General features: G+C 39.3%; 2 protein-coding genes, 1 long non-coding RNA gene and 1 pseudogene across 3 annotated transcripts; 2 read left to right on the plus strand and 2 right to left on the minus strand.

Annotated features, from left to right (window-relative positions):
- Positions 1 to 285: 285 nt before the first annotated feature.
- On the minus strand, positions 286 to 182056 carry LOC144378381 (uncharacterized). The gene is made up of 4 exons (XR_013440040.1): positions 181793 to 182056; positions 157412 to 157632; positions 139672 to 139831; positions 286 to 384 (listed from the first exon to the last, which is right to left on the minus strand). It is a non-coding gene; the product is annotated as an uncharacterized LOC144378381 (long non-coding RNA).
- Positions 24315 to 36645, plus strand: Pthlh (parathyroid hormone like hormone). Its single transcript, XM_021719890.3, has 4 exons — positions 24315 to 25237; positions 25798 to 25920; positions 31375 to 31797; positions 36165 to 36645. Exons 2-4 carry the CDS (start codon positions 25820 to 25822, stop codon positions 36172 to 36174), a joined length of 534 nt encoding a protein of 177 aa, XP_021575565.1. The 5' UTR covers positions 24315 to 25237; positions 25798 to 25819; the 3' UTR covers positions 36175 to 36645.
- Positions 113079 to 113179, plus strand: LOC120888848 (U6 spliceosomal RNA; annotated as a pseudogene).
- LOC120888636 (UPF0729 protein C18orf32 homolog) lies at positions 147398 to 147810 on the minus strand. The gene is given in 2 exon segments (XM_040281949.1): positions 147398 to 147435; positions 147642 to 147810. Coding segments are annotated over 2 exon segments (207 nt in total).
- Positions 182057 to 204488: the final 22432 nt, after the last annotated feature.

Raw genomic sequence — 204488 nt, forward strand, 5'->3', positions numbered from 1 at the left:
ATGGCAGAAAAGAACCTTCTTTTCTTCACTACTTAAATCATATTTGTGACTATCACAGATTCTCTTACTATATTCAAACAATACAGAATTAATGTATATAAAACAAATCTCTTAATGTCAACCAAAATCCTAGTTCTTGACAGAACACATTTGGAAATCATTCCCTGCTTCTGTTATGGAATCTCCCATCCCTTTTGTAGGCATAGTGTTTGCATATCTTTAGAATTAAAAACACTTCAAGCTTTATAATCTCTATAGATCATTGTTTTGTTAGGACATACCATGCTGGTTTCATAACCCCGATCAAATCTTTGCCTTCAGGCGGACATCTGCAGTGGTTGGCCTCCAGGTGCTTTGGAGTTCCTGTACTTCAAGACACTCCCCCTAAGGAGGAAAAAAAAAAAAAAAAGAACCTCCAGGAAGTCTGCAGGTGCAAGAGTATTTTAGGGGAAATCAATGAAAGGATTGCCCTTTTATGTTGTGTATTCAAACAGGCAGTTATGTGTTTGCACTGATGTAGTTCTGACCTTAAGTACATGGAATACAAACTCAGGGCTGTTTCTGGGTTTTGTGGTGGAGTTCCCCTCTCTCCCAGCCAAAATGTTTATCTTTAAAGGTCCTGACTGAGGCACTGAGGAAATGAGATTTCTGGAAAAAATATCTAGAAAACATCAGTAAAAGACCACTGAGAACAAAGACAGTAAATATATGGATACCATTGCCTTCATCTCTGGGTGTTCAATGAATGAGTCAAGATATGGAGGCTGTTTTAGTATGGGAATATAAGATAATATGAAATAAATGGTTTATGCCAAAGACTCCCAGATACCCAAAGCCACTGATAATCACATGGTTGTTTGCAAGTTTCTCATATTTATGCTCTGGGTTATTACCTTTCTTTTTTACCGGTTCAAGTTCTACATTATTAGTAGACACTCCTATCCTTTAGTCTTGGTATATCTAGTATCATTCCAACAAAAACTAGAAACAGCATTCATCCTTCAGATGCTGGCCAAGTTGAACTACCTAGATCAAGTCAAAGGAAAAGCCAACTGGTCATCTGAATAAGATTTTAAGTAGCTAAAGGGATATGTGAGCCACATTTCTCATAAAATAATAATTTTGGTCTCAGTGTTTCTGTGTTGTAGTCACTAAGTGTGAATATCTGCAGAGTCACTTTCTCTCCAGGAGATCCCACAAATAATTATGTAACAACAAAAACAACAACAACAAATACACACACACACACACACACACACACACCCCTGTCACTTGAGATACAAATACTCAATTCATCATTGCAACTAATTAAACAGTGATACAGATCCGGGCTCATCATTTTCCTGAAAGATAATGGTCTATCTTTACATTTAGGCTGAAGAATGACCAAAAAAGGAAGACTGAGAGAGAAAACAAAACAAAATGGCCCTGTTGGCAAGGTACTCACATGCAGGATACTAAGAATCAAAACATAAACCACAACTTACAAACCTGCACAACTCACAAGACAGATAAGGTGTACCATTTATGTGACATGAAGCCAAACTGAGCTCAAACCCTCTTAACACCAGCCTGTTCAGACCCATCAATTCTGGATGAGATCACAGACAATTCCTCTAACTGTAACTCCACGTGGACACATGCGTTTAAAGAAAAGGCCACTGACTTCTAGAAAGTGAGCTACTCTACAAATCATGGATCTATCCCTGCAAAGCCCATCCTGTGATTGACTTCACCATCCCCACAAGCCCATTAAGTACACTTCCTTGATTTCCACTCCTGAGGTGTCTCACTATCCCCCTGATGTGCATTTTTCTTCCTACCTCAAAGGGTGAAACTTAACTCTTCTTGGCTAAGTTCAGTTCCTGCAGTCAGTGTCTTTACTTCCAATCATATGTGGAAGGGAGGACACTATGGTATCAGGGTTAAGAGCATATGGACTCTAGAAGCAAATCACCTTGGTCTATATCCCATTCTGCTCTTCAGAAGCTGAGTGACCTTGGCCAAGCTATTTAACTTCTCTGTACCTCAGTCTCCTCATGTGTTAACTGGGAATGATAATAGAATCTACTAGATTAATTTGTTGTAAAGATTAAAAGGGCCAGCAGGGCATGGCACGTTGGCGCAGGCCTGTAATCCTAGAAGCTCAGGAGGCTGAAGCAGGAGGACTGTGAGTTCAAAACCAGCCTCAGCAACTTCGTGAGGCCCTAAGCAACTCAGCAAGACCCTGTCTCTAAATGAAATACAAAAAAGGGCTGGGGATTTGGCTCAGTGGTGAAGCGCCCCTGGGTTCAATTCCCAGTACTCCCCACCAAAAAAAGAAGATTAAAGGTGTATTTATGTGGCTTACAAATAATGCCTAGCATCTAATAAATTGCTGTTACTACCCAAGGTAAATGAAGAGTTAGGAAGTAAGAATCAGTCATTTCATGAAAAATTGTACTCTATATGTGTACTATGAACTTAAATGTATTCTGCTGTCATATATAATACAGTAGAATAAATAAATAAATTTTTAAAAAATCAATCATTTGAGGAAAGTGCTTTAGGCAAATAGAAAAAATAATCCTAGAAAAGCAATGAATGAATGTCTCTGTCTCCAACAGCCTTATGGGCTGGACAGTGTTTCTGCAACAGGTATGTGTGATAGATGATTTCCAGACTACTTAAAAACTACCCCCAAATCCTTTCTCGATCTTCACCTCCCACTGTGGAGTCTGGAAGACCATCTACTCACGTCCCTGAATGTCCCTGCATCTGGGTAGAATGCCAAGTTCTGGCCGAGGAGAAACAAAAATCTTCTGGGAGAGCTCTTGGGAAGGATTTTTCATTCTAGATACAAAGATGAGCCTTCACTCTTCATCTTGCCTTGAATGTGACTACTATGCCTGAGGCTATATTGACTTTATGCAAGCATAACATTTAAGCCTAAGGAAGAAAAGAAGGATATGGGGAAGATAAGGCAGCAATACCTGGATTTTTGGTGGCCTTTCAGAGCTGCTGAACCGATGCCAGCAAACACCTAATTTCAGATTTCTTGTTATGAGGAGGGGAAAAAGCACCTATTGTGTAATTTACTGTTAATCAGATTTGTTGTTGTTGTTGCTTGCCCCAAAGCTCATCCATCAGCTCATCCACAAGCTGTTATGTACATGCATGCAGGGAACTCATATCAATGTTTGCTTCAGGTCCCATTGGTTTTAATAATGACTTTAGGGGTGCCCCAAATTGTATAGTTATCAGAATCACCTGGAGATCTTTTAAGAAATAGAGATTATTGGAAATAACATCCAGAAATATTGCTTCAGTGGATCAGAAGTGCAGTCTGATGATTTGGGAGCCACATCAATATCCACGGTAGCTCATAAGCCACGTGAAATAATACCATCTTTGTGAAATATATTTTTCTAAATGAAGTCCTCAATCCATAGCTATTATTCAAAAAATTTCAGTTGATCCCCCCCAAAAAAAAGAACAAACATTTTAGAAGTTTGTTTTTCAATGTGGGATGTTTAGACCCCGTCCCTACACTACTGAAACAGATTCTGAGCTTGGGACACAGGAACTGACATTTTAAGCAAACACCTCCACAGATTCTGAATCTTCTCCCCCAAATGAACTTACAGACTGCCATTCACTCCTTTGATGTATTTATTGGTTAACAGGAACTGTTTTAGAGGCTGGGCTTCATGTTGTGGACAAAATAGACGAGGCCTTTACCCCAGTGGGTCCTATGTGGAAATATATAAATTAAAAAGTAGCATAATGAATGGAGTTTCAAATAGTAAGTTCATTAAAAAAAAAACCAAAAACATGACAAACATGCCAATGTATTAAAAAAATGTATATTTGGGGAAAAAAGAAAACAGAGAAGACACCAAAGAGACAAACTTAGTTCTGAAAGATGGTGAGAACCCACCTGCCTCCCAGGAAACCGCAAGGCAAAGACCTTGAGCAGAAATAAGAGGCTGTGTATGAGAAATGGAAAGAATGCCAGTGTAACTGGGCACGCTTGTAATCCCAGCAGCTGGGGAGACTGAGGCAGGAGGATGGCAAGTTCAAAGTCAGCTTCAGCAAAGGTGAGACGCTAAGCTACTCAATGAGACCCTGTCTCTAAATAAAATACAAAATAGGGCTGGGGATGTGGCTCCATGGTTGAATGCCCCTGAGCTTAATCCCTGGTACCAAAAAAACAAACAAACAAACAAAAAAAAGCCAGTTTAGGAGGAGAGGTAAGATAGGCAAGAAATGAGGCAGAGTAGAGATGCAAGTCTCATTGGCCAGTGCAAGATGTTTGAAAGAAACTCTACTTTTATGAAAAGCTAGTGAAAAGTTTTAAGCTAAAAGGAAGAAGAAAGGGGAGAGGGTGTGTGAGTTTGTGTATGTGTGTATGTGTCTGTGTGTGTGTGTGTGTGTGTGTGTGAGTGAGAGAGAGAGAGAGAGAGAGAGAGAGAGAGAGAGAGAGAGAGAAGAATGATGTGCTTTTCAATACTCATTCACCACCCATCCATAACCTTAGATTTATAAAGCAGCCCGAATGGCCCTATTTCTTCCTAGGTCACTTAGACAAAGGTTCCATATCTTCACTACCTGATATCCCCCTTATTAATCAATTTGCTGCTTGTTGCTCCTCTAAAGTACGCCTTTCCACGTGCCTTGCTAATATGCTCCAATCTGTCTTCCTGCTTGACTTCCTGCTCCTATAGCCTCATTGACAGTTTTGGAAATCTTTTTCACTTGAATCTTTTAACTTTTAAAAATATTTCTCTATAATATTTTAAAAACATTTCTCTATAACAAATCAATGAAACTATGATCCTTTGGGAACAGAGCTTTTGCTCTGTCATTAATTAGTAAATATGGAATTAGTGTGGTCATCTATGAGACATGCAGATTAGGCCAATCCAGATGGGATAATGGAATAATTAAATGTCTTTTCTCTAAGCTCTTTCTACTCAAAACATGGTCCATTACCTGGCAGCATCTGCTTCATGCGGTAACTTATTAGAAACATAGAATTTAAGGCCTTACTCCAGACTTACTATATCAGAAATTACATTTTAATAGGATCACAGAGGTTCATATTCACATAAAAGCCTGAAGTGTACTGTTGTAAGCCAGTGATCTTCAACCATGGCTGCACATTGGAATAAACTCAGAGGTTTAAAAATACTATGCCTGAGCCCTAACCTCAGAGATCTGATTTGATTGGAGGAGGGAAACCTGGCATCACCCAGGTACCACGCCAGCATTAAGCATTTTAAGCTCATCAAGCATTAAGGCATAATTTTTGAATGCTGATACACAAAAGACTGCCTGGGAAACTCATATAATATGTGCTCCCCCAAAGTTTCTGATTGAGAAGAGCCAGAATAGGTTTCAGGAACCTACATTTTTTAGCCAATACATACAGTGAATTCTGGTGTAGGTGGCCAACAGAAAAAAAAAAAAAGACCATACTTTGAGAAACATTTCATTAAGGAACTATAGAAGAAAAAAAAACACTATGAAGTAAGGATGCCAATTATTTGGTTGCTGATTGATGTGTATCACTGGTTGAATCTACTTAATAACTGCACAGCCTCTGAAAGCATAATGAAACAATGTAGATTTCTTGATAATTATCTCCTAGATCAGAGAGATCCTTCTGTCAGAAATAATGCTGGCTGCAAAGATCCTATAAAACATCCTGTAGTCTAAAAAAGGGCCAAGGTCATGAACAAGCCTACACCAAGGAAACTTTACATGTTGGGAGAAATTTCTTTCCAGGTTAGGGAGGGAATTCTGCTTTTACTACACACTTTCCAGTAATTGACAGCTCAAACAAGAAGGGCCTTGTAATTATGGAGAAACTGAGAGGTGGCTTGGTATCATGGAGTGGCCATAGGAAGTGCCTCCCTGGCTGGGTGACTCCTCCTAACTCTACCCAGAAGGTCTTCAGGAGGATTTAATGGAATACTCGCACACCCAGGATCTTCTTCTTCTTCTCCAGATTGTAACTGGGCTATGAAACCACTTATCCCTCAGTTCATGGCTATCTCATTCCTGGCTACTTGTCTTATATCTTATTGCTTCATTTCCCTAATTGGATTGTTCAACTGCTTAAAGACAAGGATGATGTCCATCTAGTTCTTTTATTTTCCCACAGCACCTAGAACATAGCTGGACACACAATAAAAGCTTAGCAAATAGTTATTTGGTTAAATAATGGCAATAAACACATTATACTGTCTTCCTGAATAGTTTAGTCTATAATGATGAGTGATCCTTAGGATGGCAAAGGCTCCATAATTATTATGAGATTTTGAAATGTAATGTAAGTTATCCAACAGTATTAAACAATACAAAAATAGCAACAATAATAGCAACCAAGTAGGTTTATTGCACTTTATAGTTTTACAAAAGATTTCATGGGAATTACATCATTGGATTCCCAGGACAACCTTATGAAAAAGGTGAGAAAAGACTTTGGTTTTGAATTTTTTTTTATTACTGTGATAAGAACACTTCTCCTGAAATTTACCCTTGTGACAAATTTTTAAATGTTCAATACAGTGTTGTTACCTATAGCACTAAATGCAGATCTGATGAATGGAGAGCCCACTTCACCTCTATCAGGTGACCTTCTAAACTGTGGCAGCAGCCTTACTTGCAAACTCTCTAAGTTGCCTCCTGAAGCTTCAGAATAAAATCAAGGATTTAGTCCTCTTTTCACCACCCACTCTGGCTGGATCAGGATGCACTTGTTCAAGTGCTTCAGGAGGAGGAATAAGAGCACAATTTTCAGTCTATAACCAGAATCAGAAAATAGTCATACAGTGTGAACACTTCATAAGGAAGTGTTTCCCAGGAACTGAGGTATCTAATTAAGTGTATATATCTTTTAGTACTTCAGAAAATCTATTTGCAAAGAAAAATCCAGTTTGAGTATAGATCACTTCTAAATTCCCAGAAGTATCATTAAACTAATTCTGTCCTTCTGGGTATGCAAGGTGAATAGAGGGGAAAGAATTTTTCACAACATAGATTTGGCAACTAAAAAACAAAAGGACACAATGTACCACCAGTCCATCAGTCACTCTACCTTTAGAAAAAAATTATGATTGATTGAAAAATGACCATAATACTTTATAGTTCCTCCATAAAGAGGTAGTATCCGTGTCTCTACTCCTTGGGCTAGGGTTGTGACTTATTGAAACCTACAGAATGTGGAGGATGTTACCTGAGAAATCTGCATCTGAATCTAAACATGTCTGGCAGCTTTTAGATTGTTGGATGGTAGGAGATATGTAGACCAGTCATCTCAATCTTCTAGTCAACAGCAAGACAACCATCAGACATATGAAGGAGGCCATTCTCACTCATGTGCAGTCCCCAACCATGTCATCAGCTGGTCATAGACACATGAATGAGCCTAGCTTACTCATGCACTTACTTCACACCAGCAAAAATGTCCCCAAAATGACTTATAGCTCATGAGTAATAATAAGAGGTTGTAATTTTAAGTCACTATTCTCTGGGTGCTTTGTCTACAGTAAATGCTAACTTAGACAATGTGTGACCCTAGAAGCAACAGAATCAGACAGATCATGAAACTAATCTGCCATTTGCAAATAGCAATGGCCATTGCAAGTAGCAGCAAAACTAAAGAACAAAAAGACATGTGCAAAGCACAGACTGCCAGTCACATCAGCTTTTTATGTCATAGACTTAGAATGAGGAGCTGCCATTAGCAGTATATTTTTAAAAAGAAGAGAATGCAAAAAATAAACTCTATGTAAAGTGACTTATTTTTGAAAGTACTAACAGACACATCACCAATGGCTATAGTGACATTGACCACTTCATTTGGTGATGAAAGAAACCATATAATTTCACCACTTCACCCTTCATGAAGAGCAAAGCTGGCGATAAGTGTGAGGAGGGAGCTCTTCTGCCTTACTGAAGTATTTGGATTTAGCTCTTTCAAGTTTAGGTATAACTTTTTACCTATATCTGTTTTACATCACAGTCAATTTTTACTTAGAGTTTTTATAGCATGAAATAAGAATTAAGATTTTTTTTAAGGCTAAGAGGGAAAAAAGAACAAAGAGAAAAGAAAGAACTTGTTATGTCAACTTATTCAATTATTGGAGATTGACGTGTTTGAGCATGTGTCTTCCAGCCTTTTTTCCAAACCTCAAACCACCTCAAATTTACTTGCTAGAGGATGGGAGAAAGGATAGGGGAGTGCCTAAAAGATAGAACCTACATCCATACCAAATCCCACAATGACTGTTTTAGAAAATAATCATAGAGTGTGAACACTTCATAAAGAAAGTTTCCCAGGAGCTGAGTATCTAATTAAGTGTATATGTCCTTTAGTACCTCAGAAAACTCTATTTGCAAAGAAAAATTCAGTGTGAGTATAGATCACTTCTAAATTCCCAGAAGTACCATTAAATCAATTCTGTCTTTCTGGGTATGAAAGAGTCCATGGATTATCTAAAATTAAAGGAAACATAAAATCTACCACTCCCTTATGTCTAATGGTTCCAGGTTATGCCTGGAATACACAGGCCTGAAACTCTACTGGTTAAAAATGGTAACCCAACCTTTGAGGTCCATCTCAAAATTTTTTTTATTAAAGCATGGCTACTTGTCTATGATAAGAGATAGTCTCATGTTATAAGACTCATTTCCCCACCACAGAAAGTAGAAATCATATCCCCAAGTTCCTTTGGAGCTAGGAAACAGCCATGTGACTGAGTTTAATCAATCACAAGTACCCATGGGAGACAAGAGTTCATATAAGAGCAACATAAGGAACACCTTTCCTCAGAGAAAGGAGTGGTAGAAGCAGCCTCTGGTTTTCTAATGACACTGATATCTCAGCTTTTGGTTACCATCTTTCATTGAATCTATCATGCTATAAACTAAAGATGCACCATTATTTCATGTACCTCTATTTTTTAATGCTGCCAATAATGCTATGGATACAATGTGTTCATAAGTTGAATTTTTATTGTGTACTTATTTAAAACTCTATAGGCATATAAACATAAGATTTTATTATAACATATATTAAGCCATTTTCATTGAGTCTGACTCTTCTGAATGACTTAAAGGCTCAAAATGAACCATTCCCATGTTTTGCACACAATATCATTCTTTAGATTATTGGGACTGGTAGTGGTGCAACATTTCTTAAGAGCGAGGAATCTCTTCCAACTCCCTAATACTAATTCTAGGAATGTTGATGTCTATGTGTTCATATGACAGCTATATAGTAACTTCCATTTAGAGAACAATTATGAGATATAATCCAATTCTAGAGAAGGAGTTATGTTAGAAAAAGAAAAGATGTCTGAGAAAAAATGAAATATGGTTTAACTTCCTGGTGACTCCAGGGTTAGTTTTACTGCTATGCTATGGTAAAATCCATTTAATGAAGAATTGGTTCATGGGGCTGGGGTTGTATCTCAGCGGTAGAGTGCTCACCTAGCACATGTGAGGCCCTGGATTTGATCCTCAGCACCACATAAAAATAAATAAATAAATAAATATATTGTGTTCAACTACTTCTAAGAAATTAATGTTAAAAAAAAGAATTGGTTCATGGTACTTAAAAGACCATGAAATAGAAATAGAGAAAATACCTCCACTCCTGACCTACTGTCCAATAGTTTCTTCCAGTCTAAAATATGAAGACTATGACACATATTCAAAATACTTTACTGAGGGTTTATAATAGGCAGTCTCTCAAAGGAGGATAAAAGATGTAATTTTAGCTCATTTGGGTTTTCACTGTATTACAACAAGCACTGCAACATATATCATTCCTCTCAAGTTTCCCAGATCAACCAACTTCAACTCTTCCTTTAGGAAAATTTATACTCCATGGCATAAAGTCTGAGAGTTGGTTGCTTGCTTAGTTCTCCATTTCAAGATATATCCAGGACTTCAATTATATCAACAATGGCATTTGCCTCCGTACGGGCAAAGAGGTGGTGGGTTCTGCCAGACACAGAACACCAGTGAGAGGTATGGATTCTTTGATTCCCTTGCTCAGTAACTATGCCCATTAGGAATTTCTTAGCTATAAAGAACAGAAAACTCAATTCAAAGTAGCTTATAGCTTAATAATTATAACATTTATTGTCTCTCATAACAAAAAACTTCAAAGGTAGGTCAGTCTCCACATGTCACTTAATTGGGCTTGATTCTGCTTCTCTAAGACCCTCTTGGGTCCTCCTTCCATTGTGTTATCTTCCTAAGTGGCTGAAAGCAAGATGGCTGCCACATATCCAGGCACCATATGCAGATAAAATGGTGTCTCTAGGAGTAAAAGAGGAGATTCTGTGTTTCTCTTAGGAGCAAAGAAACTCTTCTTCCCAAAATCTTCCAGCACTCCTCCACTGGAGACTAAAGACGGAATTAGATCACATGCCTACCCCTAACCAATCAGTGGCAAAGGAATAGGATAACATGACTACTTTCTACCAGAAAAGACGCACCCCCAGAGCTAAGAGTTGAGGATGGGGACTGCTTAACCCAAAGAATGTGATCACAGAGTAGGGTGGATGCCTGAACAAAATCACAGTTCTGTTAAAAAGAAGCGAGAGCGAGTGGGGTGGGGGGATGTTGGGCAACCAACAGTATCTACTGAGTAAGTAATCTCTCTAAAACATTAATTTTTCTGAGATGGTATACTATAATCATTATTGATGAGAGAATACTCATACTCACAAAGTTCTGCCCTTCTTTTTAGAAACAAGCATTACTATGCTCTTTTCTGCTCCATGGGAAACCTGGTGCTGTTTAAAGAAGCTAGAGGGTTTTGTATGCCCTTTATAATTGGAGAAAGGATTCTTCATATGATTGAATTCTTTTTATTCAATTTAATCCTCTGATAAATATTTATTTTATTCTGAAAAGGAGTAAAAGTGGCGGGCTTAATTATCATAGAGAACTAATCTCCATGTGCACAAGTCTGTAATTCCCTCAAGGGAAAAGTCATATATATAACCCATGGAAATCAGTTCCAGAAATAAATGACACAATGAATTGTTAATCAATGGATCTTTCTAGACCTAACATAAACTTTTATAACAGCAAGAGTTAAGGCTCTAAGACAGGAGTAGTCCATATCAAACCAATGTATTAGCAAAGGCCCTCTGGCTTTAGGATACTTTCCTTCCACAATTCCAACTCAAATATTACATAGAAGTGGGAACTTTCAAGCTAGAACTCTAATGCTTTTTATGGTCTTGATGTGGGGATAGGTAAAAAAATAATAATAAAATACAGACCCTAGGTTAGACAAGCATTAACTGGAGAAATCCAGATCTTGGTTAGATCTTACCAATCTATGTCCTTCCGGCTTCTCCTAGCCAGATGGAGTCTCATTCCTAATACTAAGTGGGCCTAGAAATCCCCTAGAAAGGACTATCAAAACATCGACATGTTCAGACAGATGTACATACAAACAGAAAGTCTAAATTAAATTCTCTATATGAATTGATATTTTTCACTTTTTCTCTTTACTATATCCTGTTCCCTTAGTTAATCTCCCCAGTTACAAGCTTTGTTTTGTTTTTGTTTTTCCCCACTTGTAACACAGTGTATTTGCTGAATATCCTGATTCATGCCCTTTGGTTCTTATTTCCTCACTTCTAATTCTTATCTCTTCTGACACCAGCCTAGAAGTTTGTTATGTCTGAGAAGTCCTTAGATACCATGGTTACCCAAAGGGTCAAACTGACTCTCCCCAAAACTAAATGTTGCTGACTCCTTGGATGCCACAGGGATTGTAATAGCCACAGCTGAAAAAGCTGTCCAAACAAAGATGTTTAAATAATACCCGAGATTGAAGAAGACAAGACCCTGTTACGAATCAATTTGCTACCCCTTATTTAAAAGATATTCAGTACAGCATTCACGCTGGGAATCAGGTAGGGTGGTATTTCCTAAATTGATTTATACAATGCAAATATTTATCAGGTAAATATTGAGAGAGTAAAAAGTCAAACAAAAATTCTCTGGTCTTAAGGTCATTTTTATTTTTTAATTGTCCCAGTGTGTTATCAAATATTATTCTGAGTATGGTAAGGGGGGAGGAACTTAGATCAAGATCTATTTATTTCTACATATAACAATGATCAAATGTAATCTATGAATTGAATTAAATATTTCAATAGGGCTTTACAGTCTATAAAACAATATTACCTGAATTGGTTATTATGACAGCCTTGTGAAGTATGTACTAATGCTGTACACACTTTACATGTGAATAAACCAAGAATCTGAGATATTCTGTGCCTTTTCTAAATTGTTAAAACTAACTGGTAAAAGGAAGAGCCGGGACTAATCTCCAGTCCTAGACTCTCATTCCCTTGTCCATTACCAAAATATATTCATGACAAAGGATAAATATAGCTCTCATTGCCTAAATAAGTGTGGCAAAAATTAGAAGCCAACAGATTGCAATTCTGGTGCTCCTTTAACTAGAGCCTCTGGCTTTCTTTCAGTTTCTCCTGGGTTCAATATAAGGCAAGAATGAGGTGTCTTTGAAGAACATTTGGGAGAACCCAACAAATAAGCAAGATTCAAGACTTGGAAAGTACAATGTGCTGGGTTGGCTGAGTGACTACAGCGAATATTCTCTTGCTAAAGTTGTTCAAGCACTCACTCAACTTTCCTCTGATTTTCACTATTTATACACTCACTGAAGCCCTCATCATCTGAGCTTCATCCTCTAAGAGTGTGACACCTTGTTAAACAATGGGTAGTCTAATGTCCCTTTAAAAACCAACATACAGGTCATGCTGCTCAATTATCTCCAGTTCATAAGATGAAAGTACTTTCCATGACCCTAGGCTCTCTGCCAAAAACATAACCAACTTTTATTCTTCCAACAGCTTCTATTAGAGCTTGATACAGGCCCCACTGAAACACTCTTCCTGCCAAGAACTCTAGGCCAAGGTCTACACTGAATGAACAGGACAACGGCTATGATTTTCACGTCCTATCCAATGATGTGTTGCTAACAGACAATGTGATGTTGCTTGCTTTTGAGGTTTTAACACACTGGGCTATATATAGGTCTTTCTGGACAGGATGGAAAAAGAACTCAATAATAATAACTCACACATTCACAGATGTCTGAGACTCCAGTAAAATAGTAATAGAATTATAAGAGATAGAATTTATAGTATGTTTTTATGTTTTTAATATAGTTTTGCAGTCTTCTGAACCAAACTCTTAAGTCCATGGTGAAATAGAAGGGTATTGCTCAAAACTATGGGAAGGAAAATGTAGCACTTAGGCCACAGTTATAATGAGGTTATGTGAGGGGAAAATGTGGTTTTAAAAAATTACTGAAAAATGTATTCATAGGCATTATTATACAATTGTGGTGCCTGAGAAAGGAGTGGGGAACTGACTCAGGTATGACACTACTCTGCCCAACTCATCTGCCATGACAATAAAATTTAGTTACTTACCGTAGGGGAAAAAAGACAAGTTCAACATACGTAAGGCTTTGGTTGATTAATGATTCTGCTATGAAGTACCACCTAAAGGACAATAGTCAGTTTTTCCCATTAGCAGGTATCCTTACTGAGGTGTGGTAAAATAGCATTCTCCACCTGGGTTACATGATCTAATAATAGAGAATATTATTCTAATTGTGTTCCAGTTTGGGAGATCACACAGGGCTTGCCTTTGATGGTAAAAATAATTTATTTCTAGGCAAGTATAAGTAATTATTACACAGTATGTTTCAAAAGAACATCATATTTAGCCTGACATTATTTTCATTTACTAACAATCCTTTAGTTTGTTGATAAACAATAATAATAAATGTGTGACAATCATGAAAGAAATGGCCAACTCATGGTAGAAATCAAAGAAGTAGCATTTGCACATGTATCAAGATACATTTTTATAGGAAAAGTATTTGCACCTTTTAAACTTCATTCATTCTTTAATTTAAATTTTTTTTTTACTGAGCTCTTGCTATTGATAACCACTGCTAGAGATACCACAATAAAACAGACAAACTCTTAGCCTCCCTGGAGTTTGCATTTATTCCAGAGGGAAGAAATAGACCATAAACAATATGAGTAAAATATTTATTACTTCAATATTCAAAGATTTATAATAAAAAAGATCAAATATTTAGTAAACATGAATTAAAAGATTCATAGGTCTCAAGAGACTGAAAATTTCATCATCAGTGGAATTCCAGAACATGACATTGTGCCTGACCCTGGACATTCAAGAAATATTTCTTGAATAACTGAATGAACAAATGAACAGACTGTATGGTCTCTGCAAATATCTCTGATGCTGTCTTTCAACCCCATACTAGGTTTTCTTTTTGTACCTGGTTCCTTCCAGAAAATATTTGAAATAACTTACAATGAGAAAGTTAAAAATATGGTCCAAACAATGAAGGGGAAAAAATTTAGTCACAGTGAATGGATTTCCTTATTTTCTTTAATGTAGGACTTTGATCAATAGCTTAAATGGAAGTACTTTGGGTAGCAATTTCTCAAAAGTGTGCTTTTCACATGACTTTAAAAAAATACTATATTCCTTAACTACAGGTGAGATGGACAATTCCAAATGTGATTTTGAAAGAAAGAAGGAAAAATATCTTGATAAAGCACTTCTACGGGCACCCCAGTAATCATTCAGTGAATATGGCTTTCTTTATAAAGTTCCAAGAATAAAATTTAGCATAAAATAAACTCTTAATCAATGTTGACTTAGGACTTTCAGATAAAGTTGATTCTCACACTATTTCTAAAGCATGATAATAAGACCATATAGTCAGCAGATGAGATGGTCTTCTCATTTTGCTTAGTGGAGTTAGAGCATCTTCTAATGTGCTTTCTAGGAGAGGAGATCAGCTTGTCAAAAACCCTTGATCAAAGAATGATTCTTCTCAACCTTTTCAACGGAGTGCATAGCCTTTAGCAACCCACACGAATGGATGAGAGACCAGTTGCTTGGCCGGTCACTTTAGCTAAAGCAATGCTAACAGAGGTGAGATGAGGCCGTCAGAACCTGCATCTTCCTAAACAAATAATGTAGCATTAGACAAACTATTCAAATCCCAGTTCTAACAATTTTTTCTCCTGGATAGGAAAAGTAAGGTAGCAATCTATCATCAATGAAATAATATTAATTTGAAGTTATCATAGTACTAGATACACAAAGGCAACAACTGGGAAGTTTTAGATGATAAAAAAAAGATATTGGATAGGATAGCTTGCAAGTTAGTCACATTGGTCTACACAAGTCCAGGGAATAAGGTTATGTGTCATTCTGTGCCGAGAGCCATCTGTGTGTGGACTACATCATGCATAGCAGCCTAATGAATAGGAGAATCTGGTGTCTGGGAACTTCCAGTGGACATTTCCTCTGGCTGACTGCCCAGACACATTGTGAGCCCTATTGAAACTCTGCCAAAGGTCCCACACAGCACCGGAGATGGGGTGACCTGCTGTAGCTACACAGCCCCTCTGAGATGGGTGTGACCAGCCAATATGCCAATCAACCTGCTGATTACAAAACATCAGGAAGCAAGACTCCATCCCTGAAACCTTATCCCTGCCTTTGATGTACCCCTTTAAATAAACCACAAGAGCCATTTTCCAATTGCCTAGCTCCAGCTCCTATGTGGACTGGACCTATCAGGGCTCCATCTTTTGAAACTATCTTTCTGACTCAGTCACTAATTATTCTAGACTTTAAGTTTCTTAGGTGGCTTACACCCTCCTTGGCAGGAAGAAGAACCCCCTAATGAGGCACTGGCTGCCTCCCCATAATTCTGTCCCTCCCTCCCCAAGTATGTGAAGGAATTTAAGAGATTGTTCTCAACCAGCAACCCATAGAACTCGACCCTTTCTTTGAGAAAGATCTGAAAGTCTACATGTTAAAAAAGAAAAATGCTTTCCTCTGTTTGCTGGGCAAGGAAAAGTGTCATGGGATGGGCAGGGGGCTCTTATAAGCAGAGATGCCCTTCCTTCACTCCTTTCTTCTATTCTTACTCTCCCTTCCTTTTCTTCCATCTCCCCTTCTTCTTCCTTTCTTCTCTTTTCTCTTTTTTCCTGTCTCATGTTACAAGGGTCTAGGATGGAGTGATTTCTTCATTGTTATTTGCCACTGGATTGTGGATAAGCCAGGTGCTGAAAGATGCTGTTCAGGTTTCAGTTAGCTTGAATCAGGCCTGATTTATTTTTCACTCTCCCTTTCCACATCTCCTAGTGCAGAAAAGCACAGCATTCAGATGAAAAATATATGGGTCATCAAGACGAGTTCTCCCATTGGAGAACAGGAAACTGGTCCTGTGATGACTGTGAATGAACTCTCTGAGAACCAAATGAAACTCACAGAAATAGAAACCAGATGTAAGCAATCACGAATCCAGGGCACTATTCTGCCTCCAGTTTATTTTTAGCAGAAAAGTTATTAAAGTCTTTTCAGTACCATAATTAATTTTCAGGGACTGCCATTAACCTCATAGTATAAGATGGGACAAGTAAATTTTTACATCTAAGGTTTGAGTGGAAAATAATGATTTTAAGTAGTGGGGGGGAGTGTTTTATGGGTTTTAGCTTTCTGAGTTGGACCTGGGAGTAATGACTCTCACTCAAACATAATCCATCTTTAGATAATAGTGACTGTTTATATATTTAGGATATGTCAACCTCCTCAAAGCTGGGAAGTATCATAGCCTAATATAATACTTGGCTTTCATGTTTTGGGTGTGTAACAAGAGGACCAACAGTCTTGTTAGCTAAAATCAACCCAAGGTATTAGAGTTTGGACATGAACTTGGCCTGCCCATGCCAGAGGGAGTACAAGTACTTTCTTTCAGGCTCCGGATGAAATCATTAATTATGTCAGCAATCCCAACGATAGACCTGGAGACACTTTGCACCACTTAGCAAACAGGCAACCTACTCAACTGTTTTAGAAGTCTGGGGAAGATCTTAAAGATCTGTTCTCACTGTACCTATTCAGCCCTTTCCCTGCAAATTTCCTTGATCCTGCATCTCTTTGGTTTTACCACACCATGATTGGAATTAGATGAGGGAAATTTGTGGTTGGGATGCCCAGACTGTGTATTATAGATCTAAAAGTATATCCTGGAGCACCTCAACAATGAAACTCTTTTTAAGACATGGATTTGTTTGTTTGTTTTTTAATCAAATCAACTACACTTGAGTTCTTGCTCCAATTAAGACTATCATAGGTTTTCAAGACAAATTTTACCATTGTAGATATGTACATTTTTGCCTATTTAGAATAGCCTTACAAAGAATATAACCTGTTTATAGGACAAAACAATTATTCTTTCTACAAAAACAAAAATTTGTTTTAACAAAGAAAAGTGCCTTGGGAACTTTCTCTGTAATTAACATCAGGATAAGACATCAAAGAACAAAGTACAGGGACTGGGGTTGGGGCTCAGCGGTAGAGTGCTCACCTAGCACACGCAAGGCCCTGGGTTTGATCCTCAGCACCACATAAAAATAAATTAAATAAAGGTATTGTGTCCAACTACAACTAAAAAAAATATATTAAAAAAAGCAAAGTGCAACAGAATTCTGCTAAGGTCAATTTAAATTTCCTTAGCATAAATATATCCACATAAGAATTGATCTCAAATATTATGACACATCTAGAGTCCACATATTTGCCCCCATTCACCAGTGCCTAAAGAGAAAAGCACAAATAAAATGATGGTGGAATTGTCTTCTGGAAAGTAAGCAATGCCATACATCAAGTATAAGGAAATGCAAATGCATGAGGCTGAGTTAGACCAAGGATGCACACAAATCTACCATAATTTTTAAAAATATGTTCATGAAAGATTCCCAGCAACAGATCAGTGAGGTTTGTATATGAGTTTTATTTTCTTAAAAAAAAAGTCTAAAATAATTACAAATTGTGCTTTCATCTCTCAAAAATAAAGAGGCAGGTATAAAAATGAGTGATTCAGTTTGATCTTCTGAGAATCTTTTCTGGGCTCTAAGCATTGTTGAGCACTTTGGAAAGGTGAACAGAACACAGCAAGAGGTTGATGAGGTTATATTTATTTGTTTGCTTTTTAACTTATAGAGATTTTTATCAATTAAATCTTTTAAGACAGGAAAACAATGAGTCTAGCAGCTTCTGGTAGAATGGATTAATTTTGTCCCTAATAAATGGTTTGAATTTAATAGATAAAGGAATGGATCTTAAAATAAAACAAGTTGTTACGGAAAATTTAAAAACAATCAAGAATCTAGAGCTGGCAATATGGCACAATGATAGAGCCCATATTTAGCATAAGCAAGGCCCTGAGTTCAATCCCTAGCACCAAAAATAAAGAAATAAAAAAGCTAGATGAAACTTTAAAGGAAAAACTCTCAATTGGTATCACCAGGGGAGAGAAGAAATGCTAAACTACCAAGAGAGGGTCAAAACAAAGCTCCCCCTAAGTTGTATGAACACAAAAAGTATAAGAAAATGAAATCTATTTCTATCATCATATGTTTCTTCTTTCAAGGGAAAGAGGGTAGAAAAATGTTTAGAGAAAAGTTGACTATCAAAGAATTTACAGAACAAAACTAAACCTCTAAATTGCAAAATAATGATAATAAAATATCATTATGATTATTTATTTCATTCTTTTCAAAGAATTTAGTGTATGTTCAAGCCTTGTGTCAATTTTTGTAAAGAACCATAAAAGGGAAAGTCAAATATTTTATATCACTATTATTAAAGAAAATATTTACAAGAATGTATTAAAATATTCCATTTCCCCCACTCTTTCTATATTGTGAACTCAGAATATGAGAGAGAAAAAAAGCTATTAAACATTATTGAATCATAATACTTTTCTATTTAACAGCAGGCATCCTCAAAATTGTTTACAATGTACACACACACTTTTATTTACTTATATATTTTAGTTGTAGATGGACACTGTGGTGCTGAGGATGGAACCCAGCGCTAGGTAAGCACTCCACCACTGAGCTGCAACCCCAGCTTCCCCATGCACACTTTTTTAAAGAAAGGAAAAGCAGCAAACAATGGTGTGTTCCAATTTGATGTCCTATATAGAGATAAATAAAAGATTCTCTCATGTACTAAATGCTAATTGAATATGTTCCATAAATAAAGGTGCAGAGTGTGATGAGAGTAATAAATATTTATAGTATATTGTAGTTTTTTGCAGTATTTAATGCAATTTGCTATTCAGATGAAAATGGGATACTTATGGGGGAATTTGCCAGAAGAAATTAAGACTAAAAAGGTAAAATATGACAAAAAGGCAAAGCATCCTTTGCCTTAAATATGTTCAAGAGATAATTAAGGAGATAAACATTTCTTCATTAGAATGTTACAGGAACTGGGCAGTATTGTACCTCATAGAGAATAAATCTACAATAAACTCTAAAGGCAACCTGTTTCCTCCTTAGCTAAAAGTGAGGATCAGACACTTCCAGACTCTAGCAAATAAGAAAGACAAATACTCTCTGAACAATAATATTCTACAAAGTGTTCCACCACCCCTACGAAGAGACCTGAGGGGAATCCCTGAGATAACCTGACAATCTCCAGCAGCCACTGCCCCGTTAAAAGCCAGTGTTGCTGACATACCACTGGATACAAATGCAAACATCAGGCAGTGGATGCTTTTAGCAAACAGGAGAAGGGTCTCCCTCTTTAAAGAACAGAATGGTTTAAAATAAATAAATAAAAAAGGAAGGAAGGGAAATTGCTGAGATACACAGACGTTTCTAAGAGCACGTGAAATATTGCCTGAGGGAGAATGACATCTTCAGGAAGGAACTAAAAGGAAACCCACGATTTGGACTAAGGGTTTCTTTTTCCGTCTATCTCAGGAATTCTGCCTCTGAGCGAGAGCACGCCCGGAGTTGTGCAAACGAACTCGCCCATCCTGGTGCCCGAAGCACACGAGCTGGGTGGCTCGTAGGCTCTGGCCCCAGGGCGTTGCAGCCAGGGGTCGGGGGCTGTGCGCTCGCCAGGACAGCCGAGCAGGCACGTCAAAGAATCTTAACCACCATGGACAGCTCACTGGCTTCCCCAGCCCGCTCTGCGCCTTTTACAGACTCCACAGGAGCCACCAGCGAGGTCGATGTTTATGCCCTGGAGAGATGCCATGTGTTCCACCGTCTGTACCCCCCGCAATCGCCAAAAGCCACCACCGACCAGTTATATATAGGCAGAGCAGGCTTCAGGTATTAATAACCGTCTCCTTGCCCTCAACTCAGTCCTCCAAGATGTCACTGGATTTTAGGAATCACATGGAGAGAGTTGGCAAAGAGACCTTCGTTCCAGTCCCTTCATTTCCTCTCCTCTCCCGCGCCGCCGCCGCTCACCCCGCCTTGGTTTGCGGATCGTGTTAAAAGAAATAAAACAGACGGACCCCGGGGCTCTGGGGCTCCGGCTTTGCCGAGGTTTACAGGCGCTGGGAAGTTGAGCTAGGAGAGAGCGAGTGCCCGGACTCCGGAAAAGTGGAGTTGTCCCTCTAAGGCAACCGCATGCGGACCTGGACCCAGATATGGCCCTGGGTAATAGCGCGGGGAAGACGTGTCTGCCTCACTTTCCTCGCACACCAGCCCCACCAGGAATTGATGCTCACTTTATCCGAGGCTTACCTTACTTTGGAATCTTAAATTGGGGAGAGGAAAGGAGAGGAAAGCCCCACTCAGAGGAAATTCAAGCGCACCCAGGGACCCTGGGACCTTATCTTTGGGTCCCACTGTACCCGGAGCTTTTCCTCTCTGGCGGCCTGAAGCAGGGCTCTCCCCACACACACACACCCCAAATAAAGGGGCACGCTGGGCCGGCGACTCTGGAGTGTGAAACCACTCACTCACTCAACCCAGTGGGATAGAGTGGAGTGAGAAAGCCTCAGTTCTACTGCTCAGGCAAAACGGATTCATTGTGGCAAGGGAGAGTCCAGATTCTCAAGAGTGAAGCCCAGGGGAACCCAAAGCACTAGCTAGATACATGAAGAGATTGCCAGCCTTAAGATCCTGCAAGCTAATCAGGCCTCCTCCCTGGGTATCTACTCCACAGAGGCCACCAAGTCTGTAGCAGGAGCAGGGCCCTGTGAGGATAATCCTGATGCTCTCAGGACTCTCAGGACCACCACTGCCCAGTCAAGGACATCAATAGGCATCAGTCTAGGTGATCAGAAGTCGAACTTTCCCTCCAGGACCCCCACATCCTCCCTCTGTCCCTGTTGGGCAGAATCCTCAGATACGTTTTGATGGTCATGGGTTTGGGAGGTACACAAGTGTGTGATGTTGGAGAACCCATTTCCTAAAGACTCTCTCACCTCAGGAGGGCTTGGGCTCCTCCCAGGAAAACTGTCTCCCTGCTGGGCTTTCTGATCCTAGTAGGAAAAAGCTGAATGCTGCCCACTGTACCCGGAGCTTTCCCTCTCAGGTGGCCTGAAAGATTAAAGGTAGGCCTTCAAATCCTCCTATTTGCTAAGGTGCATTTACATGCCCAGAAAGCAGTGGGGCATAGGGAAGAGTGTGAGGCCCACCTTTCCAATAATGGGGAGCCTTCAATCAGTTTCATGCATATCTAAGTTCCCTTCCCTCAGGCAGTTCCTCCAGATGTTAGCTGCCAGTCTTGTTCCTGGAGTCTTATCCTCCTCTAACTACAAATACACCTACCTGATAATAAAACACACCCTTCTCTATCCTTACTTGTGATTTGGAAGCATTGCATCCCTTTTCCTTTTGTGCTATGTTGAGGTCAGCTGGCAACAGCCTTCTCTCAAGTCTCAGTCCCCGCAAGTGATTAGAGACTAATCAAATGAGAATATTACTTGAGCTGATTATGCAACTTCTGTAAGTAAACACAGAAAAAGTTTAGAGAAAAGAAGGGATGTGTTTAGTTATTTGGTTTCACAGGATTTTAGAGACATAGCTTGGAGCTACAGATTGGCAAATGTTAAATCTGAATGCTTATTGGTAATAAGAGGATTCCTGAGCCCAGGTGCACTGTTTAAAGAGCTACGGATACCTATTTGGTTTGTAATGCTTCTCTGTTTTCTTGTTGTTTGGGCTAGGAAGGAAAGAAGAAAGATGAAAAAGCTAAGCATAAATAGTAGTTTTTTCCCTAAATTACAAGAGGAAATATCCCTGGAGATATATATCAACTGGTGAGTCAACATGGATTTAAGAGTAATACACTTAAAATTTTTAGAAAACCTCTTTTAAAGTAGGATATAATAAACTACCACTGGGAATGGGAAGATGGAAGTCTGGAGCTTGCTCATGGGCTAGGCATTCGTGTAGGTGTAGATCTCACAATGCTAAACTGTCTTCACATGGAAATACTGCAGATTAAAGGCAGGCCTTCAAATCCTCCTATTTGCTAAGGTGCATTTACATGATAGCAAGGCCTAAGCAAACACTGAGCCTCTATTGGCACTTGTTCTATTCCTAAGACTCGAAAAAGGAGGGAGGGGCTCCTCTTGTGTCTCATTTGCAGTTGTGAGTTCTCAGCATTATCATGGCATTATATTGGTAGATAGATTATGATGTCAGAAAATATCCTTTTCAGAAGAAGTAAAAAAGTCAGGGTTCTGGGTATATATTGAGGAGAATTTGCAAGAGCTACCTGTTGCAAGCTTGCAAGAGATATCTGATTTCTAATAATTGCCTTTAGTGGGAACAAAAAAAAAGCCTCTTTACAAGAAGTTTTTAATTCATTTAAGATTTAATTTTACTTTTTTGAAGGAAAAAAAAACAGATTTCTGGAAGAGTCTGCTGAGACCTCCCTCCATTGGCCAGAAGAGCAGAGAGAAGACTGTAAATCAAGGAAAAGGTGAAGTAATAAATTATGAGGAAACTTGGGTATTCCAAGAATATAAAGACTATTTATTTTTCCTGTGTCTATATTTTCTCTTTTTGTGGAGGAGAGGAAATTCTAAAAATATTTGATAGATGTTTTGCCATTAACACCAGAAGCGGGGGGAATGCAGAAAGGGAGAATGGGGTAAATTTTGCTTAATTAGTAGAAAAGGTAACATAAATCAAAGCAGTCTATTGATGCCAACCTTCAGTTTGTAATGTTCTGAGAGCATAATGAATTTATTTACAACTTAAGTGATTTAATATTTGCAATCTGATTTTTGTTTTAACCTTTTATTGAGGGAGGTTGACTTTTCAAAGCCTGGGTAGTTTGAAACTTGGCAAAGTATATTCTGGATTTTTTTTTAATTGTGGAAGCAAATATTATCATTTTAATGTCAAACAACTTACAAGTATTAAATGGCTCATTTGTGATTTACTTTTTTTCTTACAGATTTCCCCTCTTCAGATCTAATGATTACATTAGGCTCCTGAGTCTTTTGGGGAAGAATTTATTATAAATCAGCAAGTGTTAGAGGTTCAAAGATTGACATTTCTGGGTGCTGATACTTTGTCCTTTCATGCCATGCAAACAGGTCTAATATTTAGAGATTCTTAAATGTTCAAGGGAAGTTGTGGAAATTCCCAGATTTTTTTAAAGTGGGAGGAAGCCAAGTTTTTTTTTTAAAGTATGAAATTTAAAGTAATCAACTGAGGAAGAGAGGAACTGAGAAAAGGTAACCCAATCCAAACTAATCAGCAAGTCAATTGCTAGTTAGTGCGATTAAGGAGGGAGAAAGATGTTCAAGTTCGGCAAACGAGGGTCGGTGAGAGGGCGCTATTTCACCACCCTAGGTGAAAATCTGAGGAGCATCAGCTGGACAGTTAGGCTTGATAAAAGTCAGATTCCTTGAAGCATTTCAAATCTCTGAATCCCACTATCCCTCTGGAGAGTGATGAAACCTACCAGCAGTATTGTCTAGAAGACAAACATCTCTTGTGTGGTTCCAAGCACTAGAGTTCATTTCAGAGAGATATAGAACCAGTGGGGGCTGGTATCCACACCCGCAGCAATCCTTCTTACCGGATACTACCCAGTAATTTAGAGCAGCCTTCCTTCCCCGCCCAACAGATTTTGGAAGAACCCCGCTTTCCCTTTGCGTATCTGAGGTACAGCAGCATATAGCCACAGTAGCTCCGCATCTGCCCGCTGAAGCAGCTCAGAGACAGTCATCCTAATATCTGTAACACGGGACATGGGGTGGGGGAAGGGGCGACAGAGAAGGGTATCAGAAATAAGGTGGGTAGGACTCCTCCCGGTAGGTGAAAAGGGTCATGGGCGCACTCCAGGTTTCCCTCTGTAATTCAAAAAGAGGTCTCCATTTTTTGCGCAGGCTTTCTTGGACAGGCTCCAGATGTCCCCAGCTGTTCTCAAAACAGCAAGAAGTGCAATCTCGACCTGAAGTTTGAAACTGTTTTTGCTCTTCTAAGAGAAAGATTCCCCCCTTCCTAGCCAAGGCTCCCCACTCAGCTTGACTCAGGAAAGAGTCTGGGAGGAGGGTTCCCATCTAACACCCGAGCTTCTAGGCGAGCTTAGGACTCCTTAGAATCGCAGGCCAACGCCCGCGGTCCTCGGCTCCCGCTCCTTGGCCTCCTCCGCACCCGTCAGCCCTGGGCGATCTCCACGCCCGGCATCTAGCCCCGCGCACTGGGGGCTGCCGGCTGCCCAGGGCCGTCCGCTCGCCTTCAGGAACGTCGGCTCCGGGATCCTCGGCGCGGGCTGTAGCCAGCTGGGCCCGGAGGAAACGAGCGGATCCGCCCACGCCCCCGGGTCGGGGGGATGGTGCTGCCCGGGCCGCGCTCCGGGGCTCCGGGGTGGGGCTCGACAGGGCTCCGGGCAGCGCTGGGGGCGGCAGGGCGGGCGGAGAGAGCTCCGCCGCTCTCCGAGCGTTCCGGGCTCCGGGCTCCCCTCCGCTCGCTCGGGCCGCGCGTCGCCGCCCCCGCCCCCCGCGAGCCCGCCCGCGCCTTAGCTCGCCCCGCGCGCGTTCCTAGGGCGCCACCTCTTTGCGACTCGCTCACTTCTCTGGCAGGTTTGCCTCGGAGCGTGTGAACATTCCTCTGCTGGGCTTTCAACTCGACTCCAACCTGCGCCGCCCGGCCAGCATGCCTCCCCGCCCGTGAAGCGGGGCCACTTCAGCCCTGCAGCTCAAGCAGCCGCCGCCACCGCCCCTCCGCGCCGCTATTAACCCGCCCTCGCTGCCACCTGGCCCTCCTGTCGACGACACACGCACTTGAAACTTGTTCTCAGGGTGTGTGGAATCAACTTTCCGGAAGCAACCAGCCCACCAGAGGAGGTAGACGGACAGCTATGTATATATATGTGGGTCTTGCTACAAGTGGCTCTGGAACCAGAGGGCCTGGTTCGCAAAGAAGCTGACTTCGGGGGGGGGGAAACTTTCTTCTTTTAGGAGGTGGTTTGCCCTGCTCCACGAACCCAGGAAAACGGCTGGCCAGATTAATTAGACATTGCTATGGGAGACGTGTAAACACACTACTCATCATAGATGCATATATAAAACCATTTCATTTTCGCTATTATTTCAGAGGAAGCGCCTCTGATTTTTTTCCCCCTCCTTTCCTTTTGGTCCCTTTTTGCCTGTGTGACTTGGAAGAAGCACAGTTGGAGTAGCTGATTCCTAAATAAGTAAGTGCTTGAGAAGCTCCCAAGAAAGTTCTTCCTTCTTCTTCTTGTTCACTTTTTTTTTTCTTTCTTCTTTTTCTTCTTTGTATCTTGGGAGATGCCCTTGCTATTGAAGAAGAGGATATTTGAGGACAGACTAAAAGAGGAGCGGAGTAGAGCGGGGAGATGAAGAGCCCGGACTGACATTTCGGGTCCTTTTCCACTCTATTGCAGGTCCGGAGCGCTAGAGGATACGATGCTGCGGAGACTGGTTCAGCAGTGGAGCGTCGCGGTGTTCCTTCTCAGCTGCTCGGTGCCCTCCTGCGGGCGTTCGGTGGAGGGGCTCGGCCGCCGGCTGTAAGTGTCCCCATCCTCCCCAAAGCGTCGGGTTAGGGAGGCCAGTAGCAGAAGCTGCCAGGCTGGGGCGCTGCCGAGGGCTCCCAGCGGTCACCATGCTTTGCGCCCGGGTTAGAGTGAGGGATCATCTGGCTACCTGTAAGGGGCTGAACCTGGTATTCAAACTCTGCAGGAGAGCTGGTTGAACCGAAAGGAGACCTAGGCAAGAGACAAACTTGCTGTGCATTTCCATAAGATGGAGCGTTTTAGAGAATCTCCTTTAGGGAAAGATCATCTGCTTGTAGTGAAAGACTGGGGACCACGAAAGATTTTGAAACTCAGAGAAAGTGAAGGGTTCCTTGGGATATGCGTCTGTGCGCTTGTATACGTTCTGAATGTGGGTGGCAGTTTGTGTGCGAAAAGCAAAAACCTTACATCTAATTTTATTATGAATGACATAATTTAAGCATATAAATGGGACCATATTACATAATGAAGACATATTATATAATAAAGTAGTAACAACTTTTCTGTGGCACACTTCCAACATTAGTATTGATACTGTTTGAGAAGGCTAGAGTGCTTGATTGCAAATGAATAGGCAACTTTCTTTAGGTATGGAATCTCCTTTTCTTTAATTGTTGTTAATAGTTCTTTAATCAAACATTTGCATTGTATTTTGAAAACTTGTATTTTGGCGGTCTCATTGGGTGCTTCTTTTAGGGATTAACTTTGACTTTGACTAACATTCATACATCCAAGCACATCAGAGAACTAGCACTAAGTTATAGGACTGAAAGTTGCAAGAGTAGTAGAATAACACAACCTATTGGACCTAGCAGTTCATTAATGTGTCTAATACCATGTTTGGGTGATCTTCAAACTGCAGACTCCATGTGCAGAGTGGGACATCCATACAAGTTTAAGGACTGAGAGAACTTTGGAGAAGGAATTAAGGAGAATGTTTACATTTAACAATAAAAATTACAATAACTAATATTGACAGTCAATACAAGGTGCTTCCTTGTAAATTCCTGAAGGTATACAGACAACTGTTTTATATGTGCCCTTGGTCTGTTATTATTAAGGCAGAAAATTCTTAAATGAAATTACTGTAGACATGTCTGAACCTTGGCACCAAAATGAAAATCTAGTATGAATCTCCTAAGGCAAATTGTGTAGAACATTGTACTCAGATAAAGCTGAATTGTGTTCTTCAAATCAATGTTTTGCTGATGAATTTCTGAAAATTGTCTTCAAACTTCTTGTTCATTTGGGGACATGTGTTAAATTCAATTATTTAACATCCAAATATAAATATAGAAGAAGACTGAATTTTTAAAAGTGTACTCACATGCACTTATTTGGCTTGGAACATAGCCAATTTTTCTTTAGAGTTGCTAAAGTAATACCTATTTTCTCTTTTGAGAAACAGTAAATAGATCATGATTAAGTTCACAATTACAGCAAATATCAAGGGCTAAGTTGTCCCAATGACTATTTTTAACTCTTTCTTTGTTGCACCTTGCAATATATACACATCAGAAACCATTTAGCAGCCAGAGACTCTGTTAGGGTTTTGTTTGTGGGTGAAATACAATATTGTAGTTAAACACACTCAGCAGATGGTTATAAAACTACCACAAAACATTCTCATAGTTAATGGCTAGTAGATCATCACATTACAACCATGGTTTTTCATGGAAGCTGAAATCATCAGTAGATGAAGATGTTTCATCAAAATATTACAGCCAAATGAAGTTTAAAAAAACAAGTCATTATTTTTACATTGCTGCCAAGTAAAGTAAATTTTGTGTGCTAGACAAAACATTAATCTACTATTACACAAAATCAAGCTAGCTTTTTGAAAGAAATTTTAACATGTAACCAAACCATATTACTCCCTAAATTTTATATCACACATTAGGGGAACTCCTTACGAAGTACAGGTCTTCTTAAACTAGGTTAACTTTTAAGAGACAGAAAACTACTCGGACAACACTTACTGAAGTATGCAAAGGAGGCACTTACAAATTGTGAATCTGTCAGACCTGTTAGTCCAAAAGAGTCTCATCAATGGGGCTAGAATATAATCAAGTTGAAGACTAGGAAGTGGGATCTATGAAGGATAGCTTGGCAAGTGACTACCTCTGTGTTTAAAGTTAGAGAGGGAACCCCAACAGATTGAGAAACCTAAAGCATCGTTGGCTGATTTGCTTGGGAGCCAGACTGGGTCTACTCCACTTAATGAAAAGCATAACTTTCAACTGAGTCATATGGGTTGGAAGGGACTTCTGGTGAGTCATTTTAACTCTAACACCCTAACCCTGTCTCCTCCATGTACCACAGAACTTTTCTTCTTAAACTCAGAGTCCTTGCTTAGGAGCTTCACATCAGCACAAGCATGCTGCTTCTTCCTGTGCTGGAAGAGGAATTTCCATTACTGTTTATTCCCTCTGTTCCTTGATAGTTCTTTAGAAATTTAATCTGTTTCCCTGAAAATTCCCCTGAGAGTGATTTTTCTTTAAAGCAGAACAGCTTTTTGACTGAATTTGGAGTTATCTGTCTTAAGCATTTTCCCCCCAATATTTTAGTTTTCTTTTACAATAGTCAAAGGAGATCATAGAGCATAAGACTTGTTTTTCCATGTTGGAGCTTGGGTATGTAATAAATGCCGTGTGAACCACCAGGCGAGGTAATGTGTACACACATATTGAATAACAGACTATTATTGATGCCATATTTACAACTTAAATATTTCAGAGTTATCTAAATTGAAAACCTCCTTAATTTGAATTTATTACATACCACCTGGATATATCTAGTTTGTACATGCCAGTCATTTATCCCTGTGTCAGTTCATGCCTTATTTTGAAAATAAAGGAAACATTTTATGGACCTTATTCCCTATTGATGATAAAGATATGACTGTATTCCTGATACTCCAGTGCAATTTCCCAGAGATGTGGGCTTCACAATATTTAAGGGAAGAAGTCTTTGAAATACCAAATTACTTGCCTAATAGCATTTCAGATTTAGCATTTCAGAAAATTTGTGTTTTCTAACATCCTAACAATTTCCCCTAACAGGCAGATAGAAAGCATTGTACCTCACAAAAGGTGCACTATTTTAAACTGGATGGAGTTGTGCCATATTGTATGCTTTTTATAAAATGGATAGGGTGATCACTGCATTTCCCATGGGAAAGTGCAGTTTTTAACTTGGGAAGGCACTGTGACTCACAGTTGACAGGCTTCCCAAGATGACAGGCATATATGCCAGTCAGAGGGGGCATGAGCAATGGTGGCTTGATTTGCACAGACCGACTATTAAAAGTTTGGGCTTAGAGTTAAACTAGACTAAGCTGTGTAATAGATTTGGGGAGCAATGCAGATGAGAAGAGGTATCAGCCAGGAATTGAGAAATTAAATGAAAAGTCCTCAATACTATCAATTATCACTGGTTAGGAATTTAGTTTTAATATAATATTTTAGGAATAGATAATTATTAAATTGCTGTGCTTATAAAATATATAATTATATTAGCCCTATTCTTTAAAAATGTTCTTAGAGGATATAAATATATTGTGCCCAGACCTCAAACTTGTAGATTATTAAAAGTTTCCAGAATACTAACTATTACCACAGAGTAAGTGAATTTTAATCTAGTCACATGTGGCACCTTCATAAAGGAGGAGAGACTCCTTCATGCCTCATTTAAACCAGGCTCCTGTTAAATTCCTTTCCGTTAAGTCATGTCTTTTTTGAACAAGCTACATGGCTTAAAGTCAGTGCACACACTAAAATACTAGAAGGAAGCTGGCATTCTAGCTACAAGGGCCAGAGAAATGATGACTGAATTTTCATCCCTCTTACTCTCTTCTTTGACTCATTCCCCCAAAGATAAACCAAACTCTAGGAATCCTAGTTCCTTATTTTGGAGATGCAAATGGACTGTGGGAGCATTTGGTCAAAGAAACTGATAAATTTCTGCCTGATCTGTCCATTGTGGAGGAGCCTTGATACACTGTGTCCTGCCATAGGCTTTGACTTCAGCTTTAGCAGGAGAAAGGGTTAAGGACATTGAAAATTTTACTTTTAGAATCAGAAGACCTAGTTTTTGGAGCCCTGGCTTTGCCAGGTCTCATTGTGTGAACTAGGGCAAATCATTTCATTCCTGCATCTCATTTCCTCATCTATAAAATGGGAGAAATAATACTTTTTATTATTCCCATATTTCATTGAAGAGTTGATGAAACCCTACCAGCTTACCAGGAACCCAGACACCATTGTGTCAGGGAAGCATGAATACATGGGATGTAACCTGTGAAATACTCTCAGGTATTCTCAAAGATGAGTGAATTTGCAGGGCTGTTCCAATGGTAGAAACTGGAGTTAGGTAAGACTGAGTTAAAGCAGGCATGATTCATGTATGTAATCCTTAAAATAATTCAGAATGTACACACAAAATTAAAAAAGGAATACATGAGTGGATATCTAGGCAAGAGTCAGGGTGTCATCTAAAAGTAGTGATGATGAATTGATTCTTTTCCACTACATTTTCATTAGAGTATTATTTAAATACAAAAATCACTTCACAGTTGTTCCCAGAGATATTTTAAGATAAATTACAAAGACAAGTGGACTTCTCAAGTACTAAAGGTAATACCCTTGGAAATTTTAAGTTAAAAAAAAAAACCTTGAAACACAGAAAAAAAATAGAAATGATCTCATACACAAGGAAACACAGTAGAAGACAGCCTTCTACTACTATTTTATGGACCCCCCCCCCCCCGCCCAGCCTTTAGTTATAGGTTCTTGGTTGCTGGTCATCTAAAATTTTAAAATTCAGCCTGTTAGATGGTTTCCTAGATTGATTCCTTAATGGGGCAATTCTCTCTCTCTCTCTCTCTCTCTCTCTCTCTCTCATGTGTGTGTGTGTGTGTGTGTGTGTGTGTGTGTGTGTGTGTGTGTGGTGTGAGAGAGACTGAGGGTTAGAGACAGACAGAACTAGGTTTAGGAGCTTACTCAGGTAAAAGCAGCTTTCTTTTTATTGCCCAGGCTAGGACATCTGGATTTATGTCCCCAACAGAACTCTGAAAAATGTGAAGAGAAACTCAGTGGTTTCTGTCTATTTCTGAGCTTAACTCACAGCATTTAAAATTGGGAAAGGAGCATAGAAAACCTCTGAATCTAACCCCTTCCTTTTAAAAAGATGAGGTCCAAGAGTGCCCTGTTCTCAACAAGGCCACAAACCTTGGGAGCAGCAACCCTGGGACTGAGGGCTGATGCCTCCCAAGGGCTGCCTTTCCCATCCTCTCCCCTTCCCTGCTCAGCCCCATGGCCACTCCTCAGTTTGTGTCCTTTAGGGGACCATGTAGAAGACTACAGGGATTTGCTCACAGCTTCCCTGACTCTTCCAACCACGACTGCTTAACCGTCTTCTTCCCCTCCTGTCCCTCTGTCCCTCTGACAGCAAAAGGGCCGTGTCTGAGCATCAGCTCCTCCATGACAAGGGGAAGTCCATCCAAGACTTGCGACGCCGCTTCTTCCTCCACCATCTGATCGCAGAAATCCACACAGCAGAAATCAGAGCTACCTCCGAGGTTTCCCCCAACTCCAAGCCCGCTCCCAACACCAAGAACCACCCCGTCCGATTTGGGTCTGATGATGAGGGTAGATACCTCACTCAGGAAACCAACAAGGTGGAGACCTACAAAGAGCAGCCGCTCAAGACACCGGGGAAGAAAAAGAAAGGCAAGCCTGGGAAACGCAAGGAGCAGGAAAAGAAAAAACGGCGGACCCGCTCTGCCTGGCTCATCTCCGGAGCTGCTGGGAGTGGGCTGGACGTGGACCACCTGTCGGACATCTCCGCAGCTTCCCTGGAGCTCAGTTCACGGTAACAGCCTCTTCTGGCTCCCGATTTCTCCCTGGGGCTCAGCTGGATTTTCCACCCTCCATTCTGCTCTGGCTTGGGCCAGCCTATAATTTTCCTCCCTTTCTGTACCTTTATCATTTGCTATACAACTTAAAAACATTCAAAACCAAGATAGGCCAGAATATTATCCATGCCTTGAAGCAAGGTCCCTTCACCCTGCCCCTAATTACCCGTTTTACAGCCCATTTCTCTTCCTTCTACCATCATACTCTCAACACCAAATCTTTAACTACTCTATTAAATTTCATCTTTTGCTCAGGCTTCAGAAACGACTGGCCATCTTCATCATTTGTTGGGGACAAAAATGCCTTTAATCACCCACTTTCACATCTTGACAAACTTTTTGATAGTTTTTCACGTTTTACTTTTTTTTTTTTCCACTTCAAGGAAGAACATAGAAGGCTTTGATACTATCTACAAACACTGCAGAACAAATATCTGACCATAAACAATTCTGAGCCATTCACACTTGATTTAATTAAATTTACTTAATTAAATTTTAAACTCATTTTAATTCAAAGAAATTAAGTTATTTTTAAACACATGCTTTAAATTTAATTAAATTCAACTCTGGTTTCTACCAGTTCATGAAAAAGAAATGGTTTCTGAAAATCTTCACATATTGGCTTAAAAAAAGACGTCTTCTCATATATCTATTTGTCCATTGGCAAATCCAAATTATTTTTCTAGGGAAGTGCAGTAGGAATGATAAAACTTCATATTTAAGTGGCTCATTTAGCCTTAGCTCACAAATCCAGGTAGTAAATACACTTATGGACTTTAGAGTTAAGTAACTTAGGCTCAGGTTTGGGGTCTGAACTTACTGAAGTTGAAAACCTCAAACAAGTTACTTAGTCTAAGGGTCACTTTTGTCTTCTGTGAAATGAAGAAAACAATTGTACCAACTTTATAGAGTTGGATGGAGATTAAATGAGATTATGTGGGTTAAATGCCTGTCATAAATACTCAATAAATTGCAACATTTTGTTTTTTGGTGCTTTTAGACCTAGTTCTGGTTAAAAGATAGATCGATCGATAGATAGATATATAGATAGATAGACAGACAGACTGATTGACTTATTGATTGATTCAGTGAGGGGGGAAATGGAGCAAATAGTCCTTTTATAAAATAGAAAACCAAAGCATTCCACAATCAAAGGACCCGAGTTGGTACTTGGAATGGAATAGGTAGTCTTCAGAACTGGATTTCCCAATTGCCTCACACTTAGATCAGTGCTATGTTAGCACAGTTTCTCTATTCATGCATTTCCATTGATAGGACCTTTTTTGTTTTTTACTTTTCAGTACAGCGCTTCTGTGGGGTTTGAAAGAAAGAGGAAAAGAACACAAGAATGCATCATATGCAACTAATGATCTCATTATTTAAAGAGTCCCCTGTTACTCCTCCATCCAGTCCTTTGACTCTGGTACAGATAGGATTACAGAGTGATGTTTCAAAGGGGAGTGTGAACCTGTTCACCATCATGTCTCTCTTTGAGTTAAGTTGATAAATTCATTACTAAATTGCATATAAAATAGCAATTCTATTAGATAAGTGTATAGCTTCAGTAATCAATGGGTAATGGCACTAGAGAAATTTTTAGCATTAAAGATTTAGGAATTTTTTGCTTTTCTTTCTTTAAGCTGTACACAAATTAAGCTGTGCTAAAATTCTGAATGAATGACCTATTCTTAAAATACTAATAGATGGACATCAGACCCTGTGAACCTGACTCACTGCACATGTGCAGTATACTTCAAGATATGATCCTAACTGTACATGCTTACAACTATGCAAAGACCCTACTTTATTTCTGAGACCTATTTTTATTTATTGTCTTAATGTATATGTATATATACATATATATGTGTGTGTGTGTATATATACACACATTAGAACTATAAAAACAAAAATATACGTGGTCTTTATGGACTTTGCTCATTTAAAATTTGCAATTCTCTTCAAGTATCTGGAAAATTAATGAAAATCAACACTCAATCAATTCTTAGGCCCAAAGCTACCTCTAGGTTAAAGTATGCCTAGAGAAAATCAGGCAGTGGCCTAATCAAATCCAGACCTAGGACTGAAAGAAGTAGGATGTTTTTGCTTTCCTTTTGCTTCCCTGCTTTTGAGGGACACTTTGGAAAGAACAGTTTGTTTGGCAATCAGATGTTGGCATTCCCCCAGTACAACCCAACAGAGGTGCAAGGAAGCATGGGGGAATTTAGGTGTGCATTGGTGAGGATGTATGGCTGTGAAAATTTTTGTAATCCAAATAAAATCTTTTCGGAAAAACTATTTAAAAGTTTTATAAGTGACCAATCTTTTATTAGCGTCCTCTCTTTTGTCTCTTTGCAATATTATATTATTATCTGAGAGGTCTGATGAGATGGCAAGCTTGAGCTTTTATTATGACATATGCATTATTTTTTTTAAAGAAACTACTGAGGTACAATTGTCTATTTCCTCTCATAGAACTGTTCAGGGGTGAGAATATAGCTTTAATTTTGGAGATTGCATTTAAAAGTTTTAATGTTGCAAAGGAGATAACCAGATATAGTAAGACTCACTTATTGGAAATACATATTTTGATTTAGTAAATACTGCTTTAGAAAAATATAAAAAGTTTTTTAGTAGTCCAAAGAGCTGGAATTCTAAAACATTCTAATATATATATATGTATATACATATATATATATATGAAAAAAGTACACATATGCTTTTTAAAAAATTTTTTTTGTAGATGTGTATGGACAGAATGCCTTTATTTTATTTATTTTTATGAGGTGCTGAGGATTGAACCTAGTGCCTCACACATGCTAGGTAACCCCTCTACCACTGAGCTACAGCCCCCCAGTCCTACATATATACTTTTAGGTCATGTTAGATTTTTTTACTTGGCTTTTCCAAATATGTGTCTTTGTCAAACAGGATGAAACATCATTCAAAGATCTTTTCCTGGGTCTTTTATTTCTTTTGTCTTTCTTTTTTGAGAAAATACTTGTTCAAAATACTATTCATTTCTTCCTTGCCTTTATTATCATTACCTCAATTTGCTAAATACTATTTAATACAAATGTGTTTGCAGATAACTACAGTACATAAATCATTGTGTTTTAAGGTCATTCTTTTGGCTTTATTTATAATACCCATCCACCTACCAGTTAAAATTTTAATCTTAAACTCTTTTTCTCTGTATTTAGGAGCTATTTTAACATTTCAACCAAAACCACTGATGAAGAGCTCAACCTGAACTTAGAAACCCCTAAATGCTAAAATTCACTTTTCTTTCTTTAAGCTGCACACAAAACTTTGTCAAGAGTTTTCTCTTTTGTAGGTCTCATACCCATACACTTTTGCCATGTAAAACTCTGCCCACAACTCCAGTCATTAATTAAATGACACAGATAATCAAATTCCATTTTATGGTTGTTTCCATTAAAATAAATGCATATTTATGCAATAGACTACACAGAGAAAAAAAGGGGGAAAGAAAAGACTGCTAACCCATCTTAAAAACTATTATTACAGCATCTAGATAGGTTAGAAAAGTTGTCAGTCGTACTTTGTGTTAACATACTCTGAATAATAAAATAGACACAGTAATGTGAATACTAATATTTTGTACTTTTAAATAAATTTATTCTTAAGTATTCTCATTTAAAATAAGCTTTCCTAATTTCTAATGCAAGATCCATTCAAAATACCAAGAGAATGAGAGGCAAATAATTCTCAGTGTTTGTCTTTAAAATCTAAAATCTAATAACAGTTTTACAAATCAGTGTTTAAAGACAGCTAAAGAAATGCTAGGTATCATCAACTAAACATGCTCTATTTAACTCTATATCCTTTCAGAGATTATTCAAAGTCTCACACTTTCACTAGCCTTACCACAGTTCCACATGTCAATGAGCCAAATGAATGCCTAAACAAAATTAACAAACTCTGTGTCACTCAAGTCAAGCAATGTGTATTGTTGATGGATGTCCCAACCTACCCTTATTTCCAAATTCTCCAATTTGTCTCTAATTTTACTGGCAGGCAGCTTTGGAAAATTCTCAAGAGGTCCCCTTTGTCTGACAGGACAAAATTAAAAAGGCAGATTCTTTTTACTTTCTGTACCACGTTGATCATTTAATTGTGTTGAGGCCCTGCCTGTAGCAGAGGCTCTGGAGAGACAGGTAGATCCCACCGGTACCTTCCATAGGAAGGTACCTTCCATTGTAATTCTGTGTTCCTTAATTTATTTCCTTTATTTTATGCCTTCCCATTTGTAAGAAAAACTAACCTGTTTTTTTCCTCTTCTCTCTCTTTCTTCTCTTTGCAGGAGGCATTGAAATTTTCAGCATAAACTTCTAAGGACATATTACAGGATTTGTAATAGTAAACATATGGGAAGTATTAGAAATATTTATTGTCTGTAAATATTGTAAATGCATTGGAATAAAACTGTCTCCCCCATTGCTCTATGAAACTGCACATTGGTCATTGTGAATATTTTTTTTCTTTTTTTGCCAAGGCTAATCCAATTATTATTATCACATTTACCATAATTTATTTTGTCAACTGATGTATTTATTTTGTAAATGTATCTTGGTGCTGCTGAATTTCTATATTTTTTGTAACATAATGCACTTTAGATATACATATCAAGTATGTTGATAAATGACACAATAAAGTGTCTTTATTTTGTGGTTGATTTTAATGAATGCCTAAATATAATTATCCAAACTGATTTTCCTCTGTGCATGTAAAAATAGCAGTATTTTTAATGTGTAAAGAATGTCTAATAAAATATAATCTAATTATACCATGACTCAGAAGGTGAATTACATCCTTTAATATTTCTAGTGGAAGGAATATGATACAGTTGGGTTTTCAAAAATCTATTTGAATACAGTCTTAGACTTAGTATATTTATATCGGTACTTATTCCAACATTTCCATGGTATTTTTTAGTTAAAAACTGCTTAAAATGTTCTTGTCCAATATTTCAGTTCAAGTCAATAAGAATGGATGAATGACCTAGACATGGTTTTATGAATTATGTTCAATTTAAAGTGAAGACAGGGAGGGCAGTAAATAAGCAGAAAGAAGTCAGGACAAAGGGTTAAAAAATTCATAGGGTTGATGAGAGCTAGATGAAAGGAAGAAAAAGAGACTTTAGGGCTGGATCATTTTGACCACTGTGAAGTTTAAGAAATCTTGCTTTACTGGCAACATCAATAACAAGCATAAAAGAGCTTGAGAATTCTGCCTCTTATGGATTCCTACCAGAAAAAAAGAGAGAGGCAGGTTTGGAAAATGTGACAACTCAAAGAACCCTCAGAGATAAGATTGGTTTCCTGCAACTGGGCAATTCCTAGAACTCTGGTTGCAAACAGCATGGTGGAATGCCAGATGAACGCCTCCTCCATTGTGAATATCATCCTACTTGTTCCTACCTCTGCACTCAAATGAAAACACAAACACGGTTCCTTCTATAGAACTTTTTGCTTTAACCGTCTATAGCTTAGGACACACACACACACACATACACACACACACACACACACACACACACACACACACAACAGAATTTTAAAAACCTATGGAGTATTCTATGGACGCCCAATATCTTATTCAATGTCTATTAGATGTTTGAGGGGGTGCCGCTTCAGTCAGCTTTTTTGTTGCTGTGATCAAAAGATCTGACAAGAACAATTTTCGGAGGAAAAGTTTATTTGGGGGCTCATGGTTTCAGAGGAATCCATCCATAGATGGACAACTCCATTCCTCAGGGCGCAAGGTGAGACAGAACATCATGGTAGAAGAGTGTGGTGGAGAAAATCACACCAGGAAGATGAGAGATACTAAAAGCTCAGCTCATCAAATATATACAACCAATGCACCACCACCTCCAGTCACACCCTACCAGCCTACAGTCACATTCAGTTAGAGATTAATTCACTCTCAAAACTCTATCATTTCATCTCTAAACCTTCTTGTATTGTCTCGCACATGAGCTTTTGGGGGCCACCTCATATCTAAACCATAACAGATGTGCAAGAAATAAAATGTGACTCCTTTGAAACTTTCTCTCACTCTAATGGTAAGCTACATGAAACCACTAAATATTATCTACAAAAAACTGTGATGTTATGCAAAATTCCATATATATTTTTAGAAAGCAAAGAGAAAAAAGCAACACATAGGGAGAGATTAGTTTAGGCGGGATGTAATTAGGATTGTGTTTCTGAAAGGAGGATTCTAAGATTAAACTTACTAATATTTTCACTTGAGCCCCATAGCCCCCAAAAGAAGACCCATCTGACCATTTTTGGTTAGCATTTTAAACCTGTATTAATAGGCCAATAAAATAATTTGTGCTGAGCTTCACCCATGATTTTGTTGGAGATGATTTTGCATCCAAGGAAACTCAGAAGTTTAAGTTTGATACACTGACCCTGTGTAAAAAGGTAGTTGAGGTGTCTTAAAAATAGATATAACAGGGGGTTGGGGGTGTAGCCTAGTGGTAGAGCACTTACCTAGCATGCATGAGTTCATGGGTTTGGTCCCCATGAATGCAAAAACAAAACAGTTATAACCACATTTCGCAAAACTCAATCTGAAACTCTGAATCTTAAGTAAGACTGCATCAAATCCTTCTAAGTTGTTCACATGAAAGATGTTTTCTAGACACTAGCTTGATAAATACTTAGAAATTAAGGGAAAGAAGTATCAGATTCTACTTTAAATGCAAGTCATCTTTATGTTTTTCTTCACAAGTAGCCCATACTAAAAAGGGGGAAGAGGGAATGTGGGTTTATAGTTGTTAATGCTTAACAAAGCATTATTAATATCAATAATGCCTGCAGTTAAACCCTGGTTCTCTAGCACTGATAAGAATAAAATCACAGGATAATGGAGTGAGAAGTTGAAATGGGGAAAGGAAAAAAAAAACCTTTGGGGAAAAATGTCATTTTCTATGGGGAAAAAAAATACCTAAAATAAATAAAGTTTTTAAAAAGTGTTGAAATGTAAACACATTCTTAGCAAATTACAATCTAAGTGACTATAGCTTATCCTTGACTTAAATAATATTTATAAAGCAGTGCAGTTTAAATAAAGGCAAGTTTGTCAAAGCATTCTGGAATTAAAAAAATAAAATAAAACTCTTTCTGCTAACCATTGCCTTCCTTAAATTTTATTCAAACAGAAATTTGACATTTAACTGGACACCTAATCTGTTTGTGGATGTTGTAGAGCCATCTCCATCTCCAAAAGACAGACACTTCTGTAGGAAAACCGTATTCCTTTCCTTTGTATTTTCTTTTTAAAGCACACGCTTGTGACATAGCTAACACATTCAGAACTACATTAAGTTGCTGTTTTGTTTGTTTATTTATTTGGATTTTGGTATTGGGGACTGAACCCAGAGGTGCTTAACCACTGAGCCACATCCCTAGCCCTTTTTAATTAATTATTTTTATTATTATTATTTTTTTTTTGTCAGGGTCTCACTAAGTTGCTCAGGGCCTTGCTAAATTGCTGAGGCTGGCTTTGAACTTGCCATCCTCTTGCCTTGCCCTCCAGAGCTGCTGGAATTACAGGTGTGTGCCACCATGCCCAGCCTCAGAGCTACACTGAGAATCAAATCAATGCTATTATTGGTACTGAAAATATTTCATGTCAATATTGGTATCTTCCTTCCTATTACAAAAATTAGTTTGCATTGCAGGCAGTGTCAATCTAAGAAATATGGAGAAATTGAAGGTTTTGGGGGGAGAAAGCATAACCATACACTTTGATGGATAAAAATTCTTTTCAAATTTTTTATTATTTATTCTGAGTGTCAGTTGGGCAAGGCAGCTATTTAACTTTCTGTATCAATAACAAAAGGAGTGCGTGTTTATAAAATTCAAAATGCTCCCTCTCATATGCTACATAATGGATCCAACAGGAAGAATAAAATCAAGTTTTACTTCAATTTTATCACATCTTCAATTCATTAAATAAACACTGAAATATGGTTTAAGTGCCCATCCATATTTATAGCATTCAAGGTATGGCCTCATGTAAAAATGCTTAACACACCATCACAGGATATTAACTGTGGTATAATCTAGAGTAACTCTAAAGTATCTTATAGTTTCCTGATACTTTTTCCCTTTGGCCATAAAGTCCATGAAAAAATAGAGCCAGCGGTGGACAGAAACAATGTCCACAGGGTGTTTATCTTCTGTAAACAGTGTGGACTGTTTTGTTTGTTTGTTTTGATTTTGTTTTATTTTGTTTTTGTGCCAGGGGTTAAAACCAGGGCCTTGTGCGTATGTAGCAAGCGCTCTACCAATTGAGCTATATCCCCAGCCCCAGTGTGGACTTTTACTGAGAGCACTAAGCAGGAGTGTTTCTAGCAGAGCTATCATTCCTTATTTTTTTTAAAAGGGAAAAAGACATTCCAAGCACAAATATTTGCCACTTCCCTTCATTAATAACCCAGAAGGTATAAAGTACAAGATTATTATGAAAGATACTATTGTATAGTTAGCTCAACGCTGCCATATGGTGACTCCTGAAGACTCTACTGAACCTCCAGAGGCAGTTTGAAAACACTGACTGTGATTCCCAAGACTAAGGGATTATTTCAGGGAATTACCAAGTTCTGGGGTTAACTTCTTAAAAGAAGTATATTGCTTCCAAGTCATGGGTGTTGCATCCCCAATCATCTTGAGGACTTCTTAAAGGCAGGAACCTTGTCTAAATCAGTATGTACCATCCAACAGCAGAGAACAGCACTAGTGTATAACAGGTGCTCAATCAATTCTTTATTAAACAGATTTTTCAAGTTTTTTCAGTTTCTGGATCAACTGACTGAAAAGCACAGCTAAAGGAAACCTCTGCTGGAGGTCGGAGATGAGTCAGAGTTTGGGGTATTTTCAGACTCCTATGTCATAGCCTTCTCTTATTCCAATAACAGGAAGCTTAGAGAGCAACCGCTCCAAGCTATCAGCTCTTCACCAGAGTGCCCTTTGTTTTTCATCCTCTAGTTTAACAGGAACTTTTCCAGCCCTATAAGTACAAGAAGCAAGGGTTTGTGTTGAGTATACATCAACCTCCGAGAGGAAGGGAGGAGAATTTAAAATATCAGGTTTTCTTCCTATGAATGCACAGCACAGAAGTTACCCACAGGGCCCAGTTGTGCAAAAGAGGCACACTGCTATTTTGACAGAAGATTAATGTACACAGTTCCCAACCAGAGCTACCCAAGATCAGGATGAGAACATTCACATCTCTGTGTAAGTTTCTGACATGCCCGTGTTTACAAGCGCAATGCATAAGGGATATGTTTTCAAATTGAATTTTAATCAAACTTCAAAACATCTCCCAAAGACTTTCCTTACATTTTCCTTCGAACTGGAAGACATTTACAAATTGGAATTAATACAAAATGTGTTGCCCCTGAAAAATGGATTGTTTTAAGGGTGACTTCTATTCCCTGCCAAATATACATTGCTTTGAGGTCCGAAAAGAAAAATAGTCTATCCATCTTCCATTTGAGTAAGGTAATTGATGGTCACAGTTCATTGGGTTGTCATTGAAAAACTGCTGGGAAGTGGCTCTGTTGAGTTCTATGTTCTACAAAATAAATGCAAATCAATAACAAACTATGCCGCACTGGATTTAATAATTCTATGTTTACATTACTCTTTTTTTTATTCATTATGAGTTTCAGTAGAACCCTTGAGTCAATGTAGAATACAAAATAATATGTTGAAAGGTTGTATCATTGCTATTTGTAAGTGAAAAAAAAAAAAGGAGAAGCAAGCAGGATTTCTTTCTTGTTTTGTTGTTGTTGTTGTTGTTGTTGTTGTTGGAGGTGGATTTTGTTTGTTTGTTTGTTAGTAGTACCAGGGATTGAACTCTGGGCCTGGCACATGCTAGACAAGAATGCTACCACTGAGTTACATCTTCAGCCCTTTGTCAAAAACTTTGAGATAAAATCTTGCCCTGCTGGTCTTGAACTTATAATCCTCCCACCTCAGCCTCCTGAGTAGCCACCATGCCTAACAGGCAGATTTCCTAGGAAGAATTTATTCTTCTAAAATGACATAGACCCAGTGTGATGGCACACACCTGTAATCCTATTCACTTGAGCACTGAGGTGGGAGCATTAAAAATTCAAGGTCAGCCTGAGCAACTAAGCAAGACCCTGTCTCAAAATAAAAAAGTAAAAGGGCTGGGGAGGTAGCTCAGTGACAGAGCACCCCTGGGTTCAATTCCCAGTGCCATGTAAGAGTTTCTTTTTTTTAATATTTATATTGTAGTTTTCGGTGGACACAACATTGTTATTTTATTTTTTTAATGTGTTGCTGAGGATCGAACCCAGCACCCCATGCATGCCAGGGGAGCACGTTACCGCTTGAGCCACATCCCCATCCCACGTAAGAGGTTCTTAATTGTCACCTTCCTCCAAACTGAAAAATATTTTATAATGTTTTATAACATCATTGTGCCAGAAAGAATACTTAGCAAGTCAGCAAATCATGAAGCCAATATTTACTGCTTTCTATGAACCCATTACGCACATGTTATACTCACTTAATTTATATTCTATCTCACTTAATCCCCCCAAGCATCCTCTGGCAGTTGGAATAGCTTTCACCTCTATTTTGCAGATGATCCAAGTTTGCCTTAGTCAGAGTAGACAACCTGCCCCATATCACACAGTCTGTAAGGAGCTGAAATGGGGTTCAGAGCAAGCTCCACCTGACTCCAGAATCTGTACTGTGGCCTTAGCTTACAAACATCACCATGAAGCTTGGTTCAGGACAAACATCTTTTTAGACAAGACTATTTCTGTCTTGCTTTCAGAAAATTTGAGGAAATCACAAGTCTGAGAATCCTCTTTTATTTCACTCTTCTGCTTCCCTGTGAGGTATCATTTACCACTCCCATCCTTCATAGCACCTTCTAAGTCTGGGTATAGCCTCAGACTCCACAAGCTCATAAAAATGTGCTCTCTCTCTCTCTCTCTCTCTCTCTCTCTCTCTCTCTCTCTCTCTCTCACACACACACACACACACACACACACACACACACACACACACACAGCCTCGAAGCCCAGGTGTTTGCAGAGTCCCATGAATGAGCAGCTGTTGCCTTGAAGGAGGTGGCAGAGGCGGGCAGGGGAGCGGGGCTGGCAGGCAGTGTGTAAACGTATACAGAGAGCCACTTTCTGTAAGAAGGCTAAAACATATTTAAAATGGGACCACCTCAGAGATGAAATCTTTCCCCTCCTGTTACCTCTCAACCTGCTCCAAAACTCCACTATTCAGTTTTTCCAAGTCCTACTCTCCCTGCCCCCTCCCCTGGGGTATGCTGATTTTCTATGCAAACACTTGGCACATTGCAGAGCAGTTTTACTCCCTCATTTAGCAGTCAGAAATGATTTTAGCAGCTCATTCCTCTTCCAGCTAAATAATATGCATGCGTCCTGCCCGTGCTCAGTGATGCACTGCCCACACAAGGGCAAAAGATGGCTGAGCCGACAGCGTTTCACTTCAATGGGTTTTCATCTGTGGATTGACTTTGCGTGACTTAGTTATTTTCTTTCTTTCTTTTTTTTTTTTTCATAATGTTTAATTGGTGCATGGCAGTTGTGCACCATGGTGGGATTTGTTGTTTCATGCTAGTTATTTTGAAATTACATGGAAAAAGAGAGAACAAAACGTATCCATTGAGATCAACTTCAGTTAAGGGGAAAGAACGCCTTTTGCCAGGGGAGGGCGCTGTGGAGAGAACTGCCAGGCCTGACTTGGGTTTCCACTTTGTCGGTTTGGCTTTGCAAATCAACCTTGGGGGAAGGTGAAGACAACACACCGGCATGGAGGTACTGACTGGACTTGGGTTTGTTGTTGTTTTGTGGTACTGGGGATTGAAACCCCGGGTCTGCATACATCCTTTACCACCGAGCTACAAACCCAGTCCCTTTGACTTGGTTTTGAAAGCACCCTGTGATAGGGCTGCTTAAAGTCTCCCTAGATCTCTCTCTTTGAGTCTGAAACTCTCTGCCTTTAAAATCAATTCTACATTCTTCCATTTTTATAGCTTTCAATCTAATTGTAAAGTGTCTTGCCCTATATTCAAAACTGTTTCCATTTCACACTATGTGAATCTCTAAAACGACTGACAGCTAATATATATTTTACTGCCTAAAGGAAAACACAAGTCTTAGGATAATGGCTCAATGAACTTACTCACTGAGTAAGGGGAGGTGGGTATTTTTACCTTGCAGTATGATAAAAGACTGGGTCCTAAAATTGATTAGTTCTCATTACAGAATCCTTGTCTCACATCTTCTAAGAATCACAATCACCCACCCAAGCAATGATGGCTGCCCTGAGCCTGTAGGCATATTAAATTCCCTCTGCTCCTGTGGGTAACTACTGTGTTGTCTGACATTCTCCCAGAGTCACACACAACAGGCAATTAGGATGAAAAGTGAATGTTAAAACAGATTATGTGAAACTTCAGGCAGTCTTGCTTTTCCCAGGAGGTTGGGCCTTCAATTCACATAATACTTGATCTTTCTAGATGGTGTACTGAATCTACAACTGCTTATTTTATCTTATTCCTTATACATTTTTAGCCATGATTTTCTCTCGAGTTGAGGTTTTCCTTTGAGAATTGGCCCAGTCTACTGTCTCATAAATACACATCTCATTATTTGGGAAGGATCACATCCCCTGAAAATACCTTACTCACAAGAATTCCAGCTGGGCGTGATGGCACACGCCTGTCATCCCAGCAGCTTGGGAGGCTGAGGCAGGAGGATTGCAAGTTCAAAGTTAACCTCAGCAAAATCGCACCTCAGTGAGACCCTGTCTCTAAATAAAATACAAATAGGTTGGGGATGTGGCTCAGTGGTCAAGTTGCCCCTGAGTTCAATTCCTGGTGTCCGCCCCCAAATTGGAAATTTCATTTATTTGCACTTAATAGACTATACCTAGTAACACACCCCATTTCTATCATTGTTTACGCTTTATTGCTTTTTTACTGTAGATACAGTGTAGTTCACTGCAATTTTAATGGCAACAATAATAATAACCTCTCCTGTGTGTCAGCATGACTGTGGACAACTGTCACAGAAATAGTATCTATATAAAAGCAAAATTAACTTTGGGCAATCCATAATATAAATCTAAGTATTCAAGCTCTAATGTTTATCTACAGGCAACAAATAGCTCAGCAATAAAATTATACAGTTTTCTGTAGCTGAGCACTATGAGCTCCAGAAAGGGCTTGAGTTTATATGAGCACCCTAAAGGTGGAAATGATTTTCTATTTTTCAAGAGGTAGTCCACACAGCAGGTGCCCTGTGCAATAGTCATCTCATACACTTAGTAAACATCTCTGCTGTGTTAGACCCAGAGGACACATGAAGGACAACTGAGGCATAGACCGCAATAGATTACCTATTGCCCCCCAATTTAGGTAAGTTTTCTGCTGGTAGCACCTGGAATTAGAAGAGAATCCCGTGTATGTATGGTATATCAAAGTGCATAAATACATTCTACTGTCATGTATAACTAATTAAAACAAATTAAAAAATGTTACTAGCTTGAGTTTGAAAAATGGAGAGAGAGAAAGAGAGAGAAAAAATAGTTCTCCTTCAAATACTACTTCCCTTGTTTAGTGAACACATGATATCTGTCTGCCTCCTGTAGGCAAAATATTTATGCTTCTAGTTGAAAACTATACAACTAGGCTCTAGAGGAAACCCCTGTGTAGTATCAGATTCTGACACTTTTGGTGCTATTTTACAACTCTGTGACTTGTAGGTAGCTGATAGCAATGCAAAATAATTCTTGCTTATATTATTTCCTATTTGGTAAAAGTTTAATTGACTTCTCTTCCTCCCACTGTGGAAAAAGTAATTTTGTCCTATTTGCATATTCATTTCAATATTACAATCAGATTTTGGTTTGGGGGGACAGGTTATAATATTTGGTTTCCTCATTGATTAAGATAAATATTTAACATGTTCAATTATATTTTTATATATATATATATATATATATATATATATATATGAGAATCATGATGTTACATTAATTAGTACTTTCCTATGACGGATCCGCCCTTTCTCTATTCCATATTTTTCAAGGGCAGGAGGGTTAACAATATCTTTCAGTCTACTAAGTGGGAAATGACCAAAACTTGATCAGAAAAATCTTTTACCCCTGACCACAGTGATTAGCTGAAGAATGAGCACATGACTGAAAAGGGCACTCCTTCCCCCAGGACTTCTCTGTTGATCTCAAGGGAAATGATGTTCTTGCTTACTTTCCCTGTTTCCTTCACAATCTTAGAATCTAAGAAAAATGACTACATTTTTCATATTAATCTTCTCCCCAGCTGCATGAAAGAGCTATGATTGGAGGGAAAACAGCCAAATTATAAAGAAAAGCAGAGACAGATGAAAATAGATAACCCTGACACCTTTTGTTTATGCCCTAAATCTACCCTATATCAGTCAGTCTGGCTAATGTACCAAACTGTCCCAGACTAAGCGGCTTCAATAATAAACATTTATTTCTCATGGTCTGGACAGTGGAGAATACAAGATCAGGCACTGCTGGGTTCTGGCGGGGACTCTCATCCAGGCTGCAGAGCGCACATCAGCTTGTATCTTCTCATGGTGGAAGGAGTACCTGCTCGCTCTGTGACCTCTTCTTAGAAGGGCATCAAGTTCACCCACAAAATCTTCACCCTCATGACCTGATTATTTCCCAAAGGCCTCACCTCCAAATACCATCACATTAGGATTAGGATTTCAACATATGAATTTTGGGAGACAAATATATTTAGTCCATTTCACACCCATTCTTAAGGGGAAAGAGAAATCTCCTTTTTCAGCAACTAGTTTGGTTAGGTTTTGTTACTTGGATCTAAAGGGCTGCAAATAACAAGAATGGCTTCTGACTTCCAACTTTCCATTCTTCCCAGTGGCACTCTATTCCAGAGAATGTCCCTCAGCAGCTGGGCTACAGTAACAGATCATCCTAAGGCCACAGAGATGAGCAGGACAAAGAAGGATACTCACCACTCCCTTATGTGAGGACAGGGCTAGCGCATTGGGAGTCTCCTCTGGGGTCACTCGTCATGGCATAGATTTTGAAGCTTCCTCTGGCACCTGACTCCTGGAATCACAGTACTTTCTTATTATTCTGGACTACTACAGTCTCAGGTACCGTGCACCCTTCTCTCCATTCCAACAACACAGGTGAGGTGCCCCACTTTCATGCCCACATCCCGCATTGCAGAATGGAATCAAGATCAAGAAATACACGCCAACAATGGATGCCTCTTCAAATCAGGAATTTTTAAATATTTATATAGAGGAGAAGCATATGCTATGTGGGAGAGGAGTAGAAAGGGAAAACTCTTGAGGCAGCCAGGATTAGCTTCCTTTCTGATCAGTTCACCCTCTGGAAGGAGATTTGCATTCTCAGTTCTGCTAAAGAAATGTCCTGAAGATACCCAGCCTCAGCCTCTTTATAAAGCAACTTAGTGATTCATTGTACCATTCAGGCATGACACTTGGAGGTCTTGCCTAGCCCACTCCAAGACGATTATCAAAATAACTCATGCTCACAGTTCCCTCAAGTACTTGCATCTTTAGTCCATCCCTTCAGTGCAGTTCTGATTCTTTGTATTTTCCCTCCAGATACTCTTTTTACGCTGTATGTTAATTGCCTGACCACTTCTGTATGTCCTAATAGACAGTAAGCGTTATGAGAACTGTATCTCTTATTCCACTAACAGCATGTGTCCTGGTCAGTATTCTGTGTTTAGTAAGAAACACAGAATACTGACCAGGTATTGGTGGAGCAGGTATGAAAGTGTTTTCTCTAGATTTTAACCTCCCTAAAGGCAAAAGCTTTATGTGCCCGGTGCCTTCACTGCGGTTTCATCAGAGCAGTGCCTGACATTGTTTCCATGTCATCGTGTATATGTGCATACTGTGTGTCCAAGTATATATGTAATAATTATTATTTTTCGTGACTTTCCCAAACCACCCTTCTGATTATGGGCACTTATTATTAATGGTGTAAGCTGAGTTGCCTCCCCCCAGCAATATAATTATTTGTTCAGTCACCAGATCATGTCTCGGCCATTCAACAAACACAATTTACTCGTTTTCAAAGAGATTGTATCATATTTACTGGTGCATAAATTATGCTGGAGGGCTACAGTTTCCAAAGTCACTTCTTTTTCTCTTTTTGTTTCCCTTGCTCATCATTTTGACCATATCCTCTAATGACCTACGTTGATTTCCTATTACACTTTGAGCCAAACACAAATTTCCCCGTATTTCTTTCAGAGGCTTCTCCCAGCCTGACCCGCCCTCACTCACTGTTTTCATCTCCTACTCTAACCTAGCCTTCACCCTCCAGGCCAACTGAATTTATTGTCCTGTGGTTGCTTCCACTGGTTCTTCCTCTCCTGGCTGTGAGCCGATGCTCCATTTTTTCCGTATCTATGGAACAATAACCAAACCACAACTTTCTCCTCTTTAAATCACAGCTCAAGGACCAACTGCTCCAAGAAGTTTTTTTTTTTCCCACCCATCTTCCAATCCATCAGATCATCACTGACCCAGACTTCCACCACAACATAACCTTGAAATGACTGAATTTATAAGTATGACATGGCCATAGTCCAATTTCTGGCTTGCGTCAATCCTAAAGGCCTAATCTCAGTATTAATCAATGTTAAATTTGGAAAGAACCAAAAGAAATGTTCAATAGTCACTAAGTCAGTGTTGTTGAATTTAGCATTTTTAGGGTAAAGACGGTTAGATGTAGTTTGTTTTAGTTTAATGAATTTATTCCTGCCTGTTCCTCCAGGAATTTGAGAAAGATTATAATAATACATAGACTACAATGACAACCAAAAATAAATAAATGTCAAGATCAGGAAAAAGCATGGATGGGATAATATGGCAAGATTACAAAGAAAATCAGAATGTAAATAATCAGGCCTTAGAGTCTCCATGATTATTAAAGTTGAAATGCCCATTTGGCGCAGATCATCTTGGCACTAAGATTATTAATCCCTATTTTTTTTAACTCATGTTTGAAGTTAATCCAACCTTTTGAACAATGTGAAAATTACCAGGTTACTGATATTCTTTGGATTTAATGCAGTAATATAACATAGATTAGTGCTTCCAAAAACGTTTTGCATGAAGTCCCCAAAAACATGGCATAAAAAAGGGGAAAGGGGGGGTTCTTGAGTTCAGCTTGGGAGACTGTGAATAATCCTGCAGAAAATAACTGTATTGTACTTTTTAAAACTCAGTATTTCCCAAACTAATTTGAACCTAGTCCTCTACACCATTCTCCACATAACACCTGTCAACACCCCACGGAAGTGGTTTCCAAGTGGCTCATGTGAAAAAAGTTGTCATGGACAATAATAAAAAAAAAAATCAGAAACAAAACACTTGAGGATGCTTCCACTGTGTTTGTAATATCTGGTTCTTAGGCTGGGAGATGGGTGTACAGGTATTCATCATATGCTTTTTTATACATTTTGATGTGCTTGACATGTTTCTTAATTACAAAACAAAAAGACAATAACACAGAAACCACCTCTCCTAGAAATTTAAGTCCCAGCATCTTGCCCAAAGCAGTCAGCAGACCAAAGTTATGTAATAGCTTCTACTGCAGACCTCAATTATTCTTTATAAATTTAAAAGAAATGATAACAGCAGCAGATACCTACTGAGTTCTTACTATGGGCCAAGTAGTCTTCCTAGGGATATTCATCTATCAATTCATTAGGTCCTTAAAACATTCCTGGGCATTAATACTATCATTATTCTCATTTTACACATGAGAAAACTGAAGCACAAGGAGATTCAGTAACTTGCAAGTCAAGGCAGTCTGGTTCCTGAACCTGTAGATTACTACAGCCCTGTACTGCCTAAACCCTATTTCACACAGGGTGGTCAAGAAAGACCTCCCTGATATGGAGACATTTAAGCAAAGGCCCAAAAGAAGGAAGAGAGGCATGTGGGTAACTGGAGGAATACCATTCCAGATGGAAAGAATGTCAACCTAATGTCCATGAGGCAGACATGCACTTGGCAGGGTGCAAGAACTCTTAACAGAGCCAGGCATAGTGGTGCACACCTGTAATCCCAGTGGCTTGGGAAGCTGAGGAAGAAGGATTGTGAGTTCAAAGCCAGCCTCAGCAAAAGCAACTCAGTGAGACCCTGTCTCTAAACAAAACACAAAGTAGGGCTGAGAGTGTGACTCAGTGGTCACATGCCCCTGGGTTTAATCCCCAGTACCCTCCACCCCCCCCAAAAAAAAAGCACTCTCTTAAGATATTACAGTCCTGCATAATCAAAGTTAGTCTCTCTATCTCTCTGCACCCCTCTAATTTATGTTCATTTATCCATTATTTTTAGTACCCTCAACATGCCTTTTGATCTCTTACCTCTAGAACTCCTCCTCTCTGAACTATTCCCACTCTCCCAGTCTCCCTGGCCCTTTCTTTACAAAGCTAACTTTTTTGGTTCTTTCCTAGATCACATCTTCCATTACATCTTCTTAGGCTTGCCCATAATTGGACTGTTTCCCACAGACTCCATAGCTCTGTTTTTCCTCCAATAACTAATATTTATTAAGGACCCTCCATATCATAAGTCAAGATTATGCTAAGAATACGGCTGGCATCATCAGACAAATCCTATTACAATCCAAAAAAAAAATAGGTTTTGTTAGTATCTGTATTTTTATAGATGAGAAACCCGAGTCTTACAAGGTCAAGCAACTCACTCAATTTTACACAGAAAGAACCTGGGTCCAGATAAATGAAAAAACTTTTTTTCTAAGAACTCTGCTCTATTGCCAAAGTGTCATTTATCACATTGTCCTGCAATAGCATGTTCATACAACTGTCACCCACTAAGCTCAGTGAGGTCAGGGCTATGTCATGTTCCCTGGTATCTGGAATGGTTTCTACTTCATAATAAACTGAAAAAAAAAGTGTGTTGATAAGGGAATGGAACACAGGAGCTGTACCTAAGCAGTGCATCCTTGATCTCAGGAACACCAGATTTGAGTCAGAACACTTGAATCTGAGGCTTGTGATGTCTAGCAGCTGTGTTTCCATAAATTGGACCCTCTTTCTTCAGCTAGACCACACCATATATATTTTGAGTCCTGCATTTCTGCCCAATCAATCTCCCCTGCTTGGATACCTTGACACCTCTGCCCTGTTTCTCAGGGTCCAGCCAAAGTTCCACCTTCTTCATCCATCAAGCCATTTCTGAACAGCCTGAGCCTAGGTGCTCTACTGAGCACAGTCTGTGAGAGTCTCTCTAACAGTCCAGCACTTCACCAATCTATACCTTCAGGAGCATTCCAGAGACAACTTCTTCACTCTCTACTCCTGACTCTGAGCTGTTTTCTGCATCCCTCTGATTTTGTGATTAATTTGTGCTATATGTATTCTTGCTTATTTGTCCTGTTTCCCCAGATAAATAGAAGGATGATGGACCATAGTATAAAAAAAAATCTTACATGGTATTTAGAAGGCTTGATTGTTAAAATAACTTTTAATTTTAACCAAAAAATGCTGATTCAAGAGTTATTAAAACTTTACTTAGCAGGCATTGATGTACAAACAGTAGTTTTAAAGATCATGCAGAAAGAATGAACTTTAAATATGTAATATTTGCATAAATCTTATGCAAATTATTTTAATTAAAATGTTACAGTATAACAGGTCATGTTCTAGGTCAAGCTCATTTTCTTGTATCTCTTCTGAATACTCTGTGCAGGATCAATATCCTAAAAAGAAAAGACTGTGACATTTGCATGTGATAACAATTTCTTCAAAATAACAACTGAATAAAAATTGCTAGGGGCTGGGGTTGTGGCTCAGTGGTAGAGTGTTCGCCTATCACGTGCGTGTGAGGCCCTGGGTTCGATCCTCAGCACCACATATAAATAAATAAAGGAATGTGTTTCCAACTACAACTAAAAATTAAATATAAAAAAAATTGCCAGAAATAGATACCAGTCATTCAAAACACACACACACACACACACACACACACACACACACACACACACACACACACATGCCTTTAAAGAAATCTCACCACTGATCTGGTTGGAGATGCTTTGATAAGTATGGACCTATTTCATCAGCAGACTCCCATCATTTGTTGTTGTTGTTGTTCCAAAACATCACATACCTTTATTATCTAATAGTTTCTGTGGACCAGGACTCTGAACACACCTTAACTGAGTTTTTTGCTTCAGGGTCAATGTGGATGTACTACCCATGGTTCTGTGGTAAGACTGTGATCAAGACAAAAAATTTCCCCTAAAATGCATAATCTCTCTCATTTTTTAATTTCTTTACATGACTGTATAGTATATTTTGAAATATTACACATATATAGAATAAGCATAACTTGATCCAATTAGGATCCCGTTATAGTGTTTGTATGTGATGTGGAGTTACATTGGTAATGTGTTTTTATATGAGGATAGGAAAGTTATGTCAAATTCATTCTATTGTCTTTCTTATTACCATTCCCCCCTCCCTTCCTTTTATTCCCCTTTGTATAGTCCAATGAACTTCTAATCTTTCCCTCTTTTGTTGTGGGTTAGCATCCACATATCAGAGAGAACATTTCACCTTTGATTTTTGGGGACTGGCTTATTTCACATAGTATGGTATTCTCCAGTTTCATCCATTTAATGGCAAATGCCATAATTTCATTCTTCTTTATGGTTGAGTAATATTCATTGTGTATATATACCACATTTTTTTTATCCATTCATCTGCTGTAGGGCACCTAGGTTGGTTCCATAGCTTGGCTATCATGAGTTGAGCTGCTGTAAAGATTGAAGTGGCTGTATCACTGTAGTATGTTGATTTTAAATCCTTTGGGTATAAACTGAGTGGGATAACGGGATCAAATGGTGGTTCCACTCCAAGTTTTCTAAGGAATCTCCATAGTGCTTTCCAGAGTGGTCGCACCAATTTGCAATCCTAGCAATAATGTTTGAGTGAACCTCTTTCTCCACATCCTCTCCAACATTTATTGTTGCCTCTATTCTTGATAGTTGCTATTCTGATTGGTGTGAGATGAATCTCAGTGTAGTTTTATTTTGAATTTCTCTAATTGCTAGAGATGTTGAACATTTTTTCACATGTTTTTGATCATTCATATTTGTTTTTCTGTGAAGTGTCTGTTTAGTTCCTTAGCCCACTTATTTATTAGGTTATTTGTGGGTTTTTTGGTGTTAAATTTTTTGAGTTCTTTCTATATCCTGGAGATTAATGCTCTATCTGACGTACATGTGGTAAAGATTTTCTCCCATTCTGTAGGCTCTCTGTTCATGTTCTTGATTGTTTCCTTTGCCGTGAAGAAGATTTTCACCCTAAACATACATTGGAGAAAAAGATAACCTCTTCAATAAATGGTACTGGGAAAGCTGAAAATTCTTATATTCTATCTCTCACCCAGCACAAAATTCAAAGTGGATCAAGGACTTAGACATTAGATCAGAGACTCTACTGACTAGAAGAAAAAGTAGGCCCAACTCTCTACCATGTCAGCTTAGGAACCAACTTCCTCAATAAGACTCCTAAAGCACAAGAAGTAAAATCAAGAATCAATAAATGGATGGTGTCAAACTAAAAAGATCCCCTTCATTTGTAGTAATATCACTAGCTTGATCATTTCTTAGTTACTGAGCACTAACTATGTCAGATGCCCTGTCTACATCATTTTTTCAATCTTCAAAACCACTCTGAGGCAGGGAGGGATTTTACCCCATCTTATAGATGAAGACCACTAAACTCACTGGTTCATGGAATATGTGCCTAGAAAGATCCTGTCAGAATCCAAAGCAGGAAGCCTGAGTCCAGAGCCTCTGTCTTTCCTAAAACAGGGATTAATTGACAAATTGTGGTATCATATGGGAAATTAAAAATATATATAATTATGGAATTTTTAAAGCATTTGCTACAAAGAATTTATAATGGATAAACAGGAAAAAGAAAGAATCAAAAAAGATGTATATGTTTAGATTTGAAATTTACATTGATTTGATATGTATGGTCTATTTTTATTGAAAAAAAATAACATTTTCCTTTAATCATAAAATCATTCTAAATTATGGAAAAAAACATTATTTCTCATGTTATTTATTAAAAATTTATTAATTAGTAAGCACCACAGATTTTCTTTCATGAAAATATTATTTTTTTGAAATCTCAACATACAGATGAGAATCTACTAATTTACTTTGAGACAGTTCTTGTTAAAATGATTAAAGTGTCAAAGAAAACATTGAATTTGCCAACTTAAAAACGTTGATCTCGATCTATGTCCAAAAATCATCATCACCCTTTTACAAAATCTCCAGTGTGTCTTCACCACAACTAAATGTTAAATTTTATTAAAAACATGAAACAAAAGAATGTTCATTGTGAATTATTCCATTTGCATAATATAAAATTTCTAGAATTTCAAAAAGTTTTTTTTTTTCTTTTTGTTTTCAATTTAAACCTCACAAAGGAGAAATGGAAGAAATGTAAAGAGGTCACAAGGTTCATTCTCTAACTGCTTTCAATCGAGTCTAGTAACTAAGAGATATATTTTAAGGTTATTGACCCGAATAATTTCAATAATATTCCTAAATTGTGTTATGGTAATTTGACATGAAACAAAATTTTGTCTTAAAACTTAAATTCAGCGGACAGCTTGGGAGTGACCACTAGGTGGCAGCACAGTAGACAGTCAACCTTGAACAGAACTTAGATAGGAGGAATGAGGCCGGTCTGAGAAAGGTATAGAGAGGGATTAAACAAGACTCTCTTTTCTGTCACAAATTTCTAATTGTGTGGGTTTGCTGGCCACTCCCTTTATGGGTCAGAGAAGGCAATAACAAGAATTTTTAAGGAGAAAATAGGTATCACCCATGTGTTTACCCCCCCCAATTTCTCCTTCACATGCGTGTCTTTGCATAGTCCACTTCACCCTGCAACCAGGCTGATCTTGTCAAAACACAAATTGAATCTTCTCTTTCTCCCAATTTTAAAATCTCAGTGGCTCCTCCTAAATGGACCTCTCTGATCCCTCTGGCCTTTATTCAACTGAAGTCACCTCCTCTCAGGTTGTGGCACCTGCTTTGAAAAGCACTCAACTCATACTTGTTGGATCTTTAAAAGATTTATTTTAATTACTAATTGTGGGTGTTTTTTTAAAAAAATATATAACAAATTTTATCATCTAATTAATTTTTATGTGTACAGTTCAGTCACATTAAATATATTTATATTGTTGTGTCATGGGTCTCCAGAACATTTAAATCTTGCACACCTGAAACTCTAAGCCCATTAAACAATTGCTCTGCAACCAAGTCCCTGGTAACCTCCATTCTACCTTCTGTTCCAAATATTTGGACCCCATATAAGTGGAATGTCTTTTTTGACTAGACTATTTCACCTAACACCCTCAGGTTCATATGTGTTCAGCATGTGACAGGATTTTCTTCCTTTTTAGGATTATGTAAGAGTCCATTGTATGTGCATGCCACATTTTGTTTATCCATTCATCCATCAGTGGACATTTGGGTTGCTTCTACTAGCTCACTATTGTGAATAGTGCTGCTCTGAACATGGGGGCCCAAGTATCTTTGAGACCCTCTTTCCCATTCTTTTAGATAAACATCCAGTAATGCAATTGCTATATCGTTTTTAATTGGTTAAGGAACATCCATTTTGTACTCCTTAGCAACTGCACCCTTTTACAAACCCATGAACCAAGTGTTCCAGTTTTTCCTCGTCCTCACCAATGTTATTATATTGTTTTAAAATAATAGCCATCCTAATAAGTGTGAGATGATACTGTAATTTAATTTGCTTTTCCTTGATGAATAATGACATTGAGCATCTTTTTATATGCTTGCTGCCTATCTGTTTAATGCCTTTGGAAAAATGTCTATTCAAGTTCTTTATCCATTTTCAAATATGGCTATCTTTTTGTTGTCAAGTTAGAAGTTCTTTATACTTTCTAGTTATTAACTCCTTATCAGATATTTTATTTGCAAATATCATCTCCCATTTGCCTTTTCACTCTGTTGATTGTGCCCTTTGATGCCAGGTATTAAATGTGATTTTATTTATTTATTTTAGAGGAAACTACATAATCCTCACAACAATCATTCTTTTTTTTTTTTTTTTGGCATATGGGATTGAACTCAGGGGCACTCGATCACTGAGCCACATCCCCAGCTCTATTTTGTATTTTATTTAGAGACAGGGTCTCACTGAGTTGCTTAGTGCCTCGCCATTGCTGAGGCTGGCTTTGAATTCACAATCCTCCTGTCTCAGCTTCCCATTCTGCTGGAATTACAGGCGTGCACCACCATGCCCGACCTTCACAATAATCATTCTTTGTGCAAGCCACATCATCCTTCTACCCATAAGTGATAGTGTCATAATTTACTTAACCACAACTCTTATTATGGAACATTATTTTCTAGTCTAGATAATGCCATAGTTTTGTGCAGACAGTTCTTTTCTTTCTTCTCAATGATTATTTCCTTAGAAAATCTTGCCAAAAGTAAAGTACTAGATCAAATAACATCAAACTTAATGATTTCTTTTTTTGCTAATTTTTTTATTAATTTCCATAACCAACTGTATTTCAATAGTTGCTGTTTATTCTACATTTGCTAAGTGCCAAGCACTCAGCTATGTTCTTTGCACACAGTATCCTCTGTATCAATTGTACGAAGTAGGAATCGCCACCATTTTATGGTTAATAATATCGATTCAGAGAGATTACATCAGTTACCAAGAACATTCAGTTTATAAGTGGCAGAATTATCATTCTGATGTTTAACTCTAAAACCAAGAGTGATCATTTCACGAGATTATATTGTTTGTCAGTATTTGAGAATGTAACACTTTTTCCTTTCCTTCACATCAGGTTTGAGAACTACAACTTTGCTGATTTAATAGAAGGTGAAGGGATAGCTATTATTTTAATGTACATGCCTTTGATTACAAGCATGCACATTTTGCTTAGCCTGCCCCTTACTGCCCCCTTCCTCTGTACTCAATGCATATTTTCCTTCTCTGCACAACAGTAGACTTTATTGTCATAACAAAAGTCATCACAAAACTTTTATCCTGTCTCAAATTGTGACTTTCTCATTTGAGAGTTGTTTGTATTCTCTGCCTTTTTTGCTTTTATATCATATCAACTAATTTAGCTTTTTTTCTAGAGTAAAGATATTAACCCTATGTCTATCATATTTGTTGAAATACATTCTTTGCCAAGCTATTATATTCTTTTACCTTTCCTATTTATATCCATTAGTTCTTAATTTTACATGCATATTTTTACATTAGTAAATTAATTTGTGGTTTCTTCTATTGCTTCTTAACATTACAAACTTATTATATCTTTATATATAAATGTCTGACAAATATTTCTACTTTCTTGTTTTGGTTTTTCTATGATTTGGTTTTAATATTTAAACTATTAATCCCTTTGAAAATTTATTTTAAAGCATAATCCAGATATAAATTTATCACTTTTTTCAGAATTGTAAGGTAGATATCTCTGATAGTATTTATTGAACAATCTTTCCTTTCCTCACTGTTTTGTAGTGCCTCAATTATAAATTAAATAATTTACAGAAAGGAATTACTTTTTAAAATAAGTTTGAGATATAATTTTAATTAAAGGGGACAATTTCAGTGGTTTTTGTATATTCAAGTTGTACAACAATCACCACAGCCTATTTCCAGAACATTTTCATCATCCCAAAAAGAAACCACACACCTGTTAGCGGTCACTTCCTACTCTTCCCTCTCCCCAGCCTCTGTCAACCACCAATCTACTTTCTGTCTATGAATTTGGCTAATCTGGATTTTTTATATAAATGGAATCATACAATATGTAGTCTCCTATGACTGATTTGTTTAATTTATTTTCAAGTTTCATCCATGTTGTAGCCGGTACCTATACACCATTGCATTTTATGGCCAAATAAAATAATATCCCAATATAGGGACATACTAAATTTTGGTTTTATGTTTATTAGTTGATGGACATTTAGATTGTTTTCACTTTGGGGCTAGTATAAATCATGCAGCTAAGAACATTCATATAAAAGTTTTTATTGTGGAGATAGATTATATATACATATATCTCATCACACACACACACACACACATATGTCTTATGTCTTATTTGGGTATAGAACTAGAAGCAGAGTGTCTGGGCTATATGGTAACTTTTTTAAGTTTTTTTTTTTTAAATCAACTGGTTTTATTTGTTTGTTTGTTGGTGGTGCTGGGGATTGAACTCAGGGCCTTGTGCATGCAAGGCAAACACTCTACCAAATGAGCTATAGCCCCAGCCTCCTGTTTAACTTTTTTAGGAACCTGCAAACTGTATTCCAAAGCAGCTCTATCATTTCACATTCCCATTTGCCCTGTACGAGGCTTCAGTTTCTCTACAACCTCGTTAGGACTTGTTATTGTCTTCTTTCTTATTGTAACTAAGAAAGTGGGTGTGCGGTGTTATCTCTGTGGTTTTGATTTCAATTTCTATAATTACAATGATGTTGAACATCTTTTCACGTGATTATTGGCCATTTGTTTATCTCCTTTGGAGAAATGTCTATGTAAGTCCTTTGCTCATTTTTAAATTTGGTTACTTGTAAAACATTTGAGTTGGAAGAGTTATTTATATATTCTAGGTAGAATTCCTTTATCAGATATATGACATATCAGTATTTTCTCCCAGGTGGGTCATCTTTTCACTTTCTGGATGATGTCCTTTGAAGCACAAATGTTTTTTGCTTTGGTTTGGTTTGTGCTGTGTTCTTTGCTCCCTGTCCTCTGCAAAACTATCTAATTAATGAATTTAGGAAAAGGAACTAGAGAAGCTCAGCTCAGCAACTTCGTTCTTTTATCTACTTGTTTGATGAGTAGAATGTATTCTGGTCTACCATGTGCCCTGTGATAAAGGCCTGCCCCAGGAGACAGAAAAGGGGAGAGACTCGAGGTTTTCCAACTGGGCCAGAGGTTGAGTATATTTTCAGGGCAAAGTATTGGCATTTAGCTCCAAATTTAAAGCTAGGTTCTCTGAACAGTTAGATCAGCAATAAAGTAAAATAAAAATAAATAAAAAAAACTGAAAAAAAGCTTCACTTAAAAAAATCTCAAAATATTGAAGGGATATAAATAGGAAAAGAAGTCAAATTATCTGTGTCCACTGATGACGTAATCCTAGGTTTAGAAGATGCAAAAAACTCCACAAGAAGACTTCCAGAGCTGACAGACACATTTAGCAAACAGCAGTGATACCACTGGTTACGGGTGAGAAGCCTTGCTTCCTGAAATATAACATTAGAGAAGCATGACAAGGCAAGCATATAAAGTTGGGTTTACTTAAAAGGGACTAAGGAAGTAACACAGACTTTTCCTTGGAGGAAGAGGGGGCCATAGCTGGTGTCCTGGTATCCCAAGAAGTGAGGATGTTCTGCCTTTTTTATGTCTTAGGCTTCCTTTGTCCCCCTGCCCTCTTTCCTTTATCTCTCTCTTCCTGCATGAGTGACTAGGCCCAGGAGATGCTCAGGTGGAATGGCCAAAAGGTGAGAAGCAGATGGACAGGGGTAAGGGCCAAATGGAGCAGTCCAAGACACATTAGTTAACAACTTTTGTAACTCCCTATAGGAAGGGACAATTCCTGGGACAGGTTACCTTAGCAACAGGCTGGAGCAGGGCAGGTTATCTTGAGAAGGGTGGAGGAAGGGCTCTGAAGGCAGGAGCATTTCAATTCCTCAGGGGTTGAAAGTTGGAAGTCTCTAACTTTCTGGACCCAAATTGGCTTCCTTGATCCGATCTGACTCAATTTACCTACCTATACTGACTGACTGCCTGTCTAATTCTGGCTTCAGCAGAATGTAAGATCAACATACTTAAATCAATCGCTCCAACAATAAATCTTCTGAAAAAATAAATTAGGAAAACTATCCCACTTATAATAACCTAAAAAAAAAAACCCTTAGGAATAAATAAGGAGGTGAATGACCTCTACAATGAAAACTATAGAACACTGAAGAAATAAATTGAAGACCTTAGAAGATGGAAGAACCTCCCATGTTCTTGGATAGGCAGAATTAATATTATCAATATGGCCCTACTACCAAAAATCTTATATATGCGATTCCCATCAAAATACCAATATGCTCTACAGACCAGAAAATGCAGTTTTAAAATTCATTTGGAAGAAAAAGAAACCCAGAATAGCCAAAGCAATCCTGAATGAGAAGACCCGTGTTGGATGAGTCACAATACTAGGCCTCAAACTATATGACAAAACTACAGCAACCAGAACATCATGGTTCTGGTACCAAACAGACAGGAAGACCAGTAAAATAGAACAAAAGATACAGAAACAAATCCACAGAGATATTTGACAGGTGCCAAAAACATGTTGGAGAAAAGATAGACTTTTTAACAAATGGTACTTGGAAAACTGGATATTCACAAATAGAAGAATAAAACTTGATCCCTCTCTCTCACCCTGCATAAAAATCAACTCAGAGTGGATCAAAGACCTAGGAATTATACCAGAAACCCTGCAAACGGCTAGAAGAAAATATAGGATAGACACTCCGACATATAGGCAGAGTCACCGGCTTCCTTAAAAAGATTCCTAAAACACAAGAAATAAAACCAAGATTCAATAAGTGGGAGACCATCAAATTACAAATCTTGTTACCACAAAGGTAACAAGAAAGTGAAGAGAGAGCCTATGGAATGGGAAAATATCCATAATATGTAAAACTTGACACACAAAAAAAATAATAACCCAGTTAATAAATGGGCAGAACTAGAGAGACACTTCTCAAAAAAAGAAATACACATGGCCAATAAATATATTTTAAAATGTTCAACATCTCTAGCAATCAGGGGAATACAAATCAAAACTACATTGATATTTCCTCTCCCTCTAGTCAGAAGAGCAATTATAAAGAATACAAAGAATAATAAATGTTGGTAAGCATGTGGAGAAAAAAGTACACTCCTACATTGCTGGTGGGACTTAAAATTAGTACAACTGCTCTGGAAAGTGGTATGGAGATTCCTCAAAAAAACTAGGAATGGAACCACCATATGACCCAGCTATCCCACTCCTTGGTATATATCCAAAAGATTTAAAATCAGCATACTATAGGGATTCAGCCACATCAGTGTTTATAATAGCACAATTCACAATAGCTAGGCTCTAGAATCAGCCTAGATGCCAGTCAACAGACATATGGGTAAAGAAAATGTTATATATATATATACATATACATACATATATATAATGGAATATTAGCCATAAAGAAGAATGAAATTATGGCATTTGCTGATAAATGAATGGAACTAGAGACCATGAAGCTAAGTGAAATAACCCAGACCCAAATAAATGTGTAAGCTAGACCAAAATAAGGAAAAAGGAAAGTGGGGAGGGATCTCTGGAAAATAGGAGAGAAATCAGTGGAGTAGAGGAAGGGCATTGAGAGGAAGAGAAGAAGGACAGGAAAGGGGAAGAATGGTGGAATGAATCTGATTGAGATTTCCTGTGGGCACATATGAATACTCCACAGTTATTTCACCTTTATGTATATCCACAATGCACTAATTTTTTAAAAAAACTATAAATAAATAGGAGAAAGATCAGTAGAGTAAAGGAAAGGGAATAGAAGGAGGAAGGAGGGAAGAGAAAGGGGAAAGTACTGGGGACTGAATTTGAGCAAATTATATTCCATGCTTATATAATTATGTCAAAATGAAACCTGATATTATGTATATCTATAATGAACTAAAAAAATTTTAAAATACATATAAAGGAAAAATATCTCAAAATATTATCTAGACACAAACTTTTTGTTTCAAATACAGTATGCCTTAAATATATAAACATTGTGTTAGAAAAATTGTTAACAGATCCATCTGGCCAGAATCTAAATTGTTCTGCACTATGTTTTATTTGTAAATGTTTCAAGAAACCATAAAATTCCAATCATGGAATCTATAGCAATATAAACTTATGACCCACTTTTTAAAAATGAAAATCATCTTCTATTTCATGTTTAGCTTCAGCTACAGAGGAAGATGGGGATCCTGTGTTCAAGTTCTCCTAAAGATCGGGGCAATAACAACAACAACAACAACAACAAAAAGGTGGTAGAGATTCATAGGTCATAGGTTCTGAGTGAAACATGCTTCCTTTGTGGTTTTTACCTAGGTTATTGAGAAACAAGGTATGCTTGAGCAATTGTGGGGTCCTGGTTGATGACTACTATTGCATGAATTTCCTCAGAAATAGAGGTAACGCATGAGCCACAACAGCATTTCCCAAGAATAATCTCAAGAGTACTAGTTCCATTGGACGTAACTAGGTGTTGAGCAAAGTCAAATTGGCTTATGTTAGATTTCTTCATCATGGACTCCTTAAAGCCGTTTAACGTAAGCATCATGATCTCGAGAGTATACAGTATTCCCAAACTTATTTGACCAAATAATTTATTTTTAATAGACTTTATTTATTGCAACAGTTTTAGATTCACAGCAATACTAAGAGTAAGTTAGAGATTTCCCATAGATCCCCTGCTCCACACTTGGAACCCTGAGTGGCACATTTATCAAAACTAGTAAACATGCATTAACAAATCATTATCTCCCAGAGTCCATAACTCACATTAGGGTTCACTCCTGGTATTTTATGTTCTATGAGTTTGGACAAGTGTATAATAAATGATGTGCTTCAACAGTTGTATTATTATACTAAAAATCCTCTGGGCATCACGTGTTCATCCTTCCCTTCTCACTAAGCCCTGACAAACGTGGATCTTTTTACTATCTCTGTAGTTTTTCCTTTTCCAGAACGTCATATAGTTGGAATCATGGAATATATAGCTTTTCCAAAATGGCTTCTCTCACATAGTAATATGCATTCAAGTTTCCTCCGTGTCTTTTCCAACTTTTTCTCTATTGCATTGAACAATATTGCATTGTCGGGATGAGTTGTAGCTTGTTCATCCATTTGCCTACTGAAAGACATCTTGGTTGCTTTCAAGTTTTGGCAATTGTGAATAAAGCTGCCATAGACATCCTGGTGCAGGATTTTGTGTGGACATGCATTTTCAACTCATGTGAGTAAATGCCAGGAGCATTTGCTGAATCATATAGTAAGAGTATGTTTAGAAGAATGAAACTATGTCATTTGTTGGTAAATGGATAAAATTGAAGAACATCATGCTAAATGAAATAATCCAGACTCAGAAAGTCAGGGTCAAATATTTTCTCTCATATGTGGAAGCTACAGAGGAATTTTTAAAGGGTGTCATGAAAATAGAAGGGAGAACAGTGGAGTAGAGAAAGGGAATCAAGAGGGTGGGAAGGAGTAGGAAAGTGGGGGAACTGCAGAAGAAAATTGACCATGCTATGTGCATGTATGAACATATCACTCTAAATTCCACTTTTATGTAGAACTATAATACATCAATTAAAATAAATAAATAAATAGATCAGTGGAGGAAGGGGGTCATAGAAGGGAAGAGGGGAGAGAAAGGGGAAGTTCTATGGATTGAAATGGAGCAAATTGTTATATGCATTTATGAATGTCAAAACGAATCCTATGGTTAGGTGTAGCTACAATGAGTGAATAAAAATATAAAAATACATCTTGTTTTCAAAAAACTGCTAAACTGTCTTCCAAAGTGACTGTACCATTTTGTATTCCCACCAGCATGAATGAGAGATCTCGTTGCTCCACATTCCATGGGTAGTCAGTGTTCTGGATTTTGACCATCCTCATCTATAGATAGTTGTTTTAATTTGCATTTCCCTGGTGACACATGCTTATTTGTATATCTTCTTTGTTGAGATGTCTGTTAAGGTTTTTGATCCTTTTCTCGAATAGAATAATTTACATTCTTATTTTTGAGTTCTGAGAGCTCTTTGAACATTTTAGATAACAGTCCTTCATCTGATGTCTCCAGCAATATTTTCTCCTTATCTGTGTTTCTTTTCAGTCTCCTGATCTACTATCAAAGGTAATGATATTGCTCCCTTCTCAATCTGTATACCTTCTATTTTTCATATGATTTGTTGTTGTTGTCATTGTTGTTTTCTTTACTGCATTATCTGGGACTGCCAGTACAATGTTGAAATGCATTGGTGAGATGTGATTGTTTCATTTTTATCAAGATCAATTTACCTATTTTTTTCTTTAGTTGTTTGTATTTTTATGTCATTTCAAGATACTATTGCCTAATCCAATTTAATAAAGACAATGCCCAGGTTTTCTTCTAAAACATTGATAGTTTGGGTTCTTACATTTAGGTTTAAGATCCATTTTGAGTTAATTTTTGTATATGAGGTCTAGGTTCAACTTCATTCTTTTGCATGGAGATAACCAGGGTCCCAACATCATGTATTTAAAAAAATAAAAACTATTATGTCCCTACTGGACTGCCATTAATTGATGTCTGGGCCATATATTTGTTCCAGTGACTCCCATGATTTTTATGATTCCTGATGTCTTAATTATGTTTGCTTTAAATTTTGTTTTAACACTTGGAAAGGCTAGTCTTCACTTATTAAGTGCCTTTGTGCTCTCTCCGTCACATGTACCTTAGCCCTCCGTATCTGTGGGTTAACCAACCTCTGATCTAACCTTCAGTTAGGCCTGTGATGATTTTGTCTACAGTAATCATGCTCAACCTGTTTTCCTTGTCATTCTCTAAACAATACATTATAGCAACTAATTACATAGCATTGACATTATTATTAAGTATTATAAGCAATCAAGTTGATTTGAGAATACAGGAGAGTGTGTATTATATACAAATACTATGTCATTTTATATAAGGGACTTGAGCATCTCAGATTTTAGTACCCAAGGGGGTCCTGAAACCAGTTCCCCATGAATGCAGAGGAACAACTACACTTGGAGTATTTCTTTCTATTCTCATCCATTTAATGTTCCAAATTTGTAGTTTCCACACTTTCTTTTCCAGAAAATAAATTCAAAGCTCAAGGTTCACTGCTTGCATTTCTACTTAACCATCAATTCCTTCCTCCTTGAATTATTACTACAAATTTAAAAACAGCCATATAACACAAATAAGTTAAATTCCATGACTGACCAAATTCATGTAACTGAATAGTGAATAAGACATTTGAAAATCCCAATTTCTATTAGGTTTATAGCTGAGACTCTTTTCATTTAAATCTGAATACTTTTGATTTCACTACCTAAATTTTTTAGGAAAATTAAAACGTGTGTTACTTAATCTATTTTTTCTTCATACTGGTTTATTACACATCATCCCAAAGATTAGAAATTCACTATTCTTTGCCTTGTCAAAGCCGCTAAAGCTTAGAACATGTATTAGCTGTTACCAACATCCAATTTTTTTTTTTTTTTTTTAGTTTCAACTGAGAAGAACTATTTCCAAGGAATGGATATTATAGGAATCCAAGGTGTGGAATGAGTATAGTATTCATTTAGGCAATATTTATTTAATCGATACTTTAATTGTTCTCCTAATACACACTATAGTTAGTAAAGCACAACAAAATCCTCAAGGGTGGGGAGACGCACCAAAAGAGAGAGAGAGAGAGAGAGAGAGAGAGAGAGAGAGAGAGAGAGAAAGGAAACATTGTAGCGAACACATATTTACTGTCTCCCCCAAAACAAAACTTAGATACACTTCTCTGGAGAATGTCACATCTTGCTGAGGTCTATATAGCCAGACATGTTACCTAAATTTATACTATTTGCCAGTGTCTGAGCAATATGATCTGTTGTTGTTCAACAAGCACCAAAAAACTACTTAGGCATATACACTCTATATCAACACTTTCTATAAAAAATAAAATATAGTCACAAAGAAATTTTTACTTTTTAAAAAGCAAGAAGAACCAAGCATAATTAATATTTTTATATATATTTTAGTTGTCAATGGACCTTTATTTTATTCATTTATATGCAGTGCTGAGAATTGAACCCTTACACATGCTAGTCAAGTGCTCTACCACTGAACTACAAACCCATCCCAGACATGATCAATTTTAATAATACATATTATTTAACATAATATCCAAAATTTTATCATTTCAACATTTAATCATTATAAAAATTAACAAGATATTTTAATTCTTATTTCACACTAAATCTTTGAGAGCTGGCATGTTTTTCACACTTAACAGCACATCTTAATTTGCACTAATGATGTTTCCAGCTCTCATTAGCCACATGTGGTTCATGGCTGCCATATTGGACAGTGTAGATGGATACTTCAGGAACCTTTTTAGGCCATGGAGGCACCAGTAGGTACTGACGTTTTTATAGAGAGACTAGCATTACATTCCATGTGGTTAGATAGGCTTCGGAGAAATTATTTCGTACTCTTCTTTATCTCCTTCCAAAACACCAAGACAACATCTTGAAACAACAGTGACTATCCTCCCCCTCTTGGATGAATTCTACACTTAATAAAATTTGAAATGGGATGGGATTGAAAGGGGAATGAAGGAGGAGAAAGAAAAAAGAACCCTAACTGTGACTTTAGGGAGTTAGGGGATTCCTGGGTATACTCTGAATTTGTAGGTAAGGGACAAATATAACTGGGCATTTATGGGCACACAGGACTTCAATATGGACTATTTGTTTTAAGCATGCATAATGGTGCAGCTTTGTGCCCTGAGTCGGGCAAGAGGCCAGGTTTCCGCCACAGGTTTGAGTTTAAGGAACTTTGTCTGATCTTGGGAGCAGGCAGGGTTGACCTTAAACTGAGAAACAAAGAAAATAGCTTTTTGTTTTTTCCCTGGGGCTGGGGATTGAACTCAGGGCCTTGTACATGCTGACACATGCTCCACTGAACTACACCTCAGGCTTGAAATTCTTCAAGGAAAGATGGTCCAGAAAGCAACATTAAATCCAAAGCATCAACACCAAGGTAGAGAACAAAGCAAGAATCCAAAAACGGGGGTTGGCAAAAGCCAAGAGGTAGGCAAGAAGAATCAGATCAGTGAGGTGGAGGCTGGAGGCGACAGTGTGCAGACACCTCTGGCCAAGTCTGTGAGGAGAAGGAGCTGTTAAAGGGTCTAACACCAGGGCTCAACTTCAGCTGAGTATATGATATGTGAATTGCTGGCAAAAGTATTAATATTTCATAAATAGATTTTATGTATTCTCCAAAAACTTAGTAAAGGTCCCAACACATCTGCCAGACATATACTTTAAATGCCCCCACACAGATGAGTTGCAGTGAACTGAGCAAGTCAGACTTTTCCACCCTAATTTAATTTGGGCTTGGCATCTGGGCAGGGACTATATGTGGGATTAGCGCATTGTAAATCCATGTTGTTTTTGCTTGTTTCCTCAACTGGATCCATGCTCTTTACACCCCCATCCAACTTTGGAACGTGGAGGTCCTTCCCTTTTTCAGACCACCCCAACCCAATGGAACAAGCTCAAGAACTCCAACTTGATGGAACTGCTGCTTTTAAAAATACTTAAGACATTATTTATTATAAATATGGAAGGATTTCTGTGGGGTACTTAATTCCTTCTTCCTTCCTTTCAAAGTTATATATATCTTTGAAAGTGTTTTCTTTTGTGTGTGTGTGTGTGTGTACACACACATATGTAAGTATATATATATATTTTGAAAGGATATGTGTATGCATATATATATTAAAATGTTCTTTTGATGTTTGCAAACTTTCCTGGAAAGTTTTCAAACTTCATTTTTGTTTTCTACTTCATTGACTCAGGTTAGAAAATTCTTGATCATATAAATTGTCAGATAGTTGCTGTCTTTCTTCTTGAGGGACAATGAGGAGCCATATCACTTTGGTTACTGTAGACTGCTGATGGCCTATAATCACCTCACAGTGCTGTTCTTGGCAAGGACCAAGCCATTAGAAGCCAGCTCTCTAATAAAATGCAAGCTCTCTGCCATGCCTGAAATCTTCTTTGAGAATGTCCAAGAAATAGCATCACCGTTTAAACCTGTAGTAGACTTTGTGCCGACTACCTAGGGGGAAAGTCTGGCTCTGCTCTCTAACCATCATAAAACTAACACGTATGTTTCCAAATGTAAGAGAGTGAGAAGAAATTAATGTCATATGTATCTTTAGTCTTTACTTTTTTAGATGGTAGGTTTTATTTCATGTTCCCATTTTGTTTCTGTAATTACCTGATGGGGATAAAGGAGGAGCATGGAGTGAACTGGAAGAAAGGAAAGAAAGAAGGGTGATATGGTGCCAAAACAAGAAAAAAAATAAAGGATAGAATGACTATGTGATTAGGAATATTAAAGTAGGTCAGGGTGTCAAATCTTGGCTTGGATACTCATCAGTTGGGTGACTTGGACAAGTCACTCAACTCTTTAAGTTTGCTTTGTATATTGTAAGTGGAAATCATACTCAAATCTAGCTCCTGTGGTTTGGGAGAGAACTAATTAAAATAATGCATGTTGAGTAATCCACTAGTTTTGGGTATTGGTTTTGAGTGATCAATAAGAGGTTCAGATGCTCATCACAATTAGTCAGACCAACATCAAAGGTATTTAACAGAATGAAATAAATTGTATTCAATCAATCCCTACAATTTTATATGTTTATTTTCTCTTTTTGGTGTCCCAGGAAAGATGAGGTAGTGAAGATGGATGACTAGGAAAGTCCTTCTGGGGAGTCCTATCGACTGCATGTTTATGTTCCCCTGAAATCAACATGCTGAAACCCTGATCCCCAGGATAATGTAGGAGGACTGTGGCCTTTGGGTGGTGATCAGGTCATAAGAATGGAGCCCCCATAAATGGGGTTAATGCCCAAATAAAAAAGACCCCCTGGAGCTCCCTCCCTCTTTCCACCATATGAGGGGACACAAATAAGAAGACAGCCATCAATGGACCAGGAAGCAAGCCCTCAACAGACACCAAATATGACAGATCTTGGGCTTTCCAGTTTCCAGAAGTGTGAAAAGCAAGCTTAAATTGTAGTTTGTTATAGCAGCCCAAATGACCAAGATGGGCAAGAGATTTACAAGGTCATGCAGCAAGTACCAAGGACCCCATCACAGCTTCCAGGAATTTTTTCACTATGATCATAGTGAAAAAATAATAATTATAACAACATAACATATATCTTGATCTTGTGGCCCTATTTTCTAAGATCTCTTATGATCTTTGATTAGAAGTTTCATTCTCCTTTTTATAAAACAGAAGAAAAAAAATAATTTGCAGACTTGTTTTCCATTTAACAAATCTCCATCCCTGAAGTCATCCTCTTTCTCTCTCTCATCCTCCCTCTCACCCTCTGAACACATGAGCCTGCTGGGGTCCTGGATGAGATACTACAGGCAGGATTTTCTAGCATGTCTGCAGTTCATCCTACCTTCAAAGATGGAATTGCAGCCCACACCCCAATCAGGAGGAATTTCCATTGCGCCTGCCTTGTCCATCCCCATCCTGTGTCAAGCTTTCTGAACAAAACTGGAATAGGAAAGGATGGGGAGAAGATAAAAGGCTAAAAGAGAATCTTAATCGTTTTCTAGAAGCCATGCAATTTTCAAGCCAGGGCATGTTCTGAGTACATTTCATTCAGATATTAACAACTGTAGCAATGATTTCCTATCTTTGGAAAAAGGGATCAATGTCCCAGTTACAGACAAGTCACCTATAGCATCCTCACTCAATGGGGCTGTGATCAATGCACCTTCTTGAGTGTGAATGTTCTGTTCCAATGGACTGAAGCTTTATTAACTTCTCTTTGGGCTACCTTCAAATGTTTCTGCTCTTGTTTTGAAAGTGTTTTCTGGCAGGACCAGTCAACTGCTGGAAAGTTCAAATGAACAGAGATAAGCTGGATTTGGCAAAGGGTTAGGGAGGTGTTATGCCAACAGTCCACAAACGCTAACTTAATTAAATTCACACATCTGCACCCAAATATATGTAGTATGTGACCCACGAGAAGTTGCACTTACTAAGTTCTACCACAAGCGAGAGTAGCATGATCTTTATAGAATAAAGTAAAGTCTGCTTCTTTATGTTACAACAGATACTGTGTAGTGTGTATGTGTATACATGTGCATATTTTATGTATCATATTTTAGAATATACCAGTCTTGTAAGCTTCATGAGGTCAGAATTTGTCATCTTTTTTATTTATATATTCACATCAGGTGCTTGATAGAATGAGTACAAAACAAATTATTTCATTTAATCCTCAAGACAATCCTATGAGTTAGGAATAACAAGTGACACAACTTTCAGCATGTGGTAGTTTAAGACTCTAAGTGCATGGGCCGAGGTCACCCAGCTAGAGAGAAACAGACTCAGGCTGAAGCCCAGGCGTACGACTTCTCATCCTGAGCATTACGTGAACAGAACTTCTCTTACAGGAGAAAACAAAGGAGCTTATTTTCTTCTCCAGCAAGTAATGTCACTGAGATCATTTCGTTTTACCACAGGTAGCTAATTTCCCTGCCTCCATTTTACCCAGACCATTCTATAGGCGGTGCTCACTCTCCTCCACTTCTGAGACAATCCAGGGCTCTTCAGGACCCCCTAACACTTTCCCCTTCCTACTCCCACTTTCTCCTCCACTGACTCCAACAATTACCAAATAAGAGAAAGTAAACCTCTTCTCCTTGGTGGGAAAGAACCATCTGGAATCCTTTCTCCTGTTACAGGCCCTTGACATTGTCTTCTTCATAAGCAACAGAGGAAGGAAATGAAAAGCAAAAGTCCCGTTCACAGTAAGGAAGGTAAAACTCAGCTACACGGGCTTCTACACACAGACAACCACTGGCCTTCGCAGGGCACACCTCTTCATCCTTAAAAACCCTGAACTTGGGAGAGACACTTAGATTCTGAGAGAATCACTAGCTTCCCATTTCTTTCTTCTTTCTACCAAATATGAGGGACACTGGACAATGTGTCCAGTAAGTTTTTTTTTCTTTTTTTTTTTTTTCATTAACCACTGGTAAAAAGAGAGAGAGAGACAGGGAAAGAAAAAAGACCGCCCATGTTGTGTACCCACAAATGTGCTCAGAAGAAAAAGAGAGGATGGGCAAATTGTGGATTTTCTTGAAAAGATTTCTTAGTTTAGGGAAATAGAATTGATGTCTCTGAAAATCTCCGTGTCCCCTGGCATGAATGCCCACTTAGTATTTAGCTCGTTCAGTTTCTCGCTTCCAGATCCTCCTGGCCAAATTTATGGCCCATGGCTGAAGAAAGGATTTTTTTTTTCCCCATGAAACTTGTTTTGGCTTGAAGTAAAGTTCAAATAATATTTACCAAGATTATTAAAAAACTCTAAAACTTTTTTCATCTTCAGCATTCAGGGATGGAATGTCAGAAAGTGTTGACATTAATTTTTTAAATTAATATTTTTGGAAGAACTTTCTTTAATAAAAGATCAAATGATTACCACAGTGCTGGAAACGGAGTGCTGATTGGTAACAATGCTTGTCCAGGGCACCCACTGAGGCGAGCTCTCTTTGCACTGGATGGAAACACAAAGTATCTTCTTTTAACATCTTCAATCATCAGCTCATCTTCTGCTCTAAGGATGAAATGCTGACTTCAAAAATATATTTGCTGCTAGCAGAAGAAAGTGTATACCTTTTTAAAATCAGTTCTTTTTAGTTACACATGACAGTTACACACTTTGGTAAAATTATACAAGCATGGAATATATCTTATTCTCATTAGAATAATTCTAATTATTAAGGGTAGGCATGATGGTGAAATTCACTTAGGTGTTTCATATGTGTACATAGAAAAGTTGTGTTATTCTACTATCTTTTCTATTCCTATCCCCCATCCCTTCCTTTTCATTCCCCTTTGACTAATCTACAATACATCTCTTCTTCACCTCTCCCACTGTATTGTGGTTTAGCTTCTACATATCAGAGAAAACATTCGATCTTTGGTTTTTAAGGGCTGGCTTATTTCATTTAGCCTCCAGATCCATATGGGCAAATGTCATAATCATTTTTCTTTAAGGCTGAGTAATATTTCATTGTATATATATATACCACATTTTCTTTATCCATTCATCTGTTGATGGGCACCTAGGTTGGTTCCACAGCTTAGCTATTGTGAATTGTGCTGCTATAAACATTGATGTGGCTGCATCACTGTAGTATGCCAATTTTAAATCCTTTGGATATATGCTGAGGAGTAGGATAACTGGGTCAAATGATGGTTCCATTCCTAGTTTTCTGAGGAATCCCCATACTGCTTTTCAAAGCATTCTCTTTTCCCCACATCCTTGCCAACATTTGTTGATACTTGTATTCTTGATTATTGCCCATTCTGACTGAAATGAAATAAAATCTCAGTGTAGTTTTAATTTGCATTTCTCTAATTGTTAGAGATGTTGAGCATTTTTTTTCATATATTTGTTGACCATTTGTGTTTCTTCTTCTGTGAAATGTCTGTTCAGTTCCTTTGCCCAGTTATTGACTGGGTTATTTGGTTCTTTGGTGTTAAGCCTTTTGAGTTCTGTGTATATCCTGGAAATTAATATCCTGTTCTAGTTTGGATGTGAGGTGTCCCCCAAAAGCTCATGTGTGAGACAATGGTAGGAAGGTTTAGAGGAGAAATGATTGGATTAGAAGAACCTTAACCTGATCGGTGAATTAATCCCCTGATTAACTGGGTGATGACTGAAGGCAGGTAGGACATGTCAGAGGAGGTGGGCACTGGGGGAGTGCCTTTGGGGTACATATTTTGTATCTGGTGAGTGGAGTTTTCTCTCTGCTTTCTGATCATCATGTCAGCTGCTTCCGTCTGCCACTCTCTTCTGCCATGATGTCTTGCCTCACCTCAAGCCCCGAGGAATGGAGTTAGCTGTCCATGGACTGAGACCTCTGAAACTGGGCATTTCCCTCAATCTCAGGATCCTTAGTCCCAAACTGGGGATAATTCCTACCTCATGGATGACAGGAAATGAGACAACATTACTATACTAGCTACAGCCTAGAGTCCCATAGATGCTCAACACACAGCAGTTATGATTATCTATCATTTAGTAAGCACCTATCTTATATCACAGATACAGGATTCGTCCTCTGGGCACTTGAAATACACAAAACAACCTTCACTGGGAGGGTATCATTGTTTTTATATCATAGATGAAGAAACTTACTTCCCAAAAGTTAAATAACATAATCAGCATTATACAGAAGGTCATGGCTGATGGTAGGACTCAGGGCTTCTTGGCTTCAGACTGTGTTCCTCCCTATGGGTATGCTATAGTGGTTCCAAGATTGTTAAGAGTATTAAGATCAATCCAATTATGACCATTGTCATCCATTCTCTCTCCATGCCTCATTCATTATATCAGGCTCACTCTTCTAACTCATCTGTCCCTAGTATCCAATTGAGTCACCCCTGGGCCTAGAACTCCAAGTCCTAGTGAGTTTGGAGCTTTCTATTTGTCTCTTGGGCTTTCATCTTGCTTGTGAATGTATTATCTATAAACCTTTGGAAAATGTAATAGTAGAATGTGCAGAAGCTAAACAGTCATCTTTTAAATGCCTATAGAATGGTCAGAAAAAAAATCTGCAGCAGCTCTGAGTAGCAAATAAAGTTCAGAACAAACTCCACTCATAGAGCAAAGTAGCAGCTAAAGGAGAAAAGGAAGTCAATAACAAAATAAAGACGACCAAGGATGACCAGGAGAGTTAGGTTAACCCTGCTAAGGAGCCGCAGAGGCCTGGCATATACTAAGTACTCAGGAAGTAAGAGCTGGACAAATGGAGGAAGGAAACCTCACTGATTATATCAATCCATGGGCATTAATTTTAAGAATCACAAATATGGAACTGAGGCTGTTGGTGTGATGGTCAGACGCTGGGTGTGTCCCATCCTGACTTCCCCATTCAGCTGTCCCATACCGCTCAAAACCGACAGCCAGTGGCTCCTCTGGCCACGGTCCCACGGTTGAAGGGACTCTGGAGAGCAGACATTCTCATTTTTGGCTTCCTAGTCTGTTGTTCCAGACTTTCTAGGTCAAAACGTCTTCATAAGCTCTAGAAAGAGGGGAAGGAAGAGATTGCCTTCTCAGAGAGAAAAGCGGAATGCCAGGCCTTTCCTTGGCTCCAGCTCCTCCAGGTTATGACTCCATGTCAGCCTCTTTACCCTGCTCACACCTGCAGGCCCTGGCACCCTGTTCCTGGTACTGTATTTCACTTTGGCAAGTGGCAAGTGTGAGGCTCCTTGGCTGAAGCAGTTGTCTTGGTTTCAAGACATCCCTGCTGCTTGTTCCTGCTGTCTTGCTCCTGACCCCTCTCCCACTCCATTTAGCCTTCACCTCATGAACCCAGAGTTTCCTGGCTTCTGCCTACCTCTTGGCTCCAACTCACATCCTGCCTGCCAGATTCCAGGCACTCCCACACCCAGCCGAGTGCCTCCTCTGGCCCTAAGTTCTCCTCCCAGGCTTCCCATGCCTCCTGCAGTCTAGATTCCCAGCAGAAATTGGGTTCATGGCCTCTTTGTCTTTTATAGTTCTGGTTTAATACCCACTCACCAAGCAGCCAAGACCTTGCATCTGCCCTGCAGGAATATTATTTAAGAAACTTCATGAAGATATATATATATATATAAAACATCATGACCTTTCTTGTTATCCCAAAGAAGATTTGTCTAAAGATGATGCTAATAGTTTTCTCTGTAATTTTTTTTTTAAAAAACTCTTTAAGAAATATTTGGGGCTGGGGATATGGCTCAAGCGGTAGTACGCTGGCCTGGCATGTGTGCAGCCTGGGTTCAATCCTCAGCACCACATACAAACAAAGATGTTGTGTCCGCCGAAACCTAAAAAATAAATATTAAAAAAATTCTCTATCTTAAAAAAAAAAAGAAAGAAATATTTGGGGAAGCTGATCCTCAGACTTTGAGGTCTTTGCAGGAAAAGCCTCCTACAATCCCCCTACTTCCTTCCTCTTAAAGAAACAGCCATTTTAGAGCCATCAGGCATAAAAATTTAGAGTGAAATCCATTACCATCATCTATCTCTAAGACCTCCAGGTTTTTCACTCCATCTCCACATCAGTCAATCATTGCCACATTTTTAATAGTCCCCCTCATGCTCTTGTTAAGGATTCATTAAGTCTTTTATTCCTTTAACATAGATTCTAGATATTTTCAAATATGTAATTTACTATATATAATCATTTGTTCAAAAAGGACATATTTTCAGTGATATAAATTGTTGGCAAGACACAACTCAGACACAGAAGTTCTTCCCAAACATTTTGATGTACTGACACATCTAGAAAATGGCAATTTTATAAAGTGCATTGGGATAAGTGGAAAAGGCATTAATAGAATGTAATTGTCCAGGTGGTAAGCTACCTGGTCAGCTGCCTCGAGGACTGAGGTGTCAATATCTCAGCACATCAGTTATGACACCAAAGGACTCTCATGCTCACAGGTATGCTCATTTTTGAGTTATTACAAATGTTTTTAGGGAACTGTGAAGAGCCAATCACTATTCTGGGAATTTGGGATACATCAGTGAACAAAAGAGAGAAAGATCATAGCCCCCAGGAGATTTTATTCTAATGTGATGAAACATCAGAGACTTGTATTAAATACAGTCAATAAGTAGGTGCCATGGCGGTGGGAAGGGGTAAGTGTTTCGAGATGAAGATGCAGAGCATAGCTAGAAGACAGATGGTTGTCTCATTAAGAAAGTGAGCCGAGGCCAAATGTGGAGGTTCACACCTGTAATTCCTGTGACGGGGGAGACTGAGGCAGGAGGCTCACGAGTTCCAAACCAACCTGGGCAACTTAGTGAGATACTATCTCAAAACAAAAAAGTAAATAAATAGAAAGGCTAGGAATGTAGCTCAGTGGTAGTGCTTGCCTGCTATCAGCCAAGGGGATACCTGGGGCAAGAGCACTCCAGCATTCCAGAGTTCCAAGCAGTGGGAAGAGCCACAGCAAGGGTGCTGAATTGGGAGCGCCTCGTTGTTCCAGAAATAGCAAGAAGGCCAGCCTGGCTGGAGAGTTACGGGGAGAAGTGAGATCAGGGTGAGGAAAGCAACGTGAGGCCTCTGCTTTCAGATAAAAGGTATTGTGGACCTTGCACACAGATCCCCAAAAGGCAAACTCCTGACTACCCTCCTGGTGCCATCAGTGAGGACACGTGAAGGAAACTGTGAAGGGGGTGTCTGTCTGGTTTTGTGAGACGGGCCAGAAGGAGAACACTAAAGCATGAATGATTTGAAAACTGGGACCATCTTGAATGACCAAATTCAAATATAAAAGATGCCTGATAATAGGAGGCTCCTGACTGCAGACATCAGTAAGGGGGTAGCTGATCCCCTCACCCAATTCTGTAATCAGATTTATTTATTAATCCTCCAAGGTACCCTCTGGTCACTGAAGGGCCAAGTCCATGGTTAAGGAGAGCAAGCAGACTTTTAGAGATGGGTGGGGGCACTCGAGGGGAGAATGAGGTATGCTGACCCCTGGGGAAATCCCCCTCCCAGAACCATTACTTCTGAGCCCCTCAAGCCTCTGTGTCACCTTGTTAAACTGAATGACCTCTGCCTTTGGGGTTGTGACTGAAAGCCAACAGCTTGGTTTCTTGCAAGGGGAAAATAAGCTTCCACCTCATGGTCCTCTACAGTTTGTTCCCGTGTCCTATCCTGAGACTAATGTTGAGTCCCCAGAGATCATGGTCGTCTCCTCCCTAAGGATGGTGAGGGTATTAAAAGGAGGAACAAAAGACTTTTCTCCCCAGAGTGAAACCAACTGTCAGGGTCATGAAATCTGGTTGGGTATGTCCCTCAATTCGGAAAAGCCAAATGGCCCCGAGTGGCACCCCGATACAAGAACGCCACGTTCATTTTTGCAGCAGGCCTGGTGACGGCTGGTCTGCAGCCTCGGGGAAGGAAGCTCCGTGCTTACAGCATTTATATTTTCCATGCTGCGGTGAATTTGGAACCTTCACTCAGCTCAAGACAGAATAAATTTACTCCAGCACAAATCTCTTGATCATTTCTCCTTCAAATGTGGGAAAGCAGCACTGAGAAGGTGGAAAGTGTGGAGCACATCATAAATCCAGGGACACGGGAACTCAGAAAGCTGCATGAGGCACATAAAGGAAGCACTGTGCTTTCATATTATTTTCTGTTTAAAATCGACATGTGTGGTTTCGGACAAAGGCCTTTTAGTGTGGAGGAGAGAAGGTTCAGTGTTTCTCCTTTTGAAAAGCAGAGGAGTGTCTGGAAGAGACAGGGAGGAGATGTGCTCAGGAGTGTCATCTGCAGGAAACTAAAAATAAAATGACAGCACTTTCGAATAACTGTCCTTAGGAAACAACCGTGGAGCTGGCTTCCCGGGATGGGAGCGCGAGCCTCCGCCAGCCAGCGAGTTCCATCTTCATGTGTTGCATTTCAAGGGAAACAGGTGTTTATTGACATCATCCCCAAGCTGGGTCCCTGCAGCAGGGATTAACAACGATCACTTAAATGTCCCTGCTCCTATTTGTTGCTTCCTCTCTGTGCCATAGAAGAGATGATCAGAACCCCACATTTTTTTTTTAAATGTTTGTCTTCAAGTATTTTGTCATACAGAGAGCCAGAAGCATATGACATGGGGGCTCAGAACACAGAATGACCCACACCGCCTGGGTTTGACAATCTACTCTGCTGCATGTGATACCAGCTGTGTGATCCTGGTGAATTTCTGTGTGCGCCTCAGTTTCCTCCTCTGTAAAGTGGGATTGACAATAATGGTTACCTCTCTGGGTCTTTAGAAATTAAATTAGTTAATATATGAGAAGCATTTTTTTTAAAAAAATTTAAGTGTTTATTCTAATTTGTTATATAGGACAGCAGAATGCATTCCAATTCATAGTACACATATAGAGCACAATTTTCTATATCTCTGGTTGTACATAAAGTAGAGTTACGCTATTCGTGTCTTCATGCATGTACTTGGAGTAATGGTGTCCATCTCATTCCACCGTCTTTCGTACCCTGTGACCACTCCTACCTGGAATGGCTTACTTCACTTAGTGTAATATTCTCCAACTCCATCCATTTACCTGCAAATGCCATGATTTTATTCTCTTTTAATGCTGAGTATATTCCACATGTATATATGCCACAGTTGCTTTATCCATTCATCTACTAAAGGGTATCTATGTTGGTTCCACAATTTAACTATTGTGAATTGATGTGGCTGCATTACTACAGTACGCTGCTTTTAAGTCCTTTGGGTATAAACCTAGGAGTGGGATAGCTGGGTCAAATGGTGTTTCCATTCCCGGCTTTCCAAGGAATCTCTATACTGCTTTCTATTTTGGCTGCACCAATTTCGGTCCCACCAACAATGTATGAGTGCACCTTTCCTCCCACATCCTTGCCAACACTTATTATTGTTTGTATTCTTTTTTTTAATTTTTTTTTTTAGTTTTAGGTGGACACAATATTTTTTTAAATAATTTTTTAGGTGTAGATGGACACAACACAATGCCTTTATTTTTATGTGGTACTGAGGATCGAACCCGGGTCCCGCTCGTGCTAGGCGAGCGCTCTAACACTGAGTCACAATTCCAGTCCCACGTTGTTTGTATTCTTAATAGCTGCCATTTTGACTGGAGTGAGATGAAATCTTATAGTTATATCACATGTGATATTCTTATGCAACCAGTTCTCTTAAATAGTCTGATCTTGAACATTAACGCCACCATCTTGGCTTCCTGCTTTTAAAAAAAGGTCAATACTCTCAGTAGACTTCATCAAAGTTATTAAAATAAATAGATTTCATGTAAATCTACTTGTCTTCACTTCAATCTACTTATTTCCCAACTCATGACCACTTGTGAACTTTGCCCCCTCAGCATCCATTGTCCCTTCCTCTGGTCACAGAATATGATTTTGTTGGGGGGGATTCCCTTCTCTCTTGGATATCTGCTACTTGGGCTCCTATTCAAGGGGCCTAGGAACTCCCACCTTCTCCCCCAGCTCTCACCAGTAGAAGGGGGGCCTGTGGACCAAGCTGTGCTCATATTTTCTGTCATTAGGATTTGTGTTTTGAGCTGCGTGAATCAAGCACTGGAGGAAATTGCTGATAGCATTTGTATCAGGCTGCAGTGCCCCAGGGAGCATGTGTGAGACCCCAAAGTTGCCCCTGTCCTTGGTATTTCAGGATTCCTTTGTTTAGCATTTCTTTTGAGTTCCCCCAGATCCTTCTGATAAACTCTCTGTGTTAGCCAAAATGTATCTTTTTTTTTTTAATGTGGTGCTGAGGATGGAACCCAGCACCTCACACATGCTAGGCGAGCACTCTACCGCTGAGCCACAGCCCCAGCCCCCAAAATATATCTTTCTCACACCCAGAGACCCCAAGTGTTGATGTAACTCCTGTCCCCTTGTTTAGACTGCTGTGGTCTTCAAGTAGCTGCATTCATACAATTCTGTTGCCAAACACATCTGCTGCTAATGATTAGGGGTTTAAAGACAAGTTAAGAAGAAATAAGTACTCCTGTTTCTTTTACTTTTGAACAAATTTTTAAAGCTGAAAGATATTAGGATGACATAATGGTCAAAGAAGAAAGTCGTGTTCAAGAGGTGATGGCTATTCTAGTGTCTAGGAGGAGTGGAGTTGCAAGCAAAGAAGAACCAGGAACATGCTGTGGGCAAAAATAAGACCGTAATAAGTGAGCCTGTCAGTACGCAAAGTTGGGGGTGGGGGTGTGACACAAAAGCCACCAGAGGACCAGAGTGACAGGCAGGAAGGTGGGCATGAAGAGGAGGGTCAGGTGGGGAAATGGAGCAATGCGGGCAATGGTTAAGACACAGGTACCCCCAGAGAGGAATGCAGCATTTTATATATAATTTAATTCCAAGAGTCCCTCAGTCCCTCACCCGCAAGGGAGCCTCCCCAGGAGGGGGTGGTGAGACGAGTTTTTTGACAGTGAGGAGGGAAAGAAAGGAAGCCAAGATATATTCTTTGACTTCCCACTTCAGCGTTGGCCAGCCCCATGGGGGAGTGATGCACAGTGGGGAAAAGGACATGTGACAAGAGAAAGCGGATAAAGAAAGGAAGTGGCAGACAGAAGGACAAAGAACTGAGTAGGAAAAGCAGCATCAGAGTGGCCAGAGCACCCCCGAGGAACACACACCCTGCACCCAGCACTTCCCAGCCCATTCCCGAGCCAGGGAGGAAGGAGCCTCTCAAGCTGGTGCTAGGAGGAAAACCCTGCCCCATTAGGCCTGGCTCAGAGGTTCCTGCCTGTAATCCCAGCTTCTCAGGAGGCTGAGGCAAGGCCAGCTTGGAACAGAGCAAGACCTTGTCTTAGGGAAAAACAGACCTCCCCATTCGTGATTGACCCAGACATTCATAATAATGGCAGAGAAATATTAGCCATGCTTCGTGGAGTGGAGATTTCTAGAGCATTAGCATTAATATTCTGCTTTCACTCTACTTAGCGATGTCTAAATCCTTCATGTTTCAGAAAACCCAGGAGACCTTTGGATTTTCCCCTGGCCCACCAGTAGGTTCTCTCAACTTATCTTGGCATAACATCTGAGACCAGGACCCAAAGTGAAGGTTAGGAGAAAAGTAAGCATGCAGAGAGCAAGAAATACAGCAAGATTAATTAGAGAACTCAGGGCCCACATCCCATTTGGGTAGAACCTCATCCAAACAGGGAGGGCCAAATTGGGCCCCAGGGAGGCCAATGCTGCCAGGGAACAGATGTTCTTTTATCCTTCTAGTATGAAGACAAGTCCCTACAGGGAATGACCTGAAACCCGGGTGATATGGTGTGTTTCCCAATTATTAATGATGCACATGGTATACACAGATCCATCTTATCACGCCGCTGAAGCTGTTACAGAAACTTAAAGTTTTTTTAAAAAGGCTTTTCAGCACGACACGCCCTCACAAACTACCCCTGCTGAATCATTCTAGCAGAATAGAGCCCAAGGTAGCACTGCCTGTCCCTGGAATGACCCACTTCTCCTGCTAACAAAGAGGAGATGCCTCCTCTGCAGGAAGAAGCCTGGAAGCAGCACAGTCAGGAAACACACGGCATGCACGAACAACTCTCATTTTAAGAGACAAGATTTGGAAATGAACACTCGGTGATTGTTAATTTGGCTTTATTGATCACGGATTCTGAAACTGGATGTCTGAATGTTTTGTTTCCAAGAACAAAAATTATCTTTTGCTCATGGCACACAGAAAAGCCATTTTTTTTCCCCTTCAAAGGGGAGAAAAATTACCGTGTTGAGAGGAAATCAAAACAAACAACTACATTCTGCAACACGAAACTGTCAACCCAGGGCTACAATCGCCCTGATGGCCTCTGTCAGATCCTACCTGAGGCTTCTCAGAAGGATGCATGTTTAGCCCACCCTGAAGATGACCACAATACTTTCCCCCGTAATCTAATATGATATTAAACAACCCTTTGCTTCCAAGGGCATCTGTTCTTCATTCTAATGCAAATTCAACTTTTTCTACATGACTTTTTGCCTACTGCTCTATGAAGCTAGAACCTCCATCTAACTGATATTTTATACAGAAAAGACAGATGACATTAATAGAGCATTCACCCCTATTCTTAGAAGTTTGACCTAATATCACATATTAACTGACACATCTATCTTATAAATTATTCTTTTTAAAATTATATTATCCTTTTTCTACTTTTTTATGGCTTCTTTTTAATCATGCATGACAGTAGAATTCATTGTGATATAATTGTACCAGCACAGAACATATCTTATTCTAGTTAAGACCCCTTCTTATAGATGCATATGATGGTGGGATTCACTGTGGTGTACTCATATGTGTACATAGGAAAATTATTTCAGATTCATCCCACTGTCTTTCTTTTTCTGATCCCCCCTTTCCTTCCCTTCAATCCCCTTTGTCTAATCTACTGAGTATATCTATTCATTCCCTCTCCCCACTTATATGTGGGTTAGCCTCCACATATCAGCAAAAACATTCAATCTTTGTTTTTTTATCTTATTTCACTTAGTATGATAGTCTCCAGGTCTATTTACTTGCAAATGTCATAAAGTCATTCTTTTTGGGTTAGCCTCCACATATCAGCAAAAACATTCAATCTTTGTTTTTTTATCTTATTTCACTTAGTATGATAGTCTCCAGGTCTATTTACTTGCAAATGTCATAAAGTCATTCTTTTTTATGGCTGAGTAATACTTCATTGTGTATATTTACCACATTTTCTTTATCCATTCATCTTTTGAAGGGTATCTAGGTGGGTTCCATAGCTTAGCTACTGTAAACTGGGCTGCTTATAAACATTTATGTGGCTCATCATTGTACTATGATGATTTTAAATCTTTTGGATATATTCCACAAAGAGTGGAATAGCTGGGCCAAATGGTGGTTCCATTCCTAGTTTTTTGAGGAATATCCATAGTGCTTTCCAGTCCCACCAGCAATTTTCTACTTTTTTAATTAGGGAAAAAGGTCAAGATATATGAAAGTAGAAAAAAAAACCCAGAAGCACACTTGGCATACTTGCAGTATTATTCTTACTAACATTGAAGTTGCCACATCTGTGTTCTTCAGTGTAGCCCCTGAGTCCATTTACTATGTCTGTAGCTGATCTTTGGTAGCTTCTTTTTTGTTTTCAAAACAGTCTCCAGTTCTCCGATACCAAGTGTCCTCCGATTCTGTTCAATTATAACACTAACTGTCCAAAGATAAATATAGACTCTACAGGTTAAAGGCTCAGTCCTGAAACACTGTCGCTGCTTCAAAGGCCAGCTACAAATGGGGTTGGACGGCTGTTCACACCTGTGCCAAGAGACCACAGATTCAGGGGTTCCCATGACCCCCTCCTCACCTAATCCCCGTAATTGGTTAGAATGACTCACAGAACTCAGAAATGCGTTTACAACCACAGCTTATTCTAAAGGACACAAGGGAACATCCAGATGAAGAGACGCACACAGTGAGGGCAGCAGGTGCTGGGAACGGGTACTGGGCTTCCACACTTTCCCTGGAGACACCACCCTCTCAGCACCCCCATGTATCCACCAAACCATAGGCTCCCTGAAAATCACACTTTGTGCACATGACTGATCAAATCACTGGCCACCAGCAAATGAACTCTACCTCCAGCCCCACTTCCAGCCATGTAGAAGGGTGTTGGGATTTAGATCTGAAATGTCCCCCAAAGTCCACGTGTTAAAGACTTGGCCCCCACCCCTGGCACTATTAGAAGGTAGTGGAACCTTGAGGAGGCAGAGCCTGGTCAAAAGAAGGTAGGTCACTGGGGAAAGCCCTTGAAGTAGATACCAGGACCTAGCCCCTTTCCTCTGACTCTCTCTTTACTTTCTGGCCACCATGAAGTAGAGAGACCTCCCCTATTACACAATCTCATCAAGACATACTATGCTGCCACAAGCCCAGAGAAGCAAGGCCAAGTGAGCATGGACTGAAATCTCTGAAACTAAGAACCAAGACAAACCTTTCTTTCCTTTAAGATGATTGTTTCAAGTATTTTGTCATAGTGACAGAAAGCTGACTAACAGAAAGGAGGGAACTGAAAATTCAAAACCTCTTGGTTCTGGCAACTCTCAACCTGATGCTATCTACAGGCCCAACAAAAATTACCTCATTAGCACAAACTCAGATGTGGGGGAACAGAGCTCATTACAGGTAGCAAAAGATGTTCCTATCACTCTGGAAATGTCAAACATTTTAGAAGATCTGTGTCAGGAAACAAAGACAAAGAACTTCCTTCTGATAGGACAAGATGTCCTAGGCTCACTTTGTGCACTGCCTAACCCCCAAACTCAGCACCAGACATTTCTATAAGGGACCAAAGTGTCTTTTAGTAGGGATGATATTTAGAGACCACAATGTGGACATTAATGATGCTTGTTGCTACTGGGTCAACTATGGTTTCTAGGCTTTTTAAGTGGACAGAACTATAAAAATTCTTTTAAGATACAATTCCTCATATATTCAACTGATACTTGAAATTCAAATCCAGGACTAGATAGTTTTATTCAATTTCTTGTGTCTCCCAAACTGAAGATTCTAGAACTTGATTTAGAATGATATATAAGTATTCATTTGCTTTGCCCCACAATACACATACAATAGTCTCTGGTGAACAATATCAACCAGCAATGTGAACTTTGAAAATAACTTATGAGAAGATTATACCCAAAAGAGTATATCCACTTGCTGTATGCTGTCCAATTACTTTATTTGATGTCGTTTGATATAGCTCCTTTCTGCCCACAAATGCACACTAAGGCTGATTTCATTTCTACTGTCTCGAGATTGCTTTTAAGATTTAATTTTTATAACTGTGTAAACTATTTTCACAGCTCAAAATCAAACAAGTTCAATGGGCAGATCTTCCTAAAATTTGTATTTGTTCTTTTTAGCTATACATGACAGTAGAGTGCATTTTAAGATAGTCTACATACATGTAGTATAACTTAGTCAAATTAGGATCCCATTTTTGTGGTTGTATGTGATGTGGAGTTTCACTGGTCATGTATTCATAGATGAAAGTTATGTCTATTTCATTCTGCTGTCTTTCCTATACCCATCTCCACCCCTTCCCTTCATTCCCCTTTGTCCAATCCACTGAACCTCTACAATAGCATATTACAAGAAGCCTTAATTTATATCTTCCTATTATATCCTCTCCCATTCTTTATAGATATAAAAATCAATTTATCCTGTTAGTGCTTGTTTTAAAATATAAGCACCTGTGTGTGTGTTTGTGTGATCTTTTCTATTTTAAAAAAAGTCATATGCATCTTAACTCTAAGGATTTCTAAGCTACAGCATTTTTTATTTTTATACTGCTACAGCACCCACCTTAGAAGGAAGGAGAAAGAGAAGAAAGACAGGACACTGGTGCTTACAGAACACTTGTTATATGCCAAGAACATTCCCAGTATACTTAATCCTCACTATAACTTTCAATGAGGCAATACAATCCACATTTTTAAAATATAGAAACTGAGGTTCAGAGAGTATCGTTCAAGGTTCCTTGCCCAGCAAATTGGAAACAGAACTGATGTTGGAACTCGAGCCCTTCTCACTCCAAAGGCCAGATCTGTGCCACACTCCATCTCAGTGTTGCACGGCCCCGGCTTCTCCCCTACTTCTCCCATGGGCTTCTCCCCTACAGCTCATGGTCGTACTTTCACACCCTCTGTCTCCGCTCCTCAGCTCCTCCAGCCCTAGGACCCAGGCATTTCACTTCTCCTTCCATGCCCATAAGTTTATAGTGTCACATAGTCCACATTTTTCTGCAAATAAATAAAAATCAGATAAATTCACACCAGAAATGGTTGACAAAGATCAGAAGTAATATTTACTCCAGCAGACACTTCCAGACTTACATCTGAAAGTCTGAAATGAGGTTATACTGTAAAAAAAAAAATTCTATTTGTAAATTTCAATATCTGAAATTCACATTCCACAAAACATCGTATTTGTTCAGGTTACTGATAACACCATGATGTATCATCAGCGTCATTTTATAGATAAGAAAATAAAGATCCCCTGGGGATGGGCTCAGCAGGAACAGGAAGGAGGATGTGCAGTGGAGATGGGAGGCTCTGCCAAAGAATTCCATGTGACCCAAGTTAGAGGGATTCTGCCACACGTTCTCCAAATAGATCGTTCCTATGGTTCTGCTTCTAGAAGTCACCAAAATTAAAATATTTTGCTCTGTAAAAGACTTGATTAGGAAGACAAAAAGACAAGCTACAGGCTGGGAGAAAATATCTGCCAATAACATACCCAGCAAAGTACAAATATACCAAATATATAAATAGCTTGTAAAATTCAATGGTCAAAATAATTAGAAAATGAGCAAAGACATAAAGAGACATTTCTCTGAGGAAGATATATTAGATGACAAATAAGCATGTGCAAACATTTTACATCATGAGCCTCTATAGGGAAATGTAAAAAAAAATGAAAGAAAGAGAATACTAGGCAATTATTATATGTTATATTCGGTTTATAGAAGTATTGGAGTATGCTCTGATTTTTTTTTGATAACACACCCTGAATGATCAAAATAAATTTTCATGATGTTGGCATTATGTTTTAAAAAAACTAAGATGAGTTATCACTGTGCATCTATCAGAAGGGCTGAGATACAGACACCAGCAAATGCTGACCAGGATGCCAAAAGACCAATCAGTCAAACATTACCAATGGGAATGTCAAGTGATACATGGTCCTACAACTTTACTTTTTAAGAAACTGCCAAACTGCTCCGCAGTTTCTTAAAAAGTAAAGTTGTAGGATCATGTCAATGTCAATATTTTAGAAGATGGCACATTAGAAGCACCCAGGCAGTTATTCATCTGACAGAAGATTAATATCCTGAACATATAAAGATCTCAATAAATTTAATACCAACAGAACAAGTATTCCAGCCAACAAATGGGCAAATGAGTTTTTTTTTTGTTTTTTTGTTTTTTTGTTTTTTTTTAAAGAGAGAATGAGAGAGAGAATTTTTAATATTTATTTTTTAGTTCTCAGCGGACACAACATCTTTGTTGGTATGTGGTGCTGAGGATCGAACCCGGGTCGCACGCATGCCAGGTGAGCTCGCTACCGCTTGAGCCATACCCCCAGCCCAAGGGGCAAATGAGTTGAACAGACACTTCTCAAAAGAAAAATGATGTCAGTCATTTCCAAGCAAATAGATGGAACTGGAGATCATCATGTGAAGAAAGGAAGACTCAGAAATATAAGAATTACATGTTTTCGCTCATAGTTAGTTGGAATCTAGAGAAAGAGAAAAAAAGGCAACATGAATGTAGTAAGGGGACTCTTCGGGAAGGAGAAGGAGGCGGATAAAAAAGGGTAACAGGGAGGGTGGATACTTTCAAAGCACATTATATGCGTGTATGGAAATTTCACAATGAAACTCATTATTTTGTACAATTAACATATGCTGATAATTATAATTAAAAATGTCAATTAAAAAAGGAAAAAAAAAACAAAAGAAAGAAGCAATCACAGAAAGTAAGGTCTGGCCATGGAGGAGGGTTCACCTGGGCAGGGATTAGGGGCCGCCCAGGATCACGAGTGAAGCGTGGCCCCTACCCGGCCTCCTACCTAGGCATCCTTAGCCACTTAGGAGAGGCACTATCTTCCCCCAGAACAATGGAGACGGGTGTCATGGGAGAGTTGAGTAAAGGATTAGAACCTTTCCTCCACCCTGTCTCAGGTTTGTGGTTGAGGCCTTCACAATGAAAGAAAAATTAACAAGAAAAAAGCATGAAAATTTATCTAATAAGTTCTAGCTCACTTGGGAGCCTTCATAAGAAAGTGAAGACCCAAAGACCCATTCTTTATGCTGGGTGTGATGGAACCGCAGATGATCTAATGGTGAAACACAGGGAGGATTTCACGAGGCTCATTTGCTTAGATTCCTCTCAGCCACCTGGGGATGTTGGATGGAGGGATTATGACCTGCTTCAGGGGAGGGTCAGAGAATCCCTCCCAGGTTTCATGACCTTCTTCAGGGCAGAAGGGAGAGGGAAGGTGTGTTGATGGTGAAGCCCATCAGCAGCCCAGCAAAATCTGAGGCTGTGGAAACATTAAGATCATAATAAAAGAAGGCTGTAAAAATGCTGTAGTACGTGTTTTTTTTTAATTGAGGATAAAGGCTATAATTACCTTTAAGATTATAATACCTATGATGAAGAACATTTGTTCCTTAAAAAAAAAAGAAAGAAAGAAACTGGTTTTCATTTTTCTATCTGGGAGATACAACTGAATGTCTCCAAAAGACTATTGTGGAAAGCCACATGGTGTGATCCCAGGAGCCAAGGTCTCAGCATGGCACGAGGTAGGTCTTAGGATGGTGGAGGGAGAGGCAGGGGAAGCGATTCCAGGCAGCACGTTACGGTACACCAGGTTCAGGAACCGTGTTTCCAACACTGAAGACGTTAACTGGGATTGAACAAAACATTTAAAGATGGAAGAGACTGCAAAGGTCTCAAGAAGATGGTTGCCTTAGCTCTTATTCTCGTCGTCCTTTAAAAGGAGAGCTGGATTTCTTTTGTTAATACGTACTTCCCTGCCATAATCAAATAAAAATTACCATGTACCCACATATATGTGCCACTGTACTGGATGTTTTCTAGATCCTGTGAAGAATACAGTACATACATCTTCCCTGACTAATAAAGTTGTTAATATGTGTGTGAACATATGTGTATCTAGGTATACATACATTTACATGATCTTCAATTCTCAGAAATGTCTCATCGAGTCATATTTGGAAATTATGCCCTTGATTTTTTTGAAATATTTATTTTTTAGTGGTAGTTGGACACAATATCTTTATGTTGTTTATTTATTTTTATGTGGTGCTGAGCATGGAACCCAGCACCTTGCACGTGCTAGGTGAGCGCTCTACCGCTGAGCCACAACCCCAGCCCCAATTTATAGATCTTTTCTAAAGTGTGGCTATCAGTTTGTAGATAAAGCCCTTGATAAGCCTAAGATTCCCCAACAGTGAAAACAAGGTCTTGTTACTGGTCATAGGGTAGTTGCTTTATTTTCTTTCATGCTTCATGACAAATTTATATTTTACTTTATATATATATTATACATATAATATATATACATACATATTTACACGCATATGTGTATGTACATATATAATATGTGTGTGTGTGTGTGTATATATATATATATATACACATATATTATTAATTATGCTTCTCCAAGTCATTGGAGTATCTTCTTCCAAGGGACTAATTACCAACTTTTATAAACTATTCTTTTACATTTTCTGTCTCATAATGTGACAATTTTTTCCAAGGTCAAATTCTATCACTGCCTACTAGAGTTGAGTAACCAAGTTAATAGTATGATTTAACTTTCACAGGCTAAATAAATGGCACACTCTCTTGAGCCCTATCTGTCATGAGAAGGTGATCAATACCTATACCTATACATACCTGTGCATATATAGGTGACATATACCTAGTCTAAATATGGATTCTTCTTCCTGCAAAAGACAAGCTTAAAGGTTTGAAATGAAGTATAAATCAATCTTCCAGCATGCCTAGCTAGTGAAGGAATCTTATATATACTCTGGTTGACAAGAAATGCTTTCTTTCATTCCTTTGTTCAGCCACTCAGTTGGTAAACAAATATTGATCACCTGCTGTGTGGTAGGCATCATGCTGTCCACTGGGGTAATATAACAGTATCAACAGATACAGTCCCTCTCTTTCTAGGGATTTCGGTCTAGAGAGGGAGAGAGGCAAAAATGTGGAGACTGTGACCAGTGTTATAAAATGAGGAAAAAACCAGTGTTATAAATGACTCCATCAAGAGGGTTGTAAAAGGTCTCTCTGAGAAAATGGTGCTAGAGCTGAGATCTGAAAGAAGGGAGGAAACTGCTTATGGTGAAGAGGGAAGCAGAAAGTGTTCTAGTTGAGGAAGCTAAAGGTGCAAAGGCCCTGTGGAAAGTTTTGAAAAAAGGAAAAGATCACTGTGGTTGGTACGAAGAAAGGTGGTGGATAAAGAAAGGCCTACACCTCCCTGCACCCAACCCCTTATTCTTTACAGATGGCTTTACCTCTTGATTCACTGAGTTAATGGAAGTCACCAGGCATGGGTTACTTCTTTCATACTCAACCTCATTCATCTCTTGTATAATTCACATCTATACTTTCTCAACTCTCTCTTCTTTCTTAGAGAATAATGGGTCCCTCCTCATGTTCAGGATAACTCTCCACCTGAGAGACTTAAACTTTGTTATAATTTGGATCTGGAATGTCCCCCAAGGGCACATGTGTTGAAGGCTTGGTCCCCAGCGAGGTGGAAACCTAAGGAGGTGGAGCCTAGTCCAAAGGAGTAGGTCACTGCGGGCCTATCCTTGAAGAGTATATCATTCTAGATCCCTCCTCCTTCTCTATCTCTGCTTCCTGCCCACCATGATATTCTGCCTCACCATAGGCTCCGAGCCAAGTGACAATGCACAGACACACCTGAAATCATGTGCCAAAATAAATATTTCCTCCATTAAGCTGGTTTTCTCAGGTATTTTGTCATAGCAACAGTAAAGCTGACTAATGCAGAGGCCAGTAAACTTTGCGGCTCCATTAGAATATGACCTCTTTGGGCCAGAATGCGTGAATGATTCTTTTTGTTTTTTATTGGTTATTCAAAACATTACAAAGATTGCAGAATCACATCGGTTACACATCCACATTTTTACATAATGCCATAATAGTAACTGTTGTATTCTGCTACCTTTCCTATCCCCTACTATCCCCCCTCCCCTCCCCTCCCATCTTCTCTCTCTACCCCATCTACTGTAATTCATTTCTCTCCTTATTTTTTTCCCACTCCCCTCACAATCTCATATATGTAATTTTGTATAACATGATCCTAATGAGGATCTCCTTCCATTTCCATGCAATTTCCCTTTTCTCTCCCTTTCCCTCCCACCTCATGACTCTATTTAATGTTAATCTTTTCCTCCTGCTCTTCCTCCCTGCTCTGTTCTTGGTTGCTCTCATTATATCAAAGAAGACATTTGGCATTTCTTTTTAGGGATTGGCTAGCTTCACTTAGCATAATCTGCTCTAATGCCATCCATTTCCCTGCAAATTCCATAATTTTGTCATTTTTAGTGCTCCATTGTGTATAAATGCCACATTTTTTTATTCATTCATCTATTGAGGGGCATCGGGGTTGGTTCCACAGTCTAGCTATTGTGAATTGTGCTGCTATGAACATCGATGTGGCAGTATCCCTGTAGTACGCTCTTTTAAGGTCTTCAGGGAATAGTCCAAGAAGGGCAATAGCTGGGTCAAATGGTGGTTTCATTCCCAGCTTTCCCAGGAATCTCCATACTGCTTTCCATATTGGCCGCACCAGTTTGCAGTCCCACCAGCAATGTGCAAGAGTACCCTTTTCCCCACATCCTCGCCAGCACTTGTTGTTTGACTTCATAATGGCTGCCAATCTTACTGGAGTGAGATGGTATCTTAGGGTGGTTTTGATTTGCATTTCTCTGACTGCTAGAGATGGTGAGCATTTTTTCATGTACTTGTTGATTGATTGTATGTCCTCCTCTGAGAAGTGTCTGTTCAGGTCTTTGGCCCATTTGTTGATTGGGTTATTTGTTATCTTATTGTCTAATTTTTTGAATTCTTTGTATATTTTGGATATTAGGGCTCTATATGAAGTATGAGGAGTAAACATTTGTTCCCAGGATGTAGGCTCCCTACTTACCTCTCATTGTTTCTCTTGCTGAGAAAAAACTTTTTAGTTTAAGTAAGTCCCATTTGTTGATTCTAGTTATTATCTCTTGTGCTATGGGTGTCCTATTAAGGAATTTGGAGCCCGACCCCACAATATGTAGATCAGAGCCAACTTTTTCTTCTATCAGACACATAGTCTCTGATTTGATATCAAGGTCCTTGATCCATTTTGAGTTAACTTTTGTGCATGGCGAGAGAAGGGGATTCAGTTTCATTTTGTTGCATATGGATTTCCAGTTTTCCCAGCACCATTTGTTGAAGATGCTATCCTTCCTCCATTACATGCTTTTAGCCCCTTTATCGAATATAAGAAAGTTGTAATTTTGTGGATTGGTCTCTGTGTCCTCTATTCTATACCATTGGTCCACTCGCCTATTTTGGTACCAGTACCATGCTGTTTTTGTTACTATTGCTTTGTAGTACAGTTTTAAATCTGGTATCGCTACACCTCCTGATTCACACTTCCTGCTTAGAATTGCTTTTGCTATTCTGGGTCTTTTATTTTTCCATATGAATTTCATGATTGCTTTACCTATTTCTACAAGAAATACCATTGGGATTTTAATTGGCATTGCATTGAACCTATAGAGAACTTTTGCTAATATCGCCATTTTGATGATGTTAGTTCTGCCTATCCATGAACAGGGTATATTTTTCCATCTTCTAAGATCTTCTTCTATTTCTCTCTTTAGGGTTCTGTAGTTTTCATTGTATAAATCTTTCACCTCTTTTGTTAGGTTGATTCCCAAGTATTTTATTTTTTTTGAGGATATTGTGAATGGGGTGGTTTTCCTCATTTCCAGTTCAGAAGATTTGTCGCTGATATACAGGATTGCCTTTGATTTATGCATGTTGATTTTATATCCTGCCACTTTGCTGAATTCATTTATTAGCTCTAGTAGTTTCTTTGTAAACCCTTTTTGGTCTTCTAGGTATAAAATCATATCATCCTCAAATAGTGATAATTTAAGTTCTTCTTTTCCTATCTTAATGCCTTTAATTTCTTTTGTCTGTCTAATTGCTCTGGCCAGTATTTCGAGAAATATATTGAATAGAAGACGTGAGAGAGGGCATCCCTGTCTTGCTCCAGATTTTAGAGGGAATGCCTTCAGTTTTTTTCCATTCAGAATGATGCTAGCCTGAGGCTTAGCATATGTAGCTTTTACAATGTCGAGGTATGTTCCTGTTATCCCTAGTTTTTCTAATGTTTTGAACATAAAGGGATGCTGTACTTTGTCCAATGCTTTTTCTGTGTCTATCAAGATGATCATATGGTTCTTATCTTTAAGTCTATTTGATGTGGTGAATAACATTTATTGATTTCCGTATATTGAACCAGACTTGCATCCCAGGGATGAATCCTACTTGATCATGGTGCACGATCTTTTTGATATGTTTTTGTATACGATTTGCCAGAATTTTATTGAGGATTTTTGCATCTAAATTCATTAGGGATATTGGTCTGTAGTTTTCTTTCTTTGAGGTGTCTTTATCTGGTTTGGGAATCGGGGTGATATTGGCCTCATAGAATGAATTTGGAAGTTCTCCCTCTTTTTCTATCTCCTGAAATAGATTGTGGAGTATTGGTATCAGTTCTTCATTAAAGTTCTTGTAAAACTCTGCTGTATATCCATCCAGTCCTGGGCTTTTCTTGGTTAGTAGTCTTTTGATGGCTTCTTTTATTTCCTCACTTGATATTGGTCTGTTTAGGTTGTTTATATCTTCCTGACTCAATCTGGGTAGTTCATATGTCTTAAGAAATTTATCGATGCCTTCACTATCTTATATTTTATTAGAGTATAGGGTTTCAAAATAATTTCTAATTATCTTCTGTATTTCTGAATTGTCTGTTGTGATGTTGCCTTTTTCATCCTGTAAGCTAGTAATTTGGGTTCTCTCTCTTCTTCTCTTTGTTAGCGTGGCTAGTGGTCTATCAATCTTATTTTTTTTTTCAAAGAACCAACTTTTAGTTTTGTCAATTTTTTTGATTGTTTCTTTTGTTTCGATTTCATTGATTTCAACTCTAATTTTAATTATTTCTTGCCTTCTACTTTATTTGCTGCTGATTTGTTCTTCTTTTTCTAAGGCTTCAAGGTGTAGTGTGAGGTCATTTATTTGTTGGCTTTTCTTTCTTTTAAGGAATGAACTCCATGAAATGAATTTTCCTCTCAGTACTGCTTTCATAGTGTCCCAGAGATTTCTATATGTTATGCCTGAGTTTTTGTTTACCTCTAAGAATTTTTTAATTTCCTCTTTGATGTCTTCTGTAACCTTTTGTTCATTCAGTAGCATATTGTTTAATCTCCATATGATGTAGGATTTTTCCATTCTCATTTTACTATTGATTTCCAATTTCATTCCATTATGATCAGATAAAATGCATGGTAGTATCTCAACTCCTTTGTAATTGCTAAGATTTGCCCTGTGACATAATATATGGTCTATTTTTGAGAAGGATCCATGTGCTGCTGAGAAGAAAGTGTATCCACTTGATGTTGGGTGGTATATTCTGTATATGTCAATTAAGTCTAAATTATTAATTGTATTATTGAGTTCTAGTTTCTTTATTCAACTTTTGTTTGGAAGATCTGTCCAGTGGTGAGAAAGGTGTGTTAAAATCTCCCATGATTATTGTGTTGTGGTCTATTAAACTCTTGAACTTGAGAAGAGTTTGTTTGATGAACGTAGCTGCACCATTGTTTGGGGCATATATATTAATGATCGTCAAGTCTTGTTGGTGTATGGTTCCCTTGAGCAGTATGTAGTGTCCTTGTTTATCCCTTTTGATTAACTTTGGCTTGAAGTCTATTGTATTTGATACAAGTATGGACACCCCTGCTTGCTTCCGGGGTCCGTATGAGTGATATGATTTTTCCCAACCTTTCACCTTCAGTCTGTGTATGTCTTTTCCTATCAGATGAGTCTCCTGGAGGCAGCATATTGTTGGATCTTTTTTTTAATCCATTCTACTAGCCTATGTCTTTTGATTGGTGAATTTAAACCATTAACATTTAGGGTTACTATTGAGATATGGTTTGTATTTACAGCCATATTTGGTTATGTATGATACTTAACATGATTTGTTTTTCCTCTATGCTTAGTTTTTCCTTTACTGTACTACCTCCCGCTGTTGGTTTTCATTGTTATTTTTCATTTCCTCTTCCTGTACTATTTTGCCAAGGATGTTTTGAAGAGCTGGTTTTCTAGCTGCAAATTCTTTTAACTTTTGTTTATCATGGAAGATTTTTATTTCATCTTCAATCCTGAAGCTTAATTTTGTTGGATACATGATTCTTGGTTGGAACCTTTTTTCTTTCAGTGTTTGAAATATGTTGTTCCAAGACCTTCTAGCTTTCAGAGTCTGTGTTGAAAGATCAGCAGTTATCCTGATTGGCTTACCCCTAAATGTAATCTGCTTCCTCTCTCTTGTGGCTTTTAATATTCTCTCCTTATTCTGTATGTTGGGCATCTTCATTATTATGTGTCTTGGTGTGGATCTCTTATGATTTTGTACATTCGGTGTCCTGTAGGCTTCTAGTATTTGGATTTCTTTTTCATTCTTTAAGTCTGGGAAGTTTCCTAGTATATTTCATTGAATAGATTGCTCATTCTTGGTTTGGGCCTCTATACCCTCTTGTATCCCAATAACTCTTAGGTTTGGTTTCTTGATGTTATCCCATAATTCTTGGATGTTCTGCTCATGATTTCTTAACATTCTCACTGAGCTGTCTATGTTCTTTTCAAGTTGAAAAACTTTGTCTTCGTTGTCTGAAGTTCTATCTTCTAAGTGTTCTATTCTGCTGGTAATACTCTCATTTGAGTTTTTAATTTGGTTTATTGTTTCCTGCATTTCCAGGATTTCTGTTTGTTTGTTTTTTATATCCTCTATCTCCCTATAGAGTTGATCTTTTGCTTCTTGGATTTGTTTATGTAATTCATTGTCAAAGTGATTTTTCATTGTCTGAATTTGCTGTATAATGTCTTCCTTGAGACTCCAGATCATCTGAAGCATGTATATCCTGAACTCTTTGTCTGACATTCCATCAGCTGCAGATATTACCTCATCTAATGTTGAATTGACCTGTATTGTTTGTGGTCCTTTCTTTCCTTGTCTTTTCATACTGCTCATGATTCTTTCTAGCTTTGTGAAACTGTTGTGCTAATGTTTTTCCCCTTATATATTTGTATTGTTCTTGTATAGCTCCAAAATCCCTCTAAGTATAACATCAATGTTAACAAATCCCAATATCAACAGTACATCATCTAAGCACAAGTTTTCATTATTAATACATTTATAGTTAGATTCTAAGACTATAGATATTGGTTTTAATTATTACTTAAGAATATATTCATTAGTTTCATAAAAGGCGTACCATATCTGGTGGCATATAGAAAAATTAATTTCAGACGGAGGATGTTATACTTAGAGGGAAAGGAGTGAGGGTATGAGGTTAAACTAACTTAGCACCTTTGGAGAACTAACCAATAGACTGGTAATTTATGGAAGAATGTATAGACTCAACCTCCTATCTATTTAGATAGTTATCCTATGTATAGAGAGCAAAAGTTAGGAGATTGAAAGTGGGATTGAGAGAATACGAATTAAAAAAAAATTATAACAAGGAAGAAAAGAGAAATAAGATAAGGAAAAGAGAAGTAAGATAGAAATAAAGAAAAAAATGGAGGGAAGGTGGGGTATATGCAATTCCTCTATATTATATTACTTTGGTAATTCGGTTGTTCATGTACAGTTCTTGGTTTCACATATGCTCAAGTTGTGGAAGAGAGAGAAGAAAAGAGAAAGAAAGAGAAAAAAAAAGTCTCTCAGAACACTGTTTTCCTTGCTTCCAGTAGGTGGCGTTGTCTATTCCTAGCTTGAGCCTCTGTATGCAGGGTGGTGGGTATAGCCAGTGTGAAAGGAAATGATCTTCCACCTGTATCTTCCCTACTCTAGTCTCTGAGGTAGAAACCAGGTGCCTGTACAGTTGTTTTGCGTTGATAGCTACAACCCCCAAAAGCTTGTGGGAAATATTTTGAGTTATCGCAGCTAAGGGTCGGGGAGTTGGAAACCAGGTACCTGGATCAGCCGCAGAACCGTGCTGGTAGCCACACCCCCTTTGATGGGTTTTAAGGGTTGATCAGCTTCCTCCTGGCTAGCACTCCGGGCAGGGCCGGGCTTCCTCCTCCGGTCTGGCTGGGCGCCTGGCGCGTCTTCCTCCCCAAAGTTTTGATGCTCTTGCTCAGCCTACCGAGTTGCTGGGATTATAGGCTTATGCCACCATGCCTGGTGATATAATCAATCTTGAGGCCAATACTTCTCCGGATTGGCTGATGTGTCTTCAGAGATATCAAATAACTAAGGGCAGGAGTGAGTGGCCTGGTGGATTAGGTGCGGCTTCCCGCTGGGCGCTCCCCGCATGAATGATTCTTGAGTCTGCCTCATCAACTATGGAACTTTAGAAAGATTTCTTAACATCTCTAAACATTCATTTTTTTATCCATAAAAAGTAATCTTACAGAGGTTCATCATGAAGATTTAGTAATTATTGTTTAACACATAGTAAATGCTCAATAAATGCTAAGTTATGATTAGTAGCCTCATCTCCACCAGGACTCTGTTCTGTTAGGTTCTCCTTTCCCTTTTCTGTACTTCCAATTTCCATTCTAAATAAGGCATACAATGGTGTTTTTAAAAGAATTCATTATTAGCTTTACTTGGAAATCAATTAGTTTAAATCCTGTGTTTAAATCCAACTCTGCCATCTCTTCACTGAATGACCTCAGGGTAACATTTTCATCCTACAGAAAAGGGAAATTCGTATGTCCAACTTGCATGGCTCTTGTGAACATCAAGAAAAAGCTCTTGGCACAATGTTGGTATGTGCAGCTGAGACAAGTGCTACAAAGACAAGGCATATTTACTTTCAGTGAAGAGGGCTATTGGCAGAGGTTGTGCTGATGGTGGTGATAACAGCAGTTTTACTTCTTTCCTAGTGAAAGTCTTCCCATTATCCTTGGCCTCATTTCCCCACCCCTCCTCCTAGTCTTACCCAGGAACAAGTGTGTATTAATGTCCTCTCCTCCACCCTTTAGATCCTGTTCACACCTCTTCCATAAAACTACAATAAGGCCAGGCGTGGTGGTGCACACCTGTAATCCCAGCAGCTCAGGAGGTTGAGGCAGGAGGATCACAAGTTCAAAGCCAGCCTCAGCCATGGCGAGGCACTAAGCAACTCAGTGAGACCCTGTCTCTAAATAAAATACAAAATAGGGCTGGGGACGTGGCTCACTGTTGAGTGGCCCTGAGGTCAATCCCTGATACAAAAATAAAATAAATAAATTACAACAAAGCTGCTCCTGCCAAGCTGCTTTTTCAGGTTTTCAACTTGCTGGACACTCTGCATCCTGCAGAGTGCACGTGGCACCACAGGTGCCCTCTTCTTGAAACAGATTTTCTCACTTGGACCCTGCCTCCTCTGACTCTTCCAGCTGTCTCCTTCCCAGTGTGCTGGGGCTCCCCAACATCCATCCCCACACTGCTTTTCTGACACAGTCTCGTCATCCCCCAGCTGTCCACACCCAGAAAAAAATGAACTCCATCTCCCCAGCTCTGCTCTCTTCCCAGACCCTTCCTACCTACTGGAAATTATTAACTGCATCAAACAAAGGCCTATGTAGGATTTCAAAACATCATCCTGTCCTCCCCCAATCCAGCACGCACAGACAAACACACAGACTTCCTTAATCCTTTTTTACAGTCTATCTTGGTGGTAGAACTAATTATAGTCATGTCATCCATAAATATCTACTGGACGCCACTGAGCACCTGCGCTCACCTAGCCAGTCATGGCAGTGAACCTTCAAGCATCCCACCTCGTCTCCCTCCCATGCCCCACATTCTATCCCAGGAACACACCTCCGACCACTGACCATTTCCCCCTCTCCCCTACTGCCACGAATGAGCTCTCATTCTCATTATACCATTGTGTCCAGGCAGCTGTGTCTTCCAGTCTAGTCCATGTCCCACCTGGTCGCCAGAACTGCTCAAGGATGTGACTTGATCACGTTACTTCTGCAGGTAAACAAATCCCTCTTTTCCTCCATTATCCCAGAGCTTTTCTCAAACTCATATCCAAGTACTTAATAGGACTCATGATACTTATTTTTCTATATTTCCATCTCTCACACTAGACTAGGATCTCCAGCCTTGTCTCCATCTCTGTATTTTCAGAGCCTCACAGGATATGGCCATATGGTAGACAATTGATACACACTGGCTGCAGAAATGATTCAAGGAGTTAAAAGGAATGACAGAGACATCAACATGCCCAAGGTGTGGCAAAGACTCTGCCTACTGTGCAGCTCTATAAGCACGGAGGTAAGAAAAGAGTTTGGAGAAGTAACTTGTATCCAAATTGTGAGCTTCTGCCAGGTTAAGTTTAGACTGTATCCCATTTGTGACTGAGAATCTGTGATGGATCAGCTTCCCAATTCTAGTTTGAAATTCTCACCATGGAATTTTTGTGAGTCTATAGTTGGAAATGGCTACTTTATCATTCTTATCAAATTTGGAAAGCCATCAACAGAAACCTCCTTACCCTCTAAGTTAAGTGCCACGACATCAGGTAAATCACAAAACACTAGAAGAGTTGGGAGAGCAGCCTAAGCAGAGGATTAACAATTCCAGGACCCAGAATCACAAAGCTGCCACCACCTACACAAGCTCTTCCCTTACCTACCATGGTCTGCAGCATCCAAAGTAGCCACGCTGCTCAACTCAGTTTTCAATTCATCTGATTGGTGGAACTTAGATTATATTTGAAACCTGTGCCATAGGAGGTTCTGGGAAATGTGATTTATGGTATTCCCAGCCTCTCTAATACCAGAATGAGGTTGGAATGGGTGGTGAGCATCGACCACAGTTTGTATGCTCCTAAGTCTGTATTTTACTTTGGTTTCAATAAGAGCCCATCACCTATGCTTCAGATGGTGCATTAGTGACCCACTGCTTCAGTAACTAACCATCCCAAAGGACGCAGTGGCCTATAACAAAATGCATGTACATTGCTACTCTAGGATCTGCAGGCCGGCTGGACGGCTCTGATTCGGGGAGCAGGTGGGCCATGGACTATCCTGTCTTCATCTTGAAGCCAAGCTGGAGGGGCAATAGAGTCAGGAACATGTTCTGCTCCTGATAGACTCCAGAAGTCCAGATGAGAAAGTTAAACCTCATGAGCCAAGTGAGAAGCTCTACTACTTATTCCTAAATACAACAGCACCTGTTGTGTCTACATAACATAGGAACCAAAAAGCAAGATCAATCTGCCTTCACAATCAGACCAGCTCTTTGGAACTAGAACTTGGGGAGATGGTCTGTAGACTGAGTCAGAGCCTCAGAATCCTGTGAGAAAGAAGCTAGGAGAGGCTCAGAAGCATTTCTTTTGGATAATTTCACGTTTCTTGGACCATCCTTGCTATTGCCCTGTTGTTGTCCCCATTCACTAGTACCACAAACAAGTACTGAGCACCTACCATGTGCCAGATGGTGGACTGAATACTGAGGAGTCAATGATAAAAAAGGTAGATGTGGCTGGGTGTGGTGGTGCAGGCCTGTAATCCCAGCAGCATCCGAGGATGAGACAGGAGGATCATGAGTTCAAAGCCAGCCTCAGCAAAAGAGAGGCACTAAGCCACTCAGTGAGACCCTGTCTAGAAATACAAAATAGGGCTAGGGATGTGGCTCAGTGGTTAAGTGCCCCTGAGTTCAATCCCAGTACAAAAAAAAAAAAAAAGATATATGTGGTTCCTGCAGTCAGGGAGCTCAGAATGCAGAGGTGGAGATGGGTAAGTTGCTGGGGGGGTTTCAACAGAGTGATGAGTGCAGAGGGAAGGAGTGAGAATCAACCAGAGGAAGGAGAGTTTTCTAGGTGCCAGGAAAAGCGTGTGTGGAGCCAGGAGCATGGGATTTGCGGAGCTGCTCTAAGTTTCACACAGACGGAGGAAAGGCTGGAGCTTGAAGCCTCAGCTGGGCCACCTCACAAAAGCCTGGTCAGGAGAGAAGAGCTAAAAACGGAAGAGTCTTCACTTGGGTCCTCAGTATTTAAGAAGGCGTTCAGAGAAGGGAAACTGCAGGTATCATTGAGAGCTATCCTGTGTCAGAGAGGCACAGGAGCTGGTGACGCTGACTTGGTAAACGGAGGTAGGGGTCTCCCTCCTGGTTATCCAAGGGAGCTGGATGGAGTATGTGGTCCCCCAGTCCCATCAGAAGGTTGGTCCTGTCGACTGAATGTTTGTGTCCCTCCAAAATTCCTGGGCTGAAACCTAACCCCCAAAGTGACCGTATTCAGAGGTGAGGGCTCTGGGAGGTGATGAATTTGTGAGGGTAGAGCACTCATGAGTGTGATTAGTGTCTGAATATCACAGACCTCAGAGAGCTTCCATGTCCCTTCTGCCATGTGAGGACAGAGCAAAAAGATGAAAAGACAATGACTGAAGAACCAAGAAGTGAGTCCTTACCAGATACCCAATCTGCCAGCACCTCCGTCTTTGACTTCCCAGCCTCCAGAACTAGAAATAAGTTTGTATGGTTTATAAGTCACTCATTTCCGTATATTTTGTCATAGTGGCCTGGACAGTCTGAGACAGCAGACCAGTTAGGATGCTGGTACAGTAACTAACCCAGGGGAGAGGTGAGAAACAATGAGTTCTGTATGAAGGTGGTGGCTATATGGATGGGAAAGTAGGCCAAATTACCCAGACATGTCAAGGTGCCATCGACATTAAGGGTGACCCCGAGGCATCTGGCTTGGGCTGGAGAAAGCCAGTTCACGTCTTCCTTGGAATCCTCTTACAATGCCGCTGCCTTACCTCTCAGAACCAGGGGGTCCTCCTGTAACACTCAGGCCAAAAGAAATCAGCAATTTCTGATTTTCACCATCATCCCAATCTTTAAAAGGGAATATATTTTTTTAATTATTTCAAAAATAATTTTAACCAGGGCTGGGGTTGTGACTCATTGGTAGTACACTTGCCTAGCATGTGTGAGGCACTGGGTTCAATCCTCAGTCCCACATAAAAAAATTAATTAATTAATTAATTAATTAAAGATATTGTGTCCATCTACTAAAGAAGAAGAAGAGAAAATGTTTTTTTAAAAAATAACTCTTACCAGACAATTTGCAGCTCCCTACATAAATCTACGCGGGCAAAATCCATTTGGACACCCTGCATAAATCATCTTATCAGTGACTTTGAGGCACTGTAGATTTCTTAAACCAAATATGCAGAGAGTTAAATAACCATCTTAAAATATTAAAGGAGAGAGCTACTGTATAACTCAGTGACTAGAGTAAGTCAGTCAAATTATTACTGGCTCTAATTATCACCCCCATAGCTGTTAAATTCTTTACCTGCAGCAGAGAAGAACTCCAGAGGTGAGAAATTCTTTCCTGCCTTTGAAAACGCCAAGGAAAAAACCCAAAGGAGTAACTTCCAATATGAATCTGAGAAATCAAACCTACATTGTGCACAAAGACAGGACAGGCAGAGGGAAAAGCACAGCAAACGTGGAAAATAACTTACTGGAAAGTCAAAGGTCTAATGTTGGTTTTATTTAGAAATTACCTCCTACAGTGACTTGAGGGCACAGATTTGAGGGCTGTAGCACTCCAAAGCAACACACAACGAAAAGAAGAAAAAAAGAATAGTAAAAAGGAGTCAGAGTAGGTAGTCCCCATAGTATTATTTACTGTAGCATTATTCATGCTAAGTTTAACTACAAATAGGAAAAGCTGTGCTATCATCAGAAACATAAAGAAGCCTACTGGTCAGGATGGAGCAGATGGTATCAGGAGAACATGAGAGCCATGGAAGGTTCTGGAAGCAGAGAGGGAAGCTGCTTGGATAATCACCACTGTCTTTTAAGGAAAGATTTAGGTAAACCCTGGAAGAGTTCTCCCTTTCTACAAATGATCTACCTTACTAAACGCTTTCCCTCCCACACCCCCATGAAACTCACGGCCTGAAAGTTCTATGACTATTACTCTTCTAAGTGACATCAGCCTTTTAATGAAGTTAAAATATATATATACAGGGCCAACAGCTAACCAAAGAGAGTTCTCTTTCTTTCTTTCTTATTTGTGGGGTAGGGGTGCTGAGGACCAAACATGGCACTTTACCCCTGAACTATATTCCCAGTTCTTTTTGTTTGTTTATTTTGAGACAGGGTCTTGCTAAATTGCTAGGGGTCTCACAAGTTTCTGAGGCTGTCCTCAAACTTGCAATCCTCCTGCCTCAGCCTCTTAAGTGGCTGGGCTTATAAACATGTGCCACAGCGCCCTGTGAGAGTATTCATTTTCAACCCACATCATTCACTTGTCCTATAGGTGAGATCAGTTTTTAGCATAAGGATTTTTATTATCCTTTTTCATCTTCTAAGCATCTGATTTTTTCCCATCTTTTTACTTTCCATTGTTCCTTATGCCTGCAGTAGGGACTGAAAAGGTGATCTGGTAAATCACAGTGAATATGAGGAGAAACACTAGAAAAATACTGAAAAATAAGAGCTGTGTTCACACACATTCCTGAAATGTGATGATTTTACAGGAGTCTCCAGCCGGAGAGGAGAGGAGAGGAGAGGAGAGGAGAGGGGAGGGGAGGGGAGGGGAGGGGAGGGGAGGGGAGGGGAGGGGAGAGGAGAGGAGAGGAGAGGAGGAAGGAAGGAAGAAAGAAAAGGAAGAGAATAAAAAGGAGGAAGAAGAAGGGAGAGAGAAGAATTGGAGGAAGAGAAAAGATAAGAAGGGAGGGGAAGGGAAAAGATGAGAAGAAAAGGAAAAGGATGCACATTCAAAGGGTAAAAATTAAAGAATGGTGTATGTGCTCACATGAGTCTAGGTCTATATCAAAGACTGAGTGAATTTTTTTAACTCTGTGAATGTTTTAATAAAAGCTGACAAATGAGCCTTATTTTCCCTCTTAATGTGTTTGTATTTCTATCAGGACTTCAGTTGTTTTGTTTTGCTTTGTTTTTATGTTTATTCTGTGAATATTGTCTGAAGCCAGGAGAGAATAATATTAAGATCCAAATACAAGAACAGTATCCTGGGAGCTCTCCACTTGGGAGGTTTTCACATCATACTTAGGCCATGGTAGCATTTTCCTTAGCTGCTGTGCCCACCAGCATAAAATAAAGTGGCATCCCCATGCTGATTACCAAAGTCAGCCGAGGTGCATGAAATGCAAGTCAGTATGTGGCAACTTAATATCTGCATTTATCCTTGAGGTCACAGTAGGTCGTTTCTTCTTCTAATTTCACAATGTTCTATTAATTATTATAACTCTGGACTTAAAATCCAGTAATCAGGGTAACTGACAAAACTAATTATATGTTATTATTCCCCTTTATCAAGACAGAGTAGAACGGGTAGCGTTCCTGATGCTGAGGTAGGAGATGTAACAAAGATGCTGGGCAGCTCTGCTCTGGCTGTGTGTTACTGACAAGAGGGCTGGAACCACAGAAAGGCCCAAGAGAGCAAGCACCATTGACAAGATAGCCTGGGAGCACACAAGCCCTGAGTCTGCCTTTACCCTCTGAATGGCATTGAGGAAATGACCAATCCCTCCAAAGCTTGACTTCTTTATTTATTAAAGTTAATGTAACAACATTTATCTTATTTGGGTTTAGGAAAAACATGCAAAACAACATCCAGATAATGTGATAACTCAGTCTAGGGAATTCTAGAATAAAAACATCACTCAAGAAGATAAATAAAGAGGGCTGGTTGTATACCATGTGGCACATCTAGGGAGTTGACGCTGCTAAAAACAAGGAAACCTACCCAAAGAAGCACACTTGCTTGGGGATTAGTTTGAACTCTACATGCATTAGTCCATGATTTTTTTAAAAATCTGATATTGCATGGAAGAACTTCAGGCAAAGGGAAGGGTAGGGAGGGGAGGGAGTATAGGAGCAGGAAAGATGGTGGAATGAGACGGACATCATTACCCCAGGTACATGTATGACTGCACATACAGTGCAATGCCACATCATGTACAAAAATGAAAAAGTTGAAATGGAAAGGTGTGCTGCAATTGTGTACAATGAATCAAAATGTATTCTGCTATCATAAATACCTAACTAAAACAAGTTAATCGGTAGAGCGCTCGCCTAGCATGAGAGGGACCCAGGTTCGATCCTCAGCACCACATAAAAATAAAGGCATTATGTTGTGTCCATCTACACCTAAAAAAAATAAATATTAAAAAAAAGGAACGGAACCACCATATGATCCAGTTATTCCACTCCTTGGTAGATGTTCAGCAGACCACTAGGGACATGCCAATATCTATAGCAGCATAACTCTCACTAGCCGTGACATACTAAATGGATTATAAAATGTGGTGTACGTACATGAAGAAGTTTTACCCTGTCTTAAAGAGTGAAATGATACCATTTGCTGATGAGTGGATGGAACTGGATGCTAAATTAAATAAGTCATATAAGAAAAAAAATTTTGATATTGCTGCACAGAATGCTTAAATCTATATAATACAGCATGGCATTTGCACATAACCTACAAGCATCTTCTCATATATTTAAACATCTCTAGATTACTTATAATACTACTCTAATATAAATATATGTGAATAGCTGTTATTCTTATTGTTCAGGGAATAAAGACAAAAGTCTGTATGTGTTCAGTACAGATGCAATATTTTTTCTGAATATTTTCAATCTGTGGTTGGTCAAATCCACAGTTGCAGAACCTACTAATACAGAGAGCCAACTGTACAAAGACTTATGTTTTTAAAACAAATTTTTAATTTAGAATAGTTTTAGATGGGCCCAGTTTCTCTATTAAGCTCTTATATAAGTACATTTGTCACAACTAATGAACACAGATTGATAATTACTAATAACTAAAGCTCATACTTTATCAAGACTATTTTAAAAGAAATTTTTTCTGCTAGAAATAGGGTATTATAATTCTGGAGAGAAAAGCACCAGTAAGTATGGGATTTTTACCTAAATTGTTCATTTTGCTTGTCCCCATCACTTACTAATTCAGAAAGTGCTCCTCAGGACTGTGGACCAGGGCTCAGAGCCCGAGTCTGGAGAAGTATATTCCATCCTCAATTCTGTCTGCCTTAGGAAAACCTCTCAATCTGTCACTGAGCCCAAGTTCTATTTCTTACCAAAAGAAGAAATTGAGTTAGATGATTTTTAAAACTCTTAACTTGAAATTCTGATTCTAGAATAACTGAAAACATTTTAATGTTTTCGTGAGAAGAGGTTCAACTGTAGGGTTTAAGGACTATAATTCTGGATTTGTCACCAGATTTTTCTTTTTAAGTGAGTTTTAAATTATAATGATTAACACACACTAGTTTGACAAATTAATGAGATTCACTCTGATATTTCCATACATACATAAATCATGTATTTATCATGTCCATCTATCCTCCTTCCACCCTTCCTCCCTCTTGCCCTCTCTCCTTACTTCCTCCGAGCCCCTTCTCAGTCCCTAATAGTTCCTCTTCTACTGTCAGATCATTTGTTTTTTCTTTAGTTTCTACATATGAAAGAAATCACTTGATACTTGTCTTTCAGTGTCTGGTTTATTTTGCTTAAAATAATGTCTTCCATTCTCCTGCAAATGGCAAGATTTCATTCTACTTTGTGGCTGAATAATGTTAGAGAGAAAGAAAGAGACAGACAGACAGAGAATTCAGTCACATTTTCTTTAACCATTCATCTGTTAACAGGCACCTAGGCCAATTCCGTATTTCTATATCTTGGCAATTGTGAATAATGCCACAATAAACATGGGTATAAATACATCTATCTTGTATGCTGACGTAATTTCCCTAGGATATACATCTAACAGTGGGATACCTGAATCCTATGGTAGTTCCATTTTCAGTTTTTGAAGGATCTCCATAGTGTTCTCCATAGTGGTCATACTAATTTTCATTCCTGCCAACATTATGTAAGTGTTCCTTTTTCTCCACATCCTTACACACCATTTGTTATGGTTTATTTCATTGTTTATAATAGATATTCTAACTGGGTGAGATAGAAACTCACTATAGTTTTGATTTACGTTTCCCTGGTAGCTAAAAATATTAAGTACTTTTTCATATATTTATTGGCTATTTGCATTTCTTTTTAAAAAAATGTCTATTCATTTCATTTGACCATTTTTACTTGGATAGTTTTTTCATATATATGTCAAGGGCAGAATAGGAGAAACAACATTTCTACCAACTTGAAGAGAAAGATATTCAGTTATTCAGCTTTCATAAAACATCAAATGAGCATATTTATGGAAGTAGAGGCCATAAAGGAAGAACATTGTGTTATTGTCCAAAACAAGGAGTTTCTGACAGATGAAAGGGAAAATCCCCAGCTCTTTCAAGGCCTTTGCTGTGTCCTCAAGGGGAATTATGTATTTGTAGCTTTTTTATTGGCTGTGAAAATGAAAACACTTTTTCTTTGAATGAACTCTTTGAAGTTTCTCTCTCTTCAAAAAAAAGAAGTCTATATGTATGTGTATAAATATGCATATGTATAATAAATGTAATATCAACATTATATATGATATATGATTTGTATGCGATAATATACATTTATATAATGTGTATGATATACACAATATATGATATGTACACACACTATAACTGCATATGTACACATACATACACATAGGTAAAGTTTGCCCATTAATAGGATCAAACACATATCTAAACTCAGCACAGCTAAACGAGGGTGCACTATTTAATTTAACCCTGAATAAAGGCAAATTCAATAAATGATACACAAAGGATGTTTTTTTAAAACTTGGAAATAACCATACTTATCTGTTCAATTTATTTTTCTAAATATCTTTCAATTTTATAGTCTTAGAAATAAAACTGGGGACAACGAAATAGCATAAAAAACTTGAAGCCACAGGTATTACAAAGTTTTTCCTTTTATAAAATCTCCCCAAATAAAGTTTTTAATGAAGTAATAAAAATAATTGATATGAATATCTTTTATTTTCCTTTAAGTGATAAGGAGTTTCCAAATGATTTTTAAAAAGATAAAGAGGAAAGCACACCAGCTCGCATGGCACCCAGGCTCACAGTAGGCCCTGGTCCACCCCCTCCACCAGCAGGGCAGACACCCACCAGAGCTGAGCCTCTGGCACAGAATCGCCCCTTCCTACCACCAGACTACCAAGGGAGGTAAAGCCTGGAGGCCCAGATCCACCCACAAGGGTCTGTGCTGGACCCAGGTTTATAGGAGGCACCCCTCCTTCAGCAGGCAAGCGCCAGAGCCCAGCCTCAGGCACAGGACCATCCCTTTCAACCAGCGGATTACCATGGGAGGTCAAGCCCAGCAGCCCAGATCTGCCCACACCAGCCTGTGCATGACCCAAGCTCACTACCATGGGAGCCCAGGCCCCGCCTAGATCTGCCCACACTGACTTTCACAGGACCCAGGTCCAGGGTAGGACCCAGTTAGCCCCCCTCCTCCCCCCGGCTCTGCCTAGGAGCCTAAACCTAAACCACTTCCATCTTGGGACACTGCAAACATTGCCATAGCCTTCCCCATGCAGTAGCTCCTACCTTTTTTTTTTCTTTTTTCTTTTTATTGTTGGTCATTCAAAACATTACATAGTTCTTGATATATCATATTTCACACTTTGATTCAAGTGGGTTATGAACTCCCATTTTTACCCCGTATACAGATTGCAGTATCACATCAGTTACACTTGCATTGCTCCTACCTTTTTGACAACAGACAGGGTCTAGAAGAAGTTGCATCTGTGAGCAGATATCCCAAAGGGAGTGTGAGGCCCATCCTTTCAGCCCCATCTCTGTAAGACATTGCATCCATCTTGGGGCACCTCCACTATTATCTCAAGATATCTCAGCTATTGCTACCACTACCTTTAGTTGCAGTAGCATACATTGAGGGACACCAGCAGGGTCTGGAAGCCCAACAAATAGGTGAGGTACAGACAATCTGCACAGGTACTACAAGAATATATTGTGGAAACTGTAATATCTCAGATCAATGCTGCAAGAAAGAAAGACACATAGACAACATGAAAAAACAAGGGAGGAAAGTGCCTCAAACAAACCAGGACACTATAATAACAGAACCCAGGGACAGCGAAGTTGAAGAAATGTCAGAGAAGGAGTTCAGAAGGTTCATAATTAAAATGATCTGTGAATTAAAAAATGACATAAATGAGAAAATACAGGCAAAAATTAATCACTCCATCAATGATATAAGAGAGCAAATACAGGTAGCGAAAGATTACTTCAAGAAAGAGATAGAGACTCTGAAAAAAAAAGTCAGAAATCCTTGAAATGAAGGATAAAATAAACCAAATAAAAAATTCAATAGAAAGCATAACCAACAGACTAGATCACTTGGAAGAAAGAACATCAGATAATGAAGACAAAGTATACAATCAGGAAAATAAAGTTGATCACACAGTGAAGATAGTAAGAAACCATGAACAGAATAGCCAAGAATATGGAACAGCGTCAAAAGACCAAATCTAAGAGTACTAGAGGAAGACACAGAGTTTCAAACCAAAGGAATGCACAATCTCTTCAATGAGATAATATCAGAAAATTTCCCAAAAATCCAGTAAAACTAATCTTTAGATTTGATGAGGAAATAAAACCCTTCCATGATAAACAAAAGTTAAAAGAATTTACATCTAGAAATCCTGCACTATAGAACATCCTCAGCAAAATATTCTAAGAAGAGGAAATGAAAAACAATGATGAAAATCAGCAGGGGGAGGGATTACACTAAAGGAAAATCTAATCAGAGGAGAAACCAAGTCATGTTAGATACCAAAGATAAACAAAAATGGCTGGGAATACAAATCATGTCTCAATAATAATCCTGAATGTTAATGGCCTAAACTCACCAATCAAAAGACATAGACTAGCAGATTGGATCAAAAAAACAAGACTTAACAATATGCTACCACCAAGAGACTCATCTCATAGAAAAAGACATTCACAGACTGAAGGTGAAAGGTTGGGAATAATCATACAAGTCACATGGACTGCAGAAGCAAGCAGGGGTTTCCATCCCCATATCAAATAAAGTAGACTTCAAACTAAAGTCAATCAAAAAGGATAAAGAAGGACACTACATACTGCTCAAGGGAACCATACACCAATAAGCCTTAACAATTATAAATATATATGCCCCAAACAATGGAGCTTCTATGTTCATCAAACAAACTCTTCTCAAGTTCAAGAGTCAAATAGACCACAATAATTCTGGGTGACTTTAACACACCTCTTTACCACTGGATAGATCTTCCAAACAAAAGTTGAATGAAGAAACTATAGAACTCAATAACACAATCAATAACTTAGACTTAACATATATAGAATATTTCCTCCTTCAACAAGCGAATACACTTTCTTCTCAGCAGCACATGGATCCTTCTCTAAAATGGGCTATATATTATGCCACAAAGCAAATCTTAGCAAATATAAAAACGTAGAGATACTACCCTGCATTCTATCAGATCATAATAGAATGAAATTAGAAATCAATGATAAAATAAGAAATAAAAGCTACTCCTACACCTGGAGACTAAATAATATGCTAGTAAATGAACAATGGGTTGCAGAAGACATCCAGAAGGAAATTTAAAAATTCCTAGAGGTGAATGAGAACACAGATAAAACATATTGAAATCTCTGGGACACTATGAAAGCAACTCTAAGAGGAAAGTTTATTGCATGGAATTCATTCTGTAAAAGAAGAAAAAGTCAACAAATAAGTGACTTAACATTATATCTCAAAGCCTTAGGAGAAAAAGGACAAATCAACAGCAAAAGCAGTAGAAGACAGACATAATTAAAATCAGAGCTGAAATCAATGAAATTAAAACAAAAGAAACAATTAAAAAAATTTGACAGAACAAAAAGTTAGTTCTTTGAAAAAATAAATAAAATTGACAGCCCCTTAACCATGCTAACCAAGAAAGAAAACTCAAATTACTAACATAAGTGATGAAAAAGGAAATACCATGACAGACACTACAGAAAAACAGAAGATAATTAGAAATTATTTTGAAAACCTATACTCCAATAAAATAGAAAATATTGAAGGCTTTGGCAAATTTCTAGAGTCAAATAATTTGCCCAAATTGAATCAGGATGATATCAAATTTAAACAAATCAATTTCAAGCAATGAAATAGAAGATGCCATCAGAAGTCTACCAACCAAGAAAAGCCCAGAACCGGATGGATACACAGCTGAGTTCTACAAGACCTTCAATTTATTTCAGGAAATAGAAAAAGAGGAGCACTTCCAAACTCATTCTATGAGGCCAATAATCACCCTGATTCCAAAAACAGGCAAAGACACATAAGAATCATATGATCAACTCAATAGACGCAGAAAAAGCATTGGACAAAATGCAACACCCCTTCGTGTTCAAAACACTAGAAAAATTAGGGATAACAGGACCATACCCTCAACATCATAAAAGGCTATCTATGCTAAGCCCCAGGCCAACATTATTCTAAATGGAGAAAAAATTGAAGGCATTCCCTCTAAAAACTGGAACAAGACAAGGATGCCCTCTTTCACCACTTCTACTTACCATAGTTCTTGACACACTGGCCAGAGCAATTAGACGAAAGAAATGAAAGGAATACACATAGGAAGACAAGAGCTCAAATTAGCACTATTTGCTGATGATATGATTCTATACTGAGAAGACCCTAAAAGTTCCACAAGAAAACATCTAGAACTAGTAAATGAATTCAGCAAAGTAATAGGATATAAAATAAACACCCATAAATCAAATGCAATTCTGTATATCAGTGACAAATCCTCAGAAAAGGAAACAAAAAAACTAACCCATTTATAATAGCATCAAAAACAATTAAATACTTGAGAATCAACTTAATGAAAGAGGTGAAAAATCTATATAATGAAAATTACAGAACCCTAAAGAAGAAGTCAAAGAAGACCTTAGAAGATGGAAAGATCTACCTTGTTCTTGGATAGGCAGAATTAATATTATCAAAATGACCATACTACCAAAAGCATTATACAGATTTAATGCAATTCCAATTAAAATCCCAATGACATTCCTCATAGAATAGAAAAAGCAAACATGAAATTTATCTGGAAAAATAAGAGATCCAGAAGAACTAAAGCAATCCATAACAGGAAGAGTGAAGCAAGTGGCATCACTATACCAGACCTTAAACTATACTACAGAGTAATAGTAACAAAAACAACATGGTATTGGCACCAAAACAGACTGGTAGACCAATGGTACAGAATAGAGGACACAGAGACTAACCCACAAAATTAAAATTATCTTATATTAGACAAAGGTGCCAAAAACATGCATTGGAGAAAAGATAGCATCTTCAACAAATAGTGCTGGGAAAACTGGAAATCCATATGCAACAAAATGAAATTAAACCCGTATCTCTCACCATGCCCAGAACTCAACTCAAAATGGATAAAGGACCTAGGAATTAAACCGGAGACTCTGCATATAATAGAAGAAAAAGTAGGCCCTAATCTCCCATCATGTGGGATTAGGCCCCGACTTCCTTAATAAGAATCCTTTGGTGCAAGAATTAAAATCAAGAAGCAACAAATGGGATGGACTCAAACTAAAAAGGTTCTTCTCAGCAAAAGAAACAATCTGTGAGGAGAATAGAGAGCCTGCACCTTGGGAGCAAATCTTTACCCCTCACACATCAGATAGCGCACTAATCTCTAGGGTATTTAAAAAAAAAAAAAAACTCAAAAAGCTACACACCAAAAAAACAAATAACCTAATCAACAAAAGTGCCAAGGACCTGAACAGACACCTCTCAGAAGATGATATACAATCAACAAATATATATAAAAAATGTTCATCATCTCTAGCAATTAGAGAAATGCAAATCAAAACTATTTTAAGATTACATCTCACTCCAGTCAGAATGGCAGCTATTATGAAGACAAACAACTGTAAGTATTGACGAGGACGTGGGGGAAAAGGCACACTCATACACTGCTGATAGGACTGCAAATTGGTGGAGCCAATATAGAAAGCAGTATGGAGATTTCTTGGAAAATTAGGAATGGAATCACCATTTGACCCAGCTATCCCTCTCCTCGGTCTATACCCAAAGGACTTTAAAACAGCATACTACAGGGACACAGCAACATCAATGCTTATAGCAGCTTAATACACAATAGCTAAATTGTGGAACCAACATAAATGCCCTTCAGCTGATGAATGGATAAAGAAACTGTGGTACATATACACAATGGAATATTATTCAGCATTAAAAGATAATAAAATCATGGCATTTGCAGGTAATGGATGGAGTTAGAGAAGATAATGCCAAGTGATGTTAGCCAATCCCCCCCCAAAAAAAAATGCTGAATGTTTTCTCTGATATAAGGAGGCTGACTCATAGTGGGGTAGGAAAGGGAGAGTAGGAGGAATAGACGAACTCAAGATGGGGCAGGAGGGGAAGGGAGGGGGTATCGGGTTAGAAATGATGGTGGAATGTGATGGACATTATTATCCAAAGTACATGTATGAAGACACAAATTGGTGTGAGTATACTTTGTATACAACCAGAAATACGAAAAATTGTGCTCTATATGTATAATGAGAATTGTAACGCATTCCACTGTCATATATAAACTTTTAAAAAAATAAAAAAATTAAGTTGATCATTTTTAAAGAAGATAAAGAGGGAAAAGGAAACTAAACAAGAAATTAAAAAGACTTTTAATTTTTTATTATTAAAAAAAAGAAGAAGCAATGCTCGCTCCAGCAGCACTAAAATTGGAACCATACCGAGAAGATTAGCATGGCCCCTGAGCAAGGATGACACATAAATTCATGAAACATTACATATTCTTTATGGAACCAACCAAGGTGCTCTTCAACAGATGAATGGATAAAAATAATGTGGTATATATACACGATGGAATATTAATCAGCCATAAAGAAGAATGAAATATGGCATTTGCTGGTAAATGGATGGAACTGGAGACTATCATGCTAAGTGAAATTAGCTAATCCCAAAAAACCAAAGGCTGGATGTTTTCTCTGATGTGCAGTTGCTAACACACAATGGTGCTGGGGAGGGATGGGAGTGCATTGGATTAGAAAAAGGGGAATGAAGGGAAGGGAGGAGGGATGACAGTAGGAAAGACAGAATGAATTGGACAAAACTTTCCTATGTTCCTATATGAATATACAACAGGTTGTAACTCCACATCATGTACAACCACAAGAATGGAAAATTATAATCCATGTATGTATAATATGTCAAAATGCATTCTAGTGCCATGTATATCCATAGAATACAAATTTTTAAAAAGAAGCAAAAATTAAATCATATAGAAAAAAGACAAAGAAGTAGAGACCAATGTTACCACCTGGAGTGTAACCATTGTAGACATTTTGGTGACCATCTTTTATCTTTTTAGATGAATTTCTTTATACATATAAGGAAGATACCACTATGAACACTCTGATTTCCAATTGCCATATTTAGGACATTTTTCAAAGTGAGTAAGCAGAGATCTTTCTTTTTTTTTTTTTTTTGTCTTTTTCTTAATTATAGATGGACACAATACCTTTACTTATTTTTATTTTTATGTGGTGCTGAGGATCAAATCCAGGGCGTCACTCATGCTAAGCAAGCACTTTACCACTGAGCTACAACCCCAGCCCTAAACAGAGATATTTTTTTAAATATTTATTTATTTATTTTTAGTTTTTGGTGGACACAACATCTTTGTTTGTATGTGGCGCTGAGGATCAAACCCGGGCTGCACGCATGCCAGGCGAGCGTGCTACCGCTTGAGCCACATCACCGGCCCGTAAACAGAGATCTTAAACAACATAAGAACTCATAGTATTCTGTTGAAGGTAATTTGAAATAATTTATTTAACCAAGTCATTTTTGTTGGAGACTTTTTTTTTTACTATTTGTTTGTTTGTTTTTGAGATAGGGTCTCCATAAGTAACCCAGGTTAGCCTGGAATTATGATCCTTCTAGCTCAGTCTTCCAAATTGCTAGGATCACAGGTTTCCTTAAAATTAACATCTTTATGTGGACAATGTTTGGTGTGTATTTAACTATAAAATGGATTATAAACAAAATGTTACACATATTTTGCATTTTGGTACATCTTTCCTAAAGGACTTGTTAAAAGAATAGAAGGGAGAGTAGACAAGAGCAAAGATGATACATGCATGTATGCAAACATCACCATGAAAATGATTAATTATACAATTAATAAGCATTAAAATTACAATAAAAGTAAGTAAATAAATCAAAACAAAAAGGCCTTTTTAACTTATACCAATTTACTCTAAGCATTAGAAGAGAATTCAACCAATAACCACACATCAGTTTAAAAAAAAAATAAATAAGCTGCATTAGATTATTGTCCTAGGATAGAGAATGAAGTAGTAAGTTTTGATAAAGTAATACCAAAGGCTTGCCTTGCCCATTTCTTGCTCACTCCTACACTCAAGTTATATTAAATGACCTAGAATATATACAACAACAAAAGTAGTTTTCAGTTATATTTCAAGGACAGTTAACACAATAGCTTCTGATAACTCCCATTTGAATTGTACTTGGCAATTTCAAAATAATTTCACCTTTATTATCTTTCTGGATAATTTTTTAAAAACTTTAGTTGTACAGGGACACATATCTTTATTTTATTTTTTAATATTTATTTTTTAGCTGTAGTTGGACACAATACCTTTATTTTATTTATTTATATGTGGTGCTGAGGATTGAACCCAGGGCCTCACATGTGCTAGGCGAGGGCTTTACCACTGAGCCCCAACCCCAGCCCTCTTTCTGAATAGTTTTAAAAATTCTGTGAGATGGACCAGAAGGAAATGAATCATCACCATTTCAAAGAGTTGAAAACAACTGAAACTAAAAAATATATACATGAGAAAAAAAATATGCATATGCATATGTGAGTATGTCCCCACAGGGATACACAGGGAATGACAGAAACAAAACTCAATAGTTGTTATCACAAGTCGAGTAAGGCACAGGAACAGGTCAATTCTAACATTGTTGAAAGATGTAAATTCTTTTTATGATTCTTTATCTCATGTTAATAGTGTATCCATAGATTTTTATTATATTTTTTAATGAAAAATAAAACAAAGACAACATAAAATGATATTAATTTCTAACAAGATAATAGTCATGAGAAAGAAATCTTTAGGGCAGTATTACACACAAATATTAATACAAATCCTAAGTAAAATGCTATTTTTAAAAGAGCCTGGGAGAATTCAGAAGGATAATGTGCTATAATCAAGAAAGCTTTATCTCAGCAAAACAAAAACAATGAGTGTTGAGAAGTCAATTTATGAAACTCAGTGAAGAAAAAATAATAACTCCTATATATGCCACAAAAGAATTTGATTAATTGTCAATCTTCATTACTGATTTTAAAAAGTTTTATAAAATGCCTATCTAAATCCTCCTTTATATATAAATGTAAGATATGTCTCAGAGGTTTAATTTTAAGACAGCAAAATTGAATCAGCATATTTAACTTCAGTTTTCCTTCCTATAAGCCATCAAATTGGTACCCAAGCCAGTGTTCTTTAGAAAACAGAGCCAAAGGCAAAGTTTACTTACTGACACATGATTGAGAGGTAAAATCCTTAAATATCAAGAGTGAAGGGGAAAAGATAAGGGAGACAGGGAAGGAGGAATAAGCATTGCCAAATTGGTGACAGCTTCACAAGAAAACCCCATGGATTGCGCCATGGCCTAGGTTATATCCAGAAAGGAGTGATGGAACCCTGTTCTTAGGAGCAGTTCTTTCTCCTCATCTTGTGTCCACCACTGACCTACACCAGCCACGCAGAGCATTAACATTCCCTCCCTCACCCACCTATACTTGTATGTGATACTGCCCAGCCCTATTGAGATAGTAGCTGAGGGAGAGAGACCCTACATCCTGCAGCATTGTTTCTGTGAATCAGGAGGAACTGAAGCATCTGTGGCTCAATGACAGCAGGACAACGGAGACTGTGCCAAAGCCTGATCTTCATTTGGAACAGCCTGAGATAGTCAGCAGCTTTGGGAGACCGAAGTGACAGTGGCCGCCATTGAGCAAGGAGATAAAGCCTAAGAGTTCAGGTAGAGATGAACAGACCTGTGGAGCAACATAATTAGGGAAATTAGAAAACTAAAATTAAGTTTGAATCTGGAAGCCAAATAGATGAATGGTATCTAACTTAGCCAAGACAGTCAAATCCTATCTGAGCAGTGTAAAAAGGGGTGGGTGGGAGAGGGGGACTTAGGCAAACTGGTACCTGGGATACCTACAAAGACTGTAAATGGTACCCACCTCCCTTCAAGAGTGATTTTCCTGGCCACCTATCACATTCCCTGCCATCATCTAGGGCAACAGCTAGAACAACTTTGCTTACACCACAGAATTCTCAAAAAGCTCAGGAACTAATATCAGTGCATTTTTCCTAGAATTGGGATGAAGATAAAGGATGGAAAGGGAGATCATCAAAGAGTACTGAGGGAAATACTTTGAAAAGTTATTAGATTATTAAACTTCTTTTTCTTTTCCAAACTGTTGGGTGACTGTCACATTCCCATCTCAGAAGTTAAGGCTTTGTCTATGAAAAGGATAAATTAAGGGTTTCTCCACTAGGGACTAGAGTCAAATAGTGAGCTGCCATACTGAAAAATCAGGCCTGATTTAACATAAGCATACTGAGGGACATGCTGAGACTGCTGGCCCTACTCCATTTCCAACATGCCTTCCAGAAGGCTCGCAGTCTGTCCTCTATTTTCCAGGAAAGAGATTCAAAGATTCTTCCCTGACAAACCTCAGTGTGAGACACCAACAGCCCAGGCTCCTCAACAATAGCCACATCATCCTACACAGAAGCTCAGAGTCAGTCGGCCTCACCTATATGCTCAAAGATCCTAAAGAGCTTTTAATTTCTTACTTTTAATAATAGACACTCAACAATTATGATATAACTAATTCTAATGATAAAGATTAAATTTCTGACATTAAAAATTAAAAGACAAAAACAGCAACTTGAAAAAAAGAGTAAAACTTTCAAGCCTTCGAAAATAATCATTATTATATTCAGGGAGATAAAAGATTTTGCATCCATGATGAAAGAACAGGACAATCTTTTAAAATAGAGTATTCAGAAAGCAAATGGAGAAATCAAAGGAAAGGAAAATAGCAATAAAATAATTTTTTAAAATCTCCCAAGAGAGGAGGATGGAAATTAAACAGGTACATCAAATGCATCAACACAGTAGGTGAAATAGAACCACAACACTGTACATCATGATAAAATTTCATAACATAGAAGACAACGAGAATTTTCTAAAAGACTCCAGAGACTTATTTACAAAAAAAAAAAAGAACTATGTACAAAGGATCAGAAATGGCTTTGAATTCATAACAGCAATACTGATTTCACACTGAAATAACAAACACTTCCAAAATTCTGAAGGGAAATAATTTCAGCTCATAATTTTATGTGCAGTCAAATTATTAACCACATAGAAACATGGAATAACAAATATTTTCAGATTTAAGAACTCAAAAATTTCTTTCCCATTAATTTTCTCAGGAAAGACTTACAATTATGTTTGCCAAAATTAGAAACAACAAAAAAAAAACAGAGAGAAATACATAGAAAACAAAGGAAAGATAGGGAAGGCCCCAGAAAAAATGGTGGAGGTGACAAATGAGTGCTGTGTACAAGGACATATTGGAGCCATCTGAAAAATCTGTGGCCAAGGACAGGACAGACCTGTAGAGCTACCATGCTTGACAGACTTTAGAAAGAGAAAAAGTCTCACAAATGTGGATGGATCATAACTACATGTTGAAATTGATCAATAACAAACAAGCAGCTAGTTGGAGACATCAGCAAGATGGCCCACCAGAAACCCTAGTCTCTGCCCCACAAAAGCCCCTACATTTTGACCAAAATAATTAATGGAAAGCACCAGAGAACAACAAAGAGGCAACCGAAGCCTTGTAGAGCACAGAACCTGAGGATGACCACGTTGGGAAGGAAGATGACACCTTGCCCCTGCGACCCAGTGCTCCCAGTCAGGATCAGTCCTGAACTGTGAGAGACTCCAGTAGCTAATGTCCCCACCATGGACACCTGCAGTCTTCACTACTGGAGACTCTTGCACAGGCTCTCAACCCAACGGAAGGATCTCCCAAGAGTCTACCCACTAAGCTAGCCCCAGAGAAATATCTAGCACTGTGCATTGCCCCCCACTCCTTGTGGTTTATGCTTCTACGACTTTGTGCCACCTTGGAAATAGAATCACCGCATCCTTCCATCACTTAGGCTTAGCTTCCACAGCACACAGCCACCTCCTGATGCACCATCCCAGAAACAAGATGCTTCTACACTTGCCCCATGGAGCCAAGCCACTGTGACAACGCCATCCCCCAATCCCAGTTGCTGGTGCAACTTAGAGTTGGACTGACATGATGCCTCACTCTTCCAAGGATGTAGAGATGGGAACTCTTGGAAAACCCAGGGTCTTGATGCCACCCCCAACCCCTGGGAACCACAGGCCACTGGCACAGCAAAGGAACATCCACTTATATCTTCAAGAGTAAACCTGGGGCTGGGGATATACTTTAGCTGGTAGAGTGCTTGCCTCACATGCACAAGGCCCTGGGTTAAGGCCCTGGGTTCAGTCCCCAGCACCCCCCCACACACATACACACAAGAGTAAACCTGAACCTCCATTTGCTACAGCAGTTTCACAAGGTTCTGAGTACAGAGCCAATCGGAATATTTGTGCCTGAGATTCCAGTGCCCCTGAAGCTACCTGTGGGCTATGTCAGACCTGACACCAAGAGGGATCTGTTCAGATAAAACTCTTCCCACTGACGGGAAGAAAAGCACAGGAGGATCCCTAAAGTCCTCGTCCTAATAGCCTAGATAGCCACCATTACTGCTGCAAACTTCTCTAGTTTAGACCACTGAGGCACTCAGTCACCTCTGACACTGGTGACAACTGAAGAGGTTGTATGGAGGTTATACCTCTGTATCACATGGAACAAGAGCCAAGGCACCTGACCAACCAGGCCCCTTAGGCCCATCTTCGGGTTAAAGTTTTCCCCTACAAAAACCACTCTGTTAGGTTATAAAGACATGACTGCACAACCAGTAGTACAGACACAGGGACACAAGAAACATGAAAAAAATAAGAAAGATGACATCACCAAGGGAACACAATAATTCTTTAATAACTGGCCCCAAAGAAATGGAAATGTGTAAATTTTCTGAAAAAGAATTCAAGATAATGATCAAAAGGAAATTCAGCAATATAGAAGAGAATATCAATAGACGACCCACGGAAATCAGGAAAACAATTTGCAGTCTCAATGAGAAGTTCAACAATGAGACAGATGTTTAAAAAGAACTAAATAGTTTGTAACTGAAAAGTTTAATCCGTAAAATTAAAAACACAATAGAAGACTATAACAACCCAAAGAAAAAGTCTATGAATCTGAAGCTTGGTCATTAATGAATCCATAAGTGACAGGGAGAAAAAAAGAATAATAAAGAATGAAGAGAGTGAAGATCACCTGTGGGATTGTGTTATTCAGCTTTTTGTCACTGTGACAAAAATACCTGTCAAAGTGTTGGGGCTGTGGCTCAGTGGTAGAGCACTTGCCTAGCATGTGGGTTGGATCCTCAACACCACATAAAAATAAATAAAATAAAGGTATTGTGTCCATCTATAACTAAAAATATATATTTTTAAAAAGTATACCTGACAAGAACAACTTAGCAGAGGAAAAGTTTATTTGGGAATTAGGGTTTCGGAGGTGAGTCTTCCCATAGACACACAACGTCCATACTACCCAAAACAATGACCGATTCAGTGCCATCCCTATCAAAATACCAATGACTTTCTTCACAGAACCAGCAGAAACAATTCTAAAATTGATATGGAACCACACAAAACCCTGAGTAGCCAGAGCTCTTTTGAACAAAAAGAACAAAGCAGTATGCATTACATTACCTGACTTCAAAAACACCACAAAGCAGTATTAATCAAACAGCATGGCATTGGAGTAAAAACAGGCACTCCGAACAAAGAAATAGAAGAGAGAACCTAGAAGTGAACCCATGCATCTAAAGCCATTTTTGACCAAAATGCTAAGAACAAAAACATCGGGAAAAGGACAGTCCTTTCAACAAATGGTGTTGATAAAACTGTATATCCAAATGCGTAAGAATAAAGCTGGACTCCTATCCCTCACCACTTAGAAAGATCAACTCAAAATGGATTTAAGAATTAAATTTAAGACCTGAACCTATAAAACTACTATAAGAATTGCTTTCAGACATTGGAATGGACAAATAAATTTTATATAAGACCCTAAAAGCACAGGAAACAAAAGCAAAAATGTCCAAGTGGAATGACATCAAACTGTACAGCAAAGGAAGCACTTAGAACAGTGTCAAGACAACTTAAAGAATGGGAGGAAATATCTGCAATATGTATATCTGACAAGGCATTGATACCAGAATGTATAAGGAACTCAAAAACTAAATGTCAGAAAAATAAATAACCTGATTAAAAATGGGCAATAGATCTAAAACAGACATTTCTCACAAGAAAACACAAATGGCCAACACATACATGGAAAAGATATTCAATATCACTAATCATCAGGGAAATGCAAATCAAAACTACAACAAGCTATCACCTCATCCCAGTAAGAATGGCTGCCAGTATGGAAAGCAGTATGGAGATTCCTGGGAATGAAACCACCATTTGACCCAGCTATCCCACTTCTTGGTCTATACCCAAAGGACTTAAAAATAGCATAATACAGGGACACAGCCACATCAATGTCTATAGCAGCACAATTCACAATAGCTAAACTGTGGAACCAACTTAGATGTCCTTCAGTAGATGAATGGTATATATACAGAATGGAATATTACTCAGCAATAAAAGAGAATAAAATCATGGCATTTACAGATAATGGATGGAGTTAGAGAAGATAATGCTAAGTGAAGTTAGCCAATCCCAAAAAAACAAATGCTGAATGTTTTCTCTGATATATAAGGAGGCTGATTTATAGTAGGGTTGGGAGGGGGAGCATGGGAGGATTAGATGAACTCTAGATAGGGCAAAGGGGTGGGAGGGGAAGGGAGGGGCACAGGGGTAAAAAAGATGGTGGAATAAGATGGACACCATTACCCTAAATACACATATGAAAACATGAATGATGTGAATATACTTTGTATACAACCAGACATATGAAAAAATGTGCTCTATATGTACAATATGAATTATAATGCATTCTGCTATCATATATAACAAATTAGAATAAAGAATGAATTTTTTTTAAAAAAGACTAAAGGTAACAAATGTGGTGAGGATGTAGAGAAAAGTGAACCCTTGCACACTGTTAGTGTGAATGTAAAAGTACAGCCATTATGGAAAACAGTATGGAGGTTTCTAAAGAAATTAAAAATAGAACTAATACACAACCCAGAAGTTCTTACTATGGGCATATACCAAAAAGAAATGAAATTACTCCTTTAAAAAGTTATTTGTATTCTCATGTTCATTGCAATAATATTCACAATAAAAAAAGATGTGGAAATCTCAAGGTCCTGGGTTCAATCCCCAGTATGAAAACAAAGAAAGAAAAAGATAATGGAAACAATTTAACCAACTATCTATCAACAAATGGATAAAGAAACTGTCCTATGTATGTGTGTATGTGTATATATATATTATACATATATATATGATCATGTATAATATATATATATACACATGATCAAATATACATATATACATGATCAAATATTACTCAGCCCTAAAAAAAGAACAAAATTGTGCCATTTTCCACAATATGGATGAGTCTAAAGGATACTATGCTAATTGAAATAGGCCATACGCAGAAAGAAAAATATTACATGATCTCACTTAGAGGTGACTATTTTTAAAAAATATGTCAAATACACAAAAAAATAGGGAACAAAACAATGGTTACAGAGAAGGAAGAAGAAATGAGGAGATGTAGGTAAGAAGATACAGTGTAACAGATGTGCAAGATGAGCAAGTTAGAAATCTAATGTTCAACAAGAAAACTACAGCTAATAAAATTGCACTGCATTTGGATTCATGCTAAATGAAAATATTATAACTGTTCTTGAGATACACAAAAATGGGTGTCAGGAAGATCAGTAGAGAGAGGAAAAGGACCTGGAGGAGAAAGTGGGGAGAGAAAAGGGAAATAGTGAGGAATAATATTGGCCAAATTATATTGTTATATAGTGTGCATGTACAAATTTATAACAACAAATACCACCAATTTTGTATAGACAATTATAATGTACCAATCAAAATATGGAAAAAATGTCAAAGAAATTCTTTTAAAAATGAGCACTATATGAATGTTAATTTGCTTCAGTATAGTAACATTTTTAGTATCTATGTGTATCCCATAACATCATGTGTATACCTTAAATATACACAGTAAAATTTATCTTTGTAAAAGAGGTGAATTCTTAAAATGTTTCCCAGAGACCTCATCTCTATCTCTCTTATAACTGACATCTTTGTAAATGCCTTATGATTCCACAGAGTGGAATACAAAGAAAAACTAGACCTACTTGAATAAAAATTCTTCACTACTGACATACACACATACATATGCAAATGTATGGTATGTCTCTGGGACAATATGAAAGGAGTCTTCTGTAACAATGGCTGTTCCAAAAAAAGATGTGGGCAGACAAGAAAAAGAGGTGTACTGCGTTACTTTTCTCTATTTACCTGTTTGTTTGTCTGAATTTTGAACCATAAGCATGTATTAACTTTTTGAAATACTACAATAAAATTCTTTAAATATGTTTGTATACTTCAAACCAAGAGCCAGAATCATGCTTAATAAGCTTTTAGCGTCAAGCAAAACAAGACAAAAATACCCATTATCAACATTATTATTTAGCATTGTTTACCAAGTATCAACCAATGCATTAAAGAAGAAGTGATACATTGTCATTATTTATAGATGATATGACTCTAAATTTAGAAAAAAAAAAACAAGAGGAACCCAAAAACCATTTAAAACCATGAGAATTTAGTAAAGTATCAGATTGCAAAATTAATATACAGTAATCTATAATTTTATTAATAAATGCCTATATCACAGTTACTTATTTTACAGCTGCAATTAATGTATTAACCTTAAGAAGTATTAAATCAAATGAGATGTACAAGATAAAAAGTAATGTTTTTCTTCCTATTCTTCCAATCCTTCCCATAATCTTATAACCTAGAATCAATTATATTCTCTACTTTATAGCTAAGGATTTAAGTATAAATAATAAAACTATGAAAGTACTAGATAAAAACATGAATGAATCTGCTTTTAACTCTTACCTAAAATGAAAACATATAAACAAATTTTAGAAGCTATAAGGAAATAGGGTGATGTTTTGCTACTGAAACACTAAAATTTTCTATATGAAAATGCTATAAATATAACCAAAATGCAAATACGCAACTTAGGGAAATATTTGTAACATTAACAACAAATAATTAATTTCCTTTATGTTTTTGGTTGTAGTGGGGTGTGCGAGGTTGGAACCCAGGGCTAAACAAACACTCTGCCAATAAACACATCCCCAATCCCTAAATTCCTTCCTACAAAAAGACTCTTTATCAAAAAAAAAAAAAAGGAAAATAACCTAAAAGAAAAGAAATGACCAAACAGTTCACGGGAGAAGACATAAAAGGCTCAACAAACACCCAACAAAAAGAAATGATCAATGTAAAGCATTGAAATGCCAATGATCCTGATTTGATCCCTACCCATTATATACTCATATCAAATTGAATGTATACAATTATTATATGCCAGTTTAAAAAATAATTTCATAAAGAAAACCAGTAACTACATACAAATGCCCCCAAAATAAGCATAATTACAGGATACAAATCAAATTAATGAAATACTTTCATTCAACAGATTGGCAAAGATTAAACATTTGATGAAACCCAGTGTTGGCAACAGTGTGAAGAAACTGACATTCTCACAGAATACCAGTAGAATACCACTGGCACAACACTTCAAGGGCATACTTGGGCCAAATAAATCAAAATTTTATATGCATATGCTAAGGCTTGGCAATTCTACTTCTAGAAATTTATACTAAGGCAATCAGCACCCAAAGGCTTAAAAATACATGTGCAAGGATGTTCATAGAAAATTTGTAATAACAAAAATTTAAAACAACATAAATCTCATCAGCAATAAACTGGTTAAATGTAGTATACTGTGTCCATATAATAAAACAATTTATTTCCCTTAAATTTTTAAGTAAATCTACATATAGAACTATGCAAATATGTCCAAGTCATACAGTAACTGAATATAGCATGTTATAGAACAATATATATATATAGTTTAGTTCCAATGTATTAATAAATATATGCACATTGCAGAAAGTCCTTGACTTAACAGTTTCTCAAATTGATGCAAAAGCAAAGTACATTCAGTAGAAGCTGAACTGTGTGTGTGTGTGTGTGTGTGTGTGTGTGTGTGAGAGAGAGAGAGAGAGAGAGAGAGAGAGAGAGAGAGAGAGAGAGAGAGAGAACAGTGCTGAGGCTTGAACCCAGGGGCCCTCTACCACTTTTTATATTATTTTATTTTATTTTAAGACAGGGTCTCGCAAAGTGGCCAAGGCTGGCCTCAGATTTGAAATTCTCCTGCTTCAGCATCCCTAGGAACTGGGTTTTCAGGTATGTGCATTGTGTCCAACTGACACTATTCTTTAAATTTTGAATTTTGATCTTTTCCTAGACTATTGATATCAGTATGATACTCTCTCACTGGCAGCAGCAATGAGCCACATGTCCCAGTTAGCCGTGCATCAACAACAGAAACAGACAAAATTCTACAACGTAAACACATTTTTTTACTCATAATATATTCAACTTGTGATGGGTTTATTAAAACCCATATTTATATATCTATATTATAAGTGAAAAGGGTATGTGTACATACTTTTATATGTACAGAAAATTTCCAGAAGAATACACCAAAAAAATTGTTAAGGGTACTACTGTAGAATCAGAAATTAGAAAAGGCAAAACACTTATATTTAATTTTTCACTCTTTTTTGCTACTTGTTTTTTCTACCACATATCTTTTGTGCATCAAATGTTAAATCTATGGAGGAGAAAAGAGAGAATTTTAAGTTTGTTTCAGGATCTAGTTTGCAACAAAAGAATAGTTTTATATCCTGTGTACCCCAAAACATCACTGTTGCCAGACATGTCTCAGCTCTAACATAAATACTGCTAAAATTACTCTTGCAGATTAACTTATTTAAGGGTACACTTTGCCTCTAAATCATCTTGGCAGATCCACTGAGATGCAAAATTTCTACATGAGCCATTTTAGGGTAATTTATGAGAGAGGCAGATGATAAATAAGTCCTCTACTCACAATTTTTCTGACCAACATGCAGTTTTCATTGCTTAACCATTCAGTACTCTGGACTTACCGAAGCTCTTGTGCAAACGTAGCTATATAGATACTTCATGATTTAAAAAAATAATAAAAAATAAAAACAACAAAAAATTTCTTATCCTCCAATATAACTACTCCTTGCGAAGTACTTACATTCCGAATCTTGGGCAAAAATGTTCCCAAAGTTGGGCAAAAAATACAAGACTGTACAAAATTAGAATTCTGATTTTTATAGCTACCTGTGACTCCTTTACCTATATGCCTTCAGTTAAGTACATGATGCTCCTTTGTAGTCATCATATGTCCATTTTGGTACTCACAGTAAATTCAATCTCCAATTTTGTTTTCTAGTCCCAGTCAAAAGTATGTCTAAATTATCCATACAATAAAATATTTTATAGCCCTTAAATTTTTGCATGAAATATATGTATGTGTATATCTATACACATACATATATATCATACATATATGCAAAGATGCCCAATTTATATAGTAAATGAATATAACCATTATAGAACAATACATGTAGATAATTTTGATCCTTAAAGAATGTATCTTCATTTGCAGGGAAATGGATGGCATTAGAGCAGATTATGCTAAGTGAAGCTAGCCAAGCCCTAAAAAACAAATGTCAAATGTCTTCTTTGATATAAAGAGAGCCACTAAGAATAGAACAGGAAGGAAGAGCATGAGGAAAAGACTAACAGTAAACTAAGACGAATGGGGGGAGAGAAAGGAAAAGAGAAGGGAAAACATATGGAAATGGTAGGAGACCTTCAGTGATACACAAAATTATAAGAGGTTATGAGGGGCAAGGGGGTGGGGGGAAAAAAGGGGAGAGAATTGAACAACAGCAGAGGAGGTAGAGAGGGAAGATGGGAGGGGAGGGGAGGGGAGGGGGGATAGTAGGGGATAGGAAAGGTAGCAGAATACAACAGTCACTAATATGCCATTATGTAAAAATGTGAGTATGTAACAGAAGTGAGTCTGTATTATGTATTTGGGGAGTTCAAAACCCAATTGAGTCGAATGTATGATAGATGATATGTCTTGAGCTCTGTAATGTTTTGAACAATCAATAAAAAGAAAAAAAAATAAAATGAAAAAAAAAAGAAAGAAATTAAACACAAAAAAAAAAGAATGTATCTTCAATCAATTTATCTAAATCCCAACCCTGTGCCAAGCCCAATCACTAGAAACTATATGACTTGGACAATATAGGGCTAGTTACTTCCAGAGTACAACAGACACAGGAATTCAGGAGTACTGTCAGCAGACAGCCTCCAGCTATCAATTGTTTCAAATACTACCTCAGGTCCAGACCGCAGTCTGGCCTAGTCTTTCAGGAGCAGTCCATAGCCAGTGACTGAGGAAGAAGGACAAAGCCCCGGCCTTTCTTGACAAGCTATGTTAACTCTAGAACTCACTAAGTTGGTTTGGGTGAAGCCACTAGCTGCATCGCATTCAACATCTCCCTCTCCACAGTCTTGCTTCCCTGACTGCCCATCCACAGATGCTGATCCCAAAGGCATACCTCCTAAACACTTCAACACTATATGCTCTCAGAGTCTGCCTCCTAGAAAACTCAAATTCTGTCACCAGGAATCACTGTCATTACCCTTTGGTTTTCATTAATGCCCAGAGTTCAAAAAGGACAAAGAATGCTTCTGTCATTTTATTGTAACTAATCCATGAACCATGGCAGTTTTCTCAAATCAAAACAAGAGAAACAGGGGCAAGACTGGCACCTAAGAGGACAAACTCTGGCAGGAATGTTTTTGTAAAGAGACCTGGTACACATCATGGTTCAGGCAAATGGTCAGCACAAACATCCAAGAATAGAAACAAATTTCATAAACAATATTCCAGAGTGATGATAAGTCTGAAGCAGAGGCTCACGGGATGCCAGTGGAAAGGCAAAAGGTCCACCGAGAACTGTAATGTGGAATGAGGCTGCAGCCCCAGAATGGGGAAGAAGAACAGCAAGGCAGGGCCTGGTGTTAGAGCAGACTTGAATTTGGAAAAGTAGATAAAGTGCCAAAATAAGAACTCAGAAAGAGGGTGAAACGCAGAAGGCAATGGGACCCAGAAATAATAATGCAGAGCTCACAAAGTGGATGGGACCTGGGACTCAGAAGTCCCAACCAAACATGAGTCTATCCTCATTTGATTGGGAGTTGTCAGGAGTAAACATCAGTGCCTGGGCCACAGTAAGTACTAAAAAAGTAGTAGGCATTGGACTGTGGTTTAAGATTACCCAATTGTTCCCACTCTGAAATCCTTGTTTCTCTGAGAATAGAGATCCTTTGATAGTACTGATTTAAAAAAAAAAAAAAGCCTGTAGTTAGAAGTTCAGTGGACCTAGCCATTGAGGCTGGCACAGGTAAAAGGAGGATGAAAAACAGGTATTTAGAATTTCTCCTCTGATAAGCAAGACAAGAGAGATTGACTCCTCATATTTGGTACTGAGATACTGCTTTGCCTTGTTATATTTCCCTCTTTATACTTAATTGCCAGAAAACTTAAAACCAAACTTAAGGCACAAACTAAGGAAGCTCTCTCTTTCTCCCCTCCAACTTCCTCTTCCTTCCCTTACCATCGTTTTTAAAAATTGCTTAAAAAAGACATATAGGGCTGGGGGTATAGCTCTGTTGGTAGAGTGCTTGCCATGCATGCACCAGGCCCTGGTTTCAATCCTCAGCACCATAAAAAGAGAGAGAGAGAGAGAAGAAGAAGAAGACATATAGACCTGTGAAACAGAATACAGAACCCAGAAATAAACTCTTGTATGTATGGTCAAGTGAGTTTCAACACAGTTCCCAAGACCATTTAATGGAGAAAAACAGTCTTTTCAGCAAATGATGCTGGGGAAACTGGGTACCCGCTGCAAAAAGAATGAAGTAGGATGTACACCACATATAAAAATGAAGTAAAAATGAATCAAAGATCTAAATGCAAAATCATAAACTATAAAACTCTTAGAAGAAACTATATGCGGGAAAGCTTCACGACACTGGATTTCACAACAATTTCTTAGGTATACTACCAAAAGCACAAGCAACAACACAACCAAAAAACAAAAAACTAGACTACATTAGAAATTTAAAACATTTGGACTAGGAGTTTAGCTCAATGGTAGAGTGCCTAGCATGGGTTTGATCTCCAGAACTACCAAAAAGGAAAAAAAAAAAATCAAAAACTTCTGTGCAGGGTTGGGGTTGTGGCTCAGGGGTAGAGCACTTGCCTAGTATTTGTGAGGCACTGGGTTCAATCCTCAGCACCATATTAAAATAAATAAATAAAATAAAGGTATTGTGTCCATCTACAACTAAAAATATTTTTTTAAGCTTTGGTGAAAAGACACAGTCAACAGAGTGAAAAGAATCCCACAGAATGGGAGAAAATATTTGAAAGTTATATATTAAGAAGCAATTAACATTCAGAATATATAAAGAACTCCTACAACTCAAGGACCAAAAAATGATTAAAGAAAGGGCAAAGGATTTAAATAGACTGCTCTCCAAAGAAGATAAACAAATGATTAGTAAGTACACGAAAAGATGTTTAACATTAGGGAAATGCATATAAAACCACTATTAGATACTGTTGTGTACTCATTAGTATGGCTATTATAAAAAAGCAGTAATAATAATAAGGATTAGAAAGGGCATGGAGGGCTGATGTTGTAGCTCAGTGGTAGAGCACTCGCCTAGCACTTGCAGGGCCCTGGGTTCGATCCTTAGCACCACATAAAAATAAATAAACAAAATAAAGGTATTGTGCCCAACTACAACTTAAAAAAATTTTAAAAAGAAGTGGGAATATAAAATTATGTAGCTGCTAAGGAAAATAGTATGAATTTCCTCAAAAAAATAGAAATTAGAATTATTATATGACCAGCAATTTTACTCTAGGCATATATCCATAAGAATCAAAAGCAAGAACTCAATCTTTGAACCCCCACATTTATAACAGCATTACAATAGATGTAACACAAGTGTCCACTGACAGATAACTAGATAAACAAAATGTAGTATATAAATTTAATGAATTATTATTCAGGCTTGAAAAAAAGGGAAATTCCAACACCTAGCTATCACATGGATGAAACCTGAGGACACCATGTTAACCCAGCCACAAAAAGACAAAACTGCATGATTCCACTTCTATGAGGCACCTGGAATAGCCAAATTGATGGAGAAAGATAATAGAACGGTAGCTACCAGGGTTGGGGAAGGCAAAACGGGGAGTTATGGTTTAATGGGTATGGAGTTTCGCAAGATAAAAAATGTCTTGTGGGTAGATAGTAATGATGGTCACAGACAATGAGAATGTACTTAATGTCACTGACCTGTACATTGGAAAATGGTAAATTTTATGTTATGGATATTTTGTCACAACTAAAAATATACATACACATTATAGAGTAACCAAACATTTCCAGCCCTGTACAGACTTTGGGAAACTAAAACATCTAGATAGCTCTCAGTATAGTGGGAGAGAAAGAAAGAAATTACCATAAAACAATAGGCTTCATAATGGAGGTATTCACAAATGCATTTGGTAACCCAGGAAAAAAAGGGGGGGGAGAATGCCTTCTATGCACTTAATTTCATAAAACTAGCTGTGACCTGAATGTGTTCATTGATTCATTCAAATAATACTGAGCAACTACTTGCAGCCAGACACTCTTACATGGAAATTACATTTCCTGTAAGAAAATAACAGATCTGTCCCCTAGATCAAAGATTTTGCTTCTTACCTAGATTGGGAAACAATAAGAGATAGTCTAGAATTTAAGGCAAAGCCATTTCTCATGGATCTCCTGCGGGTAGGAGCAAACTTCAAAATGTTCTTTTGGCAACACTAATTGCCTAGATTTTATGGTCTGAGAAATAAAACTGACTGCTCTTTAATTTAACAAACTTTTCTTCCCCTACGAACAGCTTCCACTTATGACTTTAAAAGTTCACCTTTTCCACAATAAACTAGAGAGTTTGAAAGAACCGTGTTTTTTACGTTTGACCATGCACTCAAGACATCTGGGGTTCTCAGCAGATTGCAACTGCTGCTTTCAGTGGGTCTGGGCAGGAACTGAAATTCTGCTCTTCTAGCAAGCAGGTCAGGCTGACATGCTATGATAAGCAGAAAGGTCATGGACAACTGCTAACGATGTCCTCTTCTCCCATCTCCTTCTACCACAGCTCCATACACATCGACTCTTCAGTGCTGGCTGAAACTGGAACAGCTCTGCCCAGCAACACTAAGTACAAAATCGTACAGCTTTTGTCAAAGTAGAAATGTCTCCAGGAAAAAAAGAAAACCTTTTAAGTTCAGATGAACCTTTATTTCTAATTATAGGGCTTTCATAAAGAGAGCCTTAAGGGTAGGATTAGTTTTAAGTTCATCAACTGCTTTCGCTCATGGAAAATTAAGGGTTGCCTGCGTTTGACAGGTACTTAATTGCATCAAAACAGAAAAAAAGGCTTGATTTTCCCCCTAGTCCATTATAATTAAATCCGTGCATATTCTTCAGTTTGTGAAACATTGCATGGGGAAGCTAAATTTTTAAATGTCGGGGTTTTTTAAAAAGTTTAATTAATGAAATAAATCAAAATGCTTTGTTTAGAAACAAATATATCAGTCCCTCTGAGAAAAATCAGTGCTGGGTGCAAAACTGAAATGCTTTTTACTCTCAGAATTTGTCATAATGAAAATTCTGCATAATTTGCCTTTTTTTGTTGTTTGCCCTGACTTGCTAAATGAGTAAAAGTTATTAGATCTTAAAAGATTGATCTAACCTTTTCAAAACCCACATGATGCAGCATAAAAACTTACTAGTAAGAAGAGACACTTTCCTGGAAGGTGATTTGTAGTTGAAGGAAAATATGATATACTCTAAGACCACATCAGTACTTCTAGGAATTAAAGACTGTCTTTGATACATACAGTTTTCATTACTTTTATTATAACTTTTTAATCACGCCTGAGAATTGCAAGAAGCAAAACTATGTTCACAATATCATTCCCACAATGTCCACAAAGATCATTAACTCTTGTACATCGTTTTTCCATTTTGAGAGGTGAACCAGAAATCCACAGGCCAATTCTCGATCATTAAATTGTACTTTTTCTTCCATTATTTCATAAATACTTTGGTCAAGCTGTCATCGAGAGCACTGTGCAATCCAACACAGGTTTAAATTCAGGCCTAGAGATGTAGCTGAGATCAAGGAAGGTATCGAGATTCGCATATGGCATTAATCCAGTCTCGCATTTTTCCCTAAATCAAATCTAGTTCCAGAAAAGCCCACAAGATATGTAGCAAATTCCTATGTGACCACAGATCTTCTCACTAACTCTCCTTGTTAATCCTTGAAAACTCTTTAAATGGCCAGCCATCAGAGAAGCACAATGTCCTTGCCCAGTTGGCTTAGAATTGTGACAGTCTATTATTTTTCTTTCTGTGACTTTAATTGAAGTGATATTTTTATCAAAGTCTGTCACTTCTTTCTGACCAGTCATGCAGATAATTATATTGTTCAGAATATTAAAGGAAACAGGCCTACCCAAAAGGAAATCGGGCAGAGGCTTGAAGGAATCCAATCAGGATTCTGAACACACAACAACTTCTGCTTCTACCCTTGCTGCCTTTCTCCGGGTTTCTCTAAAAAACTATCTTCCAGGTTTATAACAACCCAGGAAGAAACAGCAGGCAGAATAAGGGACACAATGAAAATAGAGTAGAGCAAATTATCTTTAGTGATCTACAGAGTGGATGGACTACAGCGTGTGACTCTGAGAGGCCCTTAAGGGACCAAAACACTCCCATCTGGACACATGTCCCTCTGGACACTGGCTCTCGTGTGCACCAGGAGCCAGACCACAGCATCACTGAAGGGCAGTCTTCTAATGTGCCTGTACTGAGGGACATTCTGAGAGTCATTTTCTTCCTAAAGGAAACTCAGGTGCTAACAGACTGCCTCAGTCATGAGACAAACCAGCAGCCATCTCAGAGCACAAGAAGGACCAGATTACATTAACTTCTTCCTACCTGTACCCAGTCTCTAGTCATTTCTCAAAACTGTTGCTTTCTTATGAACTTTTAGGAACTGAAAGTAAAGCCCTGAGCTCCATTTTCCCAATATTCTTTAATACCTTTACTTTTCAATTTATCATCTTCTTCCTTTGTAGTCATAGAAATTTCCAGAAATATTCTCCACTTCTTCTTTAAAAGCCTAGAAAGGTTCTTCAAATGACATTCAGAAGCTAACGGTACACATCCTTTCTCTTCCACCTAACTAATGAAAGTTAGGATTCCACAAGGGATCTCCCCCTAGCCTTGCATTTTAAATATCTTAGTTCTGTTGTTTATATGAATAAAAGCAATTGCCAGCTTTCTTCTTTGCAAAGAATTTCCTCTCCCCCTTTCAAAGAGAGGGCATTTTTTTCCATTTCAAACATTATTTTCTTGAAGAGTTTAAGTAGGCATTAAACCCAGGCCTTCCGGAGCCTTGGGCTCTGAGGCTGTGCTTCTTACTCCTGCTGTACAGGGCTCTGTGTCAGTCACTGTGGTCCTTCTGCTGGCTTCAAGACTCAACCTTGGCTTTTTCCCAAGTCTGTCAACACTGCTCCCAATAACTGCCAGAGAAACCATATATATGGTCTCTCCACACCCTGTCCTTGGGACCAAGCTTATTATCTCCTCAACCTGCCCACAGAAGCCCTGAACAGGAAAGGAGAAGATGAGAAAGTCTGGGGCGTAAGCTGGGGTTGTTCCTATTTTTATTCTATTCAATTGCCAGAGGGAGGAAAGAGAAGGAGAAAGAGAAAAGGGGTAGGAGGAGAAGATGTACTTGAAGAACACTTGGCAAAAAAAGATGCAGTCTATTCTGAATGGGGTTAATGCATTTGTTTTTCAGTTATCAGGTTCAACCAATTCCATGATACATTCTGAGGTCAGTAATGCCCAGGAAAAGTTGGGCATGGTGGTACACACCTGTAATGCCCAAAGCTCAGGAGGCTGAGGCAGGAGGATGGAGAGTTCAAAGCCAGCCTCAGCAACTTAGCAAGGCCCTAGGACACTCAGTGAGACCCTGTATCTAAATAAAATATACAAATCAGGGCTGGAGATGTGCCTCAGTTGTAAAGTGCCCCTGGGTTCTATCCTTGGTACCAAAAAAAAAAAAAAAAAAAGTCTTCTAATACTGTCCTTCATACACACACGCACAAATTTTATACTCCAGCATTAAACAGCCTTTTAAGAGTTTTGCACCTTCCTTATTGATGTTTTCACCTCCAAGGGGAAAGACTGCAGCAATTTAGAAGTATTTCTGGAAGCAGCTGTTCAAAGACAGCATACTTTCTAAGTAAAACACATCACCTGGGGGGAAAAAATGTTGCCAGAGTTTTAAAAATCATTATGATTTTCCTTTCTCGAAAAAGAATTCTAGAGAATATTTATTCTATTTTATGAACCAAAGTGTTTGCTGATTTTTACACTGAAAATAAATCCGGTAAAGATCATTTTTTTTTGAAAAAAGAGTTCTGTATAATTTTTTTATCCAAGTCATTATTTATTAAACATGGCATTCAGCTCAGTTTTTCACAGAAACCAAACTCTAAAAAACTACTATTGAATATCAGTCTACCCATCAAGTCACTTTTATTTTATTAGAATGCATACTCAGTTTGTGGTCCCAGGCTATCAAATTTAATTTTGAGCTGAGCACGGTGGTGCATACCTGTAATCCCAGAGACTGGGGAGGCTGAGGCAGGAGGATTGCAAGTTCCAGGCCAACCTGGGCAATTTAGCAAAACCCTAAGCAACTTAGTGAGACCCTGTTTCAAAATAAAAACTAAAAAGGTCTAGGGATGTGGCTCCAGTGGTAAAGTGCCTCTGGGTTCAACCCAGTATTAAAAAAATAATAATTTTTAAAAGAGATATTTATATCATGAGCTAAAAGACAAAATTCAAAATTGGAGATTCAAAATTATTTTTATGAGAGAATAATCACATGAAAGTCCAGATGTCTGACCAGCCCACTGCTTTGGGATTTGATCTGGACTAATATTTCCACCCCTGCTCCTCATCATCCATCCCACTCAACACCTCATACACTGAGAAACCCCATAAAAAGTACTATGTGGAAGGGACTTTTCTAAAGTGCTCCAAGACCACAGGCTGTATCTGGTTGGCCTGTCTGTTCCCCATACTTGCTGGGCCTTATTATGAAGAGCATTCCTACAGGATCTCCAGTACAGAAACCACAAGAATGCTCATCCTCATGGTATGGCAACTGTGCAACAATATGGCGTCATCTGGAAAATTACAGTCTTGGAGACAAATATTTTCCCCCTGTTCAGTGCTTTAAAATAGACAGGGTGTCGCCCAAAAATTATGCTTTCTTCTCTCCAAGATGGAGGGTTGTCCTTGGAAAGCTCCCCTTGGGGGCAACAACTTTTGCTATTGAAACTCCTTTAACACTCTCTCAAAACTCCTTGGACGGTCCTCCAAAGATTTTGGAGACTACTCAAAGCATGGCCATTGAAACGAAAGCACATTAGAATAATATATCTTTATATTATTACTAAATAAAATTTTCTTTTTTTATACTTAACATGACAGCAATTCATACTTACAATGCACTTCCCATAGAGCTCAAATTTGCATATTATGAGACCTTTTATGAGCATTATTATAACTGTTACTATTTTTGTAACATTTATTTTGGCTACATTTTGTATATAACAGAATACCAGTTCCCCAAGAATTAGGAAACTAATTAGGAAACATTATATAGGACATAGTGTTTTGTTTTCCTTCTTTTCTTTTCAGTTTGTCGCCCTCTATGTTGCCCAAGTTGAGCGACATAGTGGGCAACAACTCACATGCCCCTGCCTCAGGGTCCCAAGCAAATGAGACTGTAGGTGTGCACCATTGCACCTAGCTTTACATAGGACATTTTTAAGGATTATGAACATGTAAATAAAATCTCATAAGTGGAGATAGTTCTATAAAGGCATATCTCCTCGATTTATAGTTGAATACCCTGTATATTCTCAGACTGAACACATAATAGATATTCAATAAACATTTTTGGGGGGGGAAATGGGAAGGATACTGTAGGACAGAAGGAAAGAATAAGGGTACAAGGAAGCTGAGATGGAATGGTGGCAAATGAAGCTTCCTCAACCCAGGACTCAGGAACTTCATTAATTAAAAAAAAAAAACTATCTTAGTCATTGATTTCCAACTAGAAGAAAGATCTTCACCCTTGTCACTGAAATGGAGGTTGATTTTTCTCTGGGATGGCAAATAAAAAGCTAAGGTTGTCAGAAGAATCTTCTACCCGCAGGCACCCCTCCCCGGGGCATTTTCTATTTCTGTTTCTTCCTACACAGCACTGAGTGACCTCGCAATTACTTGTAATTGCCTAAACACTACATATGGACATCCTGGCTCTCAATTTCCAGAGTTCTCTATGATTCCAAACATGTTCACATACGTTCCATGGCTTTTAATGTTTCAAATGTCATAAATAATAAATAAATAACTGAAGTGGGGGTGTTTGTTTTGTTTAGCCTTCTGTTTTGTTTTCAAAAGAGATTCTCACTTCTAAAGGAGTGAGGGTTTATAGAAAGAGGGTTACTTTTAATTTATAGCCTCATAGTTAGCAAAGGGAACCCTTCCCATATTTCTTGGAACCCTTTAATCTTTCCCCAAATGCCTAAGGATTTATTGAGCTCCCATAAGCAAAAATATAGAAGCCAAACTGATTAGAACAAGGGCAATACCAGCTTATTCTCAAGTAGAGACAAGTGATTATGCAGGTAAGCCATTTGGGCCCTGTCCCTCTGCAGGCATTTCTCTCTCTCTCTCTCTCTCTCTCTCTCTCTCTCTCTCTCTCTCTCTCTCTCTCTCTCTCACACACACACACACACACACACACACACACACACACACTCCACAAGTAGCACCATTTTGGCTTCCTGAAGAAGGCTCTCTGTGTGGAAATCACTTTGTTGTCATCAGAGTCAACATATCATCTTGGCAGTTTCCCCAGATGTCATTTGGAATCTCTGGGGAAGGACAAGAAGGACAATCCGGAATGGCACTGTCTCAAGCTTTTACCTTGACATTGACCAAGGAGGAAAAGGAAGTTGTTTAATGACAGAGAACCACAAAAGTCAAGTAACATAAAACATATTTTCTGGCAAAATCTGCCTTGTGCAGAGCAGCTGAAGGATGATAACAGGGTGTGGAGAGATGGGATCAGCAGTTAAGTGGATATCCGTCTGTCACTTAGCCTTCATCACACAGCACTGGAGACCAGCGTCTGGCCAGCTTGGCACTCCATCTTCCCACATCACCCCCACTGGCACGATGCTTCCTCAGGGCTGATGGCCTCCAGCCACACCACTTTGGCCTGTGGTTCCATAACATCTTACAAACTGTAAAGGGGCTGGACAGTACTTGGATGAGATCAGGGGTCAATTTGGATTGGATTCAGGCCTGGTTCAACAAGGTTTTGCACAACTTGTTCCTCCATTTCCCTCTCCTCTTACTTCTTTTTCCCTTCTGGTCTTTGTCCTTTCAGCAGTATTTTTCCCTCAGATCCAGATGAGCTTCTGTTTTCCTAAATTCTTCTCACCCTCACCATATCCCAAAGTCTTCCTTCCTCTGCCATTTCAATGTTTCCTCTCTTGCTGCACTTATATTTCTTTAAAACCAACATGAATTGGCTGCAAGCAAAATAAACAGATGCAACTAACAGAATCATAAATCATCGAGTTGGGGAGTGAGATCCTTCCCAATTCAGGAAACCATTTCCCAGTTGGTTTCGGAGAAGGAGATAGAGGAACTGAGCTTCAATTTCACTTAAATGTCCTTTTCCCCTAATAAGTCCTTTGGGATGAAATAGGAAATGTGGTAGACAGATGAGATATTCAGGCTGAGCATAGATACAATGAATCAAAACCTTCTCCCCATGGGCACCTTGTTTTTATAAATATGGAAAACAAATTCGATTCTTCTACTTTCTAAAATTATGAAGAAATACTGGAAACAACTTCCATGTATTAGATCATTTAACAACAGTCACTCACCAGGGTTTATCAAAGCCATTTTTTAGCAAAGGTGCATTGAGGAATTTTTTACTTTCCTTCTCTCTCTCTCTCTCTCTCTCTCTCTCTCTCACACACACACACACACACACACACACACACCATTCTAATTCCACAAAACTAATTCCCCTGCACATTCTCATCCACCCAATTGTTCAAGCCACGACCAACTGCTCACCAACTTCTGCTGATTGTACCTTCTCACTGCTAAACATTTCTCATTTCTATATTCTTTCCCCATTGCTATCACCTTTGGATAGTCTAGGAGTTATCAAACTCTTTCTGTAAAGGGTCAGATAGTAAATATGTGAGGCTTTGTGGTTCCAGAGTCTTTGTCCCAACTATCCAATTCTGCTAAAGTCCTGAAAAAGCAGCCACAGACAACATGCTAGCAAAGGAATGGCAGCAGGCCAGGGCTGGCCCATGGCAGCAGCAGTGTCCTTTTCAATTCTCTCAACCCCGCCCTTGGCCCAGAGACTGACACAGAGTAATCACTCCAAGGAAATTCACTAACTCAAACAGTTAACAACTGTTAACCTGGTGGTGTTAGTGAAGACTTTTAAATTAATACACCTTTAAATCATGTGTAGGTTTTTTTAATGAATATATTTCTTTTATAATCAGAAAAAATAGATCTACAAACTTATATTAATATAATTTAAGATAAAATGTGTATTTTTAAGGCCCAGAATTGGATTCACATTAAAGGTACTGGTGGACAGAACAATTTAAAAATAAGCTGTTTATATCAGAAGGAAAAAATGTGCTGGGCGTGGTGGTACATGCCAGTATTCCCAGCAGCTTGGGAGGCTCAGATAGGAGGATCACGAGTTCAAAGCCAGCCTCAGCAACAGCAAAGCACTAAGCAACTCAGTGAGACCCTGTCTCTAAATAAAACATAAAATAGGGCTGGAGATGTGGCTCAGTGGTCCAGTGTCCCTGAGTTCAATCCCCAGTACCTCCCCCAAATGCTATCAGCATAAAAAGTAATAAATGCATCTTTGAAGAACAATTTACTGAGTCCCACATTTCAAAATATCACCAATCTCAGTAAGTGAGATCGAGTAGAATTTAGACTTCTACTTGATGTGGCCCATATCTTGAATAGAGTCAAGTAACTTAGTAACTTAGAGAAAAAAAAAAAACTCCATAAAAATCAAATGAGTGATTTCTCAAAAATAGTCAAACTCATAGAACTATGGAGGAGAAGGGGGTTGCCAGAGGCTGGGGGTAGGTATTAGCCAAAGGGTACAGCTTGGGTCGCACAGATGAGGAAGTCCTAGAAGCCCTGCACAGCACAGTACCTAGTTAGCACTACTGTGTTGCATACTTAGAAACTTGCTGGGAGGACAGCTCCCCTGTTACATCATCTTCTCACAAACAATAATAAACATGAGTAGGAGGAACCTTTTAGAGGCAGTGAACTTGTTCCTCTATCGTGACATAGATCACAGTTTCATGGGTGCATGTGTCGCCAGACTCATGAAATTGTATACATTAATTCTGTGCAGGTTTTTGTATGTCAAAAGCAATTTTCCTCAAAAAGTTTCAAATGAAATAAAATAAATCATTCCCCTCCAAGAAAATTATTGAGGAATTTACCTTCAGACCCCTAATGCTATTACTACTTCCAAACAACCCAGGATGATACCTGATCTCCTGAGCACAGCGGTAGGAGAATAGAAATTACTTACTCTGGAAGCTTGACTTTACTCCTACCAAAGCACTTGCATTTTATTCCAGAGGGATGAGCCACCTCCAACTGTACTCTCTTATTTCCCTTATTCTTTTGATCCCACTCTTCTTTTCATCCTCCCATTATTCTTGGTCAATCGATTTTCCAATCTGTTTTTCCTAGAAACAAATTTAAGAGGCATTCACACCAAGTCAGGGCATTTAATGGCTCCCTCCCGGACCACACCCGAAACCACTGCCACCCCATAAAACATTGCTGCCATCACCTTCTCACCACTGAGGCTATTTATTTCTCAGTTTTGTTACTTATTCTGTTTTAGGCTCATTCTAGCCAAGTCTCCCTGGATGTCATCTCATTAGTGTGTACAAAGATTTTTCCTGACTTCTCAACCCCTTCAAACAGACAACTCACTAGGAAAGTGAGTTTCTCACTTTTCTCAGCGTTGTCTTCTTCCTGAGCTGTCAATTGGTTAAGCCTCCTTAACTCCACACATAGCAACATATGGTCAAGAAATATCCTGGACATGTATTGAAACATCACCTGATACGCCATACATGAATGAATTTTTAAGATTTTTCATATCAATTAAAATGATAAATTTAAATCAAATACCTCCTTAAAAAGGGAAAAGAAAAAGAAATATTCTGGGATCTGGCAGGGATTCCCAGTTAGAACCCATTCTGAACCTAAAATAACCTGGATTACCTCTTTTCTAGAAGGAATGATAAGAACATCTTTAAAAATCGATTTTCTAAGATGTTAGTAAATCATTTCATCTGGGTCAAATATACCTTCATAAACCATGTTTTGTTACTGAGTGACCACTGCCACTCAAAAGCACATGAGGTTTAGGTTTGACAAAAGAACTGACATTTTTTAAAAAAAAATTAAATGAACACAAAACAAGGACAAGAATTCAGTGCCTCTTAAATACATCTCAAAGGGACCTAACTTGGGAATTTGGTTTTGATCAGGGTTAGGCCATTGTGTCTGATCTTTTTAAGAAGATCAAATGGTCTTGGGGAGTCATATAGATATTGTTAATTTTTTCCTTAGGAAGACCCATAAGTTCTTGTAATCATTTCATCATCTAACATGTAAATCTTTCAGTGCTGCTTGCTTTACATATAGTAGTCTCAGAGTGTTCTACCTTTTCTCTCTCTCTCTCTCTCTCTCTCTCTCTCTCTCTCTCTCTCTCTGTCTCTCTCTCTCTCTCTATATATATATATATATAGTCAATGGACTTTTTAAATATTTATTTATTTTTTTTTAGTTGTAGTTGGACACAATATCTTTATTCCATTCATTTATTTTTATGTAGTGCTGAGGATGGAACCCAGGTCCCCGCGCACGCTAGGCGAGTGCTCTATCGCTGAGCTACAATCCCAGCTTGTTTGGTTAATGCAATGGTTCTGGACTTTTATTTTTATTTATTGATTGATAGGTGGTGCTGAGAATTAAACCCAGTGCCTCACACATGCTAGGCAAATGCTCTACCACTGAGCCACAACAGCAGTCCCCAACCTTACTTCTGATTGACATAAAAGAAAGGCTGGGCCAGCCTGGCCAAAGCTATATCATTGAGGGATGGAAACCCTAGGGAGCTAGGGAGAGGGAATGAGAGAACAAAAGACAAAAGTTAAGCGTGACCTGAATGATAAGAACATGTAAGAAGGGCCTTGAAGACAGCAGTCTACTGTGTTTAAGTATCCTCCCCAAAAATTCATGTGTTGGAAGTTTCATCCCCAAATTCATGCATTAATGGTATTGGGAGGTGAGGCCCCCAGGATGGTATTAGCAACTTAGAAGAGGAGGAAAGACCTGAGCTGACCCTGTGCCCTCACCATATGGTGCCCTCCACCATGCTATGACAGCAAGAAGGCCCTCACCAGAAGCTGCACCTTGACATGGATTTCCCAGCCTCCAGAACCATAAGCTGAATAAACTGCTAATGTTTAGAAATTACCCAGCCTGTGGTATTCTATTACAGCAACATAAAATGTACTAAGCCACAGCTCAACTCTTCATGAGACATCCTGGTCTGAATTACCTCTGCCAGTTCCTCAGTCCCAACCTTTCCATGTGTCTGAGCTGGAGGTGGTCTTGGATTCTGCTCTATGAGGAGTTTGAAGGAAAATAGAGATGGTTAACAACACTTGAATGTTCAACACACAACCCCTTTTTAAGAAACAGAAGTTCAAAATCCGGGGCCTTCCAGCTGGGCTGAGTACAGCTGTTGTACCCTGAGTCCCTGCCATCCCTTTGAAACAAAAAACAAAGCAGCAGTAATAAAAATAAAATTTGTACTTAAAAAAAAAATGTTGGTCCCTTCCCACTCATGTTTATGTATAAACCAAACACCAGCAAAACAAACTGGTGGTTAAACTGGCATTTTAGTTATGAACCATTGCATTAACCAAACAAGCTATGGGACGCCCACAGGCATCTCTTATTTTTATGGTGCTGGATGGCAGGAAGGCCCAGCTAGGTGTCCAGGTATCCTACTGCTCACAGAGAGGCCTACAACCTTCGCTATTTCCACAGAAATTTATCTTAATAAAAATCATAAGTTTAGAAACTCCAGGAGGAGAAATTCCTTCTAAGCGTAGGCTTCAAAACTTTTTTGGAGAGAAATAAAAACTCTAAAGTATGACTTTATGACTGGTTGATGCTATTTTAAACTACGGCTCGCTCCCCTGACTCTGGTCATTTAACCCAGTTAATTCTCATCTTCCCAAACTACCTTTCTCTCTTGCTGAAAATACGAATAGGGCATTGTCTATTTTAAAAAAAAAACTGTTCTAAGAGGCTGCCTTTGTTTTTGCAAACCACTAGATGAGGGGATTTCCTAACTGACAGGAAAATGTAGCTCAAGCTGATGAGACAGTGTTGTACATATTAGTAGGCCCAGAGGGCTGGAGAGAAAGTCTGACATCCTGCAGCTGTCTTCAGCTGGCCTTTGGAAACAACTTCTTGAAATTAACTGCAGGGGTGCAAGTGCCTGGCCCGCAGCATTCTGGGAAGGCACCTGTGTCAAGGCAGAGAGAAGAGATGAAAGGAGGAGTGCTCAAGGGAAGTGAATCTGTGGTTTTGATGGTGTAGCCAGTCCCATTTGGGTTAAGAAGTCAATGGAAAAATGATCCTTCCTCAGTTACTTTTATTTTGTTTTAGTTAAGATTTCTTTTGGAAAAATTAAACATCTGGACCTCTTTATGGAAATAGTTGTTATGGTGGCCGGAAAAAAAATTATGTATTTTTTTTTCATAGAGTTTGAATCAATTTTCAGGGAAGATCTGAGGATGTAGAAAGCCCAGACACAGGGTGGCTGCTTCACTCGCCTTCAGATGCTTTGAAAATAAATCTTCTGCTGAGTACATTCTGGGACATTGGACTAACAGAGTATTTGTTCCCATCTTGAGAGGCAGGATTTAACACTTGTCTCTAGCAGAGAGGCTCAGCCATGCTCAGTAAGACACCAGTCCCCTTCCTAAGGCAGGGGAATTCCCTCTTTGGTTTGAAGTTGGTGGTTTGTGTTGCTAAGCTTCTGGCATAGTATATCCTCCCCACCCCCCTGAAGCTGATATTTCATTCAGGAGAAGGGGTGAGGAAAACAATTTATTGGTGCTGGTTTTCAATCAATACTTGTTCAGTGGAGTTCATTTTTTTTTTTTTAGGGGAGATATACTTGGGGAGAATTTTTGCCCCATCATTAGTTTTTTAAAGAAGTTGTGTAGGCTGAGGATTCATTCAGTTGGTAGAGTGCTTGCCTCGCCCTGGGTTCATTTCCCAGCACCATAAAAAAATAATAGATAAATTAATAAAAGAGGTTGTAGAAGTGTCTTTTTTACCCTCTACATGTATTACACTGTTTCAACCTGAGTTTGGATTTTAAGGAAAAGGACGTGCCTTTTATTAAACCATTCCTAAATGGGAAGTGCAAAATTTTCTTCAACTCAGGCAGATGTTCTGCATTCCCATAAGATCCAAATTCCCCACCTCTCTCTGGCAGGATGACTTTGGATCCCATTTATAGAGCTGAAGTCCTCAAGCCTCAACCCAGTCCTAAAGAGAAGCCATCACAAGCAAGCTGCTTGAAGACAGGAAATTCATTCATTCTTCTGCATTCTCTTCTTACTTCCTCCCATGAGGGCCTTACACCCAGTACATACAGCAGGCCCCCCTTATCCTCAACTTCCTGTGGTTTCAATTATACCTGCCATTAACCAGAGTCCAAAAATATTAAATGGAAATTTCCAGAAATAAACAACTTATACATTTTAAATTACATGCTGTCCTGAGTACTGAGATGAAATCTTGCTGTGTCCTGTTTATCAGGTAAACCGTCCCTTGGTCTAGTATACGCATACTATACAACCTGCCCACTGTTAGTCACTTAGTAGTGTCTTGGTTATCAGATCAAATGCAATGGTATCACAGTTCCTGTATGCAAATAACACTTAATTTACTTAAAAAATGGCCCAAAGAGCAAGAGCAGTGAGGCTGGTAATTCAGATGTGCCAAAGAAAAGGCAGAAAGTGGTTTCTTTAAATGAAAAGTTAAAAGTTCATAAGGAATGAAAAAGAAATTATATGCTGAGGTCACTAAGATCTACAGTAAGAATGAATCCTCCATGTGTGAAATGCTGAAGAAGGAAAAAGAAATCTGTGTTAGTTTTGTTGTCACACCTCAAACAGCAAAAGTTGCCACAGTGTGTGGTAGTGCTTCTATAAGATGGAAAAGGCATTAGATGTGTGTGTGTAGATATAAGGAAGAAAACATAGTGGTTTGGTTCTATCTTCAGTTTCAGGTATCCACTGATGTTGGAACACATCGCCTAAGGATAAGTGGGGACTACTGAGCTCAATAAAGCTTAATCTAAAGCACATACATTTAATTCACTCTGAATAATCAAGTGCATAGAACTTTTGACATGAAATACCATCATCTTGAGTTCCACTTTTTTTTTTTTCCCTCCCAGTACTAGGGAATCAAAACCAGACCCTCATGTATGCCAGGCAAGCATTCTACCATTGAATCATATCCCCAGGCCTCATTTTTGTTTTTAAACTTATTTCTGAAACAGAAATGGCTGGAATTCCATGAACCCATGCCTTTTTTCTCAAAATCTCCCCATCGGTCAACTTAAAATCATATTGATGACTGGGTATGGTGGCACATACTTGTCCTTTCAGCAGCTTGGAAGGCTGAGAAGATTGTAAGTTCAATGCTAGTCCCATCAACTTAGCAAGACCCTGTCTTGTCCCAAAATAAAAAATAAAAAGGTATGGGGGTTCAAGGTGGCAGGACACTTGCCTAGCATATTCAAGTCCCTGGTTTTCATCTCTAGAGCTATAAAAGATAATGAATAAAATAAAATTATATAGATGACCAAAAGGCCAATCACTGTCTTTGATCAAAAAGTCTAATTTGCCTATGATCTTGCTATACAATTTCATTTGGCAGAGGGGGGGCTTCTATTTGCAAATGTGACCTATTAAAATGCCAATATTCTGGGCGAAATAATGCTATATTAACATTAATAATCACTCCTGAGATTGTTTGACAAAGTACAAGTCACTGTGGGAAGAAGTGAGATGGGGTAAAACAGAAATGGGGTATCAGGAAGTGGCCGAGTTTCCAGAATCCAAAGGAACAAAGAGAAGTCCATCTGAAGGGGAAACAGAATGGTTTTTGAAGCCCAGTTTCACATAACTTACACTACACATAATTGACATTTGTGCTAGAAGCCAGTCCTGCCCTTACCCATAGGGGATATATAAGAGTCACTTTGAACTCCTCAGAAAGAAGAATTTTTGCAAATAAAATTATCATTACACCTATTTCCTAGAAAAGATGAGTTTCTTTTATCCAGATGTCTACTATCCCTCGGTGTCTCCTTTATCAAGGGGGTTCACTTATATAATTCCATGCCTTTTTGGAGCAATTACAGATGATAGCATTGAAACATGATGACATGAGATGAGATGGAAAATATGGTGCAGGTGAGAAAAGATGCAAGAAGTTTATACCCTCAGCAGACTGGGGCGAACAGGAAGTCTGTCTTAAGTCTTAGTTCAGATTCTTTCAGAAGCAGATCCTGAGGCAGTAAATTGAATGCAATTAGTTATTTTGAAAAGTGGTCCCAAGAAGTATCACCAGGGGTATGAGAAGAGAACGGGGAAGTACAGAAAGCCAGTCATACATACCCAAGTAATTTTTCACTGTGGGCAACTGAGGCTCAAACCTGCTGGATGACTGTAGGAGATAGGGCAGAATATCCCTCTCAGTCATTCCATAGGAGGAATGAGGAATCTGGGATATGCATTCTCATATGCTCATCCTGCACACCTGAGGGCTGCTTCCAGGCACACTAATTCCCTGGCACTTCTGATCTGCCTTCCTAAAAACTGGGAGGCAGAGTGCCCTGGTGCTTGGAGGTGGTGGTACAGGATCAGGTAACACTGAGGAATTGTGGCAAGGGGCAGCAAGTGTACAAAAACCCAAAGCCAACTGGGCCTACAAAGGTCATGAAAAGGCCCTGTGGGCACTTACAGCACCATATACAAAGTCCTAACCAATAAGTGGTTCACATCAATTTAGAGTCTTCAATTCCATAAAGAAGTCCCTACTTTTCCCACTATCCTTGAGAATCTTCTCTACTTACTTGGTTCACCTGCCACTACAACAAGGACTGCCAGATCAACTGCTGCAGCCTGTACTTCTCCTAAATAAGTGAATCTCAAACTCAACAAGCCCTGAATTCTCCTCCCTTCCCCACAAGGCCCATTTCTTCTACTGTCCTTCTTAAATTAATGGTGCCATCATTCAACTCTTCACTCAAGTTAGGAACTATGAGGTCACCTTGATTCTTCCCTGTCTGGATCCCACCAATCCCGTCGTCAACATCTGGACAATCTCACTCCCCATTGTCTTTTATTCACCCGACTCCCTCCAGCTTCTCTGCCACTGTGATGGCTCGTCATCATCATTTGTCACCTGATCTACTGCAACATCCCCTGAACTGGCCGCCACTTCCATTTTCTCCCTCTTTCCAGTCTGTCCTTGCTACTTCAGTGAAGGTGACATTGAAACCTTCATCTGATTACATTTATCTTTTTTTTCAAGTTAAAAGAAAGTTTAATGTATTTGTAGGAATGGAAGAAATGCAACAAGATTATAATATATATTAGACGTTTATGTTAAAAGTTTCATTTTTCAGCAATGTTTCCTTATTTCCTTCTTTTCCATCTTCCTCAAAGCAATAAACAGTAGTTACTTACTCTCACAGATGAACTGCTCCACTGCACTGGACAGTAATTTTACCTTAATGTTTCACATTACTATCATCAGTATTGCTGTCATTACTACGACCTGTAGAATTTGCTTCACAGTAAAATGCACTTCACTCAAATTAGAAGAACCCATAGATTCAGAGCAAACCACAAAGTCATGTGAACAAATGCCAGGGACCCTACAGGCACAAACCTTCTGCATAGTTGAAATGAAAATGACTGTAAAGAAAAAGAAACTCAAGGAAGAGACCATTAAATAGAATTAAATATGTTTTAAATATAAATGCTGTGTATTTCCTGAAAAGTATTGGGTAAATAAACTGTCTATCCAGAATTTTGGTCTCAGAAAAAAAAGATCTGAGACAATTAACAAAGAAGGTCTGTCAGTAAAACAATTGAGATCCTTTGGGGAAATTGCATTAGTCTGTCTTTTTAATCAGAGATTTCTGTTGGCCCTTTTGTGATAATCCAGCTGGGCGCAGTGGCACACACCTACAATACCAGGGACTCGGAAGGCTGAAGCAGGAGGATCACAGGTTCAAGACCAGTCTTAGCAACTTAGTGAGACCCTATCTCAAAATGCAGAAGTAAAAAGGGTTGGGGATGTGGCTCGGTGGTTAAGCAGCCCTGGGTTCAATCTCCAATACCAAAAAAGGACAAACCTTCTGTGATCAGTCACTCCTGTCTGCATCCTCACAGTCTACTTTGCTTTTGCTTTCATCACTGGATCCTTTTCTAGGCCTTATTCATCTAACAAAAGAGAATATCATTCAGTGTACATACAGCTCCAGGAATTTTCTGTAGATCCAGAGAGTAGGAATGACGACGCAAGGAATGTGCACCATCGTCCCAGGCTGGAGCTCTTAAATGTGAACGGAACGCCAGTCAGGGTGTACCAGGAGCTCAGGTCACAGCAAGGCACTAGGAGGGTGGAGGGTGAGTAATGGGGCTTGGGGTTCCAGAGCACAGCGCAGCCTGCTGAGCAGCTCTGAGGTGCCCTGTGCCACAGGAGCCCAGAGGACAAAGTCTGCTGGGGACTGGATCCTTGTCCCTTCTGGGCCCACTACAGTCGCCCAATTACATTCATCTTTACTTAACAAAGCTCATGCTTATTAATCATTATGGAAGGCTCCTGACAATCTCCTTTAAATCTACCCCTCTAGCTCATCTTTTGTTCCTTCTCCTTTGAATCATGATTCTTAATGGGAAATAACATAAATTAACTCTAGATGATTTAAGAAGTAAAGCGATTTTTTAAAAAAATTTTTTAGTTATAGTTGGACACAATACCTTTATTTTATTTATTTTTATGTTGTGCTGAGGATCAAACCCAGGGCCTCACATGTGCTAGGCAAGCACTCTATCCCTAAGCCACAACCCCAGCCCCAGCAAAGCGATTTTTTAAAGCATATTGGAGAGCACACTAAATCTCTGGGAAGGCTAAGCTCAGAAACATTCTAGAAAGCCAGCCAGGGAATAATAGCACCTCTTCCAGAAAAAAAAAAAAAACTAGATATTGAAGAGCTGGAGTCCAAGAGAACCTCTGTAAAGACACTGCTTCTGGTCCTCTTGTCACTGTCTCCCTCACAAGATGAGATGCTGCTGTCATTGCTGCGACCTGTAGAATATGCTCTTCACCACCTTTCTTTCTTTCTTTTTTTTTTTAACATTTTAGTTTTCGGTGGACACAACATCTTTCTTTTACTTTTATGTGGTGCTGAGGATCGAACCCAGCGGCCCGTGCATGCCAGGCGAGCACACTACCGCTTGAGCTACATCCCCAGCCCTCTTTCTTTTTTAAAAAAAAAAAAAAATATATATATATATATATATATATATATATATATATATATATATTTAGCTGTAAATGGACACAATATCTTTATTTTATTTATTTATCTTATGTAGTGCTGAGGATGGAACCCAGTGCCTCACACATTAGGCAAGCACTCTACCACTGAGCCCCAGCCCCAGCCCCTCTTCACCACCTCTCTTATTTTATCTCTTGGTTCATATTCAGCTCCTTCTGAGTGAGTGTGACTGATTGGCTGCCATGTGAGGTCCTATTGACTGCCAAGGACCCAGAGCAATCAAGAGGTGGCTTTCTCAGCCATGTAGCAGGAGGTATGTTCAGTTTCCCATTAGGGTTCCTAAGAAAACAAAAAATGGGTTTATAGGCTGGTCAGCAGCTAAAAAATGATGATTGCCAATGAAAATACTTTTCATTCTTAAACTTCAAAAACACAAGCAAAGTCGTATTTCTAACATAAGACACACAGCTGCCTATATATTTATTCGAATACCTTCAGCATGTCTGCAAAGGGAAACAAACCAAAGTCACATTAGTACTGATTCTAATATTGATTTATCCACTCATAAAAATGTATCATCTATAGAATTGTATAATCTTATGGAAGCATTCCTTCCTTGTGTATCAAAACTTCTTAACCAACAAAAGTAACAGTTTCAAAGCCAAGATGCATGACCTTTTAAAGTTTGTCACTAGGTACAAAGTGAAAAGCACAACTTTCAGTTCCATCTCTTACTTTCATTACCTGTATCTTCAAGCTACAAAAGAAATATCTCAATCTGTTGATTATTGCATGGTATGTTACGGCCTTCAGAGGCCTGATGAGGTTAGAAGACATGGAATGTGATAAAGGTAACTATGGAGGAAAAAGAGTCCCAATCATCAACTCTCTCAATATTTGAACACCCAACTTTACGGTCTTAACTGACCAGTGGACTCAGGATACATACCACCCCTTATGGGATATCACCCAACCTACAGGTGGTATGTATGTGTGGCTGGTAGGTTATAAGATAATACAATTCTTACCTTCTTCTTTCACTGTAAAGTGAGTTCCTTGGTCAGAAACAATGTCACATGTGCTGTCATGGCAGCTTGAAAGGTTTCATAAATTCAAGGATGACCAGCATCATGTGAGCATTGAAAACAAAGCCAGATCTAAAATCAGTAACTAGTTCAGTTAGACTCAATCACTACCTTTTCTGGTTGGAGTCTGAGCTGAGCCAGATCAATAGATCCAGTTTTAACATCAATAAGCCCTCAGCTGATGATATTTTCACTTTGTCTTTCTATAGAACTAGCAGACCTTGTGTAGCACAAACAAGATATTATTCCTCTTGGGCTGGGGTTGGGGCTCAGTGGTAGAGTGCTGGCTTAACACATGTGAGGCACTGGGTTCAATCTTCAGCATCATATAAAAATAAACAAATAAAATAAAGGCATTGTGTCCATCTATAACTAAAAATATATTTTACAAAAAAGATATTATTGCTCTTAAAGGGGCATCCCCAAAGTTCGGTGCACACTGGAGGAAGTTCTCATTCAGCACTCAAGGACCTATCTTATCACCATGAAAAATAAATCTTATTGCACTATAGTAAAAGATGTTTTTATTTCTTGCTACATCAATGGGCCTACTTGAGATTTTAGTACAGCAGGCATGACCTTGGCCAACTTCAGGATTCAGTGTAATTCCCAGTTAGCTATCTCCGCCTCTCCCCATTTGGAGATTCAGGACTAGTTTCTACTGCTGGCCATCTCAGTGATCAGAAGGGACATAGCCATGTCAGCCCTAAGAAGGAGAGACCATTTGTGGAATCCATGATTCAGTCATAGTCTCCATCACTGTCTCCTTGGCTACCTTGTTCATGAGTCCATTAGACTAGACTAGAGGGATGGAAAAAGAAACCAACTGACATCCACAGCTTTGATGATTTGGTCCAATTGATTATTAAGAGTTTTCTTATAATAATGCTCATTCTGAGCTCCTTCAATAATTCTTCCCAAAGATGCTTCTCACCTAGTACCTATGAGTGAGTCTAGATGAACTATTAAAATATTAACATATTTCCACACTGATTGAGAAACAGAAGCCATCCTGAACCGCCAGCATGCTCACTCCCTTACTTTGCCCAGACTTCCCTGGTAACTGAAGTTCCACATCACCACCAAATGGAACACTGTCCCCTGCCATCCTGCAGACCCTCCAGTCAGCTCATCAGAATTCCCCAGGCTGGCCCCCAACCCTGAAAATCTCCCTAGATAGAACAGGGCCAAATCCCAGGAGCAGGTGCTGCTGGTGGTGTTAATACCTTAGCAGGTAAATACCTGCTGCCCCTTTGGGCCCCTTGAGCCTGGCTGTTCAGTGCTGACCAACTTACCTCTAGAATTCCCCTTGTGTGGCTAACATGGGAGCTGAAGCCTCTACTGCATCTTATGCTAGTTGATAAATGTTTCTTAGATCTCCTCCTTCATTACCTATTCTCCAATCTACTTATCATGAAATCTCTAACCCTGATCATTCCAAATCTCTAACCAGCTGACGAAACTTCTGCCTGTCAGTCTTTCCTTTTTCCCTTACCATTGATTTCTACAGATATTTCATTTAAGCCATTCTGTCTTTCCAAACAAATTAGATGAAATGCTTTTCTCAATATTCTGCCCCCAAAGAGGATTTCAGTACTTCCCTTTGTCACTGTGGTCAAAAGTCTTGTCTTAGCGGGGCTGCCATGCTATAGTCGTCTACCAATGCCTGGTGCCAGCACATCAGGCAAAGCCCTCTAAAAGCCAGATGTAAATTATTTCCTCCTCAGTCAGCCAGTCCTAGGAGACTTCCCATAATGTTATCAGTGTGGTGGCAGAGAGTGATTGCCATGTGACAGGAACAGGCACCTGAAGAGTGAAAACACCTTTAAATGCTACTTATATCTTCAGAGCCCAGTCGAACCCATTCCTGCACAAAAAGCCTCCATTTGATGAGAAAATGTTTCTAGATTCCTCAATCAGTAAGATTTGTTCCTAAAGGAAAGCTCTAATCACAGGTCCCATGCTCAGGCCTTCAGTCTCCATCTGGACCCTGTAACTGACCTAAAGCTATTTCTCAAAGGGAGAGTTGCTTGCTGAAGAAAGCATCTTCTTCCAAATCTCTTAGTTCTTTGCTGACATATAGGTTCCATTCCAGCCTCTAATAATCAGATGTCAACTGGGTGAAGGACCAAGTTCAGAGGCATTTGTCCTGTAGCAGCCTAGGTGGAGGGCCTTCCTTGGTCTAGGCTCCATTCAGACTTGTTGGTTTCTTGGCCACTGACAACAGTTGCAAGCCACACACCCAAATGAGGCACATTTTTTCTCTCAAGTGTAAGGAGGCCTGCTGTGCCTTATAACTCTGACTCAAAGTATATCCACTAGGGCTTCACTTTGGAGGAGTCATTCTAACATGCTAGGTGATCACTAGACTCCAGAAATGACACTGAGCAGAGGTCCTTGTGTTATGGTCATCACACCTCACCCTGCACCAGGAACAAGAGAGTTCTACCCTTCAGGGTGTTCAGAGAGTGTAATCAACATGGGAACCAGAAGATATTGAAAGACTGCTACTATTCTATTTTTGATTTACTGTTTACTTGGCCTTTCATATCGAAATAGCCAGTGTGGGAACTCTTCCTGATGTTATAAATATCTACCTCAATGATTCCTTCATGATCTGGGAAAATGCCCTGGAAGTGACTGAGGGTCCAATTGGACCTAACATTAGGCATATCCATGTCCAGCTCCTGTTCTCACCTGACACCCATGAGATTTCACTCTGACTGGTACACTGGTGGGGTCATAGGTCACACAAAATGGTATTAACTCAAAGCCAGTATCCAAAAATCTCAAAGAGCCTTGGTATAATCACTTACCCTGATTTTTAATTACCAAATAAATTCCCACTACTAATGCCTGGTGCAGCGCATCAGGAAAAGCCATCTAAAAGCCATTTAAAATTAAATGGCCACATTGTCCTTTAGAGAAAGTTAATAGGAAGATTCAGTTTGCACTTTTTTCTTTTTAACATACACCTTCAAGATCAACAGGCTTCTCTTTACTCCAGGGGTTCTGGGTCTATAAACTAATCCAGTTTGGGGAATTGGAAGAAGCAGAGTGGTTGCAATCAGAGTGGTCAAGTCAGATCATTATTCATCTACTCATTCAAAGTAGAGTTTTTCTATTATACAAAGCAAGGAGAATACTAGAGAACTGCCCATTCTCAGGTCTAGGGGTCATGCAATCCATTGGTCATTCCAAGGAACATTCTAGTAACTTGTTCACTGTGGGTTAAGTGATTTTACTTGTATTCTGCCCTCTGAAAACCTCCTATTACCACTGAGACACAGGAGCTCATGTGAAATACAGAATCTTCCACTGGCATTCCTGACGCATAAAAAAACATTCTCCAAAGCACCTTTCAAATTCAAGGTTGTGTGCACTAAGGATCTGGTGAAGGAGGCACCTTCTGGAGTTTCTTAAGAAAGTCACATGATAAATCCATTCCAACACTTCTGATGTCCCTAAGTCTCAGGATCCCTTCCACTCTACTATACCAAGGAATTTATTACATCTCCATTTTATTCAAAATTGTCAGGTGCAAATTTTAATAATCTACATGAGCAATCAATAAGATTTTATCCAATAAGATGTTTGAGGTAGCAAACTGAATTTTGACACTCCCACCACCTCATGACAGTTGATTTAAAATAATACTCTTTTCTCCTTAGTTTAACCCTTCAGAATCCATGCCCACATGTATCCTATACATTTGGGCTGATACGATTTAAGAAAAAAAAATCTAGTTTTGTTGGTATCTGACATTCTCCTAAGTATTTTGCCCCTGGATTGTGCCAGGATCTAACTTTAGTTATGCATATAAAGAAAATGAGTAGCAGATGAGGGGACATGAAAATAACTGATTTCTTCTGGCAGGTTGATCCCTTAAGCAGGAAAATTATATGACCTAAGAAGGAAAAGCCTTATCAGAAGATGGAGGATAAATTTCTTTGTGTAGTGTATTCTATTTTTACTATAACAAATTAACAAAAAATTAGCTGCTAAAAGCAATACAAATTTATTACTTCATAGTTCTGTAATATAAAGTCCAACATGGGTCTCACTGAGCCAAAAATCAAAGTGTTGGCTTGGCTGTGTCGCCTTCTGCCAGCTCTTGGGTGAAACCCATTTCCTTGCCTTTTCCAGCTTCTAGACTCCACCCACTTCTTAGCTGGTGGCCCCCTTCTCCATCTGCAAAGTCAACAGTGTTGCATCTCTACTTGACCTTGATTCCAAAGCCATTTCTCTGACTTCCCAGCTCTGATAGCCAGGAAATGTTCTGTTTTTAAGGATTCATGTGATTAGTTTGGGCCTGTCTGGATAACGAGGATGATCTCCCCACCTTGAGGTCCTCAGTTAACCTCATTCATACCTACAAGGTTCCTTTTGCCATGTAAGGTGACATATTCACAGGATCCAGAGATTTGGATATGGACAACATTGAGGTATTATTCTACCGCCACAGCCAGCAAATGGAACTTAATTACATCAAGTACAAAATATATCTGAACTTTCCTTTGGATTATCTGGATCCCATTATATCCAAATATTCATCTTGATTACCAAATAAGAGATCTGATAAGGGTACAAATTCAACTTATACAATAATTTGGCAACACAGGATAAAGCCAATTTATAGCAGCTCTCTACAGCTCTGTAGCTGCAAGAAGTAGGAAAAATCATCTGAGGACAGTTTAAGAAATTCTCTCAATTTTGAACTCTGACTCTAGGCCAATAATTCAGGGAGCTGAGCTTTGCATCCTCTTTCTTTATACTATTCAGGGCCACTAGAAGGAAACCTCTAATCTCATGACTGTTGAACCTCTCATGCCTTTCATCTTGGTCTTTTCAGTAGCCTTCTATGTAGCATTATTCCAGATCATTATTCATGATCTGGGAAAATACCCTGGAAGTGACTGTTAAGGGACCTAACATTAGGCATATCCATGTCCAGCTCCAGTTTTCACCTGACACCATGAGATTTCACTCTGACTGGTACACTGGTGGGGTCATAGGTCACACAAACTGGTGTTAACTCAAAACCAGTGTCCAACAATCTCAAAGAGCCTTATTCCAGATTATGACAAATCTCAATTTAATTAGTTTTTTTCTGTATTCTATGTATGAGATAGAATTTACTACCCCTTAGATTCTACCTAGATTGTTCACTGCTTTTAGTCTAACAAAATCCAAATTTCCCTACACTCATTTCCCTGGCAGTATGTGGCCTCTCCTTGCACTATTAGCCAGGGTGCTTAAATGTAAGCAACATATAGCAACTCTGTCTTTAGCAAAAAAAATAAATGTATCAAGTGATATGTGGTTGCTTCCAGAATTGCAAGAAAGTCTTGAGAACCAAGCTCAGAAAATTAGCAGGAATGAAAATTGCCAAGGAAGCCAGAATCACTGACAGAATTACCACAAGGAACCAATCTGGCAATGAAGAGAGTAGTATAGCCATGACCGTCGGCACTGGCCCCTGGATGCTGCCACCAACATCCCTACCACTGCAGCAATTCTTCCCCAAAATGAATTGCTTCTTTCCATGCTAGTTCCTTTGTTTCACTAGATTGAAATTCAAAGTCCTGAGAAGAGGCATCTATCTAGCCACATCTAGACCACCTTCCTGCCCTGGATCTTAAAACAGACAAGCAAGAAGCTGGCCTTTGTGCCGCAGTCTGGCTGGGCACAAAATCACGAGCCACTCACAGCCTTGTAGATTCAAACAGCAATTCTTTATTCCCGAACTCACACCGGTACTCTACAATCACGTTCTGGGGAAATCCACGTTCTAGGCAAAATCCACGTACTCCACCAGGCTCTGAATCCCAAATACTCTCTGAATCCCACGAGAACTCAAGGGGAACTCAAGGAGCGGGCGTGCCTGAGGCAGCAGGATACACCTTAAACCTGGAACCACCCTAAACCCAAGGAGCAGGATACTCCCCAAAACCTGATCCGCCCTAAATCTGGTCCTTGAGCAAGGTCACCTTACTCAAGCATACATGCAATATCACTGCAAATGACCTGGGTCCAAAGGCAAGCCCATTTCCACAATAGAGAGTCCTTCCTCTAAGCAACATGGAGTAAGCTGACAAAGAAATTGCTGTGCATCATTCCTACTTGGCAATGGCTCTCAGCACCTTTGGGGATTACCAGTGAAGTACTCACACTTCTCAATGAAATATGTATCATACTACATTGTAAAAACATAGTCATCTTCCCCCACTATACTGTCACTAAAGGACAGTATTGTCCTTTAGTATTGTCCTTTTGTCCCCAGAAACTACCATAGTACCTGGCACCCAGCAAGCTCTAAATACATGTAGAATAAATCAAACATCAGAGGTAAATTAATTCTAGCATTTTCTTATGACCTTTTAAAAAGGAGGAGGAATTGACCAGGGAAAAGAGAAATCAAGGATGAAGGATGTGTCTGGTAATAGAGAGAGAGGCGAGTCTGTCTGAAATGGGGTGGGGAGAAGATAAAGGGAGTAGGACACATATATCAGGGAAGGGGGGAAATGGGATGTTACAGAGAGGACAGAGACCAAGTAAGAGAAATTAAAAATTGAAAACAGCAGATGAACACTAGACTTAGTCAACATACTATGTATTAATGGAGGTCCAAAAGCCCAACAGACCTAGGAAAAACTAAAATAAATTATCATGTACGTAATAATGCATAACCCATTGCACCAATATTATACTTTTGGGGACTATTAATGCCCAATAGCCTTTTAAAAAATACTTTCACCATGTAACTAAGTCTCCACACAGAAACCTTCAATGATTCACCAATGCCAAAAAATAAAATTCATGATTCTTACTATTATATTCAAGGCCTACAGAATAAATCTTCCAAAATGAAGAGCTGACACACTAGAAATGCCTCATTTCTGCCTTTGAGATTTTACTTAAGCTGCTTTCTTTTCCTAGTTCCAAAAACACTTTTCCCATCTCTTCAACTATACAAACTAATCATCCTTCAAGATCCCAGTTAAGACTTTCCTTCTTCTTCTCCACTTTACCAGCCATCTCTCCTCTTGGACTTCATGTAGAAATGATCACCAAAACTACTCATTTTGCCTGAACCTTCTAGCCCCTTAGCACTGCAAGGTCATTTAGTGTGTGGGTCATGAATGTTACCACCACATTATGATTAGAAAATCCAGCTGCAACACTGCAACTAATTCTTCCTTATAGTTTCATGTTTTGATGATGTTAAAAATTAGCTTAAATTAAATTGTCAATATAATCAGATTCATATACATAAAAAAGAATTTTTAAAATTCATCACATGAGAAGATAATTCAACCTATCTTTAAAAACTTCCCTAAGTACAGATCACAAAGTTTGAGAAATGATGGATTCTCCCAATCTGGGCGAAAAATCCAATTGTTCCAGAACAACTTTTCCAGAAGCCCAGCAAACCTCTTCCCCTCATGTTACCCAAGGAGCTGGAATCAGAGACAAGTCAGTGTTCTCCAGAGGAACAGAACCGATAGAATATATATAATTATAAGAGGGGAATTATTGGGTTGGCTTACCCAATCAGAGGCAGGTCGTCCCACAATGGCCATCTGCAGGCTGGAGAACTGAGGAAATCAGTAGCTACTCTGTCCAAGAAACTGGAAGCCTCAGAACAAGAGACCAATGATACAGCCCCTGTTGAAACTGAAGTTCTGGAGGCTCCCTGGAGAGTCCAGGGTGCAAAGTCACAATCAGATGCTGAAAAATCCGGAGGTCTGATGTCCACAAGAGACGGCAGCTGCCAAAAACAAAAAACAATGCACCCGTTCAAGAAGGAGGATCGAGCCCATGAGCGCTTCCTCCTCTTCACTTTTATGGTCAGTCAGTCCACATTCTCAGCCTGTTGGATGAAGCCGCCTACTCAGGGCAGGTCTTCCTACTTCCTCTCCTCTCTAGAAACACCTTCACAAGTCGGTAAGTAGGGTGGGAGGATAGATGAACAAAATCGAGGTCCTGTTAATAAAGAGAAAGAGGAGGGTGGATGCTGGCAACTCCCTCCCCCATCGTGATTGATTCTTTTGAGCAATGGATTCACTTCTCATCCTGAGAGGCATGTTTCACTTCTATTCATAAATATCTATGGCACACACAAATCGTTGATGTTGAATGCAATATCGAGCAATTTTTAAAAAATCAGAATTTTCCAATAAAATGCCATCTGGTTTTCAACCCACAAGCCTCATAACAAATTGTGACTCTGAAAAGTCTCTGTCCAGTCTTTAATGTAAGTAATACCAATGAGCTTGGCATAATAATTTATGAACCTTAATTACCAAAGCCTATTCTTCCACAACCACATTTTACTGGTAAAGAAATTGGTGCTAAGCTGGTAAGGGATCTGCCTAGTATCCCATGACTAATTACTTCTGGTAGAAGAAGAGATGGAGTAGAAAGAATTGAACTTTGGAAGCTGTCTGTGACCTGGGTTCCAATCTCAGTTTTGCACTTAAACTGTGTAACCTTCAATCATTTTTCAACTTTGCCCAGCCTTGATTTTCTCCTTGGTCAAAGTGATAGAAAAAGGATTGAAAGCATGTGTGAATTGCCTGGTGCTCCGTGGGCTCTACTTGGTAGAGATATCCCTTCCTAACCTTGTGGTTCTTTCCAGAATCACCTGCAACCCATCACAGATCATGCAGAGTGACCACCTGGAAAGGCCTTCAGACTGGGGTTGCAAGAGATGTTCTCTTAGCCTGGCAGCTGTAAATGACCAAAAGGCAAGACCACAGGCCTTGCCACCTGTCCCAGCTGGCCTCTTCTCTAGCTAGCAGGGCAAAATCAGATGGAACATTAGGTTTTGGCTTCCAGGATGGTTTAATAGAGCTGTAGAAGGACTTCAAGATGATTCTCATAAAAGCTGTTTTCCTTGTGATTAAGTTGTATTTGCCTGTTAACTATGTGGTAAACAAACCCTCAACTCCCGCCTTCTGGTTATAGCATGACCGTGTGTTAATTGGGACTTGGAGAGTAGCGGGCTGGCAAGGCTACTCAGGGCAGGAATCCAAGAAGCCCAATTTGGTTATCAGTTCTGTTGACACGAGCAGAGCCCTGTGTGGTTGTGTGGAGTGTCCAGCAGGTCGAGCTGGGGTTTTCTCAGCTATGAAAGGCCTGCTGTCTGGAACACTTGGCCTGGAGTCAACAGGGACTTCACATCAGGACTCTCACTGCCTTCCACCCCACCAGCTCTGCACGGCCTCCTGCCTGGGCAGGGGGAGGAGCCAACCCAACATGTCTGATCCTATACTTGGTTCAGAACTGAGGACAGAAGGCAAGGAAAGAAACAGTCAGCACCTGGAGCTAATCTGCCCCTCTTAACGACCCACCAAAACTCCAACCAAGACAGAAAAAAAAAAAAATTCTTTTCCCTAAAAGAGACATGAGAAGCACTGGAATCCTCTCTGTGTGTGTGACTTATCAGAACTGCACTCAGACACAATCCCTAAAATAAAACTGCCAGAGATCAGATGGGTGGGAGAGGCTTGCTGGGAAATTCCTCCTGGCCAGTGCATACACGACTGGGGAAGAAACTGGGGCAGTTTCCAATGTAACTTGCTACCCCTCCTCCAGGGGCAATCACTGTCAAAAATGATTTATTTTAAACATTTTTTAATTAGTTTAGCCAATGGGGTATGTGTGTGTGTGTGTGTGTGTGTGTGTGTGTGTGTGTGTGTGTTTAATCATCTGCGGTCAAGTCTGAGTTCACAAGAGCCTTTGAGCTCAGTAGAGTCCAACCGCCAAACCCACACCCAAATATTTTGTAGATAACAGAACAGCCATTGCCAGGTTACGCTTGTAGGTACACAGACAAGCTTTGTGGCCATGTGGTGAGGACACTCAGTGAGAGCTGAGATGTGAGGATCTTGCAACAAGAGCTACAGCAAGTCATTCAGCTGTATTTTGAGAAATCGCGTTTGGAAAAAATTCCACAAAAATCATTCACTCTTCTGAGTAAAGGAATATAATGAAGCACCTAATGGGGATTCTTATTAAGTGCCGTTATTAGGTTTAGGGTTGTTCTTACAATGTCATGTTCAATGTCCACAAAACTGACACCAAATGCTAATATGAATTCTGGGTGATGGGAATATGAGTGAGTGAGCATTATCTTCTCCTTGTACCTTTATGTAGTGTAGAGATTTCTACAAATAAATGCATAACTTCAAATGTTTGCCGTATGGATAAATAAATGACTAAATTAACCCTGGTAAGTCCACTTGAAAATAGGTCTAGCTGCGATTTCCAAAATGCTTTGATGCCTAAAGAGAGATGATAGACAATACCATGCATTTGCTTATGTGATTTTTTTGTGTTTGCTTTGTTGCCTTTCTACTTTTTCTTTTTTAGGAAATTTTAAGAATGAAAAACAGGAAGCAAAATAAATTTTAGGCACAACAGAGAATGGGGGAAAAAAAGAGATTGAAGTGTTGTGGAAAGAGGAGATGAAGGCCAGAGGATAACCATTTAGTTTTGATAAGTAGCTTCCTTTGAGAAGTTTGGAAGTTTCCTGATGGGAAGAGGCTGGCTGATCATATTCTAACATAAAAAGGTATATGCCACACAAGATAATCAGAACTCCACGGAGACACGTCTCTATTTGTTCCCTGCAGATCTATCATAGTGTCTGGAGCATGGGCCATGTTCAGTAAATAAATTTTAAATGATGTGTAAATCCATTTCCTTTGAAAGATGAAGAGAAAATGGCTTTCAAATAACAAACTGTAAGATTTAGGTAATAGGAATGGAAAATATTCCTGAAACATTATTAAGGGTATTGATATAAGCTATGGGATTTCTAACCCCTAGAGCTTTATAAGAAAATAGACTATCCAAATTATTTGTCATGATAGTTGCAGTAAGTTTAGGAAATCCTGCATAAAAGCCAAAAAGATTTCTATATTCTGCCTTTGCTTTATTTTGGTTTTAAAAAGTTGCTGAGGCTGTCCTGGCTTTTGCTCAATGGTCGGCCCAATGCAAATTGTTTCTCCTCTCGACACATACATTGAAAATGGCTTCAAGTTAAATCTTTATGTAATGGACTTAGCAGAATTAACTACAAACAAATACATAGGATCATGCAAGTCTTGATGATCTTCAGTCAGCAGACTTCATAAAAGCTAAACTGTCAAAAAATATGCTTGAAAGGCACCTAGTCACAAGGCTTACCAAAGCATGGGATACATGAGGAAAATTTTGTAGTGTCTCTCTGATGCATTTCTTTATACTTGAAAGGTCTTGCCTGAGCATTTCAAGTTTGTGGGGACTTCTACAATGGGCATGAGGCTGCTGTTATGTCTTTAATAAGTCCCTAGGACCTTACTTTGAAGTGATGACTCACAGAGAATATTTTGTCAGGCCAAGTGGGCCATAAAAATATTAAGTGTGGTTTTAAGCAGTAAAGGTTTTTATTATCTTGCTCACTTCCCCTCATGAAGCATTGCATTAAATTGTACTTTAAAGGGATTAATGACCTGCCTGCTATGTTTCACAAGAAATTCATTATTGTAAGTATTCCAGAAGCATTGATATTAACATTAGGGTTAATAAAAAAAATTGGAGGTGCTCAAAACTGTTCACTGAACTGAATTGCAGCCTGTTACACATAAAAGCATGATAGTGTTGGGGTGGAAATTCATTTGAATTTTCTTTTTTTTTTTTCCCAAAAGTTGTCAGACTTCATTCCAACATCATGGATGTGTTGAGACCACCATCAAAACAGGACAAATTCCTTACTTAGGTCTCTTAAACCTCAGCAAGGCAAAGCACTCTATTCCAGCTGGTTGTAACACAAGATAATTATCTGCCCCTTTCAGGCTACTTAGCTGACAAGATTGATCAAATCCCCATTCAGTGGCACTGTCTTTTAAAACTTCAGCAACAAAACAACAAAAATCACTTTCTATCTTGGTTGCAATTAAGATTTATAACTTGCTAACTGGATACTCTGCCCAACCATCAATTGTAATTCTGTTCTTTGCTGAATTCGCTGTACTACTTTCAGCCATGTTGTCTTAAGCAGTTTCTGTCTTCTTAGAAACCGGTCTTAGGGCCTTACTTGCAGATCCAGTGAGAACAACACACTGAAATCAATTTAGTGTCTGCTTCATTCAGCTCTTCCTTAGATCCTACACTTGTCTCTCATTTGTCCTTCCGTGTTCAGCTTCCTCTTCTGGAAAACTACAGACTGCTTTCGCTAAATGATGTTTCAGAGTAATTTGCTAAATGCCAAATCTTTTGAAAGCAGCTATAGTCTAAACATATTATAATTCTCAGGCCCTGATATGGCAGCATTTCAAATGTGATATTTCTATTTCTATTACAACAAGTAAGGACTGAAACACATGCATTTGATGGTTGAGGTTTAAAAAGAAGATCTGGTACATATATGTTTCTTGTTATATTCATATTGCATTATTACACCTCTCTGAAGGAAAAAAAAAAATTTAAAGGATTTCCAGAAGAGGGCAATGTTCCTGAGGTTAATTCTGCTAATAAATTTTCCAAACACCAAAAATTCACACTAACTCCACATTATTTATTCAAAAGCACTCTCATGATGAAGTCTGAAAACTGATGGTTTTAGGAAAACACTGGATTTGTACTGATTCACCTTATAAATATTGCTGTAATTTTCCTTTTCTTGAGAAATCTGAAACTATTCTATCTGTTTGACATAAGTCTCCTTTTGGGGCATAACGTTTCTGGGAAATCTTTGTGCCACGCCAGAGTTTTGGTTTAACTGCGCTGACAAGACACAAACTTTTAAGACTGGTTTGCCCCTCAAGATTGAAATATGGCTGTTATTTTAGATGGATGCGTGGCTAAGAAGATGACCATTTGATCTGCAAAGGGAAGGAGTTAGGAAAACATACTTCAATTGTCCTTCTCTCTCTCTCCAATGCTTAAGAGCTGACTCCTGAAGTTACAGGTCATAAATCACTCTGCCCCACAAACTTGAGATGTATGACCCTGAGTCCTCACAGGAACCTAGAGAAAAGAACTCAATGTTTTTCTCCACTGAAAACTACATGATTATCTCAGGGATTTTTCCTAGAATGAAAGCACTCAAAGCTGAGTGGAGGGCGGGTGATAAAAAGAAAAGAAAGCACTTTCTTCCTAGAAAGATTTCTTAATTCCACTCCAAAGAATCCCAGCCCCAAACATCCTATGGAAACCATTTCCAGGGAGTCCAACCTAAGAAAATTCAGGCAAGTGTTTGGTAGCAAATGTATTCACTTAATTTAATGTGTACAGCCTGTACCAGCCAGCACATTGTAATAAAAAGTGACCTGCCAGTACCACTGGCACGTCCCCAGGAGAATTTTGCCTAAAAGATCTCAAAAAGGCAAAGCCAGCTTCCATTAACCTCTCCCACCCTATAAAATTATCACCTGGGTGGACATCTATTTATTTGTTTGCTTTGTTTCGCCTGCCAACATTCCTTTCCCTTTCTTTTGGCTAAGAACACTCAGGCAAAGGACATGTAATCCCAATTTAGACAATCAGATTTTGGTTTCTCAGAATTTGCTCTTCATTGAAGTGACAAAAGAACAAGAAGGGTTTGGGGTGCAGTCCTTTAAAACTGCCCAACAAAGAAACAGCCCAGTCATTCCTACAACTTAGATCCTTGGGACTTTCCTGATCTCCGCTCTTTCTGAGACCTAGATGCTCAGTTTGTCCTTGGATTTTGTGAGCTTAAACCAGAATTGGTCTCTGTTGTCTGCTACCAAAGAGGCCTAAAAGCAACATCTATTGAATATAAAGGAATTCTCCAAATCCCTACAGGTGAAAGATCAGCCAGACCATAAGACCCTACATGCTGGTTGTTAAACAAAATTGAAATCTTCTTTTTTTTTTTAATAAAATTGAAGTCTTCTATAAAAAGGCATCCACTTCCAAGTCACAAGAGCAAAGGTATTTCTAATCCCTTCTCAAACATCATCTCAAAAACAAGAAAAAATAGGAAATAGAAACAATACTATCTATTTTTGATGAAATCAAAATCATCTTTAGCCCTGAATCAAAATAGTACCTGTGAGGAGGAAGGTCAGACCCAATATTGAAACAGTGGGGTGTGGGGAGCAAAGGAGAGGTATGGTTTTGAGAAACAAACCCTGGAACACTCCAGAATGCAAGCCATCTGTTAGGCAAGAGGCCCAGGCACTGAAAAGACCTGGCTGAAAGTCTATATGAGGAAAGCTTATACTAGACCCTAGTCCCACTCCCACCACAGGACATCTGTGGTTTTCTCTCTAGTACTCTTTCCCCTACAACTGGATCAGAGAGACTCCAGCCATGGTGCTCTGAGGAAGGAAGGGGTGATGATCTGCATTGTAAACAAGTAATGCTTCTTCAGATCCTTTCTTTCCCCAAAGGTAGGGGTGAGAAGAGTGGAAGAAAATGTCTACTAGTTTTGCCAGTGCAGGCAGTTGTACTATGTGCTTTTTATGATGCTGGTAGAACATATGGGAAGACCACACCATATGATCTTAGAAAACTAGACATGAAGAAATGAAGTCATTATAATAATATTACCTCCAAGAAGAAGAGAGTAAGTATAGCCTACTGTCAGCTTAGTGGGAAAATATAAACACCATCATGATAATGGAAAGACTTGATGTTACATTTGAGCAGAAATTGAGGACTGGATGGGAGGGTGTACAATTAATAAATCAAAAGATCTAAATACAGGGTTAATGCCAAAAGATACATGTCTAAGAGTTAAAAATCATTGCTTCTGGGGATTTGGATGGATAGAAATGAAAAATAAGCATCTATTATTTTTCTGTAATAAAGAAAAAGCCATTTAACATTTTGTGATTTTTTAAACTACTTACAGATAAAATCTAAATTAACTTTTCAATCTACCAGAATGAGTTGAAAGATGATTAATAACATCATGAAACACTAATAAGTCTTTATGAAACAGCAACAAAATATTGTTAAAATTAAAGCTGTATTCCAGAACTCTCTGTTTCCTTGTCTGTAAATATTATGATGATCAAAATGCTTTAGACATATTGTTCAGACAGATACGTTTTTAATTTTTTAACTTAAAGTATGTATATAATGGGGTGTTCATGCAATAATTCTGAAATTCAAAGCCCTTTTAAAAATGAAAATTAGCATATTTTGAAGTTAATTAGAAAACTGTACTGGTTGTATTATAGGAACAAAATGAAAATATCATATTTGAACTTATTTCACTTAACAACAGACTTTTCAATTTAAATTATTTCATTTAAAATGTCAGTGAAACTAAAAATGTAGTGCATTAAAATCAACATTTATAAACTAAATGTTATAAAAAAAATGTATCTATATAAATATAAAATTTAGTGGGTTATGAACTCCCATTTTTACCCCGTATACAGATTGCAGAATCACATCAGTTACACTTTCATTGATTTACATATTGCCATACTAGTGTCTGTTCAAAGTGTGAAATATGATATATCAAGAACTATGTAATGTTTTGAACAACCAACAATAAAATAAATAAATAAATAATAAAAAAATTTAAAAAATAAATAAAAATTGTCTTTCTGCCTTCTAAAAAAATATATATATAAAATTTAAATAATTTATAAATATAAAAATGTATTTATATAAATCTAGAAAAATGTATTTATATAAATATAAATGTTAAATATAAATTGTAATTATAAAATAATTTAGTAGAAAATAATATTCATAAAAATAAATGTACAAAACCAAAGTCACCAATGTGAAAATGAAAATAATGAAAGTAAAAAGTTAATAAAGAATTAAAATTACTTAATATTTTTAAATGCTATCTTTTTAAAAAGCAAGGTGTGTCATTTTTAAATTATATAAATTTTCACACAAATACTCCAGCTGCTAGGAAACCCTTCTTATAACTATAATTATTTGAGGACTAGTGAGGATATAATTTTAGGCTGTCTGCAAATATTTTCTTTATTATATCTTTGAATAATACTGCATTTGTTTAATAATTTTAAGGAAATCTTTTTGTGTTTTGGGTTTTTTTTTTGCAAAATCAATCTTTTATTGATAAAAACATGTACATTTTGTTTTTGTTTTTTTAGTTTGGGTTTATTTCACTTTCTTTGTTTTATCACATTTAGAGTTCAACCCTATTATATTCATATTCCACTAGATCAAATCATTCTGAAAAAGAATTTAAAATATTATTTCAATTGAAGCTGCAATACTTCAATTCAGTTGCTTACTGCATCCTGCACAGAACAGATGTTTGGACTTCTAGACTGAGCATAATATTGCCTTTTTATTTCTATTGAAAGAATACACAGTAGGAAGGGGAGAGTAGAAGTTCAGTAGGTTAGACAAAGGGGAATAAAGGGAAGGGAGGGGGGACAGGAATAGGAAAGACAGTGGAATGAACCTGACATAACTTTCCTGTATACATATATGAATATACCACAGTGAATCTCCACATCATGTACAACTGCAAGACTGGGATCCTAATTAGAATAAGATGTACTACTGTTTGTATAAATAGGTCAAAAATATACCCTACTATCATATGTAAGTAAAAAGAACAAATAAAAAAAGAATAAATCACTGTTATTAATCTTGAAACTTAATTGATTTAGATTTCAACTTTTAAAAATAATAAATAACAGTTCTGTATCAGGTAAAATGTGATTATTTGATATTTACTATAATACTGAAAACATCTAATACTTAGAAAATTCAAAGAGTTCTTAATACTGCTTTTAGTTTATATGTAAATATATGTACATATGTGAGTGATTCACCTTTATCCAAAAAATGATAGCTTTTCAAAAACTAATTTATAAATATCAGTTTGTATCAGATACTAATATCCAATAAAATCAAAAATTCTCAAAAACATACACATATGAAAGAAGAAAGAAAAGTATGGTTATTGTCTGATCGTAATTACTTAGGGAAAGCAGTAATTCAGAATTCTTTAACCATAATGGGAGTGTACAGAGGTAGTTTTGCCAGTAATTACTTAATATTAATTTGCTAACATTATGAAAAGTCTTCATCTAAGATTTTCTGAGATTGGCTTCCCAGAAATTGCCAAGTATGAGTTAAAGCTACAGAGAAGAAAAAGACTGGCTTTATAAACCAGGATTGGTTCCTGACCTCTCAGTCTCTCTAACCTCTCTATTCCTCACTTTCCTAAGTGCTAAATATTGGGAAACTTGACAACATATTTTCCACCTTGATGACATACTGAAAAATAAAATATGAGAAGCTTTTTGAGGAAACTGGCATATGAATAATTTGGGTGGACGACTTCTTAGGAGATTTCACCAGTCACAGTTGAAGTCTGCCCTTTAAACTACCTCTGTTCATCAAATGTCACCAGAATCATTAGATATTTGCTTCGGAGTCAAGCAATGTCCATTGTGCTCAATGTCCTTAGCTCCCATGACACCCGGGAAGGAAGGCACATCCAGTCACTATTATCTTAGTGTGCACTTGTGTTTCAGATGATGGCAGGACAGGTGGCATGAGAAGATGGGGCAGCAGCACAGATATGCATGGGGTTGAGAGGGACAAAGCAGAATGGTACAATAAAGAGACCAAAGATTGTCTCCCCCAGAGTCATGTTTTTCCCTAAGCCCAGCATTATCTCTTCCTTAGTTCAATGCTGCCCTCCGTGTCACACCTCACACCTATTCTACTGGGTTAATCTCTGCTCCATTTATATTTGGAAAGGTCAACTACCAACTCCAAACTCTGCACCAACACCACCCTGATGTTGATGAGGTCACTTTACAAATCACAGTAGAAAGAGAAGCCGCCTTCGAACACTGAAACCGACCTTGCAGAGGAGGACAGGAAAGGACTACAGAATGAATGAATGAGCAGGGCTGTGAGTTAATGGTTTGGCATCACACACTTGAAGTATGTGAGGTTGGAAATGCTTCTCTCGTGGATGTGACCCAGCTTCCAGCCCGTCTTAGTGCTTTCTGTTTTATACATTCAGGTTTTGGCACACAACAGCAATGGACTTCTCCTTGAGGAGGTATGGAAAGTGGGAAGTATTCCCTTTTAGCTCTCTCCAGATTAAATACTCAGGGCAGCCTAATTATAGATACCATGGAGCACTTCTGCACACTGGCCTTGAAGATGGGAAGAAGCTTCCTGGGTTTAGGTGGTGCTCAATGGCACAGCACATGTTTCACATGCATGAGGCCCTGGGTTCAATCCCCAGCACCAAGAAGGGTAGCAAAGAATTACAAAGATAATTTTCAGAAAGGTAATTTTGCACAACAAACAAATTCACAGTCAACACCATCTCCATCTATGGTGTATTTCATGAATAGAATTCATAAATCTCTCTGGGAATCATCAATGTGTTGTTCATTATATACATACAGTCATATAATTTGAGTTTGAAGTACCCAAACACAACTCAATGAGTTAAGTTTGGTTGTACACTTCATTCCATTTCAATGTAGAGTTTGGAGTCTAAAAAATAATAATTATCAGACCATTTTATTTGATTCTTCCTAAGGGAATATGTGAATAAGAGGGATGGGAGAGAAGTCATGGCAAAGTGGAGGCATCAAGAAAGACCAAGAGGCTGGTCAGAAAGTACTCAGAGGTACTATAGACCCCTAGATGATGAGGGATGATCAGATACAAAACCAGGTCAAATTAAGAATCAAAGAATTATTCTTTCATCAATTCTCTGGGAGGAAAAAAAAGAAATCCAAACATAAACTACTAGTGTTCAGATATCCAGGGGGAAGCCCAGCTGTGTCACCATATATCAAGAGTCTCTATAGATACCAGAGGGTTGGTGGGGGAAGGGCACTGAACTGGCCCAGATTCCCTGACAAAGTGAAGAAATCAGTGAAGGGAGACGTCTTTATAAAAGTTCCATATATCAAATTGGAGCATGTATCCTCACCTAAATTACCTTTGAGTCTCTCGCCACAGACCTAGCAACATGCAGAACTCACACAATCGAGCCCCACTCCATCTCCACAAGCCAGTGTCCACCCTGCCGAGACTGATTTTCCAATAGCCTTTTTTTTTTTTTTAAATCAGGTTTCTTACTTTAATTAATAATCAAAGCCAAGTGAAAACTGGGTGGTCAAGAGACATTTAAACTCCTTGCTCCTACTTCTCAACTGGTGTCTTTTTGACGGTTTTCAAGGCTGCACCCCAAATGTCGCATTTCATCCACGTCTCTCCTTCCAGGCCCAAGCTCCGAATTTACACACCAGGCAGAAGTGTTTCTTCGCCTGGGGATTCTCAGGATGCCAGACTCAGCCAAATGGGAACGGCTTTCCTTCTAGACCACAGTCTTGTGGCCCACCTTGGAGGCAGAAATGAAGCTACTGTACTCAGCCTCCCAACCTCACCCAATGCCCACTAATAACATCTGCTTTATAGCTGTCGTTCCTGCAACCTGCTCTCTCCTTGGCCCCGTCGCCCTCTCTGAGAGGATGTGCTCTACTATGCGGCAGGTCTGGTGGAAAGTTGACAGTCTCCAAGCCAAGAGCAAATCCAGCCAGCACTGGATAAATGACTTGAAGTGCTTTCTCAAGGGACCCTTTCCAGGTACAGGAGCCCTTCTTAACCAGATTTGGCCTATGCTGGCAGACGGCCTTGTTCAGGAGCACATTAAAAATCAAAATACAGACACCGTTTGGAAAGCATAGAAAGCTTGACTCTAACATCTTATGTATTAAAACATTGTTACATAAAAATGACCACAAAGCTCCAAATTCATACTTTCCTACCCTGTGAGACCAGTTACCACCAGGAATAAACCTGTGAAAGTGTGAGGCCGACTGTGGAGACCTCAAGAGGTCTGGGGATAAGGCTGGAGCCACATTCCAAGCTTTGGGGGCAAGATCAATGCCCTGGCCCTTGCGAGAATCCCAGGCTGAAGCGAAGTGGGTGAGCTGGTGCTGTCATCTCACCACATGAGTCTGGGGGCAAACACCAGCCCAAGCCAGAGTGGAACCGATAGTCTCTTCCGAGGTCCCTTTTCATCCACCTCATAAAGCCCCAGACACATTGGCACAGCTCACAGGTTTTAATGAAGCGTGGGCTCCCGGCTGGAGCCAAAGGGGCATTACAGGCTCAGAATGAGGCTCTTTCATACCCTCTGAGATGGTGATATAGAAGGCCAGACTTCTGGAATAACTTTCTCCTGAGGAACTCAATACTTGTTGTGTAACTGATTTCGTTTATCCTCATCAAAATTTTAGTGACATCCCAAATGGAACTTCCATCTTTGTTTTAAAGCAAACCTGAAACAAGACCTTGAATCATTCAGATTAGCCCCAGGACTGCAGCTAGAATACAAATCTCCCAAGCACTGACTCTGTGAGGACATTTGTAAAACGTTTATAACACATTGGGCACTGCTAAGCTTTATGTGCATGGCTGCATTCAACAGTGACACTGTCCCCATGAGGAACTACCCATTCCTCTTTTTGACATTTGAGAAACCCTAAGTACAGAGAATTTAAGGCCATGTAGTTAGTCCCGTTCTGTCCCTTCCCACAATGCCTTCAACATCCTTCCAAATCCCAATAGAAAAGAAATGGTGTATATGTTCAACACTGGGAAGATGCAGGATTTGGATATCATTTGGACCTGGTTTCTGACATTTCTTAGCTGTGTGATCCTGAGAAACCTCAGTTTCTTCATTAATAAAATGAAGCATCTAAAGACACAGGATCTCTGCACTGGGCAATCAAAACAGAAGACTATATGTCAAAGGTGCCATCTAGAATTGTATGGTATCATGCTCCTGCCAAGACTTTGGCAATTTCTAATTATTAACAAGTTCTGTTTGCCTGTTCTTCTCCAGCAACAGCATGGTACAATAAAAAGAAGCAGCACTTTAAAGTCAGGCTTTCTTAGATTTCAGTCATGGTTCTGCCATATCACGGCTATGAAAACTGGAGTCCCAAGCCCTCTGAGCCTCTAGTTCCCAATCTGGAATCGAGAATAAAATGGGAATAAATGGGTTCTCAGGAAGAACTGTTTAAAGATGTGGATATTTGGAGGTGGAATACCATAACAAACACCTAAAATGTGGGAGTAGCTTTGAAACTGGAAAAGCAGGGAGAATTTTGAGGCGTGTTAGTGAAATATGAAAGCGCGTCGAGGGCCAGGGTTGTGGCTCAGTGGTAGAGAGAGCGCTTGCCTAGCATGCATGAGGCACTGGGTTCGGTCCCCAGCACCACATAAAAATAAATAAATAAAATAAAGGTATTGTGTCCATCTAAGACTAAAAAAGAAAAAGTGCATTGAACACAATGTTTATTTAATTCTGAACTATGGGATGTTGGTAAGGCCTTAAGGGAAATTGAGGAAAATCCTACTGGAAACTGGAATAAAGTACAATCTTTACATAGTAGCAAAAAGTTGGCCAACATTATCACTGGAAGTTATGTGGAAAGTGGAAAAAGTACCCAATGAACTTGGTGGTCTAGCTGAGAATATTTCTAGCCAGAATATTAAAAAGTGCCCCCTGGATTCTTCTCAATGCTCATAGAAGACAAGACCACTGTCAAGTGCTATCACACACACACACACACACACACACACACACACACACACACACACACCCCTATAATCCCAAAGAGACTAAGGTAGGAGGATTGCAAGTTCAAGACCAGCTTCAGCTACTTAGTGAGACCTGACTCAAAATAAAAATAAAAAGGGATATAGCCCAGTAGTAAAACATTCCTGCATTCAATCCCCAGTGCAAAAAAAAAAAAAAAGAGTAATACTGTTACATAAAAGACTGTTAAATTGAACAAGCTAAGGATGTTAGTCAGTTTTGTGTCACTGTGACCAAAATACTGACCAGAACAACTAAGAAAAGGAAAATTTTATTTTGGCACATGGTTTCATAAGTTCAGTCCTCAGTAGGCCAACTCGATTGTTCCAGACCTAAGATGAGGCAGAACATCATGGCAGAAGGAGGACTGCTCCACCATCATGGTGGAGGAGCGCTGCTTCATGGCGACCAGGAAACAGAGAGAGGAGAAAGCACCTCAGGGACGATCCAGCCTTCCAGGCAAACCTCCAGTGACCCACCTCCTTCAGCCATGCGCCACCTGCCTACTATTGCCACCCAATTAGTCCATTCAAAGTAGGATGGAAACGATTAGGTCACATCTCTTAATCCAATCATTCTACCTCTGAATGTCCCTGGGTTAACACAGAAGCCAGTAACTGTCACACCAAGAAACTATTAAACACTTGGTTTTGAAACTTTCAACCCTTCCAGATAACAAACAATAATACATTTTAGAAATGACTTTTAAGAAAAAATAAATCCAGGACACTGTGAGGAAGATAGTGGGCCTTGGACTTTAAGGGCTTGAGATTTTAAGGGTGGGAGGTTCATTCAGTTAAACAACAGGAGTTTCGGGAAGTTCAAGGACATTGTCTCTCAGCCAAAGCTTATAGTTAAACAAAGTCTTCTCTCAAAGAGATTAATCAATATTTTCTAATAGAGTAAACCCCAACAGTATTCACAGAAGACTCATAACGTTTTTCTGCTTGTTTGTTTTGTGGTGCTGGGGTTCAAACCCAAGGCCTCATGCATGCTATCAAGCACTCTATGACTGAGCCACGTCCCCAGCATGCCCCCATAAAGTTTTTAAAAGAATAAGAAGCCCTGGGGCTGGGGTTATGGCTCGGCAGTAGAGCTCTCACCTCGCACGTACAAGGCCCTGGATTTGATCCTCAGCACCACATATAAATAAACAAAATAAAGTTATTGTGTCCAACTACAACTGCAAAAAATAAACATCTAAAAAAAAAGAATAAGACGCACTGCTAGCTTCGACTGAAAGGCATAGAGAAGAGGAAAAAAATAAAGAGGCTACTGAACCCCAAAGATTCAATGAAAAAAGAGGTGTTGAGAAAAAAATGCTAATTTTCATGAAACAAAGAGGTGACTCAGATTAGAACATAGAGTCAAAATAGCAGAGCAAGAATGATGTAGAGTAACTCCTCGTCAGGAGCATGACTGAGTCACAGGGAAGTTCCAAGTTTGCCCAGCTGGAATTCAGAAATTGTAAGGATTCCTATGGCCTCCCTTTCTCCCCATATCTGAGCAGGAATATCTACCGTGGGGGTCCTATGCCTTGCTGAGTATGCTGGGTGGGGGAGCAAGCTGTCTGTGTAGCCCTCAGGTTTGTGGAGAAGAATGGTTCTTGAGTGAACTAAACCAGACAAGCCTCATCTGTACCTAGACCGACTTTAGATAACCATGTCCTAGACTTTAAACTAAGGCTACAATGGGATGAGACTTTGGGTGAATTTATGAAAGGTTCCGTGTGTTTTGCACGAGGAAGGGATGTGAATCATTAGGACCCAAAGAATGAACTGTGAGAGCCAGCTTCCAAAATAACGCTTTATGATTCTCATCCTTCAAAAGTCCCCTCCTATATGGTACCAGAATTAATCTGTATGACCAACAGACTATGGTCCAAATGGTATTAAATCTCTTCTGAGATTAGGTTCTAAAAGATACTGTGGCTTCTGTCCTGTTCTCTCTTGGATCACTCATTCTGAAGAAAGCCAATGGTCATGCCATAAGCCACCCTAAGTAAAGGCCCACGTGGTAAAAAACTGAAGCCCCTCACCAACAGCCTCATGAATGAGCTTAGAAGTGGATTCTCCAGCCCCTTCTTTTTTCAGAAAACTGCAACCCCAACCAACATAAGAAGACTTATGAAACCACATAAGAGACTTGGGGCCAAAACTGCCCAGCAATTCTGCTCCTGGATTCCTGACCCTCAGAATGCACGTAAATAATATTTGCTTATTAAGATGATAAGTTTGAGGGCAATTCATTAGGTATCTGCTATACTTTGGGTCTTGACTATCCTACAAAATCCTATGTTTTTAAAGCCTTGATCTTTAGGGTAGCATTCTTGGAAGATGGTAGAACCCTTAAGAAGTAGAACCTACATACTGGGTCCAGGTTGTGGCTCAGAGGTAGAGTGCTTGTCTAGCATGCACAAGGCACTGGGTTTGATCCCCAGCACCATATAAAAATTTTAAAAAAAGATATTGTGTCCATCTACAAGTATAACCTACATACATTGCTGGTGGGACTGAAGATTGGTGCAATCACTATGGAAAGCAGTATGAAAAGTCCTCAGAAGACTTGGAATGGAACTACCATTTGACCCAACTATCCCACTCCTTGGTTTTTATCCAAGAGCTTAAAATCAGCATACTACAGTGATACAGCCACATCAATGTTCAGCTCAACTCACAATAGCTAAATATGGAACCAGCCTAGATGAATAGATAAAACAATGTTGTATATATGCACAATGGGAATAATATTCAGCCATAGATGGGGAAATTATGGCATTTGCCGGTATATGGATGGAGCTGGAGAATATCATGCTAAGCAAAATAAGCCAATCACAAAAAAAAAACCAGACCATATTTTTTCTCTGATATGCAGATGCTAATTCACAATAAGTGGGGGCTAGGGAAGAATGGAGGTACTTTGGATTTGGCAGCAGGGAGTGAGGAAGGGGGGGGTAAAGGGTTAGGAAGGATAGTAGGATGAATCCAGCATCATTACCCTATGTGCATATACAACTACACAACTGGGGTGATTCTACATCAAGTACAACCAGAAGAATGAGAAGTTATACTCCATTTATGTATGATGTGTCAATGTGCATTCTACTGTCATGTATAATTAATTAGAACAAATAAAATTTTAAAAAAAGAAGTAGAGCCTAGTGGGAAATCTTTAGGTCATTGGATTATGACCTAAATAAGAGATTATGGGACCCTGGCCCATTCCTCATTCTGTCTGTTTGCTTCTTGGTCATGAGGTGATTGGTTTTGCTCTAATGTATACTTCCCACCATGGCCTACTGGCACCCTCACCAGAAGCCTGAACATAATGGATCTGCCTGATCATGGACTGGAATGTCTAAAATCATGAGCCAAAATAAACTTTTTCTTCTTGTATGTTGATTATCTGTGTTAGTAACAAAATGCTGACTGATATGGTACCAGTAGATAACAAATCCAGATAGCTAATACAGAAAAAAATTCTCTGAAGTTTCATTGATAAGGTTAAAAATAAATGTCTGCCTGGTTTAAAGTATATGTAGTTGTGTATCACTTAACTACAGGGATATATTATGAGAAATGGGTCATTAGGTGTTTCATCATTCTGCAAACACCATAGAGTGTATATATACAAACTAGATGACTACAGTATAACCAGGCAATAAAATCTGATGGGACCGCCGTTATGCAGTTCATCATTGACTAAAATATCATTATGCGGGGCCAGACTGTATTTATTATCTAAAATTTTAATAACACACATAGGGATGACAACTAATACTACATGCCACCCTATGTATGTAAAGGACATCAAAATACAAAAAATGCTTCCCAGAACCAAGATGTTACTCTTGAAGAAAGAAGCACAGATCTATAACCTATTATTCTTGGAGGAGGTAAAAAAAAAAATTCTTTGCTTTTAACAGCATGAAAGAATATCTTCTGAATAAAATACTACTGATATGTAATTTAGTACCAATATAGCTCTGTAATTGAAAAAAAAAATGTCAGTGTTAATTTTGCAAGCTCCTCACACAGGGAGTAAGGCAGGGACTGGATTTTAATGCTCTTAGAAGAGCCTAAGAAGACATAGGAGTGAATAAAAATGGGATCCCATTCAAGTTACCACAGCTCAAAGAGTGAATCCCAACCTCAAGGAAAGGTTTTCAAACCCAGTACCACAGACAGTTAGGGTGGAGCCCAGTAGAGGAGAGACCGGGCTACAGGAGCCTCAAAGATGAATTCTGTGAACCAAAGTTTCCATTATACTGAGGATAAAGAAGGCATCTCCCTCATGTCGGACTGTGACAAAACAAGCTGGAACTGACTATAACTAAATAAAGCAACAGGAAAGGGAGGACATTCTTGTCAGCAATCCTCAGTTTCAGAGGGATGTTTTGACTACAGAGAGAGTAGCACTCATCACTGAGAACAGACAAGAACTAATCTTCATAGTCAAAATACACAGCCCTGGGTTGGTTTTTTGTTTTCTTTTTGTTTTTCTTTTTGTTTTGTTTTTTCAATTTCAGAAAACTCCATCTCCTGCCTCGTTCTGACCACATTAGAACCTGGGACTGTAGGACCAAATTTGTTTTTGACCTTGTCCCTGGAACAGTTGAGATGACTTTCTTTTTCATTACTCTCCTTTCTTTTTAATGTGAGTTTAGAGCCAGTGAGAGGAGCCAGATGGAAACTAAAGCTCTCTGTTTATAACTGAACAGGTACACCACAAACAGCAGTGTAAATGTTCCACCCCACTGCCTCCCACACACCCAGACTACCCCAAACCCCACCTGGAAGGACCAGTTTCTACAAGGGGGGATGAGGGTTCCACTTCTCTGCTTGTTGAGCCTGGTAATATTTGCTTAAGAACAACATTTGAATAGAGGCCCCTCAGAAAACTCACATTTTCATATTTACTGGGGGATTTTGTTTATTACAAGAGGTTAAGCAACCATTCTGTATACTTGCAAAGTGAAAATAAGCAGCCTACCAAAGAGCATACCCGTGATCATCATATTAGTAGCCATTTTTTTAGCATTGACTATACATTAGGATCTGTGCTAGGCAGATAAGGAATGAGTATTTGAGAAGAGCATCATACCTCCCATCTTTCAGATGAGAGAATGAGGTGCAAAGAGGCGAAATAACCAACCCAACTAAAGACGCTAACTCTGGGGGGTAGGGTAGAGATGCTATGGACGCCATCTTTTTTTCCATATGCATATATTACTTTGCTGCATTTGGCAAGATACAACAAGCAAATAATTTTTAAGAGCCATTTGCTTAAAATCTCAGAGCTAATAAGTGACCCAATCAAGCTCCTCATCCCAGATTATTGGCTCTTCAACATAGATTCCTTATCACTCTGTCATGACCCTGCTGTTAGAAAAAGGGATTCAGCTGGGTGCCATGGCATTTGCCTATAATCCCAGCAGCTCAGAAGGCTGAGTCAGGAGGACTGTGAGTTCAAAGCCAACCTTGGCAATGGTGAGACACTAAGCAATTCAGTGAGACCTTGTCTCTAAATAAAATACAAAATAGGGCTGGGGATGTGACTCGGTGGCCGAGTGCCTCTCAGTCCAATCCCCAGGACCAAAAGAAAAAGAAAAAAGAAAAAGGGATCCATAGCCATTGATCAACATATGCACAGTAGTTATCTCTGGGAGACAGCGGTATGGACACTGTAGTAACAGAGTGACCACATAAGCTATCATCTAACTGGGACAATTTTATGAGTGAAATGAGTAGGACTGTCCTAGGTGTACTAGAATGTGTGGCCTAACTGTGGATGACTCTTTTCGTTGTGCTTGAAAAAGTTGGTCCTTTGTAGCTACAGGTTCCACAGCCACAGATTCAATGTAGAGCAGATCAAAAAAAAAACAGAGGGAAAAAAAACTGCATCTGTACTGAACATATATACAGACTGTTTTTTCTTGTCATATTTCCCTAAAAATAAACACTGAATCAGCTATTATAAGTAATCTAGAGATTATTTAAAATTTTTATAAAGATATGAAAAGGTTATATGAAAATACATCATTTTATTTAGGGTGGATAGTCTGGAACCAACCCCTAGGACACCAAGTGACAACTATATACACCAAATGTTCTGCCTTGAGCACATATCATTTTAATAAGTACAAGGACATGGGGCTGGGGTTGTGGCTCAGTGGTAGAGCAGTGCCTGGTGCATGTGAGGCACTGGTTTCAATCCTCAGCACCACATAAAAATAAATAAATAAATAAGATAAAGGTATTGTGACCATCTACAACTAAAATAAATAAATAAATAAAATTAGCTAGAACTATGGGGGGGGAAAGAGTACAAGGGCAGCATTGTGCACCTTAAAAAAAAATGCCCATAGTTCTAATTTGTGGGTCTACTCTTGTCATTTAAATCATAAATCAAAATTTACATTATTCAAATTCTTTTTCTTAAAAATTTTTAGTTGTCAATGGATCTTTATTTAATTAATTTATTTACGTATTATATGTGGTGCTGAGGATCCAACCCAGTGCCTCACAATGCTAGGCAAGCCTCTACCACTGAGCCACAATCCCAGCCTCCATTATTCAAATTCTTTACCACCACAAGTATGAGACCTGACAGTCATAAATGTGTCAATCACTATTACTGAAATGCTAATGTTTAATAAAAGTACTTGGAAACCACTCTATGAGTTACCCCTCACCAACAGCAGGGAGCAACCCTGAAACCATAGCTTTTGCTGTACAGGTGACAAAACCCAAGGTTATGTAACACCCCCATAGAGGTTACCCTGCAAGTTAGTCAGCTTCTGCTCCACCTACTGCAGCTTCCGCTGCTCCTCCAGACTGAAAGACCGTTTCCAGTTCTCTGCGGCTAGTCATAACTTTCTCCAAAAAAATAAAAGCCAGCTTCAGAAGAACATATGTGTTACCTTGGCCACATTGTGCACCAAGACACAAACACCATGTACATCTAGGCAAGACTATCAGTAAATAATGTACTTGACTCAAAATAGAATGCGAACATTTCTCAGTAGGGGCAGCCTCGTCTGGCCCAGTTTAGATGACTAAGGAACCTCAGGAAGTGAACCATGATTCAGACAGAGACCTCCTTTCCTCTGACTCAATGCTGAGCTCATGTACCCAGGTGGTGGCGGGGGATGCATGTTCCTGGAGGTGATGAGCTCCTCACAAACATACAGAAACTAAGGAAAAACTTACCTTACCACCTTTGCCTCTGATCCCTAAACCAGGCTCTGTAACCACACTGCACTAATTATTCTGCATATATTTTTAATCTCCTAATGGTATGTGTTAGGAAATATTCCATGTTATAGGTGAAGAGAACCCACTAAGGTCCCACAACCAAGTTTGTATATTCCCAGTGCTCTTTCACTTATATTTCACTGCCTCCTGATAAGAGGCTATCGGCAAGAATTCAAAAGATGTAAAACATGTTATGAACCTCCTATACATAATTCTTATCATAGTATTTGTCATTTTGTTTTAGATAAGCTCTACAAATAGTAATAGAGCTCATAAGTACGTTTTTTCCATTCTGTGAACAACTCAAAAACATGCTTCCCACATTACCCCGAATGCAGTGATGATAATGAGAGCACTATCTGCTTTTCTGGTGTGTACAGACAGGTCTAAGTAAACTAAAGGAAAAAGCAGTGTATTAACTCCAGCCTCAAGAGTGGCCCATGTTTCTTTGGGTCTGCTGAACCCCTAGAGGAATGGCAGAGCCGCAGCTGACCACACGTGGCCCCTGTGGTTACAGAAGCTGGAATTCATCTGGCTAACTTCTCAAAAAGCGGTTTGGAGCATCTCAACCTAGGCTCAATGCTTGCAATTTGGATTTTTACCACTAGGTGGATGGGAGTGCTTTATTATACAGCATTAATGGTTTGGCTGAATAAGTAGTAAGCTTTGCCCAGCAACTGATAAACATTTAAGTTTATAAAGTCAGTTATACCCGTTTAATTAAAGACGATGAGCACCACTGAAAAACAAGACTTTATAATTTAAATAGGATGAGAGAACAATAACATCATGTGGTTAAAAAATTAGTATTTAACAAAATCCCATTTAATTCTGCTATTTTGTAAAAATAACTTCTTTAAATTAGAAGTATTAACCAATCTGAATTCAGAGAAACAAACTTCTTTTTCAAATTGCTACAATTTAGAGCCTTTCTCACTAAACTTCAGTTACTGATGACCTAATCTTGATTACTGCTACATCGAATCTTGGTTTCACTTTTTCAGTTTTTAGGAGACAAGCTTTAGTTCTTTTTTTCCCCCCTTCATTCCTAATTTTTTTTTTTTTTTTTTTTGGTCAGAGGAGTTACCACTATAAACGCAGCTTAGGTTAGAAGCAACTGCAACCTCCATTGCAACTAAAAAGTATTTGCAATGTCCTAAAACAAGCTTACTTCCCAGGCCCTTCTTGATCTGGTGTGGTTATTGTATGGTGAGCAACTGCTTCAAGGGACAAAAAAAAAAAAAAAAAAGTGGCTCTTTGATTTGTGGTGTCTATCACAATGACTGTCCTTTGCCAATCATGAACAATTTATTTCTCCAAGAAATTCTCATTTCCATGGCCAGGTGCAGTGGCACATGCCTGTAATCCCTGCCATTTGGGAGGCTGAGGCAGAAAAATGGCAAGTTGGGGGCCAATCTCACCAGTTTAGGAGACTATCTCAAAATAAAAAATAGAAAGGGCTGAGATTAGCTCAGTTTAAATGTGTCCCTGGGTTCAAGCCCTAGAATGGAAGAGAAAGGAAAGACAAGGAAAGGGAAGGAAAAGAGGAAGGAAAGAAGGCAGGCAGGCAGACAAGACAGAAAGAGACTACTTTAAATTCTAATTCCTAGACCTTTGAATCCTAGGACCAAGATAAAATAACAACAACAATAATAATAATAATGTTGCGGAAAGTTTGGTCCTTATCTCCAATGCCAATCCAATAATGAGGACATGGTTTTGCAAAAAAAAAGAAGAAGTAGTCTTATTGCTTTGCTAGCAAAGGAGAAAAACAGAGGACTCCTGTCCCAAAGGTTGTGGTTCTGCCCATTAGCGGGAACAGGGAGCTTTTAAAGAGGAGATTGGGTGTTATCTGTTGAAGTTGTCATTCACTTGTTAATTTGGGAGATAGTCATTTCTGAGATCTTCTGGTGCCACTCTCAAAGTCTGGATCACTTCATTCCATGGTAGGTGTATACTCAAGCACTGATAAATCTGTGGAACAAGGAGAAGAAAGCTAATCCTGTTTCCCCTGAGATTAGGGAGGACGACAGAGTAGGGAGGAGCAGGGAGAGAGGAAGAGAAAGAAACGTGTCCATTTTAAAAATAAATTGCAGTGACAGGGGCTGGGGATGTGGCTCAAGCGGTAGCGCGCTCGCCTGGCATGCGTGCGGCCCGGGTTCGATCCTCAGGACCACATACCAATAAAGATGTAAATAAATAACCAGAAAATAAATATTAAAAATTCTCTCTCTTTAAAAAAAAATTGCAGGGACAGAGCAGCAAGGGCTGTATTCAAAGCATAAAGTGGATCACTGCTAAATAATAACAGTAAATATAATAAACACATTGTGCTTAGACAGCATACTAATCATCATACATTAGCTTATTTTAAGCTATAATACACCAAATATAAAAGATTATCTCTAAAATATGCCAAGATAGCTCTATAACTCCTTCTTTAAGTTTTTTTTTTAAATATCGATTGAATGCTGCTATTTTTAAAAAGATAGTTTATGTATTCATGTTGCTGAAAGCTCAATCCTTGTCCCTGATGCCTATCCAAAAACAAGGACACAGTTTTGAGAAAAAGGTAAAAGAAGGTTCATTGCTTTGCAAGCAAAGGAGAAACACAAGGGACTCCTGTCCCAGAGGCTGTGATTCTGCCCATCAGCAGGAACAGGGGTCTTTTAAAGAGGTGACTCAAAGGCTACATGCCACGTGTTCTTAGTTGGAGTTGTCATTCACTTGTTAATTTGGGAGATAGACATTTCTGAGATCTTCGGTACCATCCCCAAAGTCTGGATTACTTGTTCCTATGGTGGTTGTGTACTCAAGGACAGATAAATCTGCCTAAAATGGGGGTGGGGGGTGGGGAAAGGTACTCCTGTTTTCCTGAGATTAGGGAAGGGAAGAGATTAGGGAGGAGCAAGAAAAAAGGAAGAGAAAGAAACATGTCCATTTTAAAAATAAGTTGCAGTGGCAGAGCAGCAAGGGCTATATTCAAAGCATAAAGTGGGCCACTGTTCACTACCACGTATCTTAAACATTCATACAAACAAATATATATACAAGTCTCTTCTTACCTCTCTTCCCTGTGTACTCCTTTGTGGTTTGAAGCTTATAATCTTTTCTCTCCACCTGCCATTCCTCCATTACACCTTCCTACTCAAGAGCATGATTCTCTGACCAGCAGCACATGCATTAACTAGAACCTTGTTGGAAAAGCTTAACCTGGGGCTCCATTCCAACCTACTGAGTCAGAGTCTGCATTTTAACAAAGGCCCCAGAGAATCATGGGCACATTACCCAAGGAGAAGTGCTGCCCTTCCCAGTACAGCTGAGGAGGATGATCACATGATGGCATCAGGAGAGACTGTGGTGGCAAGGCCAGATGAAGTTGCAGACACAGGAGTACCAACCAAGCATTCTAAATGGGATCACTAATTAAGTGTTCCTAGTGCACTAAAAAAGAATCATACTTCTCCATAATGGAAGTAAGTGGGAGACGTAGATCATTTTTGGGTCTTAGAGGTAAAGTATATCTCCTTACTCTGATACAAAGGAAAAGCTAGCACTAAAATCACAAAACAAGAAGTATTTCCTCAATTATTTAATCCTATCCACCAAATATTGCACATTGCAATATTGCATGGTAGACATCTGCTTGAGAGAACAAAACAGTGGCTCTTTACAAAGTTATTCAATTGCCTTCCCCTTTCAGGTTAATTTATAACTAAATAAAGCAGGAAATGCTAAGAAATGCTCATGTATCATGAATAGCAAGGTTGCTGTGAATGGCTGGCACTCATCTGCACCTCCTAGCTTTTGTTTGGAAATATGGAAGAGTGGGAACTGCAGAGATTTTACTTGAACACCTCGCTCTGGCCCATCAGCAAACTCAGCAAACTTCCCTGAAATTAAATTAAAATTGAGGAGTCCTGCAGTGCATTCTTTAGATGCCAAGAAGTAGTGAGTGCTTTTAGCAACGGTTGAATGATGTGTTTGTGAAATTAAGACTCCAGTTAAAGAGCTGATTTGCAAGAGGTCACAGCTGCTACCACCCTACTTTCTGCTGCCCTTTCTGAGCCAAGTTGCTGCTAATTTGGGGATGACAGTTTTGAACTTCAGGAGAGGGGAGGGAATTCACTGGCAATAACTGAGTGAGGGAAAAGGAGTGAAGTGAATAGGAATTGCACTGCTACTGGCTTTATTTTTATATTTATTTATTTATTTTTATTTTTGCAGTATTGGGGACTGAACCCAGGGACGCTTTACCACTGATCTACATCACCCGTTCTTTTTATTTTTTATTTTGAGATAGAGTCTTGCTAAATTGCAATCCTCCTGCCTCAGCTTCCTAGGTAGCTGGGATTACAGGCATGCGTCACCTCAGCTGTAACCACTCTTCCTTGCTGTGTACAAGCAAGTTGGGAGACCTGAATACCTCTTTCAGGTAACATATATCTGGAACCTCTGACAGTAGGGCACTAAGCAACTCAATGAGACCCTGTCTCTAAATAAAATACAAAATAGAACTGGAGATGTGGCGCAGTGGTCAAGTACCCCTGAGTTTAATACCTCGTGCCCAAAAAAGAAAAAGAAAGTTAATGACAGGAATGAAAATCATATGGTAGTTAAAAGAAAGAGAGAAAATTCAGAATATAAGAGATATCTGCAATATGTACCTTTGCCTTATCAGGGGTGGGGGCAGTACTGGGCATTGAACCCAGGTCCTTGCATACATCCCCAGTCCCTTATTTTACTTTTGAGATTCTGGGATTTACAAGCACATGCCACCATACCTGGCTTCAATTCCTTTTTTTGAAAGAGTCACATGCATATTGTTTTATACCCCCAAATTTATGTAGCAAACATCACATTCATCATCTTTTCCCCAAAATCAAAACTCCCAGTGTTCCCACCAGGTAAAATCTTAATCCTTCAAGTCATGCAGAATTAAATCTCAAATAAGAAACTTCTGCATCATATTTAACAACTTTCTAATGCCATGCCCACTCCAACCAATCATCACGACCTGTCACTTCTATCCAAATATTTCTTTTGAAATCTTAGTGCTGTCCTGGTAAAATGATCCCCCCCCCAATAAAAAATTTTTAAATGCAATATTTTGTAATGTTTGCCAATGTCAGTAGTATAAATATCCCCACTCTGGCCAATTTCAAGCTACCAAAGTTTTAACATCTGGCTCATAAAATCCCTGAAAATTTAACAATAAGCTCTTAAAAGCCAATGCTCTAATTCTACTGTTGCTTCCCAGTTCAGTCACTTTTTATTTGTTTTCCAGACTATTTAAAAGTTTATAAATTAATCTCTCTACCCCTGGCCTCAATTATGTCTGTGAATCAAATACTGCTATATTTCTTTGTTGCTTATAAAACAAATGTCAAGGACCTAGCCTAGGGTGAAGAGTCTTCCACGGCACGGGGCACGGCCCTAGTGTTATCCATGTCCTCTCCACTACACACCCCACCTGTCACCACCCCCAACACTCACACACAGACACAGAGCTCTTATCTCCACCCATGGGGACCCAGCCTTATCACAGCAACAATGTACACTATAGTTCATCAAGATTTTAATGAACACCTAAGTGCCAAATATTGTGCTAGATTCAACCTCCAGTATGGGATGGAGGAGGGGGAGTTCAGAGAACAGAGAGCCCAGACTGACAAATATCTTCAAAATTGTCTAATTTCATCAGAAACATAATTCGCCAAGGCTGAATTATCTACCTTGGTCAGAAATAATTACCAATATCCCCAGCCCCATGAGGACATTCGGTATTTTCAGAACAGCAATACACCATGTAGTTCATCAAAGGTTCAGAAGAACACCTACTAAGTGTCAGACATTGCGCTGAAAGGGTAAAGTTTCTAAGCTGGAAGGCTTGAATTAAAATGTAAAAGATTAGGTATTATTGAGTTCCTCTGTTACACCCAGATTCCTGAGATAATTAAGACAACACCCTACTAGCCATTTAGCCTAGGGCCCTGTGCAGTTTGTCACAGGGCCCGAACCAATCAGTTTGAATGTGTACCTGCTTAGGAGTGACCAATCACCCCCGCCCAGCCGGTTCCCGCCAATGAATGTGCTAATCACATCTCAGAGTTGTTGTTCAATTTTCCCATGCCTCATGATGATTTGTTCTGATGTATGCAAAGCCTCCCGCCCTCCCCAAAAAGTGTACTTAAGCTCTGCTTGACTTCTGCTCTGGGCTCTGGGCCCCTCTCCCTTCCTGAGTGAGCCTTGAGCCTCAGCACGCTGAATTAGGATCCTCTTCAATAAACTCCCTCCTGCTCATGGCATGAAGCTGGTCTCTTGTGGTCTCTTTCTCCAACGATTCACCGGACCCTTACAGTGCTTGGCAAATAAGACATGGTGCCTGCCCTCCCAAAACATAGAGCCTTATTCTCTGTGGTTATTGTCGTACTATTACTTTAGTCAGAAATTTCCATCTCTGTCTTTTTTTGTTTGTTTGTTTTGGTTCTGAGGATTGAACCCAGGGGTACATAACCCCTAAGCCATATCCCCAGCTCCTTTTTATATTTTATTTAGAGACACTATCTCACTGAGTTACTTAGGGCCTCACTAAGTTGCTGAGGCTGGCTTTGAACTTGTGTTTCTCCTGCTTCTGCCTCCTGAGCCATTGGGATTATAGGCATGTGCCACCATACCCAGACATCTCTGTCTATATTCATTCAAAAAGCATTAACTAAGTGCCTCATAGGTGTTTGTGCTAGCTTCTGAAAGCACAAAAATGGAAAAGATGCAGTGTCTACCTTCTCAGTCAGATCGTAGTGGGAAACAGGCAGGTGCAGTGGAGGAACCCAACTGTTTGGCCCCATGGGGACAGAGCAAGGCTTTGCTGAGAAAATAATGCTGCAGACTGTGCTGCCAGAGAAAGAATGAAGGTTAAATCTGAAGGATTCTGTATACCACATTTCCTGATCGATAACTCCTTAGAACAATCTATCTTGCTTAAACAAAGAAGAATTGAGGATTCAGATGTCCTTATGGAATCCAATGAGAAATTCAACCGCCAGGCATCATGAAGGGCTTGGAATTTGGCTCTAGGACCCTAGCCATAAAAGTACAAACCTTTACTTCAAGGTTCTAGAATTAAAGTGGATTCAGTTCCCAATAGCCAATTCCTCTCTCTATTTAAATTCAAAAGAGAATCCTGTTGGCCCAATTTTGGTCAAGAAAGCATTCCTGGTGCACTCAGGTGTGGCTATGGCAAGGTCACATGCAAAAATACTTAGTGGAAAAAAACAGACAAGGTGGCGCACATCTATAATCCCAGCTACTTTAGAGGCCGAGGCAGAAGGATTGCCAGTTCGAGGTCAGCTTCAGAAACTTAGTGGGAACCCGCCTCAAAATATAAAATTTAAAAAACTAGGGATGTAGCTCAGTGGTAGATCATTTGCCTGGCATGGTGAGCCCCCGAGTTCAGTCTCCAGTACCACAAAATAATAAGTTTAAAGGGGCAGAGAACTGAGATCCCAAGCTTGGCAGATATCCTCAAAATTGTTGACTTTAGTCAGAAGGATAATTACCCCAGGCTGAGGGAAGGAAAAGCATGGTTAATTCTATTAGTGAGGAATGCTTTTGACTACAAATAATGCAAGTCATGTTACAGTGGCATAAGCAAATAAAAATTAATCATTCTGACAGACCAAGAAACCATCTAGAGGTGTTGTTGATATTAGTTCAGTCACTTGTCAGAAACCTAAAACTGATATTTCTGATTCCCTTGGCCTCTCCCTTGGGGTCATGTGCCGTTATGGTTCCAGTTATCACATACAATTCAAGGCTTAAAGGAAGAAAGAGTGGAGCCATCTCTGTTCCTTCCATTTTATCAGAGGAGCCCAAAAGATTTTGCAGAAACCTCTCTGAAGGTAAGCTGTCATTGTTCACATGACCACTCCTCATAGCCAGGAAGATGAGGAAAGCAGGAGATAGTGTCACAGTCAGCTTAGCTCCGTTATGATCTAGAACCAGAAGCATGAAGAACCTGAACAGAACTAAGGTTGGTACGGCAGACACATTCTAAGGCAACACCAGTGGTCCTCACCTTCTGCCCTTCAGTCCTTTCTAGAATTCCTTCCCTCTGCCCCTCAGTGGGACCTGTGACTTGCTTCAAGCCAATACAATATGACAGAGGTTATAAGATGTCACTTCTGATTATATCATAAGATTTTGTCTGGCTAAGACTCACTCTAGAGATTCTCCCCAGCTGGCTTTGAAGAAGTAAATGGCCACGTTGGCAAGCCCCCATGGCAAGAGGCTGAAGATAGCCTCGTGACACAAAGCCAGCATTCTCAGTCCTACAACCATGATTCTGCCAACAACATGACTGGCCTTAGAATTAGACTCTTTCCCAGTTAAATCTCCAGATGAAGCCAGGCACAGTGGTGCACACCTGTAATCCCAGAGGCTCAGGAGGCTGAGGCAGGAGGATTGTAAGCTCAAAGCCCACCTCAGGAATTTGGCAAAGCCCTGAGCAATTTAGCAAGACCCTGCCTCAAACTAAAATATAAAAAAGGGCTGGGGATGCCGCAGTCTGGCTGGGCACAAATCACAAGCCACTGAAGCAGGAACAAACTTTATTTTTGAACTGCAAGAAAACACTTCACACACGCTCCCGGGGAATTCTCCAGAACACCACGCGGCTCATCCAGGAACCCGCAGCCGAAAAAATCTCTCCTGGAAATCCCTCCTCCTGCACTTCCCCAACCAATGGGAACTCTCGGGGAATCCCCGAGAATCCCCACAAGAACTCCAAAGTAGCAGCCAAGGCAGATAGTAATGCCTCGCCTGTCAATCAATACTGTTGGCAAAATGCCAGGGGCCATACAGACTCGGCCATGGCTCTCAGCATGGGGATGTGACTTAAAGGTTAAGCACCCCTGGGTTTCAATCCCTGGTACCAAAATAAATAAATAAATAAATCTCCAGATTAAAATGCACCGAGAAAACACATTTTTGTGATCCCCTAAACCATAGCCTCAGCTAACTCCTACACAGACTCTTCATCTACAGAATCTCTAGGATAATAAATATATGTTTTAAGCTGCAAATTGTGTGGCAATAGACAACTAATACATCAAGGGAGAATTGGCAAATGTATATGGCGAGGTAACCAACAGTGCCTGCCATGGCAGTCAAGTTGGGTTTGATTAATTTTTTTGTATATAAGTCATATTTTAATGCTTTCCATGTTTATTTTCCTCCTTACACTCTAATCTCTGCAACTAAAATCCTTGGAGATCATGGATCCCATTCATATTAGTCAGCTTTATTACTACAGTGAAATATCTGAGGCAATTTACTTATAAAAGAGAAAAAGTTAACTGGGCATGTTGGCAACAGTCCCAGCTACTAGGCTGAGGCAGGAGAATCCTTTGAACCCAGAAGTTCTAAACCAGCCTGGGCAACGTAGCAAGATCCCATCTCTAAAAAAATTTTTAAAAAAATCTACCATGGTCTTAGTCAGCATTTCCATTGTTGTAACCAAAGACTTTACAAGAACAATTTAGAGGAGGAAAAGTTTATTTGGGACTCAAGGTTTTGAGGGTCTCCGTTCATAAATGGCTGACTCCATTGCTCTGGGCCCAAAGTGAGGCAGAACATCAAGCCAGAGGGCATCATGGAAGAAAGAAGTTCTGCACATGGTCATCAGAAAGCAAAAAGAGCATTCCTCACCTGGGATAAATATATATATATATATATATATATATATATATATATATATATACCCCAAAGGAGGTGGTCACTCCCCTCCAGCCACATCCCACCTGTCAAAAGTTACCACCCAATTAATCCCTAGCAGTGAATTAACGCACTGATCAGGTTAAGGTTCTCATAACCCAATCGTTTCACCTCTGCATGTTCTAGTATTGTCTCACCATTTGCTTTTGGGAGATCCCTCATGTCTAAACCATAACAACCATATTCAAGTTAGCACAAAAATATACCAGCACTAAGGACACTGACAACTTTAAAATCCATGAAGTGTCCAAGGGGATGAGAGGGAGCCCATTTCTTCACCACATGTTAAAACATACTATTCCCACACTAATTCTTTTGTGTTCCCTAAGAAAATATGTTGAAGTCCTAATACCTACTACATCAGAATGTGACTTGATTTGGAAATAAGGTCAAGTGCAACTAATTAAGTTAGATCATACTAGAGTAGAATGGGTCCTTATTCCAATGTGACTGGTGTTTTTGTAAGAAGAGAAGAATGGCATGTGGGGATGCATGAAAGACTGGAGTCATACAGCTGTGAGACAAAGAGCCCCCAGGATGGCCAGCCACCACCATAAACTAGGAAGGGGCAAAGGAGGCTACAACCCAGGGTTTCCGAGAGGGCTTGGCTCTGCTGAGACCTTGACTTCAGACCTCTACCATGCCGACCAGGAGAGAACACATTCTGTTGTTTTAAGACAGCAGGTCTGTGGTACTTTGCTATATGGTCCCTAGGAAAATAGTACACCCCCATGTATTCAGATTTGATAAAAACAATTTCCCAAGATGATTTTGAAAAAAGCTAGCTCTATCTCAATGTGGCCTAAAGAACCTTGTGTGTTCCGCCCTGTTCCCCACACCTGCTTACCCACTTTCCTCCTTTCTGTCCCCCCAATTTACCAAGGTCCTGCCATCCCCCAGGCCTTCAGCATGCAGTCCCAGCTGTCAGTTATCAGGTCTCTTCATGGCTAAATTCTTCCTAACTCTTGGGTCTCAGCTTTCATATTTCCTCATAGAAAGATTGATTTTTACTCTTGCTTTTTCACTTCCAGGTCACTCTTTTCTATTTTGTGGTCTTTATCCTAATTGGTATTTCAATGTTAGTTTTTGTGTTAATTTATCTGTCTAGGAACTCCCCAGAGCACCTGGTACCCATTAAGTGTTGGAGTCCAAGATCCTGAAATATATGACCAATGTTAGGTACCAAGCAGCTACGTTTCTATGCACTCTGAACAAAAAAGATGGCCTGAGGGATACTCAACAAAAGTGGATGGCATGAATGGCACCCTGTCTCTCTCCTCTCTTAGAGGACCCATTATCTACTATGAGAGTGTCCCCTTTCCCTGCTTATCCCTTCAATAAACTCATGCCTGTTATTCTGGAAAAAAAAAAAAAAGATGGCCTTAGACTCCTATGATGATGCGCAAAAATATTACAGTCCATCTTTCCCTTTCCCAGCTTTCAAGGAGAGTTCTTGTGCTCAGCCACTGGGACACTCTAGTTTTAAGGACAACAAAAAAACAGGTGGAAATATCAGAAGCATCTGAAAGGGAGGCCAATTGACGGATACAAGGAAGAAAGCTACCTACTGAAAGAAAATGTCAGAGAGTGAGAATGGAAAAGAGAGATTGTGAAGCCAGGAGGGGATCAGAAGAGGACAGAGAGGTTGACCAGGACATGTGGCTACCATTGGTCCTCTGGCAGGAGCCAGGGGTAAAGAGGACTCGGGGGCAAGAGTTACAAAGTATTGAATGGTAAACTCCTTCCTTTTGGAGGGAAAGTGAGGAACCAGAGATGGGTGAGACATGAAAGTCGGAGAGCAGGCCGAGATACACAGGTTCAGGAATCAGAGCCAGGCGAGTCCTAATGAGGGCGAGGGCGGTTAGGGGTTGGGTTGGTATGAGGGAGGTTTGAGCCTTTCTCAGAAACGCCCTTGGGTGGGAAAGCAAAACTTTTTCCTTAAAATGGCAGCTGTCACTTAAGATGGCCATTCAGATGCTAAGCCAGGACCTTATACCTTCCTCACCCGACTCTAAGCGTATTTATAGTAAAGATTTTCACCTCAATCCTATTCATCAAGGATTTTAGCAACAGACTGTGGTTCTTTTGGAAAGGCCACTCTACAAGAAATCACGGATTAATCAAATTGATCTAAAAATTCCATTCTATTCTAACATGCTACCCACCCACCTATTACCTTTATGCTTGAGTATAGATCCTTTACCATTATCAGGAAAAACATCCAGGACTCCTGAGTTATTTGTCTCAGAGTGAGTAGTCCCTCTGGGAATCACGTAGCAGTTCAGACAATGGGCTTTGGAATCAGACAGAGTCTGGTTACTTAATACTATGTATCCTTTGAGGTTGCTGTGATAAAATGATGTGTATAGGCCTAGCTATGGTCATGCATGCCTGTAATTCCAGCTACTCAGGAAACTGAGAGGAGAGAATCACAAGTTCAAGGCCTGCGTGGGCAACTTAGAAAGAGGCTGTCTCAAATAAAAAGCACCACTGCCAATCCCAAAAAAACCAAAGGCCAAATGGTCTCCCTGATAAGTGGATGCTGATCCATAAGGAGGCGGGGAGGCTCATGGGAAGAATGGAGGAATTTTGATTAAGCAAAGCAGGGGGGGTGGGGAGAGGAGGGGACATGGGAGTAGCAAAGATGGTGGAATGAGACAGACATCATTACCCTAGGTACATGTATGACTGCACATATGGTGCAACTCTACCTCATATACTACCAGAGAAATGAAAAGCTGTGCTCCTTTTGTGTACAATGTCCTGAAATGTATTCTGCTGTCATGTATAACTAATTAGAACAAATTAAAAAAATAAAAATAAAAAGCACCATCACCAAAGAACTAAAAAACATAATAATCTATATACAAAATGTCTGATGCCATGCTTGGCTTGTCACCTAATTAAAGACAATATATGTGGCCGTTCCTTATGACTGATAACATGAATTTAAAAGTTTCAACCTCACCTCCATAATTTACTTTTTTTTTTTAATACCAGGAATTAAACCCAGGGGCACATAACCCCTGAGCCATATCACTTTTTATTTTTTATTTTGGGACAGGGTCTTACTAAATTGCTTAGGGCCTCGTTAAATTGCTGAGGTTGGCCTTAGCAATCCTCTTGCCTCAGCCTCCAGAGTTTTTGGGATTACAGACATGCACGACCACACCTAGCTACTCATTAACTCTTGGAGAACCAAAAGCCCTCAGAGCTGCAATGGAATTTTAGAAGGAAGAGCCTGGAGAGTAATAATTCTGGTTAAAGGAGCTCTTCACCAACAGAGGCCTGGGGGCTCTGTAACTGACAAAAGTCCAAATCCCAAACTTGAAGAAATGGAGATACAGAGTGCTCTTTTGGTCATTCCCGTTTTCTTCGTTCCAGCAGGCTGAGGGGCACAGACCAAAGAGGGCAGAGCTCTCCGTAGGGAAACAAAGGAGCAGAACCCTTCTCTCTTCTCCAGACACACCCTCCCTCTTCCTCTCCTGCACAAAGGGGATGAGGATGGGGTGGGCCCCTTCTCCTCGGGTGGCTTCCTTCTCAATAAAGCACCTTGGACCAGCAGAATGTCAGCCTAGAGAGCTACTGGCTGCAGATCTCAACTCACAACACAAGGGGAATTTCAGAGTAAGAGAGGAAGCAGGGACTCAGGTACAAGGTCTGCCCAGGGACACCAAGTGTGAAAGGGACCATTATTCTGCATATTAAAGTTCCTTGGAATAGGAGAAGTCCCAGATGCCTGCACAAGGTTAGGCTCCCTGACCTCTGATTCCATCAGGTGTAACAAATATAAGGGTTTTACTGCATCAATGAGCAAAGACTGCAAGCTGTCCACTCCAATATCTGTAGATTCCTTCTTCCTTAAGAATAGATTCTGGGGTCTGGAGTTGTGGCTCAGCGGTAGAGCACTCACCTAGCATGTACGAGGTGCTAGGTTCGATCCTCAGCATCACATAAAAATAAATAAATAAAATAAAGGTATTAAAAAAAGAGTAGAGTCTGTATCCCTTTTCATTTGCTGCATAATAATTTGCCAGTTTTAGGACAATACACATTAACAAACTCATGGTTCTCTAGGTCAGAAGACTGGCAGGGCATGGACAGTTCTCTGCTCAGGGCACCCCAAGGCTGAAAGCAAAGTGTTGGCCCACCTGAGTGCTTCTCTTCAGACTGGAAAAAATCCACTTTCAAACTCAGCACTTTCGTTGTTGGCAGAATTCACTTCCTTATGGTTGTAGGACTGGGATCATCTCTTCCTTGCTGACTGTCAGCTGGGGAAAGCCTTCTCAACTTGTAGAAGCTTGCCGACGATCTTTGTCACATGGACCCTGATATTGAAACCAGCATGTCAGATCACTCTCACATTTTAAATCTCTGGTGTCCTCTATCTCTGATTTCTAGATCTAGACTTAAGAGAGTTTTGTGACTTCATCTGGCCCACCTGATGATAATCTCCCCATCATAATGTCAACTATTTGGGGGCCTAATATAATCAGAGCAGTGGTTATTTCATCATATTCACAAGGTCCACCCCTGCTCAAGGGCAAGATATTATGCAAGATGAAGATCATTAAGGATATCTTAAAACTCAGCTACAGACCCCTCTTATATTAGGGTTCTCTAGAGGAGCAGAATCAAGAGAATGTAGGTATGATTATGAGTGGGGAATTACTAGATTGGCTTACAAGATCAGCGGCTGATAGTCCTGTTAGGGAACAGACAGATGAGGATGGTGGGAACATAAAACCAAGAGACTCATTCTATCAAATGGGCCCGCCTGTGCTGATTCTCACATGCTTTCTTTTCCAAGAAGCCACTTACCTGCAGCCCAGTCTGGCCTCAATGGACAGGATAGGTCACATTCCTCAGCAAACTACCTGTTATTTGCAGGAGAAATGTAGACCCACATAATGTTGATAAGAGGAAACAAAGTTACCTTGATAAAGGAGACTTTTGTGACTATATCATGAAACTCTGGAAAATAAGAATATGGTTAAGAATCCAATTAGAACTAGTCAGCATGGGCCAGAGCGACCTAGAGTTGCCATCACAGTGGGGACTTGGAAGTCTGATGTCACCCTGCTATCGGTCAGAAGTCAAGAGATGGATTTGGGTGGAATTCTGGAAACATCTCTGGGATCCCCAATAAAACTGGAGGGCAGGAGAGGCACACGGCCCCTCTCCTCTCTGAGAGGACTCACTCTCCCCCTGGAGAGTGTCCCCTTTCCCTTTCCTTAACCCTTCAATAAACTCCTTCCCATTACTCTGAGCAACAGATCTGAGATCTTTCTGACTTGATCACAAGAATTAGGGTTTGAAGAGGGGGTCTTCAAGCTGCCTCAGTCTCTTGGAAGTCCCCAGCTCTGTAACATTCCCACGATGTCGGTGAGCAGGGAAAATCAGTGTCACTTCTCAGTCCAAAGAGCTGGAAGCCTCAGAAGAAGATGGACCAGTGAAGGCTGAAGGCCTGCCTAGAAGCTCCCAGGAGAGGCGCTGGTGTGAGTCCACCTCCAAAAGCTGAAGAACCTAGAGCCTGGCATCTCCAGAACAGGGCAGCAGCAAAAAAACGGCTCCTGCCCTCAGCTCACTGACCCACAGCCCTGTCTTCTTTGGAAATGTTCTCACAGACACACACTGAAGTATGCTTGATGGCTTTCCTAGCTGTCTCCCAAGCCCGTCAGGTTGACAACCAGATCCACCAGGCACCTTACACCTACCTTTCAGGGGGGCATATCATTCTCCTATTAAAGACTACATTTCCCAGCCTCCCTCATAGGCACAGCCATGCATCTAAGAATTTGCCAAAGAAATGTCTAGCAGCGTCTGAGAGACCTCTAAAACACTTCTGGCGTTCAATATCTGTACCCTTATGTTCTGATTTCTTCTTGCCACCTGGGAGGTGTGTGCGTTAACGGCTAAGCTTCTTGCAGGGACTTTAGACTGTGAAGTGACATAAGAATGAGAGCCTCATAGGAGGAGGGTGAGGCAGGAGGAGAGAAAGAGCCTGGAATCCTTTGGAGAGAGACAGGGCAGTGGTGTGCTGGGTTTTGAGTTTGTGTTTTTGTTTTGTAGTACTGAGCCTCGTCCACAAGGGTGCTCTACACTGAGTTATGTCCCTAGCCCGTTTTGTATTTTTATTTTGAGACAGGGTCTCGCTGTCACAGAGTTGGGACCTCCTGGGAAAATGAGGCAATGCAAAGACACTCCCCTCTCCAAACCCTGATTCTATGATCAAGTCAGAAAGATTTCAGACATGTTACTCAGATTTTATTGAAGAAAAAGGGAAAGGGGACACTCTCAAGGGAGAGAGTGGGTCCTCTTAGAGGACAGGAACAGTGTGCCTCTCCTGCATTCCAGTTTTATTGGGGATCCCAGAGAAGTTTCTAGAGAGTCCCATCCAGATCCACCTCTTGACTTTTGACTGACAGCAGCATGACATCAGACTTTTTAAATCCCCATGGCCATGACAACTGTAGGTCACCTTGTCCCATGCTGACTTATTCTAATTGGAACCATAAATTCTTACAGATTTTGTAGTTAGGAGGAATTATCCTTATTTCCCTGAGTTTTGGGATCTGGTCCATGAAAAGGGTCAAAAGTGTCTCCCCTTGAGGGTAACTTTGTTTCCTCTTATCAAATTTCAGGCCTGCATTTCTCTTGCAAATAACAGTTAGTTTGCTGAGGAATGTGACCTATCCTGTCCACTGAGGCCAAGCAGGGCTGCAGATAAATGGCTTCTTGGAAAAGAAAGCATGTGAGAGTCAGCACAGTGGGCCCATTTTATAGAATTATTCTCTCAGTCTCATGTTCCCACCATTCACATCTGTCTATTCCCTAAGTTGGGGAGGGTGGCCTTGAACTTGCAATCCTCCTGCCTCTGATTCCTGTGAAGTTGGGATGACAGGTCTGTGCCACCATTCCTGGCCTGGTATGTAGTTAAATGGTAAACAGCAGGCTCTCTGTAGGGTCATTCCTACTGATTTGTGGCATTTGCCAATTCTGGGACGTAAATACTTCATCATGGCTAATTTCAAGTTACAAATATTATATTATTGAATATAAAGTTAGGAAGGGAAGAGATGCCAAAATCTGGTTTTCACATACAGGCCAGTCCAGCACACCACTCCAGACTGCTTGCTCCGAAGCTTCTTTTTTATCACAGAAAATTAACTTCTATTTTTTTTTTTTTTTTTTTTTTGGTATCAGGGATTGAACCCAGGGGTACTTAACCACTGAGCCACATCCCCAGCTCTTTATATTTTTTTATTTTGAGGGTCTCACTAAGTTGCTGAGGCTGGCTTTGAACTCTCAAGTGGTTGGGATTATAGGCGTGCAAAGCCCTACCAGGCAAATTAACTTCTATTTTATTTAAGGTACATGCAGACAAACCTAATTCTATGGTAGTTTTGTTCAACGCTGTCAACATTGGAATTTTCTTCATATCTCGAATGTGTTAGGATCTAAGTAGGGAAGTAGGTGTGTGGGAGACAGGTTTTGCTTTCCACAGTATTCACAGCAGCTGCCATTTCATTTCACCTTCCTGCCAGAAAGATTTACCCTGCTCTGTATGAGGAGAGCAGGATAACCTTACAAACCTCAGAAGAAAACAGAAGGGCAATTGTGCTGGTGAAACAATAATCACTATGCTTTACAGTGACCCCTGGGCAGGCACCAAGATGGGAAATATTTTGAAGCAATGCCACCAATCTGGGAGTATGTGATATTTAAACCCCACTTCACAAAGCTGCCTCTGAAGATTGGTGAAGTTCAAGACCCCACAACAGAGCAGAAAAGACTTCAGAACAAATAAACATCAGCACTACTAGAAAACGCCTCTCTGAAAACTGAGCTGGGAAAATACAGAGGTCAAATCTTTTTAGGTTTTTAGTGACTCCCAATCTGCTGTAGCCAAGGGACTGGCCATGTACCCACCATCCTGGAGGTTGTAAGTAGTCAGAAAATGGCACCCCTTTTCACGACAACAGTTCATATCCAGAGCACTGGCTCCTGTGGGACAGGACAGCCTGCTGTCCACACCTGAGCCCAGAGCCCAACAGCAGCATCAACGATCGCAGGGAACACAGAACATTTTCATGTGCTTTCAGCTTTCCTCATCCCAGCACCCTTCCAAGAGAAGCAGAGAAACCCTCCTCTACTTCTTTCTGTGTAAGTGATTTTCAAGCGATGGCACTGACTCTATGTGACGTACCTGTACGCCCCCATCAATCTCCCTCTGCAGCTGCATCAGGAAATGAGGGGAGAAAGTGAGTCATTAAATAATGTACTGGATCCCCTTTAGGGCCCCTTCTATGGATTATTACACATACAAACTAGAAAGAGCAATCACAAGAAGTGCAGCTATTGTTCATGGAGTACCCAGCATAGCGGAGATCTTAGGGAAAGTGTTCAGTGTCTCAGGTAATCTTCATAGGAAACTGTAAGGGGGGTCCGGCGGATCATCGGAGGGAGAGACCACACAAGAGACTTACTCCATGCAATTGGCAAAAGGGGATATTTATTGGGGATCCATTCCAGCGCGCTAGGGCTCCGAGCTTACTCAAGAAGGGAGAGCAGCCCAGAGCCCAGAGCAAAAGTCAAGCAGAGCTTAAATACACTTCTTGGAGAGGGCGGTGGGCTTTGCATACATCAGAACAAATCATCATGAGGCGCGGGAAAATTGAACAACAACTCTGAGACGTGATTGGCAAATTCATTGGCGGGAACAGCTCGGGCAGGGGTGATTGGTCATTCCTAAGCGGGGTACACATTCAAACTGATTGGTTCAGGCCCTGTGACAAACTGCACAGGGCCCTAGGCTAAATGGCTAGTAGGGCGTTGTCTTAACTATCTCAGGAATCTGGGTGTGACAGAGGAACTCAATAATACCTAATCTTTTACATTTTAATTCAAGCCTTCCAGTTTAGAAACTTTACCCTTTCAAAACCAGTAAGATAGCCAGGATCACTACTACCTCACTCCACAAATGAGAACACCGAGGCCCTTGGGGTGAAATCCAGGCCACCTGGTACTGCTTCCAGGCTGTCTGATGCTAGGGTTCTCAGAAGGGGATCTTTGACTTGTTGTACTCAGACACAGGGCAAGGAGGCCACATCTAGGACTAAGTAAGACAGGACTGGTTTACCCATGAGGCCTAGCGACTTGGTGCCATGGGCCGGGATGTGGCTCAAGCGGTAGCGCGCTGGCCTGGCCTGCATGGGGCCCGGGTTCGATCCTCAGCACCACATACCAACAAAGATGTTGTGTCTGCCGAGAACTAAAAATAAATATTAAAATTTTAAAAAAAACATCTTTCAGAAAAAAAAAATGGGGCCATGATACTTCTAGAGAAACACAAAAGTGTTTAAATTGTAAAAGTGTGATTTAAATTTTAAAATCAGAAGAAAACATGAATATCATAATTTAATAGGTAATAATGAATGATAAATAGCAATGAAAAAATAGCACTGGCTTCAGACGAGGTTATATTTGTCTGTGTACTAATAGAATAATAAAACGAAATTCTTGGTATATTTTTATGAAGGAAGGAGCCCCCAAAAGCCAAAGGGACAAGTGCCCGAAAACATCACATGTAGCCGGTGTTTTCGTCTGTTTCAAGACATTTTGAAAAATTTTTCTTTAATTTTTCCATTGACCCTGACACGAGCAAAGGACGGCGGCGAGGTCCCCCGACCGCTCCCGGGTGGTCCTGAAGTCACGGCTGCCCCTGCCCCAGGTAACCTCTCCCGGCTGACGATCCGTGTCTTGAAAGAAGAAGCCGCCACACGCGAGATGCCTTTTCGAATGCTCGGTTTATTCACTCCAAGGGCACAGGAACAGAGGCTGGTGGGACGCAGTTCGCTCGATGTTGACCCACACATAGTGAGTCTGAACTGGCCAAAGAGCTCAGCCTTCCTGGCCTTTAAATACTATAGTTGTTTACAATACTTTAAACCAAAAACATGTTTATTCCATAATTTCTATTTCTTATCCTATCTTAACAGATCGTCTCTATTACATCACACCTTGCTTACATCTTTGCTTATCTTAGAAAATCACACTTGTTTTGTGCTAAAATACCTCAAAACATGTTTACCTTTTATCCTTATCTATTTCACACATTTTCTAGCTTAGGCACCTTTCTTCATCACAACATGTTTACTTCAAACTCTCCTGTCCTTTGTTTATTTCAAACTCTCCTGTAACTCTCCTGTCAGACCCATCAGTCACTGGGAATATATTGTTTAATTCCCAAGTGTTTGTGCAATTTCTACCGTTCCTCTTGTCATTTATAATTTTATTCAATTGTGGAAGACACTTTGTTTTTAAGTAAAAATTGAAACCAAAGTATGACCAACAGCACCATCTTTACCTATCCTTTTCTTTTAAACTTGTGATTTTCTTTGGTTTTGTTGGTCTGTTTTTGTTTTGGTTTTTGTTTGTTTGATACTGGGAATTGAATCCAGAGGCACTGTACTGCTGACCTTCATCCCCGACCCTTTTTTTTGAAATGGTCTAAATTGGTGTGACACTCGCTAAGTCTCGTCTAAGTCCCTGAGGCTGGCCTTGAACTTGTGATCCTCCTGCCTCAGCTTCTCAAATTGCTGAGATTATAGGCCTGGGTCATTGTGCCTGAGTAGACTTGTAATTATTAAAAGATACTACATTATGGGAGGCAGCAAGGTATGTAAATCCAAGTATCCCTTCTTAATGAATGATATATGTAGAAGATAGCAAAATTAATAAGGGTTTGAAAGAAGATTAAACATGTTATGGTTGAATTGTGTCTTCCCTAAATGAAGATGTTGAAGGTCTAACCAAAAGCCCCTAAGGATAGTCCCTGTTTTGGAAGTAAAGTTGTTGCAAATACAACTAATAAAGTTAAAATGAGGTCATACTCCAAGGTGTGGTGCCTCGTGCCCTTGTAAGAAGGTGGCCATGTTCCAGTGGAGACGGGGAGAATACCATGTGGTGACAAAACAGAGTTTTATTCAGTTATATGTCATGGAATGCCCTATTGCCAGGAAACCACCAGAAGCTAGGAATAGAGGTAAGGAAGGGCTGCCCTGCAGCGTTCAGATGGAGCACGGCCTTGACGACACCTTGATTTTGGAATTTTAGTCTCCAGAACTGTGAGACAATAAATTTCTGTCATTTTAAGCCACCAGGTTTGTGGTACTTTGTTAAAGTACCCCTGTAACTTGCCTTTCCAACGGACACTTAATCACAGAAACACTGGCGAAAGAAGACCAGCAGGCAAACGCGTACGTACGCACACATCAGACTTGGCCAGCAAAGTTGGCCCCAGCCACAAACCACTTGTATTACAGCGTCTCTTTCTAGATCTCTCTCCTTTAATTCCTTGTCCTTCCACCTAACAACACCTGTAAATTAATCAGGGTTGAAAGTGACATGAGAGAAATTAGATCTAATCCCCGAACTTCCTTTCCCTTCAAGAAACCCTTCACAGGCCCTCAGCGGAATCAGACCACAGGCCAGAAACTAGCTCTTTAACAACGACGCACTCCCTGGAAAAACACGTCCCTGATTTTTCTCTGTCTCTTTTTCTTTCTTTTTCTCATTCAAATTCTGGTAACTGTATTCTTGGAACATTCAATTCAGATTTTAGGAAGAAAGGGATTCTATAAATGATAATAGCCAGGTATGGTGGCACACACCTGTAATCCAATCTATCTGGGAGGCTGAGGCAGGAGAATCACAAGTTTAAAGCCAGTCTCAGCAATTTACCGGGACCCTGTCTCAAAATTAGAAAATAAAAAAGCACCGTGAATAAAGCCCAGGAGGAGAGAGCCCCTGGGTCCAGTCCTCAGTACTAGTGATAATGACATCACTCTTCTCCAAATATTAATTCTGATAAGACAACAATGGCAAGATGGAGCCCAACTCCCATTACCTGCCGGGTTCCTGGGTTCCTGGACATTAACATCAATAGTGTTTGTGGTCAAGTTTCCAGACAGAAGCTGAAATTTCCCCCACGTTTATGGGTTACGTGCATTGACAGAAAATTATACTGTTTGACTAATAAACGCTGTTTATTAAGAAAACACTTTACTGGGGCTGGGGATGTGGCTCAAGCGGTAGGGCGCTCGCCTGGCATGTGTGCGGCCCAGGTTCGATTCTCATCACCACATACAAAGATGTTGTGTCCGCCAAAAACTAAAAAAATAAATAAAAATTCTCTCTCTCTCTCTCTCTCTCTCTCTCTCTCTCTCTTTAAAAAAAAGAAAACACTTTATTATTTCCTATTAGGAAATTTTAGGACTGGATAAACCAAAAAAAAAAAAAAAAAAAACCCTATATTTCTTTTTAGAAAACCCCAGAAGTCTGCAAAACCTTCCAAATTAAATAAATAATGGGGCTTGGGTACAGTGTTTATTTAGTGTGTACAAGGCTCTGGGTTCAATACTAGCACCACACACACAACACACATGCACATGCACATACACACACACAAATGCAACAAATACATTAATAATCTGATGTATATAAGAATCTGATAGCTGGTGGTACATGCCTGCAATCCCAGGGGCTCAGGAGGCTGAGGCAGGAAGATCAAGAATTCAAAGCCAGCCTCAGAAATATTATTAAGTTGTTCTAGTTGGTTGTACATGACAGTAGAATGCATTTTGACACATTGTACACAAATGGAGCATAACTTCTCATTCCTCTGGCTGTACATGTTGCTGAGTCACTGCAGTAGTGTGATCATACATGTATACAGGGTAATAATGTGTGTCAGGTTCTACTGTCCTTCCCATCCCCACTGCCCCACCCCTCCCCTCACTTCCCTCACTCCCCTCTGCACAATACAAATTTCCTTCATTCTTCCCTACTCCCTCCCCACTGTGGATCAGCATCCATTTATCAGAGAAAACATTCAGCTTTTGTTTTGTGGGGACTGGCTTATTTCACTAGCATGATATTCTATAGTTCCATTTATTTACCTGCAAATACCATAATTTCATTCTTCTTTAAGGCTAAGTAATATTCCATTGTGTACATGTACCACGTTTTCTTTATTCATTCATCTGTGGAAGGGCAGCTAATTTGGTTCCACAGTTTAACTATTGAGAATTGAGCTGCTATAAACATTGTAGTCAGCCTCAGCAATTTTGCAAGGCCCTAAGCGACTCAGCGAGACATTGTCTCTAAATAAAAAAATTTTTAAAAGGGCTGGAGATGTAGGTCAGTAGTTCAGTGCCCCTGGATTCAATCCCTAGTACCAGGGAGGGGAAAAAAAAAGAAGCTGGCAAATGGCCTGACTTAGAATGATAAAGAGATTGAAAAAACTGCTTTCTGTTTTGTCAAGGAAAGTGCAGTATAGAACAGGAATAAGACAAGTATGTAAGACCTGCTCTAAAAGACAATCATCTGTGCCAAGGTGCAGCTTAGCTGTCTCCAGGAACAAGTATTTTCATAAGACTTATCTTCCATAACACCATGAACAAATTTATGAGCTTACCTACCAAAACTATTCAAGAAGACTAGCTTGAGACTCTTGGTGCTGTGCCCACAGAGTCCTATGCCCAAAGTCTGTATATAATAAACTCTGTCCAGTCTTAAGACCCACTCTAAAATCACCCAACCCAGGCAAAAAGAACCAACTTCTCCCTGCTGAGACACTACCAAGCCTTTGGCAGGGGTTGTCCTCCTTCTGCAGTCAGCATAATAAACTGAGCTTTGCTTGATCCTCAGATTATTCAGCTGGTCTTTGGAGCATTAACAGTCAAACCCATTTTTTTTTTTGCTAAGTGAGACCCATGTTATCTGAGTTGAATTAATTTCATATGGCTGAGCTGATGTTCCTCCTCCATCCTCCTGGCCATAGTGCTTACCTCAGAGGATGGACACATGACCTGGGCTAGTCCAAGTCAAGACTGAATAAAGGGTTTGACGCTTGGAATGGGATGTTTTAGATATCTAAAGCTGAAATATGTAATGAACTAAATATGGGAGAGAGACAAGATAGGTAGGATTCTCCTTGTGTGTTAGGCAAAGCAAATGATTATGCTGCTGGATCGTGGGATTCAGACCACTCAAGCCAATTGGTGGGGAGAAGGGATAGGAATACGCCAGGATCTTGGAGTTCATTACCTACCTCTTTTTTTAAATAATTAATTTTTGTGGTACTGGGAATTTAATCCAAGGGTGCTCTACGATGGAGCTACACCTCCAGCCCTTTTGCATTTTTACTTTGAGGCAGAGTCTAAGTTGCTGACGCTGGCCTCAAACTTGTTATCCCTCTGTCTCTGCCTCCCAAGTTCCTGGGAATATAGGCTGTTACCTATCTTTTAATGGCTTCAATAAGATATATTAAGGAAGGTGAAGGCTTCCAGCCAAGCTGGTCCATTTGAAGATATAAAGGAATAGCCAAGAGCTTTGTTAATAATACTACCTCGTGTTGTGTGTTGACAATGTGCCAGATGCCATTCTGAGAGTTTTACGTGGCAGCATCCCCTGGCATGCCATCTGGCAAGGGAGGCACAACTGTTTTCCCAAAGCTGAGAGAGAGACTGGTACCATCCAGCTAAGGGTGCAGGGTTAGGGGCAGGAAGCCTATGACTAATCACAGGGTAACTCCAAGTTCAAGAAAGTGTGCTCCACTAAATCTGGGCCTTTAACCCACAGAGTTGTCAGACGTCAGACCTACCAGCATCTAGCGGGGGTTTTAAAGGGATGTGATTGCCAAGGCAATGTCGATGGCCTGCAACAGGCCCTGGGATTCCTTGTCCTCTACGGAGATTTTCAGGCTTCCCTCCATGCACTTCCTGTAACCGTGCCAAAAGGAAGGGCTGTACCCGGGTATAAAGCCAGAACCATGGGCTCTCAGACTGGATGACCCAGAAACCCACTGCTCCATTGGGGAAGGGAATCTTGCTAACCCTGACCAGCAAGGGAAAAAAAGAGAATGTATACTTATTGCTTTTTAAAGTACAGGTACTCAGGGCCTCACACAAGCTAGGCAAGTGCTCTACCACTGAGCTATGTCCACAGTCCTTTTTATTTTTTGAAACTGAGTCTACATTGCCCAGGCTGGCCTTGAACCTACCATTTTCCTGCCTCAGTCTCCCAAGTCGCTGGGATTTCAGTAGTATACTTTGAACCAATGATAGTTTAAGTAATTTTCCCATCTCTTTTACAAAGTCCAATTCTTACTCTGCAATGCCTCAGTTTCCTCAACTATCATGTGGGGGTAAAACTGATATTTTCCACCTGGGATTGATGTGAGGCTTAGATGACTGGTGCATAATAATAGCTTGATTAGTGTTGGGCATCATCCTCCTGTCATGTGTTGTGGTATAGGGAAATGGTTTAATTATCCATGTTTTTGTAGACTTGTCTTCTGGCAGTCTACAAGTGGTGATCTATGGATTTAGGAGGGATGGACATCCCTTGGGCTTGGGATCCGTGAGTCATGTGTCACCTCTATGTAGTTCCTGGCTCAGATCATCTCCCTTGGGGAGAAAGGTTAAGTATGTCTTTTACTTTTTCATGGGGTGGTAGTGGACTTTAAATGGGCTCATTGTTGAAGTACATGCAAGGGTGTGTGCGTTGAAATGAACCAAAGGCTGAAAAGAAATGAATGAACTACGGAACAGCATCTGACTGACCCCTTTTGGTGACTTTGAACTCCGGACCCCATTCCCAGCCTCAAAACCAGAGCCACAACCAACGTGATGCAAAGGCAAGAAGTTGTGTCTCAGCTTTTGAGAAGTGATTAAAAGTAAAGTAGGAAGTTTCAAAACAGAGAGGCATAGAACACAATGGGCCATTGTTGCTAAATTGTGGGATTTAGACTCTGCCTTTTTTTTTTGGTACCATGGATTGAACTCAGGGGCACTCAACCACTGAGCCACATCTCCAGCCCTATTTTGTATTTTATTTAGAGACAGGGTCTCACTGAGTTACTTAGCACCTCACCTTTGCTGAGTCTGGCTTTGAACTCATGATCCTCCTGTCTCAGCCTCC

This window comes from Ictidomys tridecemlineatus, chromosome 6 (genome assembly GCF_052094955.1).
Source record: "Ictidomys tridecemlineatus isolate mIctTri1 chromosome 6, mIctTri1.hap1, whole genome shotgun sequence".
NCBI lineage: Eukaryota > Metazoa > Chordata > Mammalia > Rodentia > Sciuridae > Ictidomys > Ictidomys tridecemlineatus.

What these genes read in the sequence shown, in the direction of transcription:
- Pthlh (XM_021719890.3), top strand. Translation starts at nt 25,820, where the DNA reads ATGCTGCGGAGACTGGTTCAGCAGTGGAGCGTCGCGGTGTTCCTTCTC. An exon ending in GAGGGGCTCGGCCGCCGGCT is followed by an intron (nt 25,921 to 31,374) that starts GTAAGTGTCCCC and finishes TCCCTCTGACAG; the next exon opens with CAAAAGGGCCGTGTCTGAGC.